The sequence below is a fragment of the Juglans microcarpa x Juglans regia genome, chromosome 7D (genome assembly GCF_004785595.1).
Source record: "Juglans microcarpa x Juglans regia isolate MS1-56 chromosome 7D, Jm3101_v1.0, whole genome shotgun sequence".
NCBI lineage: Eukaryota > Viridiplantae > Streptophyta > Magnoliopsida > Fagales > Juglandaceae > Juglans > Juglans microcarpa x Juglans regia.
This window is the reverse complement of record NC_054606.1, coordinates 414,117-694,420: the sequence shown is the minus strand read 5'-3', so window position 1 is coordinate 694,420 and position 280,304 is coordinate 414,117. Positions and strand designations below refer to the sequence as shown.

General features: G+C 35.6%; 29 protein-coding genes, 5 long non-coding RNA genes, 2 other non-coding genes and 2 pseudogenes across 61 annotated transcripts; 21 read left to right on the top strand and 17 right to left on the bottom strand.

Moving 5' to 3' along the window:
• Positions 1–789: 789 nt before the first annotated feature.
• LOC121239696 lies at positions 790–1,087 on the bottom strand. Its single transcript, XR_005935344.1, has 2 exons — positions 966–1,087; positions 790–883 (listed from the first exon to the last, which is right to left on the bottom strand). It is a non-coding gene; the product is annotated as an uncharacterized LOC121239696 (long non-coding RNA).
• A 246-nt stretch (positions 1,088–1,333) lies between these two features.
• Positions 1,334–5,563, top strand: LOC121239865. 2 transcript variants are annotated; one of them, XM_041137217.1, is made up of 5 exons: positions 1,335–1,697; positions 2,835–2,912; positions 4,118–4,217; positions 4,470–4,612; positions 5,187–5,563. In XM_041137217.1, exons 1-5 carry the CDS (start codon positions 1,392–1,394, stop codon positions 5,394–5,396), a joined length of 837 nt encoding a protein of 278 aa, XP_040993151.1. In that variant the 5' UTR covers positions 1,335–1,391; the 3' UTR covers positions 5,397–5,563. The 2 variants fall into 2 exon arrangements, with proteins under 2 accessions (XP_040993152.1, XP_040993151.1); XM_041137218.1 differs by lacking the exon at positions 2,835–2,912 and having other exon boundaries at positions 1,334–1,697.
• Positions 5,564–7,844: 2,281 nt separating this feature from the next.
• On the top strand, positions 7,845–23,966 carry LOC121239212 (phenylacetaldehyde reductase-like). 3 transcript variants are annotated; one of them, XR_005935260.1, is made up of 7 exons: positions 7,845–8,010; positions 8,278–8,447; positions 8,863–9,054; positions 9,832–9,994; positions 10,726–10,912; positions 11,215–11,461; positions 23,895–23,966. XR_005935260.1 is itself a non-coding variant. In XM_041136375.1 (6 exons), the coding sequence occupies exons 1-6, from the start codon at positions 7,890–7,892 to the stop codon at positions 11,357–11,359; spliced, it is 978 nt and encodes a 325-aa protein (XP_040992309.1). In that variant the 5' UTR covers positions 7,845–7,889; the 3' UTR covers positions 11,360–11,524. The 3 variants fall into 3 exon arrangements, 1 of the variants encoding a protein (XP_040992309.1); XR_005935259.1 differs by lacking the exon at positions 23,895–23,966 and adding an exon at positions 19,220–19,229 and having other exon boundaries at positions 11,215–11,472; XM_041136375.1 differs by lacking the exon at positions 23,895–23,966 and having other exon boundaries at positions 11,215–11,524.
• LOC121239213 lies at positions 13,361–15,031 on the bottom strand. Its single transcript, XM_041136377.1, has 5 exons — positions 14,871–15,031; positions 14,668–14,766; positions 14,171–14,241; positions 13,958–14,020; positions 13,361–13,861 (listed from the first exon to the last, which is right to left on the bottom strand). The coding sequence occupies exons 1-5, from the start codon at positions 14,932–14,934 to the stop codon at positions 13,577–13,579; spliced, it is 582 nt and encodes a 193-aa protein (XP_040992311.1). The 5' UTR covers positions 14,935–15,031; the 3' UTR covers positions 13,361–13,576.
• On the top strand, positions 20,648–23,966 carry LOC121239211 (annotated as a pseudogene).
• Positions 23,967–25,060: 1,094 nt separating this feature from the next.
• Positions 25,061–42,694, top strand: LOC121239513 (alpha-N-acetylglucosaminidase-like). 2 transcript variants are annotated; one of them, XM_041136769.1, is made up of 20 exons: positions 25,061–25,381; positions 27,089–27,162; positions 27,467–27,678; positions 28,002–28,123; positions 28,899–28,984; positions 29,765–29,859; positions 30,081–30,162; positions 30,450–30,556; positions 31,204–31,234; positions 32,212–32,329; positions 33,284–33,334; positions 35,055–35,164; positions 35,316–35,418; positions 35,847–35,945; positions 39,450–39,560; positions 40,955–41,118; positions 41,322–41,559; positions 41,961–42,039; positions 42,125–42,511; positions 42,552–42,694. In XM_041136769.1, exons 1-19 carry the CDS (start codon positions 25,166–25,168, stop codon positions 42,427–42,429), a joined length of 2,403 nt encoding a protein of 800 aa, XP_040992703.1. In that variant the 5' UTR covers positions 25,061–25,165; the 3' UTR covers positions 42,430–42,511; positions 42,552–42,694. The 2 variants fall into 2 exon arrangements, with proteins under 2 accessions (XP_040992703.1, XP_040992704.1); XM_041136770.1 differs by lacking the exons at positions 41,961–42,039; positions 42,125–42,511; positions 42,552–42,694 and having other exon boundaries at positions 40,955–41,131; positions 41,322–41,405.
• A 302-nt stretch (positions 42,695–42,996) lies between these two features.
• On the bottom strand, positions 42,997–50,484 carry LOC121240006 (polyamine oxidase 1-like). The gene is given in 12 exon segments (XM_041137435.1): positions 42,997–43,518; positions 43,520–43,722; positions 43,833–43,914; positions 44,066–44,320; positions 45,825–45,974; positions 47,068–47,214; positions 48,730–48,884; positions 49,376–49,437; positions 49,620–49,675; positions 49,678–49,765; positions 49,964–50,213; positions 50,311–50,484. Coding segments are annotated over 12 exon segments (1,524 nt in total). The 5' UTR covers positions 50,363–50,484; the 3' UTR covers positions 42,997–43,494.
• An 11,558-nt stretch (positions 50,485–62,042) lies between these two features.
• On the top strand, positions 62,043–64,131 carry LOC121239390 (probable ribosome biogenesis protein RLP24). The gene is made up of 5 exons (XM_041136645.1): positions 62,043–62,198; positions 62,659–62,771; positions 63,250–63,363; positions 63,477–63,613; positions 63,697–64,131. Exons 2-5 carry the CDS (start codon positions 62,691–62,693, stop codon positions 63,866–63,868), a joined length of 504 nt encoding a protein of 167 aa, XP_040992579.1. The 5' UTR covers positions 62,043–62,198; positions 62,659–62,690; the 3' UTR covers positions 63,869–64,131.
• Positions 64,132–68,354: 4,223 nt separating this feature from the next.
• On the bottom strand, positions 68,355–72,603 carry LOC121239389 (cycloartenol-C-24-methyltransferase-like). Its single transcript, XM_041136644.1, has 14 exons — positions 72,524–72,603; positions 72,233–72,321; positions 71,824–71,890; positions 71,252–71,325; positions 71,084–71,168; positions 70,942–70,997; positions 70,466–70,520; positions 70,187–70,234; positions 70,006–70,089; positions 69,750–69,866; positions 69,548–69,631; positions 69,335–69,460; positions 69,055–69,152; positions 68,355–68,668 (listed from the first exon to the last, which is right to left on the bottom strand). The coding sequence occupies exons 2-14, from the start codon at positions 72,313–72,315 to the stop codon at positions 68,605–68,607; spliced, it is 1,041 nt and encodes a 346-aa protein (XP_040992578.1). The 5' UTR covers positions 72,316–72,321; positions 72,524–72,603; the 3' UTR covers positions 68,355–68,604.
• A 1,916-nt stretch (positions 72,604–74,519) lies between these two features.
• Positions 74,520–80,662, bottom strand: LOC121239388 (cycloartenol-C-24-methyltransferase). Its single transcript, XM_041136642.1, has 14 exons — positions 80,484–80,662; positions 80,215–80,316; positions 78,133–78,199; positions 77,618–77,691; positions 77,448–77,532; positions 77,308–77,363; positions 76,950–77,004; positions 76,519–76,566; positions 76,198–76,281; positions 75,926–76,042; positions 75,719–75,802; positions 75,505–75,630; positions 75,221–75,318; positions 74,520–74,841 (listed from the first exon to the last, which is right to left on the bottom strand). The coding sequence occupies exons 2-14, from the start codon at positions 80,295–80,297 to the stop codon at positions 74,778–74,780; spliced, it is 1,041 nt and encodes a 346-aa protein (XP_040992576.1). The 5' UTR covers positions 80,298–80,316; positions 80,484–80,662; the 3' UTR covers positions 74,520–74,777.
• A 14,900-nt stretch (positions 80,663–95,562) lies between these two features.
• On the top strand, positions 95,563–99,445 carry LOC121239992 (cytochrome b5 domain-containing protein RLF-like). 2 transcript variants are annotated; one of them, XM_041137416.1, is made up of 6 exons: positions 95,563–95,693; positions 96,595–96,665; positions 96,847–97,225; positions 97,982–98,116; positions 98,553–98,603; positions 99,101–99,445. In XM_041137416.1, exons 2-6 carry the CDS (start codon positions 96,633–96,635, stop codon positions 99,175–99,177), a joined length of 675 nt encoding a protein of 224 aa, XP_040993350.1. In that variant the 5' UTR covers positions 95,563–95,693; positions 96,595–96,632; the 3' UTR covers positions 99,178–99,445. The 2 variants fall into 2 exon arrangements, with proteins under 2 accessions (XP_040993350.1, XP_040993349.1); XM_041137415.1 differs by having other exon boundaries at positions 96,590–96,665.
• A 1,195-nt stretch (positions 99,446–100,640) lies between these two features.
• LOC121239432 lies at positions 100,641–103,524 on the bottom strand. Its single transcript, XM_041136683.1, has 3 exons — positions 103,144–103,524; positions 102,127–102,624; positions 100,641–101,468 (listed from the first exon to the last, which is right to left on the bottom strand). Exons 1-3 carry the CDS (start codon positions 103,223–103,225, stop codon positions 100,942–100,944), a joined length of 1,107 nt encoding a protein of 368 aa, XP_040992617.1. The 5' UTR covers positions 103,226–103,524; the 3' UTR covers positions 100,641–100,941.
• LOC121239433 lies at positions 102,811–103,341 on the top strand. Its single transcript, XR_005935303.1, has 2 exons — positions 102,811–102,876; positions 102,946–103,341. It is a non-coding gene; the product is annotated as an uncharacterized LOC121239433 (long non-coding RNA).
• A 1,372-nt stretch (positions 103,525–104,896) lies between the features above and the next one.
• On the top strand, positions 104,897–108,140 carry LOC121239403 (annotated as a pseudogene).
• A 449-nt stretch (positions 108,141–108,589) lies between these two features.
• On the bottom strand, positions 108,590–113,580 carry LOC121238400 (protein OBERON 4-like). 2 transcript variants are annotated; one of them, XM_041135248.1, is made up of 3 exons: positions 112,418–113,580; positions 110,050–112,369; positions 108,590–109,369 (listed from the first exon to the last, which is right to left on the bottom strand). In XM_041135248.1, exons 1-3 carry the CDS (start codon positions 113,255–113,257, stop codon positions 108,810–108,812), a joined length of 3,720 nt encoding a protein of 1,239 aa, XP_040991182.1. In that variant the 5' UTR covers positions 113,258–113,580; the 3' UTR covers positions 108,590–108,809. The 2 variants fall into 2 exon arrangements, with proteins under 2 accessions (XP_040991182.1, XP_040991181.1); XM_041135247.1 differs by having other exon boundaries at positions 110,050–113,580.
• Positions 113,581–117,534: 3,954 nt separating this feature from the next.
• LOC121239680 (peptidyl-prolyl cis-trans isomerase FKBP42-like) lies at positions 117,535–122,051 on the bottom strand. Of its 2 annotated transcripts, none has more exons than XM_041136953.1 (8): positions 121,866–122,051; positions 121,441–121,518; positions 121,137–121,319; positions 120,499–120,588; positions 119,510–119,694; positions 119,153–119,275; positions 118,895–119,047; positions 117,535–118,115 (listed from the first exon to the last, which is right to left on the bottom strand). In XM_041136953.1, the coding sequence occupies exons 2-8, from the start codon at positions 121,475–121,477 to the stop codon at positions 117,789–117,791; spliced, it is 1,098 nt and encodes a 365-aa protein (XP_040992887.1). In that variant the 5' UTR covers positions 121,478–121,518; positions 121,866–122,051; the 3' UTR covers positions 117,535–117,788. The 2 variants fall into 2 exon arrangements, with proteins under 2 accessions (XP_040992887.1, XP_040992888.1); XM_041136954.1 differs by lacking the exon at positions 121,866–122,051 and adding an exon at positions 121,644–121,859.
• Positions 122,052–122,618: 567 nt separating this feature from the next.
• LOC121239835 (cation/H(+) antiporter 28-like) lies at positions 122,619–127,159 on the top strand. Its single transcript, XM_041137169.1, has 4 exons — positions 122,619–123,084; positions 123,785–124,777; positions 125,564–126,154; positions 126,376–127,159. The coding sequence occupies exons 1-4, from the start codon at positions 122,914–122,916 to the stop codon at positions 126,988–126,990; spliced, it is 2,370 nt and encodes a 789-aa protein (XP_040993103.1). The 5' UTR covers positions 122,619–122,913; the 3' UTR covers positions 126,991–127,159.
• A 128-nt stretch (positions 127,160–127,287) lies between these two features.
• On the bottom strand, positions 127,288–129,109 carry LOC121239836 (DNA-directed RNA polymerases II, IV and V subunit 11-like). The gene is made up of 5 exons (XM_041137170.1): positions 128,960–129,109; positions 128,787–128,876; positions 128,551–128,629; positions 128,154–128,249; positions 127,288–127,564 (listed from the first exon to the last, which is right to left on the bottom strand). The coding sequence occupies exons 1-5, from the start codon at positions 129,010–129,012 to the stop codon at positions 127,532–127,534; spliced, it is 351 nt and encodes a 116-aa protein (XP_040993104.1). The 5' UTR covers positions 129,013–129,109; the 3' UTR covers positions 127,288–127,531.
• Positions 129,110–131,518: 2,409 nt separating this feature from the next.
• LOC121239222 lies at positions 131,519–139,268 on the top strand. Its single transcript, XM_041136398.1, has 13 exons — positions 131,519–131,770; positions 131,893–132,262; positions 132,820–132,997; positions 133,072–133,121; positions 133,454–133,546; positions 133,624–133,712; positions 134,634–134,712; positions 135,325–135,407; positions 135,586–135,664; positions 135,757–136,495; positions 137,100–137,186; positions 137,339–137,948; positions 138,681–139,268. Exons 1-13 carry the CDS (start codon positions 131,739–131,741, stop codon positions 138,820–138,822), a joined length of 2,631 nt encoding a protein of 876 aa, XP_040992332.1. The 5' UTR covers positions 131,519–131,738; the 3' UTR covers positions 138,823–139,268.
• A 769-nt stretch (positions 139,269–140,037) lies between these two features.
• On the top strand, positions 140,038–140,198 carry LOC121240158. The gene has a single exon (XR_005935482.1). It is a non-coding gene; the product is annotated as a U1 spliceosomal RNA (small nuclear RNA).
• Positions 140,199–142,372: 2,174 nt separating this feature from the next.
• On the top strand, positions 142,373–144,239 carry LOC121238766 (stress-response A/B barrel domain-containing protein HS1-like). Of its 2 annotated transcripts, XM_041135789.1 has the most exons (3): positions 142,373–142,663; positions 143,046–143,147; positions 143,858–144,239. In XM_041135789.1, the coding sequence occupies exons 1-3, from the start codon at positions 142,521–142,523 to the stop codon at positions 144,045–144,047; spliced, it is 435 nt and encodes a 144-aa protein (XP_040991723.1). In that variant the 5' UTR covers positions 142,373–142,520; the 3' UTR covers positions 144,048–144,239. The 2 variants fall into 2 exon arrangements, with proteins under 2 accessions (XP_040991723.1, XP_040991724.1); XM_041135790.1 differs by lacking the exon at positions 143,046–143,147 and having other exon boundaries at positions 142,390–142,663.
• A 130-nt stretch (positions 144,240–144,369) lies between these two features.
• Positions 144,370–148,932, bottom strand: LOC121238764 (protein TAB2 homolog, chloroplastic). Its single transcript, XM_041135788.1, has 5 exons — positions 148,286–148,932; positions 148,089–148,158; positions 146,260–146,431; positions 145,492–145,635; positions 144,370–144,839 (listed from the first exon to the last, which is right to left on the bottom strand). Exons 1-5 carry the CDS (start codon positions 148,756–148,758, stop codon positions 144,580–144,582), a joined length of 1,119 nt encoding a protein of 372 aa, XP_040991722.1. The 5' UTR covers positions 148,759–148,932; the 3' UTR covers positions 144,370–144,579.
• Positions 148,933–159,935: 11,003 nt separating this feature from the next.
• LOC121238767 lies at positions 159,936–161,529 on the top strand. The gene is made up of 4 exons (XR_005935159.1): positions 159,936–160,677; positions 160,922–160,981; positions 161,064–161,301; positions 161,387–161,529. It is a non-coding gene; the product is annotated as an uncharacterized LOC121238767 (long non-coding RNA).
• Positions 161,530–161,536: 7 nt separating this feature from the next.
• LOC121238768 lies at positions 161,537–162,696 on the top strand. Its single transcript, XR_005935160.1, has 2 exons — positions 161,537–162,270; positions 162,372–162,696. It is a non-coding gene; the product is annotated as an uncharacterized LOC121238768 (long non-coding RNA).
• Positions 162,697–164,200: 1,504 nt separating this feature from the next.
• LOC121239720 (tRNA-dihydrouridine(20/20a) synthase-like) lies at positions 164,201–176,537 on the top strand. Of its 2 annotated transcripts, none has more exons than XM_041137022.1 (13): positions 164,201–164,354; positions 165,248–165,383; positions 165,477–165,603; positions 165,913–166,040; positions 166,126–166,195; positions 166,291–166,393; positions 173,478–173,595; positions 173,845–173,926; positions 174,513–174,574; positions 175,551–175,623; positions 175,720–175,800; positions 176,043–176,123; positions 176,230–176,537. In XM_041137022.1, exons 1-13 carry the CDS (start codon positions 164,303–164,305, stop codon positions 176,392–176,394), a joined length of 1,278 nt encoding a protein of 425 aa, XP_040992956.1. In that variant the 5' UTR covers positions 164,201–164,302; the 3' UTR covers positions 176,395–176,537. The 2 variants fall into 2 exon arrangements, with proteins under 2 accessions (XP_040992956.1, XP_040992955.1); XM_041137021.1 differs by having other exon boundaries at positions 164,223–164,354; positions 165,156–165,383.
• A 2,299-nt stretch (positions 176,538–178,836) lies between these two features.
• Positions 178,837–180,940, bottom strand: LOC121238356 (probable cytokinin riboside 5'-monophosphate phosphoribohydrolase LOGL10). The gene is made up of 7 exons (XM_041135199.1): positions 180,366–180,940; positions 180,131–180,228; positions 179,987–180,017; positions 179,793–179,892; positions 179,643–179,713; positions 179,377–179,520; positions 178,837–179,125 (listed from the first exon to the last, which is right to left on the bottom strand). Exons 1-7 carry the CDS (start codon positions 180,498–180,500, stop codon positions 179,054–179,056), a joined length of 651 nt encoding a protein of 216 aa, XP_040991133.1. The 5' UTR covers positions 180,501–180,940; the 3' UTR covers positions 178,837–179,053.
• A 4,185-nt stretch (positions 180,941–185,125) lies between these two features.
• On the bottom strand, positions 185,126–189,037 carry LOC121238275 (polygalacturonase QRT2). The gene is made up of 9 exons (XM_041135103.1): positions 188,386–189,037; positions 188,095–188,223; positions 187,652–187,819; positions 187,507–187,527; positions 187,204–187,411; positions 186,990–187,071; positions 186,698–186,806; positions 185,765–185,881; positions 185,126–185,606 (listed from the first exon to the last, which is right to left on the bottom strand). Exons 1-9 carry the CDS (start codon positions 188,737–188,739, stop codon positions 185,391–185,393), a joined length of 1,404 nt encoding a protein of 467 aa, XP_040991037.1. The 5' UTR covers positions 188,740–189,037; the 3' UTR covers positions 185,126–185,390.
• Positions 189,038–193,297: 4,260 nt separating this feature from the next.
• On the top strand, positions 193,298–200,840 carry LOC121239242 (carotenoid 9,10(9',10')-cleavage dioxygenase 1). Its single transcript, XM_041136438.1, has 15 exons — positions 193,298–193,438; positions 193,518–193,891; positions 194,909–194,979; positions 195,130–195,144; positions 195,552–195,663; positions 195,919–196,018; positions 196,698–196,760; positions 197,078–197,188; positions 197,272–197,456; positions 197,706–197,844; positions 198,585–198,702; positions 198,781–198,882; positions 199,171–199,422; positions 200,031–200,142; positions 200,564–200,840. The coding sequence occupies exons 2-15, from the start codon at positions 193,658–193,660 to the stop codon at positions 200,591–200,593; spliced, it is 1,644 nt and encodes a 547-aa protein (XP_040992372.1). The 5' UTR covers positions 193,298–193,438; positions 193,518–193,657; the 3' UTR covers positions 200,594–200,840.
• A 1,947-nt stretch (positions 200,841–202,787) lies between these two features.
• LOC121239952 (cellulose synthase A catalytic subunit 3 [UDP-forming]) lies at positions 202,788–210,641 on the top strand. Of its 4 annotated transcripts, none has more exons than XM_041137366.1 (15): positions 202,788–203,047; positions 203,356–203,524; positions 203,871–204,066; positions 204,482–204,708; positions 204,815–204,929; positions 205,027–205,225; positions 205,536–205,802; positions 205,991–206,336; positions 206,479–206,616; positions 206,956–207,081; positions 207,171–207,383; positions 207,517–207,781; positions 208,143–208,345; positions 208,916–209,266; positions 209,767–210,641. In XM_041137366.1, the coding sequence occupies exons 2-15, from the start codon at positions 203,501–203,503 to the stop codon at positions 210,349–210,351; spliced, it is 3,255 nt and encodes a 1,084-aa protein (XP_040993300.1). In that variant the 5' UTR covers positions 202,788–203,047; positions 203,356–203,500; the 3' UTR covers positions 210,352–210,641. The 4 variants fall into 4 exon arrangements, with proteins under 4 accessions (XP_040993300.1, XP_040993302.1, XP_040993301.1 ...); XM_041137368.1 differs by having other exon boundaries at positions 202,796–202,977; XM_041137367.1 differs by having other exon boundaries at positions 202,796–203,047; positions 203,370–203,524.
• Positions 210,642–211,246: 605 nt separating this feature from the next.
• On the top strand, positions 211,247–212,279 carry LOC121239951. 2 transcript variants are annotated; one of them, XM_041137365.1, is made up of 3 exons: positions 211,247–211,403; positions 211,685–211,906; positions 212,023–212,279. In XM_041137365.1, exons 1-3 carry the CDS (start codon positions 211,350–211,352, stop codon positions 212,137–212,139), a joined length of 393 nt encoding a protein of 130 aa, XP_040993299.1. In that variant the 5' UTR covers positions 211,247–211,349; the 3' UTR covers positions 212,140–212,279. The 2 variants fall into 2 exon arrangements, with proteins under 2 accessions (XP_040993299.1, XP_040993297.1); XM_041137363.1 differs by having other exon boundaries at positions 212,011–212,279.
• An 8,558-nt stretch (positions 212,280–220,837) lies between these two features.
• Positions 220,838–225,079, top strand: LOC121238805 (zinc finger CCCH domain-containing protein 30-like). Of its 2 annotated transcripts, none has more exons than XM_041135838.1 (2): positions 220,838–221,238; positions 222,581–225,079. In XM_041135838.1, the coding sequence occupies exon 2, from the start codon at positions 222,592–222,594 to the stop codon at positions 224,791–224,793; it is 2,202 nt and encodes a 733-aa protein (XP_040991772.1). In that variant the 5' UTR covers positions 220,838–221,238; positions 222,581–222,591; the 3' UTR covers positions 224,794–225,079. The 2 variants fall into 2 exon arrangements, with proteins under 2 accessions (XP_040991772.1, XP_040991771.1); XM_041135837.1 differs by lacking the exon at positions 220,838–221,238 and adding an exon at positions 221,334–222,344.
• Positions 225,080–227,177: 2,098 nt separating this feature from the next.
• Positions 227,178–236,376, bottom strand: LOC121238806 (protein DETOXIFICATION 43-like). Of its 5 annotated transcripts, none has more exons than XM_041135841.1 (15): positions 235,935–236,375; positions 233,112–233,260; positions 232,400–232,612; positions 231,935–232,056; positions 230,009–230,482; positions 229,602–229,798; positions 229,311–229,446; positions 228,923–229,019; positions 228,689–228,789; positions 228,442–228,605; positions 228,257–228,328; positions 228,027–228,143; positions 227,840–227,935; positions 227,631–227,752; positions 227,178–227,424 (listed from the first exon to the last, which is right to left on the bottom strand). In XM_041135841.1, exons 3-15 carry the CDS (start codon positions 232,483–232,485, stop codon positions 227,367–227,369), a joined length of 1,842 nt encoding a protein of 613 aa, XP_040991775.1. In that variant the 5' UTR covers positions 232,486–232,612; positions 233,112–233,260; positions 235,935–236,375; the 3' UTR covers positions 227,178–227,366. The 5 variants fall into 5 exon arrangements, with proteins under 5 accessions (XP_040991775.1, XP_040991774.1, XP_040991773.1 ...); XM_041135840.1 differs by having other exon boundaries at positions 233,112–233,248; XM_041135839.1 differs by lacking the exon at positions 233,112–233,260.
• On the top strand, positions 227,366–228,646 carry LOC121238807. The gene is made up of 2 exons (XR_005935177.1): positions 227,366–227,503; positions 228,404–228,646. It is a non-coding gene; the product is annotated as an uncharacterized LOC121238807 (long non-coding RNA).
• Positions 236,377–245,104: 8,728 nt separating the features above from the next.
• LOC121238274 lies at positions 245,105–247,710 on the bottom strand. The gene is made up of 3 exons (XM_041135102.1): positions 246,964–247,710; positions 246,279–246,464; positions 245,105–245,625 (listed from the first exon to the last, which is right to left on the bottom strand). The coding sequence occupies exons 1-3, from the start codon at positions 247,525–247,527 to the stop codon at positions 245,338–245,340; spliced, it is 1,038 nt and encodes a 345-aa protein (XP_040991036.1). The 5' UTR covers positions 247,528–247,710; the 3' UTR covers positions 245,105–245,337.
• Positions 247,711–250,255: 2,545 nt separating this feature from the next.
• On the top strand, positions 250,256–250,337 carry TRNAS-GCU. The gene has a single exon. It is a non-coding gene; the product is annotated as a tRNA-Ser (tRNA).
• A 1,083-nt stretch (positions 250,338–251,420) lies between these two features.
• Positions 251,421–254,479, bottom strand: LOC121238273 (transcription factor MYB83-like). The gene is made up of 2 exons (XM_041135101.1): positions 253,950–254,479; positions 251,421–252,860 (listed from the first exon to the last, which is right to left on the bottom strand). Exons 1-2 carry the CDS (start codon positions 254,237–254,239, stop codon positions 252,188–252,190), a joined length of 963 nt encoding a protein of 320 aa, XP_040991035.1. The 5' UTR covers positions 254,240–254,479; the 3' UTR covers positions 251,421–252,187.
• Positions 254,480–257,984: 3,505 nt separating this feature from the next.
• On the bottom strand, positions 257,985–263,201 carry LOC121239650 (ATP synthase subunit O, mitochondrial). The gene is made up of 6 exons (XM_041136924.1): positions 262,981–263,201; positions 262,438–262,488; positions 261,385–261,628; positions 259,158–259,270; positions 258,381–258,467; positions 257,985–258,281 (listed from the first exon to the last, which is right to left on the bottom strand). Exons 1-6 carry the CDS (start codon positions 263,086–263,088, stop codon positions 258,153–258,155), a joined length of 732 nt encoding a protein of 243 aa, XP_040992858.1. The 5' UTR covers positions 263,089–263,201; the 3' UTR covers positions 257,985–258,152.
• A 1,689-nt stretch (positions 263,202–264,890) lies between these two features.
• Positions 264,891–276,983, bottom strand: LOC121238467 (telomerase reverse transcriptase). 8 transcript variants are annotated; one of them, XM_041135329.1, is made up of 13 exons: positions 276,545–276,983; positions 275,394–275,471; positions 274,517–274,582; positions 274,241–274,409; positions 272,678–273,123; positions 271,873–272,005; positions 271,417–271,561; positions 270,616–270,754; positions 269,093–270,271; positions 267,089–267,654; positions 266,054–266,326; positions 265,567–265,847; positions 264,891–265,383 (listed from the first exon to the last, which is right to left on the bottom strand). In XM_041135329.1, exons 1-12 carry the CDS (start codon positions 276,839–276,841, stop codon positions 265,577–265,579), a joined length of 3,762 nt encoding a protein of 1,253 aa, XP_040991263.1. In that variant the 5' UTR covers positions 276,842–276,983; the 3' UTR covers positions 264,891–265,383; positions 265,567–265,576. The 8 variants fall into 8 exon arrangements, with proteins under 8 accessions (XP_040991263.1, XP_040991262.1, XP_040991264.1 ...); XM_041135328.1 differs by having other exon boundaries at positions 264,891–265,262; XM_041135330.1 differs by having other exon boundaries at positions 264,891–265,847; positions 274,313–274,409.
• Positions 276,984–280,304: the final 3,321 nt, after the last annotated feature.

Below are 280,304 nucleotides of genomic sequence, written 5' to 3'. Positions count from 1 at the left end.
TTCCCCATATTCCCCCCTTATCTCTGTGCTGGCAAAAATGAACCAGAAGAGAAGAAAAACGCAAGTGAACCAGAGAAGAAGCAATGCACTGCCATAACACCCCTTCTCTACTCTCTATCGTCACCATGCACCTAGCATTCACTAGCAATCTGATACGTTTATTGATATCAAGACATAACTGAGAATCTGCCAAATAGGGATGAAAGCTCATTGGGTGTCTGATATAAACAGGGGAAGGACCACTTTCAGGCTTGCCTTCTCACGTACCAAAAGCTAAATGGAAAATTGGAATTTTCTTGAGCCCTGCTTCAAAATATAAGCACACTGCATCATCTAAAGGACAAAATTTAACAGCCTAACACCAGAAGAAGGCCTAACACTCCAAGCTCAGAATAATAGCACGTGCAACTTGATTAGATTTCCACATATTGATTAAAAAATGTCAATACACCAGTCAGGAAGTACACTTACCGTGCGTAAGAACTTAGAAGTACTTTACTTGCTATAGTCCATTGGCAACATAAAATCTCGCCCGAATTTTGCAGTTCTTTTAGGTGTAGAAAAATGAAAAATTTCTTGCTCTTGATTCATAGACTTCATCTTAAGAGCTCATGAAGCAACTCAAATATAGTATAGTATAATAAAAATGGGTACTAATGGCCGATTGCTGAGACCCATTACAGGATCATTGAGAGAGATAAATAAGGTGATCCAATTTGTACTTTTACATCACATATTAACCTAAACCATAGCAGACCTAACCGACGAAAAGCATTTTTTTTTAAAAAAAAATGGATATCTTTTGGTAAGTGGGGATGAAATGGGACAAGTGCGATCAACATCATCTCCTTGATAATCTTGGAAGGCTTGACATATCTTTTCCCTGTTATAAAAAAAATATCTAACTTGTCAATCATAACAATTTCCAGGCGACAAAACATTCCATCACAGAGAGAGATGGTTACCTTTGTGAACGAGGAAGTTTACCGTGACAGTTGGGAGGGATTCATTTCTTGTTCAGTTGACCTTTGAAAAGTTTTGCTTTCTGCATTAACTCGAGGGTTTTTCCGGTAGGTTTATTTCTGAGGAGAAAATGGGCTGAAATTCGGCCCATTATCAAGAAGGCTAAGATAAAGATTATTTCAGGCCAGACCATGTAAAGACAATTGTCAATTTGATCGAACGGCTGTCAACGGGATATTCACTATCTTTCTGCCTAAATCCCCATATGGGTGGATCATTTCGTCTCCCGTACTTTTAGTCCAACCCACGCGCCTCACACCGAGCGTGAACCTACCGCTTCTACTGCCAAATTACCGTTATTAGCCGCCAGAGAATAGACGCATAGCTCAGTTGCATGTGGCTTCTCAAAAATCTTTATTTTCTCTGCAATGGCTCTCATGGCTGCCATCTCCACCATGATGCCACTCTCCATCTCCGTCCCCATCAGCCGGCCTTTATACAATCGGCCACACGATTCTCGTACTTATGCTTCTTTGAGCTCCTCCTCATCATCTTCTGAGTCAAAATCCTCACTGCCAAAAGAACCCAGGCTTCCATCTGCTACTTCTTCATCAATTCCCTTAGTTGTTGAGCCCTCTGGACCGCCTGAATCGGGGCTGAACTATGCACAAGGGAACCCGAACGGCAACCCGGTTGCCCTTTTCGTTACGTCCACCGAGTCGACCATTGAGAGGGTAAGTAGATTCACTACAGCTGCCTCACTCTTTTTTTTTTTTTTTTTGTCCATTTGTGTTGAAATTAAATTGATCTTGAATTTTTTCAAAAAAAAGTTTCAGCTAAACTCTGAGTCATTTTAGAGAACAAAATAAAGGAAAGCCAATCCTTTCTTGGTACTTTGATTATCTGGATAATCCTTTCAGTGAGTCATACATTATGATTTTGGGGAAATTGGATGAAATAAATAGTGTGTGCATTATGATGCTTTAAAAATTTTAGTCACTACATAAAAGAAAGGGGAAAAAAATATTGCCTTCAAATTTGCGACTTAAAGGCCATAAAGCCTGTATAAAGTTATAGAAAGCTATTTATTAGATGATGGGAAGTAACTATTTTGTATGAAATGTGTCAAAAGGGGGTGTTTATAAATTTGGGTTTAAAGCTATGTTGTCTGACAGATTGCCTCTGATAAGTCAGGGGACCGAATATTAGAATTACTGAAGATTCAGCCAAAAAAAAAAAAAAAAGAAGATTGAGGTTTAAATGTATAAATTTCATAAATGGCTTCAGTTTTTATTATCCATAAGAAGGAAAACTAATATTAAGCCTTCAATAACAAAACGGCATTGTTACAAATTAAAAATAAGAAAATGAATAAAAATACTTTCATTTTTTCAAATGATTCCCGTTTTAGCAAAACAAATAAAATAACAATCTTTCTTGAATGTCCTTAAGTTGGCTGTGAAATTCAGGTTCAAATTTATGAGTAATATGGGGAGTTAAGAGAACAAGTACTTTCATTTTTGAAAAATCTAATGTATTACGGACAAGTGAAAAGGTAAAGCCTTTACATATTCTAGAATGGAGGAGGTAGTAAACTTACCCAAAAAAAATGATGGAGGGAGTATTAAAATAGTTGTTATGTCTCTCCATTCTTGCTTATAAACCACAGAGGTCCGTTAGCAAGTTGCTCCTTATGCAATAGGCAAAAGTGCACATTATTCACAATCTTTTTTCTTCTATTTTTGCTTTTGTCCTGTTTTTATAGAGTGTCCATGTCAAATCAGTTGTGGATTTCATCTCTATCTGTCCAGGTGTTTTTATGGATATTCTAGGCTTTTGAAAGCATTTCTTACTTGTCCATCACTGAGCAGGCAATTTTTGACTTCCGCTTCTTGGCACTTCTGGCTGTTGGAGGCTCATTGGCTGGTTCTCTGTTGTGCTTTCTCAATGTACTTCACCTTATTCCCTATTTATTTCAAATTGTTACAAGACAGCATTAGAATTTATGTCTTAACAGCTATTTGTGTTAATTGATTTTCTGTTGAGCTTCTTGTCTATGATGACGATGATGATGATGGTAGAGGTTTGGATTTTTTACTTTGATTATTGGAAACGAATCAAACTCAAAATATTCCTGTAGATTCTATTCCCTGTGCATCTCTTTAAATGAGCCTCATGCTCTAATTCACTAAAGATCGATTCCCTTCCCGGGCCAAACAAATTTTCCCCAACTGGACCAAGGAAAGTATCCTGGCAGGACAATAAGCAACTAATGATTTTTCCTATTCTTATGTACATGACTCGCAGTGCCATAGTTTGAACATGTGAGTAACCTCGTTTCCATTGGACAAGACCATTTCCTCTTTCATCACCTCATCCTAATGATACAACTCACTGGTAGGTGTAGTAGCAGCAGGCCAGCAGCAAAGGCACTTTAGACTTTACCATATTGGTCCCTTAAACCTCCAGTAAATCCTCTGTTATTATCAAGGAACTAAGTAGTGTATAAGAGTCACATTCCCTGGGGTTGATCACCATCCACAGAGTTCCTTTCCTTTATTAATAATATGGGCCATCATGTGTTCTGTCTTATTTCACTTAAATCATCCTTGCAAATCTCAAATGAACAGGCAATTATTTTCCTCGTTATTGCTTTTATGGCAGCAAATGTTACAAAACACCACGTGTTTCCTTTCTTTCCAATGAGGATAAAATGTGGCAGCAGAAGCAATTGCTGCTCTAACAGCCATTTTTTTTTTTTCCTTCAGCCACACCTCTCCAAATGAGTTCCCAAAACCTGAGCAGAATACTGCAAAGCAAAGCACAATTGCTGGCATTCTCATTGGTGCCACCATAAGACCATCACATACTGAATTTGGAATGCCTATTCCAATCTGGCCTTGAGTTTGTAACTTGTCTCCCAAAATAATATAAATCTGTCTTGGAACTGCATTTACTTTAATCTAGTGTATACCATTGAAGTTGTTCCAGGTTTTTTCTTTATAGCTTCCCAAGAACTCTTAGCAATAACTGACTCAGTGTTCAAATTTGAGCATATGAGAATCTTGAGACTAATTGCATAAATGCTATTCACATGATATGATGCTATTATACCATATCATTTTACTTGGATTTAATTATGCTATTTTTGTAGGGTTGTGTTTATATTATAGATGCATATAAAATTTACTGGTCGTGCTGTGTCAAAGGGATTCACTCAGGACAGATGGTTCTACGACTAGTTGAAGCTATTGGTTAGACTCTCGTGAATTCACTTCATCAGAATTATTCTTTCATTTTGATAACATGCTATAATTCAAAATCCCACAATTCGCCTAGATGAACTTTTGGAGCTTCAAAATTGGGAAAGCATGTTCTCTCTTTTAATGGAAAACTCTTTTCCATGCATCCTTACCTTTTTGCAAACACATGCTAGCTCTTCTGTTCTTAAGATTGAAACCTTCTGTTGCTGACAAATATTATATGGGAAAATTTATCTGCTGCAGATGTTTATCTCGCTGGGACGGTCATGTTAATATTCGGTATGGGCTTATATGGGTTATTTATCAGCAATGTGTCTCCAGATGCTCCTCCCAGTGTTGATCGTGCCCTCAAGGGCTCTTCTTTGTTTGGAATGTTTTCTCTCAAGGTGATAATAATTCCCTTTAAACAAAACTACTCCCTTAGAAATTCTCTGCTAAAAGCTTTTCAGCATCTGCCTGCATCATATATCCCAGGAAGTTCCTTCAAACATTTTATCTGTTTTCTTGACTCAATGTAGCACTAAATAATCCATTCCTTTGGCTGTTTGCTCCTTTCAATTTGGTACCCTGAAACCTCTAAAATGGCATATAGACTGAACGGAAATGATAACCATGTGATGTACAGTTGCTCTATCCTTCCAGTAAATTTCCTTGCATATCAAATCTGACTAGACTCAGCTGTGTTGCGCCTCATGATGTGGAGCACATCAAATGGACAATACAGAATGAGTATAACTTATTAAGGACAATAGACTAAGTTCTCATTACTGAATAAGATTCTACATAGTTTACTGAAGGCAGCTTTTTTTCTCCTCTTAACCCCAAATCTGCAAACATTGTGGAACTGGTTGTATGCCTTCAGTTAGATGGCTTTCTGGCTCCTCCTCCCATTTGTATCATTTTTATCTTCTTCGTATTTGAGTTCACCAATATACCTAATTGATTCTTATTGATCTGCAGGAGAGGCCTAAATGGATGAAAATTTGCTCACTCGATGAATTGAAGACAAAAGTGGGGCACGTTATCGTTATGATTCTTTTAGTTAAGATGTTTGAGAGGAGCAAGATGGTACAAATTACCACTGGAGTGGATTTGTTAAGTTATTCTGTATGTATCTTCCTATCATCTGCTTCTTTGTACATCCTTCATAATCTGCACAAATCAGACTAGGGATGTCTGATGTACTATAGCTACCAATGGAATGAATATCAAACAATGTAATATTCATTGGCACGTAGAAAAGTGAATATCCATGTTCCAAAAGATTGCCTATGGAGGGAGTGTTTGGTAACATCTTCATGATAACTATGCATCAACAAAGTTTGTGTTTTATACAACACTTGGCAGAATGGCTCTGTAAAAGCCTTTTTATGAACTATGGCAAAGCTAGTTCTCTTCATGGTATTACGCACGATTTCCCTCTCTCCATTCTCTTCCCACTGAAATGTGCGTGATTTGAATATTCTTATCAAATGGATGTAAAGGTATTATTTACCATATTTACCAAAGATATATAGCCATAAAACAAGTAAATTTGGTGATATACCAATGTGCTATGAGTTAGTTATAAATATTTACCAAAGAAAATATGTCACTTGACAATCTTAATTTAAAAAATAAGATTTTTTGAAAAAAATAAATATTGAGTTTTTATAATTAAAATAGTATATTTTAAATTATGGTATTTTTGTAAAATAGTGATATTCTTATATGTGTATCAAACTTGAAAGACTTCTTTGTATAAAGTAAAGACATGTATTTCATGCCTTCAAACAATATTATAGAGAGCAAATTTCTTTCCCACTTCAAAAAGAAGCTAAGACACTCAACAATAACTAATTTGAATATTTTTATCGTAAAATATAATAATTATAGCAGTGATAGGAACACAGTTATCTTATAATTCTGTTTTAAATTGATTACAGTTGTAAAATAAATAAATAAAATGTTTGTGTTTTTATCGTTTTTCAATAATTAACGACAAAGATTTTTTTTTGTAGAGTGTAACAGAGATTAGTTTGAAAAAGTCTACTTATTCTCACCTATACCACATATCAATATGTGATGTTCTTTTATTTAAATATATATATTAGAACCGCTTTGAAGCGGTTGTTCAGCTATTGACCCATAAACAATCTCCAATTAAATTTTGACACATCACTTTTTTCATATTAAGTCAATAGACACACTAGATTATTCATTTGAATGATCCTAGAGGAACGTTCTCAATCCTTTCGTCTTCTCCTGCCACCGTCACCAAGCATCTCTGCCACCCATCATCCTCGATGTCACCCCTATCGCCGATCTCCCCATCTCCATCGATCATCTCCATCTCTTCTCTAAAAATCAACCCACAATCAAATCATAATCTATTTAAAATCATAGTGAAACTCATCTCTAATTAGTTGCCAAGAAAACTCAAGAAGAAAAGAACAAAAAAATCGGAATCATGCACATTTCAGTGGCGCCCTTATTACTCCCAACATTTTCTCAGCAACCAAACAAAACCGAAGCCAACGCTAATCAATTTGAACTCCAATTGGAAAAAAACAACATTAACATCTGATTTCCAAAATACAAGTCACAAGCTAGAAAAGAAAATATGAACCAAAATTAGTGGTCATTAAAACCTAAAGAGCATGAACAATGGTCGTACATGAAAAAAACCCTAAAATAGAGAGGGTTGTCGTCTGGGTTCTGTGGGAGAGAATGGAGAGAGGGGGTTCCTCTGCGAGACGATGAAGAGAGGTTGCGTTCCTCGTGCGAAGACAAAGAAAGGGGCCATTGTTGTGGCGGTGAGGGCAGTCGTCATAGCGGATACAGTTCCGTGGGAGAGAATGGAATCGATTTTGGGTTGAGTTCGTGGGAAGAGAATGGAGAGAGGGAAATTGTGTGTAATACCATGGGGTGGGGGCACATAGTAGTACTGATGAGTTGTCTACATGGAAATCACCCATTGGAGTGCTATTGATGGGAAAAAAATAGTTCGATCGGTGTTAAGATTAACTATATGAACAATGCTACGTATAATCTCCATTTGGGGATTGTAATGGAAGTCTAAGCAATTTTATCTTTAAAATTTTTTAAAATTACAAAAATATCTCTCTTAAAATAATATTTTTTTTATTTAATAAAAGGCTTACACATACAGTCCTCAAGTGAGGACTGCAAATAAAATTTCTCTAACTATATATATATATTGATATATAAATATGTGAATAAATATAATGATAAAAATAATAAATTATTAATTAGTGTGTGATTTGGGAGGATAAGTAATTTCAGGATTATTTTTTACGCAGATTAGGATATCGTTTGCATTGTGAGTTGAGATTAAAATTGAATAAAATATTTTTTTAATATTATTTTTTAATATTTTTATTATTTTAAAAATTAAAAAATTAAATTATTTATTATATTTTATTTAAAAATTTAAAAAAATTATAACGATAAGACGACGACCAGATCAGATGAAGAGTTTCACTGTCCAAACGGCACAGGCCACCGAGCATCAGGTTGATAAAATCGACAAATTCCACGCACCTAACTTCCTAACCGTCAAACAGTCAAACTTGACTTCTTACCATAAAGTAAAGGAAAATAGCATGCATATAATGCTTTCAAACAATATAGAGAGAAGGAAGATTTTCAGAGAGAAGGAGAATGAGTATTGGGACAGGGAAGGTGGTGTGTGTAACGGGAGCGTCCGGATATATAGCGTCATGGCTGGTGAAGCTCTTGCTTCAACGCGGCTACACTGTCAAAGCCTCAGTTCGTGACCCAAGTCCGCACTCAACTCTCTGCACTCTCATTTCCTAACTCCGGGATTTTCTATGCAAATCACACTTGGATTTCATTTATAAACGAAGTTTCTCTTTAATTCATCGAAAACCCAGACTATCCAGTTTGATTTATATACTAGAGAAGCATTCAAGTATTCTATCTCAAGTTTAGTCTCCTTTTAAGTGATGTTAATACGGATAGAAAAGTATAGTTTTGAGAAGATACAGTATAAGTAATTTATGGGTTCTACTTTAAATGTGTGCCGCAGATGATCCAAATAAGACAGAACACTTACTTGGGCTAGATGGAGCTAAGGAAAGACTTCATTTGTTCAAAGCAGAGTTAATGGAAGAAGGATCTTTTGATTCTGTGGTTGATGGATGTGACGGAGTTTTTCATACAGCATCACCCTTTTATTTCAGTGTCACCGATCCACAGGTACATTCCGTTTTGCTTAAATTGAATCGGCGCGACTGTAATCTTAAATCTAGTACAGAATTTTTTGTTTGTTTCAAAGAACGACCTATTTTTGTGCCATGCCGGGTGATTAACTAACAGTACTCCTATATATTCCAAATTCCCAAGCTTTTTTTAAGGTTCTTCATTTCATGAGTTTTCTCAGATGAAAAGTCCTCATTGAATTTCAAATATTTTAAAATGCTTAATAACGTTGCTTTGATGCTTCTTTTATCTCCTTGATACTACCTATATATTTGTTTTATTGTATGCATCCAAGTATTTGATTGTAGATCTTTGAACTAATTCAAATTTAAAATGAAGAAACGTAATCCTTTCTAGATCCTGCAAAGTTAACCTTTCAATTCATCTTGAATTTGTTTATAATTCTTTTCAGACAGAGTTAGTTGACCCAGCATTGAAAGGAACACTAAACGTTCTCAGATCTTGTGCTAAAGTTTTATCTGTTAAAAGAGTGGTTATAACATCCTCAATGGCAGCGGTTGCATACAATGGGAAACCTCTTGCTCCTGATGTTACAGTTGATGAGGCTTGGTTTTCAGATCCTGCTTTATGTGAGAAATCAAAGGTACATATATGTGCAAATTTCTTATTACATACTATCTCTGTTTCAAGTCCTTCATGGAATATTCTACATATGAGGATTAACTGGTTTTGATTGGATTATCACTCACACTTTAATGGACCTTATATGAGAGGTATGCCTGGAGCCAGTTTTGTCGTGCTCAAACAATATGTAATATGTGCTTTTCTTCTTCTTCATTTTTCCCCTTGATGATTTATCTCCCATCTTACACGATCTATGTAGAATTTTTGGGGAGCTTATTCATGTTTCGCCTTCTTATTTCATTTCTATTTAAAGCATATCAAATAAATACATCACAGCTGTTATATGATGCGTTTAATTGTTACTGAATGTTTAAATCCAGTACTAAGTTACCTTCTGTTTGGAATTTTCATTCTATTGTTCTTTAATTTGTCTTTTTACCAGGTGGTTGAGGGAAAAAGATACAAGTAAAGCACTGGTATATAGACCAGGTTTACATATCATATTACTGACTATGGAACTTTTTGCTTCTCTTGGGAGGAGTGTGGGGTTTGTTAGAAAGATTTAAATCAGCACCATGAATGATGTATGTGAGCAGAAAATATGGAAAGGGGTGACGAAAAGATGTAATCAACAATATTCTTCGTTTCTGTGTAGTATATATGTTGCTCACTGTTTTGTATTTGGTTTGTTTGTGTGACATGTATTCTACCTACAGCGATATTCAATCGGGTTTAAATCAGGTTACTGCAATTAGAAACTTCTCTCGTTATCTCTTTCAAACATTTTTTTTTCCAGCTTTGGTATATGCTTTCAAAGACCTTAGCAGAGGAGGCCGCTTGGAAATTTGGAAAAGAAAATGGAATTGATATTGTAGCTGTAAATCCAGGGTTGGTGTTTGGTCCTCTGTTACAGCCGAGTCTTAATACAAGTGTGGAGCCAGTTCTGAAGCTTTTAAATGGTACCGTTCAGCTTGTCAGATGATTTTTTTCACCTTGCTGTGCGAATATACTTATATTTATAAGGAAATAATTGCTATTTAAGAACTTGTATTGTAAATAAAAAAAGATGATATTGAAGAATCAGGTAGCCTTTGGACCAAATGACATATCCACTTCGTGTAAATAAGAGGGCATGGTTGCGGGTTCAAAATGTGAGTTATATTTGCATATTAAACAAGAACTATATAGATGACCGGTTTTGAGTGGCTTGCAATTATTCTGAGAAGTAGTGAGGGTAAGTATATAACTTTTTTTTGTTCTCTATCTTTCCTTCTCATCACCCATTGAATAATAGCACTCGATTCTCCAAACAACTCCCTAAAAGAAAAAGGATCAAGCCCATATTATATTTGCTTCAGCTAACTTTATTCTTATGTAAATAATATAGTATCTGATAAAAATTCCTGGCCAATTGAGTGGCAGCAGTTTAAGTAACCTGCTAATAGGAGGATTACCAGCAATATGTGGCAAAGATTTGCCTGCATTAGAAGTATCAATTCAGTCATAGTTCACTCTCAAGTCACTCCAACTTTTAGATTCAGCTTTAATCTGTCACGAGTTACTGTCACGAGTTACATCCACCACAATTTTTGAAATGTCTAACTTCTGCCAGAAATTGATGCTGCTAATCCCCTCTTCTGAACAAGGCAGTCTTTGCTGACGCAAGCAGTTGAATGTTTCTCTTATGCAGGCGCAGAAAGATTTCCAAATGTAATATACAGATGGGTTGATGTTAGAGATGTTGCTCATGCACATATACTAGCTTTTGAAAACCCATCAGCTAGTGGAAGATATTGTTTAGTTGCAGAAGTTGTTCATTGTTCTGAGGTTTTGAAGCTTTTGCACAAGCTCTTTCCTGATCTGAAGCTTCCTGAAAAGTAAGCTGCACACAGACACAGACACAGACACACACAAACACACACACTCACAAAAGTCAATTTTCCATTCACACTGGTGTAGCCATTGAAGATTTAATGTATATGTTCGTGCTACAAATAGGTAGGTTATAATTTTCTGAATGGCTTGATTTCCTCAGTCTGTTACAAACTTTTTTTGTGTTTGTATCTCAAGCACCAAAATTCTAGTTTGAATCTGTGACTTGTTAATTGGATAGTCTGTGTTATAACTCACAGCAGCTACCAGTTGCGACACAATTGATTTGCGTTTTTGTGCATTGCAGATGTGCAGATGACAAGCCTTTTGAAACAACATACAAGGTGTCTAAGGAGAGAGCACAAAGTTTAGGCCTTAGCTTCACTCCTGTGGAGGTGAGTTTGAAGGATACTGTTGAGAGCTTGAAGGAGAAGAACTTCTTGAGTGTCTGATTCATTATATTACTTTGCAACTCTGGAAAACAGTTAAAGTGTAAACTTTGCCTGCCCTCCAATTCTATTGTTCTGGAGGGCAAGTGTTCTTGAGGACTTGCGTTGTAATAATGGTAAGCACGAGTGACTTCCACGTTTTTGCTTTTCAAACATATCTTTTATGAAGCTCCTACCATAGTGTAAATAGAGCATTGAAATTGCTCTAGTTCCCTCACATGGCAGAATCTTTACGATGTCAAGGGAAAAAAACACTACCAATCTCAACACATTGCACCCCCCCCCCCCCCCCCCCCCCCCCCCCCCCCCCCCCCAAACTGCGAAAAACTGATAAATAGCATGTTCATTCAAATTTGAATCGTGAAGGCCAAGGTGAATGAAAGTGAAAATACGTAACATGTAATAGTCTTTACACTCAGATCTTAACAAATAATGCATATTGCAATTTTTTAGTAATTTGAGATATTAGTTTGAGGTGTTAAGTGTAAAATGCTTGTTAGTTGGAGAGCGAAAGTCTTGTCATCTGCACATCTACTCTTTTAAAGAATATGGCTCTAGACCATATTGGAGCTACCATTATCCTTTCTTATTGCTCTAGTTTATATTGGTACCATTATCCTTTTTTATTTTTTAATTGGGTTTTGTATGTATTGTTTTTGCTATAAAGGGATATTAATCCCCTGTTCCTTCCCTTTTTATATATTTTTTGAACTTAATGAAATCTTGATTACAAAAAAAATCTAATAAGATTAGGGATTAAAAAAAAAAAGAAAAAAATATTTAATTAAAAAAAGTGTCAAATCTACAAAGAGAATTATAAAAAATAAAGTTTTACAATCTATAATAACATAACGACCTGGCATTCAAGCAAGCACAAGCATGAGGTAGTGCTACAAAAATAACATATTAAGTTAGGTAATTTTATAAAATGTTTTTGTTATGAATCGAGCATTTCTCATCGTTCAAATAAAGATCAAGCGATAGAGCAGAGAAGGTGGCGTGCAGATGAAATGTCTAGTTATGATTGTGTCATGGCTGCTTAAGTGGCTAGGCCCTGCTCCCACCAAAACAAAATGAAATATGGACAAGAAATGAAACGATACAATGTTTTATAGGATGATAGAGTTCTCTCCAAATTTGGTCGGACAAAGCTTCTTTCTGCCTATAAATGTAAGATCTCTCCAAACCTGGTCGGAAAACAGAGTTCTTTAGGGTGCTCGCTCGGTGTGCGAGCACTCCGCGGTACTTGCATGAGGTACAAGCACTTTACCTCTCATGGCTGCTTGCCAAGGTGGTGAGTTTCAATCTCCTTCATGGTTCGGTATTGGATATTGACCGCAACACGCGGATACTATTTATTTGTTTTCTAGGATTGTTGCTGACCCCTCGGGCTTCGGATAGTCTTTGTTTGTTTTCCATGCAATTAGAGTACTAAACCAAACTGTCCCTTTATTTTTCTTTTATTCCCTCCCATCATTCCTTTGGTCCTATAGGTTTGATCATGTCCCTCTACACTTACATGCTTGGCCGTCGAGCTCCAACATGATCCAACCAATTAGATCACGGGTCTGATAATTTTGGTGATCGAGGGTGGGCTTTTCATCAAGTGATTCGACCGATTTGTATCTCTGCATGTAATCTGGCTAATTTTTGTATAGACAACGTTCATCCCAAGATATCAATCTACTACTGGCTTTTCATGGCCACAGATGCCAGCTAATAATAAACAAAAAGGAGACCGGATAGATAAAAGGAAATCCTTTTCAATCGACTTAAATGCGAATGCCACATAATTAAAGTCATATCGAACGATGCAAACGTGGGTAAAAAATGACAATCTTTTGTGCATCTAAATGAGAACCTTTAAAATTCCAGGAGTGAGCCAGACTTTAATGGTTGGAAGAATCAGCCAGATAGGATTTTGAAACAAGCTAGCTGAAATGTCATGTATAGCACGAGTATATGGATAGTGGGGAAATGACAGCAACATATGAGAACACAAAATGCAGCAACCTAAACATAACTATATACAGGAGCAAATTAAACAACGCATAATCAATGAAAACTACCAAACATAACCCATGGTGCCCTTTTCTTACCAGATGCATTCTCTTAAAACTCTTGGATTCTTGTTGCAACCTTAATAATAATTTGACAGTTCATTATATATTTCATTCAACCAAGTTTCACAACAATTATTCTGGATTGGAACCTCTTTCATCAGAAAGTTCTCAAGGAAGCACAACAATCTTTGGTCGTTTTTTTTGATTGAATGACGTCGTCTTCACTTGAACAATTATCTTGGCCAGACTTTGATGTTTTGAGTTTCACCGGAGAGCATGTTTCACCATTGTCATCATCACTATCATCATCACTGCTATCCTCTGAATCTGTTCCGCTACTGCTACAAGCTAATGGAATCACAGGCTGAAAACCAGCAATTGCAGATTCAGCAGCAGCAACAGCCTCTGAGGTATGAAGATCAGCAACACCAAGCATCAAATCCTATAATAGAGATGCACTTAACAAAATCAGCAATGGATTCTGTAATAGCAGGAATAGGGGAGAAGGGAGGGGGGTGGGGGAAGGAGACCCAGTTACCATTTCAATAACTGCAGATTCATTTCCACTGAGCACTTCAATATCATAGTTCTCAGAATTGTCCTGCATTTTCGTAAAACGTTAAACACAAGTTAGAAGGCCCCTGCCCAAAAAAATAAAAATAAAAAAATAAGAAAGTAAGGCTTAGAGATTAAAGGATAATAATCAGAAATCAACTAAACAATGGAGACAAGTAAAAGATCAAAACAAAACCTTTGCACCAAGCTGAAGCCTTTCATTCGCTTCTGATATCGCTCCAAGGAAGTCTTTAATTTTTCCCAACACTGTAGCAGAGGCAAATAAAGTAAGCAAAAATTTGTAAGTCTTATTTCTGTCAATTTCTTTTGAACAAAAAAATCGCAATGCAGGAGGTGTTTTGAAGAGCTCAGGCAGAAAAGTAGGGTTCTTACATTCGTTGAATTGATTTTAAGTGAATAAAAAGGATAGTCCTTGGAAAATTCCAAATTGCTCCTAATAAAAGAGTTACCATTAGAAGCTGTCTATTAGCTGTCTATTACAGATAACTAAGATCTAAGACTTACGGATAGAGACAACTAAGATCTTCCTACATTCCCTCCCTCAAACACAGGTAAAAGACTCTCAAACAATGACAGAAAGGCACATAACTCAGGTTCATAAGCGGTTCCGAAACTTGAAAAACAAAAAATAATAAACCAAACAGGAAAGGTTTAGAAGGGAAAGATGAGTACCTTGGCTTTTGGGAGGAGGGGCGGTGATGGGCTTTCCATCAGGGAGGAGTTCCTGGGTTTGAGCGAGAGAGTTTTTCTTGCAAACAAGAAGTGTGGACTCTGCACAAAATACCAACACCCAAAGTCTTAGATGAGGAATTCCCAATCACATACACAAATATCATGCAAGTGGCATAAAACACTAGAGAGAGCGAGAGAGATACCCAATGGTGTGGTGGAGGGGTTCTTGCGCTCCAAGTGCAGAAGGTCTTTGCTTGTCTGCCCCATCTCTTTTTTACAGTTGGAGACGAGGAGAACGATAGAGAAAGAGATCCTGTCGATAAATTTTAAGGTGAAAAGAATGGTAGAATTGTAACCTATTGAGAGAGAGAGAGAGAGAGAGAGATCGCTCTGCTGCGGGTTGCTTGTCAGGCTATTCACTAATCAGGTTGGGCCCATTTAATGCTAGCCCACTCACATCAGCAACGTGTCAAAAGGCTCCTTAAATATTTATGGGTCGAGTCGTTGGGCCAGATTCATCGCTACCGGGCCACGCTAAAATAAATTAAAATTTCACTTGCTCAAAAGAGTTATATTATTCAGAAGCGCTTCGAAACAGTCTAACTTTTTATAGGAGATAAACAGCCTGCTAATAACCATCAGACACGTAAGAAAGTAGGGATATTGTACAATACACGAACACACAGTTGATTAAAACCGAAAAGAGAAAAAGAAGTCCCCACTAGGGGTGTAACCGGTCTAGTCCGGTCCGGTTTCGGACCAAATTTAGGATCGAACTGGTATGTACCGGTTTTGTATTTTCCATAACCGATTACGCACCGGTTACCCTCCTAAATCGGTACTTCCGGTTTTACAGGCTTCCGGTCCGGTTCGGTTCGGTCCGGTCCAATTTTTCGGTTTATATATGTAGTAACAAAAATAAACATCGTAATAAAAGCAGCTATAACTATATAATTATTAATAACTAAACCAAAGGTGGGGAGCTTAATGCAGGCAACCTGTCCAACTACTATATTTTGCTTCATTCAGTGTCAAAGACCAAGTACAACCATTCTTTTAACTATAAACATCCATCTGCTATAGTGGGTTTATATATGCTAGAATATATATATATATATATTAATATTATAAGCTCCAATTAATTTCTTTCCCGATCCATATATGAAAGTCTCCTATCTGAATGCATATGTTAATTTCAAAGTAATTTCTTATATGTTATTATTTTTGTTGAGCCTTCACAGTTTAAAACAATATGAGATGTTGTAATATGCAGATGCAGATGATAAAATCATTTTGGAACATACAAGAGAATAATGGGATTTTTGACTTAGCAGATGAATTGATGATAATGATATGCAGACGCAGATGATAAAATCAGTTTAAAACAGATGATATGCAATGGAGCAAAGCCACTTGAAAGCTTTCATTCAACTCAGAATCTCAGATGCTTAATCAAACAAAACAAACAGAGCTTTAGGCTAACGTGGTCCTTAGAAAAAGAAAAAAAAACTAGGAAGTCCGCAACCCAAACATATCATTGCAGATTAAACAAACAGAGCTTCAGTACTTCACTGTTGAGTATTGACGTTAGACAAATAAAGATCCTCAAGAAAAATTACCGTCGAAGCAGAGAGACTTGAGAGAGGGGCTGCCGATTGCGTAAGAGATGGGAGGGCTGCGTGAGACGCTGAGAGAGTGAGGAAGAGAGGTGAGGCCGGGAACGTTGGTGTTATGAAGCTGTAGAGGTGAGGCCCAGAAGGAGATGAGTTCGGGCCAGAAGGGAATTCACATGGGCCAGGCCAGAATCCTGGGATTCTATTTTATTGTTCTTCTTACATTACTCTTCTTGCATTATATGAAAGTTCATTACAGTTGGATGCAGAGAGGCCGGGAGAGGGCAGAGATGGAGGTCGTGAGTCGCAGAGAGGCGGGGAGTGAGGAAGAGAAGGGCGCCGACGGAGGGATTGGAGGATGCGACGGAGCAGCCTGTTACGTGCGGCGCAGTTCTCTAGGGTTTCTAAGGGAGGGGGTGGGAAACTGAAACTGAAAGTAAAACAAAGCTTTGGGGGGGGGGATGGTTTGGGGGGAACGAAATCTGAGGGTTTGGGGGGAAACGGCGCCGTTTCTTAGAATGATTTAATACCATATAATAATATATATAGTTATATATATTTTGTTATAGTGATTTAACCTATTAAAAAAAATTGTTATAGACTTATAGTGATTTAATATAACTAAATTAGTACAGTATTAGTTAATATTTATAGTGATTTAATATAGATTAGTACAAGTATACTGTATAACTATAGTCTTATTAGACTATTAATGTTAGTAATTTAGTATATATATTAGACTATTAGTATTAGTCATAATTATATAATATATTAGACTATATAATAGTATTAAATATTAGACTTTTAGTATAGATATATATTAGTATTTGTTATAGTGATATAGTATAATCATATTAGTATAACTATAGGCTATATTAGACTATTAGTATATATATATATATTAGTATTAGTTATATTGATTTAGACTATATATTAGTATTTGTTAATTGTTATAGTTAATTTAATTTATTATAACTATATTATTGATAGTATTATAGTGATAGTATTAGTATAGTAATTTATTATTTAGTATAGTGATTAGTATAGATATATATTAGTATTTGTTATAGTGATATAGTATAATCATGTTAGTATAAGTATAACTATAGGCTATATTAGACTATTAGTATTAGTATATATATTAGTATTAGTTATATTGATTTAGACTATTTATTAGTATTTGTTAATTGTTATAGTTAATTTAATTTATTATAACTATATTACTGATAGTATTATAGTGATAGTATTAATATAGTAATTTATTATTTAGTATAGTGATTTATATATTAATTTATACATAGACTTAAAGTATATTACTAATAGTAATATAGTATTAGACTCTAATATTATTATAAATATTAATATTAGACTATTAGTTATAGTGATTATAATAACTATATATTAGTATTTATTAATTGTTATAGCGAGTTTAATTTATTATAACTATATTATTGATAGTATCATAGTGATAGTATTAGTATAGTAATTTAGTATTAGTATTATTGTATCATTATTTTATATGTGATTATTTAGTATGATGATTTATATACTAATTTATACATAGACTTAAAGTCTATTACTAATAGTAATATAGTATTAGACTCTAGTATTAGTTATAAACTTATTGTGATTTAGTATAGCTATATAATATATTAGACTATATAATAATTTTAATATTATATTATTAGAATAGTTATATATTAGTATTAGTTATAAACTTATATATTAGTATAACTATATAATATAATTTAATATATATTTTTATGTTTAAAACATATGATCAATTAAATTTTCATCTTTAAGATTAAACTTTTATTTTATAAATTATATAATATTATCTTATATATAATTATATTAATAACATATGATCAAACAAATTATAAATGTCCATATTTAAAATTAACATTTTATGTTATAACTTATAATTTATAAATTATAATATGAAATTATTTCGTATATGATATATAATTATATATATTATATATACAACTTTCACATATAATTATATATTATATATAAAAAATATTTTGTATAATATTAATTTTGTATAAAATTTATATATAAAATTTAATTTATATATATTTCGCCAACCGGTCTGAAAAATCGTAAAATCGAAATTGGACCGGTTTTAGTTGGTTTTCTTAATATACGAACCGGTCCCGGACCGGACCGGTTCAAAACTGAAAAAACAGGTCCGGTCCAAACCCATTTTCCAATGTAAATTTACACCTCTAACTCCCTACCATCTACCCTTGAACCCATACCCCTTTGGGCCTTCCCATAGAAACCCCTTCCCATTCCCACTTCATAGCTTCGTGAATGACGGCACGGAAATGTTTGGTTGCTGATCAAAATAAGAAATGCGAATTGCGTTCCTCTGAATATTCAATATGCACAGTGGTCATTGACTTTTGAAAGCTTCTAGTCTTGGCTTGATTTTAAGTGCTGAGAAAAATGAGTAACAGAGTAGTGTTTGTAAAGTGCTCTGTTTGCTCATCTCATAAACAATGAAAATCCTCAAAGATTGTAATTTTGACCGTCTCCCATTTCTTTTCATATTTCTCAGTTACCAAACATAAAATAAACATTTAAATATTTTCATTTACAATGGTTATTGATCACTGTTGAAAGAGAAAATCTATTTCTTATATTCCTTTTTAGCTATTTCTATGCATATTTGGGCTTTCATCTAAAAAAAGACTTGCTTTTTGAAGCATAGTGCTTTGAGGCATGCATAAATCTTGTACTGAGGTGGTATTTTAATCCATTGTTCACATTTGGGCAAAGAACAGTAGGTGGCTATGGAATCAGAAGGAGAAATTGGGGTGAGCGTCCTAAGAACTTAAGATTTAGCTTGCAATTTGTCTATTGTTTAGCTGATCAGAAAAACGGAAGGTCGAGATCTCACTTTGGTTTGGATGAGGAAGAGGACACGAGAGGGCTGTGAGTTTTTCTTTGGGAGTCGAGCTCCGTTTGTGGCGGTTGGGGGCTCGAGCTCCGTCTTACACCTGGCTCGGGGGGTCGAGTTGCCATGGGGATGAGTGTTGGGTCGAGATTTCAGTTATGGGTTGGGATGGAGTGGAAGACAAATACTGGGATAGAGGCACGAGAGGGTAGGGCTGTGATGAGTGTGTAGGCAACTCTACAATATGAAAAATAGAAGGCTAACGTGGAGGCCTGCTATTGGAGGACTGTTTATTGAGTCACAACAGCCGGACGACTTTCAAGTTTTCTTTATATTATTCTCTACAAATGAGAAATAATATTTATAATTATTGGATTTGTAAATTTTGTATACTTATTTAAAAAATAATAATAAATTTGAGATCTAAATGAAAAAATTATTTTTTTAATAGTAAATTCTAATTTTTTTAAATGAATGTACAAGACTTGTATACTTTAAAATTGTATCTAACATTACTCTTTTTAAGCCGATATATAAAACGTATAATTTACATCACTTAAACTTGTATATAGAGCACACGTAATAAAATACTCTGTACTAAAACCCAGTATAATTTTTCTGTCCAAAATATCCAATAGGTTTTAAATAAACTAATCCAATAACCATGAATTGGCTTTAAAAAAATAAAAAATAAAAAATAATAGGCGTGGGTCATATGACATATTCGCTCTGAGAAGTTTGGAGAAACGTATCAAATACAAGAGGAAAACACCGATTAAATTCTTCTGTATGAAACAAAAAAAGAAAAATATAACACCCTCAAAATGCTCCACAACTGGTGGACATCTTTGGCTTTCCTTTCGCAACCATTCGTTTTCCCCCCGATCCAGTTGGGTTTAAGAAAGTTGAAAGATTACCGAATTGGATCTCAGATTACTATTGACTGGACAACGTGTTTCATGATCCATTTGGCAAATTCAATGCATGGAAACTTAAACCACACAGTGATGATTACTACAAATCAGTTATAAACAACTAAACATGATTCAAATGATGGATGACTCTAATTTTCTACAAGATAAAAACAACAAGGTCCAAAAGAAATTTTGAATTCAAGTAGAAAATATTAATATTTTAATGTATAATAGTAGCTAAGTTGTAATGTAATCAGTGGTATTTTCCTTAGTCAGATACCCATTTGCTACGAGTTACCTATAAATAAATTCTCCCCGTAACCGAAAAGGGGGCTAAAAAAAATGAAAAAGAGAATAGTTTTGACGCACACTGGAGGATCCAATTGATAAAGTAGAAAAATTCCGCGCACCTAACGATCTAACCGTCAAACTTGTACTTTCTTGTCCCTATAATCGAAAAGGTGGCTAAAAATAAAGTAAATTTTTTTAAAAAAAGTAGAACATGCATATAATGGTTCCAAACAACATAGAGAGAAGGAAGATTCTCAGAGAGGTGGAGGATAATGAGTAGTGGGACAGGGAAGGTGGTGTGTGTAACCGGAGCGTCTGGATACATATATAGCGTCATGGCTGGTGAAGCTCTTGCTTCAATGCGGCTACACTGTCAAAGCCTCAGTTCGTGACCCAAGTCCGTACTCAACTCTCTGCACTCTCATTTCATAACTCCCGGATTTTCTATGCAAATCACACTCTTGGGTTTCATTTACAAACGACGTTTCTAGAAGTATACTTTTGAGAAGATACAGTACAAGTAATTTTATGGGTTCTGCTTTAAATGTGTGCCACAGATGATCCAAATAAGACAGAACACTTAATTGTGCTAGATGGAGCGAAGGAAAGACTTCATTTATTCAAAGCAGACTTACTGGAAGAAGGATCTTTTGATTCTGTGGTTGATGTATGTGACGGAGTTTTTCATACGGCATCACCAGCTTATTTCAGTGTCACCGATCCACAGGTACATTCTGTTTCGCTTAAATTGAATATGTGCGACTGTAATCTAGTATAGCATTTTTTGTTTGTTTCAAAGAACGACCTATTTTTGTACCATGCTTGGTGATTAACTAAAAGTAGATGAAACTTTCTTGCCCTCTAACAGTACTCCTCTATATTCAAAATTCCTACGCTTTTTTTAAAATTTTTCATTTCACGAGTTTGCTCAGATGACAAAGTCCAAATGATTGCATTTCAAATCTTTTAAAATGACTTAATAATGTTGCTTTGATGCTTCTTTTATCTCCTTGACACTATCTATAGATGTGCTTTATGGTATGCATCCAAGTATTTGATTGTAGATCTTTGAACTGATTCAAATTTAATAATGAAGAAATGTAATCCTTTCTAGATACTGCAAAGTTAAGCTTTCAATTCATATTGACTTTGTTTATAACTCTTTCCAGGCAGAGTTAGTTAACCCAGCATTGAAAGGAACACTTGACGTTCTCAGATCTTGTGCTAAAGTTTTATCTGTTAAAAGAGTGGTTATAACATCCTCAATGGCAGCAGTTGCATACAATGGGAAACCTCTTGCTCCTGATGTTACAATTGACGAGGGTTGGTTTTCAGATCCTGCTGTTTGTGAAAAATCGAAGGTACGTTTAATGTGCAAATTTCTTATTACATACTATCTCTGTTTCAAGTTCTTTATGAAATTTTCTACATATGAGGATTATCTGATTTTGATTAGATTATCACTCACGCTTTAACGGTGCTTATATGAGAGATATGCCTGGGACAAGTTTTGTCATGCTTAAACAATAAGTTATATGTGCCTAGCACCATGATTGATGTATGTGAGCAGCAAATATGGAAGGGGGTGAACGAAAAGATGTAATCAACAACATTCTTCGTTTCTGTAGTAGTATTTATGGTGCTCACTGCTCACTGTTTTGTATTTGTTTTGTTTTTGTGACATGTATTCTACCAACAGCAATATTCAATCAGGTTTAAATTATGTAACCCCCAAAGTTCTTCTCTCGTTTGTAAAAAGTATTCCTCCGTGGAGGATTATCAATAAAATTGAGGGATTTCCGTCCTTATTAAAAATAAAACAGGTTTAAATTAGCTTACTGCAGTTAGAAATTTCTCTATTTTGTTATGTCTTTAAAACTAATTGTTTTTCCAGCTTTGGTATATGCTTTCAAAGACCTTAGCAGAGGAGGCTGCTTGGAAATTTGCAAAAGAAAATGGAATTGATATCGTAGCTGTAAATCTAGGGATGGCGTTTGGTCCTCTGTTACAGCCGAGTCTTAATGCAAGTGTGGAGCCAGTTCTAGAGCTTTTAAATGGTACCATTCAGCTTGTCGGATGATGTTTTTCACCTTGCTATTTGAATATACTTATATTCATAAGCAAATAAATTCTATATAAGAACTTGTAGCGTAAATAAAAAAAATGCTATTGAAGAATCAGGTAATAGTCTTTGGACCAAATGACATATCCTCCTCAATGTCCTCATGTAAATGAGAGGGCATGGTTGCGGGTTCAAAATGTGAATTATATTTCCATATTAAACAAGAACTATATAGATGACCTGTTTTGAGTGGTATGCGATTATTCTGAGAAGTTGTGAGCACAAGTATTGAATTGTTTTTTGTGCTCTATCTTCTCATCGCTCATTGAATAATAGCACTCGATTATATTGCTGAAGAAAAATGAGGGTGCAGCTAACTTTATTGCTTCAGCTAACCTTATTCCTATGTAAAGAATATAGTATATGAAAAAAAATCCATGGCAAATTGAGTGAGCAGTTTAAGTAATCTGTCAATAGGAGGATTACTGGCAATATTATGTGGCAAAGATTTGCCCGCATCAGAAGTATCAATTTAATCTCAGTTCTCTCTCAAGTCACTCCAACTTTTAGATTCAGCTTTATTCTGTCACGAGTTTCATCCACCACAAGTTTTGAGTGTCTTAACTTCTGCCAGAAATTGATGCTACTAATAATTCCCTCCTCTGAACAAGGCAGTCTTTGGTGACACAAGCAGTTGAATGTTTCTCTTATGCAGGCCCAGAAAGATTTCCAAATGTAACATACAGATGGGTTGATGTCAGAGATGTTGCTAAACACATATACTAGCCTTTGAAAACCCATCAGCTAGTGGAAGATATTGTTTAGTTGCAGAAGTTGTTCATTGTTCTGAAGTTTTGAAGCTTTTGCACAAGCTCTTTCCTGATCTGAAGCTTCCTGAAAAGTAAGCTGCACACAGACACAGGCACAGCCACACACACACACACAAAAGTCAATTTTCCATTCACATGACTGGTGTAGCCATTGAAGATTTACTGTATATTTTCATGTTACAAACAGGTAGGTTATAATTTTCTGAATGGCTTGATTTCCTCGGTCTGTTCCAAACTTTTTTTGTGTCTATATCTCAAGCACCAAAATTCTAGTTTGAATCTGTGGCTTGTTAATTGGATAGTCTGTGTTATACTCCACATCTGCCACCAATTTCGACGCAATTGATTTATGTTTTGTACATCGCAGATGTGCAGATGACAAACCTTTTGCAACAACATACAAGGTGTCTAAGGAGAGAGCACAGAGTTTAGGCCTTAGCTTCACTCCTGCGGAGGTGAGTTTGAAGGACACTGTTGAGAGCTTGAAGTTGAAGAAGTTCTTGAGTGTCTGATTCATTGTGTTATTTGGCAACTCTGGAAGCAGTTAATAATAAACTTTGCCTACCCTCCAATTCTATTGTACTGGAGGGGTAGTGTTCTTGAGGACTTGCATTGTAATATTTGGCCGTGAGCGTTGCGTAATGATGGTAAGCACGAGTGACTTCCGCGTTTTTGCTTTTCAAACATATCTTTTATGAATCTCCCACCGTAGTGTAAATAAAACATTGATTGTTCTGGCCTGCATGCCAGCACTTATATGCTCGCCTCGGTCCTGAATTTCCTTATCAGGGATTGTGAGCACTCATTGCTCATCCGATGCGAGTTGTTGTTGCTTGCTCGGTGCGAGCTCTCTTCGCTTGCTTTGGGTGCCAACGCTTATGCTAGCTAGCTAGCCTCGAGCATATTTCTTCCTTCCAAGGGGTGACCTTCACACTTTTTCTGTTGTGCTTGCCCTTAGGCGAGAATTGTTGGTTAACACTTTTTCTGATGCGCAATGCTATTGCTAGCTCCAAGGCAAACGGTCTATACACAAAATTCATAAAAATAGTTTTTTGTCTCTTTAGATTTATTATTATTGTTATTATTAGTCATATATAATATTATTTGGTAATAATGGTAATTATCTTTGTTGGGATAAATATGTTTAGCAGGCGAGAAAAGAGTTGCATGTGACTAAAGGTCACGCTCATGTGAGACTCACGTGGCAAAGAGCGGTTAAATGTTTAAACTACATCAAGCGCACCTTATGAGTTCAGAGATAAAGTCAATCACCCGTATTCCTCCAATATCGAGATCAGTCCATAAGATAAACTCTAAAAAAACGTAACTAATATAAAAAGCTAACTAACCGTATCTCAACGTGATACGAATCCATGGAGGTAAGCTCAAGTGAGATATTTGCACGGTCAAATTGTACCTATAGAGAGGTCTTGACATATTGAGACACCTCAATGTTTATAAGTTGTTTATTAGTATCATTAATTCAGATTCATTAGTTACAGTAAGAGCATAACTCGTCATTAACTTAAGTATCAGAGATATCTCGTTGAGTTTCTCAAATTTTTCCTTTCCAATTACATGTCGTTAGGATACACCACAGACATACTGAAATTTGCATCAATAATCTTCATTTTATTTTCTACTATAATTCATAGGTAAATAATGGTATTAATATCATTTTACAATATAAATCAGAGATTATGGGATCGAGCCCTTCTCCCAATTAATGTAAAAGAAAAAAGAAAAACCGTTTTATTTTCTATAATTAGCTGAAACTGTGGAATGCTTTGACCGGTAGACACGATGACTTCTCAAAACCGAGCTACTGAGCGTCTGAGCCCGTGATTCCACATGCCGCATCCTCCCAAGACACAAACTGCATCATGTCTAACTTCAACTCCCTGTTTCTCGTCTTGATTCTCACCGTCACACTGCTACCAATAGCTTTATCAGAACCAGAAGATGCTATTCAAGCTTTGGTTCAACGATTGGACTCAAAGCGGCCATCTCCTTCGGTTCAAGAAGCTGCGGCTAAAGCTGTTCTCGAGAGATTGCTTCCGGGCTATGCGTCTAGCTTCGAGTTCAAGATTGTCTCCAATGTACTGTCATTTTTCGATCTTTTTCTACCCTAACTCGTGTTTTAGCCTATTTACTACTTGGTCATTGCTTTATTTCAACTGGGTGCTCTTCAATCGCTGTATTCTTAGCTGATGGTGTATGCTTATATGCTTCTTTTATGCGTTGGGAAAAGATAGGAAAATAAAGGAATTTGATAGGTGAACGATGTTTCTGGTGCAAGGTTGAATTTCTGCTTTGCATTTGGGCGTCCTCAAATTTTTTGGGCTTTCGGTTTAATTGCTTGGAAGAGATAAGAAAAGAGGAGAAAGTTAAATTATTTAAATTTAGACCGTTTATCAGCGGTTAAAGCGGTCTTCTTTGGTTCTTCTACTTTATTTAATTTTTTACCACGCACAATGCTGCCCTGTGGATAGATAGGAGATAGTTTTTCCTTCAGCCCAAAGAAATGGTACAACATATTTTTCTTTCCGTCTATTTAGACAATTTGGAGGACTTTTTTTTTTTTTTTTTTTTTTTAATGAATAATAAGAATTTCATTAAAAAGCGAAAAGGTGCAATTCAAGCACATATGATATATGCAAGAAAGAAACCTGGTTAGAAAGTGAAAACAATACAAGAAAACTGTGGAATTTTTTTTTTTTTGATCAGTAAAAGATAGATATTATATATATGAATGAAAAAGATATAGCCCTTGTACACAGGAAGTATACATAAGAGCTCCTAAATACACTCTAAAAACAATAAACTAAAGACAAGAAATCCTGAATATTGTCCCCATGCAATACAATAGTGGAAAACCAACACATTAGAGTGTGGAGAAAAAAATTCTTCAACTCGGTCATTGTGCATTCCTTATTTTCAAAGCAGCGCCCATTCCTTTCCATCCAAATACACCATATAATGCACAACGAAATCATCTTCCACGCTGCTGCCACTTGTTGACAGCCTCGCAACTTTGTCCAACAACCCAACAAATCCACCACCCTCATAGGCATAACCCAAGCAACATCAACCCTTTGAAAGATCTCATCCCACAATGCCATTGTTACCTCACAACGTAATAAGAGATGGTTCACAGATTCTCTATTCTTCTTACACATGTAGCACCAATCCACCAATACACAACCTCTCTTCCTCAAATTTCCCATGGTCAATATCTTCCCAAGAGCAGCATTTCAAACAAAAAAAGCTACTTTAGAAGGCACACGAGATCTTCAAATATTCTTCCATGGGAACGGAGTTTTGTCAAGCTGTGTTGTCAAGATGTTATAATACGCCTTAACTGTGGAAATTGAGCGCATTTAAGTCTATAGAAGCTGTCCAAAGGAGAAGAGTATTGAAGAAGAACGTTTTAAGCTCCTCCATTGTCCGTTCATGTTCCTCAAAACTTCAATCATTCATTTCCTTCCAAATACACCATATGAGGCAAGAAGGAACCTTACTGTTGCAATTTGTGGACTACCACTCAATCCTCTCTGAGAGTCCAGAAGGTATTAGAAGGATTTTATCTGAGGCTCTTTAATTGTAGATGTCCATTTTTCTTTGAAACAGCAGTGACTTGGTCTTCTATAGACTGCTTCCTGTTCTAATCCATGACTGTCCGTAAGTACTTCCTTGGCAAATTATCATCATATCTTTATATGCTGTTTGTGTTTGTGAGGACTGTATTCTTTTATTTGATTTCATCTTAAAATGATTTCGCTGACAGTTATAATCTCAAATCTCAGGATGTTTGCGGTGGACAAAGTTGCTTTTTGATAAGCAATCACAACCCCTTAAGCAAGAATGGGCCAGAGATACTGTACGTTGAATTTGTTACTTGCTAAAAATGTAGTTGTATGTTTTTTCTTTTTCTGTTTCCAATGTCAGTACAATTTTTTGGGACTTGATTGCCCAAATATATTGCTGTATAAGGTCTGTTATCTTTTGTTAAGGATCTACTTGTGTAATTTTCCCGTTTAAGGGATAGCTACAGGTGAAAGATCCCCCCCCCCCCCCCCCCCCCCCCCAAAAAAAAAAAAAAAAGAAAAAAGAAAAAAGACATAAAATAAGAGAACGAAAGATGTTTATTTTCTGTTATTTTAAATCTTGTATTTCTCTTTCAGGATTAAAGGAACCACAGCAGTTGAAATTGCATCTGGCCTCTACTGGTACTTAAAGTATTGGTGTGGTGCTCATGTTTCATGGGACAGGACTGGTGGCATTCAGATAGCTTCCATCCCCAAGCCAGGATCACTGCCTCTTATAAAAGATGAGGGAGTGCTAATTCAGCGACCTGTCCCATGGAACTATTACCAAAACGTTGTTGCATCTAGTTGTGAGTACTGAATCTTTGTTTTTCTCTTTTCACTTCTACCCAGACTTCGTAGTAACTACATGTTGCTATTATGTGGCTCTAGCTAATTGAGAGGGAAAAGAAACTAAAAGTAGATGAGAGATTAGTACATTATTGAAGAAATTTTACATTTTTATAAATCAGAAAGATTAAATGTACACTTTTTTGGATTGACAAAAAAAAAAAAAAAAAAAAAGATGAACACTTTTTGCTCTTGCTTGAGATGAACATTTTTTTACCATGGCTAATGCTTGCTGTGGAGGAAACCATAAGTAATTTACCTCTTTTTTTTTTTTTTTTTTCAGATTCCTATGTTTGGTGGGATTGGAAAAGATGGGAGAAAGAGATAGATTGGATGGCTCTTCATGGTGTTAACCTACCTTTAGCATTCACAGGCCAAGAAGCCATTTGGCAGAAAGTTTTCATGGTGAACAATTAAATACATTATAAGTCTCTCTCTGTACTCTATAGCAACTTACATCTGGATAATTAAGAGTATAAGTTACTGAATTATGTTGTAATAAAAAAAGTGGGATGTAGATACCTACATTATTCAACACTAGTTGTGCATAGAGCTCAAAGTTGTGTTTTGTAAAATACAACTGAATAACGAAGTGGCAGGTGGATTCAACAACCAATAAAAAAAGGGTGAATCAAAAGGTTTTAACTTCTAAGTATTACCTCTTAGCTTTATCTTTCGGAAAATTTTGTAGCTTGAATTTGTAGGAAGAAAGTTACTTGGATGAATCCTTTTTTGGAAAAAAACAAAACAATCTTTTATGAAAGTACAAGTCTGACATTTAACGGTATAGCATGTGCAGAAATTTGTTTCTGGAAGAATTTGTTTCCATGTAATGTGGATAAGTTGGACTTAATGGAGGGATTGTTCATGAGTTTTTGTTTTCTTTTCAGGATCCTAGAATGTAATTAGGTGTTTCTTTTGTATACTTTCTGTGTACATGGGCTTCGTCTATTTCATTCGATGAATAAATTTTTTTAACTTATAAAAATAAATGTGGATAAGTTGGAGTGTGTCTTCTCTTTGAGCTGTGTCTATATCTGTAACTGATTGATTAGTAAGTTTATACCACTGTTTTTCACTATATTTAAAATGTCACAAGTCTCTAGATTTGCTGTTATTTTTTTGGTTCCATATATTTAGTTTGACTGTATTTCTGATTTGTACCATTTGACTAATGTAGGATTTTAATATTAGCAAGGAGGATTTGAACGGTTTCTTTGGTGGACCTGCTTTCCTTGCTTGGGCTCGTATGGGAAATTTACATGGGTAGGTAAAAGTGTTATGCATTGTTTGTCTTAATGAATGAGAAATATAGTGATTTGTGAAGAATGCACTTTTGGGCTGTTATTGCAAATGCATCTTTGATTTTTTTCCCCTTCATTTGGGTGCCATTTCTGTGCAGTAATAACTCAGTTGTCATTTGAGGCTTGACAAGAGGACTGCCAGCTAGGAATAGTGTCAGTCGCTGTTTATTGGGTGACCTGTGCCTGTACTGGTCAACTGATACTTAGCATTTCTTGCCCAAAAATTCAAAAAAATATGTATAAAAACATAGATTTGTATAAGCCACAAGCTGTGTTTTATTGCAATGATGTTACAAAGTCACAGTGCTAGCAAAGAATGTGGAAGAAAAAGACAAGATTCATTGATGAATTTTTTTGTGATGATTGAAAAAAAATTCTTTGTGTAATTGTAAGATGCATACGAACATCTTTGCTAGAGAAGTTACATGTTATGCTGCTTATTGTCTTTATCATCTGCTTTCAGATTATAGAACCTAACAAACCCCTAGGGATTGGCTCAAGTGGTAAAGGCCTTGAGCTTGAGGGTATGCTCCCCCTAGGTCTAAGTTTTAAATTCCCTTAGAGTGCAAACAATCTCGAGGGGCCATCAAACTGGGGGTTTCCTCTTAAATTACCCGAGGTGCACTTGTAGGAAACTCCTTGCCGAGAGCCTGTGCACCCTCAGGATTAGTCAGGACACTATTCCTGGACACCCGGTGCCAATAAAAAAAGAATATAGAACCTAACACTTATTTAATCACAGGTGGGGTGGGCCTTTATCTCAAAATTGGTTGGATCAACAATTAGCTCTACAGAAACTGGTACTATCTCGCATGCTTGAACTAGGCATGACTCCAGGTATTGTTGAGATCCGTATCCATATCGTATGTCAACATACGCTTGACGAAATAATCAATTGAATACATGGTTTAATTGCTTTTTCAAAATATGCATTAGATTTTTTTTTTTAAATCTTCTTTAAGTGAAAAACTGAAAAAAAAATTCTTCTTTAAGTGAACCAGTTTCTCCCTCTCAATCTGATGGTGTGGCTCATCCAAGGCAATGCCTCTTTGTTTCAGTGCTGCCATCATTCTCAGGGAACGTTCCAGCTGCTTTGAAGAAGATATTTCCTTCAGCAAACATAACAAGACTGGGGAACTGGTATACCATTTTCTTGTTATTTGATATGAGAATTCAGCCTATTATTTTGTGGGCCCCACATTGCATAACATTGTATAAATCTTAGCGTCTATAAATCCTGACATCTGAATTACTTTCTATTAGACAACATGAATAAGATAAATCATATTTGGGTTTCTGGTTAACTTATCAAAAAAAAAAAATATTTGGGTTTGTGGTTGTCTTCCAGCTCCTTTGGAGTTTCTCTTTTATTGCGTGTAAAAGTTTTACTATGTCTTATGTTGAGGTTTGTCATTTCTTGTTATTAGGAACTCTGTTGACGCTGATCCACGTTGGTGCTGTACTTACCTTCTTGATTCATCTGATCCTTTATTTGTTGAAATTGGGGAGGCTTTTATTAGGCAACAAGTTGAAGGTACACCTTTTGTCTGTTGATAGCTTACTTGGAGTAGCACTATTCTTCCTGACATAGTTTTAACAAAGTTTGCCATGATTTTCTATATCTTTCAATTATTTGATTTTAGACATAATATTAATGAATGTGTGATTCTTTATGATCATTATGCTATAGGATGGGGGCTTAGTCATAGCATGCTAGAGGATTGGGCTTAGTCGTCGCCCTCCCAAATCCTTTTCCGTATGTGTCTGTGTGTTTTTATGTGGAAAGATCTGTGCAGATCTCCTCTTTCCTTTTCTCTTCCCTCAATTTGTTTTGCAAGTTTTTTCCTCCTGCAAACTTCTTTGATATTTCTCATCTTCATTATTTATTTTTTATTTTTGGCTTGGAAGAGTCAAATGGACTAATGTGACATCTCTGATATACATGGTACCAAATAATAATGTGAGATGGAGCCAGTAAGACTTGGGCTTTGTTTGTTTACTGAAAAAATTATCGGAACTCCTTTCAAGAAGAAAGTTTTCTTCTCTATGGTTTCCTTTGTCTTGGAAGTTATATCCATTTCAAGCTTGGGTATAATTTGTTATGTATCAAATTTAATTCCCTCTCCTTTCTGATTTAGTGACTAACTTTGCACATTCATATTTTATGTGTATTAATTGCAGAATATGGGGATGTGACAGACATCTACAACTGGTAATCCCTCTCACTTTGTATTTTTTAGTAGAATATTTCTGAACATGTTTGGGTACATAATTCTATGCGGTTTCTGTAAGTTACTTAATCTTTTTGCATTAAGTTGGTTCTCTTGTTTTTTCTTTTCTTTTTTTTCTACTAATTTAAGGAGCAATTTTATTTGTAGTTTTTATTACATTTCTTCCAGTTAATATCTTGTGTATCTTTAATATTCTCACTTTTACTGAACTTTGTCATGAGTGCAAAGTGCAAACCCACAACCTGCAAATAAATTTTGTGACCAATCTTAGGATTGTTAAGAGAAATTGGAAGACATCTTTTCATAAGTACTAAGTAGGTTCGTTCAAGCACAAAAAATTCAATTCTGCATTAACAAGTTGTTTTGATGGTCATATTTTATGCCAAAGATCAGGCATGTGTTTTTCTATGTGCTTTTCTAAATGTGAATAGCTGTCTTAACCTTTCGATTGAAAGAGATAGACCAACTATCGTGACTAAATTTATTTTATTTTATTTTATTTTGTTCCTATCTCTTCAAAATCTGATTATTTTGGCTTAAAAATGAATACCAATATTATATTTAAAATGCAATATTTTCAATGCCTATGCTTTTAATGGCACTTAAACATTTCCAATATGTTTACTTGACATCATGTTGATAGATGAATAAGTATTGACAGTTCTGGTTTCAATGTTTTAATGAATTGTATTTGGATCTGTTTCCCCGAGGGCCTATTCTATAGATCAATATCTTTGTTTTGCTTATGCTCGAGAGTTATTAACCTGTTTCGTTCCTTTTGCTCCATTGAACAGTTGAGATATAGCTGTTTTTTTGCATTTATTTTCCTAAATATGTGGGTGATCGTCATGCTAGCATATAAGTTAATAATCACTCTTTCCCCTTTCCTTTTTTGCTTTGTTCATAGCATACTTGCTACTGGAGGTCATTGAAGTGTGTATTACCATGTTTAATGCAGTGATACATTCAATGAGAATACCCCACCTACAAATGATCCAACTTATATCTCGTTGCTTGGAGCTTCTGTCTACAAAGCAATGTCCAAAGGTAACAGAGATGCTGTGTGGTTAATGCAGGTAAGATCCTCAAGCTACTAAACCACGCACCCCCCCCCCCCCCCCTCCCCTCTTCTTCCCAAAACAATAAATGTGTCATTAGCATTATTTTATTTATACAAATATGTTACACGGTCATGTTACTCTTCAATAAAGTTTCTGTCATGTTCAGTAATTTATGCTCTTTTCTTCTTGTTGTTAGGCATTGTTGGGTTAACTAAAAAAAATGCATTAATTTAAAAACTAAATAAATAAAATCAACCTTGAATGGACCTTCATATTTTCGGTCATATTGTAAGGATAGAATGACAAGTAACTATGATGATGGCATTCCTTTCCTATCATGCTGTCTGCACAAATTGCTTTGTTGAATAATTTGTCCTAATAACGAGTTTAATAAAGAACTCGTTTGTAAAATTAGGCCTCTTAAATGGATGCAGTTAGGTGTTTTCTTTAGCTTTAATTTTCCTTGCACCTATACCTTATCCTCTAAATTATGTGGATAAGCATTAGATATGCATATGTTTATGCTGTCCATGTGTCACTCTTACACTCATCGGTAATTAGGAAAAGAAGCTCAACATCAATTCGAATGAGTTTTTTCCTTTCATGTGTCAGCACTCTATTTCTTGTTTTGTTGTCTCTCCTGGTGTTGAAGCAGATCTGGAGAAGGTTGGTGCTCCTTCTTGACTGGCCCTTCTCACTGATTCACAACTCTTTTACAAACCCTATCTCCAATTTCTTAAACACTAGTAGCAACTCACTTTCACGTTCTGTATCGATGAGAAGATATATTTTTTTATATTTATATTTAGTTAAAGTGTTATTATTCATATCCAAGACATAGTCAAGACATTTATTATTAATTTCCCTAGTCGTAATTTAGTGTGCCAACTTTGGGTTTTGTGTGATTTTGCTCATTCACATTCTATTATACATGAAATGCTTCTAATTGACAGGTCTATAAATGGGCAGGGTTGGCTCTTCTATACAGACTCTGCTTTTTGGAAGCCACCTCAAATGAAGGTATATGCATTTATCTAAGATGAATTAGATTCTAAAACAGTATGCTTTTCTAGGTTGTGATAAAGATGTTCTGTGTTAAATTAGTATTAGGAATGATCTGCTAATATATTAATTCTTTTTATTTCTAAACTGTGTGTGATTCTAATAATTTGGTACCTGTAATTTGTCATCTCACAGGCTGGTCTTACACCGTCTCCTAAATCCAAATTGCTTGTCCTTTCTAATAGTTTATCCAGATGCTAAGGGGATGTTTGGTAATAGGTCTCATCTCATCTCATCTCATTTTCTTCCCAAACATCACTCAAACACAAACAATTTTCAATTTCAAATTTTCAACTTTTTCATCTAATCATTACACCTTTTCCAAACTTCCAAACAAAACACAAAAAACAATTCAACCTTTTCAAATTCCAAAATAAAAATAATATTTTAACAATGTAATATTTTTATTCAATTATTTCTCTCACATTTCCCAAAACCCTATAAAACATCATAATTCAAAACTATTTCACTACTATTCACAAATCATTTCACTACTATTCACAGATTTCTCATCTTATCTCATTCTCCAAGCATCATTCATCTGTCCGGTTGTCATACCATGTCAGCTTTAATTCCTATTCTCTAAAGATTAAACAACTTGAGACGCATCAGCAGATAAAAGGTTTTGTGACATATTCACTGTCACGAGGCATCTTGTGTGGGAAGTAAATAAATACTATTATTTGTATGAACTATGAAGTCCAAGTTGGTTTGATTCTTGAGAGCAGCCACTACATGCATGCATGCTGAAGATGAGAATGATATGCAAATCCCCCTCCCATACCCATATGGCCTTCTATAAAAGAGTGGCTGTAGCCTTTGGTATTTCCATCATATGGCAGTTTTTTTGTAGTTTCTTCATTGATTCATAATCTTAGGCTCAAATCTCTATGATAAAGCGCTACATGACTGCAATCATGAGAGTTAATGATCCTATCCTCTGCTATGATTTCGTCTAATTCCATAAAGTTTTCATCTTATTAAAAAAAATGATTTCGTCTAATTCCAATAAGAAAATTCATGACTAAATTTGTGACTGAGGCATTCACATAGAAAGAGAGAATGCCAAAAGAAGCACTGGCAGTACTGTCTGTTGTTTAACATTAATTCAGAGAGTAATATTTTACTTCAAGAATGTTGCTAGCTTCTGACTTGACCAAGTATGACTGTATGGCGTAGAAATTAAAAACATACTGTTGATACTCAAGTGTTGCATAACTCTTTCATGAGGGACTAAAATAGGAACAAGCATGTACATAAAACCCTAAGTATGGAATAGAAGGGATGGCTTTTTTTTGTGGCTGCACCAGAGTAAAGAGGGTTTTTGGTTTTAGTGGAAATAATAGGAGAACAACCTTCCTCTTAAAAGGCACTATTTTGAAGTGTTGATATTATATCTGAAGTAAGGTGTCAGAGCAACTAGTTTTTCATACAATGATCAGGCAATTGTATCTAATAATCCTATTCTCCTTCATTTCTGAGATAGATTTGTTGCCCAACTTCTTTAGTTTTTATTCAAACTTCTGATCTCCGAGCATTGTGTATTTATGGTACAACTCCTATTCTTAAGATTTCTGTTTGCACTAAGCTAATTGCTAATAATTTTTGCTACACACATTTACTGTTTTTTATTTTGTTCAATTTTGATAATTAAATTTCAACTTGCCAATATCTGCAGGCACTTTTACATTCTGTTCCATATGGAAAAATGATAGTTCTTGATCTATTTGCCGATGTCAAACCAATATGGGAATATTCATCTCAATTTTATGGTACTCCTTATGTCTGGTAAGTTGATATTTTATCAGAGGATATGCTTGAGCTTCAAGAAATTTCTATGATAATGAGTACATTTCAATTCCTTTTTTTGTTTTTCTGTAGAAAGTTTTCAAATTTTCAGAAAATATGTATACTCCTTGATCACTTTAATGGCCATCAGGTGTATGTTGCATAACTTTGGTGGAAATATTGAAATGTATGGCATCTTGGATGCGATCTCCTCAGGTCCAGTTGATGCCCACAACAGTAAAAATTCAACCATGGTATATCAACTGTCTTATGTGTACATATTTTACCATTTTAAGCATCAAATGATTTTTCAAGTATTTATTAGTTGTAAGCCTAAACTGCAGGACTTTTTATTGTTACCCTAGATTTTCGAATATTGTGGTATATTTGGAAGAGCATTTCAATTGTGTTTATTTTTACACTAGATTATTCATCAATAAATCCTTCATAACTTGTCAAAAAATACTTACACCAGATTATCTGACTGATAATTTTTATTTGTCTTCTTACTTATAAAAAAAAAATATTTATCCTCTTGATTACTGTCTGCACTTACATGTACGTAAAAAAATATTGGAAGCAAAATTTATAAACAAATTTATAAACCTTGGTACTTTTATCTTCTGTTGCCATAGTTTCGTGAGTTTGCTAGAGTGGGCCGACTAATAACTTATTGTAATAGGTTGGCGTTGGCATGTGCATGGAAGGAATAGAGCACAATCCAGTGGTTTATGAGTTGATGTCTGAAATGGCATTTCGCAGTGAAAAAGTTCAAGTTCGGGTAATTATAATTTTTTATCTGTTATTCAATGCTTGTTTCTTTGGTCAGAACTATTGAGGACTTGAAGTGCAGAAGGGTGCAGAAACTCTTTAAAGACAGATTTATGTGTGCTTATTAGAAAATCTTCTACACTCTTCTGATCCCCTCTCTCTTAACCATAGGTTGTTACTCTGAGACACTCTAACCCTCCAGGTTATATCAGTTGTGATTGTGAATGTATAGTAACATTGGATCATTCCAAAAGCTAAACTGTCAGGAAGTGGCCCAACATTGTACATTATACATCCCACCCACCAACATCCTCTGGCACTTTTTGGCTCGATCAAGAACCCTCAGCTGATTTTGAACCTTGAATGATCATTCGAATAAATAACCAAAAATCAGGATGCCAAAATTTCAATACAAGACCAAAGAGATTAGCCAATATCTAATACCATGTTTGTAGACCATCCATAGTGATTCATCTCACCACTTAAAGTTGATAGGAAGTAAGCAGAAAATTGTGATCATGTATGATCTGTTTTGTGATCACCACTAGGATTTATTTTACTTTTCTTTCGCTTCTTGTACAATCTGTTTTGTAAATTTGTCTTTATGCATAATTTCCCACTCACCTTTGTTGGGTTGTATGTGGAGCCTAGTTTGTGAGCAGAAAATCGAGAAACAAAGAGTTTGCTCGACTGTCGCTTGACCTAGCACTCAAGCGAAACTCAACCCGTGAGTTTGCTCGGGGTGCGCTCGACAGTGGGCTCGAGCGAAGCTCAACCCGTGAGTTCACTTGAGTCTCGCTCGACAGTGGACTCGAGCGGGACACAAACCCTAGTGTTCGCTCAAGTTGCTCTCGACACGCCGCTTGAGCGAATGACCCAATTTTTGCCAGATTAGAGTTTCCAGTGCCGTTTCTATATATATGTCATATTTTGAATTTATTGTGTACGTTTTTAAGCAGTTTTCATTGAGAACAAAAGAGACAGTGTGAGTTGAGATTTGAGTGATTGTAATCTCTTCTGAATTAATAAAACTTCTATAGCTCTGTGGACGTAGGCACGTTGCAGAACCACATAAATTGTGTGTCGTATGATTTTGATCGTTGATTGTTTTTATTTGTTTGCCATCATTGGTGTGTGTTTTGCACAATAGCTAGTATCAAGAGCCAATGTCGGATTTGAAAGAGAATGATGGCTGGAGACAAATTGAAAGCACCCAGGGTCGAGAAGTTCAATGACACTGACTTTGGGTATTGGTCCAATGGAGGATGTAGATCAAGGACTATCTCTACGAGAAGAGTCACCATCTTCCACTGGGGAAAGAAGCCAGAGGGCATGGACGATGCTGAGTAGAATTTGTTAGATCGACAGATTCTAGGGGTTGTTCGGCTGACCCTGTCCAAAACAGTGGCGTACAACATTATTAGAAAGAATATAGGTGGATCTCATGTCGGCTTTGTCAGGTATGTATGAAAAGTCATCGGCAAATCACAAGGTACATCTGATGAAGAAATTGCTCAATCTAAAGATGTCGGAAGGTATTTTTGTGTCCCAACACTTCAATGAATTCAATACGATCACAAATCAATTGTCTTCTGTAGAGATTGAGTTTGATGATGAGATCAGAGTGCTGATTTTGTTGGCATCATTGCCAAATAGTTGAGAGGCCATGAGGATGACGGTGACTAGTTCAGCCAGTAAAATGAAACTGAACTACGATAACGTACATGACATGATCCTTGCTGAAGAGGTACGTAGAAGAAACTCTGGTGAGTTCTCAAGTTCGTGATTGGCCTTGAACGTTGACAATCGGGGCATAAAATATGATAGGTTAAGCTCCAAGAACAAGGGCAAGAGCAAGGCGAGATCTGGGCAATAGAGCACGTGTTGGAGTTGTGGCAAGCCGGGCCACATCAAGAGAAACTGTAGGAATCAAGAAAGTGCTGAGAATGTGAATGCAGTGGCTGAAGAAATACAAAGAAATACAGGATGCCCTAATTCTTGCAGTGCACAATCCGATTGATGATTGGGTGTTGGATTCAGGAGCTTCATTCCATAGCACCTCACATCGAGAGATCATGTTGGATTATGTCGCTAGTGATTTTGGGAAGATGTATGTGGCTAATGGAGAGGCACTAGATGTAGTGGAAATGGGTGATGTGCGCATCATACTTCCAAACAGGGGCTTGTGGACTTTACAGCAAGTCAGACACGTTCTAGATCTGAAGCAAAACCTAATCTTTGTGGGATAGTTTGATGACAACGATCATGCAGTAGCGTTTTCTAGAGAAGCGTGGAAGATCACTAAAAGTGCGCTGGTCTTGGCGCATGGTAAGAGATCTAACTCTTTGTATTTAACAACAAAATCCAGTGATGTGCAAGGAAATACAGGAGTGCAAAAAAGCAGGCTTGATTGCGCGAAACAGATGATGAAGCAAAAGGGAGTTAGTTTTGTCGTTCCTCATGTAAGCTTCTAGAAGTTGGCAAAGGTTGCCAAGATCGGTTCGAGACTGGTTACTTCTAATGCAGTGGGAGTTGTGAGTCGCCCAGTGGATGTGCTGACTGAGGGCGATGTACGTGGTAGATTGAAGTCAGGCTCGACCTCAGTACATCTTCTATCTTGAAAACGGGAGCTGTGAGCTGTAGAGGTGATAGGCTTGGCTGGAAACAATGGATGGCATGTGGAGAACCTGTCTCCAAGTGGGAGATTGTTGGGTTGTATGTAGAACCTGGTTTATGAGCAGAAAATCAAGAAACAGAGAGTTCACTTGACTATCACTCTACCTAGCGCTCGAGCAAAGCTCAACTTGTGAGTTAACTTGAGGTGCGCTGGACAGTGGGCTCGAGTGAAGCTCAACTCATGAGTTTGCTCGAATCTCGCGCGACAGTGGGCTTGAGAGGGACGCAAACCCTAGCGTTCACTTGAGTTGCGTTTGACACACCGCTCTAGCCAATGCTGATTGGCTATTCACTCGAAGTGCACTCGACACGCCGCTTGAGCGAATGACCCAATTTTTGCTAGATTAGAGTTTTCAACGCCATTTCTATATATATGTCATATTTTGACTTTATTGTATACGTTTTTCAGCAGTTTTCAGTGAGAACAAAAGAGGCAAAGTGTGAGTGTATATTGTGAAGAGAAAAAAGCCCTAAAGATGTGAATTGAGATTGAGTGATTGTAATCTCCTCTGAATTAATGAAACTTTTGCAGCTCCGTGGACATAGGCACGTTGCCAAACCACGTAAATTGTGTGTCGTGTGATTTTGATCGTTGATTGCTTTTATTTGTTTGACATCGTTGGTGTGTGTTTTGCACAACACCTCTCCCCTCACCACCGATAAAAACCATGTAGCTGCTTGATGGCACTAATTTTCTTTAATATCACACTGATGTGTAGACATAAGAAAGTGCAAGCAATGTTTGTGATGAGAAAAAAGATGCTTCCTTGAGGGTTTTTTTATGATTGCTGATAATTTAATGCTGTATGGTCTGATTGTAACATTGTCACTATTGTAGGACTGGTTGAAGTCCTATTCCTACAGACGCTATGGTAAAGCTGTTCATCAAGTTGAGGCAGCCTGGGAAATTCTTTATGGCACAATTTATAATTGTACAGATGGAATAGCAGTATGTTTCTTGTCGTACACAATATCTCTCTTTCTTTATTTCCCTTAAACATAATTTAAAAAAAAGAACCAACTAGAAATAACTATTTCATTGAAATAAATGAGTTGGAAACTGTTTTAAAGGAGCGATCTAAGGGTGAGATGTCTCACTTATTTGAATAAATGTTTTGAAATTTCAGTAGGGGTTGCAATTCATGTTTACGGGTCGTGTTCGTATCGTGTCAAGTTATGCGTATTAGATTATATGGGTCAATCCGAACATGACCTATTTAATTAAACGGATTAGACCCTAAAACCTTAACATGACCCATATAAATAACTGGTGATATGACACGACCCGATCCACTTAACACGTTTAATAATTAACTTTTATTTGGTTAACCTGGACACGACCCATTTAGCCCTTATCAACCCATCTCATATAATTGAGTTGAGGTATATTTAGTTTTAACCCAATTAATATAATTTCATATATGATTACTTATAAAAAAATATATAATTTCATATATGATACAAGGATAACTATATAAATCATTCACAATTATAACTGGATTCATGATAAAATATATTATATCAATATTCAAACCAATAATATATAAGAAAATTAATATTTTTCATAAAATAAAATTACATATTAACAAAAAAAAGTCTAATAATTTGAGATATTAAGTGGTGAAATACTAATATTAATATTACATCCCAACAACAAAAAAAGGCATATAAAACTAAACTAAACATTTATAAAATTTGAAAATAGAATTTATTTGTGTTATACGGTTTGATTGAGGGTTGATCCCAACCCACAATTGACCCGTTTATTAATCGTGTCTTATCGGTTCAACCCGTTCTGATCCAAACTCATTTATATCAGATCCAAACCCCTTTTTTTGTGTCATATTTGTGTCGGGTTTACAGATCGTATCATATATTGCCACTCCTAAATTTCAGCATCCTAAAAGAGTGCAGATAAATTTTTTAGTCAATTTTACTTGTATAAAAAAAAAAAAATGTAGTCAATTTTCCTCTACTGCTATAGTTAGCTTTGTAAGTGATTCTTGCGTGTGTGCTTATGGTGAGCATTTAAGAAACTCAAACAAAAAGAGAGATACTAATGTTGCTATGTGTACCAACATTTGGAGTATTATTTGACAATGTGAATGTATGTGTATCATTGAGTTTTGAGGTTCCTGAGACTTGAGAGCTGGTCTTTTCTGACATGTTCATTTGAATATCATTTGATGAGATGAAGGTTTGCTGTAATTGAGCTTTATTCTACATTCCAACATAAACAAATCACATTGACCATCTAAAATGGGTGTTTATAACTTTTGGCTCTTGTAGTTAATACAGTATCTTGTCTGATACTTATTTATGACATTCTAACTGATCTTGCAGGATCATAACAGAGATTTCATAGTCAAATTTCCTGATTGGGATCCATCAAATGCAAGCGCTGCTTTGCCTGAGGCACATTTGTGGTATTCTACTGAGAAGGTGATCAACGCCTTACGCCTATTCCTTAATGCCGGAAATAATCTTGCTGGAAGCATTACATATAGGTAATTGGAAAAGGTAACACACGCACGCACATTTACATGCATATAATAACTGGAATGCGTGGTAATTAATAATTAACTATCCTTGCCCATCTTGTGAGTATCTACCTACATGACTATAGAAATTCAAATCAGGAAATAAAAATTAACCTGAAGAAAAAGTGAATGAAGCAAAGAATTTCTAACTATCCATGTCATTTTGACAGGTATGATTTGGTGGACTTAACACGGCAAGTACTATCAAAGCTAGCAAACCAAGTATATTTGGATGCTGTAGCTTCTTTTCAACAGAAGGATGCAAAAGCTTTAAGTCTTCATATTCAAAAATTTGTTCAGCTCATAAAGGATATTGATGTACTTCTTGCTTCTGATGATAATTTTTTACTTGGAACCTGGCTTGAAAGTGCAAACAAGCTGGCAAAGAATAGTCAGGAGTTGAGGCAGGTGAGAAAAGATATTCTTCATTGGAATAGTACCTAGTTTGATGATATGACTATATGGTTGGGAGTGACATGACTCAATGCGTCGCTGCTTTGAACATATTAGTAAACCTCAGGAAGCCTTCTTCCTAGGATTGTGATCAGCTACACATTTTCCTTTGGCCATATCTGACCATAAATTTGGTTAAGTTAAAAGCTTCTTTTTGTAGCACTCATGCTCAATCGTGTTTAGCAGTACATTAATAATATTGGCCAATCTGTCACGTGACATTCTCTCTTGGGATGGATTTGTTTGACATTCTCTTTTGCATGAGTCTCATGTCTAGTAATTTAAGCATGTTCAGAACACTTGGCAGATAAAGATGATCTATGATTGATTGGATGTACTTTTGTGTTCTCCTTCAGTACGAGTGGAATGCCAGAACTCAAGTCACAATGTGGTTTGATAGCACAAAAACCAAGCAGAGCAGCCTTCACGATTATGGTAATCTTTATGTTGCATCATATATTACTCCCCTTCTATTTTGGTCCTATTTTCGTGACATGGCATAACGCTTGCTTCTAATCAGCGAACAAGTTCTGGAGTGGGCTACTCGAAGGCTACTATCTACCACGAGCTTCAACCTATTTTCATTATTTGACAAAAAGCTTGCAAGAAAATGAAAACTTCAGGTTGGAGGACTGGAGAGAAGAATGGATTTTGTTTTCGAACAAATGGCAAGCAGGCATAGAACGTTACCCGGTGAAGGCCAAAGGAGATGCACTTGTTATTTCTAAAACCTTGTATGAGAAGTATTTTGGCCAGAAGAATTGGAACAAGAATGTATATCGTTTAGAAACAAGCAGTAAGCAGGTTCTGCACTTTACCCGGTGATGATCCAAGGAAATTGCACGTACCGTTTTATAAAGCCTTGTATGAAAATTAATTATTTCAATCATAGATATATATATATATATATATATATATATATATATATTACATAGTCAAAGATAAGCAAGGGTGTTGTAAAATAATCAGACACGAGACATGTTCTAGATTTTCATTATTCGGCAATAATCTTGCTCTGAACACTTAAATGGTCATGATTTGTTGTATAATCTCGAATGTAATGGAAAAATCTCCACAGTTGCAACAGTAATTGCCGTTGAATTTGTCTAATGGATGCAATATTTGTCGACGAAAAATATAGTCAAGGCTTTGGAATGGCCTGTTTTAGTAGAAGAAACGTTACCCAATAAGCCTCCAAAGAAGAACCAGGGGAAGGCCCGGTTTCCTCGATTGGAGCACCCAAAATAGAGCCCAAGACAAAACCAAGCCCAAGCCCACATCGAAATACGTATGTAGGTGTTATCCATTCCGGATGCATAATGAAAGGCCTATTAACGATCTTAGCTGGTACTCTGTGAATTATACAGATGGTTGGATAATAACAACAGGACATATTAGAAACCCTTTTTGCATTTCCATTTATTGAAATACATGAAGAAATAGAAAGATCAGTTATTTCATGTGTAAACAAGTAGTAAAGGTCAAATTTGAATTGGAAGTATGGCCTTTCTTTCCTATCCTCAATGCATGTCAGTTCTTAGTACAATGAACAACCCTTTTTATTATGTATTTTGCCCAAAACCAATTCCCTAAATTCAAAACTCCAAATCTTGTCGCCTTAGTAATCGTTAGTACCAATTATTGCTGCTGCTGCTACGTACACAACAAGGAGAACCAGTCTGCATGCGCGCAACCTTTTGCACTTGATCTTCCCCAGTTGTCGTGCTTTATATGCATCTAACTTCATGAGCAGTACTCTACCTTAACTCATGTGGTGGATGGATTCAAGGGATTGAACTGAATTTAGGTTCAAATATGTCCGGCCATGTTGATGATGATCAGTTGCGTTGGTCAGATTTTCATCATTAACAACAAAGTGGGGTTTCAGTGTTATGGGTCCATATAGTCATAATATGGCTTCTGGAAGACCAAGCTTGCCACTAAGATACAGTTGTGTAGGTAAATCGCATTTGTGCAGATTTGAGACTGCTTCTGTCTGCGTCAAAGTTAAGGTCGACCCAGTCAAGGCAAGCAATGGCTCTAGCAAGTTATTCGAACTCTGATCGCTTTTTCTTTCCTTCCTTATTTCTTCTATCAAGGCTTTACCAGTGTCAATGCCTGTTTGTTTGAAGTTAAATTGTCAGAAAACACGACTCCACTAAGATGTTTGAACTCATTATTCTATACAAGGAAAATTCTATACAAATATAGAAGCAACGACGACCCACCTGCTAGGTATCCACCATGCACGTAACCATTAAATCTTTCACTTGTGTGTTCACCGGTAAAGAAGATGCGTCCTACTGGCGCCTTAGCACAACCCAAAAACAATAAAAAAAGAAGAGATTTCAATACAAAATCACAATCAAAAATTAAATAATGTTATTATTCATGTTCGATCAGTTGTGGTTAAGTAGAGATACGAACATATATAGAACAGAAAGGAAAAACGTTAACGTACCTTGATATTTTGAAAAAGTAGAGGATTGGAAATGATGGGATAGTTGCTGTAGCTGCCCCGCTGGAACCTGTTATTCCACCAACGAGGCACGAGTATATCAGTGGCATTAGGTATGTTGGGTCCAAACATGTCCCTGAGTACCCCCATTGCTTCTTTCAATGTCTCTTCATCTGACTGAGCCTCCACACGTTTCGATTCCCCATTTGTCAACGTTACGACTAAGATATTTGAACCAGGGAATGCATTCTCCATGTGCTGTTGACGTGGCAACAGATCAGCAACAAAGTTGGATAATTTAATGATTAATTAAGGATGACTAGATGGTCTCGTCCTATACCGATATTTAAGGATATTTTGACTATAAATCTAGCATACTTTATATGTCACAATACAAAAAAAGAAAAGAAAAATTAGAATCTGCCAACGGAATGGCGGCATAATAGCAGTCCCCTTTCTCACGAGGATTGCCCCGGAGATCGAGCCTTTCATATCCCCAACACCCCTTTACTAGAATCAATATATGCTACGTCAAAAGAAAAAATGAAAATTATAGAGATGTGAGATCCTGCATGCAATGCCTCCACGTGGTCATGTACTACTTCTACATAATTCAATCTTCTTCTAATCAGGCAGAGATTCGATGTATAATTAAATTACATGGGTTTAGGAGATATGATGATAATAATAATAATAAAAAAAAAGGTTCCAACTAATAAGTTGGAAATAAAAATAGAAAAAATAAGATTGGGATTAGTTCCTACGATGCACCTAATTTCCATATTGCCACCAGCTCTATGAGAATGACAGAAACATCATATATATACATAACAATGGGAAGAATCATTCAAAACTAATGATGCAAAGACTTTGGCTTTTGTAATGATCCCTACAAGAAAATAATTAATGTTGAGAAACACATAACCCAATCTCATAATTCATTTGCTGTATCAAACAGCGGAGCAAGTTGTTTTCATCAAATATTGGATTTTAACTATATATATATATACCCGCGCGATACAAGCTGTGCTATGATAGCTAGTTGAGTCAGATGAGCCAAATTTGAATTATGTGTCAAAGAATGTGGCAATAAGTTAATATGATTTGGTACTGATCATGCATTTTAAATGGCAAATAGAGAAAAAAAAATAGTGGGCGCTAGCTGATAGTGGGAATAACTACAAAACTGATCATTATAAGCTATAATTTATACAGCCACTTATATAAGGATATCAATCCGATTAATAACTCCGTTGATGTTGAAATAATTTAGGGAGCATAGCAAAGCTAGGATGCATTTTTCTTCACATTTAACCTAAAGCAGAAGCCAACTATAATCTCTCCTAATAAATGATGTGTCAATGTGTCAGCAACAACCAAAGGTGGTAATTGAAGATAATTATGCTAAGGTTTTATTTTAACTAGATTCCATTTTTTTTTTCTTGGTGTTCAATAATTTCATCTGATCCACGGCACAACACCCCTCCCTTCTCTCTCTCACAAGAAAGACTATTACTTCAGCCACAACACACGATTGACAACGTAATGAATTGCTTAATTGCATAGACTTGTAGTGGAAGCTAGCCCGCATTCCAAGAAAAACAATATGTATATATATATATATATATGATGATTCAAAATCCCATAAACTAAAGCAGTAAAAGCCAGCATTGCACTAAGGACATTTGAATGTTAGCTGGCAACATTAACAATTATAATAACAATAATAATAATTAAAAATAAAAAACAGATGCATACAAACCTGCCAGAACGTGTAGTAGCCCCTCCTCTCGTGGGCATAGATGAAGAACTCTTTTTCAGGTCCACATGGCCAGAATTTGTATGGAAATTTTAAGAAGATCTTTGTGTACACCATCACGTCACATGTCTCTATGGCCTCCATTTTCCACCTCTGTTCCATTATTTTATTCATGATTATGTCAATACTAAAACATAAAAAGCAAAACTTAGAGCAAGGGACCACGAATATACATGACCTACTGCCACCAAATATTATGTCATAGGCGAGTCCCGATCAAAATTGACTTTACAAAAAGAAAGTCCAGGTAAATCTTGTTCAAGCACATATCGGCATGGAAGATCTAAAGAGTTCATGTATCTGTTCATATTATTAAACAACTAATTTATTGTACATATGGCCAAACAACTAAAACTCTGAAGTGGAGAAAATTATAGCGAAGCACCGATTGCGATACTTGTAGCTGTTGGCAGTAGCTCGTCTCATTTTTTTTCCAAAAAAAAGATTTCATGGTTAGATCAAAGATGAAGTACTGCAACAAACTATTTTCGGAACACTAGTTGTGGCCTAGTTTTATTCATTCTCAACAACAATATACTTCTACTTAACCGGTTTTCAAACTGTACAAACATCCATAACCACCGTACACAGTGCCAGTATCCACTAGCCAACTAACAAATTGTCTATCACATAAGTTCTGACGGCATTTAATATGTGGGTCAGACCCCACACATCAAGCGAAGAGATGAAATTTATTAAAAAAAAAACAGTAAAGAGGTGAAAGCAGCGTGCCTTAGTAGGGTGTTATCTCTATAGATTCCCCTACGTTGGACTAAAATAATATATGCACATTCTAGAGGTCATTACTCGTTCTTTCTCTTTCTTTTTAAAATACAGGGTATGGTCAATCATTCTTGGGACTAGCGAAAAATAATTGGTCTCGAGCGTAACTGCTGTGAGTAATTGACACATAACGGGACACTCAGATTAATAATGTGCTATTATGTTCAAGGACTAAAGTCCGGTTATTATGAGTAAATCAATTTACCAAACAATCTCAAATGTCTACGATATTTCAGTTAATCGCCTGGGTGCAAAAAGGGTTAGCGTAGTCATGAGTTGCAAGAATTTCACGATCAACTAGCGAGCACAATGTCATGAAATCAAAAGATACGTGACATGTATTGTGAGTTCGAACTTGATTAGAAAAGGTTTGAAAGTGCATAAAAAAAATGGAAGAGGAAACGTACAGGTAAGGGGGTCTGAAGGAAATGAGATCACTTTGGAGAACACCAATGCTGGCGGACAAAACCACGTAAGTGGCTTCGTAGACGCAACCATCCTCCGTTAATACCTTCACGCCGTTTCTCGATTGCTGTAATTCCCGAACGACCTGCATCAAATCCGTGCATAATAACACAGCAATAAATGTGTGAGCTTAATTTAATATAAAAAACAAAGTCCAAGGCAACAACCCAGAAGATTCTGAGGAGTCAAACCAAGAAAATCTGTGCAAACTTGGAATTCCAAAATGAAGAATGGGAAATATTTATTGAACGAGAATCTGTGCAGAGTTGAGGAAAACAGACCATTTACCCACTTATGGTAGCTTTTCTAAAAGTAGAATTTTTCTTTCTGAGCCCGTGACCGCCAGGCGAGAATCACATTTTTATTTTTTTATTTACATTTTTTTATTATTTTAAAATAGAAAAAATATAAAAAAAAAATATCAATATAGTCATCTCTTTAAATATTAAATTAAAAAAATATAAAAAATTAAATTAGATGGATAAAGTAATATTTTCGTTTAGGAAAAGATGAAAATCCACTGTGAATTATAGCATTAGCGGAGACATGAGTTCCATTGGCTCCAGATTCTTTATGCATTTGAGGTAGCGGTGGCAAAGACAATAGTCCATTAAATGGAGAAAATGACAAGACCCCGTCTACTTTCATGTTCACTATTTGACTGATATGACATCTCATCTCATAGGGTAGTGTTCTGGGTCATAACTCACACTGTGTAGGGTGATGGAAATTTTGAAATTTGGGGCCTACAAATTTATGAGTGATAAAAGGGCTTTAATGGTCCATAGCTATGTGATTGAAATCAAATACGGTGTAGATAGGTCAAATTATGGCTGTAAGTTGTGGTCCTCAACAAATAACTTGTACTGTTTTTTTTAGCCTCGTTGTAAGTATTGGAAATTGGGAGATATGGTCAAATATACGATTCAAAAGTGGCGGACCTCGCTTGTCTTTAAACAACATAAAAATACAAGATATCTATTACTTAACGTTTGTATTCTTCTTCATCAGCTCTACTTTCATCACTCAAAACATAAAAGTAGTTTTCCAGGACCCAAATTTTCTAAACAAATGTTTCTAAAACAGCGACGAAAATACATGCCCTTGTACGTTCGTTCCTTTGCTTTCTATTAAATCGTGAAAAACAAGTATATTTCAATTTTTTCCTGTACAAATATTGATGCATTTTATTTTTATGTATATTAAAGAATTGATAATGACACCTAAATCAGATATCAGAGAAAATTCCCGTTAACCTCCTTGATTAGTAATTTTTTGTGAACTAGAGAAATGGCATATATATAGATCCAGACAATACTAATAAATTTAAAAGTAAAAAACAAAAATGAGTTGACTCCAGGGACAAAAAAAAAAAAAAAAAAAATTGTTTTAATAAATAAGAATATTGAAAATTTCAGAAAACGTCATTATCTGCAAATTCCACAAGTAGGTCAATCTATCTATATATACAAGAATTCGAAAGTAGTAGGTACATGCAAACAAAAAGAGATCTTTGGATTATTCCCCTATATTAAAACAAATAAATTATGAAAAACAACATAAAGAAATATAATAAAAGAATGAGATTTATTCTACGTACCTTGTTTAGTTTGAGACGGCTGTCCAAGATATTACCCTCAGACGTAAAAAGAAAATCTTCAGCCATTTTGTATAGCAAATACTCGTACCCTCTTTCATCTGCAACTAAATATTCTTGTTCCCCAAAATCTACGTAAGTTGAAATTGGCTCAACCTCTGCACCCAAAACACATTTCCAATTCATGCTTTTTAACAGTTTAAAGAGAAATATAACTCATATATATATATATATATATATATATATAATCTCACAAAATTAAGACATTACCAAATTAGTTTAGTTGAATTGAGTTTTTTTTTTTTTTTTTCTTGTTGAGTTTAGACACTGAAATATAGTATGGGTATATTGGTATCCAAACGCTTTACATTGAAACATCTCAGTGACATACAGTACCCTTTATTCCGTTTGAAAAAGGACGTCATGATTTAGAGAAAGTTTTTTTAAAAAAAACACAAGCACACGCATAGATGCACACAAACACACAGAGAGAATTAGATAAATTCACTGTAAATAAAGTCGATCTGTAATGATCAAGATCTTATGCATCTATTTTTCGCTCTTCTTTCTTTCTTTCTTGATTTCACCACTTTCTCAGCAATCAATTAAATAGAGATCGAATTATCCATAAACGAGCTATAAAACTCACCTGCCATCTCAAAATCATGTAGGATAAAGTCAATGGCAAGCTCTATCGGCGTCTTCGGCGAGCTAAACAAACACCCAAAAAAATAAAAGATAAAAAAAAACCATTAGTATTCATATGATATGGACATTGATGTACAAGTAGAATATCTTTTTGGATAAGCATAAGAAAACATATTCAGAATCACATTATATAATAAGGAATAAGCTGGTTTTGGCAGCAGAATTAACAGTCAAACTGGACTTACGAAGGTGGTTCGGTTACTCTACTGATGTCGCACCCACCACCTCGGACCTCCCCCTGACGGCCTCCTCTTTCCTCAGCTGCTGCATCGCAGAGTCCACCGCCTTCTTGTACGAGTCGGCAGCGAGCCCGCTCGGGAAAATCTTGCCGCTGCAACAGCAACAAGATAAAGTAGTTCAAAACCATCGTCGTTCAATATAACGTGTTCTAAGTGGATTCTATCACGTGTGAGACTCGGAATAAAAAACGAAATGTCGTGGAGCAGCAATGTCACCATGGCGCAAAATAGCAAAAATCAGAAGCGGTTAGAGAGAGAAAGGTATTGTATTCGGATTCGGATACGGATACCTGCGGTCGTAGATGTTGTAGCGGGCATTGCTGTAGTCGGAGAAGCGAGTGCGTAAGCCGGATTGATTGGCGAGCTCCCAGACGGGGTTGGACTCTTTGCCACCAACTCCGGCAATCCAGCCAGCCCCGAGCTCCACTGACACGCCCCCGAAATCCTCCTTTCGGACCCTGCCTCCAATTCGGTCCGAAGCCTCCAGAATCACCAGGTCCTCCAATCCGTTCTCTGTTAACACTTTCGCCGCCGATAAACCTTACCAAGATAAAGAGGCAAAAGATTGAGTTAAAATAAAAAAGAAAGTATCGCGTATATGGAATGAAAGGTGGAGATGTTTGTATTGGGGGCCTACCGGAGACACCCGCACCGATGATGATGACGGAGTACCGAGAAGGGGAATCCATGAACAGAACGAAACGAAATGGAAAGGAACGAATGCGCGTTGTGCGAGAGAGAGAGAGAGAGAGATAGAGATCGATCTTGTTGGCGAGAGAAGCAGAAATAGCGGGAGTCCATTTATATAGGTGTCGAAGGGTGTCCTCTTCGTTTCCCGGTAGCGAGGGAAATAGAGAGGGAGACACTATCGGAATTTATCTTTTTCATAGTGACGTGGCTTGACGCGTGACTGCCCGCGCAGTGGTGTTTTCGTCTTTTCAACGGGGGTTCATTGGGCGTTTTCATAATTTCAAGAAAGTGTGTCACCGAAATTACCGTCGGACCCTTAAAACACACATAATATTGCAACGAAGAAATAAAATGAATATTTTATCATTAATAATAAGGTTCTTGAGCTGTGATTTATTTGGGTTGAAACATATTTGATCGTTTATTTGAGCAAGTAAAATGAATATTCAAATTCCCTTAATTAATTAATCCCCAAGGAAGAAAGAAAACATTATGCCATGTCATTTTGATTGGTGGAAATGCATCATGCCATGTCATATTCTCATGATTTATATGAGACAAAAGTAGTACTAACTTATATTTAGTAGGGAAGGTTAATACCATTAAAAAAAAAATATTGATAATTAAATATCAATAAAATATATAATTTGAAATCATAATTATAACATGCATTATATACAGAATTAATCTAGTTTTACTAATATGATAATGGCCTGTATGAACAGTAGTACGTGAGAACGTACACATGATGAGAGCATGATACACCCCCTCTCTCCCACTCTCATGCACGTATGACGTACACACACATAATATATAATAGATCAATATGGAAAATTAAGCTAGCTTATAAGAAAAATTAAAACTAACTTAATAAAAAATAAATAAATCAAGACGAATTAATCACTTTTTTTTTTTTATTTCTATTAGTACGTACCCTTAATATTGTCCAGGCGGCCGGCCGGCATCATGAATAGATTCTTCTGACTCCTAATTAAAGAGGCGCAAACCAATGGCTATTGAGTTTGTCAACTAATATGCATAGTTGACAAATAATACAAGTCAACGGTTGATAATCTATTAGTTTTATCGAGTTGACAATTTGTCTCAGCGAGTAATGTTTAATTATTGCATGTAACTCCTACAATAATCTATTATTATTTTTTAAGCATGACACATAGCCTATGTTGTACCCTAGCGTCAATCATTAATTTTTTTTTTAATAGGAAACGTAATCTACAACGATTAATTTTTTGTTGGACTGCTTAAAATTATTTATCTATGTGTTTCCACAGTAAAATGATGTAACAGTAAATTTGGATCATATGAAGGGCTAATATGTAAAGCAACCAAACAAATGAATGTTTATTAGTCACCTTGAAGGATAGTACTGGAATTTCGTTGGCCGAAGAGGATAAGGGTATAATGGTAAATTGGATAAGGCTTCAGAGTTCAGCCTTCAAAGTAAAGGGGCGGTCTAAACCGTGTGGAGGTGGGTGTAGTGTGTGGTATGGTGTGGTGTGGTGTGCGTCAATACCAGAACGTGGAAGGGAAGGCATTGAATTTCAGTGGCAGAGCGGCAGAAGAACCGACCACTTGGCACTGGAGCTCGCACGTGAGACATTACTTCACACGTGTGAAAGCCTTTGCGGCGGCTAGGTTGATAGGAGCTGTCACTTTTAGCCACGACAGCTTAATCACGACTCTCCATAAAACATCGATATTACATCATGCTCCGTACGTGTTACATATAAAAAATGTAGAAATAGATCAACAGTGTAAACGCACTTAAATGGTGACACAGATATATTAGAAGTTACTCAAGAGCTTAATCTCATTGCTTGAGCATAACACTCACTCATCGTTTTAAAAGTTTGTCAAATTTCTGTTTAAGACCAGTTTTACGATGATTCTATCCTAATTATTGCATCATAGAACATACATAAATAGTACTATTATGCAAACAATTCTACTGGAGGCAACCACGGAGGGAATCGCAGCATAACCGCGTCCCACATGACATTAAATGGAAATGACACCATTTCTTGGAAGACCGAATTGCAATTTCTTCTTTGTCGCTTTATCAACCAAGGTCTCAAGGGAATCAGCCCAACCACGATCCTCATGACAAATACGAAGAAAATTTATCGACTTGTCAGTTCTTAAAATGTACTGAGAAAAAGATTGATAAATGAAGGAAGGAAGCATCCCAGCATGGAGCCTATAACCATCTCTCCAAATAGATTCGACTTTCACAGGTTGATCCACAATGAAATATTTAACAAAAATATCTTTCAACTCTCATTCCAAAACTCAACTCTTCACCATATCAGAAAGAGGAGAACAAGTCCACTGAATTAAACGCCTCATAAACTTAAATCCCCAATCTTGCAAAACCTTGCATTCAAATGGACCTAGATCAAATATATCCTCCATCAGATTTTTCTCTTCAAAAGACATTTTTGCGAGAGCTCTGATAGCATCCTTTCCAGCAAAAAATGCATAAGGTCCACTTGGTCCATAAAAACATCCTGCTCTGCAATCTTAGAGCTGGCCATGAGCAAAGGCTTCCTAGTTCCTAGTTACAATTCTTTTCTTTTTTTGCAAGTTGATTTGTTTCCTAAGCCTATCACTCCTCACTGTAATGTTTCATTGTTTACCTCAAGACATTTCCCTTCTCCATGATATCTGTTTTGGACTAAAGCATGAAACAGTGACGTCTATTTATGCCACCTGGGTGGAGATTACCCATCGGTCTTCCCAGCCGGTTGCTTTTAACATCTTTCTTATGCAAATTGAAGAATCAATCACTCTCACAATTAACAACGTATGACCAAAAAGGATGGCATGCACAACTTGTGCTTGTATAGATCGATGTGACAGTACCCAGATTACTTAGTGACAAAGAATTTGTAGGCCCTTAAATGGCACAAGTATCATGTATTCATTTGGTCCTTTGTTTCTAGGATTTATGATATGTGTCCCTTTCATATGGCTCATTTCATCAAGATACGTTTATTAAATGATACTCGACAAGATCGATTCATGAGGTCCGCCTTTGGTTTACCAATTTGATTACATAAAGATATGGCACGATTTGATATGTCCTTAATTATAACTAAATTAATATTAATTTTCCATTGGCGATTCATTTTTCTTGTCTCTATTTTTCTATATCCCGGAAACAACTATATATATATATATATATATATATATATATATATATATATATATATATATTTCATGTGTTATATAGTTTTTGCTTTAAGAGATAAGTAAGATTAATTGAATAATTTGCACCGGTCCTTCAGCATGGGACAGCACTTTTAAATTACATGTAGTGTATTGAGGAGAAGAATTTCAATTTTAATTAGTTTAATTATTTGTTGAGATGGATTTATATAAGAAAATTTCTATTAATAAGCTGGTTTGGATAATTACACATCAAGTAAAATATTTAAATGATATAATTTGATCTAAAAGAAAAATTTTAAAATTTGAATTTTATCATTAAAATAATGTGAATTATGTGTTTTACATTCTGATAAATAATATTCTATCTAAAAATCGATGAGCACGTGACTATGATTAATGCATAGCTACAAGTACATCTTAGAAAAGTAACACCATTTCAATCCAAATCAAGAAGATCCCAATTAAGACGAGATAGAATTGGGTTAGTTGTTTTAATCATGTACGGACATTACCATCATTCACTAGCAATCATTCTACACGCTTGTAAAGTTGGCTAACTAATCTAATTAAGCTCAAATATTGAAAACCATGGATGAAATTATTTGGTCACCATGTTTTCAGATCAAATTTTTAAAAAAATGACCACTAGGTTTTAGCCATTTAAAAAAAATGGTCATGACCAGGTTTAAACGAAACTGTCAAAATAGAAACAAAAAAATAAAAAAATAAAAAATAAAACATAACATAAAAAAGAGTTAGAAATACAATAAAATATCAAAATCCCCTTTTAGTTTTTTTTTTAGAACTGTTACAAACATAAATAAGTTATACAAAATAAACTCACGAATTGATTTAGTTTCATGAAATCCGTTAAATCTACTTTATAATAAAAGTAACTTTATAATCTGACATACCATATCAAACCACATCAGTTTGTTAGTTTACTTTTGTGTAATCTCTTTGTAGTTAAAGTATATATATATTTTTTTAAATGAGTGAGACCAAAATTAATTAACTTGGTTGGGATAGTGAAATCATCTCAACTCATTTCATCTAATCATTATAAATCTTCTAAACTTTCAAATAAAATACAATAATTAATTAAACTTTTTCAAATTTCAAAAAAAAAAATATTAAAAAATAATACTCTAACAATATTTTATTCAACTTTTAATTTTCATCTCATCTCAATTCACTATTCAAACCATGCCAGAGTCATTTTAAACTTTCCAATTAAAAAAAAAAAAAAAAAAAAAAAACAACAACAACTTTAGTACGACGTTATACATGAATCGATTTTTGCATGTACCTCATAATTATACGAATTACAATCAAATGTAGCTAGATGGCCAGGTCTCTTAATTAACGCACATATCAAGCCATAATTTCTAAGATTTTCTCACCATACATAAGATTGAAATGGTGAAATGAAACTAACTTGCAAATCCAATTAATGTGGAGAAGGAAAACCCACCCCCCAAAAAAAATGCAAAAGCATATTAGTGACCATTTTCCAGCCATCATTTTCTGAGTTGATGATAATGCTAATACATAATAATAGAATAGATAATGTCCAAAATCTTTAGCATATTGTCCATTGCGATATATGCATGAATGCTACCTTTTTTCTAAAGAACAAAACAAAATATCCATCTTATCGAATGGGACCTCTTTTGTATTAAAAGACTCGTGATAAGGCTTCCAATTTATCACCCTTATTATCAATATGACTAAGATCAGATTTTCCTACTTTTCCTATTTTTAAGGCTGGAATTTAGCACTCACACTTTTTCTTTTTCCTTCTATTTTGGAAGGAAAGATGAAGACAGGCGACAACTGGAGTTGTCAATTCAACTCACTCTATCTTTCATTAATTACCATAAATAAAATGTCTTATCGACAGTGAGAAAATCTTCACGCACAGTTTGGCTATTAGTAATTCGCTATTAGTAATTTATTTTTGAGTAAAAGAAGTTTATTTATTTTTATATTTTATATTTATAATTTTGTTATAAATGTAAAAATATTTTTTATAAAATGTGTGAATATTTTTTATAAGATATAAAGTATAAAATAGTGAATAATGACTGATACATAAATATTTTTTTTTAAGTAATGATATGTATAATTTTGCATAATTTTTTTTAAATAAAATTTATTATTAAAAATTTAATTATTATATTTTATATAAATTCGGTATTTTTTTTTTCGAAATACTTGTACTATACTTAAATTAACGAACAACACCAAACATCTTAATTAACATGGAGAAGATCACAAGGCCCGAGATTGATGGAGCAAGACGACAGGTACTGTACGTTTAAATTCAATTAATGCCAAATTAGGCTTTCATGATGAGAGAATGGTGAAAAGGTTTGTTGAGAGGTGGACCAGAAATATCATTACTAAAATGTGACAAATAATTGAGGTATTACGTACATGGTAATTCATGTACGTCAAGCCACAGTATCGCATTAATTAATTGATCTTCTTCTTGATTCATGAATTAATTTGGTATAACGTACGGGAAGATATCAAATTATTAATTTGGCTTTTACTTTTTCCCCCTTGTTCTTCTCTTTTCTTAGCAAGCAAGCCGGTCGGTATGTATTTGTTGTGCTTGTATTTCCCGATAATATCATTATCACTTCCATCTTATAAGATATTACATATATATATATATATATATGCATATTTATACCTTTGCATGCAGTCATTTTCTACTTAAATGCATGCATATCATCATGTCTTGCATTTTCATTGAAGAATATCACTTCAAATGCCATTTCAGATGTTTATTCAATCTTCATGTGGATCATATATATATATATATATATATATATATATATATATATATATACACGCATTGAAAAAGGTCGAGATCACACTTTAATGGCAGAGTTTTATGAGCAAATTATCCCTGCACCAGCTAGCTAGTAACTGATTCGATGCTGATCATACTTAATATATTCGTATTGATCAACAATCGATGAGCTAGCTAGCTAGCTACTTGGATGCGAGTAGAATCTTTGTTTTGTTTTTCCCTTTCTTTCTCCACAAAAATCTAGGGTGTTATTAAGCAAGCTGCATGGAGGATGGATGTCGCAGGCATATACTTTTTGGGGTCCAAACGTCGTTGCTGCTCTACATGATCTAGTTGAGCTGCTTGCTTCAAGTTGGTCAATTTTGGGATGATCTGTGATGTACTGTTCAACTAATCAAATAGCCAAAATTCATATAAAATATGCCTTAGAATGAGATGCTTGCCTTTGGTACCCAAATTCCATATAATGGCCAGCTTAAATTTCCCGTGCATGCTGATCTACTTTCCTCAATCTTCACTTTACGCCACCATCGAGATCTCTTCTTTTCTTATGATATTATTTGCTATTGGCCGCTACCAAAATTCCTTATAATATTTCCTTCATCTTAAATCCCTACAAAAGAAAATATGCCTGACAAGATGCTGAATTACTTTTGGTTCCAAAATTCCTTGTAATGCTTTCTCTTCAATTTGCTTGACCCTTGCCCTAATTAAACTAGTTGAACAACTGTGGATTTCTCTCTCTTTTGACTATATATGGTTTAGATTATGCCTTGCTGTTCATATTGTTCACACTTGGCAATCGGACTACCAATCACTATAAAATATGTTTTAAATAATAAATAACCGTACATACTAAATTAATCGACCTATATATATATAAGTCGAATAAGAAAGCTACCTTTGAAATTGATATATATGGGTACGTAATAGATCACCATGGTGGAAACTAAAGGAGCAACGTACACGTGGTCTTCTTGTAATTCCTTTGAATTGCTTGATCGCTTCAAATTCGTCCATTGTTTCTTTAAATACGAATGCATATGCGATTCCAATGCAATTGCAATTTGGTTCAAATAGAAAATTCAAAGGCCTGATCTACATGACCACATACCATTTGCATGGTACAATTTGATTTAGAAGATAAATTTTAAAATCTGAATATTACAAATCAAATTATGCCATGTGGATGACGTCATCATGTGGTGTAAAAGTTTTAGAACAGCAAAAAGGAGGAGAAACATTACTACAATTCTTGAGAATTTGTACTCTTCAATAGTTCATGTATACTACTACTCCTGATTCTACGCATAGCACACAATTCCAAATACCTGGTCCAAAGAAGCAAGCATTCTTGTGGTCATGTCTTGAAAAGGATGAAGTGGAAGTGTGGAAAATAACAAGTTTGCAAATTGCTTTGGATATGGATTCCGAGTATATATATATATATATATATATATATATATATATATATATATATATAATAGATCACAGCATATGCAAAATAAAGTTGATTGTAACTGATCTCGCAATAATGGCAAAAGAAGAAAATGAGAGGGCAGAAAGAAATAATTTACCCTTATTTTGCATATAATTCACAGTTCATTGGATCGATATATAATTTGGTTGAATTTGCAGCCACCAAAGTATTTAATATGGTAGATGTAACAGAGTTCATCCCATGTAATAATATTACTATTAGGTACTGTGCATGCAAGCTGCCACATGACACGCCCAAATTAATCAAACTGGTTTCAATTCACTAAAAAAAATAGTGGTTTTTAGGACAGATTTTTTTTCGCGAATACTATTTGATAGCAAATAATTACGCCACCAAATTCACATGGTCAAAAAATTCTCGCCGCAAATAATTATATTGAACCATTTTATTTGTCACGAGTTATAATTTGTGAAAATTAAATACTTTTTCCCACAAAATTAAGATCATCAAAAAAAGTTTACAGATAATATTTTTTTGCAGTGATATATGCATTAATTAGTGACGGAATTGGTTGGCATGACAAAAAATTTACAATTCCTGCGAATACTATTTGGTAGCAAATAATTATGTTTTGCTACCAAATTCATGTGGTCAGAAAATTCTCGTAGCAAATATGAACTAATTGTGACAAAATCGATCGTGGGAAAAAACCTAATTTGTTGTAGTGATTCTCTACATTTAAAAAAAAAAAAAAACAAAACAGATAGAACGGTATAACATGCATCTTATTTTGGGAAAAGGAAGAAAAACCACGTTCGTTTAATTTCTGAAAAAAAAAAATTATTCCATATTATTTTCACATTGATCATAATTTGTATAAAATACCAAACAATCCGCGTATACATCATGAGTACTTCATGAAGAGAGAAACGTAATGATATTATAGGAAGAATAAATAGCTCTGTCATGATGTATTGGAATAAACAAAATATCAGAATATTATATAATTATCAGAATCTTACCAGATCCTCAATATAACATATAATTATTCCCAAACTTAACTGGGTTCATGAATCACTTTTTCATAAATCGGAACTTCTAACGTGGAGAAAGATTGGCATTAATCTTTATTTTCACTTTCCATGATATTTCCTAGCTAGCTAAGTACTTCATCATCATCATCAGGTCTTTGAGAAATTAAACCAAAGAAAGAATGTGAAAGGAAGAAAAAAGAATCCTTGTAAAAAATAATCATCATGTGAAGAGTGTTTTAAATAGTAGTAGTTGGGAAAGAATGTCGTTTCTTGATTTTTCAAAGTGTTTTCCTTTTCCTCGATCTTTCCTGTAATCATACCTAATAACTAGCCTTTAGAAATAAGATATCATGATCCTTTGGTTGGATATATACCTCAGAAACAAGCTGATCAGTTAATATATATTTAATTTCGTTTTCAATATTAATGTAATTAATTAAATTATTGACTACATGAGCAAGACTTTCAAACCATATATAGATAAAACTTGGCCATAACTTGCTGAGCCAATGAATTAATTATACCTTAATTAATAGTCGTCGTTTGACTAATGATCATCATCATGACTTATCTTTAATTACACGCAAAGCAATAACATAGCAAGTAGCACAAGAAACAAAGTTAATTTAAACAACTAAAACATGCATGCATGCATGCATGGTTGGACTCATGACTTGTTGCTAATTAATTTACATCATCTAATTTCAACCAACTCTAATATTACTCCTCACATGCAAGACTAGTACTACTTGATAATATTATTATGAACCCTTGATATTACATCCTAGTATCGTCACACTGACTACACATGAAAGTTATGTCTTCCAAGTCTAGCAGCATTCAACCCACAATGGAGTAGTGCTGCAGGCATCTTTTCAATTCAAACGTATATATACACTCGTATATATATATATATATGTAGCCCACTGTATTTGATCTCAAGATCATGTCGTCCTCTTTTTGGGTTGTTTTGATACACTTGAAAGGCTAGCCGTACGTTTGGTAAATGGGACAAACAAAGATAACGATTCATGACATTTTTGCATGAATCACATGAAGATCATCAAGATCATCGTTTGTCTTGTCAAGAGTGACTCATGCCAAAACCCCAGAATTTTCTTAATTTTGTATCATGGATTTAGGAAGTTAATTCATTCATTCATTTAATCATGCAGGGCCGCAAAGCAAAGATGAAAAATGCGATATTTAGGGAATTGTCAATCGATCTCAGTTAAGATAGTGATATTTCCAATGCTTTTCTACCATACAAATTTAGTCGTCGACGTTGTCGTTTGATTTTGACCTCCACTTCCAACTTCTTCGCCCCAAACTGCAAGGATTCATTATTGGCGATCGACCCAAGAAATTAGAAAACATCCGTCAAAATGATTTGCTCTCCACACTTTCAAGTCTGCAATGATAGCTTCTGATCATGGTTGTTGTTGAATACAGAGAGTATGATTGGCATTAAGGAGTTGTGGGAGTCAGATGTCACATGCATCAGCTATATATCTATCTATATATATTATGTTTAGTTTATTTTGTTGATTGCTCCATTAGAAGCTTCTGGATCGGGTCAATTCCTTCATCCTGTGCTTTAGGCCGGTTGATCATTTTGGGATCCGTTGTTTTATTATCTTTCAGCTCATCATCATTTTGCTCTGAGTTGTTATTATCCATATACAGTTGCTGCCACTGTTTTTCTTATTATTGGTACTGGATTTCCATTCACACGAGTTCTTCTTTTTCCACTGTTTAGGGAACAGTTCCCTCCAAATAAGCACACGCACGCTAACTTTAAAAGCTAAAAGGGTTTTGGTTTTGAAAAATGTACACAGACATGATGTAACTATCATTTGTATTGATCATTTTTTCTTTTCTTTTCTTTTAATATTTGTGTTTGTTTATTTTTTAATATTTGTGTTTGTTTAAATTTTTGTATTTTTTTTAAATGCACAAAAAAATTATTTAAAAAAAAATTAGAAAAAGAATTTAACATTATTCGGTGGATCTGTCAGTGGCTTTTATCGGTGGCTCTTGCACCACTCTTTGATTTTTTGATACCATTCCTTTTTGCTTTACTAGTATTTGGACCTCAAAAAGTTCACTACGAGTATCGAATGCAATTCCCAATAACTATCCCAAAGGACACTAAATTATCAACAAAATATACAAATTGAATTAAGGGAAGGGTAGTGATAGGGTTACTAGTAGTACCATCTACTATCCATGTACATTTCAAATTTTTTTTATTTTTTTTATCATTTTCTTTTAAATATTTTTTTAACATCCTTAATCACTAAGAAAAAATTTAAAAAATATATAACTTTACCAATATTCACTTCCTTAATCATTAAGAAAAATTAAAAATTAAAAAAAAAATCAAATGCAAATTAAGTAGTAAATGGGTAGTAGTAGAGTAGTAACTCCATTATTATTCTTAAGGGAAATGATATTTGCAGTTTTAGAATATATAAGTCTCGCGCATTTCTTTTAAAAGAATAAATAAATATAGAACTCATATAAAAAAAATATTATTTTTAATAATAGACTGATTTTTTTAAAATAAAATATATAAAATTTACACACTCTAAAACTATACCTAATATTACTCTTGAAATAAATATCTCTTTTACTAACATCAAGCTTTCAAAATTGGTAGCCATCTCCCACTATAACAGTAAAGCCCGAGATTTTAACAATGAGCCAACAGCTGAAGGCCGGCCTAAACGAAATTGGGCTTTGTAGAGATAGACAGGGCTACTATGCCCACGGGAATAGTAGCCCTGTCTATCTGGGTCTTGCTCTAATTGGGTCGGTCGGCCTTCTCTGTTGTTGTTTCATTTTCTGCTCTTTTCGCGTAATTAATCTGAAAAACGTATCCAAATTGCCACCAACATTGTAAAGTAAAGATGGTTTTGAACTTGATTGCCCATGTTTTGGTTCCATGGAAGGGATGACTTGAAAGAAAATAAAAGGAATTTGGAGCTTTTGTGGTGTTTAATTGTCGACAACACTGCCAGGAATAGGTTTTTAGCTTTGGCGCGAGGAAATGTCTATTTTATTTGTTCCTATATATGTACATACACTAATACCTATTGTTCAAACTAAACTGGGCCCTCTGGTTTATGTAAACTATGCCCAGTGTTAATATGCCCGACCCGAGAAAAGCCCAGCAGCCCGAGACCCATCAAAATATCGTCTTCGTAAACCCTTCTAAAATCTTCGTAAACCCCTTACCGAGGCGAGGAGTAGGGATTAAGGCTGTGAGGCAGAAACGGACTCCTCCGACTGCTTTATTTGCCGCCGGTAACGGCAATATTATCGCCACCCGTAACTACACCGTAAGTGCCTCCACCTCCTCAACCGCAAGTGACTTTAGAGTTTAGTTCCCCCCGTACATTGCAACAGTTTAATTTTTTTTTTCCCTGTTATTCCATGGGATTATCTTCTCTTCTTCCTTTTAATATGTTAATTTCCTCATGGTATCTACTATATTTTAGAGTGTAAAGGTCTGTTCTTTCCCGAATCTCCTCGGTTTCTTTCGTTTTAAAAGTACTCGTAGGTTTTTTACACTAACAACTTAGCGCGTCCTTGCAGAATTATGGTTCTGTCTTTGTTGTTACAGGTCCCAAAAGAGAACAATTACTTTGTTGTTCTTGTTGTTTCGATGATCATTGATCATAGTTTTGGTTTTTTTAATCACTGACATCTCTTTGCTTGGATGTGGATCTATAGTTTCGCTTAAGTTTCTTCTTCCATCACAAGTTTTTATAGTTTTTTTATTCTGAATTTTGTTTTCAGGAACCTGGATTTGCTATTAGGTTGAAAATAAAATGAGGATAGAGAAGTGTTGGTTTTGTTCCTCCACTATCTATCCAGGGCATGGTATTCAATTTGTCCGCAATGATGCAAAGGTATGATGGTAATATATATATTTAGAAATCTGTATCCTAGTTTATTGCCATTGTTCTGTAAATGTCTATCCTATGTTGATTCTATTGCCAAAGTTAGGCTTCTTTACACAACTTTTTTTTCTTTCCTACGCTTAATCTTGATATCTTGTGTAATTCATCTACTAGCATGGTTCCATCAGTTGGAATCACTACCAATTTGTATGTTTTTAAGTTTTTTGGTATGTGTCATTTGAGCCTAGTTTCTAGACAGGTGTAAATTTGACGTTGCAATCAGTTCATTACTGTTCAACAATTTCAAAGTTAGTGATGTACGTCACAAAAATTCTTGGTCTGGAATAAATGAAATCTTTATTTATTTTTTGGTTAAAAAGTTTGGTCATATAGAATGCCTTCTAAAAGGCCTTAGCATTTGGTAAATCCTCTATAGGCTCATGCTATCAGTTGTGCCTTTAGTCTCTGACAGGTGATCCTTTTGCAGATATTTCGCTTTTGCAGATCCAAGTGCCACAAGAACTTCAAGATGAAGAGGAACCCACGCAAGGTGAAATGGACCAAGGCCTATAGGCGGTTACATGGGAAGGACATGACACAGGTAAATATGTTTGGTTTGGTTTATTTTTCGTGTAAATTACAAAGCAAACATTGTGTGGGCAAGAAAAGGAGTGGTCATGTGATTTTCCCTTTTCCTATATACTTATTTTACAGGATTCTACCTTTGAGTTTGAGAGAAAGCGTAATAGGCCAGAAAGATACAACAGGAACCTTACAGTAAACACTCTGAAGGCCATTAAGACGATTGATAAAGTTAGATCAAGGAGGGAGGCCAAACACATTGAGAGGAGGTAATTTGTCCTCCTTATCATCTGTTCAGAAGTGTAATGGGTTGATGACTATCATTTAACATGTAACTGAAAAATATTTGCAGAAAGAAGGGAAAGAAGGCCCAGGAGATGAGGGAAGCAGTAAAGGAGCTGGAGCAGAACATTAGCTTGGTCAAAGCTCCATCTGTTCTCAAGGAGGACCCATCTCTCACTCTTCCAAAGATCAAGGTCAAGGTGTCTCATGCACAGGTAGAGAATCAACCAATGGAAGAATGATTCATTTGATCTTTGTGCTGCACGACTCGTATAATCTGCCAAAATGTTATTAGCTGCAACTCTTAACTCTATTAACCAGCACGATGAGCAGATGCAAAGGTTCTCTCTGAAAGACACAACCTGCGTTTCAAAATATTTTAGTTGTGCTTTTATTTTGTACTTCTGAGCATAGGGAGTGATGAATTTCTCCTTTCTCCATCCTGTAACTTAAATTTTTGCCGGATCTTGTGTTACTGAAAAGGCCAAAGGAAAACATTCACTGAGAGCATCCTCAATGGATTAACTAAAAATCTATTGAGAATTTAGCTATTAGAACATAAAATGGCATCACAACGGATTAGCTAAATTCTAAATATTTAGAATTTAGCTACGGTCACTTCCAAAATAATTTTCAAATTTGAAAGTAACTATTTATACATCAAATACATTTTATATCAATTATTTCTCTTGCCCTTTTGAAAGACAATAATTAGAATATGATTAATAATTAATATATAACATTATGAATAGTAAAATATGATAAAATAAAATAAATTCATAATTAAAAAAATTAAAATATTTTTGAAATTATTAATTACTCATTACTATATAATGAATAAATGGATAATCTAATGTAGATATTTGATGTGAATAGTTAAAGTCAAATTCATCTTATATTATTTTATTGTCATATAATGAAAAAATAGTCATTCCAATGTGGAGATTTATGTGAATGGAATAGTCAAAAGTTAAATTCATCTTACATTCATCAAAAATGTATTTTTACTTTGGTTAATCCATTGAGAATGCTCTGAGATGATATGTTTTTCTTTATGCCATGAATGAATATAGAAAAAAATTATATCTCCTAATGGCATAATGCGTATAATCTTTGAGACTTGCTAGGTACAAGCTGTCCCAAACCATGTATCAAATACTCACATGGCTTTTTTTTATTAAAAATAAATAAAAAAAAATTTGAAAGAAGAAGAAGGTCTTATATCTCATAAAAATTATTTTTATCTTCAATTCGTATTGTTTCATCAAACAGATGTTTTATATTTAATATTGGTGCGTGATTTAGTACTCAAAATCGCTTGTAAGAAGACTTTTTCATAATTCTTTGCTCCATCTAAGTAGTGCTTAGGTGCACCCACGTAAAGGGTGGGAATGGGTGGTTGAAATAGCACAGGGGGTGGTTATTTTTTGCCTGTAGATCCAACCATCATATGCATTGAAATACCATTTTCCTTTTAACAGATGTTTGACAGGACTCTGATATTTCAATAATATACAACTTTGGCTGTTTTAGAAAATAACTCTTGCCATTAATGTGAGTGATGGTGCAATTAATGTTGAGAGCTGTCATATTTTCTGGTTTGCATACGTTTCATAAAGAATAAATGGGTATTTTTGATGCACAGATCTTCGTTGTGGGTTTTAATTTGCTTATTGGTCTTGGACGCAATACCTTTTTGGATGCATCATGGGAGGTTTTAGTTTGTTCATATGAAATGAGAATGGTGGTTTTGTGACGGAACCACTTGTGTATGAAACTATTATAGGGGACCTTTTCAAAGAACAATTTTCAACAATACAATTAAGAGAGGAGAAAAAGGGCAACGGAAAAGTATCAAAGAGGCTTTAGACTAGTTTGGAGGGGGGGGTGAATGTGATGACCAACTTCAGGTCAATTTTAAACGAGTAAAGACGAGAGTGGGAACGGGTCCATGCTGAGTCCAATATGAAAATCTCTAAAGATCACGTCTTTTTATTTTTTGTAGAAAACTCGGTGGGGGCACTGATGTCAAACCCAACCAACGCCGTGTGACAGCACACGGCCAACATTTTCCGCATATTCAAAAGAAACGCGCTTCCTTCATATTTAAAAAACTATTTCAACAAAATTTACTTCACAATTCACATGCTTTTGCTCTTTCCTTTCCGTCCATGCCCCCTTTATTTTTGCACATCTATAATTTTACATCAGTTTTTGCATTTTGTTACAATTAAACCCTTTTTTTGTTATTTTTCCTTCTTCCAATTCTCTCAGTCGTAAATAATACGATATATCAAATAGCATTTATCAAACCGTATATGCTCCGGCATTAGGATTTGCGTTCTGACCATAATTATTAAACCCTATCAATTATAATATATACTAAAATTTAAATATAGACCTAAATTTTTGTTATGATATTTTTATTGTAATGGACATGAAGTAAAATCAATCATGTCTTTTTTACAATTTTATAACAGCCCCAAAATCGATTATAGTAATGACCCCATATTTTTGCTTAAAAAAATTTTGAAGCCTCCCCAATATAATAGAGAAATGATAGTTGCAGTTGTGAGTGTGCAAGTATCATATAATCACTTTAAAAAAATGAATAAATACGGAACTCACATAAAAAAAAAAATTTAATTTTTTTAATACTGGATTCCACTCTTTTTCAAAGTAACTGCATAGTATTTATCCACTCCACGACTGTATGTAGCATTATTTATTCGGATATTTGCTTATTTGATATTCAATAAAATTTTATTTATCCAAGAAAAAAAAAAAAAAAAAAGCCCAAATACTCCCCTCTATTATCATCTCTAGAAGGTAGGTGGGGGGATGGGGGAGAAGCGGGAGGGGCAGCACTAAACAAGAAATAAAATTAGAAATGAGGGTATAACTGCAAATCCATTGCCTTCTTTAATTAGCTAAATTAGCTACCCAATATTTCCATAATAGTTCAAATGTGAAAAGGAAAGATCCAAGAAGTTAAAAGACGGAGAAAAAGCGTGCTATATATAATACCGAGCTCAACAATACTTCTCCCATTTCATGGCCGCCTGCGTTTGGGACGTTTTCTAACACAACCTTTCTGCCCTTTTCCTCGCCCTTCATTCTCTTTCTCTTCTCTTTCTCTTTCTCTCTCTCTCTTTTTTCTTTCTCCTCCAAAAAGAAAAAAGAGAGAAAGGGTCAAATCAAAGAGGCAGAGATACATATTCATATTCATTTTCATATAGAGTATACGGATTTAATATTCATCGCCATGTCTAAGTTTGTGGAGCTGTTGGATGTTGGGGTGAGAATTGCCGCAAGATTTCATTCTCACTGCCCCCAAACTGGCCGCATGTACTACCACCCTCCGGCTAACTCCGACGACCACCATCACCACTCACATGGCGGTGCTTCCGGCGGCAGCAACGATGTGTCGACCCAGCTGCGTTATTGCGGTCCCCAGGCTGTTGCGGGTGCTGAAACTGCAGAATTCATTCTTTACTCTGTTTGATTTGACAAAATGATTAAGAAGACGACGTTTAACGTTACACAGACAATTCATGATCCGTTTCGTCTTTTAAAGCTTATTTCTTGAGGGACATTATCTGTTCTGTCCTTCCAAAATTTTGTAACGAATAGATGAATTAATTCAGACACTTTTATTCAATTCAATGGAATTTTGATAGCTTTGATCCTTTTCTTGTTTATTTCTCTATTCTGAGCAACAGCTTTGATCGATTGCTACCTATAATTTTTGGTATGGTTGTGATTTTGGTAGCTCTAATTTAGACCTCTCTTTGTTTAATTGACTTATTATACCAAAATATACTTAAAAGATATGATTTTGAACCATAGAGTTTGCACACACTTTTGTATCAAAACCAGGCCAATATTTTTAGAGAGGTGTATGACAGAGGCATGTACTAGATCATAAAATAAACAAAGAAAAAAAAAAGGTTGTAAAGGCACCGTCATCTTCTTTCATATATTTATATAATTGGCATGTGTCTTGGGAGGCTTTAAATATTTTTGTGGGTTATGAATAGATTCGGTTGGTTGGCCACCAGGAAAATAAAGAAATTAAATTTCATTGCTCTTTGGGGAATTTGATGGCCTATTTGCCTTACTCCCATCAGTTTCTAAGTATAATCTTTTGGTCTTGGACTTTGTTTTTGTTCGAATTCCTCAACACCAACATCAGGTAAATTGCCTTGAGCATGTAATTTTTGCTTTATTTATTTTACTTTTGGAATATACGAATGAGAAAATTGAAGGCCGGAGACAACTCGCCATTTTTCTGTCTTAGAAAAGTCATAGTTTGGTGCTTTTGTCCTAAAAGGTTGGCTGTGACACAGAATCAATACACTGTAGCTACGGCTAAAATTCTAATTAATAACATTGCTCAATCTGTTCTACCTAATATTCGTTTTAGTTTTATTTTTGGATTTCTTGAGCAGTACTCCTTGGTAGTTGTTAGAAAGTCATGGCTACTCCACAAACTATGCCTTTAAATATGAAGATATAAAAAGATGACATTCGATGTTCCTCTTTTGCTGCTAAAATTCTCATGTGCCCGCTAAATAGAGAAAATGGATTACTTGTGTCTTCTCCTTGGTACCTATGAAAGGATTCTCATGCAAATGCTAAGCAATATATACCATCAAAGCCATAGAGTGCAGGTGATGATATACAGGCATTTAGTAGCGAAAAAGAAAATTGAATAACAAACAAACATAAGCACAAATCCCTACCTTTTGTCCCAGTGGAGCCAAAGGTTACAGTTCAAGCAAAAGTCTTAAATAGCGTACAAATGAACCCTTAGGAAACTGAAAATACACGATACAACTTCCAACTTGTAAGTCAGAACTCAAGAGATTCACAGAACACAAAATAGTCAACCAGAATGATCAAAAACCAGTGCTAACATACGGTTGAGATTCCATGACTTTGGTGGTATGAGGTTAACTAGCTTGACACTGCCACATTACTGATTGTCTGAATGCGGCTTCCGGACCAAGAAGAAATACATTGGCGTGAAAATCTCTTTCCTGAAAGACGTGTGACTAGTTTAATGGGTATATTTACTTAGCTACTGATAAATGAAATCTACGATTCCATACTATAAGAAGAATTTCAAAGGCTCTCCTTTCTTTTTTCTTGCTTCTTCCCACCTATCATTACAAGCTCAGGTCTGATTTAAGACTAATGACAAAGTTTAAAGTCAGCCACTTCACCAATTAGACCCCTTGCATTATCCTACATACTCCCCTGTTCTAATACTAAAAAGAGAAAGGTACATTATTTCAGGTTTCACGCTCATATATGACATAGAACTACTGAGTTTATGTTGCCCAGAAACGTTAGTTCAAAGATTTTGCATATTTTATTCTCATATGAGCTTGAAGAGAAAAAGCACAACAGCGGGAACACTCACTTTCCACCTTCAACTAGCCCATCTGCAGCCCGCTCTAGCAATTTTTGAACACGTCCACTTCCCTTTGGGGCAAGTCTCATAAATTCCAGGCACTTGACCTGCATAAATGAAGAAGTGATCGGCTCTAATCAACTGCCTTTTCAGAGTTGAACAAATGAAAATTCTTGGAAACCTCAAAGCCTGAAAAATCGTTCCACCCAAAATCATGGTTTTTCCCAACAGACTTGAAGAAGGGGGAGCTCACAATGCTAAGGTAACATTTGAATGAAACATATCTTACCATGTTTCCTGTAAAGAAACGCCCAATTGCAGTTGTACGGAAACTACTCAGTGAGAAGTGACTTTTATCCAAAGGCAAGTACCAGGGGACAGGTGAGTCCACGGCAATGTTTTTCTCCCACATGACCTTAGTTCAGAATAAATAAAGAAGTTGTCACTTGTGCAGCTCATAAAAATATATTCAGAAAAATGACCAATAACTGGCAGTGATCACCTCAAAACCAGCTTGTTTCAAAGCCTCAATGACTTCTCTTGTGGACCTGATGTCAGAGAGCCCATCACCGATCTGGATTTCTTCCTGTCATTGAAATTTTGTTACATTAGCACAATGTAAGAGTCATGGTAAAACTTCAAACACCCCACCCCCCAACAGAAAAAACACAAACAGCAAGTTTTCATGCTAAAGCCTTTCTCACCTTTACTTTTTTATGCTCTGGGTTATTGGGATCGAAAACATCAGTCATGCACCACTCATATGCGGCAAAACACTGGCCAGGCTTTAGTACTCTGTAAATTTCTTTGTAGCACCCATGCTGCAAAGATCATAAACAATGGTTAAACTAATAGGAACCGAAGAGAGGAGGAGAAAGAGAGTATAAAAAGATAATAAGAAGTGGAAGTTGATGTGCCAAGCTAGCCAAGGCTATAATTGTTAGAATTACGGATACATACTGCATCCGGTGCATGGCAAGTCGCTTCAATTGCATATACTGCATCAAAAGTATTGTCAGGAAGCGGCATTTCCATGAAGTCAGCCTGCATCATCAAGAGAATAAAAAATAGAATGGCAAGAGCATTCAAACGTAAAAGAGTTCACAATTTTATCATGAAATTGGTCTGCAAAATAACCAACCTTCACAAAGTTACAGGTTTTGTCCACTCCAGCACTGAAGTTTAGTTCCTGTGGAAGAAGGTTCAAAGAGTCATCGCTATATTGAGATTTTAGCCTTCAGTGGTTATAAATCCAAAGCCAACTTCAAAAAATCTTTATGAGCTCCATATGACTTCAGCATTGTCTTAATGGCAAAGAACCACTTCAAAATGAAACATATTCTAGTAATTTGCCAAATACTAGGGAGACAAAGATTAAAAAAAATAAAACCACTTCTCTGAGTGAGAGATCAGAATGTACCTTTCCCCTTGCTATCTGATATTCATTGTTGTTCAATCCTGTAACTGATGCTGAACTGTGACAATCACAATCGCAAACATAACTTGTGAGCACTTCCTTCAGAGAAACTTCAATAGATATAGAAACTTCAAAACCTTCTAAATTAAGCTTAAAAACCAGCACAAGCAGTAAAAAACAAAGCAAAATCTGATGTCAGTACAAGAGTCTCAGTCGCAGTGCTTCTTCAGAGGTTTGAACTGACCATTTATTAAAGGAATGTAAATCACAATCCTAACAACTAATTAAGATTATCATTCGGTTACAAACCCTACTGATGTGAATGTACCTGGAATATAAATGAAAATACAAGCAAGTTGAAAACATGACTTTCATGACAATGTATTTAGTTGATGCTAGAAACCAAAATGAGAGAGTGGATGGGGGAGAAGAGCTTTTGGGGGGAAGAGCTTAAATGCCAAAAAAAAACTGTCATTCACCTGAATCTAGAAATTTCTCTTAGTGGTCCACCAATTCCACATCCTACGTCCAACACCTATTATGTCAATCAGAAAATGTCACAAATTAAATTATAAATAACTAAATTTCCAGCTTCCAAATTCTCCAACTGAAGAAACAAACCTTCTGTCCAGGCTTCAGGCCTAGTTGTAAAGCAAGGAAGTGCTCATATCGCTTCATGCTCTCGCGAAGAGACTCCCCTTTCCATCTTTAAGAACAAAAGTGTGCAAATTGTAGATTTAAAGAAGAAACATTGGCTAAAAAGATTATCGTGAATTGCCAGAAAGCTACCTGTGTGCAAAATGGAAAGATTCCCCCCAGCCAAATTCATAAAAGCTGGTAGCAAGATCATAGTAAATATTTGCCTGAAATCCATGCGAGACTGTTTAATTTCTTCTTCAGTATAAAGTTTGTAAAAAGAACTGATAGTCGTTGGCAAATAATAGCCCATGCCAGACTAATCGAATTTACGTCCAGAGCCACAAACCTACCTATTAGAGATATTTACGTGATTGCAGACATTTTTGAAACACCACAGTATGATGGTCAGAAACAAATTGAAAGCTAAGAGATAATTCTAAGAATTCCCCAAGCAGTCAGGTGATGTATTAGGCTTCCATGTAGAAAATCAAGATCAAAAGATGATTCATGATATAAAAAAAAAAAGCCAACTTTACAATATGCAAAAGATCACCTCATAAACAAATCCCACTTAAAGCATGACCTACAAACATTACACAAAACAGATATTATAGAACAATTCCAGTGTCGACACAGCTTACACTATGGCGTTCTATGCTTCTAATTGGTAGTTAACAACTTGTACTTACTACGACAATGGTTAAAAAGAGAACAGCTCTCACCATGTTAGTGCATTCAGCTTTTCTCTCTTCCTCTTCACCTCCATAATGGTCATGATACTTCTCGTACCTGAATCATCAAACCCAAGCTTTTACCACAAAACCAATGTATGCTAACAAAAACTCGAGAACAGAATTAAAAGTCATGACTAAAGGACCTTTCTAAGAAATACTTTTACATAGCATAATAATATATTTTTAGAGCAGTAGAAAGATAGATAGATAGATTCATTACTATATATTTAACGTTGTTCGAAAAGTTTACATAAAAGATTATAAATTTATTATCCTTCGTTAGTAACGACGTGACACATTTTAAATCACTTCATAAATTGTCTATTTATATAAAAATATTAGAGAAATTCACAACATTTCTTCACAATTATACATATAGAGCGAGGTGGAACCATACTCTTCTACAGCATCGAGGACTGCGTTCTTCTCGATGCTACCGCCGACACGCGACGCCAGACCCAGTGCCCCTGCCTTCGACATTTCTCTCTGTATTGCCAAATTTAAAGAAAGAAAAAAAAAACGCATTAAAAGAAGAACACAACCACAAAAAGCATTCATTAGAATCGAATCATTGATCGTGAAATAGTCTGATTTCTCGCAATAAAAGAAAAGAAAGCACGCAGTGTACTGAAAACGTTTATAGAAAACATGAGTCGGAGAGAGTGTTACAAGGGTGATCGAGCATTACATGGAAAGGAGGAGAAGACGCTTTTGGCAAGGGAGAACAGAACAAAAGAGATAATTCGGTTTCGTTGAATAAAAAGATTGAGAGAGGGGGGGGGGGGGGGGTGGGGTTATCATTGGGAGCATTGATAAGTACGTGAACGCACGATGCAGCAGGGTCACTTCTGACCATGATTATGAATAAACCCCCATGCATGCATGCATAAATGCTGTCCTACCATTTTTTGTGCTTCATTTGGTATTGTGCATTCCCTCCTACAAGTTAAGATTATTCATTAATTGTTAGTAATTTTATCTGGCTGTTGTAAGTGCTTCCGGTTTAAACTTGAGAAGCTCATTCAACTGCAGAGCAACCAATCCATCGATCGACCTGGTCTTTTATGATCAAAATGGAGGCAAAGTCCCCCTTGAAACTTGAACGTGATCCAGTTTGTGGATGACAATTTTACCTTCCTTATTTTCATCCTTTAACGAAGGTTAATGAAATCATTCAACCACGGTTTTTTTTTCGCCAAAAGTGAGGGGACTTCAATAAAGATGAGGTATTTTGTTGAAAAAAAAGAAATTGAAATTATTCAAGTCATGCAGTACTACTGTAAATGCTGCAGATGAACCAGCTCGAATTGGACGTAACTTTATATGGAATCGGAGAACCTTTGCATGTGACATTAATTAGAATACTTCAGTTTTCTTTTTTCTTTTTTTTTTTCTTTTTACATGTACACTTGTGGCAATCGACATCCCATCAACAATCATTAAAAACTATCATAAATTCATGCAATATTTAAATACCATGTTTAGGTATTGAATTCACGTGAAATGTCTGACTTGTTTGTTTAAGTTTGACATTCGCTGTTTCGTTATTGGAAAAATTAAAAATATGATTTGATTTGATTCGAACTTATTTATATAATAACAACTGCTTGGCTTAGCAAAGTCACAATTAAGGAGGTCGGTGGCTTCAATGGCTGAAGAGAGAATCCACATCTGTCTTAGAAAGTCACAGTCACGGTGATGTGTCATAACAGCTAAGCCTGTAACAGAACATTAAAATCAAAACCAAAATTTGGCCAATGATAGTGCTCAACCGTTCTACCTGCTTCTATTCCAGGATGTTGCAAACTGCTAAGTAGTCATGGCTACGCCACAAATCTCGTGTCTATCCCTGGTTTTTTCTTGGTGTTTCATCCCGTATGAATAAGAAATTGGCCCCTCCATATTGTACCAATTTTTCCCTTTTTTTAAGGTCGATATCTGCAAATAATCATCCTATATATCACGTAAAAGTGGGATTTTCTATTCTCCCCAAAAATAAATTCAGAATATTGAATAATTTCACTGCGTTATATATGTTCATGACGGGGTTGCAAGTAAAAATCCAAAACAAGAAGATGAGAAAACATTGTACATTGATATTTGCAAGTAACTAGTCATGTGCCAGTTACTCTAATTATCTTGGTTGATACTTCCTTTCCCATGTGGGAAAGATAAGGCTTTCTACTAAGGCCTCTATGTCTGGGAAATTTATGTATGAGCATTTATTGAAGGAGGAAATTCCATCAGACAGAGGAGCACACTGCACATTTAATTGAATGAATAAAAGCAATTCGCAAGAGGGGGGACTTTCTAAGTGGTGCTAAGATTACGTTCAATGAGATTAATTCAAACGGACATTTACATTTGGAGTATTTCACAATTGTATAATTAGTAATGAAATCATTTCAGTAAAAATGTTTTATTGAGTTCTGGAAGATGAAAGAAAAAAAAAATTGAATAACAATATTAAAAAATTGTTTAAATATTCCTTTTATTTTAAAATTTAAAAAAGTTGTATTAATTTTTGTGTTTGAATAATGATTATATAATAATTAGATAAAAAATATAAAATTTTGAAATTAAAAAAATATTTTGTGTTCGAATAATGTTTGGAAATAAAATTATAAAAAAAAAATTAAAAATTTCATATCATCTATGTCCAATCCCGTAGTGTGAAGGTCTGATTCAGTATAAGCTGGTCGAAATAGACCGGGAAGACCAAGTAAGAAGCAATGAACTTTGAGATTGTAGACTAGAAGATTACAACGTCCTTCAATCAAACGGAAAAGCACGAACGAAACTAAACACACTCAAAACAACTTCTCAATTCACAGGACAAAAAAAAAAAACGACAACTAGCATGATCAAAACCCAATTCTAACGTACTCATGAAACAGTCTGGGGACGATTCCATGCCAGGTTAATTAGTTTAGGCCGCAACATTACTGACTGCCTGAAAGCGGCTTCCGGGCCAAAAAGAAATACATTGGCGTGAAAATTTCTTTCCTGAAAGAGACAGTAACACAATTACGTTAGCAGGAACACCCAGTACCGAGATGGAAAAAAAAAACTGTGATTCTATTCTAGCTCTTATAAAAAGGAATTCAAACCCTCTCTTTTTGATGTACTCATTTCTTTACAATTATCAGTACATGCTGGATCGTTTTGACCTGAATTAATTAAAGGGATCCATGTAATGCTGAATTTGCAGCCTATGCATGAGGCTACAAAGTTCCCTATTACAACACTAAAAAGTTCTTTGTTTCAAGTTTGAGGCTCATATATGACCATAGGATCATTGACTATAATAAGAAAAGAAAAAAATTAGCATATTTAATTCTCATATGAGCTCAAGGAGGATAAGTACGATAGATGGAACACTCACTTTCCACCTTCTACAAGCCCTTCTGCAGCCTGTGCCAGAAAGTTTTGAACACGTTGACTTCCTCTTGGGGCAAGTCCAACAAATTCCAGGGCCATAACCTGCAAAAAATGAAAAAGTCAGCTCTAATCAACTGCTGTTTCCAAATTGAACAAATGCTGTTTCCAAATTGAACAAGTATGAACTCCTGAAAATCTCATAGCCGCAAAACCATGGCTTTTTCGAAAAGAGCTGGAGAAAAGGGAATCAACAATGGTAATCAAATATTTGAAAGAAACAAATATTACCATATTTTTCGTAATGAAACGCCCGACAGCAGTTAGACGGAAAGTACTTAGAGAGAAGTGACTTTTATCCAAAGGCAAGTACCAAGGGAGAGGTGAGTTTACGGCGAGATCTTTCTCCCATACAACCTTTGTGCAGAACAAATAAATAAGCTGTCATTTTTGCCAATCATAAAAATAAAATTATGAAAAAATAAAAACGACAGCTCGCAGTCACCTCAAAACCTGCTTGTTTCAGAGCTTCAAGGCATTGTCCCGTCAACCTGATATCAGGAAGACCATCGCCAATCTCAATTTCTGCCTGAGACATAAAGTTTTGTTATATTGGCACAATGTAAAAGTCATAGTAAACTTCAAATCACCCCGTCCCCAACAATCATAAGGATATGAAGAGCAAATTTATCATGCTTCAAGCTTATTTTACCTTTATTTTTTTATGTTCACCGTTATTGGGATCAAAAGAATCAGTCATGCACCATTCATATGCAGCAAAATATTGGCCCGGCTTCAGTACTCTGTATATTTCTTTGTAGCATCCATACTATATCCAGATCAGAAAAACAAGTTCAACCAATATGAACCAAAGAGAAAAGAACCAATATGAACCAAAGAGAAAATAAAATATTAGAAGATAGAAAGAGGAAATTGGAAGTTGATGCAATACGAGCCAAGCTTATTAGAATTTGGAATGCATACAGCATCTGGTGCATGGCAAGTGGCTTCAATTGCATATACTGCATCAAAAGTATTGTCAGGAAATGGCATTTTCATGAAGTCGGCCTGCATCATCAAGAATCAATTACAGTCATGGATCTACCACCATAAACCTTTTTTATAATGTGGAAACTCATCAAGGCAGGGCCTTCAGACCCACCACTAAGGAGTAAACCCAGGATACAGACCCCACCCATATCAACATAAACACCTTTGTAATATCCTTTTTTCTGGTTAAGAAATATATTAATGAAGCAGAAAAATATACTGTACAGACCCTTTTGTAACATCATAGAAACCAACCTTCACAAATTCACAGGTTTTGTCAACTCCAGCAACGCGGTTGAGTTCCTGTGGAGCAACAGAATCTGTGTTATCGCTATTTTGAGATTTAGCACTTTGGCGGTAATAAGCAAAAAATCCTTACAATCTCCATGACTCCAGCATTGCCTTAAATGGCAAAATAATTACTTCAAGAAACCATCCAGTTCCAATAATACATAAAGTAAAACATATAGTACTACAGAGCTAAAGATAACTAAGAAGGAACCAAAGTCCAAAAGCTCAGAAATACAGCCAAGGTTTCCTAACAACTAAATCAAAACACTTTCTAAGAGTAAATTAGGACCATTTCTCGATTTGCAAGTCATTCTTGCAAATCAAAACATACAGGTGATAATAATTGTTCTAGATGCATTTGATCCTTATGTCCTTGGTGAGAGATTATTATATACCTTTCCCCTCGTTATCTGATATTCATTGTTGTTCAACCCCGTAACTGATGTTGAGCTGTAACAAATTACCATTGTAAAAATAATTAGTCTTTTCTTCCTTAGGATGAAGAGTAAATATCTAGACTTCTAAAACTTCTAAAATTATACTTACCACTGGCAAAAGTAATTAAAAATGATGAAAAAATATGATGTCAAACCAAAAGTTCATGTAGCAACGACTGATATACATAATGTAAAATTCAATCCTAGCAACTATTAAAACCTAAACACTGCTATTTTATCTTTCTAGAAACCAAAAGGAGAATAGGAAGGAGGGTGTCAAATAGATAAAATATTAAATGAATGAACTGCCATTCACCTGAATCTAGAAATTTCTCTCAGTGGTCCACCGATTCCGCATCCTACATCCAACACCTATTTTGTCAAACAAAAATGTCAAAATTTGAACAGTGAATCTCTATCTTGTCAGTTTTTCCATGTTCCACGGAGGGAACAAACCTTCTGGTCAGGCTTCAGGCCTAGTTGTAAAGCAAGAAAGTGCTCGTGTCTCTTGATGCTCTCTCGAAGAGACTCCCCTTTCCATCTTAAAGAACAAAAGTATCAAGAAGATCAGATTTAATTAGCAATGTAGGCCAAAAGAAATTATACCACATTGCTTGAAATGCTACCTGGGCGCAAAATGGAAAGACTGACCCCAACCAAACTCATAAAAGCTGGTAACGAGATCATAGTATTTATTAACCTGAAATCCACATAAGACAAGTTCTATTTTATTCTTCTAAGATGTGATAGAATTTGGCATCCAAATAGTGATCAACAGGTTATTCATCATTTCAACAAAAAAGATCTCAACACATAAGATTGAAAAAAGATTCATGCTTAAATATCAGCATAAACTGGGCCAACCTTGACAACATAAAGAAAACCTCATAGACAAGTCTAAGATTGCAATCACTCAAGGTTTTTGCTAGCTTGTACACTGGTCAATGTGTAGTTCAAGCCTTACTCATCATGCTGAGCTGAGTACCTTATAACACGATTTAGAAACCCAACACCAAAAATGCGATTACAGAATACTTACAAATGCATTGAATAGAACATGCTGCTGGTGTGCAGTAATTCTTTACACACGAAAATCTTAATTCTTGAATAAAAAGATTGTTTAAAAGATAACAGCTCTCACCATGTCAGTGTAGTTAGCTTTTCTCTCTTCTTCTTCACCACCATAATGGACATGATACTTCTCATACCTGAATCATCAAACCAAAACTTTTACCACAAACGCCAATATGCCGAACTCAGGGACAGAAAAGCCATGTCTTTGTGCATGTCACGCCAGCGTGTCAAAGCAGCTTTTCTTAAAAATAATAATTTTTTTTACGAGTGATCGATAATGTTATTCATAAAGGCAGTGAATAGCAAAACTAGATCAATTTGACGTCAGATCTAATTCCATCACAGCTCGAAGTGAGTAGTTTCTTATGTTTTCTTAAGGGTACTTCTTCCCAAGAACAGTCTGGGTGTGCGACTCGTTACACTATTATGCAGATGCTTCAGTTGCAACTTGCAAAGGCTACTAACTTCGCAATCAATGCGATGCACACTGATTCTAATATCTATCTTTGTGCCTTTGTGGGTGTGACATCTACTGATTTAAGATTATTGGTACACTTGGCGAACAAAATCATGTTATGTAAAACAATAGCTCATGAAATTCCAGCTGTCTCAACAAGGGTAAAAAAGGAAATGAAAATTTATCAACTATTCAGATCTAAAGCGGCCACGAAATTTCCAGTTTTTTATCTCGTTACTTATGAATGAGATGAAATGAGAATTTTATAAATAGTAGTAAGATAGTTTGTGAATAGTAATGAGATAGTTTAAGTTATATACTTATTGAATTTTAGAAAATGAGAGGAAAAAAATTGAATAGAAAATACTATAAAGTTAAAATATTATTTTTTTAATATTATTTTTATTTTAAAATTTGAAAAAATTAAATTATTTTTTAATTGAAAATTTAGAAAAGTCTTAACGATTAATTTGAAAAAATTATAATAATTAATTTAAAAATATTTATATTTTAATAATATTTTAAAATAATGAGATAAAATAGAAAATTATTTCTAAACATCTCCTAATCACAAATGTTTTCCATCCCTCAGATGAGTTAGATCCCACCGGAAGTTCGCTTAGAAACAGCCAAAACAAAGTGGGGGGTATGACACACCATTTACACTCCTTTACTAGCAGTCAACAATTCCAGCTCTTTTTCTCAACTTTACCAGTACCCAAAAAAAAAATTTAGGCCAATAAAAAACTAAAAAAAAAAAAAAAAAAAAAAAAAAAGCCTTTCGACCAGTAACCAATTCATGCAAAAGCAAATGTTTCGAGGAACACATCGGAAATGGATGTAATAAAATTTGCAGATCAGACATCTGAACTTGTGGCATTCCAGTTAAAATAGTCAGGGACGAACCCTGAGTCTAAGAATTAATTCTTAGATGTTGTGCTCAGGCCTTGGTCCAATTCTTTTTTTTTTTTATAGGAATGCCTAATTCAATTCCTTAGACTACTAACACGACAATATTTGAGATTAGGAAGTCCCATTTCACAAGAAAAACCAAACATCTGCAATAAATGCAATGCAGGGGCTTGGGGTCCGCTTCTGCACTTCATCAGTCTTTTTCAAACCAAACATCCACTTACAAAAGAATCTCTGAATCAGATCCACCACTACAGAGTGTCCAAGAAAGGTCTTAACTTTAATTTCACTGTAATTAGAACTTGGGCATCTAATAATCCCAATTAGCTAAAACTTAATCAACCTAAATCAATGCTAGCAGTAAATAACATAAAGGGGAAAGTAAAGATTTTCTCCTTAGTCACTATCCACCATCCCATATCTCACCATCCCACATCCCAGAAAAATATACCAATTCCTATCAAAAATATGCTCACATCCTAATTTTAAAAAGCTATAGGTTTAAGGTACGTGATGTTAACAGTTGTTAATTTGTAGAAAAATTCCATTTAAGTGAAAAAAAGGAATATCGGAGTCTCAATGTAGAGAGAGAAACGGTTAGGTTAACCGGCGTCACTTTGGGTTAAGATGACCAGACAAGATGGTCAGGCAAAGGCTCGCTTGAATCAGGCTCTGGAGCAATAAATTTTTAGAGAGAGAAACAGAAATCAAAAGCGCCGTCACACACAAACGCACAGAGAGAGGGAGAGAGAGAGAGAGCTGGTGGGGAGAAAAATATACTTTTCAACAGCGGAGAGGACATCGTCCTTGTCGATCTTTCCACCGAGACCCGACGCGAGATCCAGCGCCCCTGGCTTCGACATTTCTCTCCGATTGCCAAATCTATACCAACAAAAAAAAAACAGAGAACACGAAAAGAAAAAGAGAACAAGAAAAGCCATTAGACGTACAATCAGAATCATTCCCGCAGCCAAAATAAGAAAACGGTATCATCGAAAGCGATTTTGGAAAACATGTTCTAGGCAAAATGTGGGTTGTTTGAGTATTACATTTTGAGGCGAAGGAGGTGGACGGAGGATCTGAGTGCCCAAGAGAAAGGTGAGGAAGCTTTCTGAAGAGAGAGAGAGAGAGAGAGAGAGAGAGCAGAGCAGAGCAGAAGGTGTGATTTCTGGTTACATAGAGACACGGAGAAAAGCTCGATTGGGCGATACGCTGTCACGCCACATGAGGACGAACGATGAGTAGAGAATGAGGAATCTCTCGTATTTTCAACATGATTTCACTTTCATTCATCTCGTTCGTTTTCACAGATGAGATGAGATTAAAATTAAAAAATTAAATAAAATATTATTAGAATATATTTTTTAATATTATTTTTATTTTAAAATTTAAAAAAATTAAATTATTTATTTTATTTTATATAAAAATTTAAAAAAATTATAATAATAAAATGAGATGAAATAAGATGAAATGAGATATTTCTTGAAAATAAATTAGGCCTAAAATCCTAGTTGTCCATTTTTATTAGAAAAACGAAATTTACCATTTTATTTCTGAGGTTATAGAATAGAGTTTTTATTTAAATAATTTAAATTTTTTATTTATTAGAAACATATAGAAATTAGAGTTTCTCATTGTTTTATTTAAAAATAAATTGATAAAAGTGTTGCGTTTTTCCCAACTCCTACACATGAAATTAAAAATCTTCCTATAAATTAGACTGTAAAAATAATTACGATTTGACTCGTTCATAGTTGGACGAATAATATAATTCCATTTTTCTCATATTGGTCGTGCCAAAACAAAAATGTCGTTTTCATATATATGGCTATATACAGCCCACAATTCTCCATTTTGTATCTGTACAACTTCGTAATCATCACGCAAATTCAACTAGCTTATTAAAGGTGCAGCAGTAACTACTGTAGGGGGTGGGCAGCGAGGGGCGGGTTTTTCCCAACTCCTACACACGAAATTAAAAATCTTCCTATAAATTAGACTGTAAAAATAATTACGATTTGACTCGTTCATAGTTGGACGAATAATATAATGAGTAAAATTATTGTGCGGCCTCATTGTTATCACTCTGTGACCGCTGGTATTTTTTTTTTTTTACTTAATAATTAAAAAAATAATTTTAAATATATTGATGTATTTTTTTATTTTTAAAAAATATTTAAATATATTAAAAAAATTTAAAAAAAAAAATACTAGATAATACGCCAAACAATAAGAATAAGACAGCATAGTAACTCTACTCTAATATAATTCCATTTTTCTTATATTGGTCGTGCCAAAACAAAAATGTCCTTTCATATATATATGGTTATATACAGCCCACAATTCTCCATTATATATCTGTACAACTTCGTAATCATCACACAAATTCAACTAGTTTATTAAAAGTATAGCAGTAACTAGTGTAGGAGGTGGGCAGCAGGAACCTGCCCCCCGCTACCCCGCCCTTTCACCCCCGCCCACATAAAAGCTACTAGTGGGGGCGGGGACCATTGTAAGCAATGGTCCATCTTGTAAGCGTGGTGGATGGGTGGGCAGCGGGAACTCGCCCCCCTCTACCCCGCCCCCTTCACCCTTGCCCGCATAAAAGCTACTAGTGGGGGCGGGGACCATTGTAAGCAATGGTCCATCTTGTAAGCGTGGTGGACCATTGCTTACAAGATGTACATGTATTGTATTGGCCACCTAGGCCAACTATTATATAGGAGGTCAAGACAATACAAAAATCTTACTTTAGCAATGTGGGACTCACTTGAGCAATGTGGGACTCAATAGTGAGTCTCGCATTGCTCAAGTAAGACTCTTGTATTGTTTTGGCTTCCTATATAATGGTTGGCCTAGGGGCCAATCCAATGCAATATTGTAAACAAGTTAATACACTTGTGAACAAATCTAACAAATTTAAAAATTGATAACTAGTTTTTATGTTATCAATTTTTAAACTATTATTATATATTTTAATTTAATATTTAAATTATATAATAATTTGAGTTTGGGACCAAAAAAATATTTTTGGACCCTAACCTAAAATAATTTTTAGATCGAATGGGACTGAAGTGGGCGGGGGGCGGGGCGGATGGGATGTCTGCCCCTGCCTTTCTACAACGATGCAGGGGTGAAAACATCACCCCCGCATATGCAGGGGCGGGGTGCGGGTATCACCCCTAGTAATTAGGGGAGGCATAAGAATAAATCACATTTTATTTGCTGACGACTGTGTAGTTTTTTGCAGAGCAAGAATTGAGGAATGGTTTAATCTTATGCGTATCTTACATCATTATGAGATGGCATCTGGTCAAACTATAAACAAATACAAGACTTCTGTCTATTTCAGTTCAAACACTGGTACTGCAGCAATGCCAGCAAAGGCTTTCATTATTCAACATGTTCATGGTATTTCTTGTGAGAACTATAACTAGTATTTGGGTCTTCCCACGGTGGCGAAGAGGTTAAAATATAAGACCTTTAGGAGCTTAAAGGAGAAAATATGGAAGCAGATAAAAAGTTAGAAGACTTCTTTTCTATCCACAGCGGGTAATAAGATTTTAATTAAAAGTGTTTTGCAAGCAACTCCTGCCTACACAATGAGTGTGTTTAGACTTCCGGGGACTTTGTTAAAAGAGATTGAATCTATGTTTGCTAAATTCTAGTGGAGTCACAAAAGGGATGGAAGAGGAATTCACTGGATAAGTTGGACCAGACTTGGTGATTCCAAAACTAATGGTGGGTTAGGGTTTCGTGACCTCTATTGCTTTAATAGAGCTATGCTTGCAAAACATGTTTGGAGGATCATCAATGACCCCTCTTCTTTAGTGGCTCGTATTTTTAAAACTAAATACTTTGTGGATGGCCAGCTTGTTAATGCTAAATTAGGAGGGTGTCATTCCCAAAATTGGAGAGCTTTATGGTCAGTTTTGGATCTTGTTAAGAGAGATATGGTTTGGAGAGTGGGAAATGGGAAAAATATTAAGGTTTGGAAAGATAAATGACTACATTATCCTTATACTTTTTCAAGTCGAGACTGTGCCTAATAAGATTGGTGCTGAAACCACAGTTTCTATTCTCATAGATAAAGAGAGACATGGATGGAAGAAGGAGTTGATTGAGGAGGCGTTTAATCGAGATGAAGCAAGGTTTATTTGTAGTATTTCTATCTGTTCAAGAAATGCATACGATAAAATTATTGGAGGCTTTTTAAACAATGAGGTCTTTTTTTGTAAAGAGTGCCTATTTCTTTGATTTAGGTACAAAAAGACAGAATTATGGTGAGTCCTCAAGTGCACAGCAGGACCAATTTCAATGGCATAGAATCTGTAAACTTGGAGTTACTGGGAAGGTGAGACAGTTTATGTGAAAAGTTCAAAATGATCTGTTACCTACTAGAGTAAATCTTGCTAAGAAACAAATTTTAAAATATTCTCTTTTGTCCTATTTGTAACCTTGAGGAAGAGACTGTTTTACAAGTTTTATGGGAATGCCCAACAACAGGAGATGTATGGGGGGAGGGAGATAGTTTTGTTAAGAAATGGAGCGGGAGGTATGCTAATTTTGCAAGCTTGTGGTATGATTTTCTTGAAAGATTAGATGGTGACAAATTTGATTTGATTTATGAAATATGTTATAGACTCTGGACTAGAAGGAATCATTTTATTTTTGAGAATCAGTTCATAAGCCCATCACTGGTACTCAAGTTAGCTACTTCTGATATAGAGTTGTTCAAAGCTGTAAGTATTAATGCAAGTGGAATGGAAGAGATTGGTAGCTATGTTTCTACTTCTGCTGCAAGCTATACAAGTGGCATTGGAAGAGTATGGAAGGCTCCTGCCCCAAGGTGGATGAAAGTTAATTTTGATGCTGGTTTTGATAAGATACATCAGATTATGGGCCTTGGTATTGTCATTAGAAATTTCCTAGGTGATGTACAAGTGGTGCTTGCTGCTCCTAGATCACGTGTTCCCTTTGCATACCTTGCTGAGTACTATGCATTATTAAGGGTTGTAATTTTGTGTCATGAACTAGGATTTGAATCTGTTGAATATGAAAGTGATGCTAGGATTGTTGTAGAAGCAGTCAATGCAGATAACTCAGATTTTTCATGGTCAGGACATATTATTGAAGATATAAAACATTTTATGGCTTGGCATCCAACTTAGAAACTTTCTTTCATTCGAAGGGAAGAAAATAAAGTTGCTCGTGTTGTTGCAAAATTACCTTTGTCTCTAGTTAATGAGTCAGTTTGGATGGAGGGACCAGATGTGGTCCTTCCTAGTATTGTTTTTTATAAGTCTTGTATCAGTTGAGTTATGAAATGAAAGTTATCCTTTTCCAAAAAAAAAAAAAAAAAAAAAAACATAAAATTTATACAATTTTGTATAAAAGGTAAATTACATATTTAAAAAGTGTAAAAAAACCTTATTTTCTTATTAGTGAGATCTATTTTTTTTTTTTATAAAAGATTTATACGAGATTTATCTATTTGAAGTTTGTACTTGACATTACTCAATTCAAATAATCGATTCCATTTAGATGTTGAACTGAGTTGAGATAAGTTGAGTTCTTTATGAATAGTCGTGAGTTGAGATGATGAAATGAATTTTGTAAGGTCACTTAATATGATTTTAGATGTATTTGAATGTTAAAATTAATTTAGATGTATTTATGTGAAGTTAAAAAAAAAATTATAGATCAAATATGTAAAAATGTATTGTATTAAAAAAAATTGTGAATTTCATATTTAAAAAGATTTTTATTTAATAATTTAAAAATTAAATATTTAAATATTAAATTTAATTTAAAATTAGATTGAAATACGTTTCAACATACAAACGGATCTAAACTTATCACTTCTCGTTATTTATTGCCGACAAAATCACATAACACTTTTTTTTTTTTTTGTTTACAGAAAAGAATCACATAACACAGATCCACGCAGTCACCGTATACACCTGCATAAGATGACCTGGCATGGATCACTGATAAAGACAAAAGAAAAAAAAAATCCCTCACTCAGTATCATCTCGCGTCAATGAATATCAGTCTCAAACTTCTCCCTAGCGCTTATTCCAAGTGCTGCTTGAACCCCCGCTCCAAACGAGAGGCACGATCTTTTTCCTCACCCGTTCACGTGGTAGATTGTACGCTCCTCAAAATTCTTTTCATTTAGGTCAAGTTTGTTTTTGAAAATAAAATGAGATGTGATGAAATTAAAATTAAAATATTAAATAAAATATTATTAAAATATATTTTTAAATATTATTTTTACTTTAAAATTTAAAAAAATTGAATTGTTTATTTTATTTTTATTAGAAATTGAGAAAATTATAATAATTAGATGAAATGAGATAAGATGATATATTTTTTGAAAATAAACGAGACCTTAGAGCATTAGCATTGGATTCATTATTTTTATCTTCAAAATTTAATGAAAAGTATATATTTTTCATAAATCTAAATTTTTTCTATCCATAACCCCCACATTAGATTAGCTATTAGATTCATCAAAATAATAATATAATATTATTTTGTTAATGATAATATTTTTAACTTATTTTTTTCATATTTTATAATTACACTAACTATATGTTAATTAATAATTTAATTTGATACTTAAATTATTATTTTCCAACTTAAATATATTGTAACTTAAAATTAAGAAACAATAATTTAAGTAAATGAAATAATAGTTATAAAGTATGAATAGTAAGTCTTTAAATTTAAAGATGAAAAGAAATGTATTATAACTCAAAACTTGACATTTGTACATATGATGAATCCAATGCCAAGATTTTAAAGTTAAAATCAGCAAATTTTAAATATTAGACTCATTTGATGAATTCAATACTAATACTTTTAGTCTTATTTGAACTTGAGTTCAGAACTAATCTCAATTTATGTTATGAAATTATTATAATTTTTTAAAATTTTTATATAAAATATAATAAATAAATTAATTTTTTCAAATCTTTAAATAATAATATTAAAATATAAGACTTTATTCAATTTATAATTTTTCTATCTCAATTCGTCTCATTTCAATCTACTATCCAAAGATAATAACTTTATATCCGTTGGTCTAATAAACCCCACCCACTCCTTTCCAAAACGGAAACCGTGAGCCTCCTCACTCGATCGAAGCCGTCGCTGCCGCCAACCCTACGTGAAACCCCACGGAATCCACCCCTCCCCTGTCTCCCATCCTCTCGCATGAAACCACCCCAAACCCACTTTCATTTTATGGGGTTTGTTCAATATTAATATTCAGATTCAGATTAACCTCCACACTTTCTCTCAAATTCCCTTCAAACCTATGTCCCATTTCTAAAATCCTTACAAACCCATCATTTAAATTACCGTTTCCATGAAAATTGCCACAGGTCTATACAGTTTCCCTCAAATTTCCTTCAGGAGTATTCAGTAAATTACCTGAACTGCTTCTCGCAAGAAGGTTGATGGAAAAGGGTAAGAAAAAGAGATGGGCCTCTTCCGGAAGGGGCGTAATGATGGAACTCCCAAGTAGTGCCAACTTAAACACGTGTTCATTGAAGTCATTTCATAGTCTAGGATGGAATGGGTCTGGGTGGGGAAGGAAAATGGGAGCGAACTGAGAAGACTCTGATTAGGATTGATTCACGAAGGCATCGGGATAAACATAAACCTTAAAATTCTGCATCATTTCTTGAAAATCTAGAGCAAAGTGTTGCCAGTCGTGGTAAGGACCCGATTCTACGTCTACCTTCTCGACAATTGTCTTTTTCATCGTCGTAGTTCGTGGGGGTGGTGCTACATCCTCACTACTAAGAAAAAACGAATTCCCCAAGTCAAAAACCTCCACATCTGTTATTTGGTGGCTGACAGAATAGGTGGCGATGAAAAAACATGTACCTACTGTGATGGTGGTGATGGAACACGTTGGTGCGGGCAACGGAACTTGCAGCGGCGGTCTAAAGTTTGTGAGGGTTGAGCCTGTTGTGGTTTTGTGTTTTCTGCTGAAATCTTTATTTGATCTAGTGTATTGATCTGTACGGCTTTTGTGTGGACTTGCTTGCGAGGATAAATTGTATTGGAAGTTGTTGTTGCCTTAACATCGGTCTAACCGTTGCAAAGCGTACCTGCTATCCAAACCTCACCTTACTCTTAATTCATCATTTATATATAATTTAAATATAATAATATTTCTTTTATAAAAAATATAATCATATTTTGAACCGTACTACATTCAGTGATTCACCGAGAAACCCTAACAAAATAGAATAAATCTATTCATCCCCCGATTTAAAACAACACACACCACACTCTTGACGTGACGAACCGGTTTGGTCGCTCACGTCACGGTTCATTTGAGCCTGACGAAATGTTCTGTTCTCCCAGTCCCTCACCCCTCAGTTGAGTTTCTCCCAGTCCCTCACCCCTCGGGCTTCTCCCTCATCTCTCACTAGCGACGACCCCCCTCAGCAACCACCCCTCATAAGACGGTGAAGAGCGAGCCAGCCGTGAGTTTCTGTCCGAAAGTGGAGGGCAAGATATAGAGCTCGAGAAGAGGAAGGAACCCGAGAAGAAGGTAAAATCCTTTTGGATTCCCTTTTAATAAAAATATCTCTCACTTCATTTGTATAGATCTAAACCGACTCTTGGCTTGGAATCAATCGAATTATCATATTTTCAAAAATTTCAGATCTATGTAAAGCATAGTTGGTTTCAATGCTTTTGATTACAGATGTTAATGGGGGTTGCAGTGACTGGTTTCTTGAAAGGGAATAGAAGGGGGTGAGGATGATGCTTTCCTTTCTTAATTTTGGATTTTGTTGGTCTGCATTTCTAGTATGTTCATTTTCTTGTGTTGTGATTTCTATTTTGGGGGTTGGGATTGCAGAGTGAGATAAGGTGGAGTACTTGTAGAGTCTCGAAATAGTGGACGTCTTTAATATGCAAAATGAACTCTTCAAATTGCTCAATTTACGCACTGCATTGTGGCGAATAGGTATTTCAAGCAAAAGTGCAGCTCATATTTTACCATTTTTTTAGCACAAACTCATTTACCCTTGTTTTGCAGATATATCCCACAATCATTGTGGTTGGTGCACTGGCAATCTTCAAGCAAAATTAGGGTCCAGTTTTCAAAATATAAAAGCAAAATTTTCAAGCATAAACATTTACGTAGATCCATTTTCAAGCATAGATATATGTAATTTGGAAGCTAGCTGTATATTTTGCTACAATAAACTGGATTCCTGTTTGAAGGGATGCTCTTGATTATTAGCATGTGTTTGAAATTAGGGGCCGGTATGGTCTTAATGAATTGAAAGTGGGGCTCCAATTTTGGAATGGTTTGTTTGGAGTCCTACATTAGGACACAACGCAGGTGGTTGAATTACTAATTATTATCTTGTTCATGGAAGGCTCTTTGTGAGCACCTGGGAAACATAAAGATTTATGTCCATCTCCTTCACATGAGTGGTTGTCAAAGATGAAGGTTAATAGACTTGGTGCCATTCTTGTTTGATGCATGGCAACATTTTCTACAGTGAATGATTAAAATATTACCATTGATTTGTGCGAGTCAAAAGTTCTTGGAGGAGTAATAATTATCGTGAACATAGAAGAAAATAATTGCCGTCTCAATTTTCTTATAATGCAAGTTTTTTCAGGTGAATTGATCAGCATACTAACAAATAAATTCCTCCTAGATTTTGCAGGTGGCTGCAATCGCTTGCTTAATTTCTAGCAATGCATTTGCAAAGAACTTGGCAAGCTGGGTCAGGGATGATATCTTTTGCAACCAAATTTAAAAGCATCATGATGATATCTATTCGAGCTGCAAGTGTGTCGGGAGAAGCTGTTGCAAATGAAGATATTACTTATTTTGTTGAAAAGTTTAAGGAAAATAGCATCAGGATGGAACACTTTATTTTGTATTGTTGTTCTTGCATGTTGCAGCTCATTTAAGTCACTCTCATATTTTTGAGTTCATGTGGTTGATAGGTTTGTAGAAAACAACCTACTTTGAAAATGCAGAAAATTGACCTGTTACGATCTTTGGGTTTCTGCGGTTGTGTTTGGGTTATTCCATTAAATAGTTGCAGATTGGCATAGCAAATTTTTGTTAATGAAAAACCTTTGTTTAGTTTTGTTCTGCCACCTGAATATTTAACTTGTTCCACTTTTGAAGTGGCATGTTTAGTTGAGTGGGTTCCATCTTCACTCACAAATTAACCACTTTCGAAATGTCAGAAACTAGAACCATTAACAACAATTTATTTGAACAATCAGCAAAGGTTCTGGTTCAAAGGCCAATATGTTCTCACTCATATATACTTTGTCCTCACCAAGTTCCTAAACTAACAAAACATAGAAGAAATACATTCTGCTGCAATCTTATATCAAAGATTGCGAAAACAAACTGCAATATGAGAAGTAGCAGCCAATCCACGTATATAATGTAAATGGAAACAATCCATCTTTAAGAAAATATTATATTGCACTTTACATATCAAATTACATATCTGGTTTACCCCCTTTACAGACAAGAAAATATTACACTTCCAGAAATATTACACTTCAAGAAAATAAACCTTCATGTATACTGAAAGCATAAATCCTCTGCACGCCCATATCTGATTTCACAAACATATATACGCATAATGGACGCCCATATCTAGTTTATACCTGTGCCAACAATGCAAAAATCAAATAACTAAACTTAACACTAACTAACAGCTTGAAAAAATCAAATAAAATGTTATTATTTATACATGTACCAACAAAGGAAAAATAAAATGCTAACTAAACATACGACATGCTAATTGAACATATTTTCACTAGCTGGTGAAAATCTAGATATGCTAGAAGATACATTTTAATCACCAAAAGTAAAAGCAAATGAAGTGTTCTGGTCTAAAGATTAGATGACTCTCCTAGGGATGAAAAGTATAAATTCATTATCATGGGGGCCACATCCAAATGAGGCCTTAGACTAATCATAGATTAATCATCATCTCAAAAGCAACATCCAAATGAGGCCTTAGAGAAGTTGGAAATGAAGAGTACGAATATCTTGGTTTATTTTTTCAGCCTATATAGTTTTTCAAGTCCAATTTTTTTAAGACCATAGCTATGGCTTAAATATATTCAGATTTATTTTATTTCATAAATCAATTTTAAAATGGATAAAGTTAACTAATTTTGTTGGTGAAATGATGTTCCTTTGGCCAATATAGCAGACCTTAGCAAGCAGAACATGTCTACGGGGGGCTGGCATCTTGGTAACTAAATCTTGGTTTGATTTAATATTTAATTAGCTACACAATTTCAGTTGTTAGCAACAACCAAAAAACCAGTGAATGGAATACAACATCAGCAAAACAAAAATCAGTGAATGGTATACGAAGTCAACCAAAAAATCAGTGAATGGTATACAACATCAACAACCCAAAAACCAAAATCAGGAACCAAAAAACACAGTTGATGCGTTGTGTGGCATGGTATATGAAACTTATGCATGCTGTGGACAGTTGATGCCATTCTCGGATGACAAAATACCCAAAAAATCAGCAACCAAAAAGCTCACAAAACACAGATCAAACAAACACAAAATCGCCGATCCATTAAACACAAAAACACACAATATGAGTAATGCTAGAAATGGAGAGATACTAGGAGACGAAAATAGAAAAATAAAAACCCTTTTTTCTCTCATTTCTTACCCTTGTTGGCGGAGCCAGACGCCGTTGGAAGTAGACGACGAATGGTGATGATTTCAGCAGCAAGAATGCGAGCGAAGGGGTGAAGCCGTGCGAGAATGGTGAAACCGGAAGTTGAGTAGATTATTTAAAAAAAAAAAAATACCATTTTTGAACTTTTGCTAACCTTGTCGATGGAGCCACACGGTACCGGAAGTAGATGAAGGACAGTGATGATGTCGGCAACAAGAATGCAGGCAGAGGAGTGAGGCCAGGGTAAGCAAAACGAGCTGGGGGGGGGGTGGGGGTGAGAACGCGGGGGCAGAACAATTTGGGGGGGGGGGGGGGGGGGGTGAATTGAATTTGGATCCCTCCACAAATCAAAACCCACGTTTCATGCTTTTTAACCAAATAAATAAATAAATAAATGCCACATAGGCTTGGAGTGCGGAGGTTGAGGAATAGTAGAGGGATGTATAGAAGAACTCAACAAAATAATGGTACCTCCTGTTGAGTTGGCTTAAAACCTTACCTGCCACGTGCTATTAATTAGAGGGGGCTATATGCCGCGCCATTTTATCGAGTATGCCCGGTATTTTTGTTTTAATATATTTAAATATTTTTAAAAAATAAAAAAATATATTAATATATTTAAAATCACTTCTTTAATCATTAAATAAAAAAAAAAATTTACCAAACGGTCAAATGGAATGACACAAATAGGAGGGTAAAGTAGTATTTCTCTATTAATTAAGGATATATTTAGATCTCAACTCATCATTAGAATTTTTTCATATTTTAACACAAAATATTTAAATAATTTAACTTTTTTAAATCTCAAAATAATAATAATATTAAAAAATAATATTCTAACAATATTTTATCATCTTAACTCTACTCAACTCAGTTTAACATCTAAATGCAGCCTAAGAGTGGTGCTACTCTGTCTCCGTGTGTTCACTCTGTGTGCCTTCTAGTACAAATTGCATTTTTCTATTTTTTTTTTTACTTTTTATTTTAAATATTTTTAAAACATTTTTAAAAAGTAAAAAATGTCAATACACTATTAGTCACTTTTTTAATCATTAAAAAAATATAATTTTAAAAAAATTAAATATATGAGTAGTTACAATGATGAGGCATACTAATATTATTCATTAATTAAAAAAAAAAAAAAGCCTTTTTTGTGAAAACAGTTCGCATACAACAGTTCCAGAAGAAAGAACTTTTTCATGAAGCATATATTCTACAAAGGAATACTATGCATCAACTATTATTCACTCACACACTCTACATCTATAATTTTTTCATAAAGTGTGAGAATATTTTTCATAAGATATGATGATATTTTTTATAAGATGTGGAGTGTAGAATGATGAATAATAATTGATAAGAATAATTTTTCATTCTACCAAATCTCATCATTTTTATACCTCTTTCAAAGTTCACCAAAGACGGTTGATTTATGCCTATCTTGTTTTTAGATAAAATTAAATAAAATAAGATAAAAATTAAAAATTAAATAAAATATTTTTAGAATATTTTTTTAATATTATTTTTACTTTAAAATTTAAAAAAAATAGATTTTTTTTTGTGTAATTTTTTTTTAAAAATTATAATTATTAAATAAAATAAAATAATAATAATTGTGAAAATAGACAAGGCCTTATTTAGTACCAATCTACTAAACAAAACTCACACTAACTAACTAATTTGTTAGTATATAACAAGGATTGAGGACAAAAATTATAACAAACTAATCGGAATCCAGAAAGAGATTCGTGAAAAGAAGAGGACAAGAAAATAAATTGAAAAATAAAAGATTTTTCACGGACGAAAAAGAGAGTTATAAAAGCCCCGAATAGGAAAAAGCAAATGTGCTTCTCGAAGATGAGAGGGAGATCTTTAGATGCGAAAGCTCAGCTTGATGAATTGCTGTTGCTTGCTCTTCTTCTTCCTTGCACCTGCAATTCAAGTTCAACCCCTCGAGTGTAATGCGAAGGTTTTCATGGTGCGTCACTTCTTGAACTCAGGAGGTTTCGATTTCGTTTTTTGTTTTAAGAGAAACACTACTTTGCCTATTTATTATGACCGTTTCATTTGACTGTTTGATAATTTTTTATTTATTTAATAATTAAGAAAGTAATTTTAAATGTATTGATATATTTTTTATTTTTTAAAAATATTTAAATGTATTAAAAAATATATAAAAAAAAAAATTACGTGGACAGTATGCCAACAGTAAACATGAGGTGGCATAGTAGCCCCACCCATCTTTTATTAAATTTAAAACCTTTAAATAAAAAAAAAATGGGTCTGCTAGTATGAAGCTCGTAGGTGATTGCTGGACAATATCGCTAGTTTATTTTAGGTTTTGTTAGATAAATTTTAAAATATTTATAAGAAAAACACACAAAATTACTAGTGATAACTTTTTTAAACATTTAAAAATATAATAAGAGTACTATTACATATACTTGTAATTTTTATTTACAATACTCATTTGTCAATTTTATTTTTAAATTCAAATTTTATTATTTTCAGTATATCTATAAGTGACACATGGTGTAATTTTTTTTTAAAAAAATCTAATTGTAAGCGATTCTGCGCACTAATATACGCACCCATTTAATATAATTGATCAGAAAGTAGATTTTATTGAAAATAATGTTCATTTGAATTTGAAATATGAAGATAATAATATTAGTACGCAGATTGGTACGTAAACTTACTTGTATATGACAAAACTCTTTTTTTTTTTTAAGTACAAATAGCATTTTCCAATAAATATACTAGAGGTCAAACCTAGGGGACACAAGCATTTTTCATAAATAAATAAAAATGATAATAGATACAGTTATAAAATGTCCAAATCTTACACTCTATTTGAAAAAAATAGATCTATTATTAAAAAATTAATTTTTTTACACGATTATCATATTTATTTATTTATTTAAAATAAAATGTATAGAACTTGCACACTTTTATGATTACAAATATAATTTCTTAATAAAGTAAATGGAAAATAAGGTATAAAAATTAAACGTTCTAAATTTATATATACCATTACCTTAATTAATAATCATTCGGAAAAAAAAAAGAGCACAATTCTTTTAGAACTCGTTTGAATATTAAAAACATTTTAAAATAGATGCGAATAATGACAAAATAATTTATGAATAATAGTAAAATAATTTATAAATAATAATGAAATAATTTAATAATATCTAAAAATACATAAGAACAATTGTGTTTCTAATAGAGCCCTAGTGAACCTTAATGGTTGATGGTATTAGCCGCCACTTTTTTTTTTTTTTTTTTTTTAATTTGAAGATGCATCTTTTTAAATAATTGAAAATAGAGATTAGATTAGGGGTGTAATTGGTTCGATTTTGTCTAATTTTGGACATATTTTAGAACCAAACTGATATATACCGGTTTTGAGATTTAAAGAACCGATACCGTACTAGTTACACTCCTAAACCGATACTTTTGTTTTTACAAATTTAGATCCGTTTCAGTCCAGTTTTCTGGTATATTATATAATATATATTATAGTATATAATAATATAATGATAATATATTGTAGTATATTATAATATATAGTGATATAGTATTAGTATAACTAATAATACAATAGACTATAGTGATAATATATAGTTATTTATATAGGATTTTAAAATTTAAAATTATATTAAATAGTAATTTATCATATCATACAAATTTATTTTATATATAATTATATATAAAAAATCATATAAAAAATATTTTATACAATATAAAAAATTAAAAAATATATATGAATTGGTCCAATTCGGTTCAATCAAGTATTAGAAAAGAAAAATCAAAATCAGACCGATTTTAAGAAAAATAGAACCTATACAACCGATCCGGTCCGGATCACCGGTTTTGTTTACCACTACATTAGATAGATCTTTGTTCAAATGGATGAATACGACTTATTGTAAAGTAATTGCAACAAGTGGGGATAATCTGTGTCTAGATGAGCAATGCTTTAGAGAGTCAATGTTGCGTGTCTAACTAGACGAGGGCATAACAAATATGAAATAGTGTAGCATAGTTGATAGTGACAATGTTGCGTGTCTCGAAAGGTTCTAGACCTCTCAAAAGAGATACATAATTTATAAAATTCATTCCATACCTTCGTTAATCTCAAAATAAATATTTCATGGTTAATTTTATAAAACTGAAGTTTATTTTTAATAAAATAGCATAATTGTATTCAATGATTTTAAATTAAATTATAAAATATTTGCAAAAGAAATTATAGGCGTATTATTGCCGGCCCGTTGCAATATGTCAACTTGTATACCTTATAAATGAACCAAACCCGGTTCAGCTAATCTTGCATACAAAGCCTCAACAGTTCGCTCAATCCTTATATTCCTCCTCGACCCGGACAATAATCCCTCACAGCCCACCAGACTTGAACGCCATTTGAATCAAAACGTACTACCAACGCCATTTCTTCAGAACCCCATCCAATCCGATCGTCGGACGGACCGCGTGAGAACCGGAGTCCGGACGACCCAACGCTACTGTTAAGTACGTTTCTCAATCTATCTGCTCGACTCTGGTTGGTTAAAGAGAGAATGAAAATAATGAACTCGGATACTTTGATTCTCCATTTCATGATTCAATAAACTCGTATTCTACTATTCCTTCATTTTGTGAATTATATTATTTTGGTTGATACGATTGCTCCTTTCGTCATTATAATATCGTTCACTGTAATACTTAGAATGACTATAATCTGTATTCCAGAAAGATTTTTCTTGAACGTAGATGTTGATAATCTTGGTTTTTGAGAAAAATGAATTCGAGCAAAACGTTTAACGATTACATTTTGGATCGCATTTTCTGATGTTTTGATTTTTGAGAAATTTGCCTTAGCTTAGTTCAGTGGAAATATTGGGTTGAAAGGAAGATACATCAATAAAACATTGGGAAGGCTTTGAGTGTCAATCGTTTATTTGAATAGGGTGTTCATCTCAGCGTAATAAGTTATTTAATCGAAAATAAGCGAGTCCAAAGTTATGTGTAGGTGTATCTTTGCTCAACCTTGAAACAATTTTGGAAATAGAGTCAAAGTTAAGAGTGGTGAGTTAGCTGCTGGAAACTCGAATAAATGATAGAAATTTGGGATTGACGTTAAGCACGTCTAGTTATTTGTTAACCTTGAAATGAATGTTTGGATTCTGAGAGGTCACTTGTGGTAAGATATCAAAGATGTATGACTTCATAATTACTGGAAGTTCATGAACCCAATTAGATACTTTGCCCCAGCCGTCACAACTTCCAAAATATGGATGGGGGATGGATTGAGATTCCCTACAGCCATTCTTTTTTTTTTTTTTTGGTTCTAATTACTATTACATGCGGCTATAATAAATGCAGGTGGTGAAACAGAATGCTTGTTAATAATTTGTGTATTTTGTCAGGGAAGATTGTTTGAATCAATTTGGAAATTGCATTAAGTGTGAGATGGATAATGACGATGACTTTACGTTTTGTCAGGCAAGTGTGGTACATATATTTCATATGATGAGGTTATGGCTTTCTTATCCTCTTGAATTGGCATAAGTCTGTCAAGTATGTTGATTTTTGCTATGTTTAATTACAGTTTGTTTTGGGTGCTTTTCAAATTTACATCATTTTATCTGAATACTGAATAGATGGCTTATGGTCATAACTTCAGGTTAGCTTACCTTCTGAACAAGAAGGTCACGAGACAAAGAAGCTTGTATCAGATATTGGTGGTATTAGTATAAAAGATGAATTCTCTGATGGCAACAATAATGGTCAGAATGACTGTCTTCTATGGAATGAAAATACCAGCTCTAAGAAGCAGGGTGCAATTGGTTCTTTGTCTTTCAATGTTATTGATGCGCCCTCTCTGAAACAGTCAACTGAGTTTTTAAGACCAGTAGCATCAGAAGATGCTGGAGGTTCCACTAGAAAAGTTCGGGAAGAGAATGTTGCAAGGAAGCCAGCACCTCGAGCCAAGGTACCTTTTGAGAAAGGACATAGCCAGATGGACTGGCTTAAGCTGACTCAAACACATCCAGACCTTGCAGGTGCTTGTTGAATATATTTCTCGGTGAAATTGCTCCACATATTTTTTTATTCCATAGTTCTTCCACCGATCCTTTTCATGAATCTTCTCTAGATTTTGCCCACTTATTTGATTCTACTCGTTATAGATCATACAATCTCCTATTGTCTCCCTCTCTTTCCCTCTCATGGGTTGTGCCCTTTCGATGTTCTTTAATCAGACTATTTATTTCTGAAAATCATCTAATAGACATACTTTTGCTCCTAAAAAGGTTTCTACCTTTTTTTCTGAGATGTTCATGTATGCTTTTTAACTTTTTATGCAGTTATGTTTCTATTTTTTATTTTTTGGTCTTCCAGACTTATAAAATGATCACATCATAACAAAGTGCAATTCCTTTGCTCTGATTCATAATCTTTTTATTCCATTCCACAAATCACATGGGGCGCTCTCCCTCTTTGTTGTGTCTGCAACTGTGAAAACTGTTGGTTAGAAAAAGCCCATTGGTTGCAGCTAGATGGTGCTGGATTTGCTAAGGGTTGCTTATGCATATAATTTTCTAAATCAAGGGGTTGCTTATGCATATAGTTTGCCCCTATTGTGAAATTTCTACATAAAGTAGAGGAGACACTGTACACGTTTTTATAATATTTATTATTGAAGTTGTTTAGTTATACAGCAAAACTTGTAAGCAGGTTCAATTTATTGCAAGGCACTGAAAGTTGAGACACTTCCATGTTACTTATAATGCTACTGACTGTAAGGTACTTGATTCCAGGATTAAATGGACAGTCAAATAAGAGGCGTATTTCTATGGATGAAGTTAGACAACATCAGGAAGAAGGTTCCAGGTGGACTGCTTTGAAGGGTCGTGTGTACAATATATCTCCATACATGAGATTTCATCCTGGAGGTATGGAAATGATCTTATCAAGTTTCATATCTTCATTGACCAAATTCTCATTTATTCAATAAGTATGTTGTGTGGGGTGAGTTGGTAGCACATCGTTGGTGTTTGGAGCCTATCAATGACCTAGGTTGAATAATATAGGAAGCCAAAATAATATTGTGTTATAGTGCTCAAACCAATTGAATCTTTATGATGCTCATATTGCATCTCCAATCTCTAACATGTATTATTTGATGATGAAATCTTGAAAATAGCTGACTGGTGTTATTAATGAAATGGTGTTGAGTCACGGAGTTGTATATTCCCCTAAAAGCTACTTTATGGTTTCTTCGCATGCCTCCAGTTTTACATCCATCGAAAAATCTATACATGTTTGCATAGGTATGCTTGTAAGTTGGAGGTACTATTTGCTCGTCTTTTTAAAAATTTCCTTTTTCAGGTGTTGATATGCTGATGAAGGCAGTGGGAAAAGACTGTACATCCTTATTTAGTATCCTTTGCTTGAATTTTCTCCCTTTCAGTGGTTTCTTCAGGTCTTGCCTGAATGCTAGTTGTGATTTTTTGGACTGGTGATTATCTTACTCCATTCAACGTTTTTGGTCGTTAGTTTTCCCCACTTGGATTTCTCTGAAAGAACCTTTTTTCCCCTTCTTGCTTGTGAAATCCTTCATTTGCAGAAGCTACAATCTCCAAGCTGTGCCGACTCCTATAAAGTCAGTGCCAAGTGTTGTGCTTCAGGACAAATGGTGCTACTACTTGTTTTTGTTCTTTTGATCCAAAAAAAAAAAAAAAGTAATGGTGGCATCATTTGTCCTACATTTTATTCTTATACTTTCTCCTCCTTTTGTTCTTCTCTTAGATCGTATTTTTATTTCTTTTTTATCTTCCTCTTCCCTTTACCTGTTGAGGATTGCAAGTTGAATCTTCCTTTTGATTTAACCTATTGAGAATTGTTACAGCCTGCAATCCTTAATCCATCTGTTTTAGATAAACACCATGCTTGGGTGAATGCTGAATTTTTACTGGAGAAGTGCCTTGTGGGTACACTAGATGACAGTGAGTAAAGGGCAGCAAGAACGGAGGGATTAACAAGTGGTGCTAAGTCTCATTCACCATAATACCATTACCAGCGGATTGGCAAAGGAATCCTTTTATATTTTAATTGTATGAGATTAATGTGACACCCTTTTTTATGGTACGGGTAAGTTCATCATACCATTTGGAAATAACTTTTTAACTCTTTTTTTTGAAAAAAAATACCGGATTGGGTTCTACCCTTATCTAATAGAACATGCTAGCCAAATGTTCTTAATGTAACACCTACTTTATTTAGATTCATGTGTTTTTCTGCAAAGCTTTTAATACTTAAACATAGATTGCTGTAGCCATTAATAGTTTAAAAATGCCCTCACACGGACTCATCCGTTGCTGTTGGATGAACCGGGATGGCATGTTAAATGCATGTCCACAAGAAAAATGTCATTGTAAGTAGGGCTTATCAAAAATTCGAAAATTCAACTCCCAATACAGCTCTGCTCCGACTCTAGTTTCAGCTTTGCTCTGACTCCGACAAAACAGAGTTGGAGTTGGATTTCTTTTTTAATTTTCAATCAGAGTCAAAGTTTTTGTTGGGCTGATTTCAACTTTTTGCTCAGACTTTGACTCCGACTCCGAATCTAACTTCAATATTATACATATGCTATAAAAATATGTATTTTTATATATATTTATCATATATACTAGTATAGTAATATAACTAAAACTAAATTCAATAATATATTAGTATGAGCTAATTATTATAAAAAAATTTATAAATATACTATAATATAAATAGATTAATGATAGTTTAATATATTTAAACATCATAGTATTAAAGCCATATATAATTAAATATAGAAATAAGTTAAAACACTAGTATTTAAATAAGTCTAGTATAATAAGTTAATATCACATATATTAATTTACTAAAGTATAATAACATGTAATTAGACACTAAAATATCTAGTATATAATTAAGTCAGAAATAAGTTAGACATTAGTATGCTAATATGTAATTAGATGCTATATTATAAGTCTTGTATAGAAATAACTAATAAGTTTAGAATAATAAGTTAATAACACATAATACCAATTTACTAAAGTATAATAACATGTAATTAGACACTAAAAATAAGTTATAAATAAATTAGACACTAGTATAATATAATAACAATTTTAGTATAATATAATAAAATAAGTTAAATATTAGTATAAAAATAAATTAGTAGTGAATGACTTTTTTTTTTAAATTTTAAGTTTTTTGAAAAATTAAAATTTGAAAGCTCACATTTTTTTTTTTTAAATGGGCTAAATATGAAACTAAAAATGAAGAAGCCCAAATCCGACTCTGCTCCAACAAGTTGGAGTCAGTGTTGGATTTAGGAGAATCCGACCCTAAATCTGACTCCAGCCAAGTCGGTCCTCACCCCTAATTGTAAGAAATGCTTTCTATCGATACTGGACATATAAGCTATGAAGATACGTAATCTTTTGAAAACCTTGACACATTTTTACTCCGAAAAATTATTCATTTCCCATGCCCGCATAAGGCATGGTTACACAAGATTTTCCCACAGCATTTTCCCAGCCTAGAAAAATGGCATAGCTTTCCCATCTGACACCACAGGAAGTCAGAATAATACCTCCATAAAATAGAGGACTCTAGCCAGTTTAGATAACTATTTAAAGTATAACATGAGCCTAATCAACGGTCAAATTCACAAAAGACAGTATCTATTAACCATTACGAAATCTCTATCACAAAATTATGAAGCAGGTAGAGATAGAAATCACATATGAGCTACGGTGACAACCCGGACTTGATCAAGAACAGGACCGCAAAGAGATCCAAAGTCATCGATCCTAGTATGATAGAAGGAGCTGAAGAATGTAATTCTGGTCCTGGTTGACAGCGCTTTGAACTTGAAACTGGCAGTCTTGAACCTGCCCTTGCCTTCTGATTTGAAGGGGACTTTCCAGGTATCTTTAGCAGCAAATGCTTCAATCATCATTGATCCATGGCAACCATTCTTTGCATCTCCAACAGCAAATGTAAGGTTATAGAATTTGTTGGGAACTGTTCTGAGAATTTGGGCAATGGCACTTTCTCTCCCTGCAACAAGTTCAATTGCGGCAAGTCCAGAAGGGACATTGAAATGCTTCGAGTCTATGAACTTCACAGCTTTAAGGGACTCAATGATCCAACCAGGAAGCGGGGATGTGAGGTCTTCCTGTCTTGGAGGAAGGAGAACTCCATGGGAAGAGTTTACTAAATGATAGGGACCCTCCTCAAAGCCTGGATTCTTGACCAAGTTATCTGCAAGAAATCATTGGCAGGTATCGATGAAAACCACCCAAGTTGTTCATAGATTTATAGAAACAAACAAAAATATCATGTGATAGTTACAGAAGAGAAGAGAAGTTTGTGGCAAAGAATGGAATTCGGTTTAGGGTGATATCTCTTCTGTTTGACTAGGATCAATATGATATTAAGGCAGTAATTTAGCTATAAGCTGCACAGATACATTGGCAGAGCCAACGAGGAAACAAACAGTTAAATAAAACAGAGTAAGACTCAGGGCAGGGAGTACAAGTTCAGATCTGAGTGATTGTACTGTTTTTATCTAGGCTATTCCCTTGAGACTGTTTAAGGTACCAACTTGGGTACAACCAACGCACTGCTTGGACTTGAAGAAGCAAACCGAATGGCAAAAACAAGAGACCAAAGCACTATAGGGGTGCAGAATGGCAATATCCCATATCACAGATCTAGGCATCTAGCACTCCAACTTGACAATGTACATACAATAGCAGAAGAGTTCCGAAGATAGATTTCTAGAATAAGTTGTAGTGCAGAAAGGTTTGGATGCAATAATGAGAACCGTAACAAACCGAAGTTAACAGAGGTGAAGTACATATCACCAGCAAAGTTAACATAAATATTTTCTTCGGAAATAGAATAGAATGATGATTACCTCTCGTGGGCCTTGGAGGGAAGAGCTCTTTGATAGCGACTGCATCCAAGAGTGGTCCACAAGCAGGGTCCTCTTGAATCCCAGGGTTGTGAAATGTCACAGTAACAACATTAGAAGTGGCAATGAATCCAAAAGCATAGGTGTCTCCTCCGTTACTACTGTAGAGTGTCTGCAAAGGAAGGTCTCCTTTCTGAGGAGGCACTAAGACCCGCAAAACCTCATCTTGTGCGCATGTTCTTGATGCCCCAAATGTTAGAGCATACAGGGCACCTGGTTTAACTTTTATGGTCTGAGAGATTGAGGCCTCATTGCCAAGCCTTACAGCATGAACACCGTGAGCCACAGCGAAGTACATGCCACCAGGCTGTGGACCGCCAGAGATGTACTCCACAAAGCCATTGAGTTGCCATTTGGGCAGTGCATATTTTCCTTTGAGTACTGTTTTCTTTATGTCAGTTGGTTTTGGTTCTTCTTCAAAGTTTCCATTGTCGAGGTATCCTGTAGAAACATTGCAGAGCAACAGGAAATGAGAAAGGGTTGAAAGTATAAAGATATCAAAATTGCCTCTCTCTCAGACGCACATGTATTTGTTGAAGCATTTTCCCAAAAGCTCATCCAAGTCTCAGAGAGAGAGAGAGAGAGAGAGAGAGAGGGAAAATCTTGGAACAACTGTCTGTGCGTATCAGCAAGTGTTTAGGAGAGGAGAGAAAGAGGGAGACCTAAAAGTGAAGATCTAACAAAACAGATCAGGTTCTAAAGCTACTCCGGAAGAGTGCACGTGAAAGAAGATAGAAACCCAACTTTGTTTAAACAGATCAGGATACCATAAACTCCTGAACCAAGCCAAATGGAGAAGAGAACAGAGAGGGAGGGAGGGAGGGACTAAAAGAAGTGGATAAACTTCAGTGTACCAAAACCACCACAGGAAAATTTCAAGTAAAATCAGAAGCACAAAGAACCAGCTCAAAGCACAAATCACATTCCAAGCCAAAATGGGGGTTAGATGTAAAGCATTACCTTCCAAAAATGTAGCTGCAAAAGCAGGACCAGTAAGCAACAAGAAGGAAGCAGCAAGCAAAAGTGTGATTTTCACTTCCATGGCAAAGCACTGGGAAGAGAGAGTGAGAGAGTTGTAATGGACTTGGTGTAAGAGAGATGAGATGCCGGCCCTAGTATTTATATTGGAAATGGGAAAAAAAGTGGGAAATGAGGAAGCAGAAGGTTAAAAGGGCTAGCTCAGCTGAAATCACGTTGAAAGGCCACACCGGTTAATGAAGCGTACCAGGTGGGTTACGTCTGCTCATCCCAGATTATCAAGGCCGAGTTTTTCTCCATAATTAATGCTGATGATGTTATGCTAATTTTGCTCTGTCTTCAATTCAGTTAAATGAGTGGGGGGTGCTGGAGGACAGTTGTTAGATTTGGACCGACGGACACGTTTGCTTTTCCCTAACAAAATTCAAATCTTTAACAGTGATAATATGGATCATGTTATGGTATGAACTCCTTTTTTATTGGGGGCTGTTTCAAACTTTCAAAAAGTACAATTTTAAGAATATTTTTTTACCGAGATCATGAAATAAGAGAAATGTCGTTGTCTTGTTTTTAATTATCATTCTAAAACACAAAAATTATTGGATATTTAAATGGTGTAGACTGTAATGTAGGGTAGTAAATTACAAGTGAGGACTCAAAATTTTTGGAAATTATTATTGTTATTATTAAATAGGATGGTTGGTAATATTGCAACAATGACATTGGCAGTATTAGGTGATGGCCTTTAAACTGATAATAATGTGCGTAGATAGATAGCACAGCGCACGGTTTTAATTTTTAATTTTAGATGAAAGTATAAAATATTATTTTTTAATAATATTATTATTTTAAAATTTAAAAAAATTTAATTAAAATTTTAAAAATTAAATTATTTATTATATTTTATATAAAAATTTATAATAATAAGATGTGATGGAAATTTTACATTGTAACCTACAGCTACTTGCAAAACCTATCCTAAGTTAGCTATTGCTGTACAGTTTCGTCACGTCGGGCGTTACAAAACTATTATGAAATCTGACAAACTGCAGTTAGAGTGACCAATAAATAAATAAATAAAATGCGACCCACGTGCAGCTGTCCCCTCTAACCCGCGCGGTGTCCTGATCATGTTCTGAGCCCACGCACATGTCCCTCTTAACTGTTGCGCCGACTCAACTAGCCACACCTGGCACCAATGTGTTTTCGTTTTATGTTTTCCTTTTCTATATTAAATATTAAACGGTATTCCTTTTTCTTTCCTCTTTATTATTGCCTCTCGTTTTTTCCAAATAAAACGAATCTATTATTTTTTTAAAATATTATATTATTTATTATCAATTATATAGTCTACTTTATTTTGAGACAAAATAAAATAAAAAAGATAAATGCTAGATTTTGTCTGTCAAGATCTCTCTCTTAATCATGATTAGCATAAACAAAAAGTACGGGCCCTATCTCATCTTTATCTTAAGCCTATTTTGTCATCTATTCGCATATTTTATTTATTTATTTATTTTTTTATGAATGTTGCTTCTTGCATTTGTAGCTAATGAACAAAAGTTTTCAGGGCATTTTATCAAGGAAACAAAATGAATCCCATGTGCACTAAAGATGTCACTAACTTGGTAAAAAAAGAATGGCACATGACATGTTTGCAACATTTCATGCAAGTGATGTAAATTAATTGGACCATACAATCATGTGACGGAAAGCTAACGGACTGCATGTGCCAATGGGCCCCAGTGTTGGCCCTCAAGTCATCTTTGATATGGTTGGATTTAGCATAAGAGTGGCCTCATCATTCTCAGAAGGTCCCTCCCAGTAAAAAAGGACTGGAACTCGAATGTGGGCCCAACTTCGGTCATAGAGAAGGAGTAGCTTTGACCTGAACCGTCGAGGATCTCAATTACTTCAATCGGCAAATTTGTTGGAGGCTGGATTTGGGGCTCTTATATTAATTACTATGATTGAGTTTGTCTGGACAGCAAAGCGATGGATTATCATGGGTGTCTATGGACCTCTCGTGGGATCATTCATGGATCAGATATGTAATCTCGGAAGACCAACATTACCAGACCTAAGTACACGTGTCGTGCCATTTGGTTTAGGAATCAAGTTGTCAATTGTGCCACACTGCCCTGGTCAAGTGGACTGTTTTTTTTCAGATTGAAAATTCCCATTATTGTGTCGGGTTGGTACTGTGTTAAGTCATTTTTCTTGTTATATATATCATAACAAGGGCAGTGCCAGGGACACCGACGGCGTTCCGACGCTGCCCACCGATAATTGCATTTTGTACTTTTTAATTTTGTGTATTTTTTTTTTCAGGTATTTTTTAAATCACTTCCGTCATTTTTAAAAATAAAATAAAATAATGAACTTATTAAGTAAAAAAAATCACAATTGGGACAATTCCTCGGGAGAATATATGGTGATACCATGAAGCCTATGGATCCATGGTATAGATGGTTTAGTGAAAACTGCATAGGAAGCTGGGAATAGTTACACTGTTAGTGGAATTATTGAGGAAGTGAATGAGACAACACTCAAGATAATGGAGCTGCCAGTTCGTAGGTGGACTCAGGATTACAAAGAATTCTTGGAATCTACTTCTTCAAGTAATAGGGAATGCAAGGATCCTTTAATTGAGGTATATTATACACCAGAACGTGTCTCAGGTTTTTATCCAGTTTCTGAAGAAAAATCATGCTGGCTGCAGGATTTTGACATGAATTGTGATGATGTAACAGTAGAAATTGACATCTTCTTGACTGAAGAGAACTTTATTAGGGCCAAGCGAGAGGGTTTGCTGAAGAAATTTAAACTAAACACCACAATTAGCACAAGTAACATGCACATGTTTTGATTCCAAAGGCGTGATAAAGAAGTATGACACCTTTCTAGAGAAAATATCAAGTAATTTATTTTGATTCGGCATTATATTTCAACGAGAACATACTGATAATGTTTTTTTCTTCCCCAGTTCTGGAAGAACTTTTTCAACTAAGACTTGTGTTTTACGAGAAAAGAAAGGTGAGCGCACTTGTGTTCATAGGAATGAATACCAAATGTTTCAGATGCTTCTTCATGGGGAACAGCTACTAACAAAATTATATAAATGCATGCAGAAATTTCTATTGGAGAAACGTGAAATGGAATTATTGAAGTTGGAAAACAAGGTTAGGTTTATCTTTGCGGTTGTGAATGGAGAGATAGTTGTGAGCAACAGGAAGAGAGCTGAACTTTTTGTTGAGCTGCAAAGAAAAGGTTTCGCTCCTTTTCCCAAGAAAACTAAGTCTATTGAGCCCGAGGTTGCTGGTGCAATCGATGACACGGAAGAAACAGAAGAGAATTCTCTTGCTGTTAGCAAGAGGGGGTTACAGATCAGTGATTACGAGTATCTACTGGCCATGGCAATTGGAACCTTGACCATCGAGAAGGTTCAGGAGCTATGTACTGACAGGGATAGGCTTAATAAGGAGGTTGAAGATTTGAGGAAGGAAACTCCATAGTCTTTTTTTATGACAGATCTGGATGCTCCGGAGAAGCAACTCGACGTATGAAAAAAAAATTATAATTCTGAATAATGCTTCTTTATTTAATATTTCTTGACTGATTTGTTTTGTGTGATTCAGGACCTAGAAAAAAGTGATGCTCAGTCAGAGGAACTTGGAAAGAAATTGAGAAGCAAAGCAAAGGGCGAAGCTGCCAGTAAGGCTTGTAGACATGCACCCAAGAACCCACGCAAGGAGGATAAGAAAAAAACAACTAACGCAGAATCAGTCACAGAAACCATCTCAACATCATCTATATCTGCAATGGAAACAGGTAGGCATGGAACAATTTTTTTATATGTAAGTTTCTGTTTAGATTTTTTGCTTAAATGCCTGCTTTACCAGAGAAAGCTCCTGCTATAAGGTTTGTTCTGTTCCTATTACGTTTTCTTCCCCTGTGAAGGATCCTTCTAGAACTCATGCTGCTATTACGTTTTCTTATCAGCAAGGAAGGCCTACTTTAGTCTTGAACGACGATGATGGTGACGGTGATGATGATGATGAAGAAGTGCTTGAGCTTAAAGAACGACTTGCTGCCTATAACCTTGAATCATCTCCCGAGCAATCAGCAGGTAAACACTAAATGCGTATATTTGGGTTGATTACGATTATTTACATTCTTATTTAATTGTCAAAGTTTTTTTCCTCTTTGACTATTTTTTGACTTAGCTCTCTCTTTTTGTTTTTATTATACCCACAGCCATAGAGACTGAAGTTTTCAAAGTCCCAGCCAGGAAGAAAGAGCCTAGCAAGAGGACTGCTGCGCAGAAGAAGCCCTTGGCAACTGTCACAGAGATATTTTCAGATGATGATGATGATGATGGGAATGAGGTGGTGGATGAAGACTTTGAACTACAAGTTGTAGATGCCCCAGCAATAGGAAAAAAGGAAGGGAGAAAGCCGGCTGGAAATGCGAAGGCTGCTAAGCCACCCTGCAGCAGCAAAGAAGAGAGGTGCAGCCAACAGACGGCAGCCTCAGACGTTGGGGCCATAAACTTTTGACTGACATGTTAAAGCCTGTTGAAAATTCAGGGATCTCACCAGAAAAGAAGGTGAGAAAGATGAGGGCATCACCATATTCAATAAGAAAAGTGGTTCTGTGTTGGGCAGGGTTGGCGTGACAAATGAGCAACTGAACCTGAAGAAAACTCTGGTCCCGAATCTACTTCTGGCAGTACCGAAGAAAAAGTTGAGGTTGCTCCAGCAAGATCAAGACCTCAGAGGGTGAACCGCGCAAAGAAAATGTATGTGTTGAGCGACTCTGAAAGTGAAAATGCCAGTGATGCTCTGACTTGGATGAAGAAGAAGAAGAGGACTAGATTCAGTAGTTGTTCTGTAATATTCGAAATGGGAATTATTTTCTCTCTAGCTGCTTTAATAATCTGCTTACCATCGTACCCTAGCATCGATCACCATCTGTAGTGACTTGGTATGGATCAAAAGATTATTTCTTTCCTCTAGAAGTAGAATCGATTCACAAGTAGCCCATTACTTGGCAACTCGCACCTACACTGATTTTTCTAAAAAATATCCCTGTTTATTGCTGATATTGATTGTCAAAGTGGCTGAAGAGGAATATTTTCTTTGTAATCTTTACAGTACGCGTAAAAGAAAGAAAAGAGAGGAAAAAAAAAACAGCGCCAGTACCTATATTATTATCGTTATTTTTCCAGTAACAGGATTTTGTTCGGACCACATCGTCCCTTGTTTTCTTGATTTAAAAGAAAACTCATAAATGTACTGGCTGCATCCCAACATCTCAACAAAAGTTCAATCACCTTTAATTTCCGATCATTCGTGCCGCCAGTCAACGCATAATATCCCAACCACTACAGTAAATTCTTCTGGAAATAAAAGCTCTGTAACTATCATTGCTACCCTAAATGGGAACCTTCTATAACACAGAGATGTTGCAGTTTCTGTACAGATTCTGGTTAGAAGCTCAGACAGAAAAATAAAATTTAACAGAACCTAAAACAGAAGATACACCTACTAATGATGAACTACAGTGGGCAGAAATTTTGAAACTAAGGGTACAATTACCTGAGAAGGTGAGAGAATTCAATAAAGAAAAATCTGTTGATCAGCTAATCACAAGGAAAGGTTTCGCTTGGTGGCTTCCATTTTCAGTAACAGATCTTTAATATCTGCTTCCATCCTCATTTTCATATTGAAGTATTCTTGATGTTGTCTCTCTAGGGCCTTCAGTTCTTCAGATTTTTGTTTGCGCATTTCTTTGGCCTCAGCCAAACGCAACTTTGCAATTCGACTTGCATACTCTTCTTCAATTTTTTCATTCTTTGCAATGGCAATGCGTTTCAGCCCCTCTGCTTCTCTTCGTGCAATGTCAGCACGTTCTTTGAACATTTTAGCTTCTGCTTGTTTGATTTTCACAATACTCTCCAATTCATCAAAGAGAGGTTCCTTCTGAACCCTTGTCTGCAACTCTGACTCCAAAGTAAGTTTATCATTCCGTTCATATCTGAAGCTAGGAAGTATACCAGCTGTTGTTTCCAACCTAGGGCCCTTCTCAGAATAGATGGATTTTAGCCAAGTGGAATCCTTGCTTGGCCCAGCGATCCCATTGCCTTCTTTACCTTGGTCCTTCGCATTTGAGATTGGCGTCTTGCCAAACTTGGGCGAATTAGCGTCTGCATTAATAATGAAGGGTGTAAATTTCAACCTTGTGGTTCCGATTAAAATTCAATATAACGCTGCATTACACATGAAACAAATGTTGCACTTCGAAGCCACCGTGTTGATCGGTTGCAAATTCAATAAACAAATGTTACCGGTTTCTAACACAAATTATAACACAGAAATCAAATGTTAAGAGCCACACTCTCATAAGCAAGCAAAACTCTGACGCATCACAATTTGAAAACAAAAACTACAGAAAGCAGATCAAAATGACAGTCTTCTCATTCCCCCAATCTGCAACTCAGTTTTATTTGTTCAGCAACATATTTTGTCTCGTATAAAAGAATGAATTCACAAGGTTTAATATTTGCCCCAGAGATACTCGAGAGGGCTTCGGAATAGATTGAACTCAAAAAGGAAAATGATAAACACAATTTTTTTCACAACCCTGTTTTAATTGAAGAGTATTTTGTAAAACAACTTATAAAAGTATCCTTATTTTAGAAAAAATATCTTTATTTTGAAATATGTTTGTGTAAAGCATTGTAAAAAGAGTTGTGTATCTATCTTTTACTGCAATCCTGCAAATATTTTAAGTTACTTCGTGTTTTACAGTTTATAAATGAAATAGGCAACGATCGTCAAGGAGGAAAGCAACACATTTTCTTGTTACGGAATATAAAGAACTAACCAGTAAGAAAAGACATGATATGACTGTAGACCTCCTGAAAGTCAGACTTATTTGCCAAGCTTGCCAGCATCTGGTCAGCAATTTCATGAAGTCGTCTTCCCCTCATGTCCTTGCTATCACAAAAAATTCTCTTCACATATTCAAGCTCTCTAGAAAGAGTTCCAACCGTCCAATCCTTCGCAAAATTTTGAAAAACTTCATTTACAAAGCCGAACATCTCAGAAGGATGATCACAGGCAACACAATGGAACTGCATCTCCGTTGTCCCATAAGCCCCCGTAGTACTCCTTCCATTTCTAATGTAAGATTCTCGTAACCCACAATCGGTATGGCACCAATGAAGACAAACATCACACCCAACCCAACTACAAGTATTTGAAGCCATGTCAAACTTCGAGCACACAAGACACATACAAGCACTGCAAAAACCATTCTTCTGCACACAAACCTTGCAATCACATTCATCCACAGGCAAAGGGTTCTTACAGGTAAGATTTCTGCATTTTAAGTTCAGAAAAACCTCTGCCAAATGAGTAGACGAGTTGTCCTGTTGAAGGTAATCTGGTAGACCAGTTTTCAACGCGACCAAGATCTCCAATTGAGCCCGATGGGATTTCAGTAGCATCTCCAGGGTTACGTCAGACCTGTCCTGAAGAGCTTTCTGAAATGCGAATAGTTGTGGTCGCTTGTCCACATTCAACATGATCTCGCGAATGCTCTCTTTTAGACATGCTATGGATTGTCCTGTCATGTCATGAAATTTCCTAGCCATTACATGTAATGGTTCAGCAACTATCCTGGCAACGGCCGTCTCAACAAATTCAACTCCTCCTATCTGAAGCTGTTCATGCTCCTTCTGGCTACTAGTCCTATGTAAACTACCATTATTCTTCTCTCTCATTCCTCGCTTCCTGTCAAAACTATAATTGGAACCAATATCATGAGACCCTACACTCTGCGAGGGTGATCTAACATCATCCAGGTGCCTTGACCGTCCTCCTGACAACTGCCTTTGAAAACTCAACTGCCTCTCTAGCCCACTGGACATTTTAGAGCTTCCTTCCATGACCCTATGATGTTGTCCTTGCACAGCTTGACCATTAGAAATGCCTTGAGACTGATTAAGAGAGCCATTTCCATTCATCAAGATTCTCTGATACAAGGGAATTTCTTTCTGCTTGGACTCATTCTGCGACTGTCCCTGCCAATCGATTCCCTGAAATATGGGGCGGCTGCCAACTGATTGTTCGTAGTTGTCCATCAAATTCTGCGTCAAAGAACAGCTCGGGTTGTGATAAACTGTCTGAGAACCTGAAAAAGACATTGATGCGGTAAATCCATCCGAGTTTGTACAGAACGTATTACTCAAGGACTGAACACTCATTGCTGGACTAGGTGAACCCGGAGCAGCTTGATTCGTATCACCAGCACCGATTGGTAATAAAGCATTTGGTAAACTTAGCGAAAGATCAAGTGGCTCTAGCACCAACTTTTCCTCCTGCTTGTTATTAGCACCAGATCGATCACCTTTCTCTTCTCTTCTAACAGGAGAGCTTGTAAACAGCTCAAACCCCCGAGTACTTGGTCCTTCCATATCATCGCTATCCCCGCAAGTCTCAAACTCCCTCGATTTCCTTCCAACGCATTCACCATCTTCAACATAATCGGTGACATGGGCAGGTGCAATAGACACACATTTGCCTTTATCCATGAAATTATGACTCTTTAAACCCTCTGTTTCTATCCTCATATTGGATTCAGCCCCTCCATTTTCGTACTCATTCAACCCACGTATTTCCACATCCTCTGCCTTGGCTTCAAGATCTATCTTACCCTTATCTTGTTCTTTACTCTCCTCATCAAAACCCAAAGAAGACTTGTCAACAACCACTGTAGCCATCTTTGTTTCCTCTTCGCATTCCCTAACCTTCCTCACACCCTCTTCTTCCTTGTCGCCACCTTCATTGTTTTCCGCCATTCCATTGTTCTCACTCTCGACCCATTGTACTTCATCATCAACCCCCTTCTCTTTCCCCTCCTCACAAACTTCCATATTATCTGGCAGCTCTCTCTCAATCTCAATCTCCATCTCTATTTCTTCTTTACCCATTGCTTCATTCAGTCCATCCTCCACGACTGTACTTGAGTCTTCAATCCGGCATTTAACCTCAATCTCCTTATTCTCAATATTATCCAATTCCAAGTCCACACGATCTCTTTTCTCCGTTTCGGTTTCAGCCTCAGCTTCATGACCCAATTGAAGCTCAACCCCACGCACGGACTTCGATTCTGGGCTGGGCTCAGGCTCTGGCTCTGGCTCTGGCTCTGGCTCTGGCTCTGGCTCTGGCTCTGGCTCTGGCTCTGGCTCAGGCTCAGGCTCAGGCTCAGGCTCAGGCTCAAGCTCTCCTTCCTCCATTTCACTGCTACTCTTACTCTCAACCTGCACCTCCTCGGTACACTTCTTCACCATCTCCACATCCACACTCCTAGAGTGTTCGCTTGGCCCCGATTCCCTCGACCAACTTGGCGATTTTGATTTCGATTTGGAGTTGTCCTTCGAATCTTCCTTCGTCCTCGGAATCGCTCTTGAGACTCGTACCGGTGAAGAACCCGAATTTAAAGCCCTCATCATCCTCGACGGCTCGCTCGCAGCGGAATCCCTAGACCACGTTGGCGATTTTACGTCCCTCAACCCAATTCTACTTCCTCCCACTCCTCTAGTGCTCTCCTCCGAATCCTTAATCCCATTATTATTACTCCCAAATCGCCGCCACGACGACACACTCCCCTCGCGCCGCGACCGCTCAGACGCTGCAGAAGAAGACCGCTCCGATCGAAACCCCTTTGGAAAGTCCCTCCTTGACGACGACAACCCACCGCAAAAGCTATCAGACCGGTGCATCAAGTTACGATCATACCCTCCTCTGCTCTCTCCGCTGTAACGATCGAATCCACCCTTTCTCCGTTCAAAACCCCCGTCGAAATCGTGCTCCGATCGCTTCCGCAGCATTCTCGAGGCGTCGCGGTCGTCTTCCGCCAACCGATCCCGGTCGTACCGAGCAAAACCCTTGCGTGCATTATCCGGCTTGTAGTAGAAACTCCGGTGCGAAGAGGAGGACGACCGGCTCGGGTTGGGAATGGGGTTTGGATCCTTGCACTTATCTCCGTAGGAATCGAGATCCTCGCCGCCAGACCTGAGCCTCTTCATCCTCCAAAGCTACGAACGAAATTCTCAAACTTTCTTTGCCAAAATTCATAAACAAGCAAATTAACAGAAACAGGCTCCCTCTCCCAAAAAACGAAGCAAAGCTAGGGTTTTTTTACTGGAAGTAGAAGAAGATTCGAAGAAGGAGCGACCGCGAGGTACTTACCGTACTATTTTTTTAATGAAGTGCCCCAGAGTTTAAAGCGTAATTTACGGGTATTACCATTCGAGGTAGGGTTTTAGGGCAATGGTAAAGCGAGAGGAGAGATTGGTCAGAAAACTTCACCGGCGGGGACGAGAGTGGGAATGTTGTGGTTGGCTGCGGGCATATTTGGAAACAGCAATACATATGGACGAAATGGAAAAAACTAAAAAGGAAGGTGGAGGTTGGTTTTCTACCTCAGTCAACGCATTGTCCTCGTTTATTTTGCTGATTTAAAAAAAAATTAAAAAAATAAAATGTTTTTATAATATATTTTATAATATTATTTTTATTTTAAAATTTAAAAAAATTAAATTTTTTATTTTATTTTAAATAATAAAATAATAATAAATAATAGTAAAAAACAGATAAAAAAGTATTAATAAATAATAATAAAAATCTCCAAAATCTAGACATTGTCCAAAATTACTTATAAAACAAGGCTTGCAAAAGTCTCCAAAAATTTAGAACTTTGTTCAAAAAGTCTCTCTCTCGTTTCATTTCAATCGGTGTGATGATCTTGTCCCTTGCATACTAAGGCTAAAGGGAGAGAGAATGGTTGCTAGCGTGACCATGCAATCCCAATCCCAACCCATTTTGCATTAACAACTCCATTTTTATGGACAAAGTCTATCATTTCTTGGTTTTTGTTTATAACTTTATTAACAAATAAATAAAGCGGTCAAATTGTGGGGGTGATTAGCATTCCATGGCCTTCTTTTTTTCCGGTCAATGTGCGTTACGTTTCGTGGGTGACGTTATTCTATTGGTTTCTGGGATTGTTTGTCACATTCAACCTTAAACGCTCTCGATCTTAACCGTCCACGTGTTATATATTGCACGTGTTTGTGTCTGAAGGCGATTGTCTTTCATGTCCTCTAAGGTACGCATGAAAAGTTAGGACGGTTTGACTCTCTCTCGGACTTTCGACGTCATTATTTTTACTTTTCTTTTTGACCCACTCTTTTCTGATAATGGACTTTAACTTTAAGGGTGTGGATTGAATTTGGGGTTTTGCATAAGGGCCCTCGGATTGTTCATTGGGACCCACCATTAGGATGAGCTTGGAAGGGCAACCGTGCATGTGAGGTGTAGATGAGCTCGAAGTAAAAGGCTAGCATAGAGAGACAGAAGGAAGTTAACAGATAATGAGTGACGTATTTTGAATGGTCTAAATAATGTTTAGCTGAATATTCCAATTATTATCAAATTAGATGTTTTAATTTTTTTTAATATATATAATCGCATTATATGGATTTTATAGTATTAATGGTAGGAGTGTGCAATCCGATTTGAATCCGGATATCCATCTATAATCGATTTTGAATTCGGATCCAAATTTTAAAAATCATACGGTTATTTATTCGGATTAATCCAGAAATAATCTAATAGATAACCGAATTCAATCTAAATATCTGAATTTTTTTTTTTAACTATAAATCCATATATCCAAATTTATTAATATTTTTTTGAAAAAAAAATGTTTAAACTTTAAAATAAATTTTTATAGCACTTTTTTCACAATTATGAATGCTAGTAGACATTGCTTTCCTCTGTTCTTCCGTGAGTTTGAGCCTTGAGGCCTTCACAATAGAGAGAGTTCTTCCGCCATATTGAACAATTGCCTTTTCAAACAATTTCTAAGCAAAAGTCATGCATTGTAGGGCTCGTTTGTTTTCAAGAATAAGATGAGATGAATTGAGATTAAAATTAAAAAGTTAAATAAAATATTATTAAAATATATTTTTTAATATTATTTTTATTTTAAAATTTAAAAAAATTGAATTGTTTATTTTATTTTGTATGAAAATTTGAAAAAATTATAATGATGAAGTGAGTTAAGATGAGATAAGATATATTCTAAAAATAAACTACGCCTAAAGAACGAAAAGACCCCGGGATAGAGCTGTAAAACTATCTTAATTTTGGGTAGTTGGCTTATTTTTATTTTTTAAATGTACTATTGATTTCAATAAGATTACAGGCCTCCTGCGAGTAGTTGCTAGATTCACGCTGAAATCATGTGTCTTTGAGTTTTAGTAGTCCATATCTTCTTCTATAATCTTGTATTTTTGTCTTGTAGGAATATTTGTTGATTTTGTACAAATACATTATCATTTTTAACAAAATTACGAACTGCTATTGCTTTCATTTATCATATTGACTTCATGATTCATCTTCCAGAAGATTGCTGAGAGATATGGGATTGAATAAATTTGAGTGGTTTTCCAGAAGATTTAAACCTATAAATTCTGTAGATCATCTAGACGGTACTATTAATAGTACCTCAGCAGAGATGGATCATTATTTACTCGTTGTTATGAATGGAGATTGCACACGCAAACCGGAGAAGTTAGGGAGGGAATGAGAGATCAGAAATCTCAGATTTTTTTTTTTTTGTTAAATAGACCTTAGATAACCGGTTCATAAAATCAAATCCATATTAACTGCCCGGGTGTAATCCAGGTAGATAACCGTCCGGATACGTCCGGATTTCGAACTGGACAGATAAAAAAAAAAAAAAAAAAAACTCAGTTCTACACCTCTAATTAATGATATTTATATATCTAATTTTGAAACAGTGTATTTATGATTGATCTTTATGTAATTGTATAGTCAAATTCGATTAAATAATTGAAAATTAGACAATTATATTTAGATACGATTACTATTAAATTTGCACCCGTTAATTACACTTCATGACCGAATGTCTATTTTTATTTTTTTGTTCTGTTGAGACCATCTTCTTGTACCTTCAAAATAAGTATGCTTAAATGGGGGATGAAGTAAGCTTATTGGAATTTTAACAACTAACAAATCGACCTCTTGACAGGTTTGCAACTCTTAAAAATAAGCTATATATAACTCAATCAAGTCGATACAATGCTTGTTGCCACTTCATTTTGTTTATCCTTTGGAGTCTACATGGTGATGCCATTAAAAAGAACCTTGATGATTGAATATTAGTTGAACTCATAACGTTGTAATTTGGTTCTATATCCTATAAAGATTGAAGGTTTAACTCATCGTTGATGCTAAAATGTGATGTTTACCATTGCTCTGTCCTGTATTAGAAAATTAAAAGCAGAAAGCAACTTGAATTTCCTCTAAAATTGTCATTTGTCTTTGTGACTTGTCCATTTCAAAATAACCAAATTAGCTTAAGAAACAATACAAGGTGCTAGAAAATGAAGGATAAAAGGGAAATAAAATTGGGAGCAATTGCATGGGTAGCCTTTTCAAATGGACCCTTATCCATTCCTTATGGACATGTGACCCAAACAAACTTTGAGATAAATAGGAACGCTTGCTTCCCGATTAAAGATATTTTTCTCCTACTGCACTAGCAGCCATAGCCAGTGAGGGTGATTGGTATATCTACTTTTTGCGTGATGAGGTCAAACACCGCCCCTCCACCACCTCACCTTCTTCATAAACATCAATAAACAAAAACATCTCCACCAACTCACCCACCTAAACTTGATTTTCGATAACCAAAACCTTCCATGGCTGCTCTCTCAGTTGGCCATTCTTTATACAGAACGATCTGTACAAATCAAGAACCCAGAAAGAAAAGCAGCCCAAGAACATTCATCCTTTTAGGCTGCCAAAGCCACAAACCTGCAGACACTTCCAACCCAAGAACGAAGAAAGAGAGAAGAAGGGAGTCGCTGTTGCCGGGAATTCTTGTTGGTTTTGGGAAGTTTGGGAAGGTTTTGAAAGAGAACATGAGCCCACAGCAGAAGGGTGATTGGAAGGACGTGATGCTAATGAGTCTATCATTTGCTGTTTATGTGTATATTTCCCAAAAGATCGTTTGTGCTTATTGTGCTTGGATGTCCATGCCAAAGCAACCGTGGTAGACATTTTTAGGGCGTTAGCTTTTCAAGGTAGTGTAAAGGTTTCGAATTTATCTATTTTCTGTTAGCAATTTCATGTTAAAAATGCTGCAAGTGATTTAAGAAAATTGATATCTTTGTTTGGATTATGATCTCAACAAAAAATATTTGTTACATTTGCCCACAAGGGAACTTTGAGGTCCTATAGATCAGATCACCAGAGCTCAAGTCCAGCATCATGTGCAATGTTTATTTCAAATGCAATGACCAGAAAATGGCTATGATACCAATAAGTATTTGAGGTCACAACGAGATTAAAAGCAAACGGGGCTTTATCCTAGGAGAAAGGGGAAAATAACATATTAAGGTTAATTAGCACACACTTGAAGAAATAACTGAGCGTCCGCATCGCTGGAACCTTTGGCCTTTAACGTTTAATGCTTGAGATCATGCTTGCTTGGTACACAAAATATCTTTGTCCATCTGCTTATGATTAGTCTACTTTGTGCGCTCCGCGCTTGAAAAGGCGATAGAATAGTGACAACAGCCAATGCCAAAAGAGAACCAGCCAATTAGATCGCTTTGGTTTCGGTTCAGGTCTTGGTCCAAAGAGTCCTTTATAGATCTCCTTTTGCTTCTGATAAAGAGCCTTGTCATGTTCGGCAAGCAAACGTAACTCCCTCGCAATTGCTTTGTTTTCGGGTGCAAATTTCCGTGCCTTCAGGAAGTCCGCTCGGGCAGCATCTGTTTGCCCAAGTTCTGCTCGAGCTTTACCTCGTCTGAACAGTGCTTTGACGTTGTTTTCATCCTCTGCCAACACCTGTGTGAGCCCATCATCCCATTAAATATCAATGTTTATTTTTTAAGTAAATAAATAACTCTCATTGACCACTCTATGCATGGGTAAGGATTGAGAGAGAGAGAGTGTGTCTTTTACTGAAATGTTCGTTGTCTGTCGCATAATATCATTCAGTGGATAGCAGCTAAAAGTTGTCAAGACTTGTTTCCTGGTTCTACAGAAGGTGCAGTGACCAGGTGCAAAGCGAATGACATTAATTCAGTCACTGGATTACCGTGCATATAAATGTATGCTCCAAATGGTAGCAAAACCATCGTTTAAGTTCTCTGTGGCTTCATGGGGTACTCTCTCGCTGTCCAGACTAAGAAGAAATGCAAACTGTGGTTTGGGTTGTCCAGACAACAGGTTGTAATTTTTCATTAGAAACATTTGGTGGGGGAAAAAGTAAGGAAGCAACTTCCAATATTGTTTTCCCTTTGTGCACCTACAGATTTAAATGGAATAGAAACAACCATGCCTCACAGTAGTTGACTGAGTCAAATATTATGGAAATTATGCAGTGTAAGCGATTATATAGGAGCCACTTACAAATTAGTAATATGCCTTCGGCATATCTAGGCGGACTTGCGAAATAAATATGCCAATTCAAGCTTTTTTTATATTCCTAAATATGATTCAAGACTCTTTAAACTCATACAATACGAAGATGACGAAGTATTTTTTTACTTATAAAAAAAATAAGCATTTAGCATTTGAAATGGAATGAAATCTGTCCATGAGACATGAAACTGCATACTTACAATGCTGCATTGCATGATGGCTTCATCATAGCGCTCGAGCTTTATTAGACATGCTGCCATGTTAAGGTGACATGGATTCTTAACTGCTAAAGCCATGTCCCTGTACTTCCCAAACAATTGGAACATGAAGTCATCTCCCATATATGCAATGGCCTAAAATGAAGAAAAACCATCAGAACTTGCTTAGAAACAAAGAAAAATCATGAAGAAATTTAGATGCCAAAACGAAATTATATCCAAGGAACATTAGTGGGTAACCATTTCATACTGTTGCATAGCCTCCTCCAGTTTTTCCTCCTTAAATAAAGCATTTCCATCCATCTTTCTTCGATCTGCTGAACCAATCCTCTCCTCCACAGTCATGTCAGCACGAGCTTTGCCCTGTTTTTTTGTTGTTAAGTTCAAATTTATTAATGATCAAATAAGGTGTTGCCCAAGTTCACAGTGCATATATATGAGAAACATCAATTAAGAAAACAAGAAAAATTTGAAGTCCTGAAATCGAGAAAATGAGATTTCCCCTACGAAATGTATTACGCATCAGCATAGTACCAAGGTCAAGCCCATAGAATTGAAGATAACAAGTACTTTGGAAGTCAGTTAAGAACAACTTACCTCTTTAGTCTCATCAAATCCAATGAGCTCAACTTCATATATTATGTCTGCCATAGGTGGAACATTTGGGAAAGAAAAACTTCCTTCTTTCCCATAACCTAATTCCCAGCCCACATGTAACCGGGCACGTTCACCAGATTTCATGCTGGATAAACCAATAGCCAAGCCAGTCATTTCATTCTTCTCTGTGGCAGAATAAATATGTCAACATTCTATAGAATGTCCAACAGAGTATAACACCATGTAAATACCTGGCTGTCACTTTAAATGACTTAAATACATATGCAAATGCAAATGTGTCATTCTGAACCCCTAGGGGTTGGCTCAAGTGGTAATCTTGGTAGTATGCTCCCTCTAGGTCTAACGTTCAAATCCTCTAGGGTGCAAACAACTTCTAGGGGCCATTAAACTGGAAGAACTTCACCTTGAATTACCTAAGGTTTACTTAAGTGAAACTCCTTGCTGAAGGCCTATGCACTCCCGAAATTAGTCGGGACTTTGTTCTCGGACACCCGGTGCCAATAAAAAAAAATGTCATTATGAGTCTACTAGGTGTGTATGTGGGTTGTTCAAGGTAGCTGTATTCTTCAATATCCTTTTCCTAACGTTTTAATCTTCACATTGGATCCAGTTGATATAATGACAAGTGATATTCAGACATCCCAACATTGCATAATCAAGTCTCCCATAAGCTTCTGTAGTCCTTAGGCAGTGAACTCCCCAAAGAAATGATAGTTAATGAATCACAACATCAGTTTGAACCACTTCATCTATGTTGGTCAGTGAACTAACAATTATGTACTCCAGTATAGAATACTAAGTAACTAGGTCTGAAGATTGAAATAATTATTAACAGAAAAGGTAGAGGGAACAAAGAACTGATAAAATTAAGGGTGAAAACAGCAAGACAAACCATACACCAAATAACAAGTTTCATGCAGATATTACGCATATTTTGAAAAGAGAATCAGGACCATATGCACAGATACCTTTCCCTAATACCAACTCAAGTGGTCTTTGCTCCTCCCACGTGTCTTCAAACTTGTGCTGGGTGCTTTCCGTCCATGCCCTGTAGTGCACTATCACACACGGTTCGGAAAGCATAATGGAGTTAACATCATCCACAAACATCCCATGAGCCAAATTTGAATAGATTATTTGCTGAACAGAATATTAGAAGATGTCCAAAAATCCAACATTGATGCCCCAGAATATGTTAACTCAACCAAGTCTTCGGTTGCGTTTGGATAGTGAGGAAATATCATATTTTTGTCAATAGTAGTGAAAAAGTAATGATAGAATATTGAATAGTAGTGAAAAGTAATAATAAAATAATGAGTAGTAGTGGAGTATTACTACTACTGGCCCTTAATCTCAATTAATTAAACAGATCCACGAACAGCATAAAAATATGCAATGGTCTGATACTACTAGTATCTAGGTAGTGGTGGATGCAAGAATTCCAAGTCTTTTATTTTCTTTTTTGGATAAGTTTTAAAAATCTTATTGATAAGTCAGGTCTATCATTTTCATGGACATGAAAGATGACCAGATGAAAACTAGAATATATTAATGATCAAGGTAAATGTATCCGGAGCACAAGAATAAGAAACTATCAGGTACTTACAGAAGCATGTTGAATATTTGGATGGGTTTTGTCCATGACCTTCCTTAATGATTTGCTTTGTGACTTTCTCATGAAGGATTTCCACCTCAGAATCAATTCTTGGGGGACCATTAGCATCTTGAGGAGGCTCCTCATGCACAAATGCAGCATTTTCAGTGGCTATTTCATTTCCATTATCTTCACCTGCAAATTATGGCCATTCATGAATCATGTGAAAATTGATGACGTTACTAAGTAAACTGAAATTTCAACATATTTGTAGTAGATAAAAACGTCGTATTTGGCAATGTTCCTTGAATCATACCAAGGGGTTGGCTTTGCTGCTCATTAACTTCAGCCATTTCTCGAAATCCAGTAAAAGCCAGGGGTTTTCCTCAAATTTCTGCACATATGCGAGTAGAATAGAAGAATCAATCCGTATGTGTACAATTGTTAAAAACCCGTACACTTGACTAGACAGAAAGAGAATCGAAATTCCAAAGCAAAATCTACACTCCGTTTCGTAACTGGAAAAATGTAGCGGGAAAAAGATAAGACAAGAAAATCAGAAGTAGAAAACTCTATTCAACTGAGCTTCAACCAGGCCTAGTTTAGCTCACCTGACTTCAACAGCCTGATTCCAAAACTTGGAAATTTTCTTTTCCCCGTGCTCTCAGGATTATTAAGACAACCAAACAGATCAGAGTAAGAAATAGAGAAAGAGAGTGAAAAGAATTTAGCTTTACGTACAGTGGGAGGAAAAGGATCACAGAGGCGGCCGAATTAAGATTAATATTTTTCAATGTTTTCGCCTTTCGGAGATGGAAGAAGATTCCAGAGACAAGCATAGCAAGGATCGCTCCTGTGATTTCCGTCGTAAAAGACTCGGAACATATAGGGACGGTTATTTCGACGTAGAAAATATTAATTTGATGGTGATGGTTTGACCAATGATGGTAAAGTAATGTTACATATCGCAGAGTGATATGGAAAAAATAATGTTAAAGTAACGTCACATATTGCTTCAGATTTAATATTAAAAAATTAATTTTTTTTATATAAATTATATATATATATATTTATTTTAAATTAATTATGCGACACATCGCAATGCGATGCTCACTTGTGCACTCGTGAATTCAACTACCATTTTTTATAGAATAATAATAAATTAAGATAAGAATGTATTTATTTATGAGTTTTGCTGCATATAACTTGGTCTATTAAAATTTTAACACATTATTTATAATTGAATCTATTATAAATTTTAAAAAAATAATACATCAATATTTTTAGTAATTGATGTGGAAAGCTTTTCATATGTTAGATGTGTAAAAAATAAGAATTATAAATAAATTTTATAAATTTTCTTTATTTATTATTTATAAAAAAAAACTTAGTTTTAATATTGTTGGGGGGTTTATTACATGAGTAGAAAATTTCTAAACTATTTAATTTGAAATTCCTATTTAATTGAAACCTTCGTCTGTTGTATAGATCCTAACCCAAAATATAGCAAACAGGTCAGACCTCATGCTTGTCGATTTGTTTTTTCCACTCACTCTTGAGGTCTTCGGCGACAGCAATTACATGGCTGATTCTCCGAATACTGCTCCTTTATTTTCTCCCCTAAGCAAGCATTTATTCACAGCCACTCACACCCACCGGCCTAAACCCCCCAAAGGCAGAAACGGTGACATTATTCATTTGCTACGTAAAAAACCCAACAAAAAAGGAAAAGAAAGAACAAAGAAGGTTTTCTGAGGATCAAAGAAGGTGAATTGATGTGAAAACAAAAATGGCAAGTAAGAGAGTAGAAGATCAAGACCCATGTACGGGTAAGCTAACAGCAATATTTACAAGAGCTGCAAAACACGTATTCGGTTTCTTCTTAATGGTGGTTCTATGCAATGTCACGCACTTCCTTTTAAAGCCCGTCTCACAACCTCGAATCACTTCTGATACCTTTGTACGTCTCTCTCTCTCTCTCTCTCTCTCTCAAGCATTTCCATTTTAATTTTTGTGGGTTTCATGTGATTTTTACATTGAGGCAATGGACCACGTTAGATACAAAAACTTGATGAATTTTAAGGTAGGGCCAGTCAATAACCTCTTTTATTTTTTCATGTTGTTGGGATGGAAAGTTAGGTTCCAGTCCGAGAAAGGAAGATGATGATGAATGATACTTTTTGAGTTCCAAATAGTTCAAAATGAAATAGGTGGAGTTTCCTTCTTCCTCACCCGAACTCTATATATATGTATAAAGAAAAAGAGTAGCAATCCTACGGGGACTGTTTCAAAGTATCATGCCCTGTGCAGGCATATATCGCCATTTGTAAGTCGTCCTTGATTTACTTTGGATAAGGGGACTGGAAGTGGGATGCTTGAAGTTTTCCTTAATACTTTCTACTACACCAAAGAAGCCCAAGAACCCTGACTACTAGGAGTGTTGGCCTGAAACCAAGTTTCTGAAGTAAACAGATCCTACTAAAAAAAAAAAAAAATACCTACATAACTTATTTCTCTGACAATCATTGCATCTATCATCATGGTTGTCACTTCATATGAGACCTTTGCTAAAAGGTGCTTTCTGCTGTAGTAGTGATTATGTATCCCATAAACCTCTTTCGTTATGAATAATTGCTGTCTTTTTCTTAATATATATGCAGATAGGGCTGCTCATTGGGAACTTGGGCATTGTACGTACTTTATTTGAAAAACCAGCAGCTCTAGCTCTGCGTTTTATAATTGATTTTGGGATGATATGCTACATGCTTGTGTTGGGTATAGAAATGGATCCATATGTGCTCTTGAAAGCACCAACTCGAGATGCTAAAGTGGCATATGCTGGAATGCTCTCCACATTCATCCTAGCCTGCTCCATAACCCCATTGCTGAATTATACAGGGAAATTCAAAATAAACTTCACCCTTACCCTCTCCACTGCCCTCTCCAGTACAGCCTCTCCCGTCCTGACTCGTATAATTACTAGTTGTAAAATAGGCAAGTCGGACATTGGCCGGCTTGTCATTGCTGCAGGAATGCATTCTGATTTCATATCCACACTTCTCATTTCCATTGGCTATATCGTATATCCAATAAGAGAAAAACCTTCAGGTAAGAGTCGAATTCAAGAAGTCGTAGAGATGAGTTCTGCACTAGTTCTCCAAACAGTGATCACTGCCAAAGTTTCACCGATTATTATGAACTGGGTTAACAACGAGAACCCTGAAGGCAAACCCATTAAAGGTTCACACCTAGTGCTCTCAGTTGCCTTCATGGGTTTGGTTTGCAGCTGCTCGCCTGCATACGGGTACAGCCCCATGCTGAGTGCATTTATGGCGGGGGTTTTCTTGCCTAGTAAGGGGAGAGTATCAAAATATGTTATTAGCAAAGTCAACTACTTGTTAACTACCATTTTCTATCCCATTTTCTTCATTTGGATGGGCTTTCAAGCTGATTTCCGAGAGTTTGAACCTGGCCAAATAGGAACTTGGGCAAGGCTGTTTCTACTCTTTGTAATTGCGACAGTAGGGAAGGTCACTGGGACGGTCATCTCTGGCTTGTTGTTGGGATTTCATTGGCCCGAATCGGTCGCACTTGGGTTGCTTCTCTCTGTAAAGGGCCATTATCAAATTTACTTGGCTGTTGCTGCTAACACGGTAAGAATCTATTTTTATGTCTTGTTCTGAAATTTTTGTTTGAAAGAAACTCGGTCTATCCTCTTCTTCATATGACTGGGTAATTGCTATGAAACTTGTAGGTTAAAATGCATCTAAGCTGGACCGATCTAGCTAAAGTACATTCAAAATTAAACTAATCATGTCTTTCTGCCATTGGCTTTATCCAAAATTTTCCAGTTTTTTAATGGTAGGCATCTCCATGAGTAGTCTAAATAGAAAATGCTTCTAATTTTAGAACAAGGCATGCTTTTTGGGGATTGAAAACAACAGGTACATAAACACTAAAGTGCCTCCAAGCCACCATGAAACAGAGTATTTATTTTTTGCGTTTCTTGTTGCAATCTTAACACTAGTTATACCCAACACATTGTTACGGGAACAAGCAAAAATTATGTGCAACCAAGACAACAAGTTTGCAGTGCAACCTGAAATGGCAATCATAATACTCTACAGTTTACTCTGCCTAATAGATTAAAAGAATGATCTTATACATTCAACTAAAACTGATAATCAATGCAAGTACAAAGGAAAATGGACGTTTCAATTCTATGGAACAGTTAAATGCTACATGCATAATTAGCCTGGTTTGGTTATACATTCAACTAAAACTGATAATCATAGATACAACTGTCACTAGCTATGATTTTCATGCCTATGGGCAGTAGAGAGACACTCATCACCCTGCCTATGATTTTCAATTCTATTGAACAGATTGATGCTCCACGACTATAATCTGTTTACTTTGTTCTCTTACAACAAATGCAGGCCGGCACCACATCAACTACAACCAGCATTGTGTTGGTAATTGCAGTCTTTTTCACTGTCGTGTACATACCATCAGTTGTCTCGCATATAATCAAACGTGCAAGAAAACGTGCACCAACTCATCGAATGGCTCTTGAATGGCTTGACCCATCGAAAGAGCTCCGACTCTTGCTATGTGTTCATGGGCCACAAAATGTGCCTGCTGCCATTAACTTCATAGAGATATCTCGAGGCACAACTGACCCTGGAATCGAGGTATATGTCACTGACATGATTGAACTCACAGACCAAATAGCAGCCACACTTGTGCAAGTTGATGGAGTGGACAATATGAGAGTCACTGACCAGTCAGTGATAGACATGAGAGAAGAAATCACGACTGCAGTTCAAGCCTATGAAGATATGAATGGTGATGGTGTTACAGTCAGACGAATGCTTGCACTCTCTACATTCAATGCCATGCCCCATGATATTTGTAATTTGGCAGAGGAGTTGATGACGGCACTCATCATATTGCCATTTCACAAGACCCAGCGTGCAGATGGAACATTAGATGCAGGCCATTCAGGATTTAGATATGTGAACCGCAAGGTAAAATCGGGATATAATTTACAGAAAGCAGCTGAGAACCTTCTCACCAGACCCATCTCTAATCCAATTGATTGAAAACTTGTGAATTGTTCCAAATATCTCAGATGGACAGCCTTTTTTGTTTTCTTTTTGCTTCTTCCCCCAACCTGGGGAATAAAAAAGAGTATAGTTTGTTCCGTTCTTCTGAGTTTTAGCTTGAGTATAGTTGACGTTTTCAACAGGTTCTCAGGGATGCCCCATGCTCGGTGGGAATTCTGGTGGATAGAGGTTTTGGATTGATGGAAAGAATATCAAGATCACATGTATCTCCCAACATTGCAGTGATTTTCATTGGTGGCAAAGATGATAGAGAAGCATTAGCCTATGCTGGGCGTGTAGCACGGCATCCTGGAGTAAAACTCACTGTCATAAGATTCTTAGTGGAAACCAGTTTAGAGAATGCATCAAGAAGAGCCGGCAGCTATAGGGTCAATGTTGCAGAGCAGGAAGAGGAGATGAAGATCGATGATGAGTGCTTTGCGCAATTTTATGAGAGACAAGTAGCAGGCGGGCATGTTGCATACATGGAGAAGCATCTTGCAAACTCATCTGAGACCTATTCAACTTTAATGTCATTGGAGGGGCAGTATGCACTCATCATTGTAGGAAGAGGGGGAAGGGTAAACTCAGTGTTGACAATGGGAATGAATGATTGGCAGCAGTGTCCAGAACTGGGTCCAATTGGGGATGTTTTGTCAGGATCTGATTTCTCAATGAAAACCTCGGTTTTGATCATTCAACAACACAATGTAAAAGGAGAACTGGATGGACTTGATGATGACTTCTCTATCATGTAAATGTCAAGCCAACTGCGGTAGCTTAGAACTTTAGAAACTAATTGTAACAATGAAACAGGTGATTTCTAGAACCTCATTCGTTAAAAATGGCGACCACCATATGAGAATTGACAGCGGGAGTTGCCAAGATAATTTACCCAAAGGGTGAAAAAAGCCTAGCAATCCTAGATCCCTTAATAAACCTCTTTTAATCTCGACCCCATTCTTTTTAAAATTTTTAACCCTTTTCTTAGCATGTCTTCTCATAAAAAGCCTGGTAGAGTCCATCGACGGGATTCCAGTGAATGACAAAAAACGTGAAGCAATAATCCACAGCAACAATTGATCCTCAAAGAGTAAACCATATCGATGGTGCTGCTTACAGATGAAACCCAAAAGAGAACTATGGTTCATAAAATCCATAGAGTCTAAGTAGTTCTATTGAGCAAGTTACGACCATTGACTCAAAGCAGAAGTGCCATGACCAATTCATTTCGAGTTCCACTTAACCATCAACATAAACAATCCAACATGCTGCGTCCTTGCATGCTTTCGATGCAAATTAGTACTCCCTCGAATGCTTTGCCAACTCAATCTGCAAACAGGGATTTTGAAATGAAGAAATGAGCATTTTTTATCTTGACAAAGAATATGAGAATTCTGGAAAATGGGAGATTGGTTAATCTGTATTTTTTTTTTATAAGTATTGGTTAATCTTTCAAAACTTAAAATACCTCATGTTAGTGGATCGATACCTTTTTTCACAACTAAGATGACCAAAGCAACGCAAAGAAACAATCCAATTATATGGATCTGAAAAATTAAATGGTACAATCTATTTTCCCATTTAAGAACACTGCCCAAGACAATAAACGAGCAATGACACTCGTTTCTATAATTAAAAATAAAAAACGAGTCCTAGAAATCCAGCGCATCATCATCACATAGGAGTATATTTCCTTTTAACATGACATTGAAAAGAATCCTAAGACATGCTCTAACTCCACCTCTTGTGTTGATGGCATCAAAGTTACTAGTGAGAGGAGCTTGTGCATATATGATAGCTTCTTGATTGTATCCATAAGAGATGCTTTATGAAAACACAGAGTGTTCAGAAGAGAGATATTTGCATACTTCAAATCTTAACATTCTTTCTAAATGCCAGATAAAGAGAGATTTTGTACCTCGAAAGCATTCTTCAAATGATCCAGTTCCTTGTCAAGATCATTGATAGCCTGGTTATATGCCTGCATTGGCGACGACTGGCTAGCGGTGTGAATCTACGAAAAAACGCCAAAATCATTGACCGGTATCTCGATAAACCATTAGAAAGGTTAAGAACAGATCGGTTCGTTAAAAAATATTAAGTGGTAGTTGTACTAGTATCGACAGCACCCAAAATCAGCTTCTTCTGAGCATGAAAAATCTGATTAAAATAAATTCATCTGATTGAAGTCACAAAATCTAAAACGAATCATTAAAAATAATTAAAATTAAAATCCCAAAGTGGAGAGACCTTAGAAACTTAACTGTATGTCCATAAGTTTTTCTTAGAAGGAAAGGATAAAGAAAAATACTAACCCTAACAATGATTTTGTACTGGAGTGGGTGAGGAAGCTTGTACCCAGCGAATAGCACATTCGGGTCCCTGTGCAATTGCCTGAAAAATGAGCAAAACAAACAGCCAAAATAGGGATTTGATCAATCAATATTTCATCAAAATGTCAGAGACAGAGAACAGTAACTTACTTGATAAGAAAGAAATGGTAAAATTAAATAAGTGAAATTAAACGAGTCGAGTAATTCAAAATCAGTACATGCGAAGAATGTTTCCGATCGTGTGGTCTTCTCTCTCAACGGTGAACGACGCGGCGTTGATTATCTTCGTGTCCCTCTCGTATGACACCCTGGGATTTTATAAGAGAATTTAAAATAAATGATAAAGAAACAGAGGTTTGAGAAAGTGAGAGAGAGTATTGGATGAAGTTACTTTTTGGTGCCTTCGGGGACGACGAAACGTTCATAGCGATCAGGAGCGTTCATAGCGGCTGTTTCTTTCTTCTTCTCCTTCTCTTCTTCCCCTCTCTCAGAAGTCTGTCACTGAGAGGTGGAAGTCGCGTGCTCTTGCAATGACATTAATGACATTAAATATATAGTGAAACGTCGTCGTTTTAAACAGGAGAAATTTCTGCTTAATAGAATAGGAGAAATTTCTTCATTTTTTCCAATTTTTTGAGCGAGATTGGTGAGAGTAAAATGGAAAATAATTAGTTCGTAAGGAAATTTATTGAAAACTACATCAGAACTAATATTGCATGTGATACTTTAAAATTATAATTTTTTTACTATAAATAAATATTATACATCACATTATGCCGCAGCATTTATGAGATATTTTTTTTTATTAATTTCTTTGGATATGTTTAAAAATATATAAGTATATTTTTCACCTTCTTGTTGTGATTTTGAGTATCTTAACTAGAGTATTAACTGTACTGCTATATCCATAAACGAATTACATAAAAATAATCTCACAAATTAATATAATTTTATCTGATTCGTTAGATTTACTTTACAATAAAAGTAATTTTATAATTTGATGAACGATATCACTTCATATCAATTTATGAAATTATTTTTGTGTAAGAATATTTCCCTCTTTAAGTAATACGGTATTATTTTTTTATTATTATCAGGGAACTTGAAGAAAATAAAAGTTTGACTTCATTTTAAGTGAGGCTCTAGTATTGGTTCACGAAAAATAAAAAATTTCAATCGAATTACTTACTTTGTATTAAAATAAAAATAAAAAGATTCTGATTTTTATAGAGAAATGTAAATATTAAACACACGAGACAAAATGATATTGATCCAAACACATAGTGCACTAATAAAAAACTTTAAAAACAAAAAAAAAAAAAATTATGAAAGCCATAAACTCGTCTAAAATAACCTCGACCAAACTTTATATAACCTAGTTTGATAAACTTTTTGATACATGATAATATGAACAAATTCATAACCACACAAAAAAACAATAGTTTTGACTTTTTAAATGCACCAATTAATTATTTAGTTTATATTTTTATTCGGTCAGCATTCTACCAATGTTGAAGTATAATCAATTATGACAAAAATAAAGCTTTGGGTCAAACATTTAATGGTCAAAATAAATAGGTTAAAAAAAACGAGGCTTATTAGAAAACATACAATACATTTAATTTGGAAATCACTTAACCATCTCGTGTGATTTTTCATGATAAATTTCATCAATTTCAGTCATGCCCATTGAAGTAACGCATTCTTAAATAGCTTGAGTACTTAAATGAAAAATATTTAAAAGTTGGCACATTACTTACCGTAACAACATGCATCATAATTTAAAAACATTTTTGTCTCAAAACTAACTAAAAACATTTAATCACATTTTTGTCTCAATAATTTGACCACAATCAATTTGTTTATATTCTCAACTGTAAAAATGCTATGCATCAATCTATTTCATTTATTCATTACATAGCAAGGTCCCGTGTGGATTGATAAATCATATCAATTCATTTCATCTCATTATTACAACTTTTTCAAATCTCAAAATAATAATAATATTTAAAAAATAATATTCTAACAATATTTTATTCAATTTTTAACTTTTATCTAAAATTATCTCATCTCATTTTACTATCCAAATGAGAGCTAAAATGAGCACAAGTCACAACTCGTTAAATATTTTAATCTATCGTTCATAAGACGAGAATGACAATACTTCCATTTGTCTTTGATATTCGAGTTAAATTCTATTTGATATTGAGGGAAAAATACATTATTCTAATAAAGATTTAGTGGGAGATTTGTTCCACTCCACTTGAAAATTTAGAAATTTGGTGGTGTGGTTTTTTAATGGAAAAATCATATTCGAACTTTCTAAATTGCTATTTCTTTTGCAACTAATCATCAAATTGAAACATAAAATATAACTTATTCTCTCGTTGAGATGTGATTATCAATATGATAAAAAAAAATAATACTAAATACAAGTCTCAAATAAAGAAGTTTTAAAGTGAATTTTACTAATAAAAAATAAATTTGTTTACACATTTTTTAGGCGAGATTCACATTTTTACAAAAGTTTATATGAAACTTGTCTATTTGAAATTTATACAAATCATTTAGCTCAAAAAATTATATAAAATGTTAAAAGAATATTATTAATTTTATTATAATTTTTATCATGTTCAATCAACATATTAAAACTTTTTTAAAAAATTCACAAGTAAAAAAGATTTACAAAATCCGTGATATTTCCCCTATAGAGCCATAATATAATGGTCACTTTCTATTGGCTGTTGACCTTGACCAAACCATCTTAATTTAAAAGCCAGACAATGCCATTCCCTCATTGGTTGAACAAAGGACTGCAGCAGACCTGGCAATAGAGAGCAGAGCATCCTCAAAATCCCCAACCACAAAAACATCGCGTTAAATAGGACACGGGAGCCTTGGCAACCCACAAACCCAAAACACAACCCGTCCAAAAGCAAACAGAGAGCGGTAGTACAAACCCACCTTTGGGCATGGCCGCTTCTTGAATGATATTTCTTTTTAAAAAAAAAAAAAAAAAAAAAAATTCCCCACTATACATTATTTTTAATTTTTAACTTTTGAAAAAAAAAATTTTGGGAGCGAGCCGAGCGATTCCCCGAAGAACCTCTCTCACTCACCCGAACTCAAAAAAATTTCAAATTCACCCAAAATTTTTTTCTCTACAATACATGGCCTTTCACGTAGCTTGCCCAATTACATGGTATGGTTACCCTTAACCCCCCTCTCTTCTCCCCCCCTCTCTCTATTTCTTCGTCTCGCTAAAATTCTCTCTTTGAAACTCTCTCTCTTTCTCTCTCTTTATGTTTGTTTTTGTGGTTGCAGTCGGCGAATCTGTTTCTGTTCGTTAGGGTTTCCTCGGAGCCTTCACACAGCCAAGGGCAGGATTGACTTTCTGTTGGATGTTTCTAGAATCGATCAGTTTTTGAAGGACCCCTGGCGGATTCGGCCCAGTTCCGATAAGTCCGCTGGCGAAAACGACACCGTCCAGGTTCTTGTCCCTAAGGTCGTCGCCCCGCCTCCGCTGCCTCCGGTTGTCGTGGATGGAGGGATTGGTGGTATCAATGCGGTGGACGAGGTCGCCGCCGCCGCCTCCGCTCAGAGTAAGCGCATCGCCCTTCAGAAGAAGGCCGCCGCCGCAATGGTCGCCGCCGAAGATTACGCTAGGCGGTTCGAGTCCGGAGATCTCGCGGCGGTGAGTGAGCTACCTTCCATTCAATTAGGCCTATGCGAATTATTTTTTTGCGGTTTTTTGTTTGAATTTTATTTTGAATTTTGGTTTTCATTTATGTGGAGTGTGAGTTTGTGGGAGTAGTTGGGTTGTTTGGTTGGTGCATATTAAGAATCAGGTTTTGTTCAAGCATGGATTTTGCGTTTCTGGTTCGTGTATATGAAATAGTTTACTTTATTATGTGTTTTCAATTTTTTAATGTGCGAGATTTTTAGGGGATTTGGTGCAGTTAGTTTTTTGTTCTTTTTTTTTTTTTGCTGGTATTACATAGTTTGTTTGGTGTTTCCTAGAAAGCAACAAAATTGATTGATCTACGGAGTGATCTTACGGAAGAAAAACCTTTAATGTGACAATATATAATGGATTTGGAAAGCAGGTGGTTTTCATATTCAATTTGGGGTTTTTTTCCCATATAGGTGGATTTAATGCTTGCAATTTGGCTTTTGCTGCAGTGAATTCTTGGAGACTTTTATTTTTCGATTTTTTTGTTTATTATAATGATTGGGTTTTCTAGTAAACAGGATACGTCAAGAGGTCATGCAGGGGAAGAGCAGGGTCAGTCCAACGTGAATGTAATGTGCCGGTTGTGCTTCTTTGGTGAAAATGAAGGTAGTGAGAAAGCAAGGAGGATGCTTCCATGCAAGAAGTGTGGTAAGAAGTACCATAGGAGCTGTTTGAAATCTTGGGCTCAACATAGGGGTAAGATTTACTGGCCGGACATCTTTATGTTGGTACAAGCAACACATGCTTTTATTCATTCGACTTGATTGCAGATTTATTCCACTGGAGTTCATGGGTCTGCCCCTCCTGTCGAATTTGCGAGGTAAAAAATGATGTGCAATATGATCGAACCCTTGTTCTTACATCCTTCATTCTTGATAGTTAAATGAAAAGTAAAAAATTTCTGTAGTAAGGTCATGACTACAACTTTTTGCTTGTGGGGATCTTCTTGCGTTATTTCGTCACAACCTTTTTCAATGAATAATAAAAATTCCTGAAGGTTGGCCTTTTTGCTTTATAGCGTTTGCCCCTTGGAGGCCCGTTGACATCATAACTTTATTCATTGCTTGATGATTATAAATTTGGTCTCACCTGGTTTGATCTGCTTATAATTATTATAATGATATCATATTTTGTTTCCCTTGCTTTGTCCAGGTGTGCCTAAAAATGGGAGACCCAAATAAATTTATGTTCTGTAAACGGTGTGATGGCGCTCACCACTGTTACTGCCAGCAGCCTTCGCACAAGGTGAGTATAAATTGCTTGTTCCGAAGTTCTCTATCTTGATTAAAAGAGATTGCTTATGTTTGTTTGTGAATGTGCAGAATGTCAGTTCTGGGCCTTACTTGTGCCCAAAGCACACGAGATGTCACAGCTGTGGCTCGACTGTCCCAGGAAATGGCTCGAGTGTGAGGTATTGATTGTTACTCATGATAGTGCGATCTTTTGGTATTTTTTTTGTGATAAGTTTTTGGTTGTGTATAAAATGTATTTGAGTTTTAGAGAGAGGGGAATGAAGTTTCTAACGCTTTCTTTCTTTCACTTGCTACCTCTCTCTTCGATCTTTTGGTATTTATTTGTTGTTTAATTGAGTGTTATAGTTTTTTGTGATAACTGAAGTTCTTAAGATCCCAATATTGGGTGTTGGGCACACTTTGTGATCATCGGGCCTTCCAGTACTATGCTTGTTGGTTGTAGTCTACGTTGACCAAATTTTGAGATTCTGGAGAACAGTTTGACTTTCACTATTGGAAGTGTACTTTGGGTTTTTTATTCGGTTTATTCAATTCTTGTACACAGTCCTGACTTCAACTGCTCCTGTAGTTATAGCTGGAACATTAGCTTTTCTATTTCTAGCTATCATTATTTTCCCTCTTTTTTTCATACCATAGTTAGGTGTAGGTTTTGTATAGTTCACATGCAATTAGGTTGCACCAAGAATTGTTGATTTATAAATTTCAACTTATAAAAAGAAGTTATAGCTGGAACATGATTTAGTTGTTTGATAGGTATTCTGCATGCAGGCATAAGAGACTCTTCTTCCAATAAATATAAACATAGGATTGACGGTGAGATCATCGGTTTAATTTCTTCAAGGTTTCCGAGTTGTGTCTACCTCCCATATAATAAACAACAAATGAAAAAAAGGCAAATAATTTTCATTTGTATTATGTGAGTTTTTTGCATTTTTAATGATTGCGAATGGCAATCTCTTTTCTGACCCTTATCTTATGTACTTGCAACCTGACTGATAAAAAAATCTTACATACTTGCAATCTGGGTATCGCATTCACTATTAGTAGGTGGATTCATGATTTTCTTTTTAAATTTACAGGTGGTTTCTTGGTTACACTTGCTGTGATGCTTGTGGAAGATTATTTGTGAAGGGGAACTATTGCCCTGTATGTTTGAAGGTATCAATGTCATTCTTGAAATTATTCATTCTGATCATTAATTTGTGCATTTTTGTCCTGGTTGTATACTGCGTGGTTGATGTTTTTAGTTAGTGTTCTAGGGTTACATGTTTTTTTTTTTTTTTTTGACAAGTTAGAAGAAATTTGATTAGAAACGAATGTATAGGCCAAACCTATGTAAACAGGAAGTATACAAAAGAAAACACCTAAATACATTCTAGGAAATGGAAAGCGATATCAGAAATCATGAACAAAAGAACCATTAATCACTAAAGCTGAAAACCAAAACAGCAAAGAGTGCACAAAGAAATTCTAGAGTTGCACCAAAGTACGCTCCTTGTCATTAAGAAACTCATTGAATGTAGCCAATGACACTTCCTCCACCAAGTGAGAATGGCAAGGAGGGTATGATGGGGATTCACTATCCAGGGTATGTGCTTATCAATGAAGGAAAAAAGGCAAAAAAGTAATTTTGAATGCAATTTCATTAGTGTTTGAGATCTGTTTTGTCCTCTCTGTGTGCCCGGTGAGTCTAGAAAGAATTGGGTCTTCTTTTACCCAAAAAAGGAAGAGAAAAAAAACTTGATAAGATGTCTTGGTCCAATTTTGTAGGTATATAGAGATTCAGAGTCAACACCAATGGTTTGCTGTGATGTTTGCCAGCGCTGGGTGCATTGCCAGTGTGACGGTATCAGGTTCATTTCTGGATCCAATCTTAATGGACCCATTATCTTTGCTCTATGGTATTTTGTTTTATTGCAGGTTTCTTGGGATTGCATTATGAAAATAATCTGACCTGTGAAAGTGGGTGAATTATTTTTTCAAGACACTAAATTGCTTTTTTTTTTTTTTTTGAAAAATAATGTCTTGCAGTGATGAAAAATATGCACAGTTTCAAGTAGATGGAAATCTTCAGTACAAATGTCCCACATGTCGTGGGGAGTGCTATCAGGTTTAGTTAAAAAGATATAAGAGTTGTTATCGGGGTTTTGTTTTAGGGGTTCTTGCATTTGACTTCTAGTTTTTAACTTAAATTTATGTCAGGTCAAGGGTATTGAGGATGCTATTCAAGAACTTTGGAGAAGGAGGGACGAAGCTGACCAAGATTTAATTGCTAGCTTGAGGGCTGCTGCAGGTTTGCCAACCCAAGAAGAAATATTTTCTATTTCACCTTATTCAGATGACGAAGAAAATGGTCCTACAAGATTAAAGAATGAATTCGGACGGTCCTTGAAGTTTTCTCTCAAAGGGTTGGTTGAAAAGTCGCCAAAAAAGGCCAAGGATTATGGAAAGAAGTCTTCAAATAAAAAACATGCCAAGAAGAAAGGATATGAGGCGATCAGTAACATAGAAGCCCAGGAGGGTTTCGAAGGACATAATGATGCCCATTCTTTTGGATATGGCATGGATGATGAGAAGAGTGACGAGAAGCAGTTCCATGGAAAGGAAGGTCTGGAAAGGGATTATTTTCCCATGGCTGGAAATCTGAATCATACTGAAGGGATTTGCTCAATCAATCAACCGGGAGTTTTGAAACACAAGTTTGTTGATGAGGTGATGTTAAGTGATGAAGATAGGGTCCCCAAAGTTGTTCGACTCAAGAATAGTAAGTCTTATAGTTTGGATACTGGAGAAGACGCTGGAAAACAGGCTAGCAAGTCAAAAAATGTGAAAGGAAAGAAGATTGTTATAAGTCTAGGTCCACGAAAAATAAATGTTACTAACTCTCCTAGGTCGGATGCTTCAAGCTGTCAGAGAGAACAAGATCTGATGACCTCCAATGGTATGGCTATGGCTTATAACTTTGCTTTTTCGAGGTTTATCATAATTATCATTAGGCAAGGATGATTCTTGCCATAGGAGGATAGCCGTGTGTGTGTGGTGCTTAACAAGCTTTTAGCTAATAATTGATAAATTAATCTTTGTGGTTTTGCCTTTTGTTGCTTTCTTTCTTTAATTTGATATGAATAACTATCTATAACTTTTAAACCATAAAAACTGATGTTAAATGGCCATTATAATGATTGTATATGCTACATCATTTTCACCGTATTTTCATTTATTTTAATCTTTTCCTTTGCTTTTTGTCTTCCACCATTTCTCCTTCAGAAGATCTCACTAAGTGATTTCACTTTCAGCATCTTGTTTTTTTTTTTTTTTTTTTTTTTTTTTTTTTTTAAATTTTTTTTTTATACTTTCCTTTTAGGTTCTTGCGCTCTATTGTTTGTTTTGCTTCAGCAAGATATTAAGGCAAAATGGATGTTTCTAATATAATTATTTTGACTTCGTTTCTCTTTAGACTACAATTTCAGTTTGTTGAAAGATGAGAATTGTAGTATCTCTCTATGTCTCTCTTGGATGACCTATGGATTCATTTTCACAAGCAGGCAGTGCAAATACAAGCCAGTGGAAAACGAGTGACAAACTTACAGTGGATAGACATGTTGGTACTGCTAAATTTGGTGATAGTAAAGGTAGGAGTGTTGATTTTTTTCCAACGACTAAAAAGAGTGATTTTCCACTCTTTATTTCTCAAACTACCTCTGATTCACACCATCATGGATGAAGTTGATATTTTATTTTAAGTTGCACTTAAAAACTTCATTGGACTTTCTACAATTGGCAGGAGACAGAACTGATAGCTCTGGACAACTGAAGCTTTTGAAGGTTGCTGGGAAAGAAGGAAATTTGCTAAAATTGGGCAAAGTTAAATCAGAAGTTTCTGATGTAAGCCTCAAATTTGGCAGAGGGAGCAGTGTTGATGCACATGAAAGTGCTACTCAAGAGCATACACGAATTTTATTGGGAAAGAGAAACAGTGGAGGAAACACAGCTGCATCAGGGTCTTTTGGTGAAGTAAGAGGTAGCAAGGAGTTGTTGGGGAGGCCATCGGAAAGGAGGCCTGAGATGTATGATGAAGGTAATGATGATTATGGTCAGACTCCTGGTTCACATTTGCCAAAAGATTCAAAACCCTTGCTGAGGTTCAAATTTAAGAAACCCACCCTTGAAAATCAGAAATCTCCTCATCCTGAGGAAGAGAGGAGTTCTATCAAGGGCCAAAGGTCAAAACGGAGGAGACCCTCTCCCTTGGAGAAAACATCTCAAGATGTGACACCGTTACAACAAGAAAATTTGATGGATGAGATTATGGACGCTAATTGGATACTGAAAAAGTTGGGTAAAGATTCAATTGGAAAGAGAGTCGAAGTTCATCAGTTATCCGACAATTCATGGTGAGTTTTTGTTTTCTTTCCTAATGCATATACATTATGGGTGGGGCAGGGAATCATGAAGGTAAAATGAGAATAATGCAGCTCACCAAGCACAGTGTTAGTTGTAAGCTGAAACTGATGCCTCTTTCCCAAGTTTTATTTACCAATTTCTATCTCCAAGCAGAGAACATGTTTGGTGGCTCCGTCATGCAATAGGAAATTGAAAATTGGGTAGTATCCATGTTGGAAATAGTTCATTATGATTCCTCACAGGTCTATGCTGTCCTACACCTTGTCAATTGGATCAATTTAAATCTCTACCCCACCTCCACACCTTTTTTTTTCCTCCCAACAAAGGAATAAATGAAAAACATGTCCATATTCCCCATGAGTTTGCAAAATTCGTTGGAATGGAAGTTGCTAATTTGCTGTGTTATTGCAAATGCCATGAAACTGAATGAAGAATTCCATTTTTGTTTGAATTTAAGGTCTCCATTTCCCGTGAAATTATTATGAGGAAAAATCTATGTATCATCATTTTTATTATCATCTTCTCAAAATCCTTTGATGTGATATTAAATGATAGACCTACAAGTGAAACATAATAAATAGTCTTTAATCATTTAATACCATATCATGGGATGATGAGAGGATGATAGTAAAAGGGATGATGATTAGCATTGCTTTTATTATAATCCTAGACTTAAGTGTGTTGTGGGTTAAATTATTATTTCTAATTTATTTTATATCTAGGCACAAGGGAGTGGTTACCAACATAATTGAAGGCACGTCATCATTATCTGTTAGCCTAGATGATGGTAAAGTGAAGACCTTGGAGCTTGGCAAACAAGGGATTCGCTTTGTTCCTCAAAAGCAGAAGAGATCAAGAACATGAAGGCCGAGCTTGTTTTTGATGGGTGTACATTTTGTTTGGAAGTTTTGTTTCATGTGAAAGGTGAAGAGGCAGCTCTCCATTCTCCAAGGCCGCAAGAGGTGCTGAGTTTATTCCTTCCCATCGCTTGTGGTACTGCTGATATTTTGCCGCAGGATTATTGTTGGCTGGGCTATTCAGTTTTCTAAACGGCCAATCCCATTCAACCTTTGTTTCATTCTAGTAGTTAAAATGTTCTCCATATTTTATTCCTTTATTATTCCCCTTTCTTTACATGAATCTGAGTAAACTTTGATTCTTAGATGTAGCTTTGCTTCGGTCACCACTTTGGTGTGGAACTCAGACATTTAGGAGTCCACTGTAACCAAGTAGGAATGGGTGGCCTGAAAAATGTTAGCCTCTGTTAGTGACTAGATTGTGAATAACATACTTCATCTATTAGCTTATTATCAAAGGTGTTTGAGTCTGTGATGTCCTCCTCTACCCACCCCTCCTCTCTCTCACCTTTTTTTTTTTTTTTTTCATTTACAGACAGAATTAAGCGAATGTAGTTATCTTAATGCATCTTTTTTTTAAAAAAAAAAAAACGAATTATTTCGGTAACGCTAATCTATTTGTTCTTTACTATGAACAGTGAAAACAGATGAAATAATCCAGGGATCTGACCGTATATACTTTGTGAGATTTCATTGACAAAAATCTTTGAAGGTTTGATTATACATCAAGCCGATGAAGACAGGTATATTTGAAAGGGTGAAGCGATGTAACATTATCAGGTTGCGAAGAGTGTAACAAAGTTCATATTAATAGCAAAATTCAAAAGATGGAACTCCACCTGTTAATGTTTTCATACCAATACTCAGTAAGTCAGGGGATTAGCTAGTGCAATGTGTCTGTGATTTGCCGTCCGTATCCCAAGTGTTTTCCGATTAGCTAACCTCTCTCTCTCTCGCTCGCCATGGGAAAAGCTTGAGTGGAGCTTTCAGACATGTATTTGAATCTCCTATTGAGAGTATGTTTTTTCTGCGGTTAACGCAAGTTTAATAGTACCATCTGCAGTAGCAGTGCTGGATCAATTAGAAAACATCAACAAAAACAATAAAAGAAAACACGAAGGGAGCTTAACAAAATAGGTCTGGCTAGTCCCACATTGCCAATACAAGCCTGCATAGGAAGGAACTCAAGTGTATAAAATAGAAGTGAGCACTACCGAGCAACATACTTACCTGGACGGGGTCAATGGGTGATCAAGAAAGCCCATGGCCTAGGCTAGTGACTTCCATTGCACTTGGGAGGGGTGCTCGCCTAAGGTCTGCCCAAGTGGCAGAGCCTACGTCATAATTTGTGCTAGTGGGGGCCTGCGTTCGCGCGGCCCCTGCCTATTATCCTAGTTTTAAACTTAATCTAGGTCGACTTTCGTTTCTGTCTTGACATCCAGTGTTCTTGTGTCCCTTTCTAGTGTCAAATAATCACTGGAGACTGGAGTTCTTGACACAGGTTAACATCCCAAATGGGTGCGGGCAACTTCGGTAAAATTTTGCAAAGAATGATTATTAGAATGATTATTTATTTGCTTTTTGTTCAATAGCCGATAGCAGTTTCAAAACCCCGTTCCAGCTGGTTATTGTTTCAACTTTTAACCCATCTTTTGTCCGAGCCAGGGTCTAAGATCACTCGCAGTCGAGGGCTAAATTGCTCTCTAATATGTCTGGAAAAGTTTGTCCCAAAAATCCAAGAGTACTGCTAGTGGACTCTTTAAAATTTGGCCAAAATTTGATTATAAAAAATTTATTTTTATAAATTTAGTTAGATACTTTTCAACATACTAAATAACAAAATTAATAAATCTATCGTTATTATATTAAAATATTAATTTTGATATTTTTATTTATTTTTAAAAATTATTTAAAAAAATATTCTATTTTTTAAATGATTTTCGTAGTCACGCAAACTCAATCCATCAACAAATTCATCATTTTCAAATGTCACAATTTGCGATTTCCTATATCTACTTGTCAGTAGATCACATACACCCAATATCAAATTACACAAAAACTCACATAAAATTTCCCATTTTAGGCCACACCCATTTTGAAAGCTTTACAAAACCACAATCCCGTGTATTCCTCATTTCAATAATACAAATCTTAGGCAAACATATTGACAATTTCTTGATTCAGTTCATCTCAATTAAAAAATTTCCTTTCCAAACATAGTTCCCTCTCAAACATAGTTCACACTCAAAGTTTCTGTTTTGTTCTATCGTTCATTTGATTAGGTTTTTGTTTTTGTTTTTGCACTCTATACATTATTAATCTAAAGGGAAAAATAAATACATGCATAGATGCTTACTAGAAGATGAGATTTGAGAGGACGGCGTGTGATTTTGGGATTTCGACTGGTGGTAATACTTTTGAGAAAATAGAAATCGTGTTTCTGGAAATTGATCTCTTAGGTTTTTCACGATTTTTGGTGTGGCGTAATTGGTTTCTGAAATCGTGATTTTACTTCTGAAGAAGATGAAATTGTGTTTGTGCTTTTGAGAACAAATAAAATCGTACTTTAGATTGGAAGACGTGAAACGAACAGTAAGCAAGGAGAGAATTTTTTATACCAAAATAATATTTTTACCAGCAGCTGGGACTCAATAGATTTGACAAGTGAAATTAATGAAAACTAAAATTACTATAATTTTGTTGAGTTTACTATAACTCTTTTTATACAATCTAGTTAAACTTTAACCAAATTCTAATTTTGTTGACTCACTACTGGTGCTATGTGGTCTCCCAATTACAGTTCAGATGTTATTGGTGTGCATTATTGCAACAAAGATGGATGGATCAATTTGGACCATAATTTTAATGGGAAAATGCAAGCACAATAACATGATGGTCCTACTTTCTGGTGAGGACCACAGTACTGGAGTCCTCAAAGAGATGGACACGTGACAAGACAGTAACCGTGTACTAAGATCTTTTCCGAAGGTGGTCCTAGATTTACTTTTTAGTGGTTGTGCAGAAGTTCTTTCCTTACCATTTTTGTTTGCTTTATACCTAGAAAAGGAATGGCAACATGGAGCCGAGGATTCCTTCTTAATTTCTTGCCTTTGAATCGGGATATTTCCTTCAATGAAAAGCATTTCCCACGTCCCATATTACATCTCCGAAGGACTGATTATTGCGGTTCTTTCCGGAAAGGATTAATCATCGTCTAAGATGTCTGAATTCACTTTTGCAGTCCAATTTTACTTATTACAGACTTACTATGTTTGCATGTTGAGAAGAGATGAAGTTGGTTCAACAACCAAATACAACTTTAATGTAAGGCTGAATGTACGTATACGCCATTTTTTTTTTTTTTATAAGCTACCCACTGAATCTGTGAGCTAAGCTAAGAAATTGATGTTTAAATGATTGGAGACTATTTATTATATTTTATTTGTAAACTTATCATCTAATGCTATATTATAAAATGATGAGAAAAATGATGATGAATAGATTCGTCCACGTTGTAATCACCTGAAGGGGCCATAACAAGGTTAAATGCTGACTTGCTGGAAGACAACGAGAAAGCTGAAAATGAGACGGCCTTATCTATTAGGATTGGTTGAAGAGTGTGGTTAGTTTGACGCCTAGAGCTTGATAATGTCGTTGTATATCTTAGATTCGAATTCAATCTTTTAGAGAGAGTGCGAGAGAGAGATGGAAGAAGCAAAGGGATCAGTGGTGAAGCACGTATTTGTAGCAAAGTTCAAAGATGAAACTTCAGCTGCCCAGATCGACCAACTCATCAGAGAAATGGCCAACCTCGTTAACCTCATCGAGCCAATGAAGTCCTTAGACTGGTAACCCTACTCTCCTCATCAGGATCATTATTCTTTGTTCTTACAAGATACAAATGAAAGAAAAAAACACAAAATTTGTACGTACCTAATATGCCTGATGTCGGAGTTTCACATCACATGCCATAGAAAATTCCACACGAATCAATAAACGTATTGGGTTGATTTTTAATATTATTATATCTAAAATCATAGGTTTAAGGTTTTGCAACCAAGTTCTCGTTGGAAGACTTGCAACAAGTCTATCTCCCAACATTTGACGACAATGCTTGAGAGGGAAGTCATTTCTTAGAATAATCTCTCGTACTTGTCAAGCATTAAAGAAAATTGCTGAGTTATTATGGACCTCTTCAACTTGTGTAAATCTCTCTCTCTCTCTCTGCAGCTTGGCATCCTCTGCTTTACTGCATGAGAATATTTACAAGAGAGTTAGAGATGCAACTGAGGTGAACACAGACAAAGAAGAGTGTAAATCTTCCACCTGCATGTTATTCTCTATCAATTTCATCCTCATATTCAACTACCTAGCCATTTACATGATTCAAAAATAACTATTGATCCATAATTAGATGAGAAGCATAAAAGCTAGTGCCAAAAAAAAAAAAAAAAAAAAAAAAGAAAAGAAAAGGGATAGCATACATTAAGTACATCTTCTGGTTTTTCCTCGAATTTAAGTCCTTATACTACTCTATATCTTAAAGGCAGTTTAGAAATGGTATTAACTGCCGATTTAGTGTTTAGAGCTCATAAATCAGCCTCCACTACAGGGGCGGAACTAGAAAATCTAGTTTGGGGGGCTAAGTTAAGAAAAAATAATTTGGGGGGGTTAGATACTAATTTTTATATAATCTACTCTAAAAAATACCTTCTAAAACTTAATTTTCATCAAATTTTAAAAAATTTGGAAGGGCTTTGCTCTAAGGTAGTTCCGTGCCTGCCACTACTCGTACTTCAATAAAATTCTCTGAGGTTTTTTGTTCAAGGACCCCTAAAGACTTAAGGGTCTACGTCTAGCTGAAATGAGCACATAGATTAGCAAGCTTTCCATCGCATCAATAAATCATAAAACTCTGAAAACCAGTTAAAATAAGAAAATAAAGACTTGGAATATTAAACTCTGAATGATCAGTGGTAAATATAATTTGAACAAACTCCAAATATATACGATTTATTTTGTGGTCTTATGTTGTGTGACAGGGGCATGGATGTGAGCGCTGGGAAGAAGAATCAAGGTTTCACTCATGTCTTTGAATGCACCTTTGAGAGTATGGAGGGTATCGCAGAGTATGTTGCTCATCCTGCCCATAAAGAATATGCAAAGACACTCATGCCTAACGTGGAGAAGTTCCAAGTGTTTGATTACGAACTCACTAAGGCTGTCATCTAGAACCCTGCTTCGTCGTCTCTCTACTGAACAAGGATGCATTTGAACTATTTTTATACAAGTTGTGTTTGATGAACTTATTTGAGTTTCTATCTCTCAGACAATTTATTCGAACCTCTGTTTGTACCTGTTCTTCGTATTGGGGTAAATGTGGTGGTCTACTTTAATGCATAGCTGTAGACTCTGCTTTTCTTTCACTCTGTTTGACATGGTATTTATGTTACTGGGTTGTTTGGTAACAGTGGAAGTATATTCTACTGTCATTAAAAATACTTGCTTTTCTTTTTTCTTCCTCTGATACAGCAAGTAATAATTAATGAAAACGTGAATTCAATAGTGCCAAATATTTGCCGACAGATATTGTTCACAACCAATGACAAGATTTTCTATAAATAAATTGCAAATGGCCAACCGGGCTCCGGGAAAAAAAGAACAAAGATAGAAACCGGATTCACTTTTTTTCTTTTTTCTGCTATCGTTGAAAATTGTGTTAGAAAAAGAAAAAGTATGCTTATTTATTTAAGAAATTGGTAAATTATACAGGTGGAGGTGGCAAGTCTAGTAGAAGCCAAAATCCAACACAGTCATCTGAATCCAAGTCTTCTTGAATGGCAAGAAAATGTAACCCTCCACAAGCTTTCTTTGCTGCTTCCCAAGCTTCGGCTTCATTTGTTGTTACAGGAGTTTTCTTGTAAGTGGCATAAACATACCGGCTAGAAATTCCAACAGACAGAAGCAAGCAACCGCGACTGATATCAGTCTCAATTGAGCTGACTTCGAGTCCATTCATCCAAGCTGCAAGAGCAGGTTTTTATCATATGCTCCTTGATATCTATAGGAGCAGCATAAATTGGCTAAGAACTTCACCGAAGAACCAGTATGGTAACAACTAATGGCACGATTTTCTACAAGAGTTGTCATTATAGTTGCTCCTCCAAATGGTGCTTAGTCAACAAGAATCCTGCTCTAGCAGTTAGTCATGCATACCCATTAAGAATCAGAACAATGCATAATTCTCCTTTCCATGCCCACACTCGTATGCCATCCATTTAGCTTGGAATTGATTGTAGAAACAGTAAAATCGACTGAAGTTATAATTATGCACCTATTTTATCACACTACATCTCATGCCACTACTTATGGCAGCAAGACTTGCCAGGCACGAGACATTGTTTGTGGAGTATTTAGGCACTTGGATACTACTATGCATGCCCCTATGACATTGGACTTAAGTACCACGTGCAGCAATCAAGTTCTTAAGATCAATTGCAGCTTGCAGATGGCATGCTAACAAGTATCGGTTATATTCAGAGAGATTTTCAAAAGGATGTGAAAAGCGGTTTGGTCATGTATATAGATAGTGATTAGTGAACCGGATAAAAGGAGCATAAAGATAAGAATCTGCCAAGAATTATGTGCTTATTGAAGATGCAAGAGGAATATATACCTGCTAAAGGCTTAGCACGTGAAGATGTGACAGCCAGTCCTGGAACCAATGTCTTGTCATCGATTTCAATACCTAGTAAATCTAAATCTAAACCTGCACCAAACACAAATGTTGTCTCCAAGGACGAGGCCTCCTCACGAACAGCTGAAAACAGGAGAGTAAGAATCAGTAGAAGCTCATGACATATATTGAAAAAGAAAATCATAGCATCAGCTTTTGAATTAAGTGTAACTTGTTCTGGAGATTGGTACCAATATGTATGTGTTGGTGCATTTGGAGGGAGAGAAATGCTAGATGTTTTGATGATCAAGAGAGAACAAAGGAAGAGCTTAAAGTTTTCTTTTTTAAGACTTTGTTTTTATGGGCGGGGGCTATAGTTTGTAACGGACGTAGTGTCCATGATCTTCTTCTTTCTATTGTATCCGCTAGCTAGGCGTGTTTTCATGTATACTTCCTGTGTACCTGGGCTATGCCTATTTCTATGAGTATATTATCTTTGATTACCTATAAAAAAAAAAAAAAAAATTAAGTGTAACTTGTATGCATGACAGTAGCTTTAGTGAAATGCTGCCTTGATGACATAGCCACATATTAAAATTGGATGTTGAAAAATACCTCATCTGATGGCTAATAATGTAAACAGCAGGGAAAACACTCTCCTAACCTTTAATATGGAGCATTTATATGATTTTTCAAATCATAAATAGGATGGGGGAACTACATAAATCTAGTTGTCATAATTGAAAGTAAAAGCTGCCGTGCCTGTACCTGAAAAAGGTAATTGGACAAATGCCCATTTTTCACCGAATAGATTATCTGGAAGCTCCATTGGGAAAGGGTTGTCTAATGCTAGAAGTGGTTTAGACCCCTTCTGAAAACCAGGATGACGCATGTACACAGTCTCATAGCGTTCTTCCAGCCATAGAAGAAGCGAAAGACACTGAAAAATAACGAAACAACCACAATAAGTGAGAATATAGATCAACCGGTCCAAACTATAAACTCAAACCGGATATTTATAGGTTAGGTAAAAGAACCAAAGAATCCTTCTACACTCAGATGACATTGCATGCAACCTGTGCCCAACATTAGTTCCTGCAAATCATGCACGCAGGCACGCGCGCGCGCGCGCGCACCCACCCACGTATGCACCCACAAGGAGAAGTTGGCATATAGCTATGGGTGTAATCGGTCTGGTCTTGGGGGGGGGGGGGTTTGGACCGGACCGAAAATTTCAGTCCACCCTTTTTCCAGACCGAGACCAGATTGAATACCCCTATAGAGCAAACCGGACAGTTAGCTATCAGTCCAATTCAGTTCCGGCTAGTGTAAAATGGGCCAAACATACAAAAAGCCCAAAATCACTTCTAATGTGTATTTTCAGCTCATCTATACAAAAAAGCCAACAATATTTACACTTTTTAATATAAACTATTTAACTTTATTTACACATTTTGTACTTGAAAATAGCCTAAAAAAAGTTGGAAAAGTTATCAAACTTTATTTGCACTATTTAACTTTATTTTCACTTTAAGTGAGCTCTTTAATGTAGATTATGTAACTAACTCATTAAAAAAATAATTAATTATAATTATATTTATGATGTTAATAGTTACCAACTTAGTACTCAATAGTATGTAAATTGTATTATGATATTTAATGCATAATGACCTATATTAAAATTTTAACATTTTATATATGGTTAGTGAATAATTGTCATTGACTATAGATACTTCATACTTGCTTGCAACTTAGGAATCTTACAAAAAATTTACCCTAATTACTTTAATTAGGTGTAGATACTAGAGTATGTATCATTGCATATAATATTATGATTTATCATAACATATAATGTATTACTTAATTGATAGCATATTAATAATTGTATATTTAACATTTTATTTCGTAAACAGTGATAGGTTAGATGAAAATTACATAATTAACTTATACAATTACTATATAAAATAATATATATAAAATATATTTAAAAAAATATATAATTATATTTGGTCGGTCCGGTTAGGGGTGAAAAAACCCCACCCTGGAACGGGACCGAAAACCGGAATTTCTTATCTATTAGGACTGAAACTGATCGGTTTCACTATCGGTCCAGATCGAAAATTTTACACCCCTATGTATAACTACATTTTCCCAAGTGTTCTATTGTAATTACAAGTCAAAATTCTTTTAATGTGACTATATAACTGATGCAACACCTGTTTTTTCCTTCTCTCTTGTTCTTTCTTGGAGATGGATATATATACAAGAAAAGCCAACAGAAATTTCGACCAACGCTAACTTTGACTTAAGCATCATACTACACTATTAATGAGACAGAACTAAAACCCTTTATGGTAATGTATATGACGGCTATCTTCTAGGAGTGACATCCTTTATTTAATGTTCTCAAAATGTAGCTCAATTCGCTCAAAGTAAGGATCTTTATCCGTGATCCGGTGTTCAACCTAGTTGCCCTTAACCGCATGGGAGCTTACTGTTTTGAACTCCACACATTACAAATGCACATAAATAAAACAAGCGTTAAATTGGATAGTAAGACAAAAAGATTAACAAAGGGATGGACAAGCCATACGCACCCGTTTACTTGGAATAGGTTTTATACCAAGCTCCTTACAAGCTTTTGTTATAATTGTCTGCATCTGTGACCTTCAAGCCAACAATTCACCTTTTGTTAAAGATATTGATCAGAATAGATGCAAAAAGACAATCCCACCCGCCGTCTCACGCACCCACACACACAAAGTTAGGCATAGAATATCGTGTAATAATTCACCTAAAGAAGCGGATTTTCTCTGGTAATGGGACGCCCAAATAGTCGCTTATCGACACAATAGCGTCCTTCAAAGTGACACTGTTGATGACATTGTTGGGGAAAAACTTTGTGAATTGAAGTGAAAGCGAACTGTCGCATACAACTAGCTCCCACACCTTCTTCCCCCTGATATCTAGGATGGGTCGAGAGCAAAAATCCAATTCCCACTCTGAAACGCTCCCGGGATCGATTTCTGGGTCAAGAAAGCAGAGCTCTGCTGTTGGGTCGTCCTCTTCATCATCAACTTCCACTTCTTTTGGTGTAGAAACCGAGCTTTCTGACCGGAAGAGGTCGAGTTTTGATTCGATAGGTGAAGGCTTTTTGAAGAAACAATATGAGATTTTAACGGGTTTTATGAGGGAGGTGAAGATGGGTTTGTGAGACAGGAGCGTCGGGGTTCTTATCCTGGTGGCGTCGAAGCTTAAAGAAGCCATGGGTTACTCTCAATAACCGACAACAGAGTGTGAGAGATAAGAAAGAAAGAAAGACAGACAGACAAGTGCTTATCTTCCGCCAGAAATATCCATCGGTGATAATGGGCCGAGCTTCAGAAAGTACTGGTTATGGTCAGCAGATTTTAGGCCCGGAGCCCGCCCATTTTCAAATTAACATTATTTCCTTCTCCTCGAACATAAAACCCCAACATCTAGTTTCTTCCACCACAAACCCTAAAGATTTGTTAAATTTTCCTTTTAAGTAAAAAGATAACGATAGGATTACTGCTCTTATCACGCTTTTACTATTCTCTTCATTTTTTTTTTATTATTTTTTTTATTTAATGATTAAAAATGTAACTATTAAAAAAGTGTATATTTTTAAATTTTTTACATAATTAAAGATGTTATAAAAATACTTAAAAATAATAATGAAAAGAATAAAAAAATATAGTATATATGTGTTAAGAACTATAAGAACATTATCATCCGGTTCCCTAAATTTTAGTTAAAAATGACACTCTCTATAATTTTATTCTAAATTTTACTCGTATTCAAAACATTTCTACATCCCATTCTCATTCTCCATTCATTTTCTATTCTATTAAAATAATATTTCTCTATTATTTTTTTCTCTCACTTCTATTTACAAATTTAACTACTCAATATTTTTTCTTATGTTTTGAATTATTACTCTAGTGAATATTTTAAATAAAAATTTAAATCATTTTTTTATATTTTCGTAGTTATTTAAATTATTTTTAAAACTATTATTTAAAACTATAACAAATATGAGTATGAAAGAAAATGTAGATAATTGGAAGAATAATTAATATAAATGAAATGAATAAAATATTGATAAAAATGATTTGAGAGATGAATAATGGTTTCTTATATTTGAGAAACCACTGTTTATTTCCTAAACTTTTTCTCTAAAATAAGGATTGGAAGAAGGGAGATTTGACTGTTTGAGAGCATTCTCTAAATTTTTTTCCAAAGAAAAAAAGAAGTTATAACACCAGATGGAAATGCTCTAGGTATCATCACAGTAAATCCTTTTTTAGAAGAATTGATTATTAAAATTTAAAACCTTCCAAGGCATTGTATGAATTGAGCCTCTATAAAGCTTCCCATTCGTCTTCATCTCCTTTTTTCATCTTTGTTGTAGAAGAGACATTTGGTTCTTCCGCTCAAAGGAGAAAGAAAATTTGAGATATGGCGTCCGCGTTCTCATCTCTCTTTTTCAAAAGCAACAACCATGACTATCTTTCTCTTCTTTTCTTTTATAGGCATAAGTATCTCTCTCTCTTCTCTCTCTTTCTCTCTTCAACAGTAGTTGAACAATCACAAGACTAGCATTGCAAAATTCAATGAAAAGACGTGATATGGCCCTTTTTATTGGCAGATTTATTTCTTACCATAGATGCACAGAATCAAGACTCGCACATTTTTTGTAATTAGCTTTATTTTAGGACTCAATCAATTAGTCCACTTTCCTTGTATATCTTTCCTCAGATAGTTCATTGTACATCTATTTATTTGTAAAGCTTAATATCTTTCCTCAGATAGCACGGGATAGTTTCAGTATTTCATTTTCTCAAACAGCCGATGCAAGTTTGCCAACCCATTAGTAAAAAGGGCCACCACCATATTGTATGAAAATGGCGAAGGGCACGATTTTGATGGCATTGCAGGCCCAAGTGCACGAGGACAATTCGACATTTCACTTTTTCCTAGCCGAATAATGCCAAGTATGAAATCCAGTTTCCAGCTTTCCCTTTTTTACTTGCTTACTTTGATATATATGTTATGGTGTGAGAGTCCACCACACTCGGTTGCATCAATCGACCAGCGGAATCAAATCTTTCTCCTTTCACCACCCCGCTGCTTCATTCCCACGAATCATGTTCTAAAGTAACAATATTCCTTAATTCTAAGCCAACTTTGACAAGTTACTTTTACTTGCATTAATGCAACTATTTACGCCATTAGTGTGGTTCCTGTTTCGTGTATAATCATATTATATAACCCCATTCTTCGTAGATACAAATGATACATTTGGCTATCACCTGCATTCATTTCCTTTGGTTTCTTCCATTGCAAAGTAGAAAACATGGCTGGGGCGTTGGTGGGAGGAGCGTTTCTCTCTGCGGTCCTCAAAGTGTTAGCTGACAAGGTTGCATCTAGTGAAATCCTTGACTTCTTTCAGGGGCAAAAACTTACCGATAGACTCCTAAAGAAGTTGGAGGCAACACTCTTGTCTGTGAGCGCAGTGCTCGAAGACGCGGAGGAAAAGCAAGTCACAAAACCTAATGTAAGAAGGTGGATTGATGAGCTGAAGGACGCGTTTTATGATGCAGAGGACATCTTGGATAAGATTGCTACTGACGCCTTGCAACGTAAATTGGATACTGAATTTGAAACCATTGCAAAAAGTTACGGAATTCTATCTTGTCTTAATCCTTTTGTGAAGGATACAGAAACAAAGATAGAAGTGGTGCTTGAGACACTAGAATATCTAGCAAGGCAAAAAGATGCTATAGGTTTGAGACATGGTGTTGGAGGGAAACAATTCGAAAGATTGCCTACAACCTCTTTGGTTGAAGAATCCCATATTTGTGGTAGAAATGAAGATAGGAAAAAAATAATTGAGGAGTTGTTGTCAATCGGCGTGAATGGCAAAGAGATGAGTGTGATTGCCATTGTCTGTTGGTGCAAAAGGGCTGCAAAATGATAAATAGTGAGATAAAGTTTGCTTTAAAGCGCATTACAATGTTGCTTTCTTTAAGACAATATTTGCCCCCACCAATAACAGTATGTACACGGGTTACAAGCGAATTTGCCTCCAAGATACAATGAAACCCAGAACAAGTCTGTTTGTCTAACTGCGTTATGCACACACAAAATTAGATCCCGAATACCCTCAGATTTTGCTATTTAACCAAGAAATTAGAAATCTATTCTCTCGAGAATAAATAGATTCTAACAAGTTCTAACAATATGAAGAAGTGAAAAACTTGGGAGAGAGAGAGAGAATTCGAAATTCTATTATGTGATATCATAAATGGCAGGCCTATGGGTTTATTTATAGATGACCAAAGGTTGTGAACGAAAAGTTATTACTGTTCGTAATTCTGAAAACTGTTCGGAATAGGTACATATATTATGCATGTTGCCATATGACACAACACTTGGACTTAGTCCAATGGTTGCCTTGCTGGATGGCACCTGCGAGGCGCCTTGCTGTATGTGCCTTGCGCGCGCGCCCATCCCAAGCATTGCAATGCTTCACGCACGCATGATTGGTTCTGGCCGTATGCCTCTTGGAGAGAGGCCTGTTCATTAAATCAACAAAAATCCTTCCTTTGGAAGGGGTGTGATTCAAGCCCATTCCCATAGATTAAACGGGAAGCCTCAATACCACTAAGCCAAATAAAGGCTTATGGTATGGAAATAAACACAAAATACTATAATCATCATAAACTTTTCATATCTTTTCTCTTTTCAAAATAATTCACAACTTCCAAAATCAACCCAAAATATTATTAATAAATATAATATATAATTAATTATTTTGAAAATATTTACAACAATCCCCCACCATTTTCAAAATACATCCTGGTTAGAATAGAAAAACGTATACATAAATGAATGTGTCTTTTGGACTTGAACCTTCACATAGTGAAAATACATCAAAGCTAACCAGAATGGCATAGTAGACACGCTTTGAACTAGCGATTCTATACGATTAGCCGGATATATCTCACATATAAATTTTCTCTCTTTGGGTAGTTCATAAAAGCCGACACGTGGATTGGCCTTGTGTCTATATCCTGGTTTCATGAGCGCTCTGGTGACAAAGCTTAATTCGCATAGGAGGCGGCACCACCCCCGATACTCATATAGGTAGACTTATCGAAAGTGTCCTGTAACTAAACACTTTAACATAACCATGTTATAAGTCTATTAAGAGCTTATTGCTCAACCTCTCATTTTCATTACAGTACCAAGCACTTCAAACCTTGTGATGATTAAATTAGTTTGAAAACTAATTTAAATATCATAGTGCTTGCAAATCACGAACATATAATGTACTTTGCTCATTGAACTCAAGTCTTGATATGTTCAAGAGTTGAGTCGAGTTTCCATTATTGGTGATTTTATTGTATTGGCTTTAAACCCATCTCCTTTGATGTCTTCCACATCAAATCCCTTACAAGTCCTTTAGTTAACGGATCTACCAAATTTTGACAAGATCTCACAAAATCAATTGTAATTACTCCATCTATGAGTAATTGCCTCACATAGCTATGTCTTAATCCAATATGCCTAGACTTGCCATTATATATATGGCTATAGGCCTGCGATAGTGAAGCCTGACTGTCACAATGCAAAGATATTGGTGGCATTGGTTTTGGCCAAATCGAAATCTCTATCAATAAGTTTCTCAGCCACTCTGCATCTTTGCTACAAGAAGCCAATGCTATAAACTCTGCTGCCATTGTAGAGTCAGTTATGCATGTCTGCTTCTTTGATCCCCAGGAGATTGCTCCTCCACCAAGGGTGAATATCCACCCATTGGTTGACTTGTGACATCATGCTCAGTTATCCAACTGGCATCCATGTATCCTTCTACTACCGAAGGAAATCCGTTGTACTCAATACTATAATTTATGGTATTTCTCAAATATTTGAAAATTCTTTGTACAACTATTCAATGAATATGACTAGGGTTACTAGTGTACCTATTAAGTTTGCCTACTGCAAATGCAATATCAAGTCTAGTACGTGTCATAGCATACATTAGACAACCAATAACTCTAGCATATTCAAGTTGATCCACTACTCTCCCAGTATTATGATACAATTTTAAATTTAAATCAAAAGGTGTTGTCATGGGTTTGCAATCAAAGTGATTAAAATTTTTCAATATTTTTTCAATATAATGTGATTGGGTTAGAATTATACCATTATTATTTCTTATAATTCTAATACCCAAAATCACGTTTGCAATACCCAAATCCGTCATATCGAAATTTGATGACAAAAGTTTCTTAGTACTTTCAATGCTCATATTATCAGTGCCAAAAATCAACATGTCATCTACATATAAGCATATTATAACACCTTTATTTCCATTGAACTTGCTGTAGACACATTTATCAGATTCATGTATCCTAAAACCATTGTTCACTACAGTTTTATCAAACTTTTCGTGCCATTGTTTTGGTACTTGTTTAAGTCCATTAAGTGACTTAACCAATTTACAAACTTTATGTTCTTGGCCAAGCATGACAAACCCCTCGGGTTGTTCCATAAATTTCTTCTTCTAATTCACCATTCAAGAAGGCAGTCTTAACATCCATTTGATGGATTTCTAACTTGTAGATGGTTGCTAAGGCAATCAAAGTTCTAATAGTAGCAATCCTAGCAACCGGTGCGTAGGTATCAAAATAATCTAATCATGCCTTCTGAGTAAAATCCTTTACTACTAGTCTTGCCTTAAACTTTTCAAATGTTCTATCTACTTTCAGTTTCCTTTTAAAAATCCATTTGCAACCAATAGGTGTCAAACCAGGGAGTAAATCTACTAATTTCCAAGAATTATTACCCATGATTGAATCCATTTCATCATTAATAACTTCTTTCCAAAAAGCTACATCCTAAGATTTCATAGCCTCTTCATACGTCATAGAATCATTCTCAACATTATGTGTAATCATGATTTGGTTACAAGATGAATCTCTTGTACCCTCTACCAAGTACACAATAAAATCTGGTCCAAATGACTTTTCAGTCTTGACTCGTTTAATCCTTTTTGGTTCAAATGATTCACCAGATTCACCGTTATTTTCAAGTGATCTATCTAATTCCACTATTTTATTATTAAAAAGTGGAATTGCACTGAATCTATTTTCAAAAAATTCAGCATCCCTGGATTCAATCACTGTATTGACGTCAACAGAACCGTTAGGTTCCACAACTAGGAATCTATAGCCAACACTGTGATGTGCATAACCTAAGAAAATACACTCAATGACTTTTTGTCCTAACTTCTTTATCTTAGGTTCAGGTAATCTAACTATGGCTCGACTACCCCAAACTTTAAAATGATTTAAGTTTGGTTTTCGTTTCTTACATAGTTCATACGGAGAAACTTTAGTTTTCTTGTGAGGTATTTTGTTCAAAATATAGCATGTTGTCAGCATAGCTTCTCCCCAAAAACTTTTGTTTAAACCATAATTAGTAAGCATGGCATTAACCATTTCTACTAAAGTTCTATTTTTCCTTTCCGTCACTCCATTTTGTTGTGGAGTGTAAGCCATAGTAGTTTCATGAATAATGCCTACAGATTCACAATAAGCAGGAAAGTGATATTCACCTCCTCTATCGGATCTAAGACATTTTATCTCGACATCACGTTGATTTTCTACTTCATTTTTATATGCCTTAAAATTATCCAAAACTTGGTCTTTTGAATGCATCAAATAAACATAGCAATATCTAGAGAAATCGTCTATAAAAGTCACAAAATATTTTTTACCTCTTCTAGTAGGCGTGCTATGCATGTCACATACATCATTATGTATTAATTGCAATAAAGATGAAGTTCTTTCAACTCTAGAAAAAGGTTTTCTTGTAATTTTTGTTTGCATGCATATTCTACATTTATCTATCATATCTTTGGCATATTTAGGAATTAAACTTAAATTAACCATGTCATCAAGCTTTCTAGCATGAATATGTCCTAAACGAAAATGCCATAAAGAATATGAATCAAGCATATAAGCAGAAACATTCACTTTATTATTAATATTGAGTTTGAACATGCCTTCACTCAGATATCCCTTCCCCACAAAATTACCCCATTTGGTCAGAACAAATTTATCTGACTCAAAGACTATTTTAAACCCATACTTATTCAGAAGACTACCATATACAAGATTTTTTCTACCTTCTGGTACATGATATACATCCATGAGAATAAGTACTTTTCCAGAGGTGAACTCTAAATCTATTGTGCCTTTGCCTTTAACAGTAGCAGTGGATGAATTTCCCATATAGATAACGCATCCATCTTCTTCCGACTCATACTTTTAAACAAACTCTTGTCTTTGCAAACATGTCTTGTTGCTCCTGAGTCAATCCACCAAGAGTTGTCTCCTTCGAGAATATTGACCTCAGAAATCATGGCCACAAAATTCTCTTTGGAGTCAGAGTTTTGTTGTTTCTTTTTAAGGAAACGACAATCTTTTTTGTAATGGCCCGGCTTTCCACAATGGAAGCAATTTACACTCAGTTTCTTCTAATTCTTGCCTTGGAAGTAACTTTGTTTTCTTCCAAAGTTATTCTTTCTCTTCCGGTTTTCATATCCGGATTGCTTGGGTTGTCCAGTTTTGTGGGTCTTCCCTTCCTTTACCATATGCATATTGGAGGTTAAAGAGTCACGCTCTTCTTTACCATCTCTAAGCCTTATTTCCTCTTCTATGCGAAGATGTTGGCTTACATCTTTCAGAGACATTTCCTCCTTTCTATACTTCAGACTTCTTTTATAGTCTTTCCATGATGGAGGAAGTTTATCGATAATGGATAAACTGATATAGAATCATCCATCTTCATATTGTGTTGAGTGAATTGATCAAGAATGTGCAAAATTTCATTGAATTGTTCAACAATAGGCCTAGAGTCTACCATTTTATAACTAAAAAATTTGGTAGCCAGAAATTTCTTACTTGTAGCATCTTTTAAGAGATACTTAGCCTCAAGTGCGTCCCACAGATCCTTGGCGGTTGCTTTGTTTTGGTAAGAGTCAAACAATGTGTCAGACATTGCATTGCAGATGTGACCCTTGCAGATGTAGTCATCTTGCCCGAGTTTGAGCAATTGTCTCATCCTCATTTGCAGACGGCCTAGGAGCGGTTAGAACATACACTACTTTAAGACTGGCCAGGAGAAAATGCATCTTCTTTTGCCAACGTCGAAAATTGGCTCCATCAAAACGTTCGAGTTTGACAAAATTCGCAGCAAACTCTCTCAAACTATGTGCCATTAGTAATCAATAAGGCATCAATATTGTCTTAAGATTGTTGGTGCAAAAGGGCTGCAAAATAATAAATGGTGAGAGAAAGTTTGCTTAATTGTTGGTTCAAAAGGGGTTGCGAAATAATAAATAGTGAGAGAAAGTTTGCTTCAAGGCGCGTTACAATGTCGCTTTCCTTAAGACAATATTCGCCCCACTAATAACGGTATACACACGGGTTATAAGCAAATTTGCCTCCAAGATACAATGAAGCCCAAAACAAGTCTGTTTGTCTAACTGCGTTATGCACACACGAAATTAGACCCTGAATACCCTCAGATTTTGCTATTCAACCTAGAAATTAGAAATCTGTTCTCACGAGAATAAACAGATTCTAACAAGTTCTAACAATATGAAGAAGTGAAAAACCTAGGAGAGAGAGAGAGAATTCGAAATTCTATTATGTGATATCACAAATGGCAGGCCTATAGGTCTATTTATAGATGACCAAAAGTTGTAAACGAAAAGTTATTATTCTTCATAATTTTGAAAACTGTTCGGAATAGGTACATATATTATGCCTTGTGAAAACTGTTCGGAATAGTTACATATATTATTCTTCATAATATACCAATGGTTGCCTTGCTTCAATTTCAACTGGATGGCACCAGTTCGAGTCATGAGGCATACACTTTCAGAATTTTATTTTCCATTTTCCCAAGCATTGCAGCGCCTCGCTGCATGTGCCTTGCGTGCGCGCCCATCCCCAAGCATTGTGAAGCACTCACAGATTGGTTTTGGCCGCATGCCTCTTGGAGAGAGGCCTCTTCATTAAATTAACAAAAATCCTTCCTTTGGAAGGTGTGTGATTCGAGCCCAGTCCCATGGATTAAACGGGAAGTCTCAATACCACTAAGCCAATTAAAGGCTTATGGTATGGAAATAAACACAAAATACTATAACCATCATAAACTTTCCATATCTTCTCTCTTTCCAAAATAATTCACAACTTCCAAAATCAACCCAAGATATTATTAATAAATATAATATATAATTAATTATTCATGCTTTGTAATGCATGATCTTGTCAATGACCCAGCAAAATTTGTGTCTGGGCAATGTACCGTTAGATTGGAAGGTGACTATTCTTACAACATCGGAAACAAGACTGGCCATCTATCCTATGTCAAAACAATATTTGATGGCTTTAAGAAGTTCCAGCCTTGTCACGAGGCTACGCAGTTGCTCACCTTCTTACCACTAGAATTGTTATCGATTCATTCCTCCCACTTATCCAAAAAGGTACCACTTGATTTATTGCCACAATTTATGTACTTGCAAGTGCTTTCTTTGTCCAGGTATGGCAATGTGACCGAATTGCCTGACTCAATTGTCAAAAGTAAACATCTACGTTATTATACCTTTCCTTAACTGCAATCAAAAGACTGCTTGATTCTATATGTAAGTTATGCAATTTGCAAACATTGAAACTATTGGGTTGTTCAAATCTTACTTCATTGCCATAAAAAATGTGGAAACTTCTTAATTTGTGTCATCTTGATATTACTAGCACTGGAATAAAAGAGATGCCGATAACACTGGATGGACTAAAATGTCTCCAGACATTGACTCAATTTGTGATTAACAAAAATAATGAGTCTTGCATTAAAGAGTTAAGAAAACTTACAAATCATCGGGGAAAGCTTTTTATTAGAGAGCTCCAAAATGTTGAATTTCCAAAAGATGCATTGGATGCAAGGTTGAAGGACAGGAGGTACCTTGAGGAGTTGGGGCTGGAATGAAATGATGATATTAACATTTCAGAGAGTCAGAGAACTGTACTTGATAATCTTCGGCCCCACACAAATTTGAAAAGTCTCACTATCGACTACTATGGTGGAAAAAAATTTCCAAATTGGGTGGGGCATCTATCATTCTCTAACATGTCATCTATTTGTCTGCAAAACTGTAAGCATTGCTGCAGCTTGCCGCCACTTGGGCAACTACCCTTTCTACAGGATCTCCATATTGGCAGGTTCGACGAACTATTGGTCCTGAGTTTTGTGGTAGTGGTGATTCTTTAATTAAGCCATTTAGCGCCTTAACAGATCTAATTTTTGAGAATATGCTCAAATGGGGAATTGGGTTTCTTTTGGTGCTAAAAATGGCGACAGAGCTTTTCCTAATCTTGAAAGACTTCATATTCGGTCTTGCCCCAGATTTACAGGAGCATTACCTACCATTCTTCCTTCTTTAACCTATCTCGAGGTTAATAAATGTCCGCAACTGGTACAAGGGCTCCTCTTTTGTGGCTTAGACTCTGTAAGAGCATGGATTTCTTAAAACTACTTTTTCACTATAATTTGAGAAAAAATTTAGATAATACTTTCAAAACCTCCTTCCATCCGGATCTCTATTTTAGAAAAAAGGTTTAGAAAATGAGATGTAAAAAGTTTTTAAAAGATGAATAAAATTTAGAGAAAAATTATAGAGAATGTACTCTTTAACTAAGGGCAGGCTTGGAGGTGGGATGAGATACAAAATTTACATCTCATCTCATCTCATCATTATACATTTTTCAAATTTTTATATAAAATATAATAAATAATTCAACTTTTTCAAATCTCAATATAATAATAATATTAAAATATAATATTTTAAACTCTAAAATAAAATATAAAATTTTCATCTCATTCTAAACGTGTCCTAAATTATAAGAAATTTTATAGAAATTAATGGGAATTCTCAGATTCTCTTGAAGGGAGTTGCCAACTGGATTGATGGAGATCACAGTTGAAGGATTTGACGCACTAGAGCCTGTACCGGATGGCATAATGGACTCTGACAGTTGTCTTCACGACTTAAGAATCAGAGACTGTCCTTCCCTCACATGTCTTCCATGCACAGTTTACCATCCACTTTAAAAACCCTTGAGATTACGTACTGTACGAAGTTAGAGCTCCCAATGTACCTGGATTATTCTTCCGTTGAAAATGTGAGTTTAAACGGATTGTATTTTTAATTTATCTCAATTTATTTTATTATTATTTATTAATTTTAATTCATAAATTTTATTATTATTTACAATTCATCTCATTACTATTTACAATCCATCTCAACTCATTTTCGAATCAAATGGCACCTTAATATCAACGAGTGTAGGAATCTGGAATCCATTGCACTTCAAAGACATCAGGTATATGATATGATGGCTTTGGAGATCAATATTTATAATTGGCCTAATTTTGTATCTTTTCCAAAAGAAGGATTGTGTGCCTCTAATCTTACATGGTTTCGGGTCATCAACTGTGGGGGTTTGAGGTCACTGCCTGACAATATGCATGTACTGCTTCGATCTCTTCAGTATTTATATATTGAACAATGTCCGGAAGTCATGTCATTACCTGAAGGGGGCTTTCCTCCCAGTCTGAATTTGATTAGCATCTGCCGTTGTGACAAACTATTTGCCAATCGGATACATTGGGGTTTGCAGAAACTCTCTTCAGTTAGAACTATGATAATTGCTGACGAATCTGAAGATGTGGAGTCCTTTCCAGAGGCGGGGTTGCTGCCCGGCAGTCTGACCTCTCTCCGCATCTGCGGTTTTCCCAAAATGAAATATTTGGACAAGAAGGGGATTCAACACCTCACCTCTCTTGAAGAATTACAGATTGATGACTGCCCTAAGCTCAAGTGCATGCCAGAAGGGGGCCTGCCTGCCTCCCTTTCAATTCTGCAGATAAAAAACTGTGCTTTGTTGAAGAAACAATGGCAAAGGAAAAAAGGAAAAGAATGGCTCAAGATTGCTCAAGCCCCTAGCAAATTGATTGATTTCGGATGAGCTGAAAAGTCTAGCAAGAGTTCCCCCACTCTGTTATAATATCAGCTTTTGGACTCAGGTAATTGCTCTTTTCGACCACCTAATTTATCAATTTAATTTACCATTACAGTTTTAGATTTGCATAAAACATAATGTTGTCGAGTCTCTCTCTGGTCACTGCAAGAAAAGCTTTTGTTTACTAGATCTCTTTTGGTTTGGAGTCGGTGGTCAAATTTCAAATCAACTGGGGTTTCAAACTTTGTTTTGCCTTTAGAGCAAATTCATCTTGAATGAAATCTGAAATGGTATAAATGTCTTGCCAGGCATCTTTTGGCTTTGGTGTCAACCTCCTCTGCTGCAGGTGTTCAGCTGGTCATTTGGAGGTATATTTATTGCTTGGTGTATGTTTGTGCTCATATGATCAATTTCTCTTCTTTTTTTTTTCATTTGTTTTCCCTTGTCCAGGTTTGTGGGTGCAACTTAATTCCTGATTGAAGACGGTTTGGTCAGTCAATTTAATAGGCAAATTTGACTGAGGATACACCTTTGTCAAGCTCTCGTAATGACATTCTATTGGGGATACTACCCTTGGCTCAGAACAATTGCAACAAGAACTAGATGATTGAAGGGAGTGCTGACCCAGCATTTGATGAGGGGATTACAGAAGCATCAAATGAACATCACCAAATACAATACACTAAAGGTGACGTGTTAGTTTGCTTATTCAGCAGCTGTTTAATTGCCCACTTCGTTCTGTTGCTCTGAAGGATTTTTATGTGTTTTTTCAGTTGATGTTTTCTGCCTTAGAAACAGCACCGTGTAAGTGTTCCTAGCAGTCTGTATGGAGGAAATTATCAACATTCCTATAGGTCTCCTTATGGAGGATGATATGGCAGTCCTGCCCCATATCAATCCCCAAAGACATCCCTTCCCAGATACTTTGTGTTTAGGGCTCGTCTAGTACTTCTAATTTTTATTTGTTTGTTTTGTTTGGTATTCAGAGCTTCTTAGTAACTCTATAGATCTTGTTAAAATGTTTTATTTTGCACTGTATTTATCTGCTGCCCAAGCATTGCATTAATCAATTTTATTTCCTACCTTAGAGCTAGAAGTAGTTAATTAGAAATGCTGTTAATATATATATATATATTTTTTCCATCATATACACATTATATTCCAGCTTTGTCATTTACAAAAATTTTGGCATTCGATTTTATTTTGCGCTGTATGTACTTTTGATCTCCCTCCCTCCCATTCTCTCTCTCTCTCTCTCTCTCTCTCCATGGATATATATATATGTATATATATTTTTATGTAAATTTTAATATTATAAACAGATTGTGGCTGACATACTGAAAAATCTCTTGCATGTATTTCAGGGAACCAGTTATCCTCATCGACCCATACCACCTGGGACTGGTCCTGCAGTCCCTGTTACATCACAACTGGGCTTAGTACCTGGCCATAAAATGCCACAGATTGTAGCTCTCACCACACAGCCGCTGGGATTTAGGCCAGTGGATTCAGGGTCGTTCAAAGACCCTGGATAGGTTCCATGCAACCACCTAGCGCTACTTGGATAGCATCAGCACCACCCACCATTGTAGTTCTTCGATTGCAACCACCGAGGCCTTGGATTATGGAAAATTTTCAGTTCTTATTATCCAATCAAGTATAGTTCTTTGTAACTCATAAACTGATTTAGATTGCAAAACTCAAGATATCAAGTTAATAGTTGTTTTTTTTTTCCCTTTTGTTTTTTTCCTGGTTCAGGTACTACTTACGACCAGCGACTGGGCTGACTGCAAGCAACTTCTGACTAGGTACACCAAAGTGAAATGATCAAGACAAGAAGACAGAATGTGAAATTGAAATAAAGAAGGCATCCCTTCTATTTTCTGATTGCTAAATTGGAAACTTTTTAAAACGAGTGGCCAGCTTCTTGTAGCGATATCCTTTCTTGAAAATGCACACAAGAACAGCTTTTCTCGATTGCTACTGCAGGAATTTGGTTCTTCGTAATTGCTTTACTGCATTTCAATTAAATTCTATTTTTGAAAGCTGTCAAGGATGATAGTTCTTAGGTCATTGGACTGCTGGTGGTTTTTTTTTTTTAATTTGATACTTGTGGTTGAATTTTATAAATATAAAAAAAAAAATCATAGATGGTTTTCCTTTCAACTTTTGGCTGTTTAAAATCTTTTCGAGTAGTTTTCTGTTGTCGGCTAGAGTGTCCTTTCTTTTTCCTTGTGCCGTTAAAATATCAAATTATCCATTCAAGTAAGGGGTATTTGCATGAAATTTTAGTGTGTAGTCTGTTATTTTAGAGTTATTTGCGCCATCTAGCAAAGGCAAGCTTATCTCTCTCTCTCTCGACAATAATAAAAAATGAAGCATAGCAACTAATGTTGAGTGTGGACTTGTTTGCCTACATTCACGAGTACGAGAACAGAACAGATGAGGTTGAGTGACAAAATGTCAAATGTTTTTAGATTTTTTTCAAAACTTTATTGGATCTCACCATGCAATTGGCAAACTTCCTTGACAATTGCCAAATCTCATCCTAGGAAGTGATTTCCAAATGGGTCATGTTATTCATAATTCCATACTAAACACCATACCTCTTTTAAATATATATATTTTTATTTCATATTAAATTAATTGAGTTATTTTATTTATTATTCATATACCACATACTTATTATAAATAAATAATAAAAAAAAAAGTATGCTGTGTGAGATGCTAACTAGAATTATTCTTTCCAAATTGATGCAACTCCCGCCACCCTGTGACCATCAAAGAAATATAAAAAAGAAATGGAAGAAAAAAAGGAATAAGAAGAAAATAAAATAATTTTCCCAACGTGGCTAGGATGACTTCCATTCGTGTACCCCAAATATACCCCTAGCGTAATTGTACTTTTTTTTTTCTTTTCAAGATTTTTTAAATATCATTAATCATTAAGAAAAAAAATTATAAATTTACTAATAATCAATTTTTTAATTATTAAAAAAATTTTAAAAAAATAAAATACACGAGGGGCTAGTGCACGGAGTCGCCCAATCATTTTCCAAAAGGCATCCTGATATTTCTCCACAGATTTTTTTATTATGAAAAATGATTTGTACATCTAAATAAATAAGTCTCATACAAACTCTTTTAAAAAAATAGATCTTATTAAAAAATATAAAAAAAACTATTATTTATTAGTAAGATTCAATTTTTTACAAAGGATGTATAACACTCTTTTATTGTTGGAAAATGCTTAGGATCTCGTTGGAGAATTTCTCTGCTCCAATTTTTTTCTTTTGAGTGTTTTTTTCTTAGCGATTAAAAAAATATTTTTTAATAGTATTGTGAATTTTTTTCTTTTTTAAAAATATTTAAAAGTGTTAAAAAATGATGTGAAAAAAATTTAAATATTTTTTTAACACTCTAAAATATTTTTAAAAAAAGATAAAAATTAACAATATTATTAAACAATATTTTCTTAATCACTAAATAAAAAAAAACTAAAAAAAAAAAACAAATTGGAGCGGGAGCTCCACATTGTCGTTTATTATCTCGCACTGTTGGTAATAAAACGGCCTCGTGTCTTTCAGCCTAGAGGCAAGAGGATAAATGAAAGTTTGCGGCGGGCTCTACAAAACGAGAAACCGCACGATCTTTTCGAGTGAACTCTGTCCAACTCTCTCGTGTCGCCGATGAAGGCCCTGAGGTTTCCCCATCGCTCTCACGGAGACTGTCTTCCTTCATGTAAATCCCCATCCCTGTTTGCACGCTCATGCACGTATATGTATGTAGTCATATGTATATGTGTGTGTGTGTGTGTGTGTGTGTGTAATGCGTAGCATGAGTAACAAACCCATGCTTTTGTTTATGTTTAGAATCTAGCCTTCAGTGGGTATGATTCACCTGCATTTCATGTTAGTTTTTCACTTATCCTTCTTTCTTTCTTTTTTGTTGTTTTTTGGTGCGTGATTTTATTGTATTGAAAGGAATTTATTCCCTTTTGTGGATGGTCTATAAAGTTTCTTCTTTGGCCTTAAACTATTGGGTCTTGAAGTAACATCTAGAAGAAGTTTTGGTTGGTCTTCTTCTTTTCAACTTTCGAATGGTTCTTTGGTGCTCGGGTATTTTTTGAAGTTGTTTAAGCTACACGTGTGATACCGCATACTTTCTGCTGTGACTTGGAACTCCCTTGGGGCGTTACAGCACGAAGCTCTACAGGGCTTTGTATGCTTAGGAATTGGCTTGCTCAGTTTACACAAATTAACCAGACTTTCTAGATTGTTGGCCTTTTGGTTTTCTTCGAAAAATTCATTTTTTGAATATAGCAGGACTTAGCTGGTTGGTTTGAAGATATTTGTATTTTCGAAACTGCAATCCATATACTATTTCCCTTTTATTAACTGACATACAGGTGGAATCCTCTTTCAAAGGGAAACATGAAATTTACGTCGTACAAGCTTTAATGTGAATAATCCTCTAGTAGTTTGTCGTGTTTATCTAATTTTTCATGTGTGAATGATTTTATTCGATGAATTGATATCAAAGGAGCAAAAAAGAGTCTGATTAGAGGATCATGAAGTTTGCTGAACGCTCTCTGACAGCTTCATTCACTCCTATTTATTCAAATGTCCTTAAAGACAAAAGCAGATTCCCATTTGCCCTATTCCAGAGGAAGTTGAACAAATCAAGGAGCCCCTCCGCTTATTCTCAAAAAAAGCAACCATTTTCCAATGCTGTGATGGCTGTAGGGCCCTATCTTCCTCCTCGGTTTAGGTGGCTGTTCATATGCTCAAATTTTATATGCTCAATACTGTCAAGTGTATTTATTCTATGAACCTTATTTGATATTCATGTTTTGATCTCCAGTGTTGCTCCGATGATGGATTGCACAGATAATCATTATAGGACTCTTGCCCGGCTCATATCCAAACATGCATGGCTCTACACAGAGATGATTACAGCTGAAACAATTGTTTACCAGAAGGATAATCTGGTAAGCAAGCAGAATACTTGCCTTTTGATGGAGCACCTTTGGGTGCACGATTAAGGCAGCCAGTGGTACAGTTAATTTTTTGGCTTACAAGTAGAATTTTTTTTTAAAACTCATTTTGAAGCTTGTTTCTTACTTATCTTGACTTTCTGCTGTGGTAAACATTTGAATGCATATGAAATTTGCATTTCTGGTCTCACTGCCATGAATGTTGTGTTATTCCCTCATTTTCTAGGATTTTTGAGCATCTGAAGCGTTGCTGTCTGCATACTCTATACCCTTGATTCTTAGATTTTTGTTTATGTTGCTCAGGACAGATTCTTGGCATATTCTCCAGAACAACATCCTATTGTGCTTCAGATTGGAGGGAGTAATTTGGAAAGCCTGGCAAAAGCAACTGAACTTGCTAATGAATACCACTATGATGAAATCAATTTCAAGTTTGTACATTTTAATGTGCCATACCTTTAAGGTTTTTTTTTTTTTTTTCCAATCACATGGCTGAGACATTTAAGTATCTACCAGTTGTGGATGTCCCAGTTCAAAAGTAGCTGGACATGGATGCTTCGGTGTTCGTCTTATGCTTGATCCAATGGTTTGATATGCTGATTAATTTGTTTGGTGCAACATATCTGGATAAAAACTTTCTCAATTTGCTCTGATATGACCATCTGGTGTTTACAAGGATAGTTTGTCGGGAAAGCCATGTCAGTTGTTGCTGCCAATACAGATGTTCCTGTTACTGTCAAGTGTCGAATTGGTGTCGATGATCATGATTCATATAATGAGCTCTGTAAGGCCCTCTTATCAACATCTGCCTGTTCAACTTAAAGTTAACAGTTTTGAGTTAAATTTTCCTTGGAACTCCTTTTTCTGATTTTTGGGAATTTAGAAGAAACAGCTGGTGAATAAGAAAATGTGGCCTTTGTGCTTTCATCCAAAAGTCCTATGCAACCATGGCATGCCGCATGGGTGCATTTGATGTCATGCAAATATACGGGAATATCTTCTTTTTTTTTTTTCTCATTAGTAAGAAAAACTTTATTGAGACAAATAATAGGCATAGCCCAAGTACACTGGGAGTATACAAATGCGCAATCCTACTTACAAGTCAGGAACTAGAAAAAGAAACAAGAAAATCATTAACACTATTTCTGTTCAATTTAACGGCTGAAGCCCAAAGAAATAACATGTTTGAAAAGAAACATCTGAGTTCGTCCATTGAGGTATCGTTTGGTTACACAGTTCAAATGAGATGAGATGAGATATTTTGTTGAAAGTTGAATAAAATATTGTTAGAATATAATTTTTTAATATTATTTTCATTTTGAGAATTGAAAAGGTTGAATTGTTTATTATATTTTATGTGGGAGTTTGGGAAAGTTGTAATGATGAGGTGAGATGGTTTTGTGTATCCAAACCAAGCCTGAGTGTTCCTTATCTTTGAAGCACCGGCCGTTCCTTTCAAACCAAATACACCACATAAGACATAAAGGGATTGTGTTCCAAACAGCCGCAATTTGAGAGTTACCCCTACGATCTCTCCGACAAGCAAAAAGATCCACCCTTCTAGGCATCACCCATGCCACTTCAATCCTATAAAAGACCTCACACCATTACACCCTTCCATCTCACAATGAAGTAACAAATGATCCACTTATTCACCACATTTTTTACACATGTAGCACCGATCCATAATAATTAATCTACGCTTCCTAAGATTATTCAAATATGGGAAAATCTTATTTTGTATAGTAACATGGTGTTATTGGAAGAACTTATCCCCCAAGATAATTTTTGGGAAACTCTAGCTATTTTCCTCTTCATACACTTTTACGATGGGTGAACTGTTCCGGTGATCTTCGCTGGAACTAATTTTCTCTTTTCCGTTTTATAATCATTCAGTTGAAGGTATATTGCTCGTAGATATTTGTGAGTGAGTTGTCAAAGTAATATTAAACCAAGGGTTGGTGGTTTTTGTTAATGGCGTTAATTCATTGCGGTGATTAGCATGTTGTTTCTCTTGGTTTGTGGTGTTGGTTGGTTGCGATGGGGTTGTGCAGAGAGGTACTCATTGATTAGAAGTCATTTGCGTTTAAGAGGGAAAACTAGAGGTGGTGGAGAATCACAGAGAGCAGTCGCTGTGTGGTGAAATATATTTCTATTGATCATGAAGCCCTAGGGTGGTTGGGTTCAATAGTGAGGGAATGTGTAGCTTCAATGGGTTCATCTGAGTTCCTGAGAACTCGTAGAAAAGGAAACCAGTTGCTTGTGGTGCAAAGGGGCTGCAATCATTATGGCAAGTTCTTCTCTTTGTCGGAGTATGGCCACGAGAAGAAGAGAGGCCTGATTGTGGTGCCGAAAAGGAAGAAAGGGGGAGGGGTGGAGGAATTTTGGGGAAACCTTGAAGGAGATCTTTTCTCCATCCTCTGTTTCGGATGAGAAAAACAGAGTGAAAGGTGGCTTGGGTAGGCTGTAGCAGGCAGGCACGTAAAAGGAGGTTGGAAGAGATGGTGGTGCACCACGGGTGTTCCCACCTTCGACGAAGACAGATGGTTCTCGGTCGTACATGGACGTGCTCCAAGTCTAGAAGGTTCTGCCTCGAGTCGCGAAGCATGCAGGGAGGGTAGAGCTGCCAGGCTTAGCTATTTTGGATATCACACAGAGGCGTGAGGGAGATAGCAGAGAGATGGTGGGTTCGAATGAGGAAAGGATGTTGCAAGCGTTGGCTGATATGGAGGAAAAAGTGGGGGTTTGTTAGAAGACATAATCTGGATTAAACGGCCCGTTAAGGGGAATAGGGTTTTGCAGATGAGCCTGGGCCGGGAGTTGGGCTCTAAAGAAGGGATGGGAAGCCTCAGTGTCATGGGTCAGGGGGCATTGCAGATGGGTCTGGGCCGAGATTTGGGCTTCAGAGCAGGGAGGAGAATGCTTGGTGCTACGATTCAGGTTGGGCCATCTAAGGGAATTGGGCTGGGCTAGGGTTTAGGCCCAAAAAGGGTATGGAGCAAATGAATCGGATGCTAGCCGAAATTTAGGACTAGGGCTTTAGCCACCCTCCCACGGCGCCGACACGTGACCTGCCGAACCCTAAACCAGTACATAAAGTTTCGTCGGTCGTCGTCGTCGTCCACATGGTGGGCTAGCACAGTCACATCGACAGGAGGAAATCGAGGAAGGAAAGCTGTTAGAGGAGCTTGACGGTGGGGATGCTTCAGATGAGGAGATCAGGCTGTCATCTGTGCAGTTCAGCCCTTCAGTGGGGGAGGTTCCTTTGAGGGAGCTCGTCTCATGGATGGGTGGTATGGCTGATGATGGAATGGGCGAGGGTGGCATCGGGAAATCAGCAGAGGTGTCGTTTGGTGAGTTATAGTTGGCTCAATCAACAGGGGTAGGAGTGTTAGACGATTTTCAGAAGGGGGTTGAGAAGGGTGGTGGAGCTACAGGGGACGTGGGGTCAGAAGGATATTCAGAGGATTCTCAGATAGTGATTGGTGAGAGTGGGGGAGATGATCTGAAGGAGCTGGGTAGTGCCATCCCTTTATGTGCTATTCCACCTAATCTAGTTCCTCAGTCTTCGGATTGGGTGCTGAAAAAGATGGCGGAGTTACAACAGTGGGTAGGGCTTTCTTGTGAGGGCTATGAGGATCAATTTAAGGCCCTTCTAGTGGCTATCGAAGCAGGTAGATCAATAGCTTTGTAGTGAGCAATTAAAAAAGATAGAGAGCTAAAAAGATTCCTGTGCACTATCAATTATGGTAATAAGGAGGGTAGTGTTGGGAGGGAAAGGGCGAAGGGGTGGGGGAGTTGCTTATCTTATGAAGCCTAGAATTTTAAATGGAATGTTAGGGGGATCAATGATGTTAACAAGCGACTTCGCATTCGATCCCTACTCCATAGTTGGAAAGTTGATATTGTGTGTCTTCAAGAGACCAAACTGCATTCTGTCGACAAAAACATTATTCGTAGTTTATGGGGTTGTTCGTTTGTGGGGTGGAGCTATTTAGCCTCTTTGGGGGCCTCAGGAGGGGTGTTGTTGATATGGTATAAGAGAGTGATGGAATTAGTAGAGGTTTGTATTGGGAACTATTCTATAGCTGGTTCATTCATGGGTGGGGGTGGGCTCTTGCAGGAGTGTATGGGCCTAATGTTGATAGAGAAAGAAGTTTGTTGGGGGAGGAATTGGCGGGCTTGTATTCTTTATGGGAATTCCCTTGGGTCGTGCGTGGAGATTTTAATGTTATTCGTTTCCCTTATGAGAGGGAGGGGGCTTCTTCGTTACAAGGGCGATGGAAGACTTCTCGGAGTTGATTTTTGATCTTAACTTGATTGATCTACCTTTGGTTGGGGGGTTTTTTACATGGTCTAACAGTAGAGGGGGGTCAAGGTTGGACAGATTTCCAATCTCTACTTCTTGGGAGACTCAGTACCCGGACTTATGTCAAAAGAAATTGCCACGGGTATGCTCAGATCATTTTCCCATTTTGTTAGATTGTGGGGGCATTCATAGGGGTAGACGTTATTTCAAATTTGAAAATATGTGGCTACAAACGATTGGTTTTGAGGAAAGGGTGAGGAATTGGTGGGCTTCCTATTCCTTCCATGGCACGCCTAGTTTCATTGTGGCTAGTAAGCTTAAAGCCCTTAAGCTGAACTTAAAAAAGTGGAATATTGAGGTTTTTAGACACACTGATGAGCAAAGAGTTTTCTTTGGGAGGAGTTACATTCTTTAGAAGCTAGGGGGGGGGGTTCAATGAAGAGTCTTCGTTGAGAAAGATTGAGGTGATGGCGGAGATAGAGAAGGTTTTGTTGTTGGAAGAAATTTCTTGGAGACAAATCTAGGTTGACATGGTTGAAGGAGGGCAATAAATATACTAAGTTCTTTCACAAAATGGCAAATTCACATAGGCGTAATAATGTAATTGAGGTGATTCATTACGGTAACATGGTGTATTAGTCCCTAGAGGATGTTCAAGATCATATAGTGTGCTATTATGAAGAGCTCCTCAAAGAGATGGCGGAGTGGTGTCCTAAACTGGATGGGTTGTCTTTGGACCAGCTGGATGATAGTGTTGCAAGTTGGTTGGAGAGACCTTTTGAGGAATCCAAAGTGCATCAAGTGGTGTGTGGTATGTGTAAAGACAAAGTCCTGGGCCCGGATTGATTTTCTTTGGCTTTCTTTCAAGAGTGTTGGGATGTAGTGAAAGATGATATGATGCAGGTTTTTCAAGAGTTTCATCTTTGTCACAAGTTTGAGAAGTCCCTTAATGCCACTTTTATTGCTCTCATCCCGAAAATTGCGGGGGCCATGGAATTGAAAGATTTCCAACCTATAAGTTTGGTAGGCGGGATTTATAAAATCATTTCGTAGGTGCTAGCAAATCGCATGTGTTTGGTGATGGATAAAATAATCTCCAAATCTCAAAATGCCTTTGTTCGGGGTCAACAAATTTTGGATTCAGTTTTGATAGCAAATGAGTGCTTGGACAGCCGGTTGAGGGATAGTATACCGGAAGTCCTTTGCAAGCTGGACATGGAGAAGGCCTACGACCACGTGAGCTGAGATTTTTTGCTTTATATGTTAAGGAGATGTGGTTTTGGAGATAGGTGGTGTGGTTGGGTTAAACATTGTGTTTCGACCACCGTTTCTCTGTGCTAGTTAATGGCAAACCTTGTGGATATTTTAAGAGTTCGAGGGGTTTGAGATAAGGGGACCAGTTATCTCCTTTTCTATTTGTTTTAGTAATGGAGGCTTTGAGTCGTATGGTGGAAGCTGCTGTAAGGGGTGGTTTCTTTGCTAGTTTTTAAGGGCTGTACTTTTGTGTTTTGAAGCTGTTTCGGGTCTCTAGGTGAATTTGGAAAAGTCGGAATTGGTCCTGGTGGGGGAGGTGGAGAATATTAACCATCTAGCTGATTTGTTGGGTTGTAAAGTGGTTGCTCTTCCTATGAGTTACCTTGGACTTCCTTTGGGAGCCTCTTTTAAAGCAAAATCTATTTGGGATGGAGTAGTGGAGAAAGTAGAAAAAAGATTGTCGGGTTGGAAGCGACTTTACCTTTCAAAAGGTGGGAGATTAACTCTTATCAAAAGTACCCTCTCCAATCTTCCTACGTACTATCTCTCTTTATTTCCTTTACCAGTGGGGGTGGCTACTCGGATTGAAAAACTTTTTAGTGCTTTTTTGTGGGGTGGTATGGGTGAGGAATACAAGTTTCATCTCGTGGGTTGGCCAAAAGTGTGCAGTCCAAAGGAGATGGGAGGCTTGGGTTGCGCAACTTGATTACTTTCAATAAAGCCCTATTAGGAAAGTGGTTGTGGATATTTCAATTGGAAGATGATTCGTTGTGGAGAATGGTAGTGGATGGGAAGCATGGTTGTGATTGGGGGGTTGGTATTCTAAGGAGAGTACGGGGACTTATGGAGTGAGTCTTTGGAAGTTTATTAGAAAGGGGTGGAAGGTGTTTGCAACACACGCTAGTTTGGAGGTTGGTGAGGGCACAAGAATTAGTTTCTGGTTTGATGAATGGTGTGGTGAGGGAGCTCTGTTTTCTGCATTTCCAAGAGTTTTCAGATTAGCCGAAAATCAACAGGCTGCTGTTTCAGATGTGTTATGTTGAGCCAATGGCACAGTGTACTCGAATCTGACCTTTTCCAGAAATGTGCAGAATTGGGAAGTTGAAGAGATAGCAGGTTTTTTCAGTTTTCTTTATTCCAGGAAGCTAGGAGGAATTGGGAGAGAGAGAATGCTGTGGAAAAATTTAGGGAGCAAAATTTTTTCTGTCAAATCCTTCTATAAGGTGTTGCAAGACCACCAGCCCATAGTGTTCCCATGGAAGGGTATATGGAGAGAGTTCCAGTACCACCTAAAGTTGCATTTTTTGCTTGGACTGCTGCTTTAGGTAAGATTTTGATGGTTGACAATTTAAGAAAACGAGGGATGATTGTATTGGAGTGGTGCTACTTGTGTAAGAAAGATGGTGAATCGATTGATCATATTTTTCTGCATTGTGAGGTGGCAAGGGAGTTATGGGATGGCGTTATCAATAGGGCTGGGTTGACTTGGGTTATGCCCAAGAGTGTGGTGGACCTCCTAGCATGTTGGAATAGGCAACATCATAGCTCTCAGCTGGCTGCGACGTGGAGGATGGTTCTTTTGTGCTTGTTGTGGCGTATTTGGTTGGAAAGAAATGAGAGATGCTTCAACAACAAGGAGAGAATAGTGGGGGAAATATGGAACTTTTTTGTATTTTCTTTGGTTCAATGGTTTTCTGCTATTGTATTAAAGGGAGGGAATGTTCATGAGTTTTTACTTTCTTTTCAGCTTGCTAGAGTGTAATTTGGTGTCTCTTTTGTATACTTCCTGTGTATATGGATTTTGCCTAGTTGCATTTGATCAATAAAGTTTATTACTTATAAAAAAAGACATGGTGTTATTGACTCAAAATCTTGTGATTATTTTAGCATGGGTACATTTGAATTTCACGCAAATAAATAGGCATTCAATTATATGGACTCTTATTTAATAATGTTACCTTAAATATTCAAGAAAACTCCTGTGTTTATTGATTTCCTTTTGGAAGAGCAGTTGATGTCGATAATAAGGTTAGGCATGGCTTCAGTTTTTGAAGAATGCTATATTTCTATGCCTTTTCTATGTCTGTTAGTCATGTATGCTGTGTTACATGATTTATCAGTTATGTTTTTTTAATTTTTGCTGTTAAGCCGAGTCTTAATTAGTCTATCGAAATTGCATCCCCATTGCTTATTTGATATTGTACCTACGATTTGGTTACATGCTCCTTTCTTCTCCACATCTTATTTGTCAAGGTTGCTGTGGTTGTATCCTCACATTCTGTTGTTGTTGTTTTCCTCCTTTCAGGTGATTTTATCTACAAGGTTTCGTCTCTATCACCAACTAGGCATTTCATAATACACTCGAGGAAGGCCCTCCTCAATGGCATTAGCCCAGCTGAAAATCGAAGTATTCCTCCCTTAAAGTATGGACTTAATTATTCTCCTGTTTTAGTAAGACTAATTACAGTTCAGAAAAAAGTTCCTAAGAAAAATGTTTTTTTTTCCTCTTTTGTGGTTTTAGCTTAACTAGATATTCTAAAAATTCATAGATTATTTTGTTTGAGGAATGCGCATTAGAGATCATATGCTGGTACTCGGGATTTGTCTTTTACTGATACACTCTACTTTTTCAGTGATTTGTACACTTCACACTATTTCAATTAGTCATGCAGATATGAGTACTTTTATGGTCTCTTGCGGGACTTTCCAGACTTAAGATTTACAATCAATGGAGGCATTACTTGCATTGGTGAGGTGAGCCATGATAAACAACTGCTTTCCTTCTTTTTTTCCCTTTTGTTCTGTTGGAATATGCTTCCACGTCAAGAATGGTATCTATAAGGCACACATGTACATGCATACATACATATCACATGTAGGTGTATACATACATAGATTCTGTTTGTTAAGTGTCGCATGTAATCAAGAAATGCTGGAATAACTAAGGAAGACAAGGGCACCTCGTTGTTGAGTGTTATTTATCTTTATAGCAGAACAGGATGAGCTTGGTTTGGCCCATTCACATGAACTAGAGAGGGAAAAGATCCCATGCTACGATAGTTATAAGGCCCTAAACTCCTACCTCAAGGTGTTATTGTGTTGCTTATCCTTCCTATGCTTAAAAACACTCACACGTATGCATCTGATATAAATTTCATTATTCCATGCTTAATAAAAAAAAAACAGTTGCTGCTTTTATCTTTGGTTCTGTCATTTTATTTTACCTTTCTTTTTTGTACATGTATTGGTTCAAGCTTTTGATACGGTTTGGAATTTCTGAGTGGTACAATTATGCTTAACACGCATTTGAATGCTCTGATGCCTCAATTTTTGCCCATAGGTCAATGCAGCTTTAAGGGCAGGAGCTCATGGTGTAATGATTGGACGTGCTGCATACAACAAGTATGTGTTATGCACGATTTTGAGCATTTGCTTTGGTTTGGTCTTCATTAAAAAATTTTAAAAGATGGTTTCATTCCTAACATTTTTGATTTATTTGCAAATTTTATGCTGTAAATATAAACATGATAATTCTATTTCAATTGTAACATAAGGCTACAATCAGTATGATGAACATAGACCATTCAAATGAATGTGCGCGCGCTCGCACACACAAACAATGCACATACTAATTGTTATTTTTGTGCAAGGGAGTGGCACGAAAAAAAGGTCAGACAACCTTACAGAAGCTTCGGAATGCTACTTAATATATGTAGCTTGGTTGGTGAAATGAGCATAGTTTTGCTTGATTTCATCGAAGAACACAGATGGGGGTGACATCACGATAGAATTTTAAAACCCTGGCTGGAGTGTCAGTCGGGTGGTTGGGCCTTCTGTATTTTTGGATTCCCTACAAAGACTTAAGTCACCTTGTCACTATCCAAGCTAGCTCTACTTTTATCTTAGCATGAATAACTCCCTGCAACAAATAGGCAGGCACGGAAGTGGATCCCTTGCTCAACTTTCATTAGTGAGCCTTGTTGAAAGGGAAAATTTTTGTGAATTCCCTAACCTTCATCAGTTTAGGGAGTTAATTTACAAGAGGACGCCCAAAACCAATGTCCCTCAGGAGGGAGTCTATGTCATGTTCTCCCTACCGTAGCCTTGCAGTAATGGTAAATGTGGAAGGAAAACTTAGGGGAGCTTAGACATTTGGAGGTTCCTCAGTAGCCATGTGAGAACCCACTTGTTAACATACCAAAATGTAGCACTGCTTGATACAATATGTCCTCACAGCACCAATTTATGTCTAGCTTTCTAAAATTGTATTCTTTCTGCAAATCTTTCTTTACACATCTTTGTTGAGATGTTTTTATGATACTTCCAATTGTCAATTCTCAATAAGTTGACCAAATGCCACTTCACCATTTTTTCGCAGCCCTTGGCATACTTTGGGACATGTTGATTCTGCAATTTATGGTAAACTAAGCAGCGGTCTTACACGTCGTCAGGTTCATTAGCAGAGTCGGCTCTCAAATGGCTACATCTCTACAGTTTCTTTCATCAGTTTATTTTACTTACAGTTTGTAGTTTCTTTGCCATTTTAGATTCTTGGGAAGTATCAAGTGTATGGAGATTCTGTTTTGGGAAAGTATGGACAGAAACCAACTGTCCGGGATGTAGTGAAGGTAGGTACACTTTTGACTGATTATTACATTTTGGTTGTTGTTTGCATATTATTCAGTTTCTTCACGGAAGTATTTTATTGTTTGATAGCCTATGACCCACAAAAAAAAGTATTTTATTGTCTGAAAAGAAACTGTAATTGGAGAGGTTCCCCGACCAAAAAAAAAAACTTGTTCAGATTTAGCTTTTTGCTTCCGCCTTAATAAGTTTTATGTGTGTAATTGACCATTCAGCTGTATTGCAGCCTTTACTCCATCTTTTCCATTCAGAGCCTGGGAATGGTCTGTGGAAGCGCAAAGCTGACACTGCTTTCCAGCATTGCACGGTATGTCTTCAGGGCAGTGCTTAGAAGAATAAGTTCTTTTTCTTTTTTTTCTTTTCTTTATTGTCTCCTTTGCTTGTAGTTTCTCACAGCTTTGAAAATCTTGTAGACAATAAAGTCATTTTTTGAGGAAACCCTCATGGCGATTCCCGACTTTGTCTTGGATTCACCAGTTGGAGAGACGCCAGTTGGTCGTGATGAGCTTTTTGCAGATATACATAGTTTATTACCCCCTCCATATGAAGTGAGAGAACAGGAGTTACTGTATGCTTAATTTCTGTATCTATATATGTCCATCTTTTTTCGAACGAGACCTGATTCGTCTCGTTTAACATGTGTCAAATTCATCTGTGAATAAATAATCACAATTATGTTACCTATATCAGCATATTGGAGTGACTTCCATTTGAATGTTTATTTGCAAAATGCCTTTGAGTTGGGATTACAACAGTGTACTGAAGAAAAAAAAATATATAAACGTGCAAATGCAGTGCACGTGTCTTGTATCTTGTGAGGCTTAGACAATGGGCTATTTTGATTTATCAGCTCATATGTTGAGCTGATCTCTGCAAATCAAAAGGAGTCGGTATCTTGTATTTCTCCTTTCTCACTTGACAGATATCATGGTCAACCCATGTTTGCTGATCTTCTCGATGGATCAAGTGCTCATATTTTTCTAGAGTTGTTAAGCTTTACTCGAGCAAAAAACCGTAAAAGGGGCATCAAACTTCTTAACACAACCCCCTGTCCCAAGAGAAGAAAATTGAAAAACTGCAGACTTACATTCTCAGTTCTTCAGAGAGATCCCCCTTAATTTGTTGCTGCAACCAATGCCTGTTGGCATGGAACCTGATTCTCGGATTCAAGGTTTGACAAGTTGACTACCTTTCAATAGTCTCTTGTTTTTGCTTTTAGATGTGCCTCTTCTTCCTGATCTCTAAGCTGTATTTTGCTCTCTTAGATGATCGCCCTTAACCACAATTTATACAAGTCTTCAGTTATCATATTCATTATTTTGAAAAACTTATCTATGAATGTATTCGGTTGTAGGCATGCTCCCAAGTGCGTTGGTTCTTTTAAAAAATTCGTGCCTAGTGATTTTTCATCTTGAAGATTTTAGACTCACTTATTTCTCGTTCATGCATGGTGCCGCGCGCTGCCACTATCCAAATCTATATACACAGCACCAGCTAGCATATTTAATTTTGTATCTTTTGCCATGTATAGCTGCATGAACCCTGTGAACGCGGGCCTCTTTAACTGTAGGGTTCATGCAGTCCGCCATCAAATCATTAGCCATGAACTTAAATTCTGTCAACGACCAATGGAGTTAATAACTCATTTTTCACTTCACACGCCACAGTACACATAAATTCCTGTAACATTCTGTAGAAGACTGCTTCAAGTATATCTGCAATTGAGGTTCTTTGTAGTACTATAAGTAAGAGCAATCCAATAGATTGTTGAAAGTTTTTTGACCACTCTATACCTTTGAGGTATTCTGCTTTTTCAGCAGCGCTAGCTTAATTGATGAACTCATTCTGCACTTCAGCGCACTACAGTACTGCTTTGGCTGTTTAGGCTGACTATAGTCAAATCTCCCTAATTTCTCTGTATGATTGCCCGAGTGGATATTTTGATCCCCCTCCTCTCTGTTGTTATGGTTTACTGCATTGAATTGCTGCCATATGGCAACTTTTCGTTTTAACATTGTAAATTTAGCATGCAATAATACATTGAAGCACGTGTGTTTCTTTTGGTTATGAAGGCCGGGCGTCACATGATTCGACACTAGGCACCTTCTGTGCCATTCATTTCAGGCCCAAGTAGTGTAGGACAAAACATGAAATTTGGGATTTAGCTACCTGCAACTGCAAGCAACAGTACTCAAAATTGTTGAACAGTACTGTCCAATCGATTAAACTTAGGAGTTGAAAAAGACACCAAGAAACAAACAAACAAACAAACCTACAAACCTATCAAGATTGTAGTGGCTGGGCCACAGAGCGTCAGTGAACTATCAAGCCAAAAATACACCAAACTCCAATTCACACTTGAGGGAAAAAAGAAAATCAAGTGGACAAATTTGCCTACTCAATTTGTCTCGATACTTCATCTATTTTATTTTATTTTTTAATTTTTTTTACTTAATAACTAAGAAAATGACTATTAATATATTAATTTTTTTAATATATTTTTAAAAATATTTTAAAATAATAATAAAAAAATTAAAATGCCAATTTGGCATAGCAATCACTTGGAGCAGTGCTACTCAAGGTGGCTGAGTAGCACTGCTCATAAATAAATAGAAAATTATTTATACATAATATTTTTTATAATACATTTCATAACAGTATGTTAAATAACGAGTACTTTTGTAAAATATTTTATAAAAATAATATTATTTTATAAAAATATTTTTATTTTATAATATTATTATGAAATATATTTTAAAGATATGTTGTGTGCATATTAATTCTCTAAATAAATAGCCATAAAGGTTTTCTTCTCGATCTCCCCCGACCCCCACTTTGTCCCAAATCACATGTTATATGCTTTTTCTTGAAAGGGTCAATGGCCTTGTGACATGATTGAGTGGTACGTAGCAATCTTGAGATTTGTTTTCTTCTGTTTTTTTTTTTACTGACTGCTTTTGATGAAACTGCACCACACATATTACAGTGATGAATATACAATAATGAATGGTTTCTTGGGATTTCCCACTTGAGATAAAGAGAGACGCAAATGTATTTGGGCCCATACTGCTGCGTTTTTTTTATTAAAATGAAACTACTGATCCGGCATATTAATATCATGGTGTCTATATATATATATATATATATAGAGAGAGAGAGAGAGAGAGAGAGAGAGATGGATGGATGGATGATAATTAAGATCTAAGGTATTAGGGCTTCCCCAGTTGGACTAGTAGATCACTCATGTAGTAAATTGTCCACTTCCCAGCTTTGTTTGCGTGCTACCTTGTCATGGACTGGTGCATACTCCTGCATTAATATATATACAAAAACAAATCATTCCCCACTTCTGCCTGCAACTTTGTTTTGTCTTCCTCTCCAATAATTCAGAAACCCGACCGGCCCTACTAATAATATATATATATATATATATATTTTAAGTTACCTTTTAATAGTTAATTATTAATTCGGAAGTTACTGATCATATTTCAAGAAGAAAATAATTAATTGCATTAGTTTGATCAATTGATCCTAGCTATAGCCTATACGTACGTACGTACCTCCATCTTCTTTAGGAGTTCTGCTGCCGTATTTGCGATAACCACAATACGCCTTGCTGAATCCTCTATAAAACCCTCTTCCACTCCTTTATCGAATAAGGCAAGCAAGCTGTTATAATACCCGTCTACGTTCAATAATCCCACCTGTTTACAACAATCAGAAATTCATGAAAATTAATCATATATATATATATATATCAAATTTTAACGATTTTGGAATTAAGTAGAGATCTGCATAATTTCAAATTACTAAAGAATCATCTCACTGGCTTATCATGGATTCCGAGTTGAGACCATGATATCATCTCTAACAATTCTTCCATGGTTCCATAGCCACCTAAAAGGATATTGAAAGTTAATTTGTATAATATTATTATAAGTTGGACATATATATGTAGCTAGATGGACCTAATTACCGGGAAGTGCGATGAAGGCATCGGCATGTTTTGCCATTTCCGCCTTCCTTTGGTGCATATCTGCAACTGTTTTAACTTCTCCAATGGTCTCTCCTGATATCTGCAATAGTGGGGTTGGTTCATGAGTTTGAGTCTTTATATGGAAGTTTATAAGCAAATGAAAGCATAAACTAGAGGAATGAAATAGTACGTACCTCATGAGGCAAAAGAGCTTTAGGAATCACTCTATACAAAGCACAGAAACAAAATTATTGAGATATATACATGATCATGTTGACTTCCAATAGACCCGAGAATTAACGCACCCATAATTAATGCAAAAATATATAAAAGTATACCCGAGAACATGACAACCTCCATTAAATACTGTCCGAGAGATGAAACCCATTAGACCTACACTTCCTCCTCCATAAACCAAATCAATCTTTCTCTCAACCTGTTAACTAGAAAACCTCAATCTGAGTGACATGCAAATTCTCCAAAAAATGACAAAGGAATGAATAAAGATCAAAAGAAGAAGAAGAAGAAGAATTTGTATCTCTGGGTTGGGTCGATTGGACATGACAATATTACCAGCAGTTTACCGAGCTCAAGAGCTGCATCACTAAATGCAGATTTGTATCCAGGCCTACTACCACAGAAAACACATATTCTTTCTAATCTTCCTTTCTTTTCTTTTGGTGCAGACTTCCCTTCTCCTCCTTCCATTCTCCCAAAGATACTTATGGAAAGGATTATAAGTAGAAGATAGAGTGTGTATCCAATGGAGAGAGAGATAGAGAGAGAGAGAGAGAGAGAGAGAGAGAGAGAGAGAGAGAGAAGAAGGAGAAGAAGAGGAATGCAGACGAGATACGAGGAAGATAGAGTTTAAAGAAAGCAGAAGTGAGACACTCTTGCCCTTGAAACTCCACCACTTTATCGTCAAGACCTTTTGTCTGCTTAAATAAGTACTCGGTGTTCAAGAAGAGCCAACAAGTGCCCATCTCAGTCTCCCCGGTCTCTTTTAAATTACCTTCACACACACACTCTCTCTCTCTCTCTCTCTCTCTCAATAAATATTTGTAGAACGTTGTTGAGTTCTAGAGATTGCCCTGCCCGTACAATTGCCTTTATTTTCGTGTTAATCTGCCCACTACTTTTAGCTTTTATCATTTTGTCGTCATCTCTGACTCATCTCTCTCATCCTTAACGGACGTTGAGCACACAATCAAAGCATGGCCATTAAATGTTTGACAAATTAGGCCCACTCAATTAATAGGCAGAGAGGCATGGTTCAAACTCAAAGCCCGACCCAACTAATTCCTTTGTTGGTTGCATGTGTTTCCTACATTCCAAGCCTAAATGCCGGCTTTCTTTTTTTTTTGGAATCGGTTAAATCGTTAATCAGAGAGCTAGGCTAACCCCAACTATATATTAAAAAAAATACTATATACATCATTATTCTGCCACTATCTTGGTCAAACATATAAATCGTGAAGATAACATTAATTCAATTTTTTATAAACAAACTTGGATGTATAGTTCCGTTAGTTGTAGTCCTATGGGAATAAGATAAATTACGTCCAATTTCCATCCCAATTGCTCTATGTCCTGGGGCTTTATATGACTTATTAATAGTAGCAGAAATAATGGTACGTACCCTGCTGTTTTTAATGATCTCTTGTAGTAGTAGTAGTAGTAGTGTGGAGAAGATGTATACTATTGTACGTACGTACTTAGGTTTATTGGACGAGATTAATGTACTTTTTCAAATTTATGAACATCTCATTATAGAATTAATCTCTCTGTGTCTCTCCTACTTTTTACTATAGTGCAAATTAATTTTGGGACCAAATAATTTGTCGGGGTATGTTGGGCCCGGGGAGGGCGGGGTTTCAATTTTTCACCTTTGTTCTTTCTCATTAATGTGTCGGTTTAATATGCAGATGGATGACCCCACCAGCTTTAGTCAAATTTGACTGACGGGCCGATCGACTAGTCATAATCGAAACGACACCTCCATCCATTTTATACCGTGATTCTCTGATTAATTTATAATATAATTTTATAATTTGTATAGAGATCATATAAATTAACATGATTTGCATCATTAAATGTTGTCTTTAAACATTATGATTTCATGTCTCTTATGAAGATTAAATCTAAATTATTAACCATGCATGTTTGAAATGATGATGGGTATTCGTCCCCATGAAACATGCCATGCATATATATGATGATCAATATTCAATGTTCTTAATTAATTTGAAATTATAACGCAACGCCCGCCCATGTGTAAAATTATATATCTTGAATACTTTAACGTCGGATCTACAATATTGATGATCTTACCCAACCGCCTTTTAATTTGTTGTTAATTCCACCTACCAACATTCATTCACCAGGGAATTAGCTAGCTAGACTTATAGGCGATCGATGGTTATCATTTGAATTTAATTGGGATCTCATCATGATCCGGATCTGTTTATCTGATTTGGTTTTGTATTTAATACACAAAGTCTAACATAATCATATATAGACGATATTTTATAATTATATGGACCGCTTGCATGGGCGTGACCATCCATTCAAAGTATGAAGAGAAAATCGACGTCCGGTTTCTCAGTTAAGGGAGGTGGGACTTAGTGAAACGGTGTGTTTCATTGAGTTTGTCAAAATTAACACACCAGTTTGACTGAGATGAATTTGAGGGGTTGTAGCTTCTCCCTTCTCCCTTCTCTATGCGCCCCTACTCCCTAACCCTAATACCATCGACCTCCCTCCCTTCCTGAAACCAGTGACGGAGACCATCACGAAACGGAAGGAAGCTCACACACATGAAGCTAGCAACACGGAAGGAAGCGATTTCACTGGTAATCATTTCGACTGGGCAATGAATCAAGGCCTTTAGGTAACATTATGTGATGGAGAAATTTTGGTCTGAGATTTGAGAAGATATCTTGATGGAGGTTTAAATAGTTATATTTTTCTCTGATTATCTTGGTCTGTGAATGGCAAGTTACCTGCATAAATAACAGTCGCAAAGTGAATAAGCAAAAAAAAAAAATATATTCAGAAAGTATTGAATACTAGCAAACCAAAATTTAATGTAGTTAAAACTCTGGTTGAAGTTAATTTTCATACCAAGCATTATAATTATTTTGAAGAAGTGAACATGATGTTCCAGGTTGGACACAATTTTGAAAACACAAAGGGACACATATAGAAACTTCTGTTTTTGATAAACTTATGTATATTCTTCCGATATTTAAGGAAACAAATGACAGATCATCAATGTATGTGGTTGACCTCGCCTGTCGATTAGGGTTTCTGATGCTACACTAGTCTGCCTCCATGTGATCATGACCAGGATATATACGATCCTCTGTATAAGAAAATCCTTCTTTTTATTGTTGTTGTGTGTGTACGCGCGCGGGGTGGTACCTATAACAAAACTTAGAAATCCAATTTACAAACCGGGTTTTAGAAGAAGAATATTTATAAGATGTCCTCATTTAAAACCATATTACCAATATCTAATTAAACACCGGCCTCTAGAGAACGACATGCATCATGAGATCGAGGTTGCATGAGCTAGTAAAATATTTGGAAGAGGAATTTGATTTTTTTAATTCTTATTTTGGGTGTTGTAAGCAGCGCTTCAATTAAAATGATTTGGCAAGAAACAAAAATACCCAAATGACGAATGCTTAAGACTTTGGAATGGAACTTGGAACCGAAAAAGATCGAATTAGAAGATCAAGAAAGAAGAAGAAGAAGAAGAGCGCCTCTTCAATAAACAAATTAATAGCTCTAGCTAGCAAGGTCCCAGGCCTGTTCGTCAAGCATTTTATTGCTAGGTCCTAGTTAGATTCTTGCTTTTGTCCTCTCACTAGATCAGGAACCCTCTCTCTCTCTCACACACACACGATATATCTAAAGGTCCATCTACCTCTACGTGACAAAAGATTTATATATATATATTCATTGCTGGCCAACGCTTGGTTGGCAGCCTAATTATATATTATGTCACCTTGAATGGACACATATAATTAAACTCCAATAATCCAATCCAAGCTGGTATTAAAAAAACTTTACATATATAGTTACATAAAATTTCCTAGCTAGTACTTAGAGACCTAGAGACAGATCAGAGTGTAGGTTTGGCATAGTAATTCATGCAGCTAGGGTTTTATTAAATGGCCAACTAACACTATATATATATATATAAACTCTATTGGATACATATTTAAAGAAACATATATACATATATATTATATATCTCTGTCACTACTTAAACCTACTCATAGTTCATATATATGGGTATCATCGATCGAGATCACCATATATATATATATATATATATAATATGATCGAATTAATGCAGCCATGAAACCAACCCATACCGAACGTCGCTTTGATTTTCTTAGGTCTCATTTATATATAGCCTCGTGTGTACGTGCTAGCTAGCTTCATGATCATAGATTCATATGCATGCGTGAAAAGTCACTTAAAGTCAAATCATCCTCACTCTGTCATGTTCTAAAATCTCAGTACGTAATTTTGTCATATATATATATATAGATTCTTCACGATGTTGCCGATCATATTTGCATATATGCGTGCAATTTATAAGTAGATTACACAGTCGTGGCCGTGGATGTTTAAAGCCATCTTCATTAATTAAATTAAAGATCGATAGCTTCAAGCCAACTACCTACCTAGCTAGCTAGCTAGTTACTGCTTGGTGTGTATATATATATTCTCCTCCTCATTGACTACCATCCGCCTAAGACCCCACAGCCAGCTAGCCAAGTACGTACATTTTCGAGTAACGGCTTCGATTAAATAAATAAAAACGAATTAGAGATAAACAAGTATCTCATGCATGTAAAAGTGCTTTGAATATTTCATTATGCATGCCGTGCATGGGTTCGTAAAATCTCGAGAGAGATAAACGGCCACTGTGCGTGTATTATATTAAACTAAACATATATGGCATTACGAGTTGATTTCCAAGAGTACTGAGAAAATAGAAGGGTACGTGGAGGAGTGTATCTGCATGCATGTGTCAGCTTGGTTGGGACGAAGGCTCAAGTACTGCCAAACCTAAGGCCTGGTTATAGTACTGCTTTTCGCACCATCGTGATCAAGCCATCGTGCTTCATTATATAATGGGCTCCGATGAAAAAGCATTAGTATTGTTGCGCAATTAATATAAGCCCAATCCATTTCTCTCTCTCTTCTCTTTCTCTCGTTGTTAGGGCGCTCACACTATTAAATAAGCCCGATCCAAAAGCACGCATTTTTTGAATTTAGGGGGCCCAAAAAAAACACTTCCAAAATATCAAAACGCTAGAAAATACTTTATTTATATATAAACCTCAACATGATGCGGAAAAAAAGAAGCAAAAGCATGCAATTATTTGAATTGTATTCAACAACTCTTACACTTTCCCTATTTTCTATGTTTCTACGACTAAAACAGCATGCGATATCTGACAATCGACCAGTACCGTATTAATACTAAGCCAATTATATTAATTTACAGTACGTACTGTCAACAATAAAAAAAAAGAAGTATATATGGATTTCGCTTTTCCACCGAATGATTCATGATCAGCACCGTGGAAAGACTTTCCCCTTGTTTGCCAGTCCAACATTGTCACAAGAAGCTTTGACATCTGCGTCTCCTGCGCGTACTAGATCAACATTTTGCAATGAGATCCCCTCACAGGGAATGCTCTCGCTGCAGTGGAATTTTACAGCATCCTCCGATGCACTAGTGCCTTTGATGTTTCTGTAAGTCACAGTGCTTATTTGCACAGCCGAGGCCTGCAGTCATGCATTAATAATAGATCATTAATTTATAAGATGATTGGTATCAGCTTCATGTTTTAATTTGGGACTGTGCTTTACGTGTAAGACTAGCCTTTTAATTAGGGATCATATATATATATATATATATATATATATATATATATATATATTACCTGTTCTCTGCATGGAGCATCTTGATCGCAATAGTTTTGATCTATGATTATAGGATTGCTGACATTGTTCATTTCGATATTTTGAAATAGGATATTTTTGGCATACCCAGAGCCTCCCTGCATATATATATATATGGATTAAAATCGAGAATTATAACAAATATGTGGAACTGTTAAATATACGCAAACATATATATATATATAATTATATGCGCAGAGAGAGAGAGAGAGAGAGAGAGAGACGTTACACGTGGCCGGTAATTAAAGAAGTGAAGAAGTGGTAATATTATATGTAAGTTAACTTGTTATACAAGCAGCTGGCCGTATTTTAGTGAGTGGGTCCTATATATATATGTAGGTCAGCAGCCGGAAAGAAGAATGAAGAAAGACGTAAACTTGTTAATTGGTTCATTGCACAAGTCAAGACTTAAGTATGTGGTAAGTAGTAAACATGGGGCCGGGGGACGACGTTTCAGCTTGTAAGGTGGAGGGATTAAAGGAGGAAAAATAAGGGTGCATGGAAGACCTCTCTTGAATCATTTTGCACCCAATTTTTCATCATCATTTCTAAAGTACTTACTACTTCCGCTGTTTTTCCATCAACTTTTGCTTCTTTCTTTCTTTTTCTTTTTTTCTGATCATCTGTTTCTCGCAATGTTTTCATGAGAATTTCCTACGGCGCCCAACAATATTATATATTGCGCCTAAATTGATGCAACTTTTAAACTTTTTAACCAATTAATTGCAAAAGGTTACGTACCCACAAGTTTTTCAAAATAAGTCTGCCGACCTAATGTACGTATTGATGCCTACTTTTATATATATATATATATATATATATATATATCTACTTAACTATAAGCAGTCTGGCCGGGACTGCCCGGCCATGTGGCCAGAATGGGTAGATGAAAATTACCAAGTATTCTTAATTACCTGCCAAGTTTTAATCCTCACTCCGTTAGTAGTTCCTGAAAGTCTTGCTCTATCAACTACCACATTTGAAACATAATCACTGGAACCGTCAGCTCCTAAGCTCCCAATGCTGCAAAACGATATCCAAACTAATAAGTAATAATCAACAGAGAAAATAACAAAAACCAGCCCCATATATATTATGCATGCATCGTGCTAGCTAGCTAGCTAGTAGAACTACTTTAGTTCAACTTTATTAATTAGGTGATCAAAACCAAGTTAGAGTATATAGTGCATGAGAGATGATCATCACCTTATTCCATGACCTGGTCCACATGTAATGTCTGTGGCTCGAACATTTTTTGACCCAGCCACTATTGAAATACAGTCGTCACCTTCAACAAATAAAAATAAAATGATTAACTTCCCACCCAGTTCAGAATTTATTGTAAAAAAATAGATATTTTGCCAATACATTAAATAGTAATTAGTTGTTAATAAATTATAGATTTTCTTTTTGGGTGTACCTGTTCTGATAACACAGTTTTGGATATTAATGTTCTGTGTTTCGGTAACATGAATTCCATCCGTATTGGGACTATTCCCTGGTGCAGTCACGAAGAGATTCAAAGCTTTGACGTTTACACACTTCTGAAATGAAACATGCATTTGCTGTGCATTTTGGATTCTCAGATTAGACATTCTCAAATTGTTGCAGCCGAGGAAGGTCACAGCCTACAAACAGTTATTAAATCAATAAAAAAACATTACAAAGGAAAAAGTTTAATATGTTAGAAAAGCCATGGAGAATGGAAGATCCAGGAACTTACAGTTGGTGCGTGCGTGCAAGGCTGTAGAAAAACAATGGAAGAGACAAGTGTCAATAATACTAACTAGTTTACTAATTATCATTGGGAACCACAAAAATAAAGGTCACGAAAGTTAAATGGGAGAATTCAGTATAATAAGACATACAAGGTTTTTGTTAATTTTGCATGAGTTTTTCCACCATTTTCTCCCATTGCCATTGATGGAGCCCCCACCTTCAACTACAAAATTTTGAATATTTTCAAAAACAAGCCAATGTCGTGTATCTTTTGCATAATCTGATCTATGAGAAGAAGCTTTGATTGTTCCGTAGACCTAGTAAAAAAAATATAAACAAAGACTCGTTAATTTCCACAGGAAAAATATATAAAATGTTAATTAATTGCAGTAGCATACATACATATTATATATATATATATATATGTATGTATGTATATGTATATTATCGATATGTTCATACGCATGCATGTATGTACGTAAAATGTTATTCGGCTTAAGATGATGCATGTTTATACTACATATGGACTATACATATATATCTATATAATATACATATGGTTCATGATACGCATGCATGCATAAAAACTCACCTTCAATGTCATATCAGATCTGCAGGGACCCGAGAATGTAATTGGCTTGAGATGGTAGTTCCGATATTTAGGGACCACAAGAACACTGTTTGCAGAAGAACAAGCTGCCTTCCAAGCTTTCAGAAATGCCTAACATAAAAGTTTGAGAAATCAAACCACTATCATGAAACCCACAAAAAAAACAAAAAAACAAAAAAAACAAAACAAAAAGATCATCCCAATCAACTACAGAGAAAAATAAACGAAAACGGAAAATCGTGAAGAATGGTCTAACTTAAATGGGGTACGTACCTCAGTATCGTCTCTTCCGTCACCTTTAGCTCCAAATTGATCTACACTGAGCAGCCTTGGTGATGTCGAAGGAGTTTGTGCTCGTCCAAGCCTTCTTTTCATACCAAACCTTTTGGCCGCAGACATCATGATCAAGTCCAGAAACCCAGGCTCATGTTTGTCATTATCCTGGTCCTGATGATGATGATCGATATTATTTCTTATTGATGTGGTGTAGGCTCTACGATGATCAGAACCATGAGTGTCGTCTAGATGATCAATTGTAAGTGGTCCCTCTTGGTAGCTGCTAAAACAGGATGAGAAGGAGGCTCCTAAGATTATGAAAAGTACGAGAAAAATGATTTGTGGGGACATTTCTTTCACTTGATCTGGAGAAAAGCAAATCTTCAAGATCAAATATTGTGCAAAGTTGCTAGATCAGCAACCGGAATTTTGGAAGAGAACAATATTCAAGTGTGCTTTGTAGGAAAGGGCCGCTGCTGGTATATGTTTACAGAAAGGTGCTTTCCTGATTTTAACAGAGATAGATAGGCTCTATTTATAGACGAAGGAAAAGGTACAAGATAGTCATAGAAGGATGAAGATTTACGAGAAAGAATACGAGTCATAGAAGAACTAGGACTTCTACTAGATTGGGTCATAGAATTAAGGATTAGGATTTACGAGAAAGAATACAAGTCATAGAAGAACTAATACTCACAATTCTAGGTAATAGATTATTAATGGGTTTTACAAGAGAAGAGATTGCGCTGTGCAAGGAATAATGACCGGTAGCCAGACTACTTTGGGACGTTTCACATTTTGTTTTCAATGGATAAAGAAAAAGAAAATCAAACTGAGTTCGTGCGTGCTTGTTGACCAATAGTTTGACATGTAAACCTCACTTGCATTTTATCACGTGTTCATGATGGTGCAGGCCTCATGTATGATCTATTAGATATATCATGCATGTCATGTGTATGCATGCATATATATATATATATATATATATATATATAGCAAATCAATAACGAGACGTTCTTTTTATATGTTAATATTTGTATATATGGTATTTTTGTAACCAGAAAATTTTTCAACTTAATTAAGTTTGACTTTATATGTATGTAATAGGTATCATTAACGAAGTGGAGAGTGATCCATTTATATAGATAATAATTAATTAATTACTAGGTTAATTTCAATAATTAGGACGAAAATCATGACTTTAAGTAATTAATTAGGTCATCATGACTCATGAATATTATTCATGATGTCGATATTGTAAACAAGTTGAGTTCATCTATCTTCTATATATCGATCTGCACACACAGCATACATTCAATACACATCTATCTATATATATAATTATTTTCACAACATATATATATATATATATGATATATACATGCAACATAGATCGGCATGCATGCGATAACATGGTCTTCGATCGATCGTTATTTTTCCATTTTGGCACAAATACAATTAGGTATTTATCCACCTTTAGTTAATGAATTTCATGGAAATTAAATGCCGGTTGACATGTATATAGCTATATATATATATATATATAAAAGTCAAATACAAATATATTATATGTTGGTCTTAATTTATACAGGCGTAGAACACGATCGACCTATGCGAGTCCAAATAAGACTGCATCGTAGTAATTATGAACAATGGAGAAAATATTGACAATAAAAAACTATTTCATTAGACTATGTTTGGTCCATGCGCGCCAATTACGTAAAAGGATGTGCATTCTAATTCAACGTACGTACGTACACCATGCATCATCGATCCTAATTTCTTAAATAAGAACTATTTGTATGCAAATTTTTCAAATTCCAACCACCAATTTAACTACCAAATTAGGTAGAAATTCCGGGTTAATTATCATGTCAAAAGTAACAATATTAATTTATTAGGAGCAGTTTATTCTAGATAGGCCCCACATGATCTAGTTATTAACCCGAAAATTAATGATCTTTTCACTTTGGAAAACCAAATATAAAATTATCAAATGCCGCGAATATATATATATATATATATATATATATATATATAACCCCCTTAGGATCTTTAGGACCATATATATATATATATATGGGTCCAATATTGCTGGGACTCCAATAATATTCTCTATAGTGCTGATCAACCAATTAATTGCATATATAGGGAAAAAAAAAAGGGGAAAAGAGAGCTGATCTCAAAAGGCCAGGGTTTCCGAAGTTAAACTAAAAAATGCCATCAACGTACGTCACGAACATTTTTATTTCATGACATCGATATATATGTGTATATATGTATATAAGTTAAATATTACTTGAAAGTCAAAAGTACTTTCGGGTTATGCGGTTTAATATTTTCAGGCTCATGTGTACGTAAATTACGCCTTGAATCGAGGTTGGTAACATACTATACATAGTCATTATAAAATCATTAATTCAACATTGTACCAAGTTACAAGTACGTACATGATGCTATATATTCAAGTACCCCATGATTACAATTAGTTTATGACCCTATGATCATGCTTGACATGTCTCCATGAACCATGATGTCAAATTGAGGGGGCTGTATTTGGAAGAGTGAATTGACGGATGAAGTGCGCATTTACTTACCGAAACATAGAAAGTTAGGGAAGTTAGCATGCAGTTACATATTTAGGTGAATTAGGCCTTTTTTGCAAGGGAAAGAGAAGGTACGATTGTGGTAAGAGAATGGGATTTGCGTGTGCTTTGGGGCCAGGGTTCAAGTACTACTAGATCAGAAGATCATTAAGCTAGCACTACTACTTGGCCGGGCGGCCACGGCCCTATGACTTGCCGTGGTGTACCTGTTTGGGAAGGATATAATTATATGCAATGAGGGATGGGAGTTTGGAGGGGAGTCGTTAATAACTTGTGACTTGGGTTAATTTGTTCCCACTCTAAGAAGGTTTTATGTCCTTGTCACTTCTTGCTTGCTGCATTATTTACATCGATGATCTTCGTTATTCATGATTGACCTAATTAAGAGATCAGAGAGAGAGAGATATATATATCCTCAAGTTATCTAAATAAGCCTTTATAATTAATCTTTTCCTTTTTTTTAATAGATCAATTTTAAATTATTATCTATAATTTTATTACAGATCCAAACTGCATTTGTTTTAGAAAATAGAATATTTTTCAAGTTAAAGAAGAAAACAAACTTCGATTCTAAAAAGATTAAGGATATGTTTGGCAAGTGAGATGAGATTGTATCTCATCATTACCATTTTTTCAAATTCTCTCACAAAATATACTAAAAAATTCAATTTTTTTCAAATCTCAAAATAATAATAATATTAAAAAGTAATATTTTAAACTTTCATCTAAATCAAATCAAAAATTATCATTTCACTATCCAAATAAAGCATTATAAATTTATATATATCGATCCCCAACGTACTGCCAGGGATCGAGTTTTTTTTCCCCCCTGATCTGAAAAATACCAACCGATTTGGTAGTTATCTACTTATCTTTCCAGCATCAGTACTCTGTCCTCTTGTAGGTTGAATTTGAGACCTCCTAGCTCACATGATAAAAATAATAATAATAATAATAACGATCGATTAATTTGACCACATATTTCGGCGGTAATCAGTTGATAGACCGTGCGTCCATTATTTCAATTTTCAAACACGGAGTTGAAAAAAAATGGGAATGATTAACCTTAAATATTAGCTTTTGTATATATATTAAAACTAATTGGAATTTAATTGCCTGCATACTAAAACTAATTGGCTTCCATAATAATAATAATAATATTGTAGAATAATAAAATTAATTGTTGTGACAAATTGCGGTAACACGTTAGAGGCAGGCAAGCTAAAGCGAGAGTACTTTCGTACCTAACAGTAACTAACAAACAACGAACGGGGCATGCATGCAGTAAGATTGAGAGGTTGAGAAGGGATCCCAAGTGACCTCAATTTCGTGGTAGTTAATTTACAGATTGATGATGATGATGGCATCATCTCTAATTTATAAGAAATTTATTTATTTAATCGATCGAAGTTTGGTGGGATGATTCCTCCGCTGATAGAGGAGTGATTGATTAATTTGTGGGTAGGAATTGAAAAATGTTGTGGTTTTGTTACCAGATCAATCCTGCCATGATCATTTCGGAAATTAAAGAACATGAGTCGTGTAGGTAGGATGAATTCGGTACATTTAGAAGAATAAACTTTCCCATATTTGAAACTTGATACCATGTTTATCTTAATTTTACATTATATATGGTCATGTTGAGACAAACACGTACGTACCCTAGAATCCATTCCTATATATATTATTGACCGTGCAATAACATTTATTCATGATCATAATTATGATCATTTAGGCTGATTAAGAAGATAGCCTTTGGAATATTAATTTTTCCAAAAGAGAGGTGCTTACCATTCTTCAATCATGATTTTCTCAAGGATTTATAAAAAAAGTTGTTTGAAAGCAAAGAATTCGACCCATTTTGACTCGGATTTAGTACAGTAGGCCTAACTCAGCTCGTGTTATTGTCAATGCTATTGCTTGCAAGCCAACCATAGCCCGAGACTATGGAAAATTGAATTTCTATTGTTTATAGATTTTGCTTGCAAGCCCAACTTGTGCCCGCCTCCGCCCACTGGTTTAGAAATTTGGTTCCAGCTGTTTTATTGCTCGCAGGTCTGTTGGGCCCAATAGACCCATTAATGGGCCTACTTTTCTGTGGATTAAGCGCTTATTAAAATCAGTTTATGCTCTAATGCATCTTAGCCCAAACAATTACCAAATGACTATTCCTACTTCCTAGAAACCTTCCGCATGCCATCCTTGCATGGAACTCTATATACAGGATGCTTTTGTGGTGCATCGAATCATCGATCGCCATGTTGAGCCACACAATACAATCGAATTAACAAACCAATTATATATGGCAGGAGCAGTTTTGCTTTAAACCAAGCATGCATGATGCTTCCATCGCCAGCAACAACAACATACAGCACCATTGCCAATAGTATAGAGGACGAGACAGACAAATGAGGATCTACTAATCGAGACGGCAAAAGACGCGGGTATCTTTCATTTTATTTTATTTAATCATTTCCTTTCTTGATCCAATCAATTACTTGGAAAATTCAAGCCACGTGGCAGTATATTCACCAACAAAGCTGAGACTGAGAGTGGAAGAGACACGACACCACCATAATCCACCAACGACAGGAGTCAGGACTACAACCTCACAACATTACGTTTTACTGCACTCGGAGAGATAGACACACACGCACAGAAATATGGCAGAGGAGAAGCAGAGCTTAGGCGGTGGCGGAAGAGGAGATGCGGTAGTGGTGGTGGACCCGAAGCCAAGGAAAGGGCTTACTTCGAAGGTGGTGGACTTTCTGGAGAAGCTCATCGTCAAGTTCATGTACGACACTTCTCAGCCTCACCATTATCTCTCCGGTAACTTCGCTCCGGTTCACGACGAGACCCCTCCCGCCACCGACCTCCTCGTCAAAGGCTTCCTCCCGGTGCGGACAATTAACTCTCTTCCACTGATTGTGTGTGTGAATCATTGTGCCTTGAGTTGAGGACTCGAGGGTCTGTTTGGTATTGGGTGAGAATGGAAATAATTTAGGGATGAACAGCTATACCAATTTTTATCAACCATACGGAGTGTTATGGAGTTCAATTTTTTTTCCCTAAACGTCATAGAATTCAAGTTAAATGGTATTTTAATTTCCTGGACGTCGCTTAAAAAGAAAATTACTTTGGAGTTTCATTTTGGTTTTTTTGGGAAATTTTAGTATATTTTGCTGTCTGATGGTGTGTTAATGTCGGTGTATCATAAATTCTGATAGGATAATCTTTTTAATTGAAATTTATATTAATGGTCTGGAATTGTATACTATAGATTATGAAATATTACTCAAATTCTGGCTTAATGAGCGATTATGTTTGGGTAGTGTGACTAGTGTCTGAAGTGTGCATGTTATAGATAACCGGTTTTCCTGTGCGGTGCAAATGTTTGATTTAAAAGTCTCGTGTCTAGGACGTTGTGCGAACCTAAAGAGTATTTCTGTTTTTGGAAATAATGTAAGAAAGAAGGCATATTTAGTAATGTGCTGCTGATTAGTTTCCTGTTGTTAATTTTACCTGAGCATTTCGCTGCCAGTGTGAAGATAAATTTCACCAAAACAGGATAGGCCACTGTTTGTTGTGACACACAAAAATGCACAGGGGGTTAAATGACAAGGTGTTATGTTTGCCTCACCTCATTGGCACATACTTTTTTTGGAATTCCTAGGACTCTACCTCCTTGTCAAGGATGTAATAAATTGTCCCTGTCATGCATGAACTAGTCATCTGGAACACTTCCTATCACCTTGAGTCTGATATGTGTTATCCCTTTGTAAAGATGTACTCATTTATTTCTAGTAAAGATGGCTGAAATTTTGACCAATTATTTGTTTATTTCTCTATTGCTTCAAGCTGTATCTTATCATGCTTCCGTTCCCATGACATGGAATGAGAAATATTTCTTGCAGGATTGCTTGAATGGAGAGTTTGTTAGGGTGGGTCCCAACCCAAAATTCTCCCCTGTGGCTGCATATCACTGGTATGTCTTTTTTCCCTCTATAGAAATATTTATTATGATATTTTGTCAGGTGTAAGAAGCATAGTTAACTGGTTGCTAGATTTATGTCTTTTGTCCACCCCCCCCCCCCGGGGAAATATTGTACTTATTCTCTTTGTTGCTCTCTTGCAGGTTTGATGGAGATGGGTGCGTATTTTTTTTTTTTCCTTTATTCAAACAGAAGTTCTTTCAAGTTTTCTTGAAGATAGATTTTAAATATGTTGCTTCATTATCCAATAATAGCTTCTGTCTCTCTGCTTGGTGTATTTAATATGTGGATGTTTCAGTGGAGACTCCCAATGTTGTTAAAAATAAAAGTAGCAATTAATCTGCGGACATCTTATGATGTGAAAGGAAAATCTCCGTTATAGTTGTTTATGTTCCAATATTCTATCCATGTTTTATAGCCTGCCCAATGTTTCTTTTTATTTTGGAGACTTGTGACAGTTGTTTGGAACTTATTATAGCATCTACTATTAATCGGTTAAAGCAAGAAGGGAATTCTTTTATGAGTAAAGAAATAAGGAAATTAGATGATATCTTTAACATTTCAGCATGGTTCATGGTCTGCGCATCAAAGATGGGAAAGCAACCTATGTCTCCCGCTATGTGAGGACATCTCGACTTAAACAAGAAGAGTATTTTGGAGGTGCTAAATTTATGAAGGTACAACAGTTAGCTATAAAGTTTTTTTTTTTTTTTCTTTTTCTGGGTGGTTCATGGGCTCTCTCTCTCTCTCTGCTACATGCCTGTGCTTGTGAAATCTACTGCCAATGGGGGTCACAGAGGAAACAAATTGTCATCAATAAAGAAGGAAAGGTGGTTAGGGATTGTAGAGTTAAGAATCTCAAGAGTATATAATCTTTTGCTGTATTTTTTTAGTTACGAGGTCTTATGTGTTCATCTTAATAACTTTTTCAGATTGGAGATCTTAAGGGGCTGTTTGGATTACTCATGGTGAACATGCAAATGCTGAGAGCAAAACTGAAAGTATTAGATGTTTCATATGGAACTGGAACAGGTACTTTAGCCTTGTTTTCATTTCATTGCTCAAGTGGAAAGACATCTGCTGTGATTGTGCACACATTTTTAGTAAAGTTCAAAAACATTATTCCTTATATATACACTCTTTGTGTTCTGGATTTTGCTTATTTGCATGGTCTCCTATGTTGGGTATTAGTGGGTGCATAGGTCTTTTCTCATCGAATCCCCAAACATTTGGACAGAGGTACAGGAATTGGTTACTGGAACAAGATTTCCAAATGCTTGTTTTAAACCTTGGCTGGCAAATCTTTAAGTTTACATACTGTGTTTTACACTTTTATTTCCATTAATTTAATTCTAAAAAAAAAAAAAAAACTCTGCTATTTTTTATGCTTAAGATTTGAACTTGAGCTACACAGCCTCTCCCCATCATTTATTTTTCTCTTTCAAATGTGAGTTTCGCCCCATGGGGGCGAGAGGGATTCAGACTGCTGAGCTCCACTTCATGAGGCATTTTCCCCAGCAAACACTCGTGTATACCACTTTAATGCGCCCGTGTGGCATGTGTGGATCCATCAATAAGTATCTCTGCTAAATGTGCCATGCCAAAATCAATTTTTGAATGTTTGTATTGGTATGTCTCATATATTTATTTCCTGTTTTAAGTAATCCTGTTGTGAATTGACAGACACTAACTGTTTGTCACCCACGTCCAGGTAATACAGCTCTCATATATCACCATGGGAAACTTCTAGCACTTTCAGAGGCAGATAAACCTTGTAAGCTTGCCTTCTTTCGTTGCTACTTCTAAAATAAAAGGAAAATGATTTATTTCTCTGGATTGACATTGATTAGAGAGCCTGATGGGGAGAGATGTCAAATGCATTTGCATTGGGCCAGCACATAGATTTTTCTTTGGATATTTATGGATTGCATTGCTTTGGTAATAACATGAAAATCCAATGATTTCCATGGTGGGGAAAAAGGACTATGGAGAAATGCCAATTTAGTTGTGTGTATGGACTCCAGCAGAGAGCTTTCTGCAACTTTCTTGCTTCTGATGTGGGATTGAAATTGTTGTCGTTGCATTATGTAGATGTCCTTAAAGTTTTGGAAGATGGAGATCTCCAAACACTTGGCATGCTGGATTATGACAAGAGATTGACTCATTCTTTCACTGCCCATCCAAAGGTTGATCCATTCACTGGTAAAGGCATCATCCTCGACAGAAATTTGTTAAGCCACTGTAATGGAAGACTTCCTTTTAACTTCCAGAATATCTTCATGCAGGCGAGATGTTTACATTTGGCTATGCACATACACCACCATATATCACTTACAGAGTAATTTCAAAGGATGGTTTCATGCATGACCCGGTACCAATAACAGTACCAGATCCCATCATGATGCATGACTTTGCCATTACTGAGAACTATGCAATTTTCATGGATCTTCCATTGTATTTCAGACCAAAGGTATGACACATGCAAAGTTGGTACGGTTAAAAATATTAATCTGCTCAAATTACCATTATATTCACTACATTAGTTTGGATGCATAGTGATGAAAGACCAAGTCAAACAACCTAGCCTGAAGGAGGCTTCTTTCTTTTCTTTTCTTTTGTTTTCTTTTTTTTTTTTTTTTTTTTGGGGGGGGGGGACTGTTCTTCATTTTCTGAAGACATTGTCAAGCATTATTTCAGTTACATCACATTTGGTTTTCAGGAAATGGTGAAGGAGAACAAGCTGATATTCACATTTGATGCAACGAAAAAAGCTCGCTTTGGTGTACTTCCTCGGTATGCAAAGGATGAGCTGCTAATCAAATGGTTTGAGCTTCCAAATTGCTTCATATTTCATAATGGTATGCTTTTTTGACTTGCTCTCTCTTCTTTAACGCCAACATGTCCTTCAAATTCATATTGTTTATTAGATGAAGTTTACTGGTGGCAAACCAATAATATCTGCCCGGAGATTATGTTTAATAATGTAGAACTGCTAGAATATGTAGTAGCTTTTAAGATTCTATTTCTGCTCCTGGTTAGCATTATCGAGACTCGTTAATTGACAATGTAACCTGCTTACCCCTCTTACTAAATTAATTCAGATATCAATTATTTTGAGCTATTTGTTTGTTATTCACATTAAGATATCCTTACTTCTTGGGCTTGGCTACCCAAATCTTTCAGGTCAATCGGTTCTATGTCCAGAAAAAACCTTGTTGAATCTATTTGGCTCTATCCTTGATTTTGAGCAGCATTCTCTATCTTCTTTAAGCCATGACAGTTCTTTCCCATTGATCTTACACCTATTTGTTGACTGATAGAAAGCGGTGAATTTTCCTTACTTAAGCCTGTGACTATTATCGTAATTCCATGAGATGCTGATGATAATTCTAGAATTAGCCTTATGGCCTCTATCTTGGTCAAGTCAACCTGGAAGGAGCAAGATTATCCGTTGCCATCTATTGAGCTTTTGTTGATCTGACTCTTTCTAGATTTGTAAATATATAGCCATGTGTGACTTATGATTGAGCTATAATGGAAGTTAATTCTGTTTTTTCATATGTCCATTCTGACCTTTTTAGTGACTTCCTTTCATTAGCCAATGCGTGGGAGGAGGAGGATGAAGTTGTTATGATCACTTGTCGCCTTGAGAATCCAAATCTGGACATGGTCAGTGGGACTATCAAAGAAAATCTTGAAAACTTCTGCAACGAGCTGTAGGACAACTTTTTCCCATTTTATGAAAACTCAAAGCTCTATGCATGCCTCAGTATTTCTGACAGTATTATTTTCAGGTATGAGATGAGATTCAATATGAAAACTGGTCTAGCTTCACAGAAGAAGTTATCGGCATCTGCTGTTGATTTTCCAAGGGTTAATGAGAGCTACACTGGCAGGTATCCATCAAATTTTGGCGATAGATCTGTTCAAGATTGCAAAAATTCTGGTTTCTGGAAGCGGCTGATGAAAGCTCAATACTGAAAGGCCATATTATTGATACTTACAAAAAATTATTATTGATTTTTTTTTTTAGTATGTTCAGGAATTTATTTTTGTTTCGCTGCCTCCTTTCATCATTTTGCTCCCAGCCGTGCTTAATTCATTATGTTCTCATGGACGTCAAATCACTTATCTTCTTCTTTATTCCATCATTTGTTTTTACTAATTATTTTTTGGGTAACCAGGAGACAGCAATATGTATATGGAACCATACTTGATAACATTACAAAAGTCAAGGGGATTATCAAATTTGATCTGCATGCTGAACCAGAGACTGGAAAAACAAAGCTTGAAGTTGGAGGAAATGTTAAAGGCATCTATGACTTGGGACCCAGCAGATTTGGTTCTGAGGCTATTTTTGTCCCTCGCCTGCCTGGCATTACTTCTGAAGAAGATGATGGCTACTTAATATTCTTTGTGCATGATGAGAATACAGGGTATGATTGATGCTTTTTTTTATTTGCTAACTGGAGGAAATGCTTTTTAGAATAGCAAACTGATTCGTGAGGAATCTGAAGGTCTCAACATTTCCATATACCATGCTTAGTTCCACAGAGCAAAACAAAGTAGTTGGAAACTGATAGTGTCGCTCAAGGGGCTATGCTAATAACTCACTTCTGTTGGTCAAATGAAGCTCATGAAACCATGTTTTTAAATATTTTCCATGAGGTTGTTTCTAGAACGACTATAGAGTTGTGAGTCAGAGGTGAACAGATGAATAGTACGTGTATTACCATGAACAGTGCATTGACTCATATGAAATGAGAAAAGAAGTCTTCTATGCTTCTTTACTCTTTTTTTTTTTTTTGGGTTCATTCTAAGAAATCAAATTTGGAAATAAAAGTACTGTGAACATCGCTAAGAATGATGTGCAAGACAGCAAAGTAACAGTGTAGTGTTCATTGTAGTTATATAGCCAACGTTTCTTTCAGAAGCTTGGTGTAATTATTAACTGTTTCTTAGTGACTCTGATTTTAAGTTTTATTTTTTTACCTTTTTTTTATGATGAGGACATAGTCTCAAATCTTGATTTAAAAATGTGCAGAAAATCATCAGTGCATGTAATTGATGCAAAAACAATGTCAGCTGATCCTATTGCAGTTGTTGAGTTGCCCCACCGAGTTCCATACGGATTCCATGCCTTCTTTGTGACAGAGGTGAGTGTTGAATTAATTGCTTCGGGATTTATTTTCTTTTTTTAGTCTTCTTTTTATCACTCTAGAGTTGGAAATTAATTTCAAGGTTGAAATTCAAAGAGTTTTGAGGATAAAAAGGTTAGGACGAACAGGATTGATATAGAACATAAAATGCAGCTCATAGAAAGTAGGATTAGAACAGAAGAAGCATTGGAAAATGATAATTAGGAGATACTCAAGGGAAGATAGGACGAGAAATTTGCTATCCAGATGATTGCCTTGCAGTTTATAGTGTTTTTTTTTTCCCTACTTATTAGTTCACTATCAAAGCTGCCTTGTTAGTTGTTATATACATCTCAGAATAGTTCTTGATTTTTAACATATTTTGCTTGCACTCTTGTTATTCCGGTGATTCCAAGTTGTATTCATGGTTTTTGGACAGGACCAACTTCAAGATCAGGCAAAACTCTGATTTTCTGCCAGTTGGAGACTGCACAATGTATGTTAAATAGAGAATGAAGGCGGATCCATGTAAATTATACGCAAGAGACCTCTCTGGCAGCACTCACTACTTTGACGATATTGTTCCACACATCATACGGATTGTAATAATTACTATGTCGACCTGGAAGAAGTATGTACGATGTTTTTCTTCCCCGGTGACCTGAAGCAAATTCATGATACTTCTTAATAGCAGCCTTTACCTCTGTTATGATTTATTTTCCACTGTTCTTGAAGCTATGTTCGTTGCACAAGAGTAGATGCATTTACGAATAAAAACTATTAAATGATATTCAAGTCATTACAAGATATATAAATATTAAAAAGTGTGAATATTAAGATTCCGATTTTCAAATTTGGCTAAGCATCTTGGTTTTGTTTTTAAATGGAAGTAATGGAAACATCTCACAAAGTTTACTCGAATGGCGAGACACCAAGTCCTCTTTATGTAGTGGGTCAAAGTACCTCTGATCGTCGATATTAATAACTTATAGGGCTCTTTAACATTGGTTAGACTTTCCCTCTTGCTCTAACGATGATATTCACTGTTTGTTTACTTCCCCTACCAAGTTTTTGTTAAGACAATGTCACGTTTTAGATGAGCTTTTTTTTTTTTTTTTTTTTTTTTTTTGTGGAATGGTACTGTATATCCATGAAAATGTATGCATAGTTCACTTGGCAATCATACTGCCGACAACTAATTTCACAATATTTTCCGAACAACCTTAGAAGTTCAGGCCTTTCTTCGGCCACTTGGGCAAAAGATTACTTCAGCGCGCGCGCGCACACACCCATCAAGGTTCTTCATTGATTTGGACTCGTATTGTTACGTATTCCTCCTCGAGAGATCCAGTACTTGAAAATTTTAGCTATAAAGGGTGAGTAATGGTGGGGGACATCTTGTTATAAAATTGAGATGATTGATTAGATAATTAACTACAAGAATCTGTATTTATAATTTGACAAATCATGTGGTTTGGAGCATCAATAATCTGCACAATATGCTGTGGGGCTGCAGTAGGTATTGTAGGACCGACATTCGTCTGCACACAGAAATGATATTAAAAAAACACATGACATGAATGCGGAACCACCAAATATAATATAATAATACAGCTTCAGACATCTTATAGTTGGATGGATGCTGGGTTACCTCGTTTATATCACTTTCAGATAAAACCATCCAATCCCATTTGTTTCATTATATGTTTATTTCCTTCGAATTATTCTCTTAAATTCTCCAAAAATATATATAGGATTTTTAACAAACTTTCTCATAAAAATATAATAAAAAATTTAATTTTTTTAAAATTTTAAATTAAAATTTATATTATAATAATATTTCATTTAATTTTTAATAAAACATTTCATCACAAAGATATTTCTTCCAATTAATTAACACCTCTTGATAATTTATATCAAAAAACAAATTCACGGTTTCACACCTCTTTATAATTGATATTAAAAATAATAATTATGATGGAGACAGGAAAAAGTTACAGAAACAAAAGAAAAAGCAAATCATGCCTATACAATGTTGAACAGTACAATATATTAATTTCGCTCTCATTTTTTTTTTTTTTTTTTTTTGTCTATTTAACTCTTTCGTGTGTATCAGGATTGAATAATTGACCATTGATCTTTCTTCCAAAGGTTTTGTTCTGTTTTTTCTTTATGAGAAATTTTATTTATTTGAGAGAAGCTTTATTCCAGCTTCTAGATTATGGAGTATTTTTTAAAATTAAGCTGTTGCTATACCAAAGTAGTTATTATATTATTGTTTTCACTTTGTAGTTTTTTTTTTTTTTTTTTTTTTGTGTACTTGTAGTTGTTGTAATGATATATCATTTTTTTTTTAGAAAAGAATTGATAGACTTACTACTATATAATAAAATAAGATTACTTTAACTTTTATTTTTGATTTTATGAGTTTAAATTTAATAAAAAATATTATTATATTTATAGAAACTAGAGAATAGAGATAGATAAATAGAAACGAAATGATTGGACTGTATGCTTACTGTGATCTCCGTGTCTCTCACTCTCTCTGTCAGATAAACACGCGTAGAGACTGTCGGTGGAGTTGTACGTACGTCTAACCTCGTTGTTGCTGTGTCCCTTTCCAGTTTCCTCTCCTTTAACCAATTCCTCTAATTCTTTATTATATGTATACAGTTGTTGACAGCTACGCACACTTGGTTTAAGACGGGGGGAGAGAGAGAGACAGAGAGCGCATTGCATTGCTCGTCCCCTTGGGTCCGTTCGATCCGTCTCCCTGACTTCGTTTTTCTCTCTTTCTTCTTCTCCTGGATTATTGGTACGGGATCCGGTGGAGATTTTGCTGATTTATCCCGGGTAATTCAATTGGATTCCTTGCAAATCTAACTGATCACGTTGTTTCTAGCACAAAGATCGCGTCTTTCAGGTAAGTGCTGCCCGTGGGATATGCTTGGTTGCTGAGCAAAATGAGAAATGCGAATTGCGTTCTTCTGCATATTCAGTAGAATTATGATTTTGGGTGCTGAGAAAAACGAGTAACAGAGTGGTGTTTGTAAAGTGCTTTGTTTGCTCAGCTCATAAACAATGAAAATCCTCCAAGATTGTAATTTTGACCCTCTCCCATTTCTTTTCGTATTTCTCAGCTACCAGAAAATAAATATTTAAATATTTTCATTTACAGTGGTTATTGATCACTGTTGAAAGAGAAAATCTGATTCTTATATTTCTTTTCAGCTATTTCTATGCAGATCTGGGCTTTCATCTGAGAAAAACGGCTTGCTTTTTGAAGCATAGTGCTTTAGGCATGCATAGATATTGTTGAGACTGAGGTGGTATTTTATTCCATTGTTCACATTTGGGCAAAGAGAAGTGGGTGCCTATGGAATCAGAAGGAGAAACTGGGGTGAGCTTCCTAAGAAATTAAGATTTAGCTTGCAATTTGCCCGTTGTTTAGCTGATCAGAAAAACGGGGAAAGGAAAATGTTAAAACATGTTGATAATCAAATTCCTTGTGCTGTTTTGGCTGTCAAACTGAAAATTCTTGCCCTCATCTAGTCGAATATGTAAGTCGAGTGGACATTGTCATTATCTAAGGTCCTTTATGATGGACAGTGTAAAATACTCTTTAGTTTCTTTCCTTCCGTCTCCTACATTTGTTCAGCAGCCGCGGCATGGGAATCATTCATAGATGGAACTGTTATCAGTATCCCTATTTTCTGAATGTTTCATCTTCTATTGTGATAACTCAGGCAAAAGCCACAAAGAACCTGGGCGGACAGGTCTGCCAGATCTGCGGGGATAATGTTGGGAAGAGTATAGATGGCGAACCATTCATTGCCTGTCATGTTTGCGCTTTCCCTGTCTGCAGGCCTTGCTACGAGTATGAGAGGAAGGATGGGAATCAGTCATGCCCTCAATGCAAAACCCAATATAAGAGGCACAAAGGTAAGTCAGATGCTATATAACTGGAATGTTTGCCACACTAGGAAACATGGGAATAACATGATTTTTAACAAAGCCGTGTTCTTTTAGAATATCTTTATTATCTTCCCCCAGGGACAAGGTTAACTGCAACCAACTAGTTTTGGTGTGTCATTTGGGTCTGATATTGTTCAATTGCGGGAAATGAAAAGACTGGCAAAAAGGTTAAAATTGATTGAATTGTTAAACAACATGCTTTCTCAACTCTGAATCTCTGATTGTGTCTCTGTGTGGCATGTTCTTTCTTTCATCCCTGAACTTATTTCAAGACAGTTTATTTGGTATTTCCCGTAACATATCAATCTCTGAAAACCCATGAATATGTTATAAATCAGAATAGTCAGACTATATTGTTTCTGTTTGTGCTGTTGATTTCCAGGCAGCCCTGCAATTCTCGGTGATAGAGAAGAGGATGCTGATGCTGATGCTGATGATGGTGCTAGTGACTTCAATTACACTTCAGAAGACCAAAACCAAAAGCAGAAGATTGCAGAGCGCATGTTGAGCTGGCATATGACATATGGACGTGGGGAGGATGTTGGGGCCCCCACTTACGATAAAGGGGTTTCTCATAACCACATTCCTCTGCTCACTAATGGAATGGAGGTAAAAAAAAAAAAAAAAAAAAAAAAACAAAGGCCTCTGACATGCAAAATTCCTTCTTCTTCTGAAATAAAATTGAATTATTCTTTTGGCCATTACCAACTTATAGGTTTCTGGAGAATTGTCTGCTGCATCACCTGAGCATCTTTCTATGGCTTCTCCCGGAGTTGGTGGCGGAAAGCGTGTCCATCCTCTTCCTTATGCGTCTGATGTTAATCAGTCACGTATGTCTCTCATTCATATGTAATAGGTACCCTATACTCGTGTTTATGTTTTTGTATAAATATTGATTTTAGGGGGTCGGTTATTCTTTTTCTGCAGCTAATGTTAGGGCTGTGGATCCAGCGAGGGAATTTGGCTCACCGGGATTAGGCAATGTAGCCTGGAAAGAGAGAGTTGATGGGTGGAAGATGAAGCAGGAAAAGAATGTGGTTCCAATGAGCACCGGCCAAGCCAATTCTGAAAGGGGGGTTGGAGATATTGATGCCAGCACTGATGTGCTCGTGGATGACTCTTTACTGTGGGTCCTCTCCTGATTAAAATTATGATTCTTTGGCTGTTGTTTTTGTATTTAGTTGAGGCTTTACACTTTGTAATGCAAGTTTAAGACTTCATAGTTTGCTTTCCTGATTACATTAGCTTTATTCTATAGAATAATACTATTTTCTAGGCAACATTGGTTATTGCTTTTTAGCAATACTTTCATGAGTTCCAAGTATAGCTGACCAGTCAGTTTTCCCAAGTTTGGTATCTATGATTATAATTTTTTTTTCTTAATTTCAGCGAAGAGAAGGGCTGCAACTAATGCCGTATCCCTTTTTGTTTTGTAGGAATGATGAAGCTCGGCAACCTCTCTCAAGAAAGGTTTCTATTCCATCTTCTAGGATCAACCCTTATAGGATGGTCATTGTTCTGCGTCTTATTATTCTCTCCATTTTCCTGCACTATCGAATCACAAATCCTGTGCCCAATGCCTATGCTCTGTGGTTAATATCTGTGATTTGTGAGATTTGGTTCGCAATATCTTGGATACTGGATCAGTTCCCCAAGTGGCTGCCTGTAAACCGCGAGACATATCTTGACAGGCTTTCACTGAGGTTAGATTGCCTTTCAGAGTCTACCTTCCGTTATCATACTTGGTGATCAAATTATTATCTTACTTATCCAGAAAACTAATTATACTTGGTGATCAATTCTGCATTAATGTGTCGAAGGTAGCTGTGTTCTTTCATTCTTATTCTTCCTATTATATTTAGTTTTAGTTCCAAGTTTATATGAATTACAGATATGACCGAGAAGGAGAACCATCACAGTTAGCTGCAGTTGATATATTTGTCAGTACTGTTGACCCTTTGAAGGAACCTCCTCTTGTGACAGCCAATACTGTTCTATCCATTCTTGCTGTTGACTACCCTGTTGATAAGGTCTCTTGCTATGTATCTGATGATGGAGCTGCCATGTTGACATTTGAAGCTTTGTCCGAAACATCCGAATTTGCAAGGAAATGGGTTCCTTTCTGCAAGAAGTATAGCATTGAGCCTCGGGCCCCAGAATGGTACTTCGCACAGAAGATCGACTACTTGAAGGACAAGGTTCAACCATCATTTGTCAAAGACCGTAGAGCTATGAAGGTAGTTTTTTTTATCAGTAAATAAGAACTTTATCAATGATAAAAGTAGGCATATGAAGGTTGTTTTGCCATCATAGTGTACCCTACCCCTCCATTTCTCCCCTTAAAGTGTCCTTATAATCCGTCTTCATGTCATATTGCAGAGAGAATATGAAGAATTTAAAATCCGTGTTAATGGGCTTGTTGCTAAGGCACAGAAAGTTCCTGAAGAAGGATGGATTATGCAAGACGGCACACCATGGCCTGGAAACAACATCAGAGACCATCCAGGAATGATCCAGGTATCTTCTCCCTCACATTGGCAGATCTGTTTATGGTGAACATTGCTACTAGCTATTATTGAATTTGGTTCTTATTTGGGGACAACTTTTCCTTGGAGTTCATAGAACAAACTATATGTAACAAATGGTGCCATTTATTCCTCAGCACCTTCTGTTTTTGTTACACAAGTTGCCTCATCGTCTTTAAGTCCCCCCCCCCCCCCCCCCCCCCCCCCCCCCCCCCCCCCCCCCTTCCTTTCCTGTCATCCTCCAACAAGGGTTCTAAAGTGGATTCTAGTGTATCTGTTCTATTGTACAAATATAATTTGGTTTACTTGGTATATATTTCATTATGTGAAGGTTTTCTTGGGCCAAAGCGGAGGGCTTGATGCTGAGGGTAATGAACTGCCACGTTTAGTCTATGTTTCTCGTGAAAAGCGTCCTGGTTTTCAACATCATAAGAAAGCCGGTGCTATGAATGCGCTTGTGAGTAACTAACAAGATGACATCTGGAGGTCTTGATTTTCTTGATGTCTATAATTATCTAATGTTTGGCGGTCAATTCTCTCTTGCAGGTTCGAGTATCGGCAGTCCTTACCAATGGACCTTTCTTGTTGAATCTGGATTGTGATCACTACATCAACAACAGCAAGGCCTTGAGGGAAGCTATGTGTTTCCTAATGGATCCAAACCTTGGGAAACATGTTTGTTATGTCCAGTTTCCACAGAGATTTGATGGTATTGATAGGAATGACCGATATGCCAACCGTAATACTGTTTTCTTTGATGTAAGTTGTACACTCAATCCCCACCCCTCCCAAAAAATTAAGTGAAAGACTCTCTGTTTCTTTCTGCTGCTATAGAATAGTTTCAATTGTGTTTGATGTTCCTTAGTGATTGGAAAACATTTGAAAATTTCAGATAAACTTGAGAGGCTTGGATGGCATTCAAGGCCCTGTTTATGTGGGTACTGGATGTGTGTTTAACAGAACAGCATTATATGGTTACGAACCACCTCTCAAACCTAAGCATAAGAAAGCCGGAGTTCTATCTTCACTTTGTGGTGGCTCACGGAAGAAGAGTTCAAAGTCCAGTAAAAAGGGTTCAGACAAGAAGAAATCTAGCAAGCATGCAGACCCCACTGTGCCTATTTTCAGTCTGGACGATATAGAGGAGGGTGTGGAAGGTACATTGGTCGAATATTATTCCAATTTTTTTTTTTTACCATATTCTGTTTATCAACATACCGGTGAATACTCTTTTCCACTGTCAACTTTGGTTTTATTGTGTATTAAACTATGTATTCCTTGTTGACATGTTTATAAGGAGAGTGATATCTTCTTTATCTTTGATTCTTATTATGTCGTCAACCTTAATACATAAACAATAAATGTTGTTTAAAATCAACTTGGTGAATTTCTGGTGAGTAGATCAACTTAGTAATTTTTTTTTAACTATATTTTTACAAGGCCGCAGCACCAAGTAACTGGCATTTAATTTTGTTAGATAGGACCGTCTCTTACTCAATATTCTTTTTTTCAATTAAGGCGCTGGATTTGATGATGAAAAGTCACTACTCATGTCACAAATGAGCCTGGAGAAAAGGTTTGGTCAGTCTGCTGTTTTTGTTGCCTCGACACTTATGGAGAATGGTGGCGTTCCACAATCTGCAACACCAGAGAATCTCCTTAAAGAGGCTATTCATGTCATCAGCTGTGGTTATGAGGACAAAACAGACTGGGGATCTGAGGTATGTGGTCTTCTATTAATTATTTAACTCTGTCAACGATTTTATTTTTATTTTACTGTTCCTTGCATTAAGAACTTTGTTTCTACAAAGCATCAGCTTCAATATAAAGAAATTTGTTGTTACTTTTTTCTCTACATATAAAAAAAAATAAAGGAATTTGTTTGTAGGTGAGTGAAAATCTGGTCTGTAATTTATTAACCTTCGAGTAAAATTTGGTGCGGAGACTTTTTAAAGCTAGAAATCTGTTCAAATACATCCACTGCTAAGCTCTCAATCAGGACCATTAAAGCTGATGACAGTTTTATCATCTACCATGTGATTCTTGATGGGGTAGCATTCCTCTGGCTCATATTGGGTGGCTGTAGGAACCATCCATTAAATGAAAAACATAACATCATCTCTTATGGTGTTAGGGTTGACAAACAAGCCGCCGCCTTCATCATCATCCAATGCCCACATGCAACACATACACACAGTAACACTATAACTTCCTGAGTTGTGTTTGTTGTCTCATTAGATATGGTAAAATGTTTTTTTTTTTAAATAATTAATATGTCCTATGCACTGCAGATAGGATGGATTTATGGTTCTGTTACTGAAGATATTCTTACGGGATTCAAGATGCATGCTCGTGGTTGGAGGTCAATTTATTGCATGCCCAAGCGCCCAGCCTTTAAAGGGTCTGCTCCTATTAATCTTTCGGATCGTCTGAACCAAGTGCTACGATGGGCTCTAGGTTCTGTGGAAATTCTTCTCAGTAGACATTGCCCTATCTGGTATGGTTACAATGGCAGGCTTAAATGGCTGGAGAGATTTGCATATGTGAATACCACCATCTATCCAATTACTGCCATTCCTCTTCTTATGTATTGTACTTTGCCAGCTGTCTGTCTACTCACTAACAAGTTCATCATTCCACAGGTTCGTTATATGACCAAATTCACTATCGCTACACGTTCTTTTCAATATATTGGCTTGTTTTCATCTGTCCTGGCAGTAATCCTGGTTGCAGTCCCTGCATCTTACAACAGTTTACCTTGTCTTGTTATTTGAGGAGTTTGTAGTGGTCTGGCTCAAAAATATTGAACAGTGTACATCTAAATTGAATCAAACTAATAGGACATGCATCCATGAGCTACTGATAGCAGGATTTGCAGATACCAATTTTTTTTATAATAATTTACAGGGACCAAATGACCAAGTGATTTATCGGGAAAGGAATGCATATTTCTCACAAGCTTCTCTTTTTGAAATGAAAGTTTGGAGAATAAAAACTTTTTGTATTTTCACGTTTCCTGGGAGAAAATTTTACCTTGAGATGTTTTAATATACGACAGTCTGGGTGTAATACAATATTGTCTAATGATGCCGCCGCTTTGGAATGTGTGCTAAATTCTTTTGCTTCTCAATTTTGCTTGCAGATCAGTAACATTGCAAGTATATGGTTTATATCGCTCTTTCTTTCCATCTTTGCTACTGGTATCCTAGAAATGAGGTGGAGTGGTGTTGGAATTGACGAATGGTGGAGAAATGAACAGTTTTGGGTTATTGGTGGTGTTTCAGCCCATCTCTTTGCCGTTTTCCAAGGTTTGCTCAAAGTACTAGCCGGAATTGACACCAACTTCACTGTTACATCCAAGGCATCCGACGAAGAGGGAGACTTTACCGAACTGTACATGTTCAAGTGGACAACCCTTCTTATCCCACCAACAACTCTACTCATCATAAACTTGGTTGGGGTCGTTGCGGGAATCTCCTATGCCATCAACAGTGGTTACCAATCATGGGGTCCGCTCTTTGGCAAGCTATTCTTTGCCTTTTGGGTGATCGTCCATCTTTATCCCTTCCTTAAAGGTTTGATGGGTCGGCAGAACCGAACACCCACCATTGTTGTCGTCTGGTCAATTCTTCTCGCATCCATTTTCTCTTTGTTGTGGGTGCGGATAGATCCATTTACCACTAGAGTTACTGGTCCAGATATAGAGCAGTGTGGAATCAACTGCTAGAAGTAATTAAGGCTGCTTGGAAGACCAAAAATCCGTTCTTTGTAAGTTAATTCTCCTTGCCCAACAAGTGTTTGAGAGGAGGGAGTCATGTAATTGTGTCTCATATTTTTGTTGTAACCTTCTGTATGGGAGCCTGTCTGTGCTTGTGAAGTTTACGTTATGTGCAGATCATAGGTGGTAAAGAAAATCATTTTCTCGGTACAGGAGTGATTTTATGTATTACTTTTGGACAACTTATTCTGAACAATGGACACTGTTTATGGAATCAATTTAATTGTTCTTTATACGTATACATATCTTAAGTATGGATGCAACCTGGCATCGTCCCACTGCATTATTCAACTTATAATCTGTTATTATATGATTTTTTCTTTTTGTTATATTCTGCTTTATTTTCACAGCTTTGATAAGTTCGATCGGTCATCATTTACAACCAAGCTCGCATACAAAAGGAACAAAAACAAAACCAACGAAATAAAAATAGCATGCCAACATATGTTATTCAGATAAAACCACATATAACCTGCAGCGACGACTTCCATGCGGAATATATATCGAGCACGCGGCCCTTCTGGAGACAAGTACTGCGTATATGTCAATCTTGTTTCTCGGCGTTTTGGCTAAGATCGTATCTCGTTCTTTTATCTAACCTGTATATTTCTGACACTATAGCTTCAGTAGTTCACATATGGCCACACGTGCCCACACCTCATCTATTGACGTGGCGACCCATACACAATCATTTATCATCCTCATCCTAATTAACTACTCCCACATCAGTGTAACACGTTTTCTTTATCACCACTGACACCTACTCTAGATGCTGGACACGTGGCTAGATGTTATTTCTTTTTATGTCACGATATCTTCTCCTTTTTAAAGCGAACGTCTGATCAATCCAGACAGGCTTACCACTTTTCGGAAGAGAAAAAAAAAAATGGGTCAAAAGATCAGTTTTGTTTGCCACTAGTACTAGGGAGTATTGCATCTTATTGGCAATGGCCATCGTAGAGGAACCTATTACTTCCAGGCTTGATCGTTTGGATCACATGGTAAGTCATGTTCAACAGAAAACTTTCTGGCAGCGTATTGATTTATAACAATACATTTGGTCAAAAAATCACATCACGATTGAAGAGATTCAAGGCATCATGCACGAGTGAAGTTGGGTTAAGCTTGAAAAAGAAGTCGGTCATGATGATAGATCATGGGCTAAACAAAAAATATTAGGGCATTCAGATTGTCAGATTGAAAAGTTTCGTTTTAGTTTTGTTTTCCGTGTGTTTCATGTACAACTTTTAACGTGTACTTGTTTGATATACACCATGATCAGCTGAGGCACTTGGAGGAAATTAGAGGGTGCAACAGATCATCGCCAAAGAGCTCTTGCGCATCCATAGCGTCGAGCGGGACCGACGGGCATGCATCATCTGTAGATCTGTCCCCAAAGAGCATAGAGAAGCACTGCCGTCCAATAGAGCACGTGATAATTGAAACTGAAGTCAAAGGAACGCTCATTGAAAGGCTTGAACTTGTAGAAGACCGCGTACTAAAGGTAAACATGATGAAAAAAAAACATTGAGCCATGCAGTGCCTGCTGACCATTTGTCTGATCATGTGTTGATCTGATCGATGAAGTTTTAAATATATTTGTGTCAGCTGTGTTTGCAGTTGGAGCTACTAGAGTCAGAGAGGAAAATGGAGGAGAAAAATGAAAAGAAGGCCCACAAGCCGAAGGGATTAAAGCAACTTGTCAAACAATGTGTGAAGGGAGAAGGAAAATATTAAAAAGCAACGAGTGATTTTATAAGAACGAGCGTTCTCTTACTTTTCCTCTCTTGTATTATGTCTCTGTGCCTAAAATCAATCTCCCATTTTTATGAAAGATTTTTGTGTGTGAAGTGAACAAGAAGCCGAGTTTGTGAGAATGAACCTGTGTCGGCATGTTTTTTGAGGCCTGAAGGAGGCCCATGGGCCTATGAACTACCAAATCTTGGGTCCATAATAGAGATTATGCCAGGAACAACAAACCTTATACATCATTGTCTCAATGAATCGGCCCATTTCTCTTTGTGGTTGCTGTTACTTGTTAGTTCCTTTATAATGAAAAAAAAAAACAAAAAAAGGAGAATGGAATTGAAAAAATAAAATAATAATAATAATAGTTTATCCCAAAAATTAAAGACCTCAAATGGCCATGACAAAATAGGCATATGGACCATCACTGCTCTCGGAACCCAGCAGGCAGGAATTGGAGCTTTACACATCGCACGTGTATCCAATTGCGAAGCCAAGCCACGCAGGTACAAAGGGTGCTGGAAGCCATTCAACCCATTCATTGATTTGGCCGCCCAAATTAAGGCTTTTCAATAATTTTAAATGTAGACAGTACATTTGGCATTCATAAATAGAGATGGATGGGGGGTGGGGGACCCATCTTAGACAGTTCTTGTCTGATTGTACAAATAATTTCAAGACACTTTCGGCAAATCGGAGGGTCAATATTGCTTCATAAAGTCAGCATCAAATCCAGAGATTAATCTCCTTTCTTTCTTTTTTATTTATGTGGGTCCTTGACATGTACTATCCTCTGTAAACCAACGATTTTTTATCTTGTTGGGGCAGAGGGACAGAAAATCGTTTCCGAGAGAGAGGTGTCATTTTCCTTTAGCCTAAAAATTGATGGGTGAAGGAACTCGAAACCTACTGACAAATACACAATGTGATCACACCGTTTGATGAATGATGGGCATGCCAAGTGAACGGTGATTAGAGGTCAAGAAATTAATGGGTCCACATCAGATTGTTTCCTACTACGGGGAGCTAATTGAAAAGGCCAAAAGCTTGGGTCTTTGTCACATATGTGGATACAATGCTTCTTGTTGTTGATAAGAGAGATGGATGTGTATATTTGGTTTATTAGGGACCAAAACTGCCTTTTCAAAAGGGGACCAATTGGGATTTGGTTGCTAATCTCTATCGTCGGTTGGCTGCTTCCCCATGTTAGTTGAGGTGGCATTCTCCATTTCCCAGCTATAACAAATATTTGTAGATGAACGTTATGTATTAGTCACAATTCATTCTCACACTTCACTTTTATAAATTTTTTATAGAATATGTGAGTATTTTTTATAAAATATGTGAGTATTTTTTATAAGATATGAGGTGATGAATAGTGATTAATAAAAAAAAATTTCATATTTGTATGTGAAGCAATGGACTTGCAAGTATGAAAACTAATTCACAACCAAAAAAAAAAAAAAAGATTTTTAAAAATTGACATAATTATTTTTTTATTTTTAAATAAATTATATAAATTTTCAAAGTCAACACGCATGCATTCTCCTAGCGATGAAGAGAAGGTAGCCCATAATTTAATATACTTGTTCAATACTCAATTTAAAACTAAAAGCAGGTTAGATGGACAGAATTATTATATATTAGCTTAAATTTGAAGTATTCGTTCTTTCTTAGACGACATTAAAGAGTATTCATTTGTCTATTCTTTTGGTATCTTTGTAACGGATCATTATTCTCTGATATGAACATATGCTAAAGTTTTAAAAATGGTAATTACACGTGAGAAAGAAGAAAGAAGAATGCATTGATAAGAGCTGAGCCGGCCACATCAAAGGATAAGTTAGAAAATATAAAATCCCAAAAGAAAAGGTATATAAATATGCTAGCTCTGACCTGGCGTAGTTTACATATCTAGATATTTTATAGATTTTTAGTTTGAATTTTAAGATATAAAGTTTAATAAAACTACAACTACATGCAAAATTTAAGCCTTTTACAGTATTATTAAACTTGTTTTTCTAATTAACTACGTTTGGATATTGAGACAAGTTGAATTGAGTTATAAATAATAATATTTTATGAGTCTTATTGAGATGAATTTAACTTTTTTAAGTTGAAATATATTTTAATATTTTAAGTTGAAATGTATGAAATAAGTTTAAATGAGTTTAAATTTTTTATGAAAAGTTGAAAAAATAATATGTTTCATTAATGATTGATTTGATATAAGTTAAATTTGGTTCAATAACTAAACACTACTTAATCTTAAGATTCAAATATAAATTATAAGTCCCGGTTTGGTTATACGAAACAAATAAGATGAGATGAGATATTTTGAATAGTAGTAAAATTTTTGAGTTGAGATGAGATGAAATAGTTTGTAAACAAAATATGTTTGAAAAGTGAGATGAGATAGTTTTTAATTTTTTGAATTTAAAAAATGTGTGGGTCTCACAGTTGATCAGGGAGCCAAAAAGTGCACTGTTTATGCATTGTTCACTGTAAGTTTCACTGTTCATATACTGTTACGTACTGTTCATTTATTGTTTATGTCAATTTTGTATTGTTCATATACTGTTTACTGTTATTATTCATTATTTATTACTATTTATTTTAGTGGATATTTTTAAAATTTAGAGAATAAATATAATGTTTAAATAGGAAAAACTAATGTATCGTGTAACCAAACCAGTCTTAAGAATTGTAATAGATGTATTACTTTCCATATATTTTTGCCGAACTAACATAGCGTCCATTTATCTATTTTCTATCCTCTTTGAAAATGCCTTTGCTATTATTATCATTCTTTCAATATTTATTGATATGGCATCAAATAATTAATTTATATGTGAATTATAATAAATAATTTTTAATAATTTAATATTATATCATAAAATAATAAAAAAATAATAATAAAAGAGAATAACTTTCCAGATCAATCCGTTTTTATCTATATAATAGAGATGAATCACAAAATGTCACGTAGGCCATACACCATATCTGTTGAGGAAAAAACATCTCTTCCTGTTTGGTCTGCGATCCCCTCCTCTCTCTCTTTCTCTCTCTCTCTGAATGCCTCCAAGAAAAAACCCTTCCTCTCTGTGCTGATTTCCCGTTGACTGCCCAGGCGCCCGGCGTACGGCGCCCCCTAATTATCTCCTCCCCCCAATCTCTTTTCTGTCTCATTTTCATCTTCCAGGACTCAAGAAAAATCAACACCAACACACCTGTTCATGTCTCATTTTTTTAAAAATGGAAAAGAAAATAGAATTTGTGTACGCGTTGCTTTTTGCAGTTGAATCAAAAATACAATTTTAAAAAAATATTAAATTAATTTTTTTGTTGAGAAATGTTATGTATTTTAGGGTGAAACTTGAATGTGCATGTATCGTGTGCGATGGAAGATTGAAATGGGTGTGACGGAAGGAGTGTGCCGGTCTACTCTGAATCTCCTCCACTGGCGTATGGCATGCGGCGTTCGGTCGAAGGCTACAGTGGGGTGCAGCGGGGTGGCAGCTATTTTCTGTTCAAGAAATTTTGTGAGAGTCACGAGAGTGAAAATTTCGCAGACTGAGAGGAAAGAAAATGATAAAGAGAGAGAAAGTTTGTTTCAGCGAGAGAGGGGGGATGCAGGAGGAGTCGTCATTCGGGGTGTGGGGAAGAAGAAAATGAGGCAGAAGGGTTCTGTGTAAATGCTAGTGTAATTGTCCTAAGTTAAATATCCTTGATATGGAGCAACCAGTTACAGACTTTAATTTTATGAAATGTTAAAGTGTCGTCTTATGTCCAATAAAGCCACTCGATTGGATTGACTTGTCCAAAGATGCTCTGTAAAATGAATTAGGCGTAGCATCTAGTCAAAGAAGAAGGGGAAAAAAAAAAAAAGACATCCTCTATCAATGTCTTTGCGTGTTAAATGGTCGCGGTGAAAGCTTGTTGTTGAGTTTGGTTTTTAAATTCAGTTAAATTCAGTCTAACTTTAAGTTAAATTTAACATTTAAATGCCAAATTTTTAAATTATTAAATATATTTTAATTCAAAATCTTTTTATATATAGGATTCATAATTTTTTTCAACTTAAAATATATTTATATACGGGATCTCATAATTTTTTTCAATTTTTTATAAAAAATATTAAATTCATTTTAACATTTAAACACATTTTAAACTCAATTTAAATAGATTCTATATAACTTTTTTTACTATTTAACTCATAACTATTCGTTAAGAACTCAGCTCAACTCAATAAACGTAGCTTAGAAAATTTGAATCGAGCATCGGTGGTAGTGTAATTAGTACACCTTAATTGCCTCTGTAGTCTGTACTCGGTAAATGAGTGCAAATGAAACAATGAGTTAGGCTACAAATGTGAAGCTGAAAGCATCTCTTCACCAGCATTAACTTTATCGTCAACAGAAAATTATATGTAAAGTGTAAACACTAGACGCAAAATATGTTCCCTGGTCTATTTAAATAGTGAGATGAAAGTTAAATAAAATATTATTTTTTTAATATTATTATTATTTTAATATTTACAAAATTTAAATTATTTATTATATTTTATGTAGAAATTTAAAAAAATTGTAATTATAAAATGAGATGAGATTAAATATTTTTACGGTTGAGTTTGGATGTTGAAGTGAGTTGAGTTGAGAAGATAAAATATTATTAGAATATTATTTTTTAATATTATAATTATTTTAAGATTTGAAAAAGTTGAATTGTTTATTATATTTTGTGTTGAAATTTGAAAAAGTTATAATAATGAGTTGAGGATCCAAACGAACGTTTAGAAGCTAAACTCATCTCAACTCATCATTACAATTTTTTCAAATTTAAACACAAAATATAATAAACAATTCAACTTTTTCAAATTTTAAAATAATAATAATATTAAAAAATAATATTCTAACAATATTTTATCATCTCAACTCAACTCAGTTCAACATCTAAACCTAACCTTAAAGTTAAAACTATCCGTACTATCTCAACTTTCTTTAAGCAAATTATGAAGATCTTTGCATTATAGAACAAGAAATGATAAAATTACTGTTGTATGATAAATTGTTTACAACTATGTGACAAAATAATAAGCTAGCAATGGATTGGACTGAATCGTTTAAAATTCTTAATAATGGACATTTTAACTATTTTGAAAAAAAAAATTAATTCAAATATAAATTTATAATTTAAGTAATTTATCTCTCTTTCCCTATGGATATCTCATTCCTTACCATGTGAATAGAACCATCCATACCCATGAGCACAAGCTATGGGTCGATCCACGACCACGACCACGACCACGAGACTTTATGCACATATTTAGGTTTGATTGGGTTTTAAGGTTCATTTTATGCTAATTTTTTTTAGTGTCGTCTATGAGGTTCAATTGTCAGACGACTAACTATTGAATAATATTTGAAATACAAATACATGATAATTTTATTTTTATATTACTAAAAATCAATAACATATGACGTGTCATGTGACACTTCTACATTATTCTATATTCAGTTTGTTTGGAAATATATATCTTCCTAAAATTTTTAATCTCATTCTCAAACATAATTCAAATACAAAATTTTTAAATTAATCATTACATATTTTCCAAACTTTCAAACAAAAAATAAAAAATAATTCAATTTTCTCAAATTCTCAAACAAAAATTATATTATAAAATTATATTATAACAATATTTTAATTATATAATATTTTATATTCATTTTTTTCTATCTCCTTTTCTAAAACTCAAAATATACTTAACTCAAACTATCTCACTACAATTCACAAATTATCTTACAACTATTTACAAAAAATTAATGTTATACACCATACTCTCATCCCACTATGTAAGATATGACACATTTATTACTGTTGGATGATAAAGAATCAACTAATAAAGGATAATCCAATAATGATAAATGTATAATATATTACATAGTAGGATGAAAATGGAATAATAATGTGGTGTTTAAAATTTTTTTTCACAAAATTTTAATCTCATCTCACTCTTTAAAAGTCCTAAATTATAGGGCTATAAAAATAAATTGGAAAACTGACCCGAGACAGTAGGTTCATTCCAATTCTGAACCGGTTAGGTCCAGGATCGGTTCCTCTATTTTAAAAACTAGTTAAACTAGTCTGTTCCGGTTTTAGGTTTTCCGGAATCAGGCCAGGCCGAACTAGTTCATATATATATATATAATTAATTTTTAATACTATATACAATATTTTTTTATATTATATATAATTATATATCAAATAATGTTATATTATAATTTATAATATAAAATTTAAATCTTAAACATGAACATTTGTTTGGTTTTAAATATAAAGATATATTTATTACATTTTATGGCCTAATAAATTCTCAACATATTCATTCTGATAAATACATTAGTATATTAATTACATTTTATGGCCTAATACTAATACTATTAGTAATCCACTTTAAGTCTATATATAAATTACTATATAAATCACTACATAATACTATAGTGATATAGTAATGCTAATATTATAGTATACTAATACTATCAATGATATAGTTATACTAATACTATTATATAGTTATACTAAATTAAAATCACTATAACAAATACTAATATATAGTTATACTAATAACTATAAATAATACTAATATTTATACTAATAATAATAGTTTAATATAATTATACTAAATCACTATAACTATATATATTTTTAATATCACTATTACTATTGTATTATTATTCCATAATGCTTAATATATAGCATTAGTATTATTATATCGCTATAATATATATATACACACTATATGTAGTAGTAGCACTGTAATAGTATAATATATAATACTAGTATATATTAATATATTCTAAGAGTTATAGGATAATATGTTTTTTTTAAAAGAGTTGAAGGTCATATATCTAATAGTGATCATGTCCCAAATTTTATTAATAGCCCTAACTTATGATAGAGGAATACCGTAGTAACAAAATAGACACTTGGAATTTATAAATAAGACATTACAACTATTTCACGTATCAAACCAAAATAAAACAACTAAACCAAACCAAAAAAATTCTAAACAGACCTATAAGGAAAAACAAAAAATTCTAAACATAAGATATGGTCAAGCCAAAAAAAAAAAAAAACACCAAAACCGAAACACACAACTAGCTAAGCTCTATTGGCTGGGAGACCCACTTTATCAATCCTAACAATGCCCTTTAACAACCTCGACAAATGGTCATAGGTATCATGAATAGAATTAAAGCCCAACTCATATTGTTTAGCAAGAAAATCTGTAACTTGATTTGCCTCACGGTATTGATGGAGCACTTGAAAGTAACATCTTGAAGTTATAGTATAATATATATATAATAATATAGTTAACTTAACATGTTAACATTACTATCACTATAATTATAATATATATATATATATAGCATATATGTTACCACTATAGTATTAGTATAGTATTACCGTTTGCCAATAGTATTACTTAATCTTTCTTTTTTTTTTTTCTTTTTGTGCAGAGCACATGGAAGAAGTTATAAGTTATTCAAAACTTGTTTTTTCGGTTGGAGATGATTAAGGTAGGTCATCTTTTTACACTTATTTTCTCAAAATTTTTTTTCCATTTAATGTAATTAATAACTTTTAATTGAAATTAACTGTTTGATTTATTTGAATGCAATTGCAATATTTGTTTGAATGAACTATTAGAGTTGGTGGCTTGGTGCATAGCTCTTTATTCTAAAATGGTTGTATTTTTTTTATTATGTAAATAATTAATATTGGTTTTGTCTTTTTATTTTGAAATGTGGACTTTATGTGACAGCTTGTAATCTGGACTTGTGTGGTAGCTATTAGCTTTTAATATGGACTTGTAAATTTCAAATTTGTAATATGGACTTCCAAACTTATTTTATTTTATAGCTGGTTTTATTTTATAGTATTTTTTTTCATATTTTCATTTTCCATTTTTTATAGAAGGTTTTTTATAAAAGATTTACTTATTTATTTTTACAGCAGATCTCTTTATACAACATATTTTTTATATAGCAATTTTTTTTTATAACATATTTTTTTTATGACATCTTGACACTCCATTGAAACCGAAAAATTAGATTGAAACTGATAAAATTGAAATTATCAATTTAAGAGAATAATCGGTATGGTATTGATTATTAAAAATTGCAATATTGATGTATATGATTTGGTTTCAAAATCAGATCAAACCAGGCCGATTGCCCCTGCTAAATTCTCCAACGAAAATAAAACACAAAACACAACATGCATGGTGTGTCTGTCTCCGACGCTCCCTCCCCGTTCATCCTTGGTGTTCAACGACTTTACCTTCAACTTGGAGTAGGCGCCAACGATGAAACGATAAGCACGATATACACGCTGCAGCTTCTCATTGGCGGACTCCAAATCCCACCAAATCACAATCCACTTTACTCCACCCTCAACACGTCCACTCCATTATCCACCTGCTCCACCAGTCATCCACTCTCTCCATGGCAGATTTGAATTGAATGAGACACAAAATTTTTATTTTATTATTATATTTTTTTAAATTTTCATATAAAATATAATAAAAATTTTAATTTTTTTAAATTTTAATATAATAATAATATTAAAAATATAATATTTTAAATATTAAAATAAAACACAAAATTTTCATCCACCCAAACCTGCTCTAAACCCGCGTACCCGTTTCCCTCCACCGGCCCAACCGGTCACCCCCCCAAACTTCAAACTTAGGACTACATTTCTCGTGCATTTCAATGCCATTTCATTTCATCTCTCCTCCTATCCTATATCTCTGGGAATTAAATTTAAATTCACCCCAAATTTCTTTCATTTCATTTCAATTTCACGTTCACTTTGCCGGACGTCATTTTCTCTCTCTGATTCTGTTTCCTCGGTACCATCTATTGTAGAAGTAGAAGCTTCGACCTTTTGTTGTATTTTTTTATCTTGTTCGTTGTTATTGTGTTGCTCTCTCCGTTGCTCTTTCGCTGCCTGATCGCGAGTGCTTGTAACTCTCTTTCCCCTCTAGATCTCTTGCTGAAATTTGATCCAGATGGTGATATAGAGGTGAGTAGATCTTGTTGAAATCGTGTAATTTACTTTAGACTAGATTTTTTTTTTTCAAAAAATGAAGTGTTTCGCATAGATGCTAACTGTGAGTTCTCTCCATCCTCTATAATAGTCGGTGTTTGATTTTTTGAGCTGGTAAAGCTCAATTTTTTTTATATGAAAGTTGTGGTTTCTGGTTTTGAATTCTGTGTCTTTTTGGTCATTGTGCGACTGTGTTTCGTGATCTGATCTTTAATTATTTTCCTCACTGTTTGGTTTCTGGGAAAGGTGGAGAAAAATGAAGGGAAATAAAAGAGGCAAAACTATCTGGGGTGATTAGTTATTATTGTTTCGGACACTATACTAGTAATTATTGCTTTAAGTCCACTTGATTGGAAAGCGAGAAAGTGTGGAATTAATTTTAGTTTTTATGCGGAATGAATAAAATTTTATTTATTCTTCTCTAGCTTTCGTATTTCATGCATTTGAGTTCACCGTTCAAAGTTATTTATTTTCTTTAAAGTTTACCTCTGGAGAAATATTGATTTTCTTAAAGGAGTATAAGTTTCTATCTTTTAGTTTTATTCTTATTCGTAATATTAGGAAGATCGTACTTTTTTCGTTTGAGAAGAATAATGAAGATTCTGCGTTATTTCCTTTTTCAAAGGAACATTAGCTGTAATGGATTTTACTTTAGATGATTGTAGATGAACAGCAGATCTGATATTTGACCCGAGCTATAAGATTGTGTTGCTCGGGTTCATGCTTTTGGCACGGGCAATCTTCTAAGTTTTTGAGTGCGGGGAATATGGTTTTGTGAATTATTGTTGCTTTGCTAAATTTTCTGCGCACATAAATGTGTTTGAATTTCGGTATGATCCATTGGCTATTTGTTAGTTCTCGTATGAGTTTGGTAATTTCTAATTTCCAAAATTTTCAACTTTACATTCTTGCGAGTTTGTGAAATCCCAGAATCGATGGGTAGCTTTCAACGTTTCTTTTCACTTACTGTGGCTTTATTTCCTGGGACAATATTGGGAAGAAAGATGAAGAAATTCTGAACTCCAAGTCGTTGCTGCGTGCTTAATCCCTAGAAATGAGGAAACATCCCGTCATTTGATTGGGTATATTTGCTTTTTCAGTTCAGTTAGAAGGCCTGACAATCTACTGCTTTATTGATAGACGTGTATGATTTTTAGATTAATGGACATGTAGCCGTTTTCCATATGTTTTTGTCTAGGTTTGGTAATTGACCTTAGCTTTGGCCTTTTTAGTTATTAACAAAATACTTTAGTGGGTTGGGTTCTTATATAAATTCTAAATACTAATACAGGTTTTTCTATTTGTTTGCCCGTTTCAGCCAATTGAAGCATGTGCAGTGGTCCAGAACGATCAGAATCGTCATCGACTCCACCTGTGTCAACTGTAGAAATCACATCTAACACCAAAGACATGAATAACCCAACTGTTCAAGCTGAAGGTCCTTTGTTCAGCTTACTCGATCTTGCTGCTAACAATGATGTTGCAGGCTTTAAGCGATCTGCAGAGAAGGATGCTTCTTTAATTGATGAGGTTGGACTCTGGTATGTTCGCCAGAAAGGCTCAAGACAAATTGTTCTTGAGCATAGAACTCCATTAATGGTTGCTGCAACCTATGGAAGTGTTGATGTTCTTAAATTTATACTCTCTCATTCTCGGGTGGATGTAAATTTCTCGTGTGGCCAAGATAAAACCACTGCTCTTCACTGCGCCACTTCTGGTGGATCAATTAACGCAGCTGACGTTCTGAAGCTGCTTTTATTAATGGGTGCTGATCCAAATCGTACTGATGCCAATGGTCTTCGCCCCATTGATGTTCTTGTTGTTCCTCCAAAGATGCAAAGCATGAGAGTGGCTGTTGAAGAGCTTCTCTCTAACAATGCTTCCGACAGCTCATTTAGTGAGCACCATCTGCGTGTATCCATTAGTTCCTCTTGTTCAGACTCACCAACCCTTTCCTCATCCCCGGAAAATGGATTGCCATCTTCTCCTTCAGAGTTGGTATCTTCTCTAATGGCTTCAAAGTTTAATGATATACCTGTTAGTTATGCATTGGAGAAGAAAGAGTACCCTGTTGATCCTTCCCTCCCTGACATTAAGAACAGTATCTACGCAACAGATGAGTTCCGCATGTTCTCATTCAAAGTTCGGCCTTGTTCTCGAGCGTACTCCCACGATTGGACCGAGTGCCCTTTTGTGCACCCTGGAGAAAACGCTCGCAGAAGAGACCCAAGGAAGTACCATTACAGCTGTGTGCCTTGCCCTGAGTTCCGAAAGGGAGCTTGTAGGCGTGGGGATATGTGTGAATATGCTCATGGAGTTTTTGAGTGCTGGCTCCACCCGGCTCAATACCGGACTCGGCTCTGCAAGGATGGTACAAGCTGCAATAGACGGGTCTGTTTTTTTGCTCACACAGCTGAGGAGCTTCGTCCCTTGTATCTATCTACCGGATCTGCTGTCCCATCACCTCGCTCATCTGCCTCTGCTCATGGTGTCATGGACATGGCTGCTGCAATGAGCTTATTACCTGGGTCTCCTTCATCTATCTCTGCTCTGTCGCCTTCTCCATTTGCTCAACCCATGTCTCCATCTGCAAATAATGGCATGTCACAGTCGTCCATTCCGTGGCCCCAGCCAAATGTACCAACCCTTAGTCTTCCTGGAAGCAATCTTCAGTCCAGTCGCCTGAGATCATCCCTTAGTGCCCGTGACATCCCACCTGAGCATTTGAGTGCGATGCATGATTTTGATGCCCAGCAACATCTTCTTAATGACTTGACTTGTTTTTCACAGTCATGGTCCAATAATGTCCCTGCTAACCGTCCTGGTCGGTCCAAGACACTAACACCTTCAAACCTTGAAGAGCTATTTTGTGCGGAGATCTCTTCATCTCCCCGGTATTCTGATGCAGCAGCTTCTGCTGTTTTTTCCCCTGCTCACAAATCAGCTGTTCTTAATCAATTCCAACAGCAGCAGAGCATGTTATCACCCATTAACACGAATGTATTCTCCCCCAAAAATGTCGATCACCCTTTATTGCAGGCTTCATTTGGTATCCAATCCCCTGGAAGGATGTCGCCTAGAAGTGTGGAGCCAATCTCCCCAATTGGCTCTCGACTCGCTGTATTTGCTCAGCGTGAGAAACAGCATCAACAGCTGCACAGCCTCAGCTCGCGGGATCTTGGAAGCAACAACCAAGCCTCCATTGGTTGTTCTCCTGTAAATTCTTGGGCAAAATGGGGATCACCAAATGGAAAATTGGATTTGCTAGTTAATGGAGATGACATGGGGCGACCACATAGATCATCATCATTTGAGCTTGCTAACAATGGGGAGGAGCCTGACTTGTCATGGGTTCAGTCTCTAGTTAAGGAATCACCGACTGAGTTGATGAAAGAGAAGTTGGCAGTTTCAGCCTCGAGGGCTGCATCATCTGGTGAAGGTTTGAATTCTAATTCTCAAAGTGAATCCATTGATCATTCTGTATTAGGAGCTTGGCTTGAGCAGATGCAGCTTGATCAACTCGTAGTATGACGAAAGTAAATTTTTTTTGCTCATTGAGATTGGTTAAAAGAAATCGGTGGGTACATAAAATTTTTTGTGGGTTACTTTTTGCCGGTGGTGAAGGTCAAGTGGAGAAGTTAACAGTAGGAAAGTTGGAAATTGGTGGTTAAGGCCTAAGAGTGAAGAATGACTGGATAAAGTGAGGATATGATTCATTTTTTTTTTCACAATTTGTTGTTTACCGCAGAATTCTGAAGAGAAAGAAGCTTACTCTGGGCTAATGTTAAAGAAATCTAGTCCAGGTTAGGTATCTCTCGAAATATATCTGTTTCTAGGCTTAGTGTTATTCTTGAACTTCATATTCACCTTAAGGGAAGCATGTTAAATTGCAACGGGGTCGTTAGCTTGGTAATCCCTAGGCATAAAAGGGTTTTAAATGGTTGGATGTGTTCCATTTGGAAATTCAGTATTTTGTGGGTAGTTGGGTAGTGTGACAGAAAAGAGGGAGGCAATATGTTTATTTGATGATGTAAAACTGACTAAAGTTGTTATGATATCGATACCTTTATTTTTTGTTCCCCAGTAATGGATGTCCCCCGTCTCTTTTTTCTTCTCTCTCTCTCTCTCTCCCATTATTTTAGTATGTAAGATTGATTTATTTGAGAAAGTGTTGGGAATCCTGCCGTGGTAGGTCCTACCCGTTGAATTACACCTAAAGAGGTGTCCTACCAGTGGATGGGGATTGGTTGAGTGGATATATATTTGGATTCTTTAAATCGTTCTGGAGATACAAATTTTCTTGAATAAGAAATATGGATGAGTGGTTCAAGAAGTGGGGTATCTTGTACATTTGATTGATGCCCATCAGCGTGGTTGCAGGGTCTTTATGGCAATGGATTAGTAAAGTAAATAGTCGTGTGCAATACTTATGAATTTGTATAGTGATTTGTGGGGCTTGTGGTAGGACTTCCATGGCTTTGCTTTTAATGGTCGGTAGAGAATTTTGATGCTTAGTTTCAAAGTCTTGGCGGTTTAGCTCTTTGTATCATCATCGCCATCATCAGTTTGGTTCCGCTGGGTCCAATGCTTCATTATCATTGATGATTTCCACCAACTTTTGTATGCATCTTTTGTGGTTTTCAAAGCATCTAGCAAAATTTTGTAGGGTTGATATAAGTTCATCTTGCCCCCTAAAGCCATGGAAGTGGAGTGGTAACGGGAACTTGAGTGAGAAATATGAAAGCCTCTCAGCATTTAGTATTTTTTTGGGTGAGTTTTTTTAGACGGTATTATATATTTAATTAGTGCTCCACATTTTCCATAAGAATTTGAGAGACCCGACCTCTTACCACAGCATAAAAGACAATGTCTCCTGACAAGAGGGAGCAAATTGTAGCAACTGGCATTTACAATAAGTAAAAGAAACAGCCTCAATAGGTGTCGCACGTTTTGCTGCTTCAGATAGTTTCCAGTTTCAAAGACAAGGCATGATGGATTTTTTTTCGTTCTTTGAAATCAAACAAGAAACGGAGCTGTTAACAGCAACATGATTCACATTGCAGAACTTCGCATATATTATTAGAACCATTCCAAGTATAGACTTGCTAGGAAATAATAAAATATTTCATAAGCAGCCGAATCCAAAAGATAAATCGTTTCAGAAAGGAGATAAGTTAGCATTCCTCATGCTTTTTCGTTTTTAACCCGGGCTCGCGGTACTTTTGTGGCTGCTCGCTATAATTACTGTTGCTAAATCTTAGGGACGATAACTTCTCGTTTGGTTACACAGATTATTAGATTATATATTTTGTTAGAAAGTTGAATAAAATATTATTATAATATAAAATTTTAATATTATTTTTATTTTAAAATTTTAAAGATTTGAATTATTTATTATATTTTATGTGAGAATTTGAAAAAGTTGTAATGATTATATAAGATAAAAGTTGTAACCAAATAAGGCAGATGGTCCAACAGTGTCTCATTCTATGTAAGTTGTAGTTGAGGTAGCAGATAGCATTCCTGAGAGTTACAAACTTTGATGGATGGATGCATTTTGCCTCTCGAGGAAGCGCCAAAGACTCCCCATCCTGCAAGGCTGCAATTATAGTTGTAAACAGCAAACGATATGGATCATAAGGAACATTGCCTCCATACATGTACCGGTAACTGTGCGCAAACATCATGTGGATGAATTACCAGATTCCAACTTTAACAACATTCGGCTTTAGTGGTTGGAAAGTGCTTGGGTTGTTGTTCAGACTACCTTTTGGGGCTGAATTAGTTTTTGCTAAAATGATTTCAAATAAAGAAATAAATGTGAAATGAAAGGAAGTCTTCAGTTTTTATATTAATTAATTATTAGATTAAACCAAGATGAATAGTCATAATTGATAAAGGGTAAAAAACCACAATAACGTTGTAACAGGAACATATATTAATATATAGGTCCAACACTGATACAAATAATTAAGGAGTAGTGCGACAAATGCGAAGAAATATTAGGGTCTTGAGTACCAATTACATGGCATGAGAAGAAGAAGAAGAAGAAAAAAAAAAAGGGGCAGCGTAAAGATGTTGGTTGAGGTCGTTGGAATGCCTGGCTAGGACCAGAACGATCGACTCCTGAGAAAGCCCCAAGGTCCTGTACCAGTGCCCATCCTGCAAATTTACAGCCTTCCCATTAATCAACTAATTCAATGCATGCATAGAAGCTATGAAATCCGAGGAAGAAACAGAGGTACGTACGTCAAGTATATTTTCTTAGCATGTTTTCAACTTTTGATTGCTCGAAATTGGGTTAGCTTAATGTATATGCTACGAAACTGTAACTAGAAAGTAATTAGTTAACGAGAAAATATAATTACCTCCAAATACCAACAAATGTGCGCAGAAACATGTAGACGGTTAGAGCAATCCAGATTCCTAGAAATCCGTTACTTTTGTAAAGAATGAACAAGGTTGTAATGCTTGCTGCGGCCACAAGAACCTGGACAATTAGGAACATGTTATGAAAGATAAAATTGAAAGGCAATGAGTTACATAATATCAAACTCTCTCTGTATTATGAACTTGCCAAAGAGTACGCAGAATAGGCAAAATCAGACGCTCCAAAGTTCACTCCATCAAACACAAAAGCTAATGAGTTGATCGGTTGTGTAGCAGCAACAAACTGGTACATGCATGGGTGCAATGGAATGAGAGACAAAATTCAATCAAGTTTCTGAAAATTATAACAAGTTTTGGGTTGGAGTACTACGTACAGGGAGTCCTATTTTTATAAGGTGTAGAACGTTAACATCTCTGGAGAAGATCCCTGCTCCAAAGTACAGACCAATTCCGACAAGAAGAGCAAGCCCCACCCCTAGAGTAAAACTCATCTGCACAACAAAATTCCTCACAAATATAGCTAATTGGAAATGATAAGTTTAATTATTCAAAAAGATGTGTTAGATATGGCATGTATATTGGCCTATCGAAGAAAAAGTCGTGCCTGTAATACTCTGTTTGCAGTAGCGGTTGCTTTCTTGTAGTCTTTCTCAGCAAATGCACAGGCTAGAATTGCCTAGGAGCAGGTTAACAGGAAAAAGATAAGAATGATTTACTGATTGCTCACAATATATTAGCCATTGATCGACAGAGATTGAGGGAGAAGAGAACAATAAAAAGGTAATTTACCTGTCCAGCAACAGCCAAGCCATCTGAGAGAAGGGATGATGTCAACCAGACCTGCAAGCAAGTCTGGAATGCAGCCATAGGCGTTGGACCCAACCGTGCTGCCAATGAGGCTGCCAACGTCACACAGAATGTCACAGCTACAACTCTTGCTAATAGCAGACCACCTGCGTCCACGAAAATATATGAACAGATTATTATTCATTCTCGTACTTAATACTTAAGGATGTGTAGTAATTAGGCCTCTTACCATTTTTGAGAAATCGACCAAACTGCAATTGCTTAAGACTTGGGGGTAAGAGATAAACTTTTCTCATTAACATGCACAGGAGGATTGACAAAATCAAGTACCTACATTTTCGACCATCAGCCATCAGATAATAATAGCATGATCAGTACTGCAGATCCCTTGGAAAATGGATGCTTAAGTTTTTCTATTATTTGAATTTTTTGAAACAAAGAAAAAATAATTGCTAGTACTTACTGGGAAAGAACATGTGCAATTGCTGCACCGCTGATGCCCATACGCAAGACAAAGATAAGTATCGGGTCCAAAATGATGTTTGTTGAATATCCCACAACTATATTTAAGAACAAATGATGAAATGAACTAGAATCAGGGAAGATGTCCGTTAATCTCAAGTTAGAGCTAGCTAATAATTTGGCTAAAGATGCTAATAATTTGTTTCGACCTATGTTCTTATACTTATATATTTCAATAGATTGGAACAACTAATATCACCAGTATATCTTTCAATAGATAGGTCATCATAAAGAACTTGGGTTCATTTCTGCATGCTGTTACACGTCGTGTTCAGTAAAGCAGGATGAGAAAAAGGAAGCAGGGGGTAGAAAACTAAAACTGAGCCTACCAATGACATATAGAGGAGTTTTTGTATCCTTAAACCCTCGAAAGATCCCTTGCATGGCCAACGATAGAAGAACTGCAGGAGCACCGAGTGATCTCAATTTCAAGTATTTCAGGGCTGGGGCTAGCATAGGTGAACTCTGTTCAGAGAAAGGTTAATTAAAAAAGAGGAAAATAAGAGACGCATTTGTTGCCATATATATACTCAATAGATAGGTGTTGAAATGGTACATGCTATTATTATCACGTTATACATGTACTCCGAGCATGGTACTGGTAATTAATGAACACTTACAGATTTCACACCCATCACATGCAAGAGAGGTTTGGCCCCAAAAACAAGCACTACAGCTTGAACGACGCCAAGGACTGCACCAAAAAGTAGTGCTGTAGATGCTGAAGCAATATGTCGCTTCTCCGTTTTGGTTTTGGTCTTCTTTTTGCTGCTGCAGCAGCCAATAGCAGATTTGCTGTCCACAGTTGGGTCGAAATCTGAAATTTAAGCATTCACCAAGAATTAACATGTTGATCGAATGAGTATATCATTCATTGTGTTTCTCATAAATTAACTGAACATTGTAATACACCTGAAAATATGAAATCTAAGTTCAATGTCACTCTGACGCAGCTTTAGCTCTCCCGGCCAAGGCGATGCACAAATTAATTTCGAAATTAAAATTGAAAGTTAAAAAGTACAAGTACCATTTTCTGATTTTGTTGCTGCATCTTTGTCCATATGATGATCCGCTAGCGTAGAACTTGGCTGCATTAATTCTTTGTTTTGACTCTCTTGGGCTGAAGTACTACTGCTTTCCGCATTGTCGACATGATTTTGTTTGGTTGAACCTTTTTCCAAGTCGAGCTTCAGAGCCTCCGGCATAAACTCTTTCATTTCACTGTTTTCCACTGAACTGTTTTCCAAGTTCTGACGATGTCCCTTTTTTTCGGCTTCACCTTTTTCCATATCCTCAAGCATATTGTCAACTTCGGGTGTGCACTCCTTTGTTTCACTGTGCTTACCAGAGCCCCTATCTGCTTCTTTGACAACGATTCTTGCAACAGTATCCTCCTCAGCAACAAAAGAAGTTGTAATGCTGACCAGTGGGAATATGGTAATCCTCGAAGCTTGATTAAACAAGGCAATAGAGACTCCTGCAGCTGCAAGTTCCACTGGTCCTGTACAGAAGAAGAAGAAATATGCTTCAAGATCATTATATATAAATATATATATATATATATATATATATATTATAAATGAGGCCACTATCAAATTCTCTCATTGGAACCAGCTGAAGTAGCTAATGGCGCAGTTAACGGGTCTGGAGCACTTCACCTTCATAGGGGACATTTTTCTACTTTCAAACCCTTAAGCTTAATTTATGACAAGTGCCTACATCCCAACTTGGATCTTGTTATGATCACACACACACACATCTTATTGATGCTAGCCACCACCCATGCATGCATTTATAGGGATGGATCTAGATGCCAAATTTGGCCCCTATTGCATGCCTAAGGTGCATGCATGCACTGTTCATCAGGGACGAATTAAAATTTAGGGTGGGGGGGGGGGGGGGGGGGTCAAATTAATAGAATTAGGTATTTTTGGGAGCCAGTTTTAGTAAAATAACAAAATTGATCACCCTTAAATTGATTTCTGCTTTACAAAAAAGTATGAAAACAATTGACTCAAAAGGGCCGCTGGCCCCCGTCTAAAGCTGGCCGAAGCTGCCGGCCATGCAAATTGAACGGCAAATGATTTTTGTTTTAACCGGAAAAGAACAAGCAGCTAGGAACACATATCATTTACCTTTCAAGATCTCTACCCAGATGGTGGCCAGGGCCCAGCATAATGGAAAACCCACATGCATAGAGTAGTTTAGGTCCCATTTGTTTTTGGATAAGATGAGATGAAATGAGTTAAAATTAAAATTAAAAAATTGAATAAAATATTGTTAGAATATATTTTTTTAATATTATTTTTGTTTTGAAATTTGAAAAAATTGAATTGTTTATTTCATTTTGTATGAGAATTTAAAAAAATTATAATGATTAAATGAGATAAGATGAGATGAGATGAGATGAGATGAACTGTGAAAACAAACGAGACCTTAATTAAATATTGTGCCCCAAACTTAATATTTCCAATTGAGTGGGGCTACTATGCCGTCCCACTCTTACCCCTGGGCGTACCTTTTTTTTTTTTCACATTTTTTTAATACAATTATATATTTTTTTTTTAAAAAAAAATACACCAATACACTTAAAATCACTAAATAAAAAAAAAAATTTGCCAAGCAGTCAACTGGAGCGGTAATTAGAGTGAGGCGGCATAGTAGTGTTTCTCTTTCCAATTAACCTAGGAGGTTTTATATATAAAATATATTACAGCGCTAAGGCTAAGATTTTCGTGAAACTCAAGGATGCTAATTTGAATGACAATTGTTGAGCGAGGCAAATTCGAGAATTCAGCGTGAAAAGCGATATAAATACGACCAGGATTTCATTCATAATCTATAAATGATAATGTCAGATAGAAACAAAAGCACATGAAGCTCACTAATTAAACCACGGAGAATATGTAATGTATATGTATGTATATATAATATATATGAAACTAGTACGTACCTATATGACCAATAAATGCAGTGTCGATCAGAGAAGCAATGGGATCAGCAGCCACGGCGAGGGCAGCAGGTAATGCTATGCCCAGTATCTCCCAACCTAGAGTATCCAACTTGAAAACCAGTCTGGATCAATCACATTCGTGAAATTAACCAAGCATTAGGTCGATATATATCTGTAACACAAACAGAGATGATCTCCGACACACACACACACACAGACGTGCATAGATTTCACATTTTAATTTATGTTCGCTCCTCCAGGGAAAAGACATGCATGTGCTAGGTATATAACAGCAAGGCCTCTAAACATTAATACATGATATTAATCGTCGAATCAACCCACTGTATATAATTCATTAGCTAGCATGCAGCATCTTGGACACAAATAGATAGCATTTACGACGTCTACATGCTGGCCTGCAGAAACATATTTGAAAATGCATCGCATTGATCAAATCGATCGTACCTTGCATCTCTAAAGAAAACAAAGATTGGCATCCTCTTCCAGTACTTTCTCTCAGCTGAACGTAAACTACTGTCCTCATCAGCCATGATATTGAGTGCCAATGATCAACTTCAATGTTAAATTTGATCTAACTCCAAGCTGGTTGGAAGTGTGTTTCTGATGCAGTTGTTTCAGTACTACTTGCGAATATAAGATGCCAGCAGGCTATATAATCTGCAGATTGAAAGATAATTTAATACCTGTTACTCGAATATTATAACAGAGAAACATGTGCATAACAAATTTTTAAACAATTCAAGTGATTCCATACCATATGCAGTGGTTGATGAGTGTCTAAAGAATTTGAAACGAAAATGAACACTTAACGGCCATCAAGCAACATGCATATCACGAAGCGCCCGCTAGCTACAGATATAGGAAAGCCAAGTGTCACGGCATAAGAAGTACTATATATCCCTAGGCCAATGACACAAAGGCACACTCTACGTGGAAGTTAAGAGAATGAATTTAAACTAATAAATCTATAATTCGGTGATAGTTGAAACCTCCATCGGTTCTTTATTCAAGTTAGTTTTCGAGAACTAATATAGCTTCATGACTTCTCTGATCAGACGACGTTCCTTATCAAAGTTGAACCTTCCTCAGTATGGTGCAGTCAATTTAGGTGAACGTAGGTGCAAAGATCATTACATCCTTGAAATAAGTACAGTACCTTTTTGTAATTTGTATGCATTAATTAACAATGAAAGGTGTTAGAGAGATGTCACTGACGGAGACTTGGGGATTGCATGGATGAACCTCCCTCAGTTCCACATGTTCCAGATCATAGCTAGCGTTTACGACAAGAATCTACACAGAGTTCTAAAAAAACAAATCAGAATAATCTCAAAAGAGAGAGAACGGCCAGTACTCTGTCCATATATGTTTATATACATTTCTTATCGTGCAACAAGATTCGACCCGTCCATCCTCAGGTGAACCACAAATAATGATTAAACTATATATGGAGTACTTATATATGGACCGGCCATGCAAGCGGATTGCTTTTTGCACCATAAAAAATAATATTAATGCATCGAAGTGTGGAAAATCATGAAAGGAAACAACATCAGTACTGGCTTTTTGACCGGATCTCTTAACATGAGTTATTAATTGAGCCTATAGCCAGAAATACTGCGAAACTTCCGACGTTTGTTTTGTTTCTAGACCTTCTATTTCGTGGGGCCATAGCAATAATATTGGGGAGAAACCAGCTCCCAAGGAAAAGAGTGAGTACCAAGCCCCTAGCTAGTTAGACAGAAAGGGCGGCAACTTTACGAGGATAAACAAATAACTAGCACAGAGAGAAATTAAGAGACTCGCGTCAATTATTATACATATATCTCTTGGAAAATCATTCGGACATAATTTTCTAACCAACCAAACATATATTATACACTACTAGCTAATTCCCACCTGCATGCAGCTAGCATATTGTCATGTCATGATGTGTTACTGTTAAACGCGTCAATTATTAACCAACGAACCTTGCTTGGGCTAGCTCAACTGAACGGATTGTTATATATCTCTTGCATCAGGGTGATTTACTTTCAAGGTATTGGAATTAAAAAACTTGAAGGCCACAACAAGTGAAACCTTAAAAAATTATTTTTTTGACTCAAATCATGTACTAGCTAGTCCTTCATTTTCAACAAAGAACTATATTATATATATATATATGTCGTACGACGCGGTATGTTTCCTTTGAATTTTATTATAATATTGGTCACATCGATCGCTCGTATGTATTATATATGTTACGTACTTGTATGTACAGTACGTGGAGTGATCGAATAATCACGAAATAAATAAATGGTCAATTAAGGAATGAACACTAACTGGGGATGTATCTTTTGGTTCCGGGTACTAATAATTAAGGTCATGAGTCACGTTTCTGCAGCTTGGTCAATGCTGACAACGTTTTCCCACCGAAACTGATCTACTGCATCCAGCCATTAGGTTAGGTAATCTGTCTAATTTGAATTGACGGCCAACATTGCCCCTGTACGGATGTTCTCCACCCTCTATGGCTCAGAACGGCGAAACTGCGATATGGAGCTCGATCGAAAGCTGGGGTTCTCATGATGACGTGTATATAATAAAACTTCATACATGCAAATAAATCATAAGACTTGTATATAATAAGACAAGTTTTTTTTTTGCAAAGTTATAATAAGACAAGTTGATATTAAGAGTTTTAGATAGAAAAATTTCATACATGGAAGTTCTTTGTAAAAAAATTAATCCCACTAATTAATTAGTAGCTCCATAAACAGTGGATCCCAAAAGCTCAATTAATGCACCGACGTCGTCCTTGATCCCTATCATCTCAAATTGCCAAAGAGCACGTACGTACGTACATACAGTTAAGTTAACAAATTAACAAATATCATACGTTGCGTTAAACTACATTTAGGCCTCGTTTATTTTCAAGAAACATTTCATCTCATCTCATCTTATCTCACTTCATCATTACAACTTTCTCAAATCCTTACACAAAATAAAATAAACAATTCAACTTTTTCAAATCTCAAAACAAAAATAATATTAAAAAATATATTCTAATAATATTTTATTCAACTTTTTAACTTTAATCTCATCTTATCTCATCTCATCTCTGAAAACAAACAAGCCCTAACTATAGGGAGATTTGATGGAGAATAGCATTTATGAGAACAGAAAAGAACCACACTAATGTAAGTACTGCGTACAGTACTTATATGACGTTGCAGATTAATGGGCACCAAAAATATATGAGCACAAAACATACAGAAAAAATCTCAATGGATCGGAGCAATTTTCAGATTTTAGTGAGTTGGAAGTTGTTCTTGTAGCTTGAAGTCTGCAAAAGACAATATTAATTGCTTGCAATTCAGAGAAGATAGATGTCTCTGGTCTTATTAACGGACAAAATTTAGGGACAACATTATTAACTATTCACGTCAAATTAGATATACATCCATTTATGTACATATATATATATATATATAGAATATTTGTATATCTATGAGTACTACTGATGATCTCTGATAATACAAGTACTACAATATATACCTGATTCTTATCGATATTAACACCACAACGTCCTATTCCCCTTTTGAGTTCACGTACGTGTGTGTCTAACTAATATTAATGTGACCATATGATCATGAATTAATGCATATATGTATATATATATATATATATATGGATGTATTTAATGATAGAGACATAGCTAATTAGCTTGCATACACATGCATCCACACACATACATATATATATTTTGTCTAAGAAAGATCGATCAGAAAGCTTCTATATATAGAGTATCATATATATATATATATATATATATACCAATTAATATATATAATTATTTGGCTGCTACTGAAAACATATATGATGGATGAATGCGGAGAAATATTTGAGAGCTAGGAAGTACTTATAATAAATAACAAGTCGCCTCAATTTAGAAATGTAAATAGTGGAAGGAGCTTATCAGTTGAGGAAATTGGCGTACCTTTGCATTTGCTCTCTTCAAGAAACAACACAATCGTCCTCTTTATATACACGCCAACTACTTCTCTTTGCTCATACGCGCGCCAAATTATATATCAACCTACGGATCAGCTAATTGGTCTTTTTAAGTACCCCCTCCTCACTCTCAACACACATATTACCATTAGAAAATTATAAGTGCATGATATATATATGTCAGTGCGTCATGAGGAAGAGATCATCAGAGATATTGCACATGAGCATTCATTTCCAGTCCTTTGGGCTGGAAAAACGACACATGGGAAGATTAATTAATCAGTGCAATTAAAGAAGTTGCCAGTCTCTCACTGCCACGACAGCAATCTCGGCAATGGTTGCATGAAAATCTATGGATTCCCATGTCATTTTTGTCACATTCTGGAAATTAGGTGGAAATCCACGAATACGTACATTATAAGGTATTACATATACAAGATGTTGTTCTGCTTTGTGCTACAAGTTGAAGTGCTTCAAGTAGGTAGCAATCAAACTTTTGCAAAGGTGGGCTACGTAGGATTCCCAACAGGCCAATATGCCCCAGCCCGTGCAAAATGCAGTTTAATAATTTCTGACCTAATATATAATTTCTTTTACGGCAGGTTAGACAAAATAATTGGTGTAGCTAGCGGACGAGCCTAGCCACTAATTTCTCTTTGTTTTCATAGTACTACTACTACTGCAGATCAGCCAATATATATATGTATATATATATATATGTATATATATATAGGCCGATTGGTGCATGCTGCATGCATGCATGAGATCATTAACACTAGTGGCTGATCATGTATTATATATGATCTATCGTCGAAGATTTGTTAATCTCCTTTAGATAACGACATAATCCCAACCATTAAGACTAATATATAACTTAAATTTGCGGTGCGGCGATACAATTTACGTACCTTTAATTTGTTATATATATAATATTATATATTAATAGTACCGCGCGACAAGAAAACTTTAAAATTTCCTAGTAAGTACTGGAAGAAACTAATTAAAGAGTGTAGTATGTACTGTTAATTAATGAAATGAGAGTCTGATAAATTAATGTAGATAACACATGAAATGTAAGGATCAGAAAAGGCATGCCAATTAATAATAGTCCCAACAAATTACCTTTACAGATCAGATTTATTAGTTATAACTTTACGTTTCATATAATTAGTTAACGGTACGTACAAATTTCTAAATTCTTATATATATATATATATATATATATGCATTAATCATGTATATGCTTTTTAACGTTAGAAATTAATCCAATGAATCCACGGTGCTTTATGATCGGAGAAAAGCAAAAGATGAGCCTGATCATGATTAATGAATTAAAATCTTCTCTGTATATATGTGCGATAATTGACAAAAAAAAAAAATGATCTGGTCGCGTGTTGATCTATATGTAAGACTTTAAATCAAGATACTTTCAACGTGCGGAATGAATAGTATAGTTAAGATAAGAAAATATAGTCCACTTTAAGTGTGCACATATAAGTAGTAGTAGTAGTAGTACTAGTGCTACTCCACTTAATTTCGCGTGCAAGGTAGCCTGAACTAATTATAATGTCGCGATGCCAATTTTATATGCCTGCCTGCCACCACATGAAGGGAAGGGGAGCTGGGCGCGTCTAATATTATTAGTACCATACCTGATCATGAGATAATTGTCTCATTTATATATCATCTCTACCATCATGAGTAATATTATTAGAGTATATATTTTTTCATATAAATTTAGTATATATTCTTTTTTTTTTTAAATAATTATATGATACTTAAGTATTCACGACTGCAACTATTATTTTTTATATTTTATTATTCTCCTTGTACATTAGCTTGCAACTTGTTAGCATTCAAGATCAGGCTATATATAATTAAAATTAGGGTATTTATGAAATTGAATATAAGCGATCAATAAATTTATAATGATCGACGATATTATACCGATCGATCATGCTGATCCCTGAGACGATCATTTAATTCCCGTACGTTACATTACGACTAGGAGGACATGAGCAAAGAGTCATGTAATCTACATCGATCTACGTTCCATTGCTTCTGTCGACAAAAGAGTATATGAGCAGACACGTCGTCCTTCTGTATATGAATAAATTCGGGATATATATTTATACGATACTTGACCAAAAAAAAAAAAAAAAAAAACCCCTTTTAATTTATATCCTCCAACTAACATATATACATACTACACTTAATTTGCACTCAAAATTACTATAATTACTGACATGCATATTGCATTATTATTCAACTGTAAAATTGACAACACACACCGTTATCCAATTTTGATTCATGTTAAGATATATAAAAATTATTAATATAACACAATCTAGCTATCTTAGTAGTACTTAGATCTTAATTAATGAATAATACACATGCACGAGGCCGCACGTGCATGCAATGATATGGGAAATTAAAGATAGACTACTGAAGTTAATTCTTTGATATCCATAGCTATAAATCTGTGCTTACTTTTTTTAGGAAAAAAGAAAAAGAAAATTGTGCTTGTTTATTTTTATAATTAATTTCTTAGAGTTTAATGGTGCATTATATTAATTCTTTCTAATTTGAGGTGTAAACTAGCTAGCGCTTGTTAATTAAATGTCGAAAAGGGTATAATTTCACCCCAGATATAAAATTGTCCTACTTACAATTAAAACTTAAGCCTAGCTAGCTAACTCGTGTATGTATTAATTCATGTATATCCTATATATATATATATATATATATATATATATAGTCCGAAATTAAGATAGATCATATAGATATATATAAATCATCACCATGGTGAAGTCAAGTAGTCAAAATATAATCATGATAAGGTGGGCTGCATACAGCTTTTATATATCCTAGCCGGCCAATTCATGTTTGTACTTTTCTGTGTCCTAAAGAAAAACAAAGAGTAGTATTATATTAACGATAATGGAGCTACGGGTGTACCCCATGCATGCATGATGCTCATCACGTCTGCAATATATATTCAACGATACGTCATGATTAGATTACATAATTAATATATAGAGAAAATTGAAATAGTGTTTGCTCCTTTATTAATATTTAAGCTTTGTTTAGTTTGTTAATTGCCGAAAAAAACAGATAGCTTTCCAAGTGGGCCGGGGGATGTTGAACAAAAGCTAATTAATTTACAAGAAAAAATGAATTATATATATGCAGACAAACAATTAATAGAACTACAATTATATAATAATATGCAGGTCTAGCTCTTCAACTTTAATTTGTAGATATGGGCTTAGGAAAAGCTACATTCTCGATCTCTTCATGTATTAAAAGGGAGAAATCACAAAAGATATTGATCCATAGTTTTTTTTATTTTATTTATTTATATATATATATATATAGGAAAAGACATGATCCATAGTTGAGCAACCAAAAATGTAAGATATATATATATATATATATATATATATATTTATATAGATAATATGATGGTGGAGTTCACTTTCGTGTGGAAGCCGCGTTGTCATCGTGCCTTGTCATATTTTCAATGAGATGATTAAATCCACCTTCGTGTGGAAGCCACGATATATATGCAGGACCGGACGTCGTACCAACTTCTTTCAAAACATGGCCGAGTCCCTTCAACTAGCTCATGCTTTGTACGTGTGCGCATATATATATATTGCTTTCTTTTGCACCTATTAAGTATAATGTCGAAGATGGAATCCATTAATGTGTTGTGAAGGCCACGATATTATGGCGACATTCTATAGTACTTATTGGAAAGGATGTCATGGAATAATTCCTTATTATTCTAAGTTCTGCCCCCACCCAACGAGAGCCCTATATAAATTATCACCTAAAAAATATGCTGAGCTAAAATCAATTGGGTTTTCCTTTCTTTTTTTTGTCATGTTTTATGTTCATGACTGACAGTTTAATAAATTAGAAGTAGTTTTGTATTAAATACTTAATTTTTTGGGTTCTTAATTGTGGCATGGGACAAGATCACCATTAACATTCATAATTAATTAGAAATATATTATATACACTTGGGGAGTCATTGTGCGAGGATATTATAAACCTTGTATATATTCAAATATATATGATCGAGACCAAAAATCGTGTACCCTTTAATTGAAAAATTCTATTCATCATCCTCACACATAACATATCATACTTTTTTTATTATTATTAAATATGTGGTATATGGATGATGTATAGAATAATTTAATAAGTTTAAGAAGACTAAAAAAGAAAAATTTTAAAAAGATGGTACAGTACATGAGATTAATCTGATCTGCATGCAGTACCGTTCACTAACGTTATTGCTTTCGAAGGGATATTTAGGGTCTCCGAGAAATAAGTTCATGTGTTGGAGGGTCAAGTTTGAGGTCTCAAGAATCAGAACTGATCCGTAAGCTTAAAAATTGAACTTATGGACACATGTTGGATGATATAAAGAATAGATAACGTCTTTGATGGATCATGAAAGCTATTTTACCAATTTATTCAAAAGTTATCCAAGATAAACTCTGAAACTAGTCGTTATCAACACCTTTATGTTCCTATAAATATATAACACCTAAATGTAACGTATTTGTTATTATTCATATATTTATATTAAGACTACTCTCTAGCTTAGGCATTGGAATTCCACTGGCCATCTCATCTATTGCAAGTTATCTGTATAGTTGGTGGTGAAACACGTCCTTAACAATTATATAAATAAAACCAATAGTTTTCATGCAAAACGAATAATAATTTGCAAACAAATTACTCGCCTCATCATCTTTTAATTTGTCATCCAAGAATGCCATAATTTGTTCGATGATCAGTACTCGTGGCTAATTGGCTCTAAAATTCTTTTCAAAAGGCTACATTACCGTAAATTATGCCCTATTTTCTACTTTTCTGATCATGAGAATGTCGGCAACACTCGGCCTCTTCCTAACGGGTTAGCTAGACATGAGCCATTTGAACATCTGCGGCCATGATGATCCTCAAATTGATTGGGAATTAGATAGAGATCGATCACTTTCTTATTGTATAGATATTGGAGTATATGGATGTAACACCTCGTATTTTAATGTATTTTTATTGAAGTATTATTTTTATTTTATTCAAAAATTATTCTCTTGTTTTAAAATTATTGGATTTTAATTGGATTATTTTTAGGATTTTTTAATTGGTGAAAATTTATTTTTATGTGCTTTCTTAATATTTATTTATTGTTGTGCATTTAAATTGTTTTTCATATTTAATTAATTACTGTGGGATTTAATTATTTCAATTTGACTTTACCATTACGTTTAAATTATTTTATTTAACTTGAGGCTTTGAAATCATTTCCGTTGGATCATTTTTGTGACCCAAGTTATGAGGATTGGACCTCATTTCTTTTCCCTCCATTTTTCTTTCCTCTCATTTTCTTTTCTTTCTTTTCTTTTTCTTCCTTATTTCCCATTTCCTCCCGCGCACGACCCAGCCGCTCTCCCTCTCTCCCCGTGCGTCTGTCGCCTTCAACGCCAGCTCCGCCGTGAGCCAGCGGTAGCCTTCACCGCCCACTCCATTGTGTTCCCCTGCCGCCGGCGACGTCACCCCTCCATTTCCAGCTCCTCCATCGCCGCCATTAACCACCATCAGCTCTTCAAAGCCGCAGCGCCACTTTCGCTCCAGCGCCGCCGTCGCACCACCATTGGCCACCATCTTCACACCACTTCATCCTCGACCTCTTAGCAACTCATTGGACCCAACCCCACCTCCGATCCGCCACCGGTGAAGCTCCACCATCTACATTTCCGATTTTGGTATTTTGGTCTTCTACTGCCCATTGCGCCGCCATCCACGGCAAACCACCACCACCACTAGCTTCACCGACCTCCCTAGGCCCTACCCTATCAAATTTGAGTCTTCGTTTGTCACCGTTGAAAAGTGGGTATCTGTGACCCACGGCCACATTGTATTTTATACTGTTCGACAGCTATTTTTCCACTTCGAGCGCACTCGTGATCCTAGAAAAATTATTATATAGCATTGTAAGTATTTCTCCAAAGAACTTTCGTAATTTAAATGTATTTTTGTACTAACCCATTTCACTGTATTTTTGGCATGCCGGACTGAGTCCGAGGAGTTCGGGGGTCGGATGGATTTGTGATTGGAGTTTTTTGGTTGGTTTGGTTTATTTGGTTTGGTTGTTGATGAGTTGTTTTGATTGGATTTGTTGGGATTGGCTCTGGATGGATGTTGGATCAGTGTTGGTGCATGTTCATATCATTATTTCATGCATGATCATGTTTGTAAAGAAAATTGAGTTTTCGTGTATTGCATTCATGTTTATGTGTTTATGAAAATTGGATTTTCATGTGAGAATGGATTTTGGGTGCATGTGTAACACGACCCCAAGCCGAGATGGGGTATTAACTCGGTGGAGCTCCTCTGGTTATTCGGGAGCGGAATATACTGAGTAATGTCCCCTGGATTGTCGCCGGGCGACAATGGGATCGGACGAGATGGTCTCGTGCCGACTCCGTGGTCCTTCTGCTGGCGGGGACTAGAGGATGTCTGGCCACGTACGCGCTGGGTGCGGAACTGGGCATCGCTCGTTGCATTGTGTGGGTGCTTGGCCATGTACGCGCTGGGCGAGGAACTGAGCACTGTTACGAAGCCAGGACGTGCGGATGGTCCATAGGGGAGGCCATGATGCATATGGAATTAATGCATGGTGCATTTGGAATTAATGCACTATTTTCTGGGAAAATAGTGCGAGTTGGATTTCTGGGTAAATCATTTTCTGGGAAAATGTTTTACGAATATTTTGGGCCAAAATGGGATTTTGGCTTGTGTTGGAAAATTATCATTTTCGGAGAAAATGATGTCGTGTGGAAAAATGCATATTTCATCATGTGCATGCATGTTAGTTGCATTTAATGCATTTTATATTATGTTGTTATTTTGGGTCATACTTACCTGCGATACCATTTTGTGGTAACGCAGATTTTGATGCAGATGAGGAGGAGGAGGGCGAGCCTGAGGAGACGGCTCCGCCTGAGGAGTGATCTGGGATCACTCGTTTGTTTATTTGAAACTATTGTAATATATTTTATAGATGACTGTATAACTGCTATTTAAATTTTTACTGATGTTTGATTGTAAATAAATTCTGGTACTTAGTTGACTATCCGCTGCGTTATTTTATTTGTACACTGTTGCATATACACACACACTGGCACTTCGTTGGGATGTGTGACCGTGTTGTCACTATCCTGGTGTCTCAATTCCTGTGTATTTATATAAGGGGAATTGGGGGCGCCACAATAGACTTTCTCATTTTGGCCTCCAAGTAAGATATATATGTTGTTCACTTTTAATTCCCGGCTGGCCACAATATTAGTCATTAAAGAGCGAGGCTGCAGGATGTATTATATATATGAAAATGATATTATGCGGCCTAAGTTTGTTCCTTCAATTTGACCGTTTATATATTTTATTTTATTTTTTTAATTATTTTTACTTAATGATTAAGCAAGTGACTATTAATAGAGTATTAGTGTTTTTTTTTAAATGTTTAAAGATGTTTAAAAAATATTTAAAAAAAAAGATAAAAAAAAAAAAAGAAGAAGTACAATTTGCACTATGGTCTCACCAAGTGGGCAAACTTGGGTGGCATATATAGTAGCGAGCACTACCCATGCACATACATAGGAATAAAATATCTCAATGAATGAATACATTATGGGAATACTATATAAAATCCATCCCAACTTATAATAAGGCATGTTTTTAATTAAAAGAGCTCACCGTTTTCTTTCTTTTTTGTATTTTTTTTCCCCTTTGGATGAATAAAAAGTTTCAATTATATATATTATATTCAACTGATAAAAAAGGACAAATGGCTCGTGATTGTTTCAATGTTGTGCACGTACGTACGTAGATCTTGTGATTATTAGATGTTAATTTGTCCAAGCCGCCATTATTAATGATTCCATCCTTCCCTTCTTCTTCTTCGTGACCACATTACGGATCCTATATATATGATCCAAACCAGCATTCTAAATTATTCAAAAAAAAAAAAAAAAAAAAAACCAGCATTCTAAAGAAACAGATAAATAAATAAAGATACAACAATCAGAGCCGGGGCCGCTGTATATATGTGCTTTGGTCATTCAAACCCGATAATTGATTTTTAAATATATAAACCTGAGCGTGCATGCTAAATATTTTAATTAGTTTTGGAACAATATACAGAATATATATATATATGTATATATATATATGTATATATATATATGTATATATATATATGTATGTATATATATGTATATATATATATGCTCCATGCGCGCTAGCTCGTATTCATGATCATGTGTTGATCTTTATATAATTTATGGATTCAATATTCGGGTGACCCATATTATATACATGATTAATTGTAATCCAGCTAGCAAGCAAACCCTCGATCGATTGTGAGTGGGATATTGCAGGAGTTTGCGGCACGCCAATATTTACGTTACTTATAATGTTTGGTGATTAATTTAGAGGGCCGGCTGGCCTGTAATTAATTTGATGATTCTAATTAATTAATTGCGACACATGATGGCCGATAGATCATCATGATGATCATGATCTCTATACAATTACTGGTCATCATGTGAAAAAATTAGGACAAGAAATTAATTAAGCTCATGACTTTCTGTCTTCTGATATATGTTTAATTAATAATATATTGTAGTACTAGGTTTGGTTTAATTTAGCTGGTACGTACGTGGCTCTGATATTGATCAATAAGCAGCTAGGGATTCGTATATATATGCTAGTAGCTGTTTAAGTACCCAATTTATTTCGGCGAATCGGCGGTGGCCTCTCCTCCAATATTCGAAGTAAATAAATATAAGAATCATATATACCTTCAAGTACTCTTCAAGCTGCCTAATTAATATTTATAATAATCAGTACATTTTGGATAGATTCATCCGATCGATTTAATTTCATAGGCCAGCTGGCAACCAAACACTATATTATATATATATATATATAGAGTAATGTTACATACAGTCGTGAAGTGCACAAGCGTCGTGCAGTCGTTTTGAAAAAGAATAGAGTCCACTATTAAAAAATTATTATTTTTTCATATAGGTCCTGTATTTATTCACTTTTTTTTAAGTAATTGTACGACACTTGCACACTCATTACTGCAACTATCATTTGATCTCATATATATATATATATATATATAGTCTAATATCTTTCTGTATGTTTTAACATTTATATATCATGATCTTATTAACTTGTATTTGCCAAACATTGGCATATATATTATATGCAGCAAAACATGATGCTGTACTACTGAATTATATATATATATATATATACTTGATGCGCGCAGCTAGCTTTTCCATGTGTTTTGGTTCTAATTAAGAAGTAACTGCGCAGGTGCTATTAAATGCTTGGGTTCGATGTTTCTTATCATATGCGCTTCTAAGGACTAACAGACATTCAACTTGACGATGAAATTTAGGCGTCACAAGCTTCCACACTACTCGGAAATGTGAACTCAACCTCATTCGAATAACAAGTGGCAGTCCCATTCCAGACTCAAGCATGTCCTGCATACTTCTTCCCGCTCCATACAACGGCTTATTCATTGTCCCCACAGTTAAGTGGTACACTGTTGTGCCACTCTCAGCATATAGCTTTGGACCCTACGTACATTAATTATTTAACAATTAACCCCATTACATAATTACATGATTAATTAATAGATTTATATATATATATATATAAATAACAAAAAAACAATATATAATAATGATATTGCACTAATCACATGAAATAATGCAAACGACTAATATCAATGAGGCAAATGCATGCCCTATATATTACAATTTAGAAGTCTGCATTTACGTACTCAGCTATATATATATATATATATATATATAATTTACAGGCCAAAAGGATACATGCATATATGCATAAACATGAGTACTACTCATGACCGGCTTGATGATCAAGCAGTCTAGTAAACCCTACATGATATATTAAAAGTGACCAAGTTGACACACTACAAGAAATTGGGTCTATTGCGGCGAAAGGTGGTCTGCTGCAAATAATATCGCCGCAATAACTAGTTATTTACAGCCATTTCTTGCTCGACGCGGGTTACAACCCGTGCGATTTTTTATTTGTGACGAAATATGGAGTTATTTGCAGCGAAAGGTGGTGCTGGGAAAGACTCAATTTCTTGTAGTGACATGACAACTTCCATGTATATATGTTCATTAAAAAAATGCATGGATATATCATGTGATCCCGCCCTATCATGAAATTAAAGAAAAATAGAAGTATTTTTACTTACATATGACATGGCGAAAGGGAGGCGACCAAATAACATATCGATTATTGGAGGGTGAATGTGAAGGCCGAAGAGCTTGGACTTGTTCTCCGTCACCAAGTCCACCGAACAGTTGCAGGTGAGGATCTTTGTTACAACACCAGAGGCATCCACTCCTTCCCCCAGTACAAATTGCCCAACGCCCGTTATCTGCAACATGTTTCCTTTTTTCTTTTTAATTTTTACGGTAATTTAAGGAGAAGCTAGCGGACATAAATTGTAGCTTAATTAGTGTAGCTAGCTAGCGTACTGTTATAGCTTAGGCTAATTACGTACTAATTTGGGGTTCTACATCCTTGGACATGATCTGCATGCTGCATCCTATATATGGACTTCAATTGTGGGTCTTGGATTAATGCTCTTTTTCTTGTAATGGCCATGTTGATATTTAAAGGATCATGGCCATTACAAAAAGAATATTTAATGGTCAACGTGATATTTAAAAGATTGCATTTGGGCTCCAATTTAAGGATAGCATTTGGGCCCAATTGGAGCCGAAAGCTAGTAAAGCCTAGAGTGTTTAGTGTATTAGTTTCATCCCAAAAACGAAAAGAATGGAGAAAATGACCGATCGAGTAGGCTGCAACTTTGGCCCCTGCTCGGGGAGAGAGAGAGAGAGAGAGAGAGAGAGAGAGAGATTCATACGTACCTTAACAGAGAGCTCGGGTGGTGGGGGCTTTGTAACAAGGTAAAAGACTAGCAGCGCAACTCCCAAGCTGACCATTGCCCTCCAACTTATTTGTAAACAAATCCACACACATGGATCAGAATTACGATAAGTACAGTACCTTCTCCAACGCCCTCTTCTTCTTTGATAGTATTCTTTCTCACCATCCTCATCCTCTTCCTCGTCATCGTCGCCAAGTACTCCACCATCAACAATGATCAAACGGTTCTCACCATTCTCGGTACCGGTCCCCTGGCTTCGAGCATCATAAGCAACCTTCTTTTCATGCAGAAACGAGTTGTTCGATCCACGAGAGGAAGAGTAGCGGGAGAGAGTGAAGCGTGAGGCTTCGTGGTTGGGGTTCGCTGTGTTGGCGAGGAAGGTTTCAGAGCGGACTGGAGAGTGGAATGTGGATTCGTTGTTGTTTCGAACATCAGCACTGTTGGTGTGAGAGAGAGTGGAAGGACTTTGGACGTAGTATGCACAAGGGTAGGTATGAAATAGTGCTTCTTGATCCTCCACACCATCCATTCTGTGATTCAACATTGAGTGAGTGAAGAGAGAGTGAGAGTGAGAGAAAGAGATGATTTCTCTGACATAGGAAAGGATTTTGGTAAGGTTTTTAAAGTGGATGAAGAGGTTGCTTTTTCTGATCGATCGAGAGGGGGAAGCTGGCTGGCTTGGCTCTGAGACTTTGGTGGGCCTTTAGGCAGCATTCGCTATGAGCGCACCGGCCCGTACCCTCTAGCGCCAGCTCTTGCTTCTGCGTAATTTATAAGAATGAATTACAGAAAATTAGAGTCTTTGTACGTAAGGGATCAGACCAAACCGGTTTAAATATGACCAATATTTAATGGATCGTGTTAGAAGATTTCCCAAACGATGAATCTTTTAACATGCATATATGTTGTATCAATTAATATGTAAAAAATTTGCAAGCGCAGGTACAGGTAATGTAAGAAAAATATAAAATTAGATTAATGGATGATGAGTCGTAACTTAGCATATTAATTAGCCGATAGAGCCGGTTTGGAGTCTTTGGACTTGAAAAAAAAAAGAATCTAATCCGACAATTACGGGAGTGGCTTGATCTTCCTTGCCTGGCCTTAGCCTAGATCAGTGGCTAGCATATTATACTTTACACCGAAATGTCTGTCTTTTAACATCTGAGGAATGATAGCAAAGTAAGCACGCTTTTATAAAATATTCCTTTGATCCCCAACTTTTTCATTGTAAAGGGTCTCATATTTAAGCCAAAAAGGTGGTACAATATTCATAATTTGGTAACAGCACAAGTCATGTGCTAGCTAGCTTGTGCGTGCTCATGCTAATGCACCCTTCTTAATTAGTATTCTCAATCGATCGGTCTGATCCCGCAGTGATTATTTCTCGAGATGCCCTCAAGCTAGCTATAGCTGGGAATGTACCAAATAATTCATGTCTTTAGACTTTACGAGAGTGGATTGAATTAATTAGCTGTTACTTTGTACATGCTAGCTAGCTAATTGATGTGTTTTTTTTTTTTTTTTTTTTGTGGCATTTGATGCCATTGCGCCAAATTAGTTAATGACATGCTTAAAATACGGCTTGATGTGGGCCTTTGTTAGCTAGGCCGGCTGTATTCATGATCAGTAAGATTGTGCAATTTGGTTTTAGTTTATAATTTAAGAGAATGACGTACATTATAGCGTGCTTTTGAAGAGATCAGGTGCTACTGATGGATTGAAATACAAGGGTGACCATACACATCGTCATGATTAAAGGTAATAATAATTAATCTCAACATTGAGAAATAATCAAATATATATATATATATATAGTAGTGTGTGTATATATATATATATATATATATGGCTTTCGCTTTTATGCCAAGAAGACATTATGAATTGCACTTGTCACTGGCTACTTTGCTAGCTAGCATCATCATCACCAAATACGTTTCCTAGCTAGCTTTTTCACTCCGGAGTATAAGTAGTGAATCTTACAGTACACACACACACACACACGAGTCCTTAATTGCATTGAGACCTAGCAAGTCTACAAGCAATTAAACTTGTTGCAAAAGCGTGACTCATGTACACGCAAGACTAGTACTACCTTTCAATACATGAGTATATATGGGACTTGCAGGAAATTTCAACCTGATCAATTTGGGGACTCCTATTAATCCATCAAGGCGCGCTTAATTTATTTTCAAATGATTCAAGAGTCACGTATGAAAGATTTTATATTTAATTCCTCTTAATTAAAATGGTTATGAGAGATAAACTATTGATGACTATATATAGTATATGGGATCCAAAATATTTATATTTTTAAAAAGGAAAATGATAGGTAATTAACAGTACTAAAGGAAGATGGCCCCCTGCATTAATACTCATGTTTTGGATTGATCATCATCTGCAGTTTATACGACAAATTAAAGGGGAACGTTTGTGGATATATAAATTAAAGGAATACAAGGGCAGCATATAATTATTATTATTATAAAGAAGGAAAAGCAATTAAAAAGTGAAATGGAAAGTTATAAGAGAGTTTATGCAGGGAGTGGAATTATACTAATTTATAATAAGCTGTCAGATCAGGGATATAATATATTTTTGACTTATGATTAGCGTCGTCCTTAATTACTACATTAATCCTGTCCCCCTCTTGGTGCCAAAAAGAAAACGTATAAGATTAACGGAGTCAGGGTTGAAACAATTCCATTAATTAAAAATTTTTATACCACACATCATCATCTATCATGTGACATATATACTTTATTTCGAAATATAAATTTTAAAATTTGATCTTACAAATCAAATTATCTAAATAAATTGTATGTAGTACTGTAAATTTGTAAATGCTTTCAAATTATAACACTACTCGATGGATTGGATAAACTTGCAATTTTTATTAATCCATATATATCATGTGCATGCATGCGTCAAGATCGAGTTTATTAAAAAAAAAAATGGTTATGGTAATTATTATACCCCCACAATTAAAGATGGTAGTATTATATAGACATTTATTGAGAAAGTCCATTGTAATGATCAATGCTATTATGATAAAACAAAAAAAAACAAAAAAGTGCTATTGATAATAGAATTCAACAAATATTTAAATAAGAGGTAAATTAATTTTGCAGATTGATTTGGAAAATTATATATTAGTAGTTTATGAAAAAGAATTCCTTCATTACATCCTCTACAGAATGTTGATTAAAGATTACGCACTAGGGGTCGGGGAATAAAATTGGTTGATATTTATTTAGTATTTAGCAGAAAGAGTCGCTTTGGCCGAGTGGTTAAGGCGTGTGCCTGCTAAGTACATGGGGTTTCCCCGCGAGAGTTCGAATCTCTCAGGCGACGTTTAGTTTTATTTTTTGGTACTGATGAGAAAAGTTAAAAAGTTCCACGCACATGATCAAAGCTCGCTCATATATATATAACTTGTAGAAAATTAGCAACTCGCCGATCTAAATTAAAGATATTGCAATTTTTTTGGATAAAATTGTAAGCTCAAAAACCAAGAAGTACAGTACGTACTAGTAGTACTACGGGATGCAGCTAGCTAGTTATATATAATCTGTGCAATATTCAATGAATTTATAAGGACATCATGGCCACGGATCGATATTGATGGAGTCTCTATCCACCTCGTAATATGCATACATATATATATATATATGTATGTATGTATGTATGTATACGTATACTATATTTACTATAAGAAGATTCAACAGTACTACTGATCATATTTAAATGCTCTCACGTGTAATATTCTTCCACCTCCACTTGAATTCGTTCCCATGCATGCTGCATGCAGTGTATCATGACATATATAATATCTTAGATATATATATATTTTCTCAACAGCTAGTTAATTGGCCGGTCACATGACTCACATCAGAAAAGTTATGAACATGCAGGGTCGTTAATCAACGTATTACTAATTAATGCAGCTGATCGATCGAGCTGCGCACATGCATGATCGATCTGCGGTTTAATTTACTCTTCCTTCATGCAAAAATGAGACGTACTTTATAATGCTCATTAACATTGAATTAAGAAAGGACGCCATATAATATAGTTGGAACTTGGGAAGGAATATGTAATTTTTTTGGCCAAATGAATGCAGCATGCCATATCTGGGTGACAATAATTTTATCTCGTCGCTTAATTTCTTGTCGCATTGAAATTTCCGTCTCAAAAAACCACAATCATGCTACGGATTTTAAGCTCATGCAGCTATTACTTTAATTCCATGCAGCTAGCTATTACTTCCATAAATAATTTGATCACAAAAAGCCCATATATATATATATATATATATATATTATATGTTGAAGTTTATCTGATAGATTAATGATGCGTACGTACATACGTGCATTAATTTGTGTAGGTGTTTGTGCTTGCTGGATTAGAAGAAGAAAAGTTGGGTAATCACAAATGAATCACAATTAATGAATGTATATATATAACGTACTAAAAAACAATATAACCTTCAATTTCGTTTCTTATTGACGTAAGCTAGCTAGCTTACATGATTGGTGTTATAGTACATGATACTTTTTTTTTTCTCCCATATATATTTGCATGACTAATTAATAGAAATTACATGATCTGCGTACGTACCTCCGATCCAAATTATTTCTTTTGTACATAAAACTACAATTTGCCGACTAGCTGCATGCTATATATTCGTCTATTCACATTTCTCTTCATTGGGACGATGATTATTGCACCAATCTGTCCCTGCGCGCCAATCAATTAAGTAGTACTCATAATGTATGCATGCCATGCCTCACAAGGAAATGTAAATACATACAAGATAGAAACTCCTCATCCTAATCTCTATATTGCAAATCTTATTGCAGACCGATCGACCTTGCTAGCTAAGTAGGTATCAGCTAGGGACCATGCATATATATATGGGAGCATTTGGTGATGGATACATTTTTCTCATACGCTAAAAGAAACATTAACAGGTATTGATCATATTGGAACAAAAGGAATTAATATAGCAAGATCACCACGATCGGGGTTTATGCATGTATAAAATGATGGTTTTGAGAGAAATAATATTTGCCCCAAAATTTACTAGCTAATTAGGTATGGCTTTGGGTAGCTTTATGTGTGGGAGGAAGCTGAGAGATCACTAGAGAGAGAGAGAGAGATAAGAGAGGTAGCGAAGGCAGGGACGTGGTCGGGCTTGGAAATCAAGGAAAGGATATTAAGGAGGATAAGTCTTGCATTAAACCTTCAAAATCCCATTCCCCCATCTTTAAGTTTTCTCCTTGCCCATGATTTCCAAACCCACACATGTTTTCTATTTTAAAGCTCTCAGTAATGTTGAAGCAACCATTATTGAAGTGGTTGTTACTGCTTTTCTCATCTACCTCAGCATTATTTTCTTCAATGCTTGATCTACTCTCTAGTGGAGGAAGTGAAAGGTCCCTTTCTAACCCCATAGTACTATTAGGCTCCAAGATCCCATGATAATCCGATCCATAAAGCTGTCCATTCCCAGTACCAAATTGTGCTAAGGTTGTAGGCATGTTGAATAATCCTGCTGCACCAATCATGTCATAGCGGTTATCAATCATGGAAAATGGATCAAACTGCTGGCTGCTTGTGAAAGTGTTCATGCATATGGTGGATGATGATGATGAGGAAAATGTTTCCATACAGCACATATTCATGATGTCATGTTCATGCATGGGAGCCATTACACCTCCGGATATGACATCTCTAGGCTCTGAAGCGTCGCTGTCGTTTGGTGAGGGTGTGGAAATACTGTTATTTCTCAACCTTTTCTTCAATGTCGAATTCCAAAAGTTCTTAATCTCGTTGTCCGTCCTTCCTGGAAGACGTGCCGCAATCTGAGACCACCTGAATATAATATTATTTGGAAAAGAGAAAAATGGTTGAGAAAATAATTAATCTACTGCATGCGCACATAGCTAGCTAGGCTGCAAGAGAAAATGGCCTTAGTGCTTTAAGATGCATGGGTTTCAATGCGGGAAAGATGCCTCTAGACTAGATGCAGCTTAGGCTGTGTTTGGGTAGGGGAGTTATTCAATATTTTACCATTAATTTTTATCACTTTTTTACTACTATTTACGGATCATGAGATCGATTATTACCTCAATATCCAAGTGTAGCTTAAATCATTAAGGGTATACATGCATTTAGAGGCCCAGGTTAATTAAACCCCCCCCCCCAAAAAAAAAAAAAAACTACGAAAAAAAAGGAAAATCCACAATGTAATATTACACACACATATGGTTATCATCATAGAGAGCCGTAGTGGGATCAAAATTAATTTGGCTATCTATAAATTAGATAGTGATTCTCGATCAGAGAACAAAGTCATGAAATTCAAGATGACTTCAAGATTTGAGCCGGTTAGAAGTAGTGGCTATTCTTTTTTCCTTTTCTTGGCTTAATTGGCGAGTGCATTACGAACCTATATAAAATCTATACTAACCTCATCCCCCCTCCTTAATGAGAGCTAAAATCCAAGAAGTATCTTCTTTAAACTCTGCTAGCTAGCCTAGCTGCTACCTATATTCTTGAATCGGAAGAGGAAATGATTCACCTCGTGCCAGTTTCTCAAGGGAATTACGCAAATACAGCAGATATATATATATATATATATATATATCTATCAAGTATACTATATATGTGAATGCTATTTTAATGTCGAATCTTCTATATATCTGTAGCCATTACTAGGCTAATGATCAGTTCGCTGAAATTTATAATTTCATCGCAAGGTTTTTCACAGAAAATGGAAGCATAATGCTAGCTAGTTATATGCATTATCATTGCCATATGAGGGGAAGAAGAGCCATGAGGACCACTTTCAATTTGTTTCTGGACTTCTAAAACACCCGATCGAATATGGGAATGTTCGTGTACTATATATATGGTTTTGATATAGAGATAGCGAGAGCGAGGGAGGGATCGAGAGAGGACCTGTTGCCAAGAATTGAGTGCAAATGGACAATAAGCTCTTCCTCCCGGGGCGAGAATGCACCGCGCTTCAGGTCGGGTCTCAAGTAATTTATCCAACGAAGGCGACAACTTTTCCCACACCTTTGGAGACCGGCATTCCGAGCAATATCACTCCAGCATCCTTGTCCGTTGGTTAACATGTACCGCATGAGCTTCTCGTCCTCCTCTGGTGACCACAGCCCCTTCCTCAGCTTACTCTTGTTATTGTTATGGCTTACTTTATCTTTTGTCATCTGATCTGGCTTCCTCATTGCTCGTTTTCGTTGGGATTTGCTGAATGCCCGAAGTGATCTTTCTTCTTCTTGTTAGTGGTTTGATGGAGATCCGAGAAGAAGGATATATATGGACATTATGTTTGTACGAACAAGAGAGAAGGCTTTATGGGGTGGTAATGGTGATGATGACGGTGATGGCTGTGGGGTTTGCTTAGAATATGAATATGAAGTGTGAGACAGATAGAGAGGGGAAAGAGAGAAGGATTATGTTTGTTGGTTGATAGGTGGAGTGGAAAACGGATTGGAGGTGGACCTCCTTGGGATAGAAATTAAAGAAAGCGCAGAGAGAGAGAGAGAGAGAGAGAGAGAGAGAGGGGGAGGGAGGGAGGGATGGTTGGTCTTCTTGTCTTTGACTCTTCTTGTCTTTTTTGATGCATTTTTCTTCACTCACAAGGTAATCATCATCTTTATCGACTATGAGAAAGCTACATTTTTGCTTCCACTTCACATAATAATCCCTCTCTCTCTCTCTCTCTCACCCACACGTGAATTTGAAGTATAAACCTAGAGCATAAAAAAGACGGGATCAGAGAGGTACAAAAAGTACTTCAGGAACAATCCTTGCTGCGGCAAAAGCTTGCACTTTTTTTTGAAATAAAACGTTGCAGATTTGACATATGTGCGTCGTTTTTATGGGTTTTTTTTTTTTTAAAAAATTAATTCTTGCATGCCCCTTAATCGTGCGAACAACCAAGCGCGGAAATTGCGTGAACCCATCTATCACTGCATGCAAGAATTTCACCTAAGAAGTTGCAACTCGCTTTCTAGCTCTTCTGGGTCTCTCCAAATTACTTATCTGGAAAAACTGAGCAAGAGATGAGAGCTAGATATGGTTAAAGTTTGTGTGCAATCATATGAGTGCGCATATTCTGTATATTCTTTTGTTGCTAATTAATCATGTGCAAGGCCTGATGTTAACATCCAAATTTATCAAAAGACATGATACTATTTGTAGACAATTGTGTGGCGGCATGAAATTAGTAGGTCTGACGTCTACATATGTAATAATAGTTTTCCTTCAATCTCTGGTAAGAATCTGATCTGCTGAATTACTTGTTATTAAAGGATTCACGCACTTATCCATATACATTTAGGTCGACCGCCATCTGTCATTGAGATGAAAATGAAATGGATTTAGATTAGAAATAGTTCTAAAGTACTTTGACATCTACCTACAAATTAAACCTCGATTTATTCCATTGCCATCAGATCTTAAACTTTCGTAATATCTTAACTTGGCCCATTTTTCTTGGCTTTTTTGTTTTTTCCCGTGGACGATTGTTGAATAAAAAGGTAAAAAATATCAGATTTCTGCATGAATCTGGTCGACATTAATATGTTAATTTCTATATTTGGTCTAGAACCCCTTTTAACTTGCATAATTACTGGATCGTAAACTTGATTATAATGAACTATTGATCATGTTCCGGCGATCTCTGCATGATGTTTGAAAATCGTCAGAGGTTCTGGCTACTACTACTATAGAAGACAAATTAGTCATAATTTGTCTGGTCAAGTAATAGTGTCAATTGACAAAAATTTTGTATTTGAGCTTTACTTGTCAATTGATTTTCAAATAATAAAGTTGACTTATCTGGATTTGGCTGCCCCATAGGGTTTTACTTTTAAAGAGTTTTTTAAAAGATTTTCCTTCAATACCAATCTTGGTATTATGCAATTTATTTACTTTACGTTATTGCTTAATTATTAAATAATTGCATGATTAACAGCTAACCAATTTGTTAAGTAAATTGGTAAATATTTTCGCTGCGTTACAGGGATACTTGGATAATTTTATAGTTGTTTAGAATTATTTATTTTCAATTAATGAGTATTTTGGAAGACTTACTATGAACATTTTGCCCAATACAGCAGCAACAATGTAATATAGTACCCTACAACTTTTCCTATCTTGTACGTGCTGATCTGTCATGCTAATCTTCTTGAAGTATACCCTTTGATCTTTACCTAATCCTCATGATCTCCCTGCATGCTAAAGAATTTGTTATCTGTCAAACCGCGGATGGTCATGTGTCATGCAAAACCCCGTTAAGCAATATTCTTCCTCAGTCATTGTCCAAGCTCGAAAGCAGATTTTTCGAGGGAGTCTTAGTCAAATCCTTTAAATTTGAAGGGCAATTCAATTGTTCAAATCTTTTGCTTCTATGAATCAATAGGGACATGAGTCGCCGCAGTTTTCTAGGAAGTTTAGTGGAAAACTCTGAAGCTACTCAAATGTTTCAAAAGCATCGTCCTCAATTAATCATGTCTATCTGATACACCTAGCTAGCTGTCCTCGTAAATATCTATATATAACATGCTAATTAAAGAGGCAGTTCCAAGCAACACGCTACTTGGTTACAAAGACAAGAAAAAACCAACTCATCATTATGACTCCTATTATCATTATTATTCAATTCAATAAAATATACTACCAATTTGGGAATCTGTCTCAAAGAATTCATGGCCAGGGGAGCTGCATTTCATTACCTCATGTGGTTCGACAAACTACGAGGTTAAAAAAGTAAACGTACTCAAGAAAATAAAATAAAAAAGAAAGATCGTGCATGGAAGAAGTGCTCAAGGCTTGGCTTGAAAGGTTTTCTGACAAAAAGCAATGTGAGAGTGAATCTGTCAACAGAAAAGATGGGGCCGGAAGGGCAGGAGCAACCAAAGCCGAACCAGTGACTCCATGGGATATTTTACATGAGATATATTTTCACGAGATCCTCGTTCATGATCGATCGTACTGCACCTAAAGCATTAAATATCTTGTATATCTCTTATTAATTTTACCTGCTTTTGCACCATCTCATATGACTTCTTTCCCAAGCTTGGCAACCTATATATGAAGCTCATAAATGTTCTTATTAAAAAAAAAAAAAAAAAAGCAGATTTATTTCTGTATCTTTCGATTTGTTTCAGTTCAATTTTACGAATTTGAGGGAGCTTAGTCCAGAAACAGCAACAAATGTTAAAATTTGGTGCAGAATTGCGATGAGAAGTATAGTTTATAACTTTAGGGTTTATAGTTTATAATTTAAATAATAAATCTACTATTAAAAAGTTATTTATTGTTTTGTTTAGTAACCATGTGTTTAAAACACTTTTAAACATGTTACGTTTGTTTAGAAACAAATTAAAAAAATAATTTTTTAGATGAAAATGACAATTATTTGAGTTTTTAAAGATTATGATCATATTTTTTAAAGTTATAATTATCTTAAACTTGTATAAATATTTTTATCCATTAATAGTCTTTTAAAATTCGAATTACGTTTTGTATTATTCAAAAAAGTACAATATTATACTTTTTAACTTATTTGAGATTAAAATTTCTTTAATATATTTTTCATTAAAATGCTTTTAAAACTATTTAAGCACTTTTTAACACAGGCACCGATCTTGATCGCAATGCTAGCTGCACTTGGGTCGGCCATGAGGATGGTCGAGCATGTGTTGAGTCACACCAAACTAACTGCTGGAAATGAACAGTTTTCGGCTACGGTTTTTTCCTTATCAGAACACCATCAAAACCGACCTCGTAGAGTCCGTGAACAACCCTACCAATGACCACGAGGGTCTGCAATTTATTACAGATAGGAAAACACAATTATTAGGGATTGAAAAGCACGCATAGCCAATATGCAGATTGGCCCTCCCTAGCTACTCACAAGATCATACAAAGGAAAAGCTCAACCATCTATTGATCTGACAAATGTGAATAAAATTTGTAGCTTCTTATTTGCAAATGTATGGCATTCTACCAATACATAAATGAGTTTACGAGAACCAAAATCAAACCGGAAGAAACATTTTCCTTAAAAGCCTTCTTTTATAAGAAAAAACACTTTCATTAAGCATCCACTGAAATAAATGTAAACACATTTCACAGGCTGCCATAGTTTATGGGCTCCCTCAAGAACCTTTCCATCTGCTGCGCCCTGGTCTTGATGGACATATCAAAGACCTTTTGTCCAAAATCAACCACCAGGCCACCAAGAATACGGGGATCAATCTGGCAGACAAAAATAATAATTATTTTCGGTCAAAACAAAAAATTAATTATTTTTGGTCTAGAATAAAAGAACTCGTGCAAGAAAATATGCTTACATACCTTCTGTTCAAGTTTAACTTTCTTGCCGTGTCCGATAATATCTTGAAGGGTTTCCTTCAGTTCTTTCTCCTCTTCCGGTGGAAGGGGCTAGTGAGGAAATAACAACAATTAGAACACATAAGAATTCTCAACTACTATTGAGAAATAGTTGTATAGGACTATTAAACATAACCCTTTAAGCAGTTTTGACACTCCAAGGGATTTTTGGCTTTTTATATTCTCACCCCCACCAATCTATTTTGGCTCTTTCATATTTTTTCAATATTTCTAGGCTCACTTAAGTCATTTGCCAAAACCTCGAACAAAAGTGAGTAAACTAAGTGTACATCCATCCATCCATCTAATCTGAAGTCTTATAACAGGTGATATTCAAGTAAAATCCCAGGAAATGCAGAAAACAAGCCATATATCCAAATATGAATACATTATCGCAACCAAGATAAATGGATTTCCAATCAAGCAGTGTACACTAGCTCACATAGCCTGGAATAGAGGAGAGATTAATTGGTCTTTTAGCACTCAACACTTCTGCATTTATGTGTATCTAGCTTTATTAGCAGGATAAAACATAGACCAACTATGGTACACCACCAAGCCCAGGAGACATACTACAAAAGCCTTACAACACGCTAACATTTACAAAGACTTGACATTTCTTTATATACAAGAGAAAAAAAAAATCCCAAGTAGCTGACGGTGACTGATTATGTAAGTAATAAAACAGTATGCCACATGCCCCGAGCAATAGATATTTTATCATCACGAGTAAGAACATACAATGACAGTGATCACTACAGCTTTCACTTCTCCCCTATGTGCCATGGTCAGCTCCAAAAATCTCTTAGTGATGCTGTCAATATATCTTAGCCTCCCATTGCCAGCCAACACAACTACAAGAATTTATAAAGGATTACACACAATATATGAATTCATTACCAATTAAAGAGTGAAAGTAAAACTGAGCAGCAATGAATCAAGAAAAAACATAAGATGAACATAAAATTGAATATGATGAACCCCTCCAATGATAAGAGAGAGGATACATTGTAGTATGTCTAAGTAAGATTTTTTTTTTTATAAGTAGTATGTCTAAGTAAGATTACTGCAAGCATATGCACTAAAGTGGTGTATCGGCATAATGAACAGAACAAGTATAATTCTTAAGTTCAACCAAAAATTGAGAACACTAGCACCACCTTTTCCCTACAATAACTTTTTTTTTTATAATTAATAAGAAATTTTATTACCAAGAATAGGCACAGCCCAAGTACACAGGATGTATAAAAGGAAATACCTACTACACTCTAGAAAGCAGGAAATTCAAGCTGCAGCAGGGAATCCACAGTACAATATTTCACTTGAGGTATCGAGTAAATGGCTACTTTTAGGAACCAATCAATAACACTGGCACAAAGACGACTAAGAGAAGGTGACATTCCTAGACAACCCTGAACAAGTTACGAGCTTACGTCAAAAATAATCAACTGGATCACCTTCATCTCCTACACTTGACCAAAATCCTCTCTTGCTAGGATTGGATTATAACGAACTCGAAAGATGAACCTGGAAACAATATCCAGACTTCTCTTTTCAGTTTGAAGCAATTTCCTTTCCATTTTACTAAGGCTACGTTTGGATGTTGAGCTGAGTTCAGCTGAGTTGAGTTCTTTATGAATAGTAGTGAGTTGAGTAGTGGAGAAAGTTATGTGGAGCCCATCTAAACTGAGTTTAAAGTGTGTTCGAATGTTAAGATGAGTTTAGTCCTTTTATGAGAAATTGAAAAAGGTTGTGGGTCCCACGTATAAAGATGTTTTAAATTGAAAAAGGTTGTGGGTCCCACATGTAAGAACGTTTCGAGTTGAGATGAGTTTAGTAATTTGAGAGTTGGGTGTTTGAATGTTAGACTCAGCTTAAAGTTAGATTGAACTCAGCTGAGAGTTCAAGCGTAGCCTAAGACCAAAAACTTTACCCATTTAGCTCACAATGGAGCCCAACAATATTAAAAACCTCCCAGAATGCTAGAAAGAAAATTAATTTCACATCAAGTTCATTGAGGCAAACCTTCAAAGACAAACACCATAGCATGTTACAACAAGCATTTTGACTATATTGCATTCTCAAGCTCCCCAGTGTGCAAATTTAAGCATGGAAAATTAACTTTGTTCCATCTGTGAAATTGATCAAAGCAAAAGCAGTGGCGTGGACATGGTTTCTTTTACAAAGAAGCAGGTGAAAACACATGGAATGCTTGAGGGAACGTAAAATTGAGGACATAGAGTTTGCTCACTAAATGAAAACAGTCAACTTGTCATTCTGAAATCCCTAACTGATGTACATTTTCTAGGAGTGTAAAATTAAGACAAGGAAAAAAGGAGCGCCTGCCCCCGCAGGGGGGGTAACAAAAAAAAGGAAAGGAAATACTTAGGGCTGGTTTGGAGTGAGTTGAGATGAAATGAGTTGAGATGGTTTGTGAATAGTAGTGAGATAGTTGAGTTAAGATGAGTTAGAAATTGTTTGAATTAAAATATTTTATGGGGTTTTGGGAAAGGAAAGAGAAAAAAGTTGAATAAAAATATTAAAAAGTTAAAATATTGTTATACTATAATTTTTTAATATTATTTTTATTTTGGAATTTGAAAAAGTTATTGAAAAGTGTGTGTTTGTGGTGTTTGGATATTGAGATGAGATGGGATTAGATGAGATGAGATGGGGGCTTTCATTATCCAAACCAGGCCTTGTTAAAAAAACAAAATAAGAAAGGAAATACTTACTAAAAAACAAAAAATGGAAGGAAATGGTAGAAATCAAAAGCTAGAACAACCAAAAACCCAAAGAAATACATGTTAACAACAGATCTAGATGAAGCAGACACAAAACTAAATAGTGAAGAACAATCATATTGCAGGAATATTTCCACACCCTCCACCAAATGGCTATTTCTCTCACACCAAATACTTCACAAGAGACATGAAGGGAAGAATAATGATGGAGCTACATATCATACCCAAGAAACGCTTTGTCACCTCTGAAAACTTAGCTTCATTTGCAATCTCCTGGATAGCCTTCATTCTGACATCTGCCGGGACTGTGAGGTCCTTTGTGAACTGAGAAAAGGTAGGACTTTTCTTTAAAGCTTCAACAAGGTCAAGAAGCTCAGCCTCAACCTTTTCCAGACAATTTTCTTTAAATCCCGCAATGTACAATGCAGATGCATAGTTTCCGGTTCCCCCAAATAAAGCTAGAGGCAACTATAATTCCGTGGAAAAGAAACAGAGCAATATAAATAAAAAAAGATTGATAAGAAGGGATTGGATGAGTGAAATAAAAAATCAATAAATAGATTTCAATTAAGAGAAAAATGAATTTCATTGTCCGCTGCAACATATTGAGTTACATCTACAAGAGAAATGTTGACTATTGAAACCTCAAACTTCTCTTTTTGGGACCAAACGACAACTTTTTTTTTTTTTGATAAGTAAATTTATTGATACGAATGAAATAGGCATAGCCCATGTACACAAGAAGTATACAAAAGAACACCTAAATACATTCTAAGATCAAGAGATTAAAGACAAGAAGTCATGTGCATTGTTTCCATTAAGCACAATGGCTGAAAACCAAAGCATTAAAGTGTGTACAAAAAAATTTTGAAGCTCCGCCATCGTACGCTCCCTATCTTCAAAACACCACTCGTTTCTCTCCAACGGGACCAAACGAAAACTTAAGGCAACCAAATGCAGTAGTCTTTAGGCCCTTTACCCTCCTTAATCCCTCTCCTCTCATTGGTTAAGCCAAGATCACCCCCTTAATGAAGAGGGATGAGGCACTAAACATGGAATACACATCCATGTTTATACCTAAAATACTTAAACAGAGAAGAGTAAAAATTTAGTCAGCATACTCTGCCAACTGCCATTCCCCAGATCAGAATATAAGGTTAAGTCAAACAGTAATAAACATGGGAATGGTATGGCTGAAAGAGTACAGTGCATATTTCATCTATATTAACTTAAATGTTCGATGCAAGTCAATTCGTAAAACTGACAACTTCACTTACCCTAACTTTCTTTTCATTTTGCCCAGTAGTAGTGGCATAATTTCTTGAGAACTGCAACCAGAGAATGGCCAAAATCAGACAGAACACAACAAGAGAATAAAAACTTTTTCCCTAACAAAGGCAAATAATTGATTAAGCAGAACTTTGTAAGTGTGCATGAAGTAACCACTTTTTGGAAGTGCCGAAACAGAAAACTCAATTGCGACCATGAAAGATTGAAGTCACTACTCTAACCCTATCCACAACGCAAACAAACACATGAAACAAAACACTGAAAATAATTAATCGGCTTATGTTTGGTTCAAGACTGAGCCTTTCAGCATTCAAAATAGCCAAAAATAAGCAAACGAAAAATGATCATTTTTTTTATTTCTCAAATTTCCAGCAATTCTCGGGAACCAAACAACGTATAACTAAGTCAAACCAAATAGAATTCATTCACAACAACACATCAACGAAGATCAGACTCAAAAAGGGAAAAAAAAGAAAAAAGAAAATCGATTTGCCTTTATCTTAATTTATATTTTAGTTTTTGAGTATCACCTCAGAGTTGGAGAGAGCAAGCGCGGATCTCGGGACAGGAAGGGGAGCGGAATGGAGAGCCTTGCTCAGGAGAGGGAGACCCGATCTGATGCGAGCAGCTAATGCCATTTCCTTGTAAACCCTAATTTTTCTGAATCGAAGGGAGATTATTGCAATGGAAGACTGTAGGGGTAGCTAACCAGGTGGGGAAGGGCTGAAATGACTAAAGAGTGAACAGTTTTTCTATGCGGTGCGGCACGGCTGCAGGTTTAATCTTGGCACGTGGAATTCGGAGAAAAGGCTTACCATCGTAGATTCGTATTGTGATATGAATAAATATAGATAGAAGCCATTGTTGAGAGCAATCATTTTGCACACATGATGTGGCATCATCTAGACCACACATCTCTCAAGTCTAAAATAAAAAAGTAGAGAACTAAAAGTAATCATGTAGTGAGTGCAAAGTGTGCACTGCTACAGTGGCTTCTCTCTAGCATTACTCTTGTGATATTGGTCCATTGGGACACATAAACTACTAAATTTTTTTTCCCTTAAAACATAATTTTTGATCAATTATTTTTCACACTTTTGGGATTTTACGATATAAGAAGATATAAACTGACAAAAAATAATTTTCACGTTTTCAAGGCTGCATTTCAATTTTGAGGTCATCTCAAATCATTTGAATTGATTTATAAATAGTATAAATAAATCAATCTACTTTGTGATGGATTAAAATTTTTCAATCCATCATTTTCTCCAAATCGAACCAGATCGAATATCCATAGCGACCAGACCAGATTGATAGGACCAGTTCGTTTGCTTTGGCCTAATAATTTTTTTTATCTTTTTTATCTTTTTTTCAAATAAACTAATAAAAAAATATATTTAACTTACTAAATTAAAATTAAGTGAATTATTAATATAAATTATATAACTAACTTATTAAAAAATATTTTATTATAATTATATTTATGATATTGATAGTTACTACTTACTTACTTAGACTTCTCTTTAATATACATAATTATTAATAATATGATACATTTTATATATGGTTATTGAATATCAAATAATTTCATTGTATATAGATTATTCATGCTTGTTTGCAACTTAGTTATTTAAAAAAAATTACCTAATCATTTTAATTAAGTGTAAATAGTAAAGTATGTATAAATGTATGATGTATTAATTATTTACATATAATAACATAAATTATTACATGATTTATGATTTATTATTAATTGATAGTATCTATTTTTTTTATATTTTATATTGTCAGTGATAATAAATTAAATGAAAATTACATCATTAACTTATATAATTTCTATATAAAAATAATATATTAAACTATTAAAAATATTTTAAAATATATATACATAGGGTTCGGTCCTATTCAGTCTGGTCCAGTCCAAAATTTGTAGACCCCGGGACCAAACCGAATTTCATCGGTCCACATATTTTGGGACCAAGAATGATTGATCCAGAATTCAATCCTATCCGATTAGGGCCGAAAATTTCGATCCAGTCAATTTTGTCAGTCTGGACCGAATTATTTATAGCCCTAGTAAATGGTAATATTTTATAGATTCCATTAAAATGTGTTTAAATATAAATAACTTGAGATATTTGAATGTAGGAAGTCAGTTGAAATGAGTTTAACTTTTTATAAAATAAAAAAATAATAAATACCATCAATAATTGATTTGGAATGAGTTGAGGTTATATTGACATCCAAACATATGTCTCCCGTTTTAGATAATTTTTACTTGAGCGGAGAAGGAGAGTTTGCGATGAATATTTTGTGCCATATAGAACTAGCAATGGCATGATTTGTTTTCGTTTTAGGAAAGCAATAGCATGATTGATTTTTAGGATTTCAGACCCTAGTAATATTGAATATTGGACGGTCGAGTACATAAGTATCTTATTAAATACAAAACTACTAAATATATATTGGATGTCACATGGCCAGAGTCTCCGAACATTATATCTTGTTGAACATCTCACATCAATAAAGATATAAAAACCAGAACAAAAAAAAAAATAAATAAATAAAATCATACTATACAACCATCATGGACTGCTGATCAAGAAGAGCATCCAAGAAAGAATACTCAATAGCTCTGAACTCAGAGCACTCAACACATTCTGTTTTACAAATCCACCAAAACGATGATTGCTACAATTGGCAAGCCACAGAAAGCTTCAGTTTCATGATTTCATCCTCAGGTGCATGCACTTCACTCAGCCTCATTCGTCCCTGCTTATTAGAAGATTGTATCTATTCCAACGCCCAATTTCTGAATGAAACATAAGAAAACAACACAAAACATTCAATCGAGTGGTCTGTGATTGACCAATGATCAAATGTGCCAGTTCTTCCTATGGATGCGTCTGCATGTGTACCAGAGGGTTCGGATGCTGCTTTGTAAACTTGGAGCAAATCAATATCCGGCTAATATTTTAGAGAAACAAACTCAAGTATGCATCTATGCTAAAGGAAAAGGAATTACAAAATAAACTCTCATGGTCCTTGGACAGTTGCACTTGTGATATGAAAAACGGGAACAAAACAGTTCAATCATTATACCATTTGTGACATACCTCCAAGAATTTAGTATTGAATTTTCCAAATTAAGGAGGAATGTGAGGCAGTAACTGCATATTTTAGTTGAGATGGCACACTCCCGGGCATTCTCTGTGCGAACTTGCACCTTAGTGTAGATAGCAACTTTTTATGCCGAGATTCTTTTCTCTTCAATACCTGGATATAAGCATATAATCCAAGCCATTCAACTTCTCCCTCTTCCACTTGAAAAGTTGGTCGGAAATCAGAACCACGGTATGCAGATCGCATCCGTCTCTTTATGCAAACATACATATACCTTACACCAATCAACAGAAATAATTAGATTTTATGGATGTTAACTGAAAAGACTTGTATCAAAAGCATAGACAACAATTCAATAAGTTTGCATGGCAGCTACATGGAGCTGCATCAATGCCAAGTAAAAATTAAAATCAGTACATGAAAACTGCAGCTTTGATTACCACATACACTATAAGATCATAACAAGAAGTACATCCATACCTCAAAGATCTTTCAATAATGCTTACATAGAATCCAGTGTGAAGTTTGCAAATGTACGACAATTCTCGAACATAACAGTGAAACTTCATTGCACATAGCAAAAATGCTTGATACATATTTAATCTGACAACAGCTGCTGAATTAATATTCGAGTCGAAGAATATAGGATGGCATTTAGGTCTAATAAAGCCACACAGTTTTTCCTTCAGATTACGGCCTGGTTTACCTTGCCAGCAGACAGTAAGAGTTGAACTTAAATGCTTATTCAGATACCTGTTAAGTATTTGGAGAACGTTACACGAGGAAGAAACTTAACTTCCCTTTTTTTGGTAAGTTCAAAAATAAATAAAGTTGACTTTCATATAACTGAGAATAGTACATTCAATCTTTACAAAAGGAAAACAAAACTTTAGGTCCTGTTAGAACATGCAGAGCTCCAATAGCAAACCAATGAAATATGAAAATAAAATGATCCAAGCCCAAAACCCCAGCATCAATCTAAAAGGGGAAACAATGAGAAAAGTAAACTAATCAAGCTTTAAATAGGGCCGGATATCACTTTTCTTGCAGTTTTAAGGTTTTAAATCAGAAAAACTTAATAAAGTTGCTAACCATGTGGTATCGACAAATTCTGGTAGGAAACCTGATAGGAATTGGATCCAATTAAATCAAGCAACTGCTAGAAGAACCTTCAAAAGTAAAACGGCTTGGAGCAAAAAGGGTGAAACTGGAAAACAAATCTACCAACAGCTGTTAAAAGTCTCCAAAGCTAATAGCAGTACTACTGCTATACATCAATAATTTGTAGAACAAAACTAGTAAACATTATCAAGCGATCAAAAGCTTAGTGAGTAACAAGATTGTGATTTGGACATTGTTCAACAGTCTATGATATGGTCCCAACTCCCCAATCTTAGCATCTCAAGGTACAGTTCACCAATAAACAAAATTGCACTCTCCAAATACAAGATTATAAGATGCATCTGGCGAGTGAAATGATAGCAAAGTAAATTGGAAAAATATACGAGAATTTACTTCGTGTAGTCTGCCTGAACTTCTAAAGTGCAGCAGTTGATAAGCAACCCACTCCATCGAAGGAATGAAATGCCATCTTCACCCTCAGAAACCCTGTTTGATGGAACCCCTGATATGCATCCATTATCAAAATTGAGACCATATTTATCATCATTCATGAAGCAGTTGTAATTTCGAAATCCTCTTTGCAACCTGGAAAAGAAGCTAGTGGCCTGCTTCTTTGAAGTTGAAATGAGAAGGAAGTCATCAATAAATCTTAAGAGTATATAATTCAGGGGCGAGTCAAACTTATCCACACTGCTTTCCTGTTCTGAAGCATCACGATAAATATGTCCTCTAGGTAAATCTTTAGCAGTACATTCACAAGTTTTCTCAAGGAATGGAAAGATCACATTCCTTTCCAGATGTCCAAAGTATAAAGAGCAAAGCAGAGATGACAAAATGCTTCCTTGAGGAATGCCTAAACCTTGCAAGTAAAACTTTTTATTAAACTGCAGCACATTGAACTTAACATGTTCCTTTAGGGTGAAAAATAGCTCTTCTTTTTTCACGTATCTGCTCCACTCCTGTAAGAAGAAATGTTATTTGTTTAAGTATAAAAAGACACAACAAAGCATTTCATGTTTACACTTTAAAAGTCTATAGTCCTATTTTACTTATGAAAAAAAAGTCCACAGTCCTATTCAGTTGACATCTACTTGTGGAGTCCAGTAGGATGATATGACTTTCAATTTCTTGCAATATTAAGCAATGTCTATTCCTTGAAGATTACAGCAAAATCAATTTATAGGAATTAAGCCGGATATTTTTTTTTATAAGTATTATATATAGGAATTAAGCGGGATTTACCTTTTAAACTATACAAAACATTACATAACATTACATAAAAAATAGTGAATGAAAAAGATGCGTACAGTTCGCTTTCTTTTTAAAAAATTAATTCTCTGAAGTCATAAAACTGGCCGTCCAATGGTACAACATGAAAAAAAGGAGGGAAAAGCACATAAAAGACCACCCCCTAGGTTTTCATGTATAAGAAGGTGAAAGAAAAGTGAGTAGACATGAGAGTGAAATTGACTTGTTCAGGCTCTAATCAAATAAATTTCTATGCATAGTCAAGTGCACCATACAATCTCCAAACTTATAAATGGAAACACAACCCCTATTGTGTATATTGGTAACCTAATGTTACCATGTAGTGACTCTCAGGAGATTCACTGGACCAAACTGAGTAGAGATTCATATCTTGTTAATGATCACAGTTTTTGGTTTGTGTCTAATATTTAACACGAACTTCAGATGACGGAACGGTTATAATTTTAGTGGATGATAGCAGAGAACATAGGATGCATCAAAGAGGAGCAATATGACATGATGGAAAGATCTGACTGGAGTGAATTGGATGCGTGGTAAATTTGCCTCACAACAGGAAGCTAAAAAGCTTCATTCTTCATCCCCTTTTAAGCACGTTAATACACAGTTGACATAGGCTGCATATGGCTGGCGGGTGAGCACACTAGGGACCAAGGAAAGCTGATTGAAGTCAAAGCATGACTGAACTAATGCTAGATCTAAATGGCCCTTTTCCAAAAACAAAAAACAATTATCATGTGGTAGAGCTTCATTTGAACATCAAAACATGAGCACTCCAACGAAAAAACAACTTTTTCCCACCAAAAAAAAAATGGTGCATTGCTCCCCTGGTTTGCAAAGCTAGTAATCAGAAAGATATAAAGGATAGTGGTCAATTCAAAATATTGCTCAAGGTGCTTACAGGATTGCTAAAGACTATTTTGTATCTTGCACGTGTTATGTAGGCAGTAGTTATCTCAGTTAGTAAAAGCTGAGACTAAGTGATTAAGCTTATAAAAAAGAAAGCAGTAATTTCTAACATATATTTTTTTTTATAAGTAGTAATTTCTAACATATCCAATCAAAATAGAAAAGGTCTATGCAAATAAATTCAACCAGCAATGTTCCTCATAGGGTTACTGGAAAAAGTACCTGATTAACAAGCACAGTATGCAGTGATTGAAAGGGAACAGAGGATGAGACTCTTGTAATGCCGATATTTTGATTAGCCAACACAAGGTTTTTATGAACCCATGGATTTTTCTTCGTGCACACTACATGGTCAGACTGTCTAAGAAGGTATTTATCATTCAGTATGATATCATTCATTACACTAAGCAGCTTGTCCTGATCAACTGAATCAAATGCTTTTAACACATCAGAAACAACAACAAATATGCGAGGCATTATTGTTGATCCATTCTTCAGACCAATAAAAAATGGACATAACTTTCTATAGACCTCATTGTAATCGAAAACTGATGATCCTAACATCTCTGGTTCTTCCAACTGCAGACCTTTTAAAACAGCATATGTATCACGAAGAACACAATTTACAGATTTGAAATGATTATATTTAACTTTCTTCCGATTAAATTTTCCATTTCTACGCATTCCAAATGATTGATCTTCCAAAGAGGAATCCTGTGCTGGCAATCTCGATGATGCCTTCAGATTTGCCAGCATCCTCACTCCATTCTCTTTTGGACGAAGTCTGAGTTTTGAGAAACCAAATAATCTTTTGCTTATAATATTTCTAACAGCTGGAACATCCAATTCAAGAAAGTTCTGACCTTTCAAGCAAGTGATGGCCCTATTCATCAACTTCTCCCAAACAGACTTCCTATAATAATATACCTCTTGATCTCCATGCTCAGTTTCAGTGACATAGAAGTTTGCTTGCACAAGTGGCACCACTAGACATGAAAAGAGCCAAAAGATCCAGCTTTGCAAAAGATTGTGTTTAAAAATATTTGCGGCATCATTCAACCTTGTTAAGCCGTTAGGCAACAAATGTAGAGTCGATAGAAACGGGAATCCCGATGTTTTCAATTTATGCATGCACTGCTTCAATGAGAATTTCTCAAATCTTCTAAGACGAATAAACTTGGCAATATTTCTCCTTAGCATTCTCCAGTTATAAGATGTTCCTAACAACTCTGGAGGAACTACACTCCTGATAACTGCCCATATAAAGGACACTACCTGGGTTTTTGAGCAATAAGACGTATGTGCCGCAAACTGAGGCCGGATTGTGTTCAGGGTTTCCTCACAATTTGCAGCATCAAAACCACGAGAAGTCTCTGAAATATTTTTCCTTATCGTATCCCCCTGAAATGAAAAGTGATGTATTGCATTACTCTCAGAAGAAGCTAGAAGTATTTAAATCACTGAGATAGCTTTTGGAATTGGCATTAAACTGTGTGCAATGCTATAATGAGCTCTCCCATTTAATAAAGACCATTCCCCCACCCTCCCCGGGAAAAATAAATAAATTTGCATGCATGGCTGCAGAATTTCAATATGCAGAATTATCTAGGTCTAGGTGTGCACATATGCACCAAGGTGTTAAAAATGTACAGTAATCTGCACTGCATATAACCGCATCAAGTAATCGCTAAAATCACCTATGCCTTCATACACCTGATACACCTCTCAAGCGTCCCAATACTAACCTCAACAATGGTGCAAATTTTTCCAGTAGAATGACTGTTCACTGCTGGAACAACACAATGTTTATCCAATAATCTGAAATGTTGGCAACGATGCGTCCTGCGTATGAGACTCTTAAGAAACTTAACAAGTGAGTTGTACCTGAAGAATCAAAAATAAGCAGTTAAGTATAAACACTACAAACTAGAAACTAAAAGAAAGATTAAAATAAAAAATCGATACAAGGGCTTGAGTGAAAGTTTTACAGCCCTAATATGATCATCACATGTCCAGATTTTTCCTCACAAGTTTATAGTTCCGTAAAATTTTACATGCACCTGTGTTCTAATACACAGCACAGCTACCATCTGAAAAACCTCATGGTAGTAGTAATCATCATTTCTATTCAAAGTCTTTTGCAAAACACAAACTAGTTGGCATTGGCTGTGAGGTTCTAGCACAAGAATTTCACTGACCCATTAACAATGAAATTAGTATTAAATTGGAAGTTTGGAATCATCTCCAGCAAAACTCTCCTACTTTGTCAAGCAAAGGAGCAAACTAAGGGCTCTGTATCTTTTTTTTTTTATCGGTAATCCAGAGATTTTATTAGTAATAATAGGCTAAGGGCTCTGTATCTTAAATGAATTATGTACTGAATATTTGACAGTGATAAGAAAATTAGAGTGCAGAGACCAAACTGAAATTAATATGCAGGCCAACCACAATAGGTCACATTTTTCCATGAAAATCACTAAATAGATATAAAAGATATCATATGATGACAAAAAATTCCGTAATGAAAAATTGTTCTCGCTTCTTACAGGCAGGGATATCCGGTGAGATTAAAGCCACTAATCGGGAAGCTTGGCGCTGACTGAACACCCGCATTTAGTTCAGATAGGCCATAGATATTGCCAATAAGAAACTTTGCATCAGAAAAATTGGGCTTTAGAGAACTTAGTATATCTGAAGATTATTAAGGTAATGTATTCTTTTACACCCAATAAAGGCATAAACAGCAGATCATAACATCATACTTATTAAGTAACCATGGTTCTTTGGCAAATAAGAATGCACAACCTCATGACACAAAAAGAAACAAAGAATAGAGTATAAAATAGATACAGATGAGATGACTACCAAAGGACAACATATCAAACAGTTCTGATTGATTGAGGAGTCTATAAAGTAAGGTGAAGACAACAGAAAATGCAAATCAATTTAACATGCAAAGATGACAAACTAATGGCATGCGTTTAAACTAAATGGAAGGATACGCTTTCGAGGAAAAACTGATGAATAAGATTGCAAGTCATAAAACATGGATTGCCTGTTAATATGAGCCCCTTTCGCAACTACCAGGGACAGGGGAGCTTGCACTCCTAAAGAACAAGAGCATTCCCATGGCATCTACACATAGATCATATCCAAAAGGCAAAAAAGATAAGTAAAAAAACTAAAGAACCACAATAGCACTGTAGAAACAAAATCGTTTCAATGAAAGATATCAAAAGGCTTATTGTACGAGGCATAAAGTCAGTCAATCTTCCTGGTAAGGGTATATAACAACCAAATTTTAGTTTCTATGGTAACCTTAAATATTTCAGGAAACACAACAATGCAAGATTACCATAGGACTTTACATGTGAGAAAAGAAGAAATTGACCAAATTATACTTCAGCCTCTCTGTTAAAGCTGACCCACAGCATATCCCTCTTGTCCTTTGCAACAATTTGTCACACTCAACCACTGTTATATTACCAGTGGCATCTTTTCTCACTCTCAGTCTCTTTCTGTGCACGACGCCAAGTGCACAGACACCCATAGAAAGTTAGAAACAGATAACATGGTTAAGAAGAGAGGAAACTAAAAACAAAAATTAAAAAGAATAACAATCAAAACAAAAAAGGCCACATCCCAATCAGCAAGTTTAAAAGAATAGGAACTTGAAACCATCAAGGAAAGTAGCAATAATTTTTATAAGATAGAAGGAAACCCCTCAAGTATAACTCATGTATACAAAGACTCAACAAATACAATACTGTGAAAGTATCTCCACATGGCAACAAAATATGGAATCACCATGCCAGGATGACTTGAGCTTGCAATCCCTCCAGGCTGGAGCCCCTGGGAAAAGCCATCTTTGTACTGACTTGTAGCAAAAGAGGTCTTAACATTGGTTTCTTCAGAATTTAAATGCCTTCGTTTTCTGCAACGCTGCCAACTATATGGCCTGGACCGCTTTCGAGATTTTTCTGCAATCTGATTGGAGCATTCTTGAAATTCATCATCTGAATCTCTGGTGTCATTGGTACCAGTTCCAGTAATTGCTGTATCTGCTTTCAATAAATTCATTTGAGAATGCTTTTCTCCGTAAAACCGAGTAAGTGATCTAATACTACTGCTAGCATTGGAGCCATCCCAGCTTACAGAACTTGAGGGATCATCAACACTAGGAGAACTACTTAATTTCTGTGCCACTGACAATGAGCTATGGTCTTCAACTAAAGGCCTCTTCTTTTTGGATCCTGAGAAAAAGTGGCAACTATATCACCATTTTTGAAGCCTCCAATCAATCTCATTGGTTAATATCCAGAGAGTAAAAATAATTACAGACAACATAAGAGGGGAAAGATCTGTTAGCAATGAACATCAACAGATAGTGACAAGTCAGGTATGAACAAGGTCTATAGTCATAAAACATACAACCTTGCAGAACATTAAAGAGTCAAGGACTGTAGAAATTAAAATAAAGCACAGACAACAGAAACACTATAAATTCATAAAGAAAGGGAATTCATATTGAAAATTAGTTACTACTTATCCAAATAGTTTTTTATAAGCAATAATAATTTCATTAAAAAATGCAATAGGTGTATTCCAAGTCCAGTTATCCAAGATTTCAAATAGCATGATCAAAGTGGTTATGTTTATTGATCTATTTGTTTTCAAATGTCTATATGATCTCTACATATCTTAGAAGGGTTCCCATTAGGTGCGAACAATCTCTAGGGGCTATCGGACTAGGGGATTTCCCCCTTGACTTACCCGAGTTGCACTTAGGGGAAACTCCTTGTCGAGGGCGTATGCACCCCCAGGATTAGTTGGAATGCTGTTCTCGGACACCCGGTGCCAATAAAAAAAATATTTTAGAAGGGCTTTCAATCACCTCTCAGGCCTCATGCATAGACTGTTTTGTTAAGATTTATTTACACAAAGTGCTTTTCAAAAGTACATTGTACATATATAAAAGGATATATTACATATGTTTTTTTAATAGGTAAAATAAAAAAACGTACATATTACATATTAGAGTCGTGCTACGCAGAAGCACCACACTCTGCACACCACTTAAGAACATGTAGTTTTACTTTTTTATCCTCATATTTCAAAATATGAAATATGAGGGTAAAAGGGTAAAATCACATTTTTAAATGGTGTGCAGGAGTGTGAGGCTTATGTTTAGAATTTTTCTACATATTAACAGCATATTTATGAAAAGTTAATTTCCCAGGTACTGTATAAGGGAATTTTTTATAAATGAAAGAGAATTTGTTAATACAAAATATAATGTATAAGGCAATTTTGAAGCAATTGTCCCATATTTATGAAACTTCTACAAGTAGTGTTCAGAAACTCTTTTACCGCAATGTATGAGTGAAGTATGTGGATACTGAGAATCTGGTCTTCGCTTTGAAAACTCATAGCATAACTTACTTATAGGAGGACCTGCCACTTGACGGTGCTTCTTATTCGGAAGTGGTAAAAACACTGATGTATGATTTAGAAGATAAAACATGACATCATCCCCAACCTGCATACATGCATTGTTCACCTTGTTTCGGTAATTACTTTACGACAAAACACAAACATATCAATGCATTTCAAGAAACTAAAAGAAAAGAACAAAGCAAAACATACCCTTTGTAATAAAAGGCACCATGCTGAAGAAGATAAAAGTTCCATGATGGGGCTCGAGTGATTGATCTGTTACACATAGATAAATGCTTTTCACCAAAGAAATATGGGAACTACAAATGTCAATAAACCACTACTTTGGGAAGAAATAAAACGGCAAATAAATAGATAAATGAGGATATAACTCTCATCAGCATACCACAAATGGAACATTTGAATGACCAGTGGCATGTGTATTCATCTTTACATCTTCGTATGCCCAAAAAAATAAAATTGAATAAGTGAAATCATGATAAACTATGGCTATAGAAAAGGATGAAAGTAATCAAACAGCACTTAGATACACATGCATTTTGACAATTCAAGTAAACCAAGTTTTTTTTCTTTGGCGAGCATGTTGCTTAGATCACAAACACCTGTGATAATTTAAAAATCCTATGGTTACCCAATGATCTTCACTTCTTTTTATCTCTGATGAACATTTGGCTTCTTAGCACTTGTGCATCCTTTCTCCCCATCCTAAATATATGGGAGAATAAGCGTGATACATAGAAAGCAATCACCAGAAAATATGCTAACTCTTTTTAAAAATGCTTTGCACAAAATTCAAATCAATTGCTGATGAACTATGATTTAAAATTCAATTGGATTTTTATATCTCCATAGGATTGTAACTATAACGAGACAACTCTGGAACTTGTATATCTTATACATGAGTAATATGTGGCTACTGGATTTTCATTTTCTAATTTGTTGTATTTGTTAGTGGAGTTTTCTGTGCTGTGTAGTATTTAGGCCCCTCACATCCATGAGCCCAACCACCTTCCACATAGTGAATAAAAAATTGTACAATAAATTAACACAAACAATAAATTCTTACCTTATCATAACTGTCACATACTACATTGGAAGACATGGCTTTATCATACATCTTCATTTCAATAGCCCTTCGCACAATCTGAAAAAATGGCAAGTGGGTTACATATAAGATGTCCAAACCAACGCCCTTATCAAGATTGAGTTAAAGACTACTAATGTGGACAATGGAAGCACTACCTACACAAAAATCAGTATCACCACCATTAACTCATGTAATGCACCCAAAAGGAAAAGGAAGAGTCCAACAGTTTTAGACTCGGTTAGTCAATCAGTATGACCACCACCAAACAATGCAATGCACCAATAGGAAAAGGGGGGGGGGGGGGGGGGGGGGGGGGGGGGGACCAATGGTATTTTAGACACAGTTATGTAAAGGATTTTGTTTTTCATGTTACATTAAACTAACATCTTTAATTTGCCTTCTTGTTTTCTTGGAAAAATAATAATTTATCCAATTCAAAATTATTGAAAAAGTATCAATTTGTATGAAATTCGAATGTCCAAAAGAAAGATCGTTTTGGGAAAAATTAAGTAAAGAGTCCCATTCAATCAGGTACCAAAATTTGAAAGGAGTAACCCACCCGTGGGTGGCCCAAGTTGTGACAGCACACTTGAACTTGTGTGCATGAGCCCAATCACATATTCGATTCCCCCTAGAATCAAACTGTGATTTAAGTGAGAGGACATGGCGGTGGGTTGTTGTGCTAGTCTCCCATAGGGTTTAAGTTCCACAGGTGAGTCCTAAGGGCTCCACCCGTGGGGCGGTTGCCCCGTCATCAAAAAACAAAATTGAGAGTAAAAATTTATTTCTGATTTATTTGATGGTTCATGGGTTGAACTGAACAATTGCAAAAAGGAAAATTTTATACACCATCGTAAAAGAAAACAAAATCGTCGCTAGAATAGCTTTGATTTTGTTTTCTTTTACAAATTATTTCCCTTGATCTGTTCACTCCTCACACACACACACACACATATATAACCCTGAATAGCTATGATTATCAATGTGCTCCACCTCAAAGACCCAAACGTCTAATAAATTAATTAGAGTCTGTCTGTGTCCACACACACACACAGGCTGATATGTATTGACACATAAAGCATGAGTCAATACATGTGTATGAATATTCATAGGCTAATAGGCATACAGACTTGAGCTTGAGACCAGCGGCAGTGAGGGTGGAAATGAGAGAGCGCGGGCGCATCGTCAGGGACAACAATGAAGCAGCGATTCAGAAGTTTGAGGTAGTCTTCGGGGTCCTCTGGTCTCAACAGAAACGACATCGCGTCGGAGCCACTGCAGCCGAGACATCGCAAGCCCTTGCACGGGCACTCCGCCGGGGAGGGCGGAGGAGGAGGAAGTAGCGCAACGATCGTGCTTGCCAGCGTATGCGCTCGGTTTCCGAAAAGGCGCCACAAGACCTGCGGAATCCAACGTTTCTCGGGCATTTTCTTTTGAATTTTGATAATTCGGAAAGTGTCGGAAAGTTGGAAGTCGAAAGTCTTTTCAACTCGAGAACGAATGAGTGGGGAAATGCGTCAAACGGAGTTCACAGAGCGGCACTATAGCCACCGAAAAAGTATCCGAGAAAATGTTTCGATAAGTTCAATTCAATTTTTTTAAAGTAATTCTCCATATAATATAATCGACAAGTACACGTCATGTAATTATTTTAAAAATTAATAAAATTTATTATTAAAAAATTAATTTTTTATATAAATTTTATATTTTATTATTATTTTCAAAACGATGCGACAGTTATATAATTTATAATTATAAATATATTTTTTATTTATTTGAGCTGAAAATTGGGCTCGTTTGGATGGGCCGGAACAATGGACTGTCATTTGCCCACTTCACGAAAATAAAAAAAAATTTGACATAAATACTTCTGATAGAAAGACAAAACTAAATTCAGGGAAAATAAAAAAGGTGAAAATATTAAAATAATTTATTTAAAATTTAAAAATAGATATATATGTTATCAATTGTTTAAAAAGAAAAGAATATAAAAGGGAGCACTTTACAAATTTTTAGTAGTTTAGCGGGGCAATTATCGAAATTAGGAGTTTGGAAATGATTAGAAATTTTGTAATAATTTGAGAAAGATTATTGTAATTTCGCAACAATTTAAGTGGTACCCAGTACCCACCCTTAATGCTTGAATCGGTTCGGTAGAATACTTGAAGCTCTTACGTACAGCCGACATCGCCCTCAAAATCCAGATTAAAATAAAAAAGGAATCGAAACATTTTATATATACAGTACCAGTACTGATCATAACAATTTAAAACAAAAACTGCTTATCTAAGAAGTATAGAAGCAGCACGTACGACTACTTATGAGAAACTCCTAGCGACTCTATTAATGACAATATTGATCATCTTTGCTAATACCAAATATTTTAATGACCAGTGATTACGTACCCATGCAGTCGAGTCAAGTAGAAACAACCGCTTTATAAATAGAGTAATGCTACTCATCATCTTAAATTTTATCATCTTTTTATTATCCTATGATGTGGTATTAAGTGATTGAAAATTATTTATTACATTTCACTTGTCAACTTATTATTTAATTTTACATCATAAAATGATAGAAAGATGATAAAAATTAAGATGATGAATAGATTTTTTCTCATAAATAACATGATCAACAATTGGCCCAAAAATAAGCCCTGATGGACAAAACATATATGGAAAAAAGCAGAAGCAAGTCATGACTTGTTACTTGGTACTCTACAATATGCATCATGCAGCACCACCCCCTTCACGTTAAGAAAATAGAAATGCAATCATGATCTCCATGCGACCGTCTTTCTACGAACCTTTAGGGTGTTTGGCGCTCTAAGATGACTATTGGTAGCATGTTTAAATACTCGAAATAGTAAATTAAAAGTAAATTTATAACCTGATATATCATAACGTAATTCATTATATTGTAAATCTATTTTTATTTTAAAGTAAATTAAGTCACGTTAATTTATAAAATAAAAAATTTTAAGATTTCTTTACCTCTATATCATTCATCTAGAAAAATACTAGATTATAAATTACATCGCCAATATTGACTATGGTAGGCTAGGGTCTAGGCTTCACAAACCCATACTTATATAGGGTATTCAAGTTCAGATTCCACTTCAATTGCGTTGAACTACTTTAAAAAGTGAATTTATGCAAATATAAAAAGAGAATGTTAATATCTTTCTTGGATTGGGGTTGTAAGGGGATTTTCTCTTCAAGGCCCAACCAAGCCCAACCCAAAAGCCACGAACCTGGCCCACAAGAGAATTCTCTGTGCGTGACCTATAGGAGGGATTGTGCAACAGGAGATGGGACTCGTCGGTTTGAGATCTATCGAGTAGTATCCAGTTATCGAGTGTCCGCCTACACAACATGTATGACATATAGAGAGTTGTTGATCTACTGATAGAAAAACACACGAACGAACCAAGAAAATGGCATATTAAGAGGAGAATGTTGGACATTAATGATGTCGTCATAGAGTCATGCCACATTAATGAGGTCGTTGTAGAGACACGTTGTATTTAAAGGTTCTGACAAAATGAACAGTACGGGAAACTCAGATTTCATGAAAGCAGACATGATCTGCTATTCAGACTTATAATATAAATAGCTAATCTCAAGTAGAAGGAAACGCTCTCTAGTTTCTAGACTTTCTTACTTATTTATTATACTTCAAGAACAATTATTAACTTTGACATCGGAGGCTCCCAACCTAAAGGCCGTCCTCTCAAAGCCGTAGTATATTCTTTTCTGTGCAAGGCTCATTATAAAAGACTTAAGTTGTTGGAGCTTGACCCAAAGGTACGTGAAACACTACATTAACAGGAGTAATATTAGTTGTTTTATCCTCCAAATTATCTATTTACTTTTGTTTTTACCTTGTTAGTAAATATTTAGTTTCAATCTTGGAATCAATTTTCATTTCGATTTTAGTCGAATTTAAGATTATTATTTATTATGTATTTAATTTTTATACAATAATTTAGGGTTGAGCTCCGACTCCGACAGAGTCGGAGTAGCCGTTTTCGAGAGGAGTCGGAGCAAATTTTCTGCTCCAACTCTGACTCCAAACAGAATGAGAGTCCGACTCCGATCGGAAGTCGGAACTCCGACCGTCTATTGGACTAAAAAAAATAATAATAATAGTACTTGATCAATTTATTTTGTTAAATAAATTATATGTAAAAATAAATTTAATCCATTACGTGACATAGCACTATTAATAGAGATAGGTGTGTCTGCGATTTAATTTCATGATGTTTGATCTGCGTACAATCGTACACCCAATGAAAAGCTCCTTATATATTTTATGTTAACAACAGAGAGCTCATTTCTTGATTCAAATAGCCCATTTATATCTCTTGATTATCTTGCACATTTTATCAAACATATTGCATGCATACAACACAACTTACAAACACAACATACAATTCATCAAACACATTTCCTTATTACAAATTTATAAAACCAATTCACAAGAATCACAACAAAATACCAATTCATAAGAGACGTGCTGTAGAAAATTAAATTGTTTGAATTAAATTTAAGGCTTGGAACCCTTCACTCTCATCGTAGGTGGAAGCTGAATGGAAGAGTAACGAGGAACGGCGGCACACCGGTAACAGAGACCCGAGACATGAGGCGCGAGACGCTTCACTGAATCACTGGTTCAGAGTCCGTGAGACGCGAGAGAGGAGGGAGAAGGGAGACCGAAGAAGGAAGAAGGGATTCGAGAAGGGGGTCCTGCGTTTTGGACCCCCCAATGTGATGAAACGACGCCGTTCCACATTAATTTTTTTAAGTGGAACGGTGTCATTTAATTTTTTTAAAAAAATCCAGCTGTAAAGCGACGTCGTTTTACAGTTGGATTTTTATTTTTTTAAAA

Excerpts from the sequence above, each read along its gene's own strand:
- LOC121238400 (XM_041135247.1), bottom strand. The coding sequence starts at position 113,257 with ATGAAGAGGCTCAGGTCTGGCGGCGAGGATCTCGATTCCTACGGAGAT. Across the intron at positions 109,370-110,049 it reads TATCATGTCTTTTCTTACTG|ACGCTAATTCGCCCAAGTTT; the intron begins GTTAGTTCTTTA and ends TTATTAATGCAG.
- LOC121238467 (XM_041135329.1), bottom strand. The coding sequence starts at position 276,841 with ATGCCCGAGAAACGTTGGATTCCGCAGGTCTTGTGGCGCCTTTTCGGA. Across the intron at positions 275,472-276,544 it reads GCCGCTGGTCTCAAGCTCAA|ATTGTGCGAAGGGCTATTGA; the intron begins GTCTGTATGCCT and ends CCATTTTTTCAG. Across the intron at positions 274,583-275,393 it reads TATGTGACAGTTATGATAAG|ATCAATCACTCGAGCCCCAT; the intron begins GTAAGAATTTAT and ends TATGTGTAACAG.
- LOC121239212 (XM_041136375.1), top strand. The coding sequence starts at position 7,890 with ATGAGTATTGGGACAGGGAAGGTGGTGTGTGTAACGGGAGCGTCCGGA. Across the intron at positions 8,011-8,277 it reads AGCCTCAGTTCGTGACCCAA|ATGATCCAAATAAGACAGAA; the intron begins GTCCGCACTCAA and ends TGTGTGCCGCAG. Across the intron at positions 8,448-8,862 it reads TCAGTGTCACCGATCCACAG|ACAGAGTTAGTTGACCCAGC; the intron begins GTACATTCCGTT and ends AATTCTTTTCAG.
- LOC121238806 (XM_041135841.1), bottom strand. The coding sequence starts at position 232,485 with ATGGCTGATGAGGACAGTAGTTTACGTTCAGCTGAGAGAAAGTACTGG. Across the intron at positions 230,483-231,934 it reads TGCATTTATTGGTCATATAG|GACCAGTGGAACTTGCAGCT; the intron begins GTACGTACTAGT and ends TCTTCTGTACAG. Across the intron at positions 229,020-229,310 it reads AACTCCTCTATATGTCATTG|TTGTGGGATATTCAACAAAC; the intron begins GTAGGCTCAGTT and ends TCTTAAATATAG.
- LOC121239390 (XM_041136645.1), top strand. The coding sequence starts at position 62,691 with ATGAGGATAGAGAAGTGTTGGTTTTGTTCCTCCACTATCTATCCAGGG. Across the intron at positions 62,772-63,249 it reads TTGTCCGCAATGATGCAAAG|ATATTTCGCTTTTGCAGATC; the intron begins GTATGATGGTAA and ends ATCCTTTTGCAG. Across the intron at positions 63,364-63,476 it reads ATGGGAAGGACATGACACAG|GATTCTACCTTTGAGTTTGA; the intron begins GTAAATATGTTT and ends CTTATTTTACAG.
- LOC121239836 (XM_041137170.1), bottom strand. The coding sequence starts at position 129,012 with ATGAACGCTCCTGATCGCTATGAACGTTTCGTCGTCCCCGAAGGCACC. Across the intron at positions 128,877-128,959 it reads GTCCCCGAAGGCACCAAAAA|GGTGTCATACGAGAGGGACA; the intron begins GTAACTTCATCC and ends ATAAAATCCCAG. Across the intron at positions 127,565-128,153 it reads ATTTGAAGAATGCTTTCGAG|ATTGAGTTGGCAAAGCATTC; the intron begins GTACAAAATCTC and ends CCCTGTTTGCAG.
- LOC121239213 (XM_041136377.1), bottom strand. The coding sequence starts at position 14,934 with ATGGGGCAGACAAGCAAAGACCTTCTGCACTTGGAGCGCAAGAACCCC. Across the intron at positions 14,242-14,667 it reads CCCTCCTCCCAAAAGCCAAG|TGTTGGGAAAAATTAAAGAC; the intron begins GTACTCATCTTT and ends CCTCTGCTACAG. Across the intron at positions 14,021-14,170 it reads GGCTTCAGCTTGGTGCAAAG|GACAATTCTGAGAACTATGA; the intron begins GTTTTGTTTTGA and ends ACGAAAATGCAG.
- LOC121239242 (XM_041136438.1), top strand. The coding sequence starts at position 193,658 with ATGGCAGAGGAGAAGCAGAGCTTAGGCGGTGGCGGAAGAGGAGATGCG. Across the intron at positions 195,664-195,918 it reads GAGGTGCTAAATTTATGAAG|ATTGGAGATCTTAAGGGGCT; the intron begins GTACAACAGTTA and ends TAACTTTTTCAG. Across the intron at positions 196,761-197,077 it reads TTCAGAGGCAGATAAACCTT|ATGTCCTTAAAGTTTTGGAA; the intron begins GTAAGCTTGCCT and ends TGCATTATGTAG.
- LOC121239952 (XM_041137366.1), top strand. The coding sequence starts at position 203,501 with ATGGAATCAGAAGGAGAAACTGGG. Across the intron at positions 204,930-205,026 it reads GTCTGATGTTAATCAGTCAC|CTAATGTTAGGGCTGTGGAT; the intron begins GTATGTCTCTCA and ends CTTTTTCTGCAG. Across the intron at positions 206,337-206,478 it reads AAGACCGTAGAGCTATGAAG|AGAGAATATGAAGAATTTAA; the intron begins GTAGTTTTTTTT and ends GTCATATTGCAG.
- LOC121239222 (XM_041136398.1), top strand. The coding sequence starts at position 131,739 with ATGGCCTTTCACGTAGCTTGCCCAATTACATG. Across the intron at positions 133,713-134,633 it reads GGAAATGGCTCGAGTGTGAG|GTGGTTTCTTGGTTACACTT; the intron begins GTATTGATTGTT and ends TTAAATTTACAG. Across the intron at positions 137,949-138,680 it reads CAGTTATCCGACAATTCATG|GCACAAGGGAGTGGTTACCA; the intron begins GTGAGTTTTTGT and ends TTTTATATCTAG.
- LOC121239835 (XM_041137169.1), top strand. The coding sequence starts at position 122,914 with ATGGCAAGTAAGAGAGTAGAAGATCAAGACCCATGTACGGGTAAGCTA. Across the intron at positions 124,778-125,563 it reads TGGCTGTTGCTGCTAACACG|GCCGGCACCACATCAACTAC; the intron begins GTAAGAATCTAT and ends CAACAAATGCAG. Across the intron at positions 126,155-126,375 it reads TTAGATATGTGAACCGCAAG|GTTCTCAGGGATGCCCCATG; the intron begins GTAAAATCGGGA and ends CGTTTTCAACAG.
- LOC121239720 (XM_041137021.1), top strand. The coding sequence starts at position 165,184 with ATGAAGTTTGCTGAACGCTCTCTGACAGCTTCATTCACTCCTATTTAT. Across the intron at positions 165,384-165,476 it reads TATCTTCCTCCTCGGTTTAG|TGTTGCTCCGATGATGGATT; the intron begins GTGGCTGTTCAT and ends TTTGATCTCCAG. Across the intron at positions 166,041-166,125 it reads TATGATGAAATCAATTTCAA|TTGTGGATGTCCCAGTTCAA; the intron begins GTTTGTACATTT and ends AGTATCTACCAG.
- LOC121239951 (XM_041137363.1), top strand. The coding sequence starts at position 211,350 with ATGGCCATCGTAGAGGAACCTATTACTTCCAGGCTTGATCGTTTGGAT. Across the intron at positions 211,404-211,684 it reads TTGATCGTTTGGATCACATG|CTGAGGCACTTGGAGGAAAT; the intron begins GTAAGTCATGTT and ends CACCATGATCAG. Across the intron at positions 211,907-212,010 it reads TAGAAGACCGCGTACTAAAG|CTGTGTTTGCAGTTGGAGCT; the intron begins GTAAACATGATG and ends TATTTGTGTCAG.
- LOC121239432 (XM_041136683.1), bottom strand. The coding sequence starts at position 103,225 with ATGGAAGTGAAAATCACACTTTTGCTTGCTGCTTCCTTCTTGTTGCTT. Across the intron at positions 102,625-103,143 it reads TGCAGCTACATTTTTGGAAG|GATACCTCGACAATGGAAAC; the intron begins GTAATGCTTTAC and ends ATGTTTCTACAG. Across the intron at positions 101,469-102,126 it reads CCCTCCAAGGCCCACGAGAG|ATAACTTGGTCAAGAATCCA; the intron begins GTAATCATCATT and ends GATTTCTTGCAG.
- LOC121239389 (XM_041136644.1), bottom strand. The coding sequence starts at position 72,315 with ATGTCGAAGGCAGGGGCACTGGGTCTGGCGTCGCGTGTCGGCGGTAGC. Across the intron at positions 70,521-70,941 it reads AGAGAAATTTCTAGATTCAG|TTCAGCATCAGTTACAGGAT; the intron begins GTGAATGACAGT and ends TGATTGTCACAG. Across the intron at positions 69,153-69,334 it reads GTTTCTTTACAGGAAACATG|GTCAAGTGCCTGGAATTTAT; the intron begins GTAAGATATGTT and ends TCATTTATGCAG.
- LOC121238274 (XM_041135102.1), bottom strand. The coding sequence starts at position 247,527 with ATGTTGAATCACAGAATGGATGGTGTGGAGGATCAAGAAGCACTATTT. Across the intron at positions 246,465-246,963 it reads CACCCGAGCTCTCTGTTAAG|ATAACGGGCGTTGGGCAATT; the intron begins GTACGTATGAAT and ends AACATGTTGCAG. Across the intron at positions 245,626-246,278 it reads TCCCTTTCGCCATGTCATAT|GGTCCAAAGCTATATGCTGA; the intron begins GTAAGTAAAAAT and ends TAATGTACGTAG.
- LOC121238273 (XM_041135101.1), bottom strand. The coding sequence starts at position 254,239 with ATGAGGAAGCCAGATCAGATGACAAAAGATAAAGTAAGCCATAACAAT. Across the intron at positions 252,861-253,949 it reads CACTCAATTCTTGGCAACAG|GTGGTCTCAGATTGCGGCAC; the intron begins GTCCTCTCTCGA and ends TATTATATTCAG.
- LOC121238805 (XM_041135838.1), top strand. The coding sequence starts at position 222,592 with ATGTGCAGTGGTCCAGAACGATCAGAATCGTCATCGACTCCACCTGTG.
- LOC121239865 (XM_041137217.1), top strand. The coding sequence starts at position 1,392 with ATGGCTCTCATGGCTGCCATCTCCACCATGATGCCACTCTCCATCTCC. Across the intron at positions 2,913-4,117 it reads CTCTGTTGTGCTTTCTCAAT|GGTTGTGTTTATATTATAGA; the intron begins GTACTTCACCTT and ends CTATTTTTGTAG. Across the intron at positions 4,218-4,469 it reads ACGACTAGTTGAAGCTATTG|ATGTTTATCTCGCTGGGACG; the intron begins GTTAGACTCTCG and ends TATCTGCTGCAG.
- LOC121238275 (XM_041135103.1), bottom strand. The coding sequence starts at position 188,739 with ATGTCCCCACAAATCATTTTTCTCGTACTTTTCATAATCTTAGGAGCC. Across the intron at positions 187,412-187,506 it reads CTTGCACGCACGCACCAACT|GCTGTGACCTTCCTCGGCTG; the intron begins GTAAGTTCCTGG and ends AACTGTTTGTAG. Across the intron at positions 185,607-185,764 it reads ATGCTCCATGCAGAGAACAG|GCCTCGGCTGTGCAAATAAG; the intron begins GTAATATATATA and ends GCATGACTGCAG.
- LOC121239513 (XM_041136769.1), top strand. The coding sequence starts at position 25,166 with ATGTCTAACTTCAACTCCCTGTTTCTCGTCTTGATTCTCACCGTCACA. Across the intron at positions 32,330-33,283 it reads ATGCTGTGTGGTTAATGCAG|GGTTGGCTCTTCTATACAGA; the intron begins GTAAGATCCTCA and ends ATAAATGGGCAG. Across the intron at positions 35,946-39,449 it reads GTGAAAAAGTTCAAGTTCGG|GACTGGTTGAAGTCCTATTC; the intron begins GTAATTATAATT and ends TCACTATTGTAG.
- LOC121238766 (XM_041135789.1), top strand. The coding sequence starts at position 142,521 with ATGGAAGAAGCAAAGGGATCAGTGGTGAAGCACGTATTTGTAGCAAAG. Across the intron at positions 142,664-143,045 it reads CCAATGAAGTCCTTAGACTG|CTTGGCATCCTCTGCTTTAC; the intron begins GTAACCCTACTC and ends CTCTCTCTGCAG. Across the intron at positions 143,148-143,857 it reads TGTAAATCTTCCACCTGCAT|GGGCATGGATGTGAGCGCTG; the intron begins GTTATTCTCTAT and ends GTTGTGTGACAG.
- LOC121238356 (XM_041135199.1), bottom strand. The coding sequence starts at position 180,500 with ATGGAAGGAGGAGAAGGGAAGTCTGCACCAAAAGAAAAGAAAGGAAGA. Across the intron at positions 180,018-180,130 it reads GGAGGTTGTCATGTTCTCGG|AGTGATTCCTAAAGCTCTTT; the intron begins GTATACTTTTAT and ends TGCTTTGTATAG. Across the intron at positions 179,521-179,642 it reads TCGGAATCCATGATAAGCCA|GTGGGATTATTGAACGTAGA; the intron begins GTGAGATGATTC and ends TGTTGTAAACAG.
- LOC121238764 (XM_041135788.1), bottom strand. The coding sequence starts at position 148,758 with ATGGCTTCTTTAAGCTTCGACGCCACCAGGATAAGAACCCCGACGCTC. Across the intron at positions 146,432-148,088 it reads AACCTATTCCAAGTAAACGG|TGTCTTTCGCTTCTTCTATG; the intron begins GTGCGTATGGCT and ends GTTATTTTTCAG. Across the intron at positions 144,840-145,491 it reads ACGTGCTAAGCCTTTAGCAG|CTTGGATGAATGGACTCGAA; the intron begins GTATATATTCCT and ends CTGCTCTTGCAG.
- LOC121239992 (XM_041137416.1), top strand. The coding sequence starts at position 96,633 with ATGGATAATGACGATGACTTTACGTTTTGTCAG. Across the intron at positions 96,666-96,846 it reads ATGACTTTACGTTTTGTCAG|GTTAGCTTACCTTCTGAACA; the intron begins GCAAGTGTGGTA and ends TCATAACTTCAG. Across the intron at positions 98,604-99,100 it reads AGACTGTACATCCTTATTTA|ATAAACACCATGCTTGGGTG; the intron begins GTATCCTTTGCT and ends CATCTGTTTTAG.
- LOC121239650 (XM_041136924.1), bottom strand. The coding sequence starts at position 263,088 with ATGGCATTAGCTGCTCGCATCAGATCGGGTCTCCCTCTCCTGAGCAAG. Across the intron at positions 258,468-259,157 it reads CTGTAGTGATCACTGTCATT|CCCCTTCCACCGGAAGAGGA; the intron begins GTATGTTCTTAC and ends TTTCCTCACTAG. Across the intron at positions 258,282-258,380 it reads AAGTTAAACTTGAACAGAAG|ATTGATCCCCGTATTCTTGG; the intron begins GTATGTAAGCAT and ends TTTGTCTGCCAG.
- LOC121239388 (XM_041136642.1), bottom strand. The coding sequence starts at position 80,297 with ATGTCGAAGCCAGGGGCGCTGGATCTCGCGTCGGGTCTCGGTGGAAAG. Across the intron at positions 77,692-78,132 it reads AAGCTAACTACACTGACATG|GTTAATAAATACTATGATCT; the intron begins GTGAGAGCTGTT and ends TGTGGATTTCAG. Across the intron at positions 75,631-75,718 it reads TGAAACAAGCAGGTTTTGAG|GTTGTATGGGAGAAAGATCT; the intron begins GTGACTGCGAGC and ends TTCTGCACAAAG.
- LOC121239680 (XM_041136953.1), bottom strand. The coding sequence starts at position 121,477 with ATGGCTGAAGTTAATGAGCAGCAAAGCCAACCCCTTG. Across the intron at positions 119,695-120,498 it reads TGAGTTGGTATTAGGGAAAG|AGAAGAATGAAATGACTGGC; the intron begins GTATCTGTGCAT and ends ATTCTGCCACAG. Across the intron at positions 119,276-119,509 it reads GATTTGATGAGACTAAAGAG|GGCAAAGCTCGTGCTGACAT; the intron begins GTAAGTTGTTCT and ends ACAAAAAAACAG.